The sequence below is a fragment of the Abrus precatorius genome, unplaced genomic scaffold (assembly GCF_003935025.1).
Source record: "Abrus precatorius isolate BTA unplaced genomic scaffold, Abrus_2018 Scaffold4, whole genome shotgun sequence".
NCBI classification, from domain to species: domain Eukaryota; kingdom Viridiplantae; phylum Streptophyta; class Magnoliopsida; order Fabales; family Fabaceae; genus Abrus; species Abrus precatorius.
This window is the reverse complement of record NW_020874384.1, coordinates 20,908,186-21,176,560: the sequence shown is the minus strand read 5'-3', so window position 1 is coordinate 21,176,560 and position 268,375 is coordinate 20,908,186. Positions and strand designations below refer to the sequence as shown.

The 268,375-nt window shown below is 31.4% G+C and overlaps 36 protein-coding genes, 2 non-coding genes and 4 pseudogenes across 63 annotated transcripts; 25 read left to right on the top strand and 17 right to left on the bottom strand.

Moving 5' to 3' along the window:
- The first annotated feature begins 2,251 nt into the window (after positions 1–2,251).
- Positions 2,252–7,258, top strand: LOC113865960 (phosphatidylinositol/phosphatidylcholine transfer protein SFH8-like). Of its 2 annotated transcripts, none has more exons than XM_027500795.1 (14): positions 2,252–2,706; positions 2,796–3,099; positions 3,292–3,391; positions 3,524–3,790; positions 3,890–3,967; positions 4,098–4,199; positions 4,287–4,336; positions 4,502–4,601; positions 4,709–4,807; positions 4,912–5,025; positions 5,298–5,430; positions 5,990–6,387; positions 6,716–6,790; positions 6,893–7,162. In XM_027500795.1, exons 1-14 carry the CDS (start codon positions 2,673–2,675, stop codon positions 6,911–6,913), a joined length of 1,875 nt encoding a protein of 624 aa, XP_027356596.1. In that variant the 5' UTR covers positions 2,252–2,672; the 3' UTR covers positions 6,914–7,162. The 2 variants fall into 2 exon arrangements, with proteins under 2 accessions (XP_027356596.1, XP_027356595.1); XM_027500794.1 differs by having other exon boundaries at positions 2,454–2,706; positions 6,716–6,794; positions 6,893–7,258.
- A 765-nt stretch (positions 7,259–8,023) lies between these two features.
- LOC113864976 (phosphatidylinositol/phosphatidylcholine transfer protein SFH3-like) lies at positions 8,024–12,093 on the bottom strand. The gene is made up of 14 exons (XM_027499257.1): positions 12,048–12,093; positions 11,166–11,421; positions 10,935–11,034; positions 10,582–10,848; positions 10,275–10,352; positions 10,091–10,192; positions 9,953–10,002; positions 9,638–9,737; positions 9,461–9,553; positions 9,291–9,344; positions 9,076–9,169; positions 8,305–8,663; positions 8,129–8,203; positions 8,024–8,041 (listed from the first exon to the last, which is right to left on the bottom strand). The coding sequence occupies exons 1-14, from the start codon at positions 12,091–12,093 to the stop codon at positions 8,024–8,026; spliced, it is 1,692 nt and encodes a 563-aa protein (XP_027355058.1).
- A 1,973-nt stretch (positions 12,094–14,066) lies between these two features.
- Positions 14,067–19,056, top strand: LOC113864826 (bifunctional dihydrofolate reductase-thymidylate synthase). Of its 5 annotated transcripts, none has more exons than XM_027498984.1 (12): positions 14,089–14,331; positions 14,794–15,317; positions 15,409–15,808; positions 15,887–15,931; positions 16,112–16,177; positions 16,884–16,945; positions 17,030–17,104; positions 17,196–17,361; positions 17,460–17,583; positions 18,236–18,342; positions 18,424–18,587; positions 18,704–19,056. In XM_027498984.1, exons 2-11 carry the CDS (start codon positions 14,881–14,883, stop codon positions 18,532–18,534), a joined length of 1,593 nt encoding a protein of 530 aa, XP_027354785.1. In that variant the 5' UTR covers positions 14,089–14,331; positions 14,794–14,880; the 3' UTR covers positions 18,535–18,587; positions 18,704–19,056. The 5 variants fall into 5 exon arrangements, with proteins under 5 accessions (XP_027354787.1, XP_027354785.1, XP_027354784.1 ...); XM_027498983.1 differs by having other exon boundaries at positions 14,194–14,331; positions 18,675–18,748; XM_027498985.1 differs by having other exon boundaries at positions 14,234–14,331; positions 14,919–15,317; positions 18,675–18,748.
- A 1,455-nt stretch (positions 19,057–20,511) lies between these two features.
- LOC113864827 (probable caffeine synthase 4) lies at positions 20,512–22,345 on the top strand. Its single transcript, XM_027498989.1, has 4 exons — positions 20,512–20,734; positions 20,883–21,287; positions 21,510–21,767; positions 21,877–22,345. The coding sequence occupies exons 1-4, from the start codon at positions 20,660–20,662 to the stop codon at positions 22,240–22,242; spliced, it is 1,104 nt and encodes a 367-aa protein (XP_027354790.1). The 5' UTR covers positions 20,512–20,659; the 3' UTR covers positions 22,243–22,345.
- Positions 22,346–24,174: 1,829 nt separating this feature from the next.
- Positions 24,175–25,631, bottom strand: LOC113866026 (7-methylxanthosine synthase 1-like). The gene is made up of 4 exons (XM_027500912.1): positions 25,557–25,631; positions 25,016–25,423; positions 24,635–24,892; positions 24,175–24,534 (listed from the first exon to the last, which is right to left on the bottom strand). The coding sequence occupies exons 1-4, from the start codon at positions 25,629–25,631 to the stop codon at positions 24,175–24,177; spliced, it is 1,101 nt and encodes a 366-aa protein (XP_027356713.1).
- Positions 25,632–30,671: 5,040 nt separating this feature from the next.
- On the bottom strand, positions 30,672–32,091 carry LOC113866347 (3,7-dimethylxanthine N-methyltransferase-like). Its single transcript, XM_027501225.1, has 4 exons — positions 32,017–32,091; positions 31,479–31,883; positions 31,138–31,395; positions 30,672–31,037 (listed from the first exon to the last, which is right to left on the bottom strand). Exons 1-4 carry the CDS (start codon positions 32,089–32,091, stop codon positions 30,672–30,674), a joined length of 1,104 nt encoding a protein of 367 aa, XP_027357026.1.
- Positions 32,092–36,798: 4,707 nt separating this feature from the next.
- On the bottom strand, positions 36,799–38,430 carry LOC113865421. Its single transcript, XM_027499947.1, has 2 exons — positions 37,494–38,430; positions 36,799–37,117 (listed from the first exon to the last, which is right to left on the bottom strand). The coding sequence occupies exons 1-2, from the start codon at positions 38,165–38,167 to the stop codon at positions 37,078–37,080; spliced, it is 714 nt and encodes a 237-aa protein (XP_027355748.1). The 5' UTR covers positions 38,168–38,430; the 3' UTR covers positions 36,799–37,077.
- A 3,834-nt stretch (positions 38,431–42,264) lies between these two features.
- LOC113865334 (40S ribosomal protein S25) lies at positions 42,265–44,252 on the top strand. The gene is made up of 4 exons (XM_027499807.1): positions 42,265–42,352; positions 42,431–42,505; positions 42,618–42,752; positions 43,971–44,252. Exons 1-4 carry the CDS (start codon positions 42,350–42,352, stop codon positions 44,082–44,084), a joined length of 327 nt encoding a protein of 108 aa, XP_027355608.1. The 5' UTR covers positions 42,265–42,349; the 3' UTR covers positions 44,085–44,252.
- Positions 44,253–47,236: 2,984 nt separating this feature from the next.
- On the top strand, positions 47,237–48,115 carry LOC113866029. Its single transcript, XM_027500914.1, has one exon. The coding sequence runs from the start codon at positions 47,237–47,239 to the stop codon at positions 48,113–48,115; it is 879 nt and encodes a 292-aa protein (XP_027356715.1).
- Positions 48,116–49,522: 1,407 nt separating this feature from the next.
- LOC113866330 lies at positions 49,523–50,401 on the top strand. The gene has a single exon (XM_027501208.1). It carries the CDS (start codon positions 49,523–49,525, stop codon positions 50,399–50,401), a length of 879 nt encoding a protein of 292 aa, XP_027357009.1.
- A 114-nt stretch (positions 50,402–50,515) lies between these two features.
- On the top strand, positions 50,516–73,762 carry LOC113866373 (protein RER1B-like). 3 transcript variants are annotated; one of them, XM_027501268.1, is made up of 5 exons: positions 50,516–50,526; positions 62,157–62,160; positions 72,652–73,015; positions 73,117–73,297; positions 73,406–73,746. In XM_027501268.1, exons 3-5 carry the CDS (start codon positions 72,669–72,671, stop codon positions 73,457–73,459), a joined length of 582 nt encoding a protein of 193 aa, XP_027357069.1. In that variant the 5' UTR covers positions 50,516–50,526; positions 62,157–62,160; positions 72,652–72,668; the 3' UTR covers positions 73,460–73,746. The 3 variants fall into 3 exon arrangements, with proteins under 3 accessions (XP_027357069.1, XP_027357070.1, XP_027357068.1); XM_027501267.1 differs by lacking the exons at positions 50,516–50,526; positions 62,157–62,160 and adding exons at positions 72,419–72,499; positions 72,585–72,604 and having other exon boundaries at positions 72,651–73,015; XM_027501269.1 differs by lacking the exons at positions 50,516–50,526; positions 62,157–62,160 and adding an exon at positions 72,391–72,504 and having other exon boundaries at positions 73,406–73,762.
- LOC113866329 lies at positions 52,387–53,274 on the top strand. Its single transcript, XM_027501207.1, has one exon. It carries the CDS (start codon positions 52,387–52,389, stop codon positions 53,272–53,274), a length of 888 nt encoding a protein of 295 aa, XP_027357008.1.
- On the bottom strand, positions 54,682–55,555 carry LOC113866328 (annotated as a pseudogene).
- LOC113866326 lies at positions 58,272–59,141 on the top strand. The gene has a single exon (XM_027501206.1). It carries the CDS (start codon positions 58,272–58,274, stop codon positions 59,139–59,141), a length of 870 nt encoding a protein of 289 aa, XP_027357007.1.
- LOC113866372 (glucose-1-phosphate adenylyltransferase large subunit 1) lies at positions 63,534–67,571 on the top strand. Of its 2 annotated transcripts, XM_027501265.1 has the most exons (15): positions 63,534–63,803; positions 63,893–64,218; positions 64,362–64,484; positions 64,585–64,755; positions 64,912–65,004; positions 65,099–65,182; positions 65,271–65,326; positions 65,493–65,586; positions 65,787–65,972; positions 66,111–66,191; positions 66,366–66,452; positions 66,533–66,637; positions 66,722–66,828; positions 66,979–67,039; positions 67,162–67,571. In XM_027501265.1, exons 2-15 carry the CDS (start codon positions 63,988–63,990, stop codon positions 67,261–67,263), a joined length of 1,581 nt encoding a protein of 526 aa, XP_027357066.1. In that variant the 5' UTR covers positions 63,534–63,803; positions 63,893–63,987; the 3' UTR covers positions 67,264–67,571. The 2 variants fall into 2 exon arrangements, with proteins under 2 accessions (XP_027357066.1, XP_027357067.1); XM_027501266.1 differs by lacking the exon at positions 63,534–63,803 and having other exon boundaries at positions 63,886–64,218; positions 67,162–67,533.
- Positions 67,883–69,819, top strand: LOC113866325 (SNF1-related protein kinase regulatory subunit gamma-1-like). The gene is made up of 7 exons (XM_027501205.1): positions 67,883–68,069; positions 68,164–68,339; positions 68,433–68,540; positions 68,642–68,800; positions 68,881–68,963; positions 69,081–69,272; positions 69,432–69,819. Exons 1-7 carry the CDS (start codon positions 67,883–67,885, stop codon positions 69,817–69,819), a joined length of 1,293 nt encoding a protein of 430 aa, XP_027357006.1.
- Positions 73,763–74,295: 533 nt separating the features above from the next.
- On the bottom strand, positions 74,296–76,435 carry LOC113864596 (isoflavone reductase homolog PCBER-like). Of its 2 annotated transcripts, none has more exons than XM_027498496.1 (5): positions 76,184–76,435; positions 75,846–75,980; positions 75,141–75,378; positions 74,851–75,054; positions 74,296–74,773 (listed from the first exon to the last, which is right to left on the bottom strand). In XM_027498496.1, the coding sequence occupies exons 1-5, from the start codon at positions 76,364–76,366 to the stop codon at positions 74,607–74,609; spliced, it is 927 nt and encodes a 308-aa protein (XP_027354297.1). In that variant the 5' UTR covers positions 76,367–76,435; the 3' UTR covers positions 74,296–74,606. The 2 variants fall into 2 exon arrangements, with proteins under 2 accessions (XP_027354297.1, XP_027354298.1); XM_027498497.1 differs by having other exon boundaries at positions 74,469–74,771; positions 74,858–75,054.
- Positions 76,436–79,943: 3,508 nt separating this feature from the next.
- LOC113865763 (universal stress protein PHOS32) lies at positions 79,944–81,400 on the top strand. The gene is made up of 5 exons (XM_027500502.1): positions 79,944–80,236; positions 80,333–80,412; positions 80,887–81,005; positions 81,090–81,166; positions 81,253–81,400. The coding sequence occupies exons 1-5, from the start codon at positions 80,002–80,004 to the stop codon at positions 81,276–81,278; spliced, it is 537 nt and encodes a 178-aa protein (XP_027356303.1). The 5' UTR covers positions 79,944–80,001; the 3' UTR covers positions 81,279–81,400.
- A 2,280-nt stretch (positions 81,401–83,680) lies between these two features.
- LOC113865580 (transcription factor bHLH63-like) lies at positions 83,681–85,920 on the bottom strand. Its single transcript, XM_027500249.1, has 7 exons — positions 85,486–85,920; positions 85,171–85,407; positions 84,960–85,094; positions 84,774–84,845; positions 84,481–84,690; positions 84,299–84,401; positions 83,681–83,781 (listed from the first exon to the last, which is right to left on the bottom strand). Exons 1-7 carry the CDS (start codon positions 85,867–85,869, stop codon positions 83,744–83,746), a joined length of 1,179 nt encoding a protein of 392 aa, XP_027356050.1. The 5' UTR covers positions 85,870–85,920; the 3' UTR covers positions 83,681–83,743.
- A 4,566-nt stretch (positions 85,921–90,486) lies between these two features.
- LOC113865826 (protein RADIALIS-like 1) lies at positions 90,487–90,741 on the top strand. The gene has a single exon (XM_027500599.1). The coding sequence runs from the start codon at positions 90,487–90,489 to the stop codon at positions 90,739–90,741; it is 255 nt and encodes an 84-aa protein (XP_027356400.1).
- Positions 90,742–95,132: 4,391 nt separating this feature from the next.
- LOC113864969 (3-ketoacyl-CoA synthase 4-like) lies at positions 95,133–96,790 on the bottom strand. The gene is made up of 2 exons (XM_027499243.1): positions 96,636–96,790; positions 95,133–96,599 (listed from the first exon to the last, which is right to left on the bottom strand). Exons 1-2 carry the CDS (start codon positions 96,654–96,656, stop codon positions 95,133–95,135), a joined length of 1,488 nt encoding a protein of 495 aa, XP_027355044.1. The 5' UTR covers positions 96,657–96,790.
- Positions 96,791–99,650: 2,860 nt separating this feature from the next.
- On the bottom strand, positions 99,651–100,834 carry LOC113864454 (glycine-rich RNA-binding protein 7-like). 8 transcript variants are annotated; one of them, XM_027498173.1, is made up of 3 exons: positions 100,637–100,830; positions 100,151–100,355; positions 99,651–100,108 (listed from the first exon to the last, which is right to left on the bottom strand). In XM_027498173.1, exons 1-3 carry the CDS (start codon positions 100,748–100,750, stop codon positions 99,933–99,935), a joined length of 495 nt encoding a protein of 164 aa, XP_027353974.1. In that variant the 5' UTR covers positions 100,751–100,830; the 3' UTR covers positions 99,651–99,932. The 8 variants fall into 8 exon arrangements, with proteins under 8 accessions (XP_027353974.1, XP_027353975.1, XP_027353977.1 ...); XM_027498174.1 differs by having other exon boundaries at positions 99,651–100,141; positions 100,184–100,355; XM_027498176.1 differs by having other exon boundaries at positions 99,651–100,123; positions 100,196–100,355.
- Positions 100,835–120,595: 19,761 nt separating this feature from the next.
- LOC113865414 (probable LRR receptor-like serine/threonine-protein kinase At2g16250) lies at positions 120,596–126,138 on the top strand. The gene is made up of 5 exons (XM_027499936.1): positions 120,596–120,721; positions 120,877–122,858; positions 123,514–123,642; positions 124,109–124,131; positions 125,000–126,138. Exons 2-5 carry the CDS (start codon positions 120,931–120,933, stop codon positions 125,623–125,625), a joined length of 2,706 nt encoding a protein of 901 aa, XP_027355737.1. The 5' UTR covers positions 120,596–120,721; positions 120,877–120,930; the 3' UTR covers positions 125,626–126,138.
- A 393-nt stretch (positions 126,139–126,531) lies between these two features.
- TRNAQ-CUG lies at positions 126,532–126,603 on the bottom strand. Its single transcript has one exon. It is a non-coding gene; the product is annotated as a tRNA-Gln (tRNA).
- A 780-nt stretch (positions 126,604–127,383) lies between these two features.
- Positions 127,384–130,816, top strand: LOC113865241 (annotated as a pseudogene).
- A 4,838-nt stretch (positions 130,817–135,654) lies between these two features.
- On the top strand, positions 135,655–139,295 carry LOC113864919 (glucan endo-1,3-beta-glucosidase 7-like). The gene is made up of 5 exons (XM_027499154.1): positions 135,655–135,843; positions 135,990–136,654; positions 138,114–138,440; positions 138,555–138,843; positions 139,033–139,295. Exons 1-5 carry the CDS (start codon positions 135,765–135,767, stop codon positions 139,068–139,070), a joined length of 1,398 nt encoding a protein of 465 aa, XP_027354955.1. The 5' UTR covers positions 135,655–135,764; the 3' UTR covers positions 139,071–139,295.
- Positions 139,296–140,247: 952 nt separating this feature from the next.
- TRNAE-UUC lies at positions 140,248–140,319 on the top strand. Its single transcript has one exon. It is a non-coding gene; the product is annotated as a tRNA-Glu (tRNA).
- Positions 140,320–142,130: 1,811 nt separating this feature from the next.
- LOC113864920 (guanine nucleotide-binding protein subunit beta-1) lies at positions 142,131–148,100 on the top strand. 2 transcript variants are annotated; one of them, XM_027499155.1, is made up of 6 exons: positions 142,131–142,439; positions 142,561–142,655; positions 143,821–144,245; positions 144,659–145,016; positions 146,434–146,547; positions 147,145–148,100. In XM_027499155.1, exons 1-6 carry the CDS (start codon positions 142,334–142,336, stop codon positions 147,178–147,180), a joined length of 1,134 nt encoding a protein of 377 aa, XP_027354956.1. In that variant the 5' UTR covers positions 142,131–142,333; the 3' UTR covers positions 147,181–148,100. The 2 variants fall into 2 exon arrangements, with proteins under 2 accessions (XP_027354956.1, XP_027354957.1); XM_027499156.1 differs by lacking the exons at positions 146,434–146,547; positions 147,145–148,100 and adding an exon at positions 146,022–146,084.
- Positions 148,101–148,497: 397 nt separating this feature from the next.
- On the bottom strand, positions 148,498–156,016 carry LOC113864382 (coatomer subunit gamma-2-like). Of its 3 annotated transcripts, none has more exons than XM_027498009.1 (18): positions 155,781–156,016; positions 155,207–155,304; positions 155,058–155,108; positions 154,841–154,954; positions 154,526–154,726; positions 154,337–154,438; positions 153,403–153,510; positions 153,092–153,325; positions 152,588–152,838; positions 152,310–152,481; positions 152,053–152,208; positions 151,886–151,936; positions 151,234–151,374; positions 150,970–151,167; positions 150,740–150,871; positions 150,483–150,656; positions 150,059–150,298; positions 148,498–149,079 (listed from the first exon to the last, which is right to left on the bottom strand). In XM_027498009.1, the coding sequence occupies exons 1-18, from the start codon at positions 155,824–155,826 to the stop codon at positions 148,885–148,887; spliced, it is 2,664 nt and encodes an 887-aa protein (XP_027353810.1). In that variant the 5' UTR covers positions 155,827–156,016; the 3' UTR covers positions 148,498–148,884. The 3 variants fall into 3 exon arrangements, with proteins under 3 accessions (XP_027353810.1, XP_027353811.1, XP_027353812.1); XM_027498011.1 differs by having other exon boundaries at positions 148,520–149,079; positions 155,207–155,489; positions 155,781–155,915; XM_027498010.1 differs by lacking the exon at positions 155,207–155,304 and having other exon boundaries at positions 148,517–149,079; positions 155,781–155,937.
- A 1,426-nt stretch (positions 156,017–157,442) lies between these two features.
- On the bottom strand, positions 157,443–160,603 carry LOC113866324 (proline-rich receptor-like protein kinase PERK7). The gene is made up of 8 exons (XM_027501204.1): positions 160,003–160,603; positions 159,025–159,528; positions 158,819–158,905; positions 158,635–158,705; positions 158,458–158,534; positions 158,172–158,322; positions 157,836–157,997; positions 157,443–157,718 (listed from the first exon to the last, which is right to left on the bottom strand). The coding sequence occupies exons 1-8, from the start codon at positions 160,601–160,603 to the stop codon at positions 157,443–157,445; spliced, it is 1,929 nt and encodes a 642-aa protein (XP_027357005.1).
- A 3,766-nt stretch (positions 160,604–164,369) lies between these two features.
- Positions 164,370–168,772, bottom strand: LOC113866323 (annotated as a pseudogene).
- A 1,128-nt stretch (positions 168,773–169,900) lies between these two features.
- Positions 169,901–190,621, bottom strand: LOC113866322 (annotated as a pseudogene).
- On the top strand, positions 178,679–179,820 carry LOC113865519 (BURP domain-containing protein BNM2A-like). The gene is made up of 3 exons (XM_027500124.1): positions 178,679–178,732; positions 178,879–178,950; positions 179,029–179,820. Exons 1-3 carry the CDS (start codon positions 178,679–178,681, stop codon positions 179,818–179,820), a joined length of 918 nt encoding a protein of 305 aa, XP_027355925.1.
- Positions 186,709–187,841, top strand: LOC113865520 (BURP domain-containing protein BNM2A-like). Its single transcript, XM_027500125.1, has 3 exons — positions 186,709–186,762; positions 186,900–186,963; positions 187,108–187,841. Exons 1-3 carry the CDS (start codon positions 186,709–186,711, stop codon positions 187,839–187,841), a joined length of 852 nt encoding a protein of 283 aa, XP_027355926.1.
- Positions 190,622–193,529: 2,908 nt separating the features above from the next.
- Positions 193,530–194,662, top strand: LOC113865923 (BURP domain-containing protein BNM2A-like). The gene is made up of 3 exons (XM_027500732.1): positions 193,530–193,583; positions 193,721–193,784; positions 193,929–194,662. The coding sequence occupies exons 1-3, from the start codon at positions 193,530–193,532 to the stop codon at positions 194,660–194,662; spliced, it is 852 nt and encodes a 283-aa protein (XP_027356533.1).
- A 3,092-nt stretch (positions 194,663–197,754) lies between these two features.
- LOC113865912 lies at positions 197,755–198,324 on the bottom strand. The gene is made up of 2 exons (XM_027500716.1): positions 198,193–198,324; positions 197,755–198,025 (listed from the first exon to the last, which is right to left on the bottom strand). The coding sequence occupies exons 1-2, from the start codon at positions 198,235–198,237 to the stop codon at positions 197,792–197,794; spliced, it is 279 nt and encodes a 92-aa protein (XP_027356517.1). The 5' UTR covers positions 198,238–198,324; the 3' UTR covers positions 197,755–197,791.
- An 8,961-nt stretch (positions 198,325–207,285) lies between these two features.
- On the top strand, positions 207,286–208,996 carry LOC113865454 (BURP domain-containing protein BNM2A-like). Of its 3 annotated transcripts, none has more exons than XM_027500007.1 (3): positions 207,353–207,480; positions 207,689–207,869; positions 207,900–208,775. In XM_027500007.1, exons 1-3 carry the CDS (start codon positions 207,424–207,426, stop codon positions 208,700–208,702), a joined length of 1,041 nt encoding a protein of 346 aa, XP_027355808.1. In that variant the 5' UTR covers positions 207,353–207,423; the 3' UTR covers positions 208,703–208,775. The 3 variants fall into 3 exon arrangements, with proteins under 3 accessions (XP_027355807.1, XP_027355808.1, XP_027355809.1); XM_027500008.1 differs by having other exon boundaries at positions 207,689–207,871; positions 207,914–208,775; XM_027500006.1 differs by having other exon boundaries at positions 207,286–207,480; positions 207,689–208,996.
- Positions 208,997–213,722: 4,726 nt separating this feature from the next.
- On the top strand, positions 213,723–214,460 carry LOC113866321. Its single transcript, XM_027501203.1, has one exon. The coding sequence runs from the start codon at positions 213,723–213,725 to the stop codon at positions 214,458–214,460; it is 738 nt and encodes a 245-aa protein (XP_027357004.1).
- A 5,339-nt stretch (positions 214,461–219,799) lies between these two features.
- On the top strand, positions 219,800–239,340 carry LOC113864482 (phosphatidylinositol 4-kinase alpha 1). Of its 3 annotated transcripts, none has more exons than XM_027498240.1 (27): positions 219,800–220,645; positions 220,679–220,984; positions 221,149–221,469; positions 221,606–221,767; positions 222,127–222,297; positions 222,448–222,606; positions 222,702–222,829; positions 222,983–223,289; positions 224,956–225,124; positions 225,853–226,070; positions 227,092–227,250; positions 227,366–227,548; positions 228,134–228,673; positions 228,779–229,138; positions 230,092–230,306; positions 231,307–231,487; positions 231,566–231,702; positions 231,796–231,946; positions 234,231–234,497; positions 234,995–235,072; positions 235,273–235,317; positions 236,145–236,317; positions 236,421–236,616; positions 237,367–237,507; positions 238,084–238,292; positions 238,496–238,657; positions 238,768–239,340. In XM_027498240.1, exons 1-27 carry the CDS (start codon positions 219,989–219,991, stop codon positions 239,024–239,026), a joined length of 6,054 nt encoding a protein of 2,017 aa, XP_027354041.1. In that variant the 5' UTR covers positions 219,800–219,988; the 3' UTR covers positions 239,027–239,340. The 3 variants fall into 3 exon arrangements, with proteins under 3 accessions (XP_027354041.1, XP_027354040.1, XP_027354039.1); XM_027498239.1 differs by having other exon boundaries at positions 221,149–221,490; XM_027498238.1 differs by having other exon boundaries at positions 219,800–220,984; positions 221,149–221,490.
- Positions 239,341–240,602: 1,262 nt separating this feature from the next.
- On the bottom strand, positions 240,603–243,392 carry LOC113865075 (polyol transporter 5-like). The gene is made up of 3 exons (XM_027499433.1): positions 243,095–243,392; positions 242,289–242,635; positions 240,603–241,915 (listed from the first exon to the last, which is right to left on the bottom strand). The coding sequence occupies exons 1-3, from the start codon at positions 243,231–243,233 to the stop codon at positions 240,857–240,859; spliced, it is 1,545 nt and encodes a 514-aa protein (XP_027355234.1). The 5' UTR covers positions 243,234–243,392; the 3' UTR covers positions 240,603–240,856.
- A 12,873-nt stretch (positions 243,393–256,265) lies between these two features.
- On the top strand, positions 256,266–262,203 carry LOC113864422 (AT-rich interactive domain-containing protein 5). Of its 3 annotated transcripts, none has more exons than XM_027498088.1 (14): positions 256,266–256,572; positions 256,758–257,121; positions 257,205–257,338; positions 257,473–257,512; positions 258,354–258,406; positions 258,650–258,695; positions 259,054–259,146; positions 259,325–259,447; positions 259,581–259,632; positions 259,709–259,784; positions 260,773–260,848; positions 260,969–261,019; positions 261,439–261,531; positions 261,676–261,973. In XM_027498088.1, exons 2-14 carry the CDS (start codon positions 256,786–256,788, stop codon positions 261,778–261,780), a joined length of 1,278 nt encoding a protein of 425 aa, XP_027353889.1. In that variant the 5' UTR covers positions 256,266–256,572; positions 256,758–256,785; the 3' UTR covers positions 261,781–261,973. The 3 variants fall into 3 exon arrangements, with proteins under 3 accessions (XP_027353889.1, XP_027353888.1, XP_027353890.1); XM_027498087.1 differs by having other exon boundaries at positions 260,773–260,869; XM_027498089.1 differs by having other exon boundaries at positions 256,267–256,572; positions 260,773–260,839; positions 261,676–262,203.
- Positions 262,204–266,826: 4,623 nt separating this feature from the next.
- On the bottom strand, positions 266,827–267,627 carry LOC113866320 (AT-hook motif nuclear-localized protein 29-like). The gene has a single exon (XM_027501202.1). It carries the CDS (start codon positions 267,625–267,627, stop codon positions 266,827–266,829), a length of 801 nt encoding a protein of 266 aa, XP_027357003.1.
- Positions 267,628–268,375: the final 748 nt, after the last annotated feature.

The following is a 268,375-nucleotide window of genomic DNA, read 5'->3' as shown; positions in this document are numbered from 1 at the left end:
TTATCAAGAGTAAATTATACTCTATCTTATGTAATTCTATATTTCCATGTTACTTAAACTTCCTCTAACATTATTTGTTAACACTTAATTTTATAAAAATATATAAAAACTACTAAAAAATGAAATATAATTTCCCCATTTATAAAGATTAAAATATATATTTTATAAAGGGTAAAATTAAAAATATATTTTACTAAAAGTAAAAGAGGACCGATGATAACAGGAAAAGCTGGTCAAATAAGTGAACTGAAAAGCAAAAGACAAACCTGGTGGATCCCAGTGCAGAAGATTCGGATGCCTTGAGCGTGCCTTTGATCTTTTTCCCGGTCAAATAAGTAAAACATTTGCATATTTATTATTATAAAGTATTGATATTAATAAAAAATGTATTTAATTTAAGTAAAAATAATATTTACTATATAACTATTTTGACTCGTAAAAATTATTATTTTTTCATTCCCTTAGAAAAAGAACAGTGTTTTTTGGTGCCTAAGCAATGCAGAGTGCATAATATTGTCTTCTTTTAGTTTTTTTTTAACACCTGCAAATATTTGTCGACTACACATTAAAGTCACGTCCGTACCCGACATTAATATAAACGCATGGTGAAACTCTTTTTTGGATTCTAGCTAATATTACTTGCTTCTGACTCTCCGGATTAATACGAATAAAGTTTATTTACCATTTAAACTTAATTTTATATAACATGGCACGTTTTAATATAAATTTTATTAACTTAAATACACATCTTAATCATATTTAATAATTTTAAATTAAAATTCATATATTAAACTTTAAAAAAACTAGATGCTTAATCGTACAAGTTAAGTTAATTACTATTCAATAAATTCAATTTGTAGAATATGGACTACTTGGAAAATGACACCCTTACACTAATAATCTCTAGTTCTAAAACATAAGCAATTTCTTTTTAAGTTTAAACTATAAGTATTTTTTTATTTGAGATAATGTTATTTGAATTGAAAGATATATATTTCTGGTACATACAGTGTAAATGGACAAAGGGATACGTCAATACATTATATCTTAAAAAAAGGGGTAAAAAAAAAACTTATACTACTAAAACTTAATACAGTCTTGAAAATTTACGCAGAAAATATTTTAACTTAAATAAAAAAAATGCAACTTATTTAAAAAGAATGACTAATGTATACTGTACAGTAATAGTTGGCTGCAGCTCTTCAATGAAACCGAAGGGCGAAGGCGAATTAGTTTTGAAATTGTGTGCCTTTTCACTGGGCCGAAGGTTAAAATCTTAGTCATTTTTAATTTCGTTATACCTTTTCACGAGGACAATAATGTCAAGATGTTGGTATCTTTTTAAGATAATGTAATAATTTTTATAGATAAAAAAATACATGAAAAGATTTCATAGCATTTTGAGAGAGAGAGAACCACGTTAACAAGTATATCTTGTATGTGGGTATTTTTTAATTAAGTTCGATTTAAAATATAATTTTTTAAAATTAAAACAATATATAATTACTAAATAAATAAAAATAAAAACAGTTTATGAGTATTTGTGACAATAATAATTTTAAAATTAAAAGACAGATGCTAAATATCAATAACCACATGTTATATAGAATAGTAATATATTAGATTGTAACATACATATACGTATATGACATTTTTATATTCACGATTTATAAAAATTAAATTATGATAATAAATGTTTGCTTATACGGTTAGTAGATAAGAAATCTTCAAGTCGAAAACTCTCACCGAGTTAATTATTTATTGAGTATGATTGATGAGTAAGAAATGCAAATTCTATATATAAGTCAAGTAGGTTTATATTTATTGTTATATACATACACACGTTTTTTCCTCCTTATTTCTGCTATATAAGTCAAGTTGATCGTGATTTGTGACCCATAAAAAAAAAAAGTCAAGTTGATCTTCGGTGTTCGTATGGAAATAAAGTTGATTTCTTTATTTTGGTATACAAAGTCTATTTGATCGAGACAAGAAAGTTTAATTGCAAGAAATGCAATTTAAGATTCAATCAGGTATATATATTTTAAATATTTAACACAATTAATATTACTAATAGTTAAGTTAAACGTTTTATTGGTTACAATGATTTTATTCAATAAAAAAATTTTGTAGTTTAAAAAATTAATATTTTTAATCAGTTATATAATAAAAACTTGAACACAATAAAATTTATGAAAAATATACTAAATTCTGTAATATTATATATTTTTAACAAAAAATGATTAGATTTAAATGAGAGTGTATTATTATGAGTTTTGTAAAGCTGGCGCGTTTGACAGAGCACAGGGAATGAAGAAGTACGAGTGCTTTCCCTATTGCCTCATTCTCTGACCTCTCACGCTTGCCACCGCCACGTGTCGGAAACACTCAACAAGTGGGACCCACAGTGCTCCTCCTTCTCTCAACCCTCTTCCTTCTCCAGCTCCTATAACACCAACAACGCCACGCGCTCTCTTCCTTTTCCTGTCTCTAGCTGTCGCCGACGATTGTTTATTCTTTCTAATTTATTTTAATTAACTCTTTAATATTACTTCTCTCCGACAATATTCCGGATCAAGCAAGCTCCCAAATTACCTTCGAATCGAAGCTCAATTTCTTAGGGTTTCCGAATCCTGTATGTGTTTGTGTCGCAATTGATCATCGTAACTACAATGTCCGGTCCCCTCGATCGTTTTGCCAGACCTTGTGAGTCCCCTTTTCTTTTAATTCTTTACAATTATCGGTCAGTGTGAGAAAATATTGGGGGTTTCGTTACTAGTTGTTGATTGGTGCAGGTTTTGAGGGGTTTTCGGGCAGTGATGAGAAGAGGGAGAGGAGATCTGACTTTGAGAACTCTGAGGATGAAAGGAGGACGAGAATTGGATCCCTGAAAAAGAAAGCGCTCAATGCTTCCTCCAAATTCAAGCATTCTCTTAGGAAGAAGAGTGGCCGGAGAAAAAGCGATGGCCGTGTTAGCTCCGTTTCCATTGAGGATGTTCGCGATTTTGAGGAGTTGCAGTCTGTCGATGCCTTTCGCCAATCCTTGATTATGGACGAATTGCTTCCAGAAGCGTTTGATGATTACCATATGATGTTAAGGTACTTCAAGGAGTTATTTTTTAAATTAATTTTCAGTTATAAATTTATTCTTCTCCAGTAAATTTATATGTGGAGCTGCGGGACATTCTAATTTTCTGGGGTAAGAAAATAAAAGTGAAACCCTAGTTTGGTGTTAAAGATTTTGGCCAAATGAGCTTACGTCTGTATTTTCTCGATTTTGTTATTCTAAAGATTTCTGAAAGCAAGGAAATTCGATATTGAAAAAGCAAAACATATGTGGGCTGACATGCTACAATGGCGGAAGGAGTTTGGTGCTGACACTATTCTGCAGGTAAATGAGGGTACAGTTTGGGACATTCATTTGGCTTTTGCAGTTATGCTTCTTCAAGTTTAAGTAAAAGGAACAAGACATACTTTTTTACAGTGGTTCATTGCCTTACCTACTACTTCATGTTTTCATCAGGATTTTGAGTTCAAAGAGTTGGATGAAGTTGTGAAGTATTATCCACATGGCCATCACGGTGTTGATAAGGAGGGAAGACCTGTTTATATTGAAAGACTGGGAAAAGTTGATCCAAACAAACTTATGCAAGTTACAACTATGGATAGATACGTAAAGTACCATGTGCAAGAGTTTGAGAAAGCTTTTGCAATAAAGTTTCCTGCTTGCACTATTGCTGCCAAGAGGCACATCGATTCCAGCACCACGATCTTAGATGTTCATGGAGTGGTGTGTTTACTGTAATTATTCCTATTTGCTTGCATTGACTGTAAATCGAAGTTCTATAACATACAAATAACTTATTTGTTATATATTTGACATTATTAGGGCCTTAAGAACTTTACAAAGTCTGCCCGGGAACTTATTACACGGTTGCAGAAGGTTGACGGTGATAATTACCCTGAGGTGTGTTGTCATGTTTCATAAGTAATTTTTGCTAGTTTCTTTTTGAATGTTGATTTCATCAGTTATTGGAAAGAAGACAGATCATGATCACAGTGACTAATGATTCTTTTATTTTATTAATATGATACAGACACTTTGCCAAATGTTTATTATAAATGCTGGCCCTGGTTTTAGGCTGTTGTGGAACACCGTCAAATCTTTCCTTGATCCCAGAACAACTTCAAAGATTCATGTATGTAAACATGCCATCTTCTAGCTATTTAAAGGTTTGTTTATTGGTGGTATAATGCTGCTGACACTGCTTGATGACATTACTTAGGTTCTTGGAAACAAGTATCAAAGCAAATTGCTTGAAATAATTGATGCCAGGTACTTAGTGACTCCATTTTTTATATGTTTTTAGATTAATCTCTGCAGTTTAGAATTTTTATATTGATGTTTTTCTTTTCTATTGACTGATGCTTCATAATTTTTTGCTTTGCTGCAATTTACATGACACTTATAATGCCTAATATTATTGTGCAATTAATGAAGTGAGTTGCCAGAATTTCTCGGAGGTTCCTGCACTTGTGCAGATCAGGGGGGTTGTCTTAGATCTGATAAAGGGCCCTGGAAAAACCCTGAAATATTGAAGGTTATATGCTGTTCTTGGTTAATTTTCTATGGGTTTGGTAGATGGTATAATATGTCAATCTGACAATATAATAGGCTGACAGTTGATTGCATATGAACTTTCTGCAGATGGTTATTAATGGTGAAGCACGGAGGGCAAGGCAAGTTGTAAAAGTTCTTAACAGTGAGGGGAAGGTTATTGCATATGCCAAGCCAGGATACCCTATGGTAATTCTGTTTTTGATGGAGCCAAATTTGATGCCTTCATACCTTTTGCTCAATGTCCTGCTAATCATTTATCATTTTTTAATTTTGTTACCTCTACCTAACAGGTAAAAGGCAGTGATACATCTACTGCTGAATCAGGGTCAGAAGCTGAAGATATATCCTCTCCAAAAGCGATGAAGAGTTATTCACACCTTAGGTTGACCCCGGTCCGTGAGGAAGTGAGTGTTTGACCTGTTATTGAAGTTGCTATTGATTGTCTTATTGTGTGCACCCTCTGCTGCCTTGCATTTATTACGCAATAAAATTTGTTTCATAATTCTTGCACTTATTATATCATGTACTAATTTAAATGTACAATAATTAGAAAGTGGTCCACAATACTAAAAAATATCATGATGATGATAAAAATAAAATGTTTGGAAACCTTTTCAGATGATTTCTCTGTTTTATACCAAAATATAAAGTTGTTTGCATTTGTGTTTTTTGTCAGGCTAAGATAGTTGGAAAATCAAGCTATGCCAGTAACTTGTCTGGGTATGATGAATACGTACCCATGGTAGACAAACCTGTTGATGCTGGCTGGAAGAAGCAAGCATCTCTACAGAGGTCTTACACTTCAAAAGGTTAGTAACTTTTGACCTAGTATTTATTGATGGACCCTTTTGATGAATCCTTTCATTTTGCTTATTCACTGAAAGTTCATCCAATTGTACAAATGCTCCTAAGGTTACGATATTTTGATAGGCTTCATGCTTCTTCACTTTGGTTGTTATTGAGTTATTAATTTTGCCTTAGATCTATGATGATTGTGTCTGTAGACTATGTTGCTTCTTTCCATTATAAATGATGGACATGCCTTTAATTTTGGGATTTTTTTCAAGTATTTATATGTGTATAGTATAAAATATCTTGCATACATAATCTTCAGTATAATGGTCTTTTGCTATTCACTGCCATGCTAGGATTGACAACTATAGATCCTTGACATAGTATCCAGTTCCAGACTTGTCTTCAATTAAATCTCAAAGGGCTTTACGTGATGGGGTCTATTGGAGAGAGAAACCATTCATGCACATGTATTCAAGAGTTTAAGTTATGTTGCTTGATAGTGTAACTTGCTTTCTTGATTTGAATTATTTTGACACAATTTTCTCTACAAATTTAAATTTAATTTCAATTCAGGAGCGCCTCCTCTTCTTGACACTAAGAAAACTCCAGAAGGGGTTCAAGCTCGGATTTGGGTAGCACTGTCCGTATTCTTCTTGACCATATTTGCTCTTTTTCGTCAAGTTGCGTGCCGTGTGACCAAGAAACTTCCTGCATTATCATCTAATGATGATCAGAGTACTTCAGAACCAACTCTTGATACGACAAACAAGGAGGTTCTTCCTCCATCAACTCCAACATGTACAGAGGAAAATCTTCTTCCCTCCATGCTGAAGAGGTTAGGTGAGCTTGAAGAGAAGGTTGACACACTCCAATCTAAGCCATCTGAGATGCCTTATGAGAAAGAGGAATTGTTGAATGCTGCTGTTTGCCGGGTGGATGCTTTAGAAGCTGAGTTAATTGCTACTAAAAAGGTAGGATGCTACATGTTTGTTTTTCACTGCTATTGAAGAATATACTGCCGTAGCAATCCACTTAATAGTTATGGAGTACATGTGTAAAGCATTGATATATTCCATTCCTTCTTTAAATTTAAAACTAAAAACATGCCATTGCTTTGTGACTCTGATTGCACATTGTGCTACATTTTTAGAAAGAAAGTTTGCTAACTGCCTGGAATTGAGGCTTGTTTGTGCATTTCAAAATGGCATAGTATAGGGTTGGGATGGGAAGAATACAGTATCATATTGATTCCTTATCTGAGTTTGGTCCTGATCTTTGAATTTGGTGATTTGTGCTTAGGCTCTCTATGATGCGTTAATGAGGCAGGAAGAGCTGCTTGCTTACATTGACAGACAAGAAGAAGCCAAGTTACGGGTAAGTTGGCTACTGTATCTTTTGAACAAAGTTAAAACCTTAAAGGATCATTTTTCAGTTTTTTGATATTTCTATTTCCTTCATTTGCTTTATTTTAATCAGAAAAAGAAGTTTTGCTGGTGAAATTTATTTCTGAAGAAGAGATTCTGCAGAGGAGGATGTTTCTCTAAGCATGGTTGCTTTTAAGGAGACACTTTTCACATCATGTAACTCTGACCACTGATCTTCAGTACAACATGAGTAAAAGTAATGGAAAATTGTTTCAATGTGTGTATATCCAGAACGATTACTGGCTTGTAAAACACAAGCTTTTTTGTTTTGGTCGTGGCTACCTTCTTTTATCCTTGTGTTTAATTTGTTTACCTTGGTTGAAAAGCCTTCTCATTTACTTGCACCGAGTATTTTCTCAATGATGCTAAAATTGGTGGGATGCGAAACTGATGCTTGAACTTGACTAGGATTGCCTGTTACTTTTTGTCCTTCGGTTTTTTGTAGATCCGCTTTCTATAATAGTAAAATGTTGCTCTGTCATTCTTTCCTGTGATGGCTTCCTAGTTGGTCACTAGGGGTGTTGACAATCTTGCTAAGATTTTTTGGAGCCAGGCTGATCTTTTTTGCTAAGCGTTAAAAAAGCCGTGTCACATGAGCAATGAATTAGTGTTTCTAAAATGTCTTCGGTCGCAGATATGACGGATGTACATTCAGTTGATAAAATTATTTTGGTTGTAGTTGTTGACAAGATGGTTCGAAGAAACTCTTCCTTTTTAGCAAAGGGTAGATTTTAGGGAAGAAAACAAGGTTTTAGTATTTTATTTTTGGGGCTTTTACTTATAAATTTGATTTAAGTAAAAGAAGGAAAATACGGTTCATGATGATTTGGATGTTCAAAATAGTTCCGAAAACATCTTTTGCATGGAATTTGAAGATTTGCTAAGCCGAAGGGTTACAATGATAAAGCAAAAATAGTGTTACTTTCAATGGCTTTGAGACCAATAATTTGGAAAGCAAGCTAATCTGATTTTTCTTAAATTGAAACGTGCCTTGTTTTATTCAAGATGTACAGAATTGTCAAGAAATGGCACACGGTTATATTGCACAGAAGTTTTTAAACAAATATCGAATAAAGCAAACAGCTGAGTGCGATAGGCACTCGATGAGGCTGGTGGTATATAAAATTACAACTCTTCCTGATGTAAAATATTTGATGTCACACAGCAAAACACGGTCATGACCTTACCAGTGGAAGCGGAACTGTACTCACAAACCCAGAAGTGTGTTAACAGAAGTACTAGATACTATATAGACGAATTTTAAAGAAATGTGGCAGGTATGACGTACCAGCTTCTTTTTCTTCTTTTTCTTATCAATTTGAGCTTGGAGGTCTACTTGTCGAGCAAGGGCATCATCAAGTGCCTAAAGCCAAAATAGGAAGCAACATAAACTTCAAATATGTTAGCATTAATTTCATTCCCCAAATATTCAGGGCATTCAAGTATCTAGGAAAGCCACTAAACCTTTTTGGTTGAAGCCAACTCTTGTTCCAGAGTACTGACTCTGCTAAGAGCATTATTCAGCATTGCCTCCTTTTCGGGTGGCATGACTGGTTTCATGCTGAGAACAGTTATTTTCTCTTCTAGTTCTGCCATGCGCTTCATCATGGCCATGTAATCATTGTTAGAAATGGTGGGCGCTTTCATCATAGTGCCATCATAATATACTGTGCTGCCATAGAGTGCTGCTTCAGTGATTTTCCTTGGCATGTTCTTTGTCATGCGGATCATGGTTACAATTCCCATAACAAAGGCCATGATTCCACCGACAAACTGATTGCTAGCCCCATCAGACATCTTGCTATTATTGTTTGGGAAACAATCTGCAACTTTTGAAAAATGAAGTTATAATTTTAACAGTCAGATTAAAATGATAGCTTGCTTGTTCATGAAGAAAAACACCGATGATATTGTTCAAATCCATATACAAAAGCAACAGACATGACGCATTGGGCAGCAGTGTAAGGGAAAATTCATTCACATAGACGTAAGAACAATCATATATGAGTGAGTACTTAGCACCTTTATCCCCACAGTTGGAAAAGGATCTGATAATTTTTCTTTTACTTTATAAATTCATATATGTGCATGCGTGCAAGTCTCGTTGTCTGACATGCAACATTTGTTTGTATAAACAACTCTCCTTTCTTAATGCAACAACTTTAGTTTGCAACTCATTATGTAAAAATTACCTATTTTTGAGCAACTACCACTGAATTTACTTATTTTTAATACCTTTAGAAAGTGCATTTTTATCATTCTTCCAAGATGGATCAACTGGCTTGTCAAGGACTGGGTCAAATGCGTCATATTGATAAGCACCACATTGCTTTAAGACCTGCAATGCATATAATTCCCAAAAAAACAGGTTAGCTGTGGAACTAGAAACTGGAGAAATTAGTATGACCTCTGAAATTTTGATTTACGTTATATCATGTAATGAAACTTACTTTTGGCGATATACATGGCACATCGTATGTCTCCGGAAATGATTCTTTGCATCCCTTAATATTATAGGCAAAAAAAGTATACTAAGTTAACAAATATTCTGACAAATAAATACAAGTTTTAGGACAAAGCTTTGCATTCTGAAATTGCCAAAAAGTGGAAAACTTATTACATTATGACGTGCTGTTTCATCTTCTATGATTGTTTTCTCCTGAATGCCAGATAAGGTTTTTCTCCGGCATTTGCCCTCTCCATTTTGAACCATCTAATTCATTCAGAGGAAAATGCCTTATTGTTTTTCTTTGCTATATATATAACTAAAGAAAGTGATGTTTCTGCAGTAAACTACCTTCAAGATATCAGGGTCATTCCAAGGCCCCTTGTCAGAAAGCATACAGCCACCTTTATCTGCACAAGTACAAGTACCACCCAAGAATTCTGGGAGTTCACTGGTAAATACAATAGACAACAGTGTTATTTATAGTCATAAGGAGTAATGCCAGTGCCACAATGGAATAACTATTTACAAATCAATGAATTTGATCAAGGAGAGATGACATTACTCAAGTCCAATTTATGTCACAGCAAGACCTTGGATAGCCTAAATTTCTACGGAGATGAGTATGAAATAAAATGCTTCAATGAGAAAGGAGATAAATATAACCTGGCATCAATGATTTCAAGCAACTTGCTCTGGTATTTGTTACCTAGGACCTGATTAATAAGTCATTAATTGTTCAGTATCCCTACTTGGCTAAAATTGATCTCGGTTCAAATTGATAAGTAGACTAAAAATTCTTACATGGATTTTTGAGGTGGTCTTGGGATCTAGGAATGACTTAATGGTATTCCACAATAGCCTAAATCCAGAACCAGCATTGATGATGAACATACGGTTCAGAGACTGTGTAGAAAGGAAAGTTCAATTAGGCTAAATTTAGAAGGTCATTCAAACAGTTGCCATGCCTATAAAGATAAACCAATACCTCAGGGTAGTTGTCACCATCAATCTTCTGAAGCCGCTGGAGAAGATCCCTTGCAGCTTTGTTCAAACTTTTAAGACCCTGAGCAAGCATGCTAGTCAGCAATTGTGTGAAACTTCTTTACACACAAAATACATAATATCAATTGATATGATATCCACAAGTGTAATTGGAAATGGACATTGCCTTGTTAAATTTATGGTGACTATCATTTAAATTTTAAGGTGTAACAATAGCTCTTTTTATGTTATTGGCTTTTCTTTGATAGAGGGATTGGAGATCTGAAAAATAGCCAGCGTTTTGTACCCACCACTCCTTGCACATCCAAAATAGTTGTGCTTTGGTCAATGTGCTTCTTTGCTGCGATGGAACAGGCAGGCAACTTAACAGCAAAGGTCCTCTCAAACTCTTTTACATGGTACTGGAGATAACGTTCCATTGTTGTTACTTGCATCAGCTTGGTAGAGTCAACCTGACCCAACCTTTCAATGTAAACAGGTCGTCCATCCTTATCAACCCCATGATGCCCTTGCGGATAGTATTTTAGAACTTCATGGAGTTCCTCGAATTCAAATTCCTTATAGACCAAAAAAATTATGATTAACATGAATAAAAAGTTATACCACAACATGAAGAGTAATTTTCCTTTTTTAATAGGGTTACCTCCGTGATAGTGTCAGCACCAAATTCCTTCCTCCACTTGAGCATATCAGCCCACATTTGTTTTGTTTTCTCAATGTCAAACTTTCTTGCTCTCAAGAACCTGGATCATTGTACAGTTAAATTATAGGGCCATTAGATTAGAACTGTGAAAACAAGGCATTAAACAAAGCTACTCATGCTACAGCAATAAACAAATAAATCACTGAACAATAAACTATGTCAGAAGGCTACCTTAGCATCATGTGATGATCATCATGTTTTGAGGGTAATAGCTCTTCCAAGATAAGTGCTTGACGAAAAGCATCGACTGCTTGCAACTCTTCTGCATCAAGTTCATCCACTATAGAAACAGACATAATTCTGCTGTGCCTGCGCCCCTTCTTGGCAAAGGAATGCTTGAACTTAGATGAGGCACTCATTGCCACCTTCTTGAACGACCCGAGCCTCTTTGTCTTCCTTTCATCCTCAGAATACTCAGTTTCATTACCTGTGTTTGAAAGAAACAAAAAATTACTCTTAAATGTTTGAATAAGATGATTATAGAAAGCAAGAAATTCATACGCTAAACATCTTCTTCATCTTTCTGCTGTTGTTTCTATTAACAACCTTAGCAAATATAAATTGCATGTTTTCCCAATAGCATAACATCTAAACTTATAACTGCTTTCTGTTTGTTATCGGGTCAACATTTTCCCTAACGAATGGTGCCACGCATTATTGGCTGTGGAGTTCATATCCTTACAATTTTATATATACATTCAATAAACCATAAACATCAATCCGTTGTTTTTGTTTTGAACTCCTATTAGAGTTGCTGCAATGGAAACCAATTCATAGAAGAAGTCAACAATCGTGTTCATTTCTGTCATTGATCCTCATTTTGGTAAGTGGCATGCATAAGCTTTAATGTAATATGATAATCAACTAATCATCTATTTAGACACTTTCTCTCATCATCAATTATCACACATTAAAAACCTGCAAAAATTTTATGGCATATCATTCCACATTCTAGCTAGTATAAACATAACCATATAGAATAGATAAAGATTTCATAGTGCATGCATGAAATATAAGTGAATGATGACAAAAAACTTAAGGAATTACACTTACCAAGTTTCATGGGTCGGTCAACAGGGGCGGCAATAACGTCACACATGATTAATTGAATGTTGTGGTAGCTTATATTCAATGAAAAAAGCAGCCCTATGGCAAAAGAAAATCAAGTACTAGAATACATCAATAACCCACAATGGAGCTTTCACGTACACCTACACGATTTAGCCGCGAAAAACAAGTCAGAAGCATATAAAGCCAAATCTTTATGCAACAAAACAATCAACATCTTTATAATCAGCATGCATGGACGAAATGAAAACCGACAAAAAGAAAGAAAGATATCTTAATGACCAAATACTGTTCAAGCAAATAGAAATGCTAAAATGGTATCCATAAGTTTATGAATCAACATGATGTTCATAGTTAATGAAAGAGGATGAAAGAATCTCAGGAGACGATACCTTGATACAGGAATGTAGGGGTTGCAAAACCAAGGGAAAAGTGAAAATATATGACATAAATATATCTCTAAAAGTGTTGCCATTATGGGATACGAAGGGTAATCCAGGTTGGTACAGCTGCTAGACAATTTTAGAGTTTGCTATTTTTTAATGTTTATTTATTGTCATTATCCACTGTCCATTGAAAGGGTCTTCATAATTAGGTGATTAATTGTTAGCTTCAGTTGATACGAGAGGTGGAGTTGTGATTGCCGAAATGCAAGCCATTCCGTTGCTTCTCATATTATTTCTTACCATCTCATACAACTTTTTTGTCTGTCCACCGTATTCTTACGTTACATAATTTTTCTTCCAGTTAAGTACTCTCTACATCCATACTTCTATTCCACATTTATAAGATTATAACATAACCAAAAAAGAGAAAACATTGATGTTCCAAAATTATATATGTGACCACGTTAAGTTTTATCTATAAGAATTAAATTAAAATTGTATAACACAAAAAAAGTATAATTAACACACGTAGGATGTATGTATATACAATTTCTCTGAGTCTAATTTTATTTGATTTTTTGTTGTGTAGGTTTGCTTCTTCTTTAATTTAATAAATCAAATTCAACTTATAAAATTTTGCTTGATTGGAGAGACTATTTTTTATGGAATTGTTTAGACTAATTTGAGGTGGGTGGTGGAAAGGATTTAGCTGGACATAACATGGGGCTCCACTAAGTCCAGATTCATGTCATGAACATTGGAGATGATGCTAAAACGAAAGTGTCATCCACGCCCATCATAACAACAATGGGAAAAGTTAACTTATGGAATTCATATATTTTGACTTTTTTATCACAATATTTTTTTAAAAATTATCTATAAAAATAATTGTATTTAAAAATTAATAATTAAAATGAATTAATTTAATAGTATTCAATAAACGTTGAAAAAAAAAGTATAATATTAAAATGTGACGTGTAATATTACAGTATATTGAGGCGCAACACAAATGAGTATGACATACTTTATGATTTAATGTGGATATTTTTTATTTTGTTAAACATTAAATATTTTCACGTGTTAAATTTTTAATATGTTATTCTATTTTTTATTTATTTTTTTACTCAGAAATTAGACGTATAACACGATTTGATGTGCTAACTCTTTTATTGATGAAGTTTAAATTTAAAAATTAAAATTTCTATCACTTTGAGAAAATTTGAACTTTATTTTTTTATGCTTTTATTAAAACAATTAGTTGAAAATTGCAATATTTAAATAATATTTAAAAATCAAATAAGTAAAAATTATAAGTAAACTATTGAATAAAATATATTATGAAAGGCTTGTTAAAAAATAAAAATAAATTATTAACCTCAACATGTGGTTAAAATTTAATTTAAGTATTTTAGTTATAAACTGTAATTAAATTTATTTTATTATATTTTTATATGCTTAATATAATACAATATTTAAATAAAATTTATTATTTTTAATATTTAAACTTAAGCATAAGACTGATACTAGCAAAACCTATAGTAAAGATTATAAATTTTTAAGACGAAAAGTTTAATTAATCAAATTAAACTATAAAAATTATCATAACTTATAAACCAGTGGGTTGATTTTTTGAGCGGTGAATGGCTTTTTCCCATTTACAGTCTCTCACTCAGTTTCCATTTTCCACTCTCAGCTCTTTCCCGTTGAAATGGTGATTACCACCATATTATCCTGATCATTTTTCTATTATTATATAATAATTATTCTTCCCGTTTGGATTTTGATATTGTTCCTCAGTTAAAAAGGTTCGTGGAAAATTTGTACCAACTTTTTTGTTTTTAGGTCACATTCCTTCCAAAATTGCTCGTTTCAGCTTGCCATCGGTCAGTTCCTCCTTCACATTTTTTGTTTTACGTTTTTTTTCCCATTTTACTGTGAATATGTTGCGTGTGTTGATCTTGTCTATGCGTTTTGTACAGTTATAGTGTAATATGCGCTTGTTTGATTTAGTTTAAGCGGTTAAACAGATTTTGGGAAATTTTGTTGTACTGCTTTGGCGGCTTCCAAATTTTATTGCATAGTCTTTGAGAAAATTTACTTTGTGCGGACGGGGAAATCGCGAAGCCAAAACATAGCATCATAATGGTCGTCACTGTTTTGCTGCATTGGTGTCATCTTTGAAGCAACTTAGTTCTTAGTTGGATAACCTTCTTGTTCATTCTTTGCTTAGTTATACACTGTGTCCCTTTCATCCCACAGTGATTTTTTTTCTTTAATTTTTTGTTGGTACATGAGCGGTGCCATTTATAGTTGTTAGTTCTAATATACTGCTTTTTGGGTTTCAGATTCCACTGCACTTCCAAAATAATTGGTTGTGCAGTCCTTGTTTTCCGACCACATCTTTAAGATTCTGTCGGCTTTTGAGTTCGGTAATGGCCAGTGATTCTTTTGTAATCTCCAATGGAGACAGTGATGGCAGTGTCCATCCACTACGGAACATGCAGAGGACTTACCAAGTAGTAGTGGCTGCCACTCAAGATATGGGCATTGGTAAGGGTGGAAAATTACCCTGGAGATTACCAACTGATCTCAAATTTTTTAAGGAGATTACTGTGAAAACATCTGATCCTGGGAAGAAGAATGCCATTGTAATGGGAAGGAAAACATGGGAGAGTATCCCTCTTGAGTTCAGGCCTCTTTCTGGTCGCCTTAATGTTGTTCTGACTCGCTCGGGCAGCTTTGATATTGCAACGGCAGAGAATGTTGTTATATGTGGAAGTATATCTTCTGCATTGGAGCTGCTAGCTGCTTCTCCTTATTCTCAGTCAATTGAGAAAGTATTTATTATAGGAGGTGGTCAGATATTTAGGTACATTTTTTTCAAAATATTTTTTTCTTCACCTGCTCTCCCTTTCATGTTAAGTTCTTTCTCTGCTATGGCTGATAATTTCCATGTACAGAGAAACTCTCTATGCACCTGGATGTGAAGCTATTCACATAACAGAAATTCAGTCAAGCATTGAGTGTGACACTTTTATGTCTCCAGTTGATTCAACTATATTTCGGCCATGGTACTCATCCTTCCCTAAAGTGGAAAACAACATCCGCTACTCTTTCACAACATATGTGCGTGTTAGGAGTTCTGCAACAGAGTCCCTGAGTCAGAATACTGATCCACCTTTTGATAATAATTCAGATTCCTTAAAATTTGAGGTCAAGAATTTTTCTTTTCTTCCTAAAATGATTTTTGAGAGACATGAGGAGTATATGTATCTTAGGCTAGTTCAAGACATCATTTCTGAAGGTTCAACTAGGGATGATAGGACAGGGACTGGTACCTTGTCAAAATTTGGTTGCCAGGTAACTTTTCAAAATTTCAATTGGTATATTGAGGATTGCTGTACTTTATATGCTGACTTTGGCTCTATATCTCCACAGACAAGGTTCAATCTGCGCAGAAGCTTTCCTCTTCTAACAACTAAGGCATGCAATAGACATTATTGTTCAATATGTGTTCGATCTACTGTATAAAATAACCAGTCTTTCATGTGAATTGTCTTCTTTTTTCTTTGGTTTTGATAATTATTTAGTTTTTCCTTTGGATGTATATTGGGGAAGAGGAATATCTTATTTGTAAATTTTGATAGAGAATTTGATTTGTAGAAAGTATTTTGGCGAGGGGTTGTTGAAGAACTTCTTTGGTTCATCAGTGGCTCAACAAGTGCCAAGGTAATGATATCTTCTGCTAATCTTTTCCACACACACATGAATTCTTAGTTTGGTCACAGACAAGCTGGCATGAGCCTAATATTGGGAACATGAGGTTGATGTGTTTTATATTATTCAAGCTTTGGTTTGAATACAGATAAAGTTTAAAGCTCAGGAGCTTTCAGGCCAACTCACATTCCTAGTATTATTTGTTTTTTATAACTTTATTGAACTTAAATAATATAATTGCATTTAATAAATCTATCTTTTATGCTCACTACCTTCATAGTTAAGAAAGAATGTGAAGATATATATATAAAAAAATGTGGTAAATGTTTCACATGTTCAAGGAGAGTTTGTTAAATTGTTGCTCAGTTCTTTTGTGAATAGTTAAAAGCCAGACTTAAGCAGCAGTGAACTTGTATGCACTGGCTCTTTGCCTATCAACATAAGTTGAGTTGCATTAGATCCGGCAGTCATTAAGGAAATTCCTGGAGTTGACTTTATATTGTAGAATGAAAAAATTAATGTATCTGTGATGCTGTGGATGGTTTAATAATATCACAGTTTGCACTTGCTTATCTGTTGTGGGATATAAAGGGTTACAGACTAAATTTCCAAGCACAAGGTTTCAATTGCATGAGCTGTTTAGTTATCAAAGAATCTTTTGTTGGAATAATAGATTTGATTATATGAAACTCATTCTCAAAACATTTTATACTGACAGGCGCTGCAGGAAAAAGGCATTCATATATGGGATGGCAATGCATCCAGAGAATACCTTGACAGGCAAGCATGACTATATATGGTAAATTCTAAGTACACTTTTCTTTACATTGTACTTAGTAATTGGCTTTACATTTCCTATTACAGAATTGGTTTGACAGAGAGGGAGGAGGGTGACTTGGGACCAGTGTATGGATTTCAGTGGAGGCATTTTGGTGCCAAGTAGGTGGATTATACCTTTTTTCTCAGTAGGTCAATAGATTGCATTATCTGGAATTGCTCAGCTCTTTGTTCCCTGTGTTACATTTAATAGATATGTCAACATGCATACTGACTACTCCGGCCAAGGATTTGATCAGCTTTTGGATGTTATTAACAAGATAAAGCATAATCCTGATGATCGGCGAATCATTCTCTCTGCATGGAATCCAGCTGATCTTAAATTGATGGCACTTCCACCCTGCCACATGTTTGCACAGGTTTGCAGCTTTTTTTGGGTTTCTCTTTCAAAAGAACTCTCTCTCTCTCCCGCCTTCCTTATATATGTATTAATTCTTATTTTTTTAAACTTTTTCAGTTCTATGTAGCAAATGGGGAATTATCTTGTCAAATGTATCAACGATCTGCTGACATGGGCCTTGGCGTGCCATTTAATATTGCATCCTATGCCCTCTTGACATGCATGATTGCTCATGTTTGTGGTATGCAAATTATCAAAGCATTTGCCGTAGGCTTAAATACATAGTCATTATGTTTGACATTTTGTAGGTGTAAACGAAGATGATGTGTCCCATTTTATTTGGTTATAAATGGCTTTAAGCTAATTAATGGGTGGTGGTTCTCTTAGATTTAATACTATGCTCTGGCTACTTCTTTGTCCAGGGGCCAGGAGGCAATAATCATACTTTTCATGTCCTAAGCATGGTTTAGTTTTTTTAAAACTGAAATTGACCTAGAAAGTTTTGCTCAGTTGTATGTTTAGAGTTTATATTATGTCTTGTATTTATTTATTTTTTTGGGACATTAGTTGAGTGGGGAGGTTGATTCAGTTCTATATTTTCCTTTTTTTAGTAACTGAGAAAGTTTTGCGTACAAGAGGGGAATGCTTTTATTATTCTTGGTAGTATTCTATCATATAATGCACTATTCAACAATTTTTACGGTATTTTTGGTAGAGTTGTTTTCAGAAGTTTATCAACAAGATTTTGTTTTACAATTGAAGGTTGGGTCGAGGTAGGTTCAAGGTTCAAAAGTTCATTGGTTTTGATAATATCACTAGAGAAAAATACAGCTTAAAAAGTAATTTAAAAGTGAAATGGCCAATCCTTATTATACCACTATTTTTCTTGTTAGATCTTGTTTCGGGTGATTTTATCCATGTTATTGGGGATGCACATGTTTACTGCAATCATGTGAGGCCTTTGCAGGAGCAGCTCCATAACCTCCCAAGACCTTTTCCAGTATGTGTAATGTTTGACACTTCTTTTAGTTTGTCTTTTGACATTTTTCCTTGTTGACTGCCTTAATGTACTCCAATGCAGTCTCTTAGGATAAATGCAAAGAAGAAGGATATAGATTCTTTTGTGGCTGCTGATTTTGAGCTCATAGGCTATGATCCTCACCAGAAGATTGATATGAAGATGGCTGTCTAAAATCTGGGAGTCCTCACTCTCTTCTTCAGGCTGTTTCTGCTTTTTGAAATGAGGTGAGGATGTAATTGTGTGTCATTCAGAACTTTGATGGGTATTCTTTTACCATTATTATTTGTATAAAGGAGATTCATAAAATGTAGTTTGGTGCATTCTTATGGTCCATGAGCAGTAGAACCATATGATGAGCATGGATGCTGAGGTGCTGTGCAAGGTAGTTTGGTGCTTACTCGTGGCGTTTTTATTCGCTGATCTTCAATGCTGAAGCGTGTACAATTGAAGAACATTCAGTTGGACATACTTCAATCGTTGCATATATTGCTGGTGGGAATGCTTGAAGCCCACATGCTATGACATTCTTCACGTTCTGCTGTACTATTGTGGGATCAGAAAATTGGAAGTTTAAGATAAGCGGTCTCTTTATTTGATTTATCATTTGATCTTTTCCGTATTTACCAGTATTTTTTATGCGCCTGTATGTACTGGTATCATTGAATGAACTTTTCGTTTCGTTGTTCGGATTTGGGACATCACTGAGTGAAACAGAAAACAATTACGAGTGCAAAGCCGTTGGGAGAAGGGGGCAGATTGACCATGCGGAAAATTTATGTTTCATCATTTTTAAATATTCTGCAAACAAAAACTTGTGTTCTTGGGCCCCATTTCAGAATTGATGTTTATCCATTATCACATATCATGGCCCCATTTCAAGCACAAAATCTCGCCTTAACATGTTTTTTCGCAATGCGCGAGTTCTAGTTTGAGTAATAATAGATTTATAATTGTAATTTTTTTAATCTAATTCAACAAAATATGGTTATGCTGTTTATTTGTTTTAGCAATTATATACTAAAAATGATGTATTGACTGCATTCAAATTGAATTAAACGTGTTGGAAATAATGCTTAGACGTTTGAATAGCACAATGGGTAAAGAGTTTTCAGGCATCTTCAAGAACACAAGAAATATTACATTTTCGACGGAGGGAAGTTGATATGGCAACATCCCCGACCAGAGCAGGGTTAAGCTCATCAATGGTCATGTGTGTATCGGTCAAATTGATATTATAAATCTTTTAATTTTACATCATAATATAACCAATTATTATTGGCTTTGTAATTGGTTTTAAGATTTTTCAACCTAATATTCAAATTTAGTCCAATTAGCCAAACTTTTTTTTTTCTTGTGTATAATCTAGAGCCAAATTCATAGAATTACATATCTTCAGTTATGTCCGTTATCTAATTTTTATTATTATATTTTGGGAAAAAAAGGATCAACGGTAAAAAAAAAAAACTATCCATTGGGAGACTATCGTTGTTCTCTTTTATTTCGAAGCACTAGTTAGAGCCTTACAAGTTTGTTTAGAACTTGAATAGAATCTCATATATTTTAGTAATGGATTAAGTTGCCCACTGAATCTTTTAGTATTTGTCCTCCTCAGCCTAAAGAAACGAGCCCAAATCTGAAGTACTCCAAGCCTTCTCGATGGCTTCGTGGCTTGTTTACCCTTTCTTGAGTAATGGTCATTCCAATTCATGATTATGATCGCCCATTTTCTCCAGTAATGTTCATTCCGATACATGATTATGATATTTCATAAAAGCCACTCACTTTGACCAAAAAGAATAAAAAGACAACTAACTCACTTTATGAAATGTAATTATATTTCTTGCGTATGTGCTTACGTAAGATACTTGGACTAAAATAATGTTCGTCGAATAGACGTTATATGCGTGGAAGAAAAAGATAAATAGAAAGAAAATAATAAGAGAGAGAGAAAGAGAGAATATGAGCAAGTAGCATAAACATTCTTAATAAAAAAGATGAAGTTTCACTTGATAATGCTATTTTCTAATGTTAACTTTAATTATATAAATTAGTTATAATAAAAAATACTATTAATGATAATACTTCTCCTAAGTTTTTTCTATGAAAAGTAAGTCTAATAATATATTGGTCGTTGGCCTAAAACCTTCGACGGTGGACTTACAGTCAAATTTGTTGCCATCCTTTCAAGTCTGAACCCGCCTCTTTAAAAAGCGAGACTGAAACCGAATACCTTGTGAATTGTGATCCATAATCATAGCCATAACCATATAAGCTTTGTTCATCAGTGTTGTGACCAATGGCAACAGTGCACTTCTTTAGCGCTAATGGTGGTGTTGGAGAAACTAGCTACGCTAACAACTCCTCATTCCAAGTTCTTTCTCTTTCTCTCTCATTATATTCTTAACTACTTTGCACTACATGATCCTCATATCCTATATATATAAGTCCGTGACACAATTCAAGTTGTTCCTTGTATGTATGTATCATTATTATATTGGTTTTGATTTTATTTAATGCAGAGTAAGGTGATTTCCAAAGTGAGACCTATATTGGAAGAAAGTATAACGACCGTCTGTTGCAACTCTATCCCAAGCTGTTTCAAGGTGGCGGATTTAGGTTGCTCTTCGGGACCAAATGCACTTCAAGTTGCATATGATGTTATTGACATTGTTGATAACGTAAGTCGCAGCTTGGACCGTGAGCTACCCACGTTCCAAATTTTCCTCAATGATCAATTTCGAAACGATTTCAATAACATCTTTGAGTCACTACCTTACTTCTATGAAAGGCTACGACAAGAGAAAGGAGAGAGATTCAGTTCATGTTTCGTTAATGCAACCCCCGGCAGCTTTTATGGGAGACTCTTTCCCACCGATTCCATGCACCTTTTTAATTCCTCCACTAGTCTTCATTGGCTCTCTCAGGTTGACTTCATTCTATAATCAAACAGCTTTGGTATTTAAATAATTGGAAATTCAAACCTATGCTATTCTTTATTATAGACATAAAAATATGCATTATAAAAATACACTCAAAAAGTAAATGATTAGCTCTCTCTCAGAATTGTTTAAAGCACACTTCTGATAATAAAATGTGATAAGACAATTCATAGATTTTTACATTATTTCTTTTCCGTTTGGCAACAGGCTCCAAAGGGGTTAGCTAAGGGAACAGGTTTGGTTAACAAGGGAAACATTTATTTTTCAAATACAAGCCCGTCTACAGTGTACGAAGCATACCTTGAGCAATTTCAACATGATTTCAATGCATTTCTAAAATCACGTGCAGAAGAATTAGTGCATGGTGGCGGCATGGTTCTGTCATTAACAGGCAGAGATGAAACTTGTGAAATGGTAACTCCTTGGGGATTAATTGGTTTGGCACTCAATGACTTGGTTTCGGAGGTACATAGACAAATCATATATGTTTGAACAAAACTATGTCCTATGGTTTGGTTTTTCTGTTTCGTACAATTTCCTAGGAATCATATGATCGTGCTGTTTTGTAATGCAGGGTTTGATTGAAGAGGCAAAATTGGACTCCGTTAATATGCCAAGATATGGTCCCACGGCTAAGGAAGTGAAACAACTGATTGAGACAGAAGGGTCTTTTACTCTTCAAAAGTTGGAAACCCTTAAGTCACGTTGGGATGAGGGTTTTAAGGAGAATGGTGATGGTGAGTTTGTTTCTGATGTAAACGACAGAGCCAATTTCATAGCCAAATACGTGAGAGCTACTACTGAACCTTTTCTGACGGCACAGTTTGGTGAAGGAATAATTGATGACTTATTCCTTGGATTTAAAAAGAAGGTTGTGAAACTGTTGAACGAAAGGAAATTAGAGCATGCTACTGTCGTCATGTTCATGACCAGAAAATGAGAGATATTACTCGAGCTGAAGAATAATCTTTTGATGATGTTTTTGCTTTTTAAAATATGTTAATCAGTCTTTTGAGTTAAATAAAAATGTTAATCTTCGCTTCCTTAAAATGTGACACATTTAGTTCTTAAATTCTCTCTCTTTTAAATTTTAATTTAAGTTATTTTGAATTAATTATACTTATTTCCCCAAATCCTGATTTTAATTAGTCGCTCATGATATTAATTTTGAAATTCCAGTTAAAATTTTTATTTCATCTTCTGAATCTAAAGATTCATAATGAAATTTTAAATTAGTTGATGTTGATGTTGAAAGTCATAGAAAATAAAAATAAAAAACCCTTTTACATTAAAATAAACTAAATTAAATTTTAGTACATACATATTAATCACAAGAGAGAGAAATCTTATTTTAAAATAAGAGAAAGATGACAGTATATATTTGTTTTTTAGTGGACATCATGAGATAACAGAATAATTTAAACACCTCTTTAAGAATATATGATTTACTCTTTAATTAATGTGGAAGAACAAAAATGGGTCAAGCTAACCCGAATACCCTGATATATGAAGCGGTTTGGATTTTATTTTTTGTCATAAAGTGGGCTAATCCAATCCAACCCAACCCGAAAATTGGTTGACCCAAGTTGACTACACTTACAACCCGAAAATTATTTTTACTATATTAATACTATTTTTAATGATCCATCTATAGTTTCGGTCATTAATTTTCATTTATTAATTCAGTAATTTATTAATATAGTAATTATCAATTGAATTGGGACGCAGCAATCGCACTTAAATTTGAATAAATCAAGATAAGTATCAAATTTTTGTTTTTTTGACTATATAAAAGAACTAAATTTTATCAAGTTGACGATCAATTGGACTTTTATTAATTATCGATTAACTTATTAATTAATTAACTTATTAATTATCGAGTATACTTAAATGTTATACCAGTTAGCACATCCGTATAATGTATGGATGTTTTACTTTAATTTTTTTTTATTTAGTTATGAATAGTTATAAAATAATTCTTCATAAAAAATTAATGAGAATGCTGTTTCTATTACAGTTATTAATTTTATATATATATATATATATATATATATATATATATACCTTTATTAAATTAAATAAATAAAATTAGTAAATTTAAGAGAAATTGTGAAAAAATAAAATTGAATTAAAAAATACATAGTATATATAGGAGAAATCACTTATATAATCAAGAAAATAATAACTTTTAAATAAAAATACTTTTATTTAAAATAACTTTACATATGTATCATATAATATTTCACTGTTTTAACTGGAAGGTGATGGTTTTTTCTTATCTACGCTATAATATCTGTAAAACATATTAAAAAATAAACTATCGTATATAATAGAATATTAAAATTTTAAATATTTTGTTATGGAAATTTTTTTATCTTAAAAGATAGACTGTCATATATAATAGAACATAAAAAATAATAAATTTTATTTTACTTTAAAAATTGAGTTACACATTTAATATAAGTGAAGAGAATATATTGTTTTAATAAACAATGAGGTGACATTATACGGCAGAGATTAAATTTATGGAGTATTTTAAAATAAAAAATTAAGACTCACAGTATATAATAACAATTTTATAATATATGCTTAAAGATACATGTTAAAAATAAAGAAAATAATACATTGAATTATGTGATACTTTTGTATTTTAAATATAATTTATTATTTATGTATTTATCATGTGTTGATACGTGAATAAACCCGTTAAATATAACTGAGAGTTCATCCACAATTTGCATTTAAAAAATACATTGAATTCACCATCATAGTTTATATAACATTAATCCGGTGATTATTGCCAATATTCTTGTGTTAAACTAAAAAGCATTTCCTCGTCCTGTTTGAAAATATTACAAATTAGTGAAGCGTTTTAAGTACTTTTTGTGATATGCATGACTAGATTTGCAAGCTCCAATTCCTCCACCCCATGAAGTTGGAGAATCTTGTTTTTGAACCTGCAGAACAATTCGTCCATCATTACTTCCCCAAATTCTGATTTCAAAATTGGTTCTGCAACGGCTCTTACATTTTTTGCCACTGTCTCAGCCCTCGTCTCCTCATCATCATAACTCACGTTCATGTTTATGTTTTTCACCCAATCCGTTCTTATTGTCTCCAACCTTTGAATATCAAAAGACCCTTCTTCCTCTATTGTTTGTCTAATCTCCTCAGGCGTAGGACAGTATGATGGTATGTTAAAGGAGTCCAATTTTGCCTGCTCTATCAATTTCTGCACCAAATCATATATGCAATATACACATCATTTTATTTTAATAGATAAATAATTAACAAAATCATATGTAGTGAAAATTTTAACATTGAATATGTACCTCTTCAGCCATGTCCTTAAGTGCCATACCAATTATCACCCAAGCATTTATTAGGTCATTATTTTCATCTCTTCCAATGAAAGTTAGGACCATGGCCCCACCAGGAAGAAGCTCACTCGAACGTGATCTCAAGAAGAACTTGAAGTCTTCTTGAAACTGAGCAAAGTATGCTTTGTGCACTGATGGAGGACTTGTCTTTGTCAGATAAATGGCCCCTTTGTTAATGGGTTCTGCAGCATCTGTCAACTCATTCGGAGTCTGTTGTATCAAAATGGAAATGGAATTTAATTAATACCAAATAAGCTTTTATGACTTTGTGAGCATACTATCATATATATATTTTTGTTACACAATGAAATACAAGTTCAGTAAATATTGTACCTTAGAAAGCCAATGGAGACTATAGGAGGAATGAAAAAAATGAATGGAATCATTAGGAAAGAGTCTCCCATAAAAAGAACCAGGTGTTGCACTAAAGAAACATGGACCAAACTTGTCGCCCTTCTCATCTTGCAGTGTTTGGTAAAAACACGGAAGTGACTTAAAGGTGGTATTGAAATCGTTTCCAAACAGGTCATTCAGGAAAAATTGAAACATGGGTGCCTCGCGATTCAAGGTTTGATTCACTACATCAACAATGTTGATGATGTTAGATGCCAGAAGAAGTGCATTTGGACCTGATGAGCAACCTAAGTCTGCCACTTTCAAACAGTTTGGAAAAGTTGAGCAATACAACCGTGTAATACTATCTTCAAGTACATGTTTCGTGATCAACATCATCATCTTTCTCTGCATGTGATGGATAATATCAACAATAGTTTAGAAATGAAACAATATCAAAACCTTCTAGCATGGCATGCAAATTCTACAAATCAAATCAAGACAAAATAAATAAATTGATTTGGGCAAAAGATAAGAGTACTTGAAATGTAGAGTTGTTTGCGTAGCTTGTGTCTCCCACACCTCCATTCATGTGAAGGACTTGCTCAGTTGCCATTGCTGACGGGTCAAAGTTTGTGAAGCACTTTGAATCCAAAAAGTTTTTCAGCAGATTGAGGCATACATTCCTTTATATGAAAGCGAGACTGCGAGGTGTAAATTGAATAAGTTTAACCACCAACCACGAATACATCATCTTTTAATACTTGTCAAAATAGTATTAAATATATTTGTTTTATATTTAACGATTTTCTTATCCTTTTCATAACGATTAAATCTAAATTTTTAAAAGTATACAATTTTATTAAATAAAAAAGTATTTATTATATTTTGTACTTTAACATAATGAATATTTTTTTTATTAAAAATTATTATTTTTAGATGTTTAAATTTAATCATAAAAGCTGAGTTTAACAAAATTATTAAATTTAAAAAAAATATATTTACTATTTTAAAAATATTCATCAATTTTTATATAAAATTATTAAGAAGATATCAATTATGAGAATTATTTTAGTCATAGTTACGTTGTTATATATCCTTAAATATGATTTTAGATTCGAAATTTAAATATAAAAAATATATTTAGATTATTTTTAACTCAAATAAAACTATACGTGTATATAATATTACCAAAAAAAAAAAAAAAACACTTGAGGATTAAGAGGAATCAGAATATTCAATATTGGACTCAGTTAATTATATGTCAAAATATGGTTCTACGTTAAAATATTGTTTGAGGAAGAAACATTTTACACTCTTCAAAAGTTGGAATAAGGGGTTGAAGGATAATGATGGTATACTAGTGACTTTATTTTAGATTACGTGCTTGTTTGGTAATTTATAGCTACATTTTTTGAATCAATTTTCAAAACAAAGATCAAAGAATAAAATGAGACATTGTGAATGGTAGGAGATTTTTTTTTCAATTCTAGGAGAATCGATTATACTTTCCAACAAATCAAGCACAACACATATGACAGAACCAATTTCATAGACAAAAACATGAGAGCTGCTAATGAACATTTTCTGAAGGCACAGCTCAGAGAAGAAATAACTGATAACTTAATTGGATTCAGAAAGAAGGTTGTGAAACTGCGAGAAGAGAAGTAAGAGCACGATGCTTGCTCATGTCACATGTCACTTCCGTACGAATTGACACGTTAATTCTTAAATTTTCCATTTTTTAATTTTAATTTAAGATTTTTTGAATTACTTATACATATATTCTTTATTATTTCAAGCATATTAATTATGTAAATTTTTCTTATAATTTTATATATATATATTTTATGAATGTTTTCATTCTGGGTGTGTACGTACTACTGCATTACAAACCAATAAGAAATTAACATATTAGTTTTATACTATTTAAAGTTGAATTTTTTTTTCCTCTAATTTCTTATCTGAATTTTAACTCTCAACTGTAGTCTTTCTGATCTGATTTTTTACACATCCCTCGGTAACAATAATTTATTAACGGTGTGTTAAGAAGAAATAAGTTATTTTTAATTTATTTCAATAATTTTTAATATAATTTATTAAATTAAATTATTTTCAACTTATATTAAAAAAATTTATGATTAATTAATTTAGTATCCATTGATGTCAAAATTTATATTAAAATATAGAAGAATGTGTTTTTTAATGTAAAAAAATATATTATATTAGGCAAAGCCCTCCAAATAAATATAAGAGGCCCAAATCCAAATAACCTCCCTTTAAAATCATGGAGCCCATGATACGGATGTAGACCTTAAAGATAGCATTTTAACCTATTAAATGTTGACAAAAACTTTATATTTTTCTTGATGTCTTAAATGTTGGAAAAAAAAAAAACATTAAATAGAAAACCGCAAGTGCTAATCCTAATAAACTAACACTTCCCTTTACTTCAACCTTAGCTATAATGTAGCTCATGTAAGTTTAGTTTAGATAAATTTTTAGATAAGTTATTATTTTAAAAAAGAAAAATTAAAAAAAAAAACTTTTTTATAAGTTAAAAATAACATATTTTTAAATTTTTGAAAATTTAAATACAAAAACCTCTAAAAATTTTTAAAATAAAAGTTAATTTTGACTAATGAAAACGTTTTAATTTTTTTTATTTTTAACTTATAAAAATACTCATTAAAATTAAATTTAAACTGAGTGATACTATTTTAATTAAAGAAAAATAGAAATGAAGAAAGGAAAATAATTTTTATATTTCTTTAAGAGATTACTTAAATTAATTAGTTTCCAAACTAATTCATTAATCAAATTATGGTTTTCCTATATGCACTTCGCTGGAACACATATTCGCACAATCTTAATGACTCACAATAAACAATCAGATTATACCCTCAGAAAGGTATGTCAACGGAGAAATTATGATAAGTTGGAAATTCGTTTAAATTAACAATACCCTCAAAGTACCTAATTGAATTGAAAGGTCTACAATAATACAATATATAGTCAACAAATTAAACAATAACTTTACAGGAAGGAATATTCGGATGATATAATCGCAATTTATGTAGTTTTCAAAAATTACAGATTTATTTTATTAATATAAAACACTTTTATAATTATTTTTATTTTATAATAAAGGGACGTTGATCAATCAAGTTCTCCCAGAGAATCCATATAGAAAGAACAACATATTCTCCAAAGGTAGAATTTCTTAAATTATAAGAATCATCGGTAGGTTAAAGGCATCAATTCTACTATAAAAAAAATGTCGCATGTCAATTGTTAAGTGTTGACTTTGTTTGTAACGGCATAATTTTTACCTAATAAAAAATTAATTATTAACATAAACATTAATAATGACATATCATATTAATAAATAACTTAATTAATAGAAATGATAAAATAACTATTAGCAATCATATTATTGGTATAATCCATCTCAATGTCATTTTAAATTGTAAAATATCATTAGATTGACTTTTATTAAATAAGATCATATCAAATCAGTCTATCCTAAAGTTTATTTTTTATGGGCTAAGTATATTTTTAATTTTTATAAAATTATTAAAATTTGATTTTAGTCCTTAACTATGTTTTATTCATTTATAGTCCCTATAAAATACAAAAGTTATATGCTTTTAGTCTCTAACAAGAGACAAAAATACACTAATTTTGTTAAATATAAAAGTAAATTTTAATTAAAAATATATTTAAATTTTTTTAAAAAATATATCTTAACCTTTTAGGTATTCTGTTTATAAAAAAAAATCAGCATCAAATTTGACTTTTTGAGTTAGTTGTAACCAATTCATTTTATCTATGTACAAAATTTAGTGTGTCGTGTTAGCAATCCATATCTATACTAAATTATTTAGATCTATGCTTAATTTTCTTCATTGAAGCTTTGTTTTTGCTCTCTTCCATAGAATCAGAGCATTTGAAATTAATTGAGCATCCATCCTTTTTATATAATGTGTAGTTCAATTAACTCCTATTTTCAAAAGGAAAAGTATGGTGCTCCAATTAAAGTTATAAGCGTTAATATCATTATTTAGAAATATCAGCATTTACATTGGTGCATAGCAAAATATCATTACTCTATTTATATTAGTGTAATGCACGATCTCCAAACTCAAAGCTTAGACTTATCTACCAATAATAAAATTAAAACTTGGATAGAGTTGGGACTACTCTCCTTCAGTCACGATTCTATAATTAAGGGGAGCTCCTGCACCATATTATAATTTCACGAGTTTAATTCATTTTCTAGTAAAACATTACATATAAATAACAATTTTATTTGTCGCCTGTGGCTCCGTGTAGCACATATAATTAGATTTATTTCATCAAAGTAATATACTTTCCAAATTTATAAAATTTTCAGATATCATATTTATTTAAGACAAACAAATTTTAAAAATAAACTTAATTTTTTTAAATTTTTAAAAACGATACTATGATGGGGTTAAATAATGTAATTGTAATAACAAAAAAATACTATAAAACTAAATTGAGTTTCCGTAATTCCAAATGGACATGTGATTTAACCATTTTATTTTATGAAATAATTAAACACATTTGAAGTTTGTATTTTTTGTTGATCGTTACAGGAAGACTTGTGATATATTCATTAAATTCATTAGTGAAGAATTTTATTAGGTTAAGCCCCATGAATTTTTACCATAGTACTATAAATTTAAAAATATATTTTATACTTTTTTTAAATTAACAGTTATGATTCTTTTATTATTTTAAAGATGAAAGGTTATTAATATATTTTTTAACTAAATCACTAACTTTATTATTTATATATATAAAATTAAGGGTAAGGATTTTTCCAGATGTACGAGAAGGTACCACACTCTCTCATTTACTTAGAGTACCATAAATTTTATCTAATAATTTTGATGTACCTAATTTGCTCTCCGTGCTTTGTGTTTATTATTTCTTGCCTAAAATTTGGGAAGAATTTGTTTTAATTATATAATGAAAAAAGAGAGATCCTGCTTGCTTCCTCTTATTACTATTATATTTTGATATCCTTCTCTATATTTTTTACTAAATTTTATCAATTTTTTTATTTACTTTATAAAATTAATCAAGCATATATATTTAAAGTAAAGTGATTAATGGCAAAGTCTCTAACCTCTTCCCCTCCAAAACAAAAACTTTATGTCAAGAATAAGTTAAATTATTATGTGCGTAAATTAATTGTATTAAATGTTTTAAAAAATAATTATTTATAAAAGATAGTCGCACTGGAAACAAGAAAAAAAATACTAAATAATTATACATTGTAATCAAGGACAAGTGTAAGCAAAATCACGGTGATATTGAAACTGTTTCAAAATTGCCCCAAAAATTAATCGTACTTTCATTCGAGTTTTAAAATATTTTTTATTTTTTATCACATTATTTGTTTTATATCCGATTTTTCTCTTTTCTCTTTTTATTTCTAACTGTATTATAAAAATGATAGTAAGAAATTTTAAATGGAAATAACATTACTAAAAAAAGAATGGATTCGTAAAATTTAAATGTTTCATTGATAAATGATTCTTAAATAGTTCACTCCAAATTTAGATTTCATAAATACATCAAACCCAATCCCGGCCTTGCTTGAAAGATCTTACAGAAGAAGGCTTCAAGAACGTTTCGTGATGTGCATGACTAGATTAGGCAGCTCCAATTTCTCCACCCCATAAAGTTGGACAATCTTGTTTTTGAACCTGCGGAACAATTCATCCATGATTACTTCCCCAAACTCTGATTTCAAAATTGGTTCTGCAACAGCTCTTATGTACTTTGCTACTGCCTCAGCTCTCGTGTCTTCATCACAAAGAGAGTCATCTACATTCACGTTGATGTTTTTAACCCAATCCGTTCTTATTGTCTCCAACCTTTGAATATCAAATGACCCTTCTTCCTCTATTGTTTGTCTAATCTCCTCAGGCGTTGGACAGTATGATGGTATGTTAAAGGAGTCCAATTTTGCCTGCTCTATCAATTTCTGCACCAAATCATATATGCAATATACACATCATTTTATTTTAATAGATAATTAATTAACAAAATCATATGTAGTGAAAATTTTAACATTGAATATGTACCTCTTCAGCCATGTCCTTAAGTGCCATACCAATTATCACCCAAGCATTTATCAGGTCATTATTTTCATCTCTTCCAATGAAAGTTAGGACCATGGCACCACCAGGAAGAAGCTCACTCGAACGTGATCTCAAGAAGAACTTGAAGTCTTCTTGAAACTGAGCAAAGTATGCTTTGTGCACTGCTGGAGGGCTTGTCTTTGTTAGATATATGGCACCTTTGTTAATGGGTTCTGCAGTATCAGTCAACTCATTCGGAGTCTGTTGTATCAAAATGGAAATGGAATTTAATACCAAATAAGCTTTTATTACACAATGAAATACAAGTTCAGTAAATATTGTACCTTGGAAAGCCAATGAAGACTAAAGGAGGAATGAAAAAAATGAATGGTATCATCGGGAAAGAGTCTCCCATAAAAAGAACCAGGTGTTGCACTAAAGAAACATGGACCAAACTTGTCGCCCTTCTCGTCTTGCAGTGTTTTGTAAAAATCAGGGAGTGACTTAAAGGTGGTATTGAAATCGTTTCCAAATAAGTCATTCAGGAAAAACTGAAACACGGGTGGCTCACGGTGCAATGTTTGACTCACTGCATCAACAATGTTGATGACGTTAGATGCCACAAGAAGTGCATTTGGACCTGATGAACAACCTAAATCTGCCACTTTCAAACAGTTTGGAAGAGTTGAGCAATACAGCTTCATTATACTATCTTCAAGTATATGTTTCGCGGTGAGCATCACCTTTCTCTGCATGTACGTGAAGATAATCACAATCAATAATTTAGAAATGAAACAATATCAAAACCTTTTAGCATAGCATGCAAATACTATAAATCAATTTAAGACAAAATAAATAAATTGATTTCGGTAAGATAAGTACCTGAAATGTAGAGTTGTTTGCGTAGCTTGTGTCTCCCACACCTCCATTCATGTGAAGAACTTGCTCAATTGCCATCGCTGACAGTTCAAAGTTCACGAATCACTTTGAATCTAATAAACACTATAAGCAAGAATTGCCACTTGAGAGGTATTTGAGTTTGAGGCTTGCGTTCCGTTTTATATATACGAAGCGCGACGGCTAGGTTGCAACTTGCCAGCAAATATTACCTACCAATTATCCACAGTGACATTGGAATTCAAACTACACTGTTATGGCGATTATCAATACCATAAAGGGAAATAACCGCAGACTCTTCCAAATTCACCAAAAAACTTTTGTGATTATCTATACCTAAACTCTTCAATGATTATTTTTGAAATTTACAAAAAAATACATGTATTTTTTAAAATATTTTTACCAAATAATATTTTGTACTTTTGTGATGGTAACTTTCTCACAACACCTATATGTGGACAACAACAATATAACATGCCAGTATTTCACAAGGCCAGTGTATTCTAAAGAGATCCATAATTTGAAATATATGTCAACTCTGTTTTTGTGTCATATTTATATGTAGTAAGATTTATTATTCAACTTTTTAGCCAGCATCTATTGCCCTACGTATTAGTTTATATAGCTGTTGACAAAGTAAGACTTTTATTCCTCTCAATATATTACTCCATTGAATATGAGTTATATATATTAAAAATATAATTAAATTTACAATTAATAAGGATCTGCCAAAAATTTTATCTAAAAACTTTAGCATTAAATAAAATGCATTCCCGACAAATAATTTTTTAGATAACTTTCAATATGATGTTTAAAAAGTGTTTATAGACTATTTTCTTTATTAGTTATACTAGATTAAAATTCAACAATTAAAATTTTAATAACTTTCTAATTTATTATACATGTAAATCAATTATAATTATACTTATTCTTTAAATGAGTTGAATACAAATAAATCAATTATCACTCCAACATTCTTATTATCATTTATTGTTAAATGATTTTATTTAAAATAATCTTTTAATTAAGACAGTAGACCCTCTCGTTAAATACTAGTAAGGATGTGTTGTCATGACTAGTGAACCACTATACTTTCCAGTTAATGAAACAGTTTTTTAATAAAGTTATTATAAAAATATTATTACTTTATCATAAACCCAGGAGATTAATACCTTGTTAAAACTTGTATGGAGGAACTCATTTTATTGGTAATCAAATTTAAGAATTCTAAATTCCAGAAAATAATCAATTCTGGCTGGCTCCCATTAGAAAGTGAAAAACAAATTGGTTAAGGTACCAACCCACCAACTCCGCTAACCGCGTGATTTTATGGAGTAGATTATTTAATTCACAAATAGTTCAGTTATGGGCCGGGCCGGGCCATCTAAATAAATAATGAAACAAATCGACATGGATACCACTTCTTACGTTCACAAATTACGAACTTTTGTCCCAAAGTAATTTAAATTACACAGTTTTCCTTTTCAATTTTAAAACGATAAATCTATTATATTTTATACTATATTAATGCTAGTGAATCATTTAAGAATATCGAGTAATTAATAATATTTTTTTACAGTTTCTAGCACCATTTGAATATTACATTGATGATGTTGTGACTTTAGAAGATAATGTTTTAAATAATCATATTATCGAGTTGAACTTCGCTTCATATCTTTATTTTATTTTTTAAAAATTAATAATTAAATATTCAAAAATAGCCTATGGCGATGAAAAATCAGAATAAAAAAAACTTGGTAATATTAAAATAAATTAAAATGTGATGTATATAATTTTTAAAAATTTATTAAAAAATTAATATAAGCATCTTTAAAAAAGTAACAATATAATTTTTTCACTCATACGTGTACATACATATTTATATCAATATAAATTAATCTAAGCACGACGCTTGTATATCAATATAAATTAAAAAATGTTACCCATGCAAAGTGTGAAAGCAACACTGCTATAACATCAATTATACACGCGTGTGTAGTGGTTGTGTTGTATTGCTAATTAATTAGTCTAAGTTAACAAATACTTATGTGTAAAACTAAAATTACTATTATTTTTATGCGACTTATGCTTTTTATTAATACTTTAAATTATTAAACTATGTGCTCCGGGGACATCAAACATATACATATAAGGTTCAATGTTTATGCCAAGTAAAAGATTCTTTCTTCCTTCTACAGATAAGGTTAAGAATATTGGTAGGTAATGAAAATTTTATATATAACAGGAAATGGATATGCATGAAAACAGTTTCTCTGTATTATGGTATATAAGAATAAAACTAATAATAAATAAATTGCAGAAGGTAAATGACTCAACTTGTGTAAGAGTGAACTAATAATCAACTCAAACAATACTAAAGACTAATCTGTTTGAGTATAACACCAACCCACTTTTCATATTTTCCACAACTTTTGATCATCCAAATTCAACACTTTCATCTGATAGGAATTCATAAGTTTTTTTTTAATTATAAAATTACACAGTAAATGTTCACATCTTAAAATAAAAGATGTATTTAAAAATATAAATGTTCAAATTACCAGTAAATATATCATTGTATAGGATTAAAATATTCTTGTGAAATTATAACATTATTGAATTCACAAAGTAATCACTTAAATATTTAACGATATTTATAAAAATTGTTTCATGAGATAAAATTGTGCACAAAAACATATTATTTAAAATTCAAGAAAATATGTTTACTTCACAGTAAATAAATCTTCACATGAAATCGTAGAAATATGTAACAAGTCCATTTTTTTTTGTACATACAATGACATGAATAAAAAAATTCATCATACAAAACAAATAAACTACACAATATACATTTGCATTACACAAAACAAAAATCTTGTACAAAAACTATTAATATTGAAATCCCAGAAATAAATATGCACATCATGTATTAATTAATTTTTATATAAATACAAATTAACATCTAAGTTATATGAATAAATATTTATATTAAATAATAATAATAAATTTAAAATTATATTAATTGATATTATAAAAAAAATTCATACAATAAAAAAATTATTCAATAAATAAGCGTCATTACAACAAAAAAATTTAAGAAAAAATATTTTTAATACACATAAGTATTTCAATATAATGAATAACCATATTTTTTACTGTAGTTATCAATGCTCCTGAAAATACAATTTCAAGTCTTCATTGTCTTTTTATTTTTGGTCAAGTCTTTTTTTTTTTCGGTCAACCAAGCCTTCATTGTCGAGCATGTCTTTCCCTTTCATGTGTCAACTAATATTAGGTAGGCACTAGGCATTGGCACGATGTTGTTGTGCTATATTAATTAAAATGTTTCTAATAAGGTAAACTTAAATTCATGAACTTTAAAACTTTATCTTTCAACGATCCTCTCTACTTTTGAATTAATTAATGCAAAAATTAAGAAATAAAAGTAAAAAAGATGTTACTAAAAAAAATGTCAAAAAGGATGGGCAGAAGAAATAATGGACAATTATAGTTTAAGGAAAATGGTGAACATCAAATAACCTTTTTTTTTTTTTTCTGGTGAAGACATAAATCTTTTACCCTTTTGGTTAAGTGTCGACAAGTTTCAATCTCCAATCTCTCGATTTTTAATGTTTTAAAACGATTTTTTTTAAAATAATAAAATAAAAGATCATTTTTTGGTACTGTAAATTGAAAAGTTGTAACAATTTTTTATATAAATATTTTAAAAAAAGTAAATATATTTTTAATTATTAATAAAATACAAAATAATTTCTAACCTAAATACATCCTGTCGAAATCTCATTATAGCCACTTGAGTATGAGTATGTACACTTGATTAGATATTTATTTCACATTGGTTTATTGGTTGATACAGTACTCTGTGGTTCTTAGCATTCTTTTGTTTTTCAATATAGATTATATTACGAAGAATCTTATCAATCAGCAATTTTTAGATAAAATTTTACTATATGCATTTTTTTTTTCAAAATAATGATAATTACAAACTGTAGGTGGAGATTAGTCTTTAACACTTTAGATTTTGGAAATACCCGTGGTTTGGAATCTTGAATAAAAAAACACTAATCAAGCACTAGGAAGCTTATCCCATCACGGAAACTTTTTTTTTTTGTCTAACTAGGGAGACTATTTAAGTTTTTTTGTATGTCCAAAAAGTCTTAGCCCACGCAAAAAGGCCCGTCACCAATGCCCAATGTAAATCGTGTTACACGACCAAAAGAAAATTCCAGTGTTAAATTTTGATATTTATATTTTTTAATAATTTATTTGGAAAGTAAAGTTAATTAATTTAATTATTAAATTATTTTATATTATTTTATGGTTATATATATTAAAATTTAATCATTTTAACACTTGTAAATCTATCATCTAAATTTTAATATTTACTTATATTTTAAAAATATAATATTACTAAAATAAAGTAATGCACAAAGTACTTATTCATTTTGTTTATATATAAAATTTTATAAAGTTTATTTACTTGATAAAAAAATTTATTAAACTTATATTTTATAAAAATTATTAAATAATATAAATGTTTAAATCCGATAATTAATGTCAACGAAATATAATTTATAAAGATATTTAACATAAAAATATTTAAATGTAAATTATTATACCTTGAACTTTTTTTTAATAAAAATTGATTCCATACAGTTAATATCATCCTAAGTTAAGGTTACGAACTATTATCCAAAATCTAAGGACAGAAAAGTGATAATTTGCTCAGAGAAGAAGAAAACAAAGCATAAATGACACGGGCTACTATTTCCCACACTTGTTATTTGAATAATTAAAAGCAAAACACAATGCAAAAGCAACGAAAATGCAAATCTGCGCCTAATGGCAGACAATAGATAGTGGCATGTTGAGTTTGTGCCAATTACAAAAGATCTCTCTTAGTATGGCTTTTGCATTATGACAAACATAAATCTGCTTTTTCATTTTCCAGATGGGACAGTAACAATACAGTGGTTTGAATTACGGATGCTTTCTCTTGTGTTTGTATTATCTTTATTTCACTTGCTAGTAATTAGCAGCTCTTAAAATATCCACAGCAGTCTCTCTGCATCCAAAAGAGAATTTGTGAATAGCTGGTTAAATTAGTTTCTAAAATTATAAATATCAGTGAACTGAATTTATGAAATTATTAAATATAAGTTATTTTAATTTTTATTATTATAATTTAAAATACTAAAACGAATAATCATTTTATAATTTCAAGAAATAAATAAATTAATATTCAGAATTTGAGGACTGATTGAAATTATTACTGTGAAAAACTGGCATGTCCCGTGTGGGACTGGGAAATAGGAATTTTCCTTTGGGTGCATATGGAAGTGTTTTGAGGATGAAAACATGAATTTACACGAAATTTATACATGACATGTTATGTTTGTTCATTAGAGCAACCATACAGTAATTAATGAACAACTATTTACGAATGTTCCTGCGTTCGTAGCCTCTGTTGGCGCGCAATGAAAGCCTCAACTTTTCGACGAAACTCGTCGTTGCTCATCCCATCCTCAGGGTAACACCTCCTCTCCCTCTCCCTCTCTCTCTCCATTCTCTCAGTCTCACACCTCTGCAGCATGCGCCGAGGCTTCTCGCTCTGCACACGCGCTACGATCTCCGATTCACACCTTCTGTAACCCTTCCCCTCTGTTTTGGTGCTATGTTTTTCTTCGATTAAGCTTTCGTCGCCTCTATTACTCTGACAAGCTCTCGCGCTTGCCTTTTCTTTACGACGGTTATCTTCAGCTTCAACTTTGTGATTGATGGTGCTGTTCTGGAGGAACTCCAGATAGAGATCGGGTTCTGAGGCGGGTTTTGCAGAAGCGTGAGTTGAGAAGTGGCCAGATTGTGCGAACAGCGTCATGATTATGACGTTTCCCAGAAGAAAAACAAAGCGAGGGCTACCCATAAAGTTGCGGAAATACTCGCATGAGTTTTTTATTGCCACTGGTAACTGGGTTGAGAACCTTGAAATCAAGACCAGAACAACACAGACTTCTACGTAGTGCAACAACTTTGCGATCTTTCGAAGGTGGCGATGTTTTTGGGGTTTGGCGGAACATTTCTTTACGTGCACCTTCTGGAAATTCAACGATTCCATTTTATTAACTCAATTTGAAGCTCAAGAGTTTGAGAGCAATGACCAATGGCCCCGCTTTTGTTTATTGAGAAACAATGTCAGTAAACAAAGAAAGCGTGCATCTGAAAGCAGATGGTAGAGAAACCACAGTCATCTTAGACACTGCGACGGTTTCTAGACTTGGAAGCATGGAAACAGAGTAGAGGAAGTGAAGTTTTGGTTTTGTTTGGAAATGTGAGAACTGTGAACAGAGTGCCTCTGTTTCTTTTCTATTCTCCTTGCCTCTTTTTTCAGACTGCCTCCTCTTCTAATTTATAGAATCCAATCTAAAGTACGTCCAAAGAGGCAAAGAAAGTGAAAAAAGATGGTCATAAATTAAAAGAAATTATACTTGAATTATTTCCTTTTACTTTTTTCCCCTTAGGTTTTCCATTTTCTACTTTTGTTTTTCCTTTTTTCAGTTAATCAACACTTGTCTTTTTTTTTTTTTTTTTAAAGTTTACCAAAACTAGACTAGCAGCATGAGTATCATGTATCAAGGCAAGATAACAGGGTTTAAGCACATTTGAAAAAAAATATGACATGTTTGTTTAATTTGATAAAAATAAATTATCAGTTTATTTTATTCTGATAACTTTCTTAATCAAAATTTCTTAATATAAATATTGTAGTAAACATCATAATATATATTTTTATGTGAAAAAAAATATTAAATATATATTTAATTAATTTTGATATTTAAAAGACAAAATTTATGTACATATATATATATAGGTATTATTATCTTATCAATACTAATTTTTCTCCTTAATAATAAATATAATAAAAATCAACACATGTTATGAAAATAAGATTCTAATCTTAATTAAAAATTAGCATAAAAATATATATAACTCTAGACTGAAAGCAAAATTTAATCTAAAGCGTACATTATATAAGCTAAAAGCACTACTTGGTGTTGGTATATAACAGAGCTTTAAATATATGTAGATGTAGAATTTTACGAAAACATTTTATTTAGCTTAGCATGCAAATTAAATCAAAATTCTAACTTTGTTGTTTTTAAAAATTATTCATCCTTTAACGAACAATATTAACCTTGGTTGATACAAACTTTTGGTAGCATATAGCAGTTTGGACTAAGAAAAGATGAACTATGGCATGCACCTTATTGGAGAGTGTGACAGTTAGTAAATGTAGAAACCACTAATACCGGTCTCATAGATTTGCAACCCATTTCATTTCTTACTCGCTAAGAAAAAGAAGCCATAGCCATGAACTTTTGCTTTGCCTTTCTTTCTTATTTCCCTCTATTCTCAAAAGCCTTCACTTCAACTTTCCAGTGGTCCCTCAGTCCCCATTAGTCCTCAATGGACCACCAAATAATGGAGGAAGATGCAACTTTTTGCTTCAGATGGAACGTGTCGAGTTGGCGTATAGTTCGATCAACATTGTTCGCATAAAATATTTCAGTTGATTGTTTCAACTTTACTTTTATGCTATATTTTTCAATCTAAATGTGATTAGTCATAAAACAAGTTAAGATATGTAAGTTTTGGGCTGAAAAATAAATCTCTAGAAAAATTCACGTGCATGATATCAATGTTTCAATTATTCTCCGGTTTAACTTGCATGATATTTTTCTGAGTTTTCTCGTGCATATGGTTCTATAATAATCCAGATTCCATATTAATGCTAGCACATCAGGTCCATAATCATTGAGGGTAATTCCTATATTCGAATCATAATCAACCAATACTAGCTCATAATAATCTGACCTCCGATCAACATTGCAAATTTAACACTAGATTTAAATTGTGGTTAATCATGAAGTGGTGGACAACAAAGTGCGTAGCTGTAGCATTTTGACCGTTTAAAATCAAGATATCACCATCAACATCAACTGCATCCTCTTGAACTGTGCTTTTTCTAAGTGCAATTGCATGAGGATAAGCATTTGCCACGTGTTACTAGGGAAACACTAAACAATTTAGCAAAATGCTATAAGAAAGATTACCGAATATCGTGAGAAAGATGATAACAATGAATATTATTGTTAAAGGAAGCTATTCTAGGCAACTTTCCTTTGCAATGTTAACTTGCAAATGACCCGTTTGCATGATTTGTTTGTCCTTATCAAAAAATGAGGGTATGAAATAAGTTTGATTAATTAGGGATCTAAAGTGTATATCCCTCTCGCTAAAGTAACAACAATGATAAACAAATTAGGGAAATAACAGCAAGGATTGTCCTCTAACTTTAGATTTAGATATTATATGGACGGACAAGTGGTACGAAGTCTTTACACGTTGTAGAATCGTTTCACTAATATCTTAAACAGATTCGAAGGGGTGATTATTTATTGTAAAAACAGGTTATTAGGCTAAAATAATTTCGAGATGAATTGGACTGAAAAAGATATATATCTATATTGATGTGAAGCGTGAATTAAAAAAAGTATTTAAGCCACTCAAGAGAAAGTTATTTGTATATATTTATTTATTTAGTGGGATTAAAGGTTGAGAATCTTTTGGTACAAGCAAAAAGAAAGGTGATAAAAAAAAATGGGAAACGAGTGGAGAACTGAAAACAAGAATGAATGAAGTGCCAAATAACATTTTTATCTGAAAATATAATCCATTGAAACTGGAGAATTAGGGGATGGAAAAAGAAATATGATTGACAATCCACGAAGGAATCAAAATTGTCCCTCCTTTTTTTTAGAGGATAATGGCATTACGGATTCTTTTTCTTTATTTTTCAGAAAGCCGTTGTTATCAATAATTGATTTGAATTTCTGTTCACATACTTTAAATTTAAAATTTTGCTTACGAAAAAGCTAAATCTCTTATTACATAGACATTTAAATTAAGTATTTTTCAGACTTTTTTGAGGTACTAAATTTCTCACTTTAATAAATTAAAAATAATTTTGTAATATTTTTTTTCTCTTTTCAAATAAAATACTTATTCTCTCATTTTATAGATGATAAAATGAGTTTATTCTAATGAGTTGGCTCATTTAACCTACTCAAAATTGCAGGTTAAGTTAGTTTCTGTACATGTTAATTAATCTGCTTAATTTGTCATTTTTTACTTGTCAAAATGCGAGTAAATGTTAAGAAATGACATGGGGTCGTATTATTTATTAGTTCAAACTAATTTAAATTTGTTAATATAATATTATTTTAATGTTTTTTATAAGTTCTTATTATTTTATAAAAGAATATTTAAAAATAAGAATAATTTTATAACTTCACAATCAATTCTTATTGGAAAGTTTTAATTTTTCCTAAGAAGGTGGTAACAAAATGTTTTAATTATCATTTGTAGATTAAATTTCCCATCAATATATATTTTTTCTATCAAATATGATCTTTTTACATCGCTTTTCTCAAAATTGTTGAAACATTCTCCATAGCACATAAGAAAATAACTAAATTCCTTATTACATATTTTCACATATTCACATATTCAAATTGTGTTTTTTTTTTCCCACTCCAATCGGATAATGCCAATTAAGTGACATACAAATCTGTTTTTAAGTAAAAAATACTTTCTTTCAGTTCTTTTTAATGCCATCCACATTCAATTAGAGAGAGAATGAAATGAGAGGAAGGACAGGATTGATTCCATATGCCATTATTATCCTCATGAAAACGTTTTTTTTTTGTCAGCGATGTTAAGGCTGGAAAACAAAGCTCCAAAACAAAGATAAAAAGCGGGCCAAGCCCAACAAAGATATAGCATGGCCTAGCACCCGAGACAAAGGACATCAACCAGCTCACTGAAACAAAATCTAAGCTATATTTTGCATTAATTTAAAGGGGTAAATGACAATTTTCTTCTCTTTTTGTTCGATAAATAACAATTTTCTTTTGCTGACTTTTTGTTTTTGGTCATTCTTTTGCAACTAAATTTGCGATGACTGATAGTTTGAGTTTTTGGTCCATAGCCCATAAAGTTAAAAGGAGGAGAGAGGGCCATATGTGTGATCAATAGTATTAAATCCATTGGGCATTAAGCCCTTTAAATCAAATGAGGCCCAATCCAAAGCTGTATTAAACGACGTAGTTTTAATATTCTTTAGCCTTTTTATTTATCCCTCACGCTACCAAGAACCCTAACTTGGCTTGTGGTTGTGATCGCCTCACTTTGCTGCAGACCCTAATCTAAGAGCGCGTGCCGCCTGTGATTCGATTTGATGGCAAGTTTCTCGTCCAATTTCATTCAATGGTTCCTTTTCTGTTAGCGTGTTCTAATCTTTGTGTTTCTGTTATGATAGGCTCCAAAGAAGGACAAGGCTCCTCCACCTTCATCGAAGCCCGCCAAATCTGGCGGTGGAAAGCAGAAGAAGAAGGTTCTTGATTCTTCCTCAACTCTCTATTTTTTTCCAATTAATTTTCATTTGGCCAAATGGGCAATGCTAGATGTGAGAGATGGATATTAAGGTGAGATTTGTGGTTTAACAGAAGTGGAGCAAGGGAAAGCAGAAGGAGAAGGTGAATAACATGGTGCTGTTCGATCAAGCTACCTATGACAAGCTTCTATCTGAGGCACCCAAATACAAGCTCATTACTCCTTCCATTCTATCTGATCGTTTGAGGGTACCTCTTCTTTTACCCACCAATTTTTTCCTACGATTTAAGGGTTATTCGTAGTGATTGTAGTGTTTCTGTTTGTGGTATTTTGATGCATGTTGTGTATGTTTAAATTCAATTGGGTCCGGTAAGAGCATAGATGTGAAAGAGGAGATAAATACAGCTGTTAGTTAATTTGTAGTCTTGTATGAGATCTGCATTCCTAGACTGATGGGGATGGTTGTGTAGAGCATTTGCTTGGATGCTATGTGCTTAATTGGCACTTTTTTAACTTATTGGCTGAGATGCAACTTCAACTGCTGCATATGTCAATCTTTATTGGTTTTATGCGTAGCAAGCTTTAAACCTAGGATTTATTGTTAGTTTGCTTCCTGTTTATTTGCTTCCTTTGGGGGAATAATCCCAGAAAAATTATTTTAGTTAACTATACGACAGTATTCTTTGGGCATTGCCCACATTTTCTTCTAAATATCTTTTATTATATTCTTTTAGATATGCTTTACCGATTTACTAACCAATAAAGAACCTCAGCATTATTAAGTTTAGGTACTCTTTATTTAGGTAGGGATGGCCTTTTGTCCAAGACGATTCAGTAAAATATATTGAATTTTCTCAATATGAGATGGGGCAGTTATGGAAAATCAATTAAGTATTTGTTTCTTTAGCCCCATCAAGAATATCGAGACGGGAAACATTTGTTATGGTTTATAATTGCTGTAGAAAACCCAATTCATTGTTTAGTGGATTTAATACCGAGTGTATCATTTTTATTGTTGAAGTGAATTATCCTGAGGAAAGATTGTACACATTATCAATTCTTTGTCTGATTGCTTAGACTTGTTTCTTTGGTCAATTAACCATCAAATAAACCATACCAATTCATAAGGCCAGCAAAAATTGAGAGGAAAAACGAGCTCAAATTTTTACAATATTTGTGGGTGGGTTCTTATTAGGTTTGCCTTTATGTATACTTGTGATTGTGAATTAAGATATCTTATGTCCACTTTGCTTTGTGTCTAATGTGCTTATCAAATTCTCTGTCTTTTTTATGCATTTTTTTAAATATATATATATATATATATATATATTTTATTTTTATTTTTATTTTTGGTTTTCAACCTTTTCTGTATTTTTTATTTTTTAACTGGTTTATTATGGATGATTGTCAATTCATGAGCATTATATGGAGAACTAGTTTGTCATCATTTTGCATACACCTTACAGATTAATGGATCACTCGCAAGGAAGGCTATAAGAGAATTAATGGCTAGGGGTTCAATCAGGATGGTGTCTGCCCACGCAAGTCAACAGATTTACACTAGAGCTACAAACACCTAGATTTTGTACTGGTCATAGTTTATGTAGTATTGATGCGATCGATGAAGTGATTTTGTTTTTCAGTTTGAGACGCCCCTCATGCTAAAAATTACATCAGTTTGACTGTTGCTAAATTCATGGTTTATTTCTTTTTATAACCTCGGTAATATATTTGTCATGGCTTCTATATCTTATCGTTTGGGCACTTTGTTAACATGTCATACCGTGACTAATTTCGTTTAGTTGGGACCCCAATAGGGTAGCGTTTCTATTAGAAACCTATTCCTAAGACAGATTTGGATCTTTTAATTCTTGAAAGCTCGATCTCGACGGATAATTTTACTTTATTTCTTTATGAACTTTCTGTACGAGATAAATAATATCCCCTCTCTAGTTGTTATAATATGTGGGCCAAATAACAATTTCGTAATGTAATAGTTGGTGATAAGATGAATCATGGCCCGTGATTTTCGCTTCAATAAACTGAAAAATTGTAGGTTGTTATAATTATGAACTGCACACATAAAACATAATTTGAAGGAGAAGCTTGAGGGGCAGCAAATACTTCTCTTGCTTTGCTTATTTAGTTGGCGCCGATACGAAATAATCCCAGTTAATTGTCAAGTTCAAATCTTAAAACCATAAGTTGCTAGACGGGTAGTGGAACTGGATAGCCTGAAGTTCTTTCGGAAGTGCATGTGGTACAGTTAATAATCTTAAAGTTGATATTGCGTGGATTACTGTTACCAAAATTATAAAAGGAAACTAGAGGGTGGTTCCAAAATTGCAGCGGAACTTGATCCATTGGCAATATAATGAAATAATTATAATTTGTTGAATAATTACTGAATGCAACGCTAGTCAATAAGAACACTTTAGCCTGTAGAAGAGAGAGACTTGCACTTGCAGAGGGTTTGATTTGAAGTAACCTATGCCGATTATAAAAAATGCTATAAGTAAAGAAGCCGCGACAATCATCTAAATAATAATTTTGTCTTCGCCCTTCATATTTCCCTATGATATGAAGAGATTTTTTCGTATAGCATGTGCCAGTTAAAGTGATGCAAGATGCTGGACTGAATCTCTTGGAAACAGAAGAACATATATTTACAAATAATAAAAGAATGGCTCTGCTTACTCTGGTGGAAGAGGTATCTCAATCCCATGCACCAGTTGCATTTTGACATCATAAAGCTGTCCTCAGCTGGGGAGTACATACACACAGAGAAATGGCAGGTTCCTTAGTTGAAGATTGGCAATGAGTTGGGAAGCATGGTGCTAGGGAAGCAGTATATTTATGTGGAACATATGGTAACGGCAGGATGCACTATGCAGCGACTCTCACCAATCAAATACCAATGCATCTGAGGAGGTGGATAGAGTACTGTTATCTCTCCTCTTTCACAAGCTTTGCATTGTCACGTCTGTCAAGTTTTTTTAATGATAATATGGAAAATTTGGAGTTATGCATTCAGGTTCCAGAGGCATGAATTGACCATTTTAGAGCCAAATCATTAGAACTAGATTTAGACACGAATGGTGATGTAGACACAAACGTCACTTGTACATCATGTAACTAAAAAATTTGGCACTTTATATATATTAAATAAATGAGAATTAAATTCTAACTATTATGCTTGTCATTCCTTTTCCCCTCTCTCCATGGTCATGAAGTACCTTCCATATCTCACTTTTTCTTTGTTGGCATTTTAAGTCCGGCTGCAAAACAATTAAAGGAAAAAAACAAGAGTTGAGGGGGAAGAATTTTAATGCATTATTGTCTACTGAAATAATTAGACACCTCTTTTAGTTTTAGTTTTTATAAAAATTCTATTCGATTTTAATCTTTATATTTAACAAAAAAAAAAAAAAAGCGTGTGATTTTATTATCTCACTGAGGATTAAAATCACATATTTTTAAGAACTAAAATTAAATAGAATTTCTATAGAGGTTAAAAATTTTAAAAGAATGATATTTTAAAAGATAAATATTATTTAACCCTTTGATAAATAATCATAATATTTTGTCGCGGTCTATTTTAAATCGTGGTGTTTCAAGGCATATTAGTTCTACCATGCTTTATACAGTCTTAAGATCAATCATTGAACCCATATTAATTTGATCTTACGTTGCCTTTGGTTGGTGACTTAGTGGTTGATCGATTGTCCTCAATTATCCAGTGATGGGCTCAATTTTCACAATTTGAATGCAACGAACGACGTACGGTTGCTTTCTATTATTGGGACAAACAAATAAATGTGCACTTTCCATATGATATCTTTCTATATCATACAGACAGCAATGCAAGGTCTATAATACACAAACACCGTCACAAGTACAATTTATACTAAAACTATATTTCAGCATTAACATTTTAACTAAATCAGGGTATGGATCCTATATCGTTTATAAAATCCATCATTTTCATTTTTCACAACCCCTAATTTACCTAGATGAAATTTTATTATTTTTTTTAAGAGGAGAAAAAAAGAATGCTATTTTGAGTTAACTAACAATGCAGCTGAGGAATAGAAAAGTGGTCATACTCATTACAGTTATAAACAGAAGACAAGTAACTTGCTTTTCTTTCAAAGCTTCTACTGATATAATAGCTTGCTTATACATTAAATGCATATTAATGAGGCCAAAAAACTATATAAGTCAATCACCGCAAAAGTGTTAGTAGAAAGAGACAATGAAAGTGATAGAATAATTGCATATTCATTAGTACTAACTCTAGCAGATTACAAATACACGTGCATGCATTTACTTGGATAAAATAATTCTTCACAAAAGACAAAAATATAATTGTACCATTAGCTGCTGCCAAAATAATGTCAATGTCCCTCGTGGAACGTATAACAAAGAAACAGTGCACCAAAAAGAAAATTAGGTCAAGATTCAAATGGGATCATAGAATAGTGAGGAAAAAACTAATAAAACAAATAAGTATGAGTTGTAAAGATTAGGCTGGGGGACATAACATTAACATATCTCTGATAATATTTAGATCAATCTAGATCGGTTAGCAATTATTTGTACTTGTTAAGATGAGACTCCTCCTGTCTCTATGGCCATATATATTGTGCAATAGCCAAGGAAGGATAACAAGTTAGCCATTCAATTGCACATAAACAACATTAACTCCCTCCTCTTCTTTTGTCGAGGAAAAATGGAAGCATTGAACTCCAAATTCCATAACCATGCTCGTTCTAATAGTTTACCCTCTAAACCACACCCTATCATCATACAATGCAATGAACACTTGGCCAGGTTAGGGGCTTATGATGCAAGCTCCTCTTCTTCATTGCTAAGGCAAAAACTAACTAGCCTACAGGATTTGCATGATTGCATTGAAAAATTGGTTCAACTCCCCCTAACTCAAGAAGCACTTGTCCAAGAACGCCAAGAGAAATGGGTGGATGATCTCTTGGATGGATCTCTAAGGCTCCTTGATGCTTGTACAGCAACCAAAGATGCCTTACTACACACAAAGGAGTGCACCCGAGAACTACAGTCAACTATAAGAAGAAGAAGAGGAGGTGAAGTGGAGCTCACAGTAGAGGTTAAAAAGTTCTTGACCTCAAGGAAAATAGTGCGCAAGGCCATAGTCAAAGCCTTGGAGAATTTGAAGGGTAATGCAAATAAATGCAATGTTTCCATCACCAACAAAGACTATCAAACCATGGCCTTAGTTGGCTTGTTAAAAGATGCTGAAGTGGTCTCTTTTTCCATATTTGAGTCGTTGCTGAATTTCTTTTCTGGGTCAACACAATCTAAACGAAGTAGCTGGGGTTTGGTTTCAAAGCTAATGCACAACAAAAGGGTAGGATATGCACAAGGAGCAGATGAGAATGAGTTTGCAAAAGTGGATGCCGAATTGCAGTTCTTTGCATTTAACACGTCAACCAAGTCAAACAACATCAATGATTTGCAAAAGAAGCTAGAGAACTTGGGGTCCTGTATCCAAGACCTTGAAGAAGGACTTGAATCACTGTTTAGGCGTTTAATTAAAATTAGAGTTGCCCTGCTCAACATCCTTAATCACTAGTTGAAGAATTTAGAGGCAACATTTTTTTAGTAATGGCACAGATATTATCATCTTGGATGCAATTGTAGATAATGTACTTACTATGTTAATGATATGATGAATATATCACTCAGTAGATTGTTCATATATTTCACATTTGCTCTCTTTAATAGTTTATGACATGACATGGATTTGCAATAAATACAATGATGGTTTTGAAATTTCGGCACTTTGCAAGGCTGGATAGTCCTATTGCTTCAATATTGCCTCTCAGTATTTGCATTGAATAAAGCATCATTAATTGGATTACCAGTAACATTTTAAAAATTCTGTGCTCTTGAATAACTTAATTGCTTCGTCATTAAAGATTAATGATGATAATGTTGCTCCAATATTGTCTTTTCCTATTTGCATTGAGTAATACAAAATTGGATTACGACTTGCATTTTCAAAATTTCTGCTCTTGATAACTGTTATTTTCGTGTATTAATCCTTAATGGGTGTATTTGTTGTACTGATCGTTTTTTGAATCAGGGTGAATTTGCATCCTTACTTCTCCTCGCGGTATTGCTTATAAGTCCCTTAAAAATTTTCCCTTTATAGACACACTGTAATGTAATTCAAGTGTCCTTCTCATCTGTGTGTTGACTCATATCTACTACTCCTAAGGGGTTGAAAACTAGCTTGTAAATATTGTAATTATTTTTTCCTACATTTTTTTTTTAAAAGGATAATTGGTTTCACGTGTGTATGACTAACAGAATGATGACTACTTATTTCTCTCTAATACAATGTAGAGTATGATACATGCATTTACATAAACATTCACAAATTAATTGATTTGATCTGGGAACACTGCATAAACATAGCCATCCAGATAGGACCGATCTTTGATGTCTGAAGTTGAAGAGTACCCCCATCCCCACTCTCCTTTTCTCCATTCTCAAGCCACATACAATTAAACATGTTCTGTTTAATGGTATTTATAAATAGAGCTGCTTCTCCTCTTGCAGACACAAGATCCACTTCCAATGCTCACTCCAATAACCTGCCCTTTTGAAGTTCACATTTTGTGATTTTATATCTTGGACCTGATAAGATGGAGGAGACAAGCAAAAGTATCCCATCTATGGCAGATTTCATGTCATATTCATGTGATCCCTAAGAAAAAAAATTGAGGGATGAGTTGGAAAGCTATGTTTGTGGGAAGCATTAAACAAACAATGCTGTGATGGAACTAGGATGATAAGATCAGAATTAAGATAATACAGTTGCATGCCCTCTTGGTGACATTTAAAAATAAAAATATTCTTCTTGTCTCCTCAATTCATGTGCTATATATTGAGCAGATATCAACTACTAAGACCCAAAGTTGAGAACAAATTGTATTTTCGTCTCCTAGCTATCTCTATTTTCTAATAAGAGAAAATGGCAGCCATAGAAACAAACACAAGAAGCTCTCTGCATGGTCGAAGCAACAGCTTCCCCTCTGCATCACACCCCATTGTATCACAAGTTGAGGAGCACTTGCATAGATTGAATAATTCTGAAGCCACTGCTTCTCTGTCATCATCTTCAATAAGTCACAGACTCAAAGACTTGCAGGATTTGCAAGAGAGTACTAATAAGGTGCTCCAATTAACATTTACCCAACAAGCATTGGCGCAAGAATGCAAGAACAAACAGCTTGATGAACTATTAGATGGGTCTCTAAGGCTCTTGGATATTTGTAGCACAGTTAAAGATTGTTTGCTACAATCAAAGGATAGCATGCAAGAACTTCAGTCAGTTATTCGCAGAAGGAGAACTGCTGAAGCTGGATTGACAATTGAGAGTGGAAAATACATGGCATGTAGGAAGAAGATGAAAAAGGCAATTGGAAAGGCCTTGAGAAACTTGAAAGCAATGAAAAACGAGTTCTCGGTTTCTTCCTCAAACAAAGAAAAGGAGACTTTTTCCATGCTCAGCATCTTAAAAGAAGCACAAGTGGTCACTATGAGGTCATTAGAATCTTTGTTGTTGTTTATCACTGGCCCAAAAGGACAGCTAAAGCAAAGCAGGTTCTCAGTAATCTCCAAGCTGGTGCAGCCTAAAAGAATATCTTGTGAATTAGACACTAATGAATTCGAGATGGTTGATGCTGTGTTGAACCTTCTCATCAGTTCAAAGCCTTTATCTGTTGAGAATGTTCAGAGCCATATGCAAAATTTAGCCTTGTGCATTCAAGATATTGAAATTGGAGTTGAAAGCCTCTCAAGACAACTAATTAGAACCAGAGTTACCCTTCTCAACATTTTAAGCCAATAGTCATCCAAAATATGTTTCTTACCCATATGTGTACATAAATATGATTAAAGAAAAATGTATATACTTTTTGACCGTATGCCATATTTCTTGCCCTTCACATTCTCAGTTCTATAATTTTCTTTCGAGTTTGTCTAAGTTACTTTACAGGATAAATAATTGTGTCTTAAATAGACTAATAAGATTTTTTCTATAAAAAGTTTTAATACAATATATTTTACCCCATAAGTAACTTAGATAAGTGAAATAAAAGATAATGTGAAAAGTAATGTAAAAAGAAAGATAGAGGAGAGGAGGAAGAAAATATAATAATGATTAGAAACCACTATGTATCAATTATGCCCAAGTGGGATTCAAAGCCAATTTTTATTCATAGCCTAGCTGTAAAGATTACAAGTGCTATATGATTAATGATAAAACAATTATCAGATTTAATTCCTGCACTGTGCTAAATTAAATAATCATGGTCTATGTGCTTAATACAATGGACAACGTGTTCATTGTCCTCCTGCCAGAAGGCAAGTAGTCAAATTAAATTAATATGATTCTCAATTATTTGCCCTTGTAATGACTTCAGAGCAGATGCTATTATGCACAACTAATTTATATTGTTACAACTAAAAATGTGTTTAGCATTTATACACAAAAACAATTCAATTATAACCAAAATGATTATTTGTCCTCTCGAACACCTGATGAGTCATATTAAGTTACGTTAACTCCAATTGGTGAAAAATAATTTTATACATGCATTCATTACAATGGAGAAAGTCATGGCAATGTCACTCGCGATGGCGTGAGTTAAAGAAAAATAAAAATGTTAAAAGAGTTTTTCTGTGCAAGAGACATTGCATTAACTTACTGAGGTTTTGTGTATATCTGAATCCAAGTCAATTAGCTTACCCTCATGGATATCTTTTATAATAGTGTTTGATTCCTTTTGTCTCCCAAACCTTCAATATATATTGAACCAATCTCTATGGAAGGAAGGTTCAGCGAAGACTAAACTGTACATATTCAACCTGTGGTGATAGTGTTGCGTACTATCCTCAAACAATTTTCGTCTAGACATGTTGTTGCTGTACTGCATCACTTAATATGTAACCTTCACACCCTTCATGTCTCCTAACTAACGGGTGAAGTAATTTTCACATATTAAAGTCCCTGAAATCATGTTTCAAAATGTAAACATAGTTTGAAATTCATGTCAACTTGTTTGAAAATTCTATATTAAATTAATTTTGTCTCTAAACTCACTTTTTTGAACTAACGTGTGACAAACTATAGCTTTAGAGTGGAGTTTAAATAATTTCACTTCAAATTCACTTTAAAATCAAATTTGTAAAATTAACTTAATTCAAAATGAATTTTATAAACACCCAACCAAACACACACTGAAACTAACAAAATGCAAAATGGTAGCACAAGTTGAAACATTAATAAATATTGAATCAATGTATTGATACCAGAAAACAAAGAACCCCTTATTTGTTTTTTTTTCCCCTGTTCTAGGACAAGGCAGACAAGTTCTCAACCCCAATGCTATATTTCTGAATTGAAACAGCTCCTCCTCCAGGTAATAGCTTCTAACATGATGCACGCTCCAGGGTTTGAAATTTTATATTATTAGCATCTCGTAAAGATGCCATAATTCCAATAATCCATGTGAGTGGAAGTTAAAAATTAAGGGATGAGAAGGCTAGGTGCATGAGAAGCATTGCCAGGCCCAGACATATTAAGAAAAATATTCTTCTTGTCTCCTTTATGAAGCAATATCATGCTCATTATGAAGAGAAAGCTAAGATCCAAATCAATAAGATATAATTGCACGTTTGTTATGTGACACTTGGGGTAAAAAATTTTTTTGTCTCTCATAATACATTCACTATATATGGAGCAAATGCCATCTTCTAAAACTCGAAGAGTTTAGAAAACACAACACAACACAACATATCCCCTCATAGGCTTGTGTTTTCTGATAATAGAAAATGGCAATCACTGAAACAAACACAAAGAGCTCTTTGCATACTCGATGCAACAGCTTGCCCTCTACACCTCACCCACTCGTTTCACAATATGAGGAGCATCTGCAAAGATTGAAGGACTCTCAAGCCACCTCTTCAATATCGTCATCTTCATTGAGCCACAATCTTAATTGGTTGTTGGATTTACACCACTGCACTGACATGTTGCTTCAATTGCCAATGAAACAAGAAGCCTTAGCACAAGAGTGCAATGATAAATGCGTTGATGACATTCTTGAAGGGTCGTTGAGGCTCTTGGATATCTGCAGTACAGCTAAAGATTGCTTATTGATAGCAAAGGAAAGCATGCATGAACTTGACTCAGTGATCCGAAGAAGGAGAGGTGATAAAACTGAGTTCATTGCTGAGGGTGGAAAATACTTGGCTTCAAGGAAGAAGTTGAAGAAAGCAATTAGAAAGGCATTGGGAAATTTGGAAGCAATAAAAACTGAGTTTGCAGTTCTCCCCTCAAACAAAGACTATGACACTTTGTCTATGGTTAGCATCTTAAAAGAAGCAGACGAAGTCACAATAAGGTCTTTAGAATCTCTGTTGCTGTTTACCTGTGACCCCAATGGACAATCAAAGAAGAGCAGATGGTCAGCAATCTCAAAGCTGATACAGCCTAAAAGAGTGGTTTCTGACTCTCAAGAATCAAACAAAAATGAGTTTGAGAATTTGGATGCAGGTTTGCAGTCTCTCCTCTGTCACAAGCCTTCAGCTATTAAGAATTTACCTAGCCATTTGGAAAATTTGGAGATGTGCATTCAGGATCTAGAAATAGGAGTTGAGCACCTCTCAAGAAAACTAATTAAAACAAGAGTTTCCCTTCTCAACATCTTCAACCATTAATTATAGAACATCTCTATGATTTTTGTGAACTCAATTTTGTCCCCATGAGTAGCGTCTCCTAATTGTATATGAATGTGATTAACCTTTGATTTTTTTTAATGGAATATACCAATATGATCAAATTGTAGTTATTGCATTTTCTCCCTTTTTAAAATATGTGAAAGGAAATGGGTTAGACAAGCATTTTTCATTCAAAAAACTATAACAATCTGATCAGTCTTCTTGATCTATACAAGAAGGAAAACGAAATGAATGATGAAAGAGGAGGAGGACTGAAGTGTAATAATTAGAAAACAGAAAAGTATTATTAAGAAAAATAAAAGAAAAATATGCCAATCAAGCACTGAACCCACATGTGATTCAAAGTAACTTGAACTCGTATCCTAGCTGTCAAGCTTAAAACTGCCTAACGATGATTAAATCAAAATTTAAATGCCTGCACTGCACATGTTCTCAATTTTTATAAGCTAAGGACAATGGAAAAAAATATGCTTGTGTTCATGTAATGAGAACAAGCTAATTAGTATCTTATCTTAATATACAGTTCATTATTAAGTTTTCTTTGATGTGAAAGACAGACCAATGGAAATAAATAACACATCAATATAGTTCACTAACGGCTAATATAATTCAATTTTTGTTGTTCACTTAAACGATATTATGCAAGATAGAAATAACCTATTGTAGGGCTGGATAGAATTAGTAACATAAATAGAATTGACAAAAAAAGTATTAAGCTGAATTGCGGGGAAAAATATATTTAACTAATTGTACATTTCTGGCTGTATCTCAAGCAGCACAGTTATATGGGATTAGTTCAGGTAGTAAGAAACTGTGCTAGGAGAGGGACAACTTGCTTCTTTGATCTATTAGCTTCTAAACAGAAATTATTAATCATTTGACATATTATCCTGTTGTTTAAAATTTCATTAATTTTTCCCTTAAATTTTTTTTTTTATCACCAAACACCTGCAGTAAAACAAAATTTAAGGTCAATATAGTTCTAATCTTTGAATGTAGAAAATAAGCACTAGAGACAGGAGCATGATTAATCTCAAATACGCGATTAAGTCTCGTGAATATAGAAAATAATCGCGGAAAAAGCTTAACTCATAAATTGAAGACAATAAAACACATTTAAATAAGTTAATAATCTAAACTTACGCGTATGTTACCAGATAAATTTAGAATATTGTGCCAATTTTTAATAGGATTGTGTTCAAAATATTTTGAAGATGCAATCGATATTCAAGTCAGGAAATTATCAATACGAAAAGAGGATATTGCAACCAAAAATTGAGAAATATTTTCTGTTTTTATCATCAGATATTTACACTTATAATTTCCATGTACGAGTGTATCTACATCGATCACCACAAAATTTGATACTCAGATATATATGTTGAACTAGTGGTTGAGGATATTAAGAAGGGAAACTCTGATTTTAATGAGGCGCCTAAATAGAAACTCAAGTCCTTCTTCAAGGTCTTGAATGCACGACTCCATTTTCTCCAAGTGGTTTTGCAAACCATTTACGTCTTCATACTTGCTGGTCTTGGTAAAAACGAAGCTTTGCAATGCCAAATCCACTTGGGCAAATTCATTTTCATCTGCCACCAGAGAGCAACCTACTCTTTTGGGCTGAATCAGCTTGGAAATGGAAAGCCACCTGTTTGACTTTGATTGTGTTGACCCTGAGATAAATTGCAGCAGTGTCTGAAATGTTGATAGTGTAGCCACTTCCACATCTCGTAATAAGCTCATCAAAGCCACTGTTTGATGGTCTTTGTTTGTAGGATATGAGATGTTGCAATTTCTTGAAGTGCCCGTCAAATTTGACAATGCTTTTGAGGTGGCCTTTTTCACTACCTTCCTACATGTCAAGAATTTCTTAACCTCTAATGTCAGCTCCACTTCACCACCCCTCTTCCTTCTTATCATTGATTGAAGTTTACGTGTGCATTCTTTTGTATGCAATAAAGCATCCTTGGCTGAAGTGCATGCATCTAAGAGCCTTAAGGATCCATCCAAAAGGTCATCTACCCAATTCTCTTGACACTCGTGGAGAAGGGCATGTTGGGTGAGAGGAAGCTGAATCAACTTTTCAACACACACAATCAAATCTTGCAAGCCTCCAATCTTATGGCGAAGCAATGATGAGGAAGTGGAGGTTTCATTGGAAGCCCTTAAGGTGTCCAAGTGCTGACTGATTGCATTTAAGAATGAGAGGGTGTGGTCTAGAGGGCAAGCTGTTTGAACGACCATGGAAATTGGATTCCATTTTCTCTCAAGAGAAGAAGAGAAGCCTTGATTTTGAATGTAGAATTGAGTCTATGGATCTGTGTTCCTTCCATTGGAATGTTGTCAATATATATATTGAGGGTGTTGTTGACATAAGGAATCTCATCTTAAACAAATATCAATAAGGCTAACTAATGGAGATTTGCATGTACACATAATTACATAAATGTTAGAATGGTGCCTCCCCCAAGGAAGCTATCCAACTCATACTTTGTGGCATATTGTTCTCTCACTTTTATGATTATGACATTTTTAATGCAAATATAAATCAACTGCTCCTGTTGACTGCTGTAATGCTAAAACGATGACTGCAATACCGCTAACCATCCTTTATCGGAGGAACAATAATCGCATCCCTTGTTTCCATATAACATTTAACTTAAATATTAATATAAAGCTAATCCTTGGTGCGCCCACATAGCTGGGCTATTTTATGTAGTGGGTATATAATTTTTATTTGCAAGATGCAATACACGAGTACTTGATTAAAACAGATCACTATAAAAGAAGTCAAACCTAAGCTTGTTCATGTACGTTGTTTTGTCCATCTCGTTTCCTGTTTCAAATATACCTCGGCTGGTTTATGCTTCTATTGGTTTTAGTGTTATACCATATATTCATCTTAAAAGATCTTGTACAAAAAATATTCACAAAAATAAATAAATAAATAACTAGGACTAAACTAGTGGTGAGGGACATGAGTAGTTCACATAATGTTCAAATAAATCATCTTTAATAAGCAATTATCTTTCTTTTTTAACTTATTGTTAGGACTAAGTTGGCACTAATCTATTTGCAATACATAAAATTATAAGTCCATTTTGAATATTTTTTAGTTATAATTAATGGTAGATGGTCATATTTGAATATAGATTACGGTGTATAACCTTGTTTAAGCGAGCATTAAAAATTGTATTATATTAGTTGTAATTGAAATATATTACGTGTTGGATAATGTTTTGTGAACAAAATAACGGGACAACAAAAAGTTGTTTTCTTTGACTTCAGAGCATATTTTTGAGTTATATGTATATGAAAACATTAAAAACTGAAAAATAGGAATGATTGTATACAATGTAGTGTTAATTTTTTTTTAATTCAACTAATGAACCAGTTCTGCTGTCTTTCACAATGAAAGAAAATTAATAATGAAAAGCATTTTAAGATAATATACCAATTAGCCTGTCTCTTCATGAGAACGTGTGCAGCGCAGGTATTTAAATTTTGATTTAATCATCAACCTAATTTATTTTGTTATAATTTTCATATTTCTAAATTCTAGATTATAGTCCTCCTCTTTGATCCTTAATTTCGTTTTTAAATTTTTTCTTGTATATATCTAGGAGGCTGATCAGATTTTTAAAGTTTTGAACTGAAAAAGTTGCCTATCCTTCTCTTTTGTTTCACATGTTTTAGAGGTGAACATTTGAAAAATTGAATCTTTGGTATGTTCTGAGGAGAAAATCAAAATTGAATCACATTCATGTACAATTGGGAGACACTACTAATTGAGTTCACAAAAATCACAAGGATGCTCCATGATTAATGGTTGAGAACGAAAACTCTTGTTCTAATTAGTTTTCATGAGAGTTGCTAAACTCAACTCCTATTTCTAGATCCTGAATGCACATCTCTATATTTTCCAAATAGTTCTAGGCTTGTGACTGAGGAGAGACTGCATAGCTGCATCTAATGCTTCTTGTCACATTGGCAATTGAAGCAACTTATAGTGTAGTCATGCAAATTCAAATTGCAGCGAATATGAAGAGACCTCTTTGTGTTTGTTTCAGTGACTGCCATTTTCTCTTATCAGCAAACACAAGGGAATATATTGTGTTGTGTATTCTTAACTCTAGAGGCTTGAGTTTTAGGACTTGTCAATTGGCATCTACTCTATATATAGTGAAAGTGAACAAATTGGGAGAGAAATGGCATCTTTGTGTGTTGCTAATATAAAGTTTCAAACCTTGTTGAGCATGCATCATATCGGGATGAAAAGCAGTTTCAAGTTTTAGCTCATAAATAGCATCCAGTTTTTGAACTTGTAGGCCTAGAACAGGACAATATATTGATTCAATATTTTTTTTTAATGTATCAAGTTGTGCTACCATTTTTGCATTTTGTTAGTTGTAGTCACTGATTCATTAGTAGGTGAAAACCATTTGATCCAGTTGGTTAGGGGACATAAACAGTGTGAGGGTTCTGTTTTTGTTAAGACGAACATTGCTCTGAGGGTAGTATGCAACACCTCATCACACATTGAATTTGGTCTTTGGGGTACCTTCCTTCTATAGAGATTTGTTTAATATATTATATATGATATGGGAACGAGTGAAGTGATTCTTGTTTCTCCAAGAAAGGAGGGCTACCCGTATTGCAGTCATTGTTTTAACATTACAACAGTCCACACGTGCATTTGACTTATATCTGCACTGAAAATGTCATAGTCATGCAAGTAAGACAAAGTATGAGTTGGGGAGTTTCTGTGGGGGGAGACACTGCTCTAACATTTATGTGATTATGTGTAGATCCAAATCTCCATTAGTTAGTCTCATTGATATTTGTTTGAGATGAGATTCCTTATGTCAACAACACCCTCAATATATATATAGACAACATGCCAATGGAAGGAACACAGATCCATAGACTCAATTCTACATTCAAAATCAAGGCTTCTCTTCTTCTCTTGAGAGAAAATGGAATCCAATTTCCATGGTCGTTCAAACAGCTTGCCCTCTAGACCACACCCTCTCATTCTTAAATGCAATCAGCACTTGGACACCTTAAGGGCTTCCAATGAAACCTCCACTTCCTCATCATTGCTTCGCCATAAGATTGGAGGCTTGCAAGATTTGATTGTGTGTGTTGAAAAGTTGATTCAGCTTCCTCTCACCCAACATGCCCTTCTCCACGAGTGTCAAGAGAATTGGGTAGATGACCTTTTGGATGGATCCTTAAGGCTCTTAGATGCATGCACTTCAGCCAAAGATGCTTTATTGCATACAAAAGAATGCACACGTGAACTTCAATCAATGATAAGAAGGAAGAGGGGTGGTGAAGTGAAGCTGACATTAGAGGTTAAGAAATTCTTGACATGTAGGAAGGTAGTGAAAAAGGCCACCTCAAAAGCATTGTCAAATCTGACGGGCACTTCAAGAAATTGCAACATCTCATATCCTACAAACAAAGACCATCAAACAGTGGCTTTGATGAGCTTATTACGAGATGTGGAAGTGGCTACACTATCAACATTTCAGACAATGCTGCAATTTATCTCAGGGTCAACACAACCAAAGTCAAACAGGTGGCTTTCCTTTTCTAAGCTGATGCAGCCCAAAAGAGTAGGTTGCTCTCTGGTGGCAGATGAAAATGAATTTGCCCAAGTGGATTTGGCATTGCAAAGCTTCGTTTTTACCAAGACTAGCAAGTATGAAGACGTAAATGGTTTGCAAAACCACTTGGAGAAAATGGAGTCGTGCATTCAAGACCTTGAAGAAGGACTTGAGTTTCTATTTAGGCGTCTCATTAAAATCAGAGTTTCTCTTCTCAATATCCTCAACCACTAGTTCAACATTGATATATGAGGATCAAATTTTGTGGTGATCGATGTAGATACACTTGTACATGGAAATCATAAATGTAAATGTCTAGTGATGATAAACACAAAATATTTATCAATTTTTGGTTGCAATATCCTGGCTTGTACAGATCAATTGCATCATGTCAATATTTTCCGCAAATTAAACTGATACATAATTTACTTTTCTAGAAACTAATTATGCATTCAAAATAAAAGAAAAACGATTAAAAAATGAAAATGCTTCGTATTTAAAAGAAATTTATTCGAACTTATAAAATAAAATTGTAAGTTTTTTTAATTCATTATAGTAAAATTTATAATGCAACCTCTTACATGATAAATGTTATTTCCATATCTGAAATGATTTTCTCAGCCTCAAATATCTTCTACATATTTTTCCAGGGTCAATTCAACTTTGCTTTTACTGACTTTTATTTATACAGAAAAAGTAATTCCCGTGAACGTCATTTTCATCACCCGAAACATGAAAAAAATCGCTCATCACAATAATCAACGAAGAACATGACTTTCACATTTGCATATTGTAAAACGAGTCTTTTAGAAGCGTCACGATTCATTGATTCTCTAACTCTAAGTTATAACGTGAAAATCATTTGAAAGGAAAAAATCACACCAACAGATATATACGCAACCCATTTGGTCTCATAAAGTGTATTATAATATGTCAGGTAAGAGGATTTTAATGTCAAGGAGTGGTTATTATCACTTTTATTTAATAATTTTTTATATATCATATTTTATTATTATTAATTATAAAAATAATATTTTAAATAAAAATTACTTAAATAGAAGTAATAATAAATATTTATTGTAATAATTATTAAACACCTAAGTTTTAGAGTATAAAAGTAAAAATAAAAGAAAAAATAAAAATATAATAAGTAGTGTAAGGAAAAGATAAATATAAGATGGAAGAAAAGTAAAGATATTATATGTAAGTGTAAAAATTTGCTGCTTGTCTTAATTACTTGTCTTGTTTCTGCCCCTTTTTTGGAGGGTAAGTAATTATTCTAAATCAATTGTATTTATTAGTGATTTTTATCTATTTTTAATAAATTATTAAATTTTTTCAATTAATATTTTCTAACAAAATATTATTTCTTAAATTAATTAATTTTAAATTATTTTAATATTAATATTCTTAAATACATAAAATCCTATTTTAATTTTTATTTCTAGTACAATATTTTAATTAATTAAATAAAATGTTTATTAAATAATGTTTAATTTAAATATTTTATTTATATTTAAAAATATCCATATAATACAACATATTTGTTTTTAAAAACAGAAATTGAAAATGTAAAATTAAAAATCTAGGAGGAGCCCAGAAGAGGCGTAGGAGAAGCTCTCACAAGTCGCTATCTGAATATAGAAAAACACGTCGCAACTCATAAAGGCTCAATCTTCACAAAGATATTTGAAATTTTAAAAATAATAAGGAATAAAATAAATTTAGATAAAATTGTAAAATAAATTAGGAAGAGATATGTATAATTAGTTAAAAGCGAATTATAAATTTTAATAACCAATTAAGAATAATATGTATATATTAGTTTCTAAAATAAATATAATAATTACAATAGAGTGTATCTTAATTTAACACAAGGTGGATAAAATAACTTCCGATTGAAATCGAACTCAAACCTTTTTTTTTTTTATCGGAATATCCGATTCTTACAAATCAACAAAATCCAGCAATAAATATTTGTTTCTCTTAAACATATTAATATGAATTTGCTTCAAATCGTATATATGAAAAAATCACTTTATTAAAATTGTGATTAGTTAAAATTCCTTATTGTCACGCTGTTTAAAGTGCATCACATCTATTAAATTTTTGAATTTTGAGCTTTTAAAATTATATCGTAAATTCATAATCGTTCGAGTAGAAAAGTAAGAATTTGAGAATTGTGAGTTAATTATAATAATTAAAAAATAAAATAGAAAAGTACAAAAAGGCAAAAATCTGCATAAATTATAATAAAAGAAAAAGAATGTATTTAAGCCACATATCGGAGGGAAGTGGAGGCCTGAATTTGTATTTGTGTGAATCAATTGCTAGCAGAGCATGGCACATGCATGTTGTCACTTTGTAACTTGTTTTTCTCTTGCAGTACAATCAGATGGTCCCATCACATTTTCTTTTACGATTTTTAGTTTCTGAAAGAAGAATAATACTAATGATATTTATGCTATTCAATGTTATTAAATTATTCAGAGAGCACCTTGTTCACAAGTAATTGCGATAGAATTAGAGAAATACAAGCTTTGAGTAAACAACATAGTCCTCTAACTAATACGCATGTAAGTGAGGCCAAATTGATCACTTAAAAAAATCATTATCAATAGCTTCTGCCATGTCCCAGTTGTGGGGCTGGCATGGCTGATTGTCAGAGACATTGAACCCTACTTTAACGGTGGAGATGAAGCTCAGTGGAAATGTCCTAACAATAATATCAAACAAAACAATGAAATAAAACAAAATGGAACGTCATATTCACATGCAGCACCCGCAGTATGAGTCGAATAACTAGTGTCAGTAGCATCATGCGCTTGTTTGTTTCTTATTAAGAGTTAAGGTCCAATCTAAACGGGCTTAATGTTCATCCCCAAAAAATTTGATATAAACTTGTAACATTATTTATTTAAATAATTTGAAATGCACTCGGGGATTGATAGTATGTGAGTATGATAATGATATGCTTAGTTGACGAATGAGTGATACGTGAAATGGGAAGGGTATGGCAGATGAACAAGAACAAAAAACAGAGACACTGATGGTGGGTCCACTGAGAACAAGAACAATGGTTAATGAGCCCCACATCGGGGACATACTTATACCAAAAAGAAAGCTTATGCATATCAATTTATGATTTATAAGAATTAATTCAACGGTAGGTTTTATGTAGTGCTTCAGACTAATATTTTTAAATTTAATTCATTTGATTTTGATTTAATGAATCGGAATATTGGAAAGTTCGGTGATATTATTTGTTTACTACCCATGATTGTTTCCATCTTTGATGTGGATATTGGTTTGTGGAGTTGCTTAGGCATGAATTAATTTGCAGGGGAAATGTAATTCAATTAATAAATTTCATTTTTTTTTCCAGATTATGCAAAAGGGAAAATGGATTTTCTGGTTCAACATGTCGATGATGGTCCATTTAAGGTAAGTAATTTTCAGATTGTGAATGTATCAAAGTGGATTCTTCTCACCTCATTTTGTCCAGAAAGTTCAGTTGTTTTGTTTGACATGGAATTAATCTACACGATTCCTAGTACGACAAAATCAGTTCCACTTGTAACGACTAGAGAATAACTATTACCCAGGATGAATGTTTCTCTCTCTTTTTCTTCCTTTGCGACCATAAATATACCATACAGTGAATCCACCGCATTGTTCTCAAATCACAACAACAATTAATGATATAAAACTAATACTCTACTTTTTAAGACAATTTTACATTTAAAATTACTTTAAAATGCATTTGATGCACGTTAAAGAATAGTAAAAACAACAATACAAAAATTGAGTCATAACATCTTTTTTTTAATATATATATATCTTCCATTTATTGATTTGATACACAATTTTGAGCATAGAGCAAGGGGTTGTGGTAGATACAAGGTCGATTAGGTTTGCAAGTTCTTTTTCGCTGGCATTGACGGATTTTAGGATATAATACTATTTTGTCTCATCAAAATTTTGATTAATTTATTCATTTTTACATCAATTTAGTATCTAAAAAGGATTAAATTAATTATTATTTTTATCTTTCCATGACAAAAATTACGTTTTATGTTTTTTTTATTAAACATGAAATGCGTATATTTAATTACTTAAATCTTTCATTTTTTAGACAAATCAAACACATCATTGTTTTATATAGTAACATCTTGGTAAAATTATAAATGTAAGAAACAGATAGATATTCAAATGGCAATTGCAAGTATGAAAATGTTTACCATTTATCAAACTCAATCAAGCTGAATAGAACAATAATTATTGATAAATTTGGCAACTTGCCAAGAGAATAGCGAGATTAAATGATAGATTCGAGCAGCCTGAACATTCATACATAGGAATGAGTAATTTCTCCATGGCATAATACATTCAAGCAAATAACGTCCGTATAAATTCACATAAAATTTTTGAACGAATCTCCGTATTAATTATTTTTTCTTTGATTTCCTGTACGAACACTGCCTGAAATTGACACGTCTTTTGTTCGCTAATGGCTTTCCCATGTGTAACAAATACCTTGAAACTTGGACTATGGGAATTGACGGTCTTGGAGTAGAGTGGCAAACCAACATTATTTTATATACTATATAGTTTTGGAAATTAATAATATTTACCAAGATCATAAGATTTTTTATTTTTTTTTGAGACCCTTCTGGTGAGGGGTATGGCTCACTAGCCAATAAAGGCAACCTCCTACCTTAAACGCCACTCGATTGCACTATTTAGTCTAATAATTTGCCTTCAATGATCTCGAGATCACTAGGATCCCTTTTTTAGATTTTCCTATTTTGTTTCACACTCACACGTTAATTTTAGTTGACCTTTGGGTGGCTTAGACTTTGATCCTCTTCAGCTTCACCTTTGGAGTTACTTAAGGTATGCTTTTTCTTGCTGTTTATTTAATTATTAGTATATAGTTTCTCATGCTTTGTGGCATATTTGTTTAATGCGTACTTAACTTGCAGGTTGAGGTGAGGTCTTTGCAGTTTCCAGGGCCTTTGGACATTTGATCCATCACCATCTTCTTCTTAGCAGTGAGCAGTGAGGTGAGGTCACTGCAATGGCTTCTGCTTGTGTGACGTTGAAAGCCAATACCCATTTCACAAACTTGGAAAAAGGCTACCCTTTCTGTAAAGATAATGGCTTTCTGGGGGAAAGAATCACGGGTAGCTTGAACAACAGTGCTTTTGTTATGAATCAGTTGGCTAAACGTTCTAGAACACAAAAAAGAATGGTCAAACATGGTGTTGTATCTGCCGTTCTCACTTCAAATAATGCCAAGGAATCCCTGGTATGCTGAATTTGATTCTAGGATTCACCTTCTACTTGTCAACCTTTTAATTATTGTGAAAAAAAGGTTACTTTTTACTTTGTTTTGTGTTTGTGTGGCTGCATTATTATTTGGTGTTTTAGTGAGTGTGTTTTGAATTTCAGACCCTGCAAGTGCCTTCATTTTTGAGACGAAGGGCTGACCCAAAAAATGTTGTTTCCATCATATTGGGAGGAGGACCTGGGACACAACTGTTTCCTCTCACCAAACGTGCTGCCACACCTGCGGTAAGTGAATCATGGTTTTTGTCTGAGTCCTAACTTCTTGGAGTTCTGTGTTGTGTTGTGATGATGGTTTTTGTTACCAAACGTGGAACGCATTTTTCAGGTTCCTGTTGGTGGATGCTACAGGCTTATAGACATCCCTATGAGCAACTGCATCAACAGTGGCATTAACAAAATATTTGTGCTAACCCAGTTCAACTCAGCATCCCTCAACCGTCACATCGCCCGCACTTATTTTGGAAATGGCATCAACTTTGGGGATGGCTTTGTGGAGGTATGTGCATTACCATCACTATGTTCCCTTTGGTTACTGTGATTGAAAGAGGAATATAAGCCACTAGAGGGATTCTTGTTGACCAGTTTCCTGTTTGTGTTCTTTCTTTTGTTCCGATTCATGATCACTAACTAAATCAACCTAAACGCCAAACAGGTTCTGGCTGCTACTCAAACACCAGGAGAGGCTGGAAAGAAGTGGTTCCAAGGAACAGCAGATGCTGTGAGGCAATTTACATGGGTATTTGAGGTGGGCATGTAGTTTTTGTACTACAGAACAGATGATATTTTTTTTTCATTTATTAGATTGAGTTTGTTAACAAGTGATAGGTTTATTGTTGTAGGATGCCAAAAATACAAACGTTGAGAATGTCTTAATCTTGGCCGGGGATCATCTGTACAGAATGGATTACATGGACCTTGTGCAGGTATACAGTGTAACTGTTTTATAGAATGGATGATTTCTTCATTGCTTTTTCAGAAGTTTTCTGATTTATATCTATTACAAATGAACAGAGTCATGTTGATAGGAATGCTGATATTACAGTTTCATGTGCTGCTGTTGGTGACAGGTGCGTTCAATCTTCTCTCAATTGTGCTTCTTTCTTGATGCTTAATATCATTATGTTGCTTGGATGATATAACTATTATACTTAATTTCTTTATAGGGTGAGTGAATAGAAACAACTAACTTGCTGAAAACAAAAAATTTACAAAACTTAATTTCCTGCTTTCCAGCCGCGCATCAGATTATGGATTGGTTAAAGTAGATGACAGAGGCCGCATCATTCAATTTTCAGAAAAACCGAAGGGTGATGATCTGAAAGCAATGGTAATTCACAAGCTAACCTAATATTGCACCTTTTTCTATCAGATAACTTTTCAAGTTATCTGATAATTCTTTTGAGTATTGTGGTTGTTTGTCATTTTCATCTGCCAGTTATTAACCCTTCTACAAGCTTTTTGTCAGCATAATGAAATGTTCATAATATATTTTTCTGGTCTCATGTGTTCCTGTGTTGTATTCTGCAGCAAGTGGATACCTCTCTTCTTGGGTTGTCACCCCAAGATGCAATAAAGTCACCATATATTGCATCTATGGGGGTTTATGTATTCAAGACAGATGTTTTACTCAATCTTCTAAAGTGGAGATACCCTACATCCAATGACTTCGGGTCTGAAATCATCCCTGCAGCTGTGAGGGAACACGATGTCCAAGTAAGAGAAATTTCAATATATATACTTTCTTTCAAATATTTTATCCATTTGATAAGGAGTCTCTTCTGTCATTTATGAGGAGCAGTTACACCTATACAGAGGTAACATTGGAAAGTTATTTGTTTGTTGTTTTTGCAGGCATATTTTTTCGGAGACTATTGGGAAGATATTGGAACAATAAAATCCTTTTACGATGCTAACTTGGCTCTTACTGAAGAGGTGGGTTCAAGATATTCATAGACTGGCATTTTTTCTAATTTACTGATTTTTCCATTCTATGAGAATAGGCACCATGCATTAATCACAAATGACAAGTCACATACCAAATCTATACTAGTTGCATTGTGGCACTTGTTTTATCTGCTTCATGCTACTACTCTATTGTTCTTGCAGAGTCACAAGTTTGAATTCTATGATCCCAAGACACCCATTTTCACATCTCCAGGATTCCTACCACCAACAAAGATTGACAAATGTCGGGTATGATATAATCTCTCTCATAATATGGTTTTTAACACCATGAGATGTCTTTGCTTATTCCGTTTGAGTTGCTGTGGTAGATTGTGGATGCCATTATCTCCCATGGATGTTTCCTGCGAGAATGTACAGTCCAACGCTCCATTGTGGGTGAACGTTCACGTTTAGATTATGGTGTTGAGCTCCAGGTAAACTGCTATGCATTCTGCAACTGCATTGCTCATAGAATACTCCATTTATGATTCCTCCTAACTAGAATCACTTTTTCGCAGGACACCGTAATGATGGGAGCAAACTACTACCAAACAGAATCTGAAATTGCTTCTCTGCTTGCAGAGGGGAAGGTCCCAATTGGCATTGGAAGGAATACCAAAATTAGGTAATTTTAAATCATTTTGTGGGTCTAAAAAGTTAACAGGAAACACTGATATTGAATCAGTACCATGATAAAGAATAAGCATTGTCATGTAGCAATTCTGTTTTATTTATAGTCATGAAATTGTCACATAATCTGTTGTCTTTGTTGAAGGAATTGTATTATTGACAAGAATGCAAAGATCGGGAAAGATGTCATCATCGCTAACAAAGATGTAAGCATGGCTACTATACCAGTTCTCACCATGCTTTTGCCTTTTTTATCCCGTTTTATCAGTTAATAGTTTTATCATATTATCCTATTTATGTGTTACCAACTCAAATGCTTTCTCTGTAGGGCGTTCAAGAAGCAGATAGACCAGAAGATGGGTTTTACATTCGATCAGGAATCACTATCATAATGGAGAAGGCAACAATAGAAGATGGCAGTGTCATATAAAATGGTTACGCTTATTTCTTGGGCTGGTTTGGCCAAAGGCGCTGGAAGAAGCATTCTGAGAAACACTCCTATATTTTGGGGACGAGGGTAGCTGTTGCAATGTTATGTTCAATAGAGAAAGCAGCACCTAGTTTGCTGCTTTAAGTAAAAATAGAAGCTTCCCCAATACATGTAAAAATAGAACGAATAAAACATGAAATTCATGATGCAAAAATGTAAATAAATTGCAAGGTGACCATGAGCTACGAAGTCCCTGATAAAGGACACCTTCTAAATTATTCGTATCACTAAAGTATTAGTGTTTTGACTGAGCGGATCCATTTGCATCATCTTCTAGTGATAATAGAAACGAACACAAAATTATAGTCCAGATAACGCTAGAGGTTTTCTAATTTTTTTTGGGGGCCCTCTGAAAATCTTCTCTTTTGATGCACGGTAAATGGCAATAGTAATGTCTCGTGGCAAGATCAGGGTAATCAATTACAAACTGATTGACACGTAGAACTTCTAACTTGTAGACGAGTCAAAGGCCTAAGATGGCGAGGAGGGCCACACGTGGTGAGTGAGGGTGGTGGAAAAGTGAAGGGTTAAAATGAATGTTGTTTAGTGAGTATAGAACATGAAACCAAAAACAATGCAATCTAGGCCAATAGCGGACGTGTTGGACATTTCGGACGGTGGGTTAGAAAACAAGGAAAAGAATATCAACAACGATAGTCACCATGTGATTGATTCTGCCTCTGCCCTCCAACAATTTCTTGATCACGTACCCATTAGTTCAATAGCCGGCATAAATAATTCACCTGGTACTTTTATGGCAACTTTGTTTTGTTTAAGAATCAGTAATCACACGAACATGCTCATGATTCTTACATGATTCAATGTCCCTTCTTTCTTAAGTTTTGGAATTGAAAGCTGGAGACAGTATAAGGGATGCAATTCATATGTTGTACGAAAAGGACATCTCTTCTGCAGCAATTGTGGATGTGTTGGACCCCAATACCGCTAGCATAAGATTTTCAGATCGATATATGGGTTGCATAGATTTTACAAGCATGGTTCTTTGGTGTCTTGAGGTATTACTTGCTTCCACCCCATTAAGTTACACCTTCTATCAATTCTTCCCCGCCAAAAGTGCACACCATTCTCATTAAACATATATTTTCAAGGAATATGAGAAGACCAAGAAAAATTCCGGGGAAAACCTTCTCAAGGATATAAAGAACGGTGACTTTTTCTCCATCCTGGACCAGATTCCTCAGATTGGACAAACCAAGGTAGTATGCTGTGGTGATCATTATTTTAATGAACCTCGTTATAAGTATGCTAGAAAACTGTCCAAGTGAACACGTTACAGTTCTATTGCAATATTTACTAGGTTGGCGAGTTGGCTAAGTCATTCCTCTGGGAACCATTTTTCCCGGTACACCTGGATGACACGATTTTGCATGCACTGCTAGTTCTCTCTAAGCATCGGCTGCATGTTTTGCCTGTGATACAGCAACCTGAACCTGGACTCATTGGTTTTGTTACACAGGTATCTGATGAATTAAGGCAAAGGTTTTTTCTTTTAAGTTTATGTTTTCAGGACGAGTAATAAATAAGTTGTCCTGCTAGAATGCTGTAGTCCAATTCCTTCTTCAATCAAGTGAACTAGAGTGGTTTGATACTATTGCAGACAAGAACTTGTCAGATTTCCGGTATTCAACTCTCATTGATTGAAGTACAGAGTACATTCATTTGCTGCTTGTTCAAGTGAATTGGTATTCTTGTGTGTTGCCCTTTGACCCTTTGACCCTTTTCTCATCCTTCCACAGATTTGAAGGCCAAGAAAATCCTAGTTGTGTATCTGGAGACCAAACTGTTGCAGATGCTCTGAAGTTGCTAAGGCAAAACCAAACTTGTGCAGTTGCAGTGGTAGATCGACAAACTAAGAAGCTCCTGGGTAATGTGAGGAACAGTGACGTTTATAATCTTGTAAAGAATGATGATCTCCTTAGAAATAGAACGTAAGTTTAAAACATGTCGTGTCCCCTCTCTCTCTCTCTCGCTGCATTTTCAGCCTGTATAAAATAAGCTAACCGGCTAATGTATATATATGCATGCAACCATATTGAATTCACAATGTAACTAATGTGACAAAAATGCTTGTTTTTATAAAATAACAGGACTTTAACTGTGGAAGAATTCATTCACACGGAAACTGAAAAAATAGAGACTGAAGCATCCATTGAACATGATCACGGGACTTTTCTCACGGCAGGAAGTCTCCGCCTGAAAAACAGCTTCACACCCAGAATGGATTCACCTGTTGCCGACAAGGAAAATGTTTCGCTCAAGCAAATAATGAAACATATGATACAGACTAGTAGCAGTTTCAGCTTTCTGGTAAATGATAATGAACAAGTAACAGGTTTGCTCACACTGAGAGATGTAATTCTGCAGTTTGCCCCACCATGTGTGAATTCTAGCATCAATGGAGGTGGATTTTTTGAACTTGCCTTGGAGCAGAGTGGATGTCAAGTGAAAAATGGAACTATGATTCGCAATCATTGATCAAGGTATTAATGGACTAAATTTTTACTCTTTTTGTTCTATAAGATGTCAATGAGTTCCAAATCAAAAGAACTTTGGTTAATAGATATACGAGAATAATCATTGTTTTAGTAGAGGAGGGTTTGTCTTCTTCCTACTCAAGGTCAAGGCGTCAAGCAAGTCACCAGCCTGAGCGAGTGGTACTTACATGTAACTTCACTAATGAATGTCCATCATCAGGAATTGAATCCAAGAGTCCAAGACCTTTTTCTGTGGAAGTTATTCAATCATAACAATTAAGTCAATTCTAGTTGATTAGTTTTTGTTGATTGTAGATAAGTAAAACAAGTAGCTAAGCTAAAATAAAAGCATTACCAAATTATTGGAGGACAACAACATAATTAAAAAAAAGCATGGCTATTTAACAGTAATTCCATTTTAAGAAATCAGGAGTACAGAAAGGTCAACTTCACATTAGCCAGGAATCCCTAAGTGTAAAAGGGTTAAGATGCGTTTCTTACTTTATATCATTGGAGAATTGTTCGTGTTTGAAGGGTTGAGTTAAAAATTTGATGCCAAATTCTTTCAAAAATCACAATTTTTTATCGGAACAAGACTAGTATAGCGAAGGGGTAAACACACAGGAGAGAATCACCATCACATTGAGTTATGACCAAGTCATATAAGTGGCTTAGACACCACATCAACACTCGTCCTTAACATGATATACCCTCCTGTTGCTGCAGTTAAAAAATTGGCTGGTCCATGTGTCTAAAACTCCTTCAACATGATATTTAATACAAACCTTACAATTAACACTGTCATTATATACATAACTTGGCAATATCATTGTGATAGGCGTGCTAAGGAAAGCATTGTAGTAAGACCATTCAGCAACATTTGTTATAATAGTAACTCGCCTTGAGAAAAGAGGACTTGCATTGTGTGGATAACTTAATACTGTTGCAGCATAAACTATATCATTTTGGGTTCCAAACTTTATATACAATTTTTTTACTTTGATTTTCTCATCGGCTGAACTCTGAAGTTATTGCAACCTGAGAAATGGGCAGGCTTTGACTATTCTTGGAACAGGGCAAGATTCAAGTCTAGATATGAAGTAAGTGTAAGTCAACAAAATTATTTTTTTCTCGGAAGCCAGAGTGTGATGTATGAAGCTTCGAAAATCATAGAAAGAAATTAAACATTCAAATTAGTAATCATGAAAGTGGTGATCGGAAATGAAATAACATGGTGGGTGGTATCAAGAACACGTAGAAATAGAAAAGAACTACCTTATTTGTTGTGTTGACAATGAAACATTTCCCAAAACAAACAGGAGAAAGTTTCTACATGTGGATCACATATCCTCCATAAAACTAAAATTAAACTTTATGGGAAATTGACAATTTTATGCGTGTAAGTTTTCATCAAAAACTAAATATTTTAGCATGTCAAGACATATTAGGATGATGATTCTCCTGTAAAGCAGTAATTTCCATGTTATAAATTTCAGAAGATGATTCGTTTTTGAGGCTTGTTGGAGCTTTGAGATCTTGGATATTTTCCATTCCAAAGAACTATTCATTTTTTATTAGCAAGGTGAAAAAAAGAAGTGACCATTAGTATAAGAACAAGAACATGCTACCTCACTGTCTTGACATGTTTGTACAATGATATATGATCAGACAGAAATTCTAACAAAACATGGGGATCACCAAGAAAGGTGAGTCCTCCCTCAAGCTAAGGCCTTAGATTAATAATTTTAATGTACGATGAGAACAGCTTGAGCTTTTGTAAAATATTAAAACTCAAGTTGGGATGAACAACTTTGCAGTAAGAAAGCTTCATAGTTTCAGCCTTCAATCACTGCTTTGTCAATTGCCATACATACCCATTCACGGCGCATAACGACTATATATATATATATGTCGTGCCTATTTCTATTGGTCCCCATTAAGACCAAGTTTTCTCAATTTTACTGCCGCCTTGCAAAACAAGACAAGATTATTATGGAAAAAATCTTCTAATTTATAAATAAGTTATAACAATATGTTATTAAGACTTTGAGAAACTTTAATGTACTCTCATAATTATAATAGTTTAAATAATTTTATATTTATTTAGATCTAATTAATTTATCCTTATATTATATAAGTATTTTTTTAAAAATTACTTTTTATTGAATTAGATAACTCTTTATGGATTGATTATTTTAATTACTTTAAATTTAAACACACTATATTAAAAATGATAAATCATTTTAATATTTTTCTTAAATTCAAAAAATTATATTTCTTGAATGTATGAAACATATATTATTAAAAAAAATTACATCTATTAATTTAAAAAAATTACTAAAATTTGACAATATTTTGAATGGCAATAAAAGTTGATTTATAATTTAGAATTGTGTGATTAAAAGTAAAAGACCTGTAATTAGCCGTTGTTTCATTAATCAGTGAAATGAATAGAAATGAAAGGTTCAAGTTGGTTCATTAATCCCTGAATGGAAGAAGCAGTAATTAAAAAATAGAAGGGTAGAGATGGTAAGTAAACAGTTGTGAGGAAGAGCTGAAACGCAGTAGCGAGCAGTGAATAGCATACATTACCACCTTCTTTAAGTCTTAACACGAGGATGAGATTGAATCGTTAAACTTTTAAGCTTCAACCAAACCAAACCATTGTAGTTGTTGATTCGATTAGGTTAGCTCCTATTCTATTCTTCTTCAATTCAAATTAGGGTTTATTCTTTCCACCTCACCATGAAATTCCAGATCTCATTTCCCCCTTTTGTTTTCGTTTCAAAAGCAAAACTTTGGAACCCTAATTTTGCATTTTGTGGTGTCACAGGTGAGTGTGCGATTTGAATGGAGGGAAGTGGAGGAGGTGGCAGTGCTTCGTCGCCGGTGAACCAATATTGGCACAACTTGTCCAAGCTCTATCAACATTATCTCGATAAATCTACGCCTCACAGCGCTTACAGATGGATTGGGACCTTGGTAATCGCATGCATCTATGCTTTGCGGGTAATTTACGTGCAAGGGTTTTACATTGTCTCATATGGCCTCGGAATCTACCTTCTCAATCTCTTGATTGGTTTTCTATCCCCTTTGGTCGATCCCCAACTCGAACCTTCCGATGCCCCTTTGCTTCCAACCAAAGGCTCCGACGAGTTCAAACCCTTCATTCGTCGCCTTCCCGAGTTTAAGTTCTGGTAATTTAGGTTTAATTAATGTTTCTGAGCTGAAACAACGATAACTGTATCATTATTCAACTGAATCATGTCCATATGTTCCTTTGTATCGATGGTTTCAGGTATTCTTTCACGAAAGCTGTTTGCATAGCGTTTGTGATGACATTTTTTTCTCTATTTGATGTTCCTGTGTTTTGGCCTATATTGCTCTGTTACTGGGTTGTTCTGTTTGTGCTTACCATGAGGCGCCAAGTTGCACACATGATCAAATATAAATATATCCCCTTCAACCTTGGAAAGCAGGTTCACTTTCTTAATGCTTAAATTTATTTTTATTTTTATTTTATTTTATTTGCATCATTTAGCTTAATATTAAGTTCAGCACAAAGTGAGATTTGCTTTGTTTTGCAGAAGTATAGCGGCAAGAAATCTTCTGCTGGTAGCAGTGGATCACGAGCAGACTAAAACTTAGCTGTGTCATGATTTTAAGAACACAGATCTACATTGTTAGGTTTTGTGAACATTCAGGCTAGTTAATTTTTTCGCACTTTTTTTGAAAGAATTTGTATTCAGAGTATTATGGATACCAGTATGCACTGTGCTACTTGTTTTATTATACATGAAGGCGTGCTAAGATTGGCAGAGAACTTCATGTATTGATTGGATTTTCTTGTAAATCTTTGCTTGTATTGTGATTTTGTGATGCTGTAATTTTTCCCTGCCTCTGTGCTGTCTTCATTCTACCCCAATATTATGGCAAAGTTCACCCATCACGTTCGTTTTCTGTCTGCCTCGATTATAGTATAAAGATTAGATAGGGTCTTTAACGCCTGCCCGAAGAAAAAGAGTGAGAGCTTAGATATGTTCACTTTTTGTGTAATTTGTTTGTCTCTTAAAGCACGTTAAATCATGGGCCCATTACTAATGATGAAGTTGAAAGTCGAGGTATAGACAGACCATTTCTCTTGGTATGGTACGTTTTGCATATATACAATTAGTTATTTCGTTACACATAGTTGTGTAAAAAATGAATTATAGTTATTTTGAATTAGTTTATTTCTCGTCCTTTTGAATGAAAATCTGTAACTGCGATTAGTTTTATTTTAGCACATATTTTTATTTTATTCAACCATTCAAAATTAATTATATAAAATTAAAAATCAATTTTATTTTTAAGTTTGACTTATCTTTAACGGAAAAGGATCCTAACTGGTTGGTCAAAAATGGACGTATAAATAATGAAAAAGTAATCAAAACATTACTAAATTTATAAAACTTAATATCTGCAAAAGTTAAGGTAGGTTTTATTTATTGCTCGTTTTAATAACTGAATTGGCATTGAATATTGTTCATTTCACAATCACAAGGCTTCTAACTGACGCCAAGACTTTTCTAACATATTGTCGTTGCTATTTTTTCACTTTAACTTTCATACAAGGAAAATAAACGGGCATTCAATAAAATTATCATAACATAGTATTGCATATTTTCTCCATACATAGTTCCTTTGAGGAGCACATCGCAACAAGTCAGTTCTATACTGCTGTTACACGATTCTCTTTATTTTAGACAACGAAGTTTTACCTAGAGGACATATCAACTAGTTTTCATCTCAGACAAACTGATTAAGGTACTCATCTACAGTGGTGTATTTCACATCAGGATAGAGCGCTGAAGCTTCCACACCAAATGTAGGCTCAATTTCAAAGTTAGCATGATCCCCCTTTACATAAGCAGAGTGTTTAATCGACAGGACCACATTCAAGGGTGGTGATGACTCTGAAAGAAAAGAAAAAAGGAACTAAGTTATCACTGTTAGATCCAGCACAAAACCTGAATAATGATCACTGACTAACCTTGAACTTGTGTCAGGATTTGTTCCTCTGGGACATAGATTCTTTCAAGAGTTTTACCGATCTTCTTCTCCCAGAGAGAAACTAAATCGTTAAATGACAAGGTATTAGCCGGGGGTCTAACATAGAGACTTTTGTTCAATGTTCTTGGATCATCCACAGCTTTGATTGTATAAGTGGCAATATCCTCTTCCTTGTTAAAAACAGCTGTTAAACAAGCAAAAGTCAATAGTAACACGATAACATGTAAATTTCTAATCTTGAGGCAATAGTGTGTCATCAATTTTTTTTACCTTTGGCGTTTCCATCACCAAGGATAACAACTTTATCTCTGGGGGCAGGTGTAGCTCCAGGCTGTGACAAATTGGGTAGGAAGTAACCAGCAAAGAAGTTGCTTGACACATAAGTGTAGGGAATTCCTTCAGCTTCAATGGTTCGTCTAATTTTGGCCTTTGTAGCAAATGCACTCTTTGCTGGTTCAATTGCCTGAGTCCGGTCCACATCATTTCCAAACTCAGATGGAAAGAACCTCTGTGAAATATAATGGCGTCACGGTATTTAATTAGCTTATATGAAAATTTCACGAAATCATCAATTATCAAGGTAAAGGACAAGCTTAATACTGTCCTCTGTAAAACACTTGATGTTAATATTGTAAGTCAGTTCTACATAATTGAATAACATTTTCTCGGAAAGCCTTGTCATGATTCAAAGTCAGAATTCGACTACATGGATGTCGTGTATATCATCCTAACGAGGTATCACGTTAATATGCATTGGTTTAACAACCCATTAACATAACTTAAGACTAATGTAACATATTTTTCTAAATATACGAAAATCTGAACTAATTATTTTACCCAATTATTATTCCCAATTTCTTATTAAACACAGGAATTCATGACAAAATGAACATGACAACTAACGTATATATAAATTAGTCCAGATAACTAACATACATAATTAACAACGTACCAAAAGGTTAATAAAAAGTATACCTTAACATTTCCTGCTTCTTTAATAGCCGAAATGATCTTATCTTGATCACCCAGCTGCAAGTGTCCTACAGTAGAGATTACCACATCGACTTGCTTTATGGCATTCACCAAACTTTGGTGATCATATAAATCTCCCTGCACATAACAAGGTGAATACCCTTTCAAATAACAGTCCCATGAAACACATCCATGACAAACTGAAATATTCCCATAAACCAAGAGGAATACAAATATAAAGTTTGGATTTTCAGGCCAAAATAACACAAAACCCAAATATAAAGGCAGAGCAAGAAAGACTCTTAAAAAAAGTGACATAATTGATGATTTATTTAACGTACGAAAACAAATTTGACACCCAAGTTCTTGAATTTGTCGATGATGGATGATTTTGATGGGTTGGAAAGAGTGGACTCCCTAACCAAAAGGAAAGTTGGGTGGCCACTACTGGCACTGGCTTCTACGATGAACTTTCCTATGTAACCAGTGCCTCCAATGAAGAGAATCTTGCTAGTCCCTGCCATTCCTCTTCCTAGTTCATACAACAATGGAGATTGAGTGGTACTGCTATCTACGCTACACTGCTATGCTTGTCCTATTTATAACCGATGCCTTCCCTTTTCCCTTTTGAAGAAACTAATGTATTTCAACTCAATACTAGTCTCAATTCATTGCTCCCAGATATTATAAGAAAAATATTTACTATTATATTATATTATATTTAAGTAATTCATGTTAATAATAATACATTAAATGTATTTTAATGATGAATTTAAGTAATTAATAATAATAAGGTTTTATTAAAAAATTATTTTTAAATACTTAACCTCAATCTACAAAATAAAATTATAAAAATGTACGGAAGTTGTACCCATATTATTTTATTTTTTACAAAAATGAAATGAACCATTTTTATTTAAAGAAAATAAATTTGTTCGAACAAAAGAGAGTTTAAAATATTTGTTACTGTACTATAATTATTATTTGTTAGATAAAATATGGTTCAAAAATAGTATCCATTAATTGTATCCGTTTAAAAAACTTAATGCTGGATTGAATATTCATCTATTTGACCAAAAAAAATATTGAATATTGACTTTTTAGAATATTAGAATGAGCATTGGTTAGAAAATAATGAGTAAGGTCTGCTCTCATACTCACATTTAAAAAGAAAAAATAGATTGATAAATTTTTTTGAATGGATATCTAAATATGTCTCATCCAAAAAAATACTTGAAAAAATAATAATTTTACTGCTCCTATCTATATTTAACTGAGATGTGTGTTTTAATTCATTATTTATATTTTAATTAATGAAATTTGTTCTTCCAATAATGTGTATCTTTCTCAACAAATTGGTAAAACAAGAATCCTAAAGTATTTGATGACTAAGAAACCCAACTACTCAAAGAATTCGTGTTTGCCTATTAAATACGACTTCAATATTCATCCATAAAGTTGAACAAATTTTACAAATTAGTTTGGAAAAGAAAAATAAAAAGAACCATCAAGAAGTTGCCAATAACGTAGCCAAAGCTATACATAAAAATAATTTTATATATATTATTTATTATATTTTTTTCCATTTCGTATATACTAAAAATAATGTATACGCTGTACGGGAAACATTTTCCACATAAAAATAGGTCACACGTTGTAATATTAAAGAGATTTAAATTTAAAAAAAAAACTGCTAATGAAAAACGGTCATAGTCGATTTTCACAATAGGATAATGACAGGCAGTATTATATAGTCAAATTTTGCAACTTAGATGACTGTTTCTTTCAAAATTAAAAGAATAATTCTTACATATTTTTTATAAAAATGTGTGATTCAAATAAATTTATTCACATATTTCAATACATTTAATAATATAAAATAAATTTATTATACTTAACCTGAAATCTAACACATGCTTAATAATAATATCTGGTGGTTATTGAGATCTACACACTGCAAAATAAAATTAATCGAAGCATTGGGATCAAACGAGGGAGAGACATTTTCGCTGCATCACATTCACATTTAATGGCAACGTACGAGGGAGAGACATTTTCGCTGCATCATGTATTTGAATTGGTCACATTCCGATATCACCACCCACTCATCTATCGTGTACTCTCTGTAATACAAGGATACATAATTGTTAAAATAATTTTTAATATTTTTTTGTTATTTTCTTTATTATATATTTTTTATTTTATTCACCTTTTTTAATTATGGATGCAAATAAATTTTATTTATATTATTTTTTACATTAAATATAATTTTTTGTTTAAAAAACTATTTTTTTATCACAGATATTTTACGTTAAAAATATCTCAAAAATATAGATTAAGTTAGAATAATGTCCGACAAGTCGATTTAACGTACTTGTTAGTTGCCATAACTTATTTTACAAGACTTCTTACAAATTACTTTCTTATAAAAATATTTTAATTAAAAAGGTAAAGTTATGTGTTCTAATATTTAAGAATATTTTTTAAAAAAATTTTAAATTAATAATAAATTTGTTTTTATTAATTATATTTTTAAATTATTATGAAAATATTCTTATATTTAAGGTTAAAAATAATAATTTAAAAAATTCTGACAAATAAATAAAAAATATATCACAAATATGTTTGAGAGTGTCATCGTACTCGTGTTCTTCCAATCAGGCACGCATTTGACGCCTCACCTACTCTTCTAAATGCAAGCATTGGATACGCTACCAACCTCACAAAGGTTCTCTGAAACAGAGACAAGAGATAAAAGTTAAAAATAAAATAAACAAATATTTGATATTTAGATGAAATAAGATAAAATAAAAAATGATAAAAATTTATTTCATTTATTTGAATGAGTAAAATAATCAAATTAAAAATATTTATAAAAAATAAAATTAACTTTAAAATTATCTTTTATCATAAAACTTTGTATTAATAAAAAATCATTTCTATTTATTTTATAATTTTTAATACTATATTAATTTTGAAAAAATAAAACAAAAATGTGATACATTTTCTTTAGGTGTCGAACTATTGTAGAAGTAGATTGACGTTTTATTATATTTAAACTCTTGAGAGATGATGAAGTTGAAGTTTGCACTTTGCAAAATTGTTGAAGAGTAAGCTAAATCTGCTTATGTACGCTGGAAAGACATAAAATTTATATGTTTTTTCAAAAGAAATTTTCAAACGGTTTGAAAAAGAGTAAAATTAAGAGTTGTTAGTAAGAAATGACAATTGTCAATAACACAGAAAATGATAATATGAAAAGGTTCGATAATTAAGAAAGGAGATGAGTAATGTGAAAAAATATCAAAGCACTTACAGTAATGTAAATTTTAATGATAAAAATTTAAAGAAGCGATAATATAAAACTACTTAAATATTTTAATTTTAGAAGCAAAATATTGTTTTTAAAGTAACATTTTATACGTTATAATAAATTTTTAAAGATATTACATATTTAATGGTTATTTAATCATCATCAGAAGGAAATCATAACGGTATTTATATACTCAGCCATTGTCTTTGTTTAATTGTTTTTGTGAATTCAAGTTTGTCATGGTGTATGTCTGGAACCGGAATGGCATCATATTGCAACACATGCATATATTCATAATCTTGACATACTAAAATAAAATGAATATCATAATAATTTTAATGATTAGATGAAGAAATAAATAAGAAAATGAAAGGGAAAGATCTAAACTGGAATGGAACGGGTTGAATGGTGGTGCGGTGGTCAATGAAAATGATGAGTGAACTCCACGAGGGTGGACGAAAGTTGAATAAAGAAAAGGGTATCCATTGTTTCTAGAAGAAATAAAAGGGGTGATGACATGAATATCGTGTAAATGTGATGTTGAGTATATCTAAACACGATACCTACTTTTGATTATCTTAAACAAGGAGGATTTTTGGAGAGAAAGCAGAGCATAAAATAATTGAAATTTCAACGAAGGTTGAATCAATGAACGTTGAAGACTTGGACACGACATATTTAGGCGGCTATGCATAAGAGAAAGGGCCAGCTCAGCATTGGTTCACACTTGACACGCAACCTTTAAAATAAAAGCAATTGCTATCATTCTTGATTGAATTTATATTTTAATAATCGACGATTAAAGGTAGAGAAAAAGGCAAAGGAAGTAATTGATCGGAATTGAGAATGGAGACAGTAATGGAAGATGTGGAAGAATACAACTACCGAGAAGTGAGGCTTCCGTCTCTGATCCCAGTGGTGCCAGAGCCAGAGCTTGAGAGGGAAACAGGGGAAAGGAGAAGAGGAAGGGACATAGTCATAGCCATAGATCATGGCCCCAATAGTAAACACGCCTTTGATTGGGCTCTCATACATCTTTGTAGGCTCGCTGACACTATCCATCTCGTTCACGCCGTTTCTGGTTTGTTACTTCTTTAACTACTATGTTATTATTATCATTTTGTCTTTATTTGTGCAATTTATTTTATTTTATTTTATTTTATTGAATATTTTGCAGATGTGAAGAACCAAGTCGTTTATGACGTAACCCAGAGCCTGATGGAGAAATTAGCAGTTGAGGCTTTTGAAGTCGTAATGGTTAGAATCTGTTTTTCTTTTTTATTTTATGGATTTTTAAGAATATCACTTGCATCGTACATTAGTTATGTAAAATAATTGATTCAATTATTAACCACAAAAGAGACTGTGTTGGTAGTTAGTGTTGTGGATTCAAGTTGTGAGTAGAAGATCTGAATTTTGGTTAATTAGAGCCCAAAATATATGAACCAGGGGTATCCATTTTCTAACAAATTCCACATTCCCCAATCCAATAAATATGCTTGAGATGTTGTGTCATAGCATGTAGTAATAATCCCTTTGGGTGACTTTGGAGCTTTACTAGATGACTAAAAGCAATTCCATTTCTTGTGAATCCAATTTTATGATTGATCTCTGTTGATGATCACCTTCTATATTACACTTATTTCTGTGAATATTAGATGTTACAGAGAGGAAGTTCTCTTTGAGCAACTAATCCCAAACGATAAGATATATATAATAATGAAAATGCAGGTGAAAACAGTAGCTAGGATTGTGGAAGGTGAACCAGGAAAAGTAATTTGCAAGGAAGCAGAGAGGATCAAACCCGCAGCAGTGGTTATGGGGAGCAGAGGCAGAAGTTTGATTCAAAGGTTTGTAATTGTCTCACCATTCCCTCCCCTCTGTCTCTGCTACTAACTACTATTACTAAGCCATCTTGTTGTGATTTTCTTCAGCGTGCTACAGGGAAGTGTTGGTGAGTACTGCTTTCACCACTGTAAAGCAGCACCAGTTGTTATTGTTCCTGGAAAAGGTTTGCCTTCCTTACTCATTCTTTTCAAACTTTTGCTGCAGCTTTATTTTAGAATTTTGAAGGAGTTTCATTTCTTTGATTCACAGATGCGGGAGATGCCTCAATCATCTAATCCAATTATGTTGTAGAAGATTGTGTTTTGTATATCGCCTTTGTTTTGTTTTTTTTTTTTGTATCTAACTTGGAATACTAGTGTGAAGATTGATTCTAATTCATTTGAAAGAAATAGAGCTTCATATGCTTTGGTTTGTTTTATGAGCATTTTGCTTAGTCTTGTAAGTTACTGTCTTCCTGTGTTGCTAGTTGGGGAATATTCTTTTCTCCAACGTCACAATTGGTTTTAAAAATTTGAACTGCTCAAATCTCATCTACAGATATGTCATAGGGTGCATTCTCCAACATAATATCCGAAACAAATTGGCTGATGAGTTTTTTGTTTTTGTCAAAGTTCTCAACTAGTTTAAACGCCCAACCCAACTGTGTTTGGGTTAAAATAAGATTCTTGCCACAAGATGGAAGCCCAGTTTTCGCAATTATAAAGTATTTATAAAATATAAAATTATAAATTATAAATTATTATAAATTTAAAAGTATAAATTAGAAAGTATTTATAAAATATTTAAATTATAAAGAAAACATATATAATCACCCATTAAAAAAAATGTATAATTTATATTCGGTTGGAGAACTTGACGAATATTACCGACTTATAGAGTCCAACAATGTAGCATGGAGGTACAACTCACCCCATCGTCAATAATTGTGCACTGTCCAATTCAAATGCAACTCGCTTGAGTGCCAAAAAGACTTACGACCTATGCTCTCCCATAACTATTACTTAGATTATCCATGGACTCACTAATTAAAAAAAATTAGCAAATTAAAAAGAATTTCGAAAAATGGTCCCTACCGTTTGGGCTATTTTTGGCAGAATTAATTGATAAATTATAAATATTTGATGAAATTAACTGTTGAATTAATAGATAAATATAAAATGACATAAAAATAGTTGTTTATATGATTTATAAATGCAGACAAAAATATAGTTTAATTAGTTTTTTTATTCGTTTTAATATCTCATTATTTTTATTTAAAGATTTAATAATTTATTGAAAATTAATAATCTTTTATAAGCCAAATCATGATACGCCTTTTTCTAAACCTGATCCAGCATGGGGAAGTGGTTAAGATTTAGAATTTTCCAAAGAAGAATGAAACATAAACATGGAAGCTATCATGGTTGTGGCTTTTTCTTAGCCTTTATAAGGCTTGGAAGTGGTGAACGGCGCCCCATGTGAGTGAAAGGGTAGAGAGCGATAGATGAGAAGAGAAATTCTAAAGAGGGGCCACTGAAAGCAAAATCCAAAATCATCTCTCCCTATCCGCAGGAACAAAGAATCAACAAAATCTTGGGTATGAATGAGATAGGTCCACCATTGTCACTGTTGTATATGCCTTGAAAGTGAAAGATAGCCATGGCACTAGTACCTCCAAGATTAAAATAAATAAATAAAAGGTAGTACCCAATTAACCGTCGGTGCAACTTAACATTGAAAATTTCCTTTCATGCATATTAAGACATGAAAGTAACTAACCATGAATATTTTTATAAGCTCCTTTGCTTGGAAATTTTCTCAATCCAATTTTTTGTGTTTATCACTATGTCATGAACTAACGTCTTGCACAGCGAGGTCATCAATGTGATACTTTGAAACAAGTTAAAAACAAACTAGAGAAACAGAAACATCATTGAACTAGGAGCAACCTGGGATTTTTTATGATGAGATTTGGCATTGGTTCACATGACAATAAGTCTAACCAATTGAAGAACTGAATGAACAATGTTAACACATTTCCTTTTCGTGGTAGTGTCCTTGTCCATACTATTCTAAACATTTGAAAACTGGGGTTACAATCTATCCTTTTAACCATAGACAAGTGAGTAGAAATGGCCTTTTTGATTGAACTAAATCACAACTCTTTTGGGTACTTGAGAGACAAAAGATCATTCTAATAAATTGAAGACATGAAGATGTCTGCCCAAGCCCCTCTTGTCCACCCCATATTTAGAGCTATGTATTCATTATTCTGTGGCCTAGCCATCACTGTCTCAATCAAGAGGCCCTTATTCTGTCCCCAAAGCCTGCTTTGTGAAGGTCCACTATCACCTTCATGTCCTCTATCTCTCTCCACCATGTTTAGTGCTTTTCTATCTGCTTCACCTAACTAAATGGGTAAGATTTAATTGAATCAAGGAACCAGGCCTCATTCAGTTCCTAAACATAAATATGTTAGTTTAACACCTTATGTAAATTGGATTAGCTGTTTGATGCCACATTACTGATATCAGCCTGCTCAGTGCTGATCGTTATCAACCTTTTTCTTCTTTCATTAGCTATATTATGAATTGAACGTGCAAATGAAAGTGACTCAAGTTAACAGGTATTAATGTAATTTTATTTATATTATGGAGCAGTATACAAACAATATATATATATATATATATATATATATGCTATGTACTTGAAAAAAAAAAAAGAATATTGATAAGATGCATAAGGAAATTGGAGCTCTAGTCTACATCTCCATCTTTAGATTGCCAGCTTCAAGTAGACCTGCAGAGATGCCAAACAACATTTAGAATTTACATTGAGTGGTATAGTATAACTAATTCGAAATTCGTTAATTATTTTAGGTGGTCTCAAAAAAGAAAGATTGTGAAATTGTAATCCCCTCCCTAGGCTAAGATGTCTTGATCCCGATCCTGGTCCAGGGCCTATTCATTCAAGTTGCCAATACAATATTATCCATTTTACTTCACAAAATACAGTTAACTTGCCAAATAAATTTAGTGTTTTTTTAATTTTTGTCATGTGATTAATGCCTTATCCTTCTCAGCGGGAAAAAAAATGGTGGCAAAGGAAAAGTAAATAATTTAAAAGATCCATTTTTAAAATTTCTGTTTTTTTTTTTTTCAAAAAAGGTCTCAGCATTTATATGCTCTCATCAATATCAGTGGGGCTTAACGTCTCCATCATGTATTAAAATCCACTCTCTTTTGCTTCTTCTTTTTGCTTTTAAGATACCGGGCTAAGGAAAAAGTGATTTCACAAGACACAAATTTTTAGCTACCTGTGAACAGCTGAGAAGGAAAGGATGTTGTTGGTGCTTGATCAAAATCCAAATTGTAAAGGTTGTGGAAATCACCTTCCCATGTTGAGGAAGGTAGAAATTGCTGCAATGCACGTAAATTAAAAAGATCAAATTGAGAAAAATGAGGAATATAACAAGAAAACTAGGGACAGGTAACCAACATTGAAACAGGAGTCGTCAAGAAACGTTTCAGGCATTGATACAGGAGCACTTATGGTCCTTCTAAGCCCAATATCGGAAGAGTTAATCCCCATATCTAATCCACCATATGAAACAATTTGTTGAGGTGAATTGAACTGAAGATAGGAGGAATTGGTGATGTCAAATGACATCCCCGTGTTTGGAAATGTTGAAGCACAAGCAAGAAACACCTTCACCCATCAAATAATAGAGTATGTCAGAATCAGAGAATGTAGGTGATCTAAAAGTGAAAGAGTAACTGCATCTCCCTTACCTCTTTCTCACATTGATCATCGATATTAGAGCCAAGCCTTGGGTTCACAGTAGCCAATTTCATTGACAAAAACTGCATGTGATGAGCATATATATAATAATATATAGTAAGTCACAAGGCCTTTTATACATTTGAGGGAAAAAAAATGAAGAAATGAAGAAATGAAGCAAACTGTTAGTCTCTCACCTCAACTTGTCGTTGAAGAGACTGAACATAGTTGATGATCTCATCTAGCATTCCTGCTTTTCCGGTGATTTTGTTGCAACCGGGTACTAAATCTTGCAAATACTTCATTCTCTCACTTATCTTTTCTCTTCTAACCTGCATGAAAATGTAGAGTGAGAAATGCATTGAACATTGCAACGCGTAGTTGTAGTTGTAACTTAATGAAACTCACTCTTTCAGCTAAGCTATGGCTATCAGTGGCTTGGCCACGACGTGCTCGGACATGAATGTAATCAGGCTTTTGAACCTCGGAAGGATTTGAATTTGAAGCATCTGCACAAGTTTCTCTGTTGTTGCTAATGCTATTTGTGGTGGTTGTGTTATTCTTGGTCTGCCCTGTGATTTTGGATTCTCCATCCTCCACACCCACTTTGATCTTCTTGTCTTTCTTATAATTTTCTGCAACAAACTAACATCAAACAAAATTTCTTAAGGTTAGTTCATCCAGCTCCAATATCCTTGAATGCGAAGGATGCAAATTCCACACCTTGGGATTGTGGGTTTTCCTCTTCTTAAAACACTCTTTCCCAATTGATGAGAAGTGAGTGGCTTTAGGCTCTGGCAGAGTGGGCGGACAACTAAAAGTCCTTGATATTGCACAACTCAAATCAAACCCAGCAGCAGGTGGAGCAGTAGCGGGTGCCATATCAAACTTGTGCAATACTATTCCTGCTCCGGGGTAAGCCTCAGAATTCTCAACATGCAGAGAAGAAGAAGAAGAAGAAGAAGAAGAGAAGACAGCGTTGAACCCAGTTCCAAAAAAGGAGCCCTGTTCCTGTTCCCACTTCATCCTCGCCTTTTGTCTTTCCAACACTGTCATGTCGGAGGAGCCACCAGCTAGATTCCCCGAAGTGTTGAGACAGTGCAACATGTTCTTCACTTACTACTTACTATGATTAGGAATTAGGTAATAGATAGAGTATTGTTGCGCCTAGCTTTAGCTTCTTGGTGTGGAGAGGGTGGCAGCAGAACAATAGTTGATAGAAAAGAAAAGTAGGGTCACTACACCGTCATGCCCAACACACGAACAGTAGGAGGGGGAGAGGAAATTAATATATATAAAAAAGATAATTAATAAAAAAATTATAACAGGGTGGATGTGTGAATTATTATAGGAGAGAGGATTGGATTGGATTTGAGATTCAGAACCGCGAGAGAGAGAGATGAGTCCATAAATCCAAGCTGCGGGCATTGGACCACATTGACATGACCGCCACGTAGTATGAATATCAAAATCAAATATTACATTACACCCTTTTAACATGGATTTGTGTGGAAAACGGCAATAACTGGGTCTAACTTATGTCGTCGACCACATGGGACTCGTCGTGGGGGTAACATGTCAGATGATGACGCGTCACGTGACGTGGACAAACTCTGAATCAGTCACTTATGGATTGGTATCATAGGACGGTATCCGTTACCTTACTTGGAACCATCAGAACTTTCCCACAAAAGACACGTGGCGCGTTGCTTACACCGTCCTAACACAGTGCATGTGCAATCTACGCGCGATGATGTCAAAGATACAATGAACAGTACCTGGATCAGTAACAGCTCCAGATTCTTAGCCTCCTGTTAGTCCGTTCCAAAAATAGAACAAGCCCCCGTTTATTATCAAAAAATATAAATTTTGGTAAAAATACTGATAAAATATTAAATTTGTTTATTTTTTAAATAATTTCGTCGAAATGTTGTGACATGTAACATCTTTGTCTTTGTTAACATGCTTTGTGACTACCTTTATAGTTTATTAGCGTTTAATGATATATATCGCAATGCTTAACCAATAAAATCTTTGTCCTTTGATTTGATTACTCATGTTGCCCATTCAGAATTAGTTTTATTTAGTTATTAAATTTAATTCACTTTCATATTAAGAGCTGTTCACTTAATTGACCAGTGAGTTAATGATGATCGTTTTTTGCTACTTTTGAATCCAACTGTGGATAGGAAGAGTCTATTTCAAAGCGTTACGTGCTTCTGATTAATCGACAAACACACATCGTCCCCTATCCTTTCTACTTTTTTCATTTATTATTATTTTAAGAAAATTTTGTTTTTATTTATGCACTATTTTTAAAAATGTAAGATGATATTAATTATATATTAGTATCAACTTACCTTTAACTGAAAATAAAAGATTAAATTAGAAAATATCAAATATATAATTTGATATTTTTTTTTACATGTGTGAAATTATATATGATAAGAATTTATGCTCAATAAATTTTATTAAATTTAACTTAATTCAATATAATTAAATATATTAATATTATTAAATTTAATAATTTTTAAAAAATAATACTTATTAATATTTTATCATGCGGTACAATTTTCTACAGAATAAAAAATCATATATTATCAACGCAACCAAATTACTCCATTAATAACATAGGAAGGAAGAAATATTCGAAAAATTGCAAATAAATTGTTTTATATCAATAAAATAAATAAATTATAGTATTATAAATATTTTTAAATATAATTTTTAAAAATGTTAACTAATAAATAATATATAATTTTTGTCCATTGTGATATGCCAACAAAGAGCAACAGATCCAATGTACCGGGAATCGTAGTCCTTGCAGCCCACTGACTAGTAGTAATAACTATTTAATGTATTTGGAGTAGTCAGAGAAATAATGAATTTGCCAAGGGAAAGATTTTGTAATGTAACAAGTGCACATTTATCAATTTTTTTTACATTAAATAAGTATCATGTTCTCGAATCTCTCTTATAAATTTTTTTAAAAAAAATTCATTGATCTTTAATCATACTAAAGATCAATGAATTATCAATGTTATTAAAAAAATTATTATAATTTTATAATAGTTAATGTTATGAATGTATTAATTTCTATGATATCTTGTTACTTTAATAAAAATTTACCATGTATAAGATATTATTATATACTTTTGTACACATGTTAGAAAAATATTAAATAATAATAAATTTTCTAAAAAAAATATTTTATTATTTTATAAAAATTATTAAAAAATATATATGCATTTGTTATCTTAAAATTTTGAAAATTTATTAAATGTCTTCTTATTTAACAGTTAGGATAAAAAGTGGAAAATTTTAAAAATATAATAAATATTATTTTTAATAAGAATTTATAATTCATAAATGTTTAAAATCAGCCTTGAAAACAAAATTATCAATATCAAATTTTTAAAGTACAAATATAATTTATTGTATTTTCAATCAACTGTGAGCTCACTGGTACACAGAATTTTGTATTTATGTGTTGCCGAGCTGACATCTGAAATTGGAGATGTTTAAAGTTAAAAAACTGGGAACTTGCTGGTACTGTATCATCATGCTAGGAAAGATCAAAAGTTAATCCAGTAAAGTTTGAAGCTTGTTGCATAGAGAACCCAAATGTACAAGAGTCTTTTTATTTTGTGCCCTGGAAGGCTAAGATGGAATCTAGGACTAGCCCACTAACAAGACAGGCCTGCAAGGAGACTTGCATCATTTATGGGCCACAACCACAACCATGTTATCTACCATTTTCTTTATCATTAATGTAAAATTTCACTACTATAAAATTTATCATATTAAAAATGTGCTAAGGAAAGATATAGTTGACGTTCCTTTATGGTGCAAAGTATCGTATCGATACCTTTACCCGTACTCAAATCACGTAGCGTGTCTCAATCTTCGAATCTCGTGGAAAAGCACCCTATCGGTAGGAACAAATTTATACCACAAATACATTATCAATGCCACACACTTTTTCTTACCTTTCTATTGCCTTTTATTTGCATCCTCCAACGTCCAGTCACTTTTTCCTACCCTCCCTTTAAGAGCGATAGAATAGAAATTCTTGCCCAACTTGCACGTATCCCCTGCGAAACAAGAGCTACGTTAACTAATGTGATTCCTTTTTGGTTGTGTTTATGTTCAGTGACTCCTAACCATTTTAGACTTCCACAAAATGTGGTTTAGCTTAATCAATCAAGAACCGGTCGGACCAATAAAAAAATATTACATTAATTTACAAAAAAAATTATACATTAATTTAAAATTATTTAATTACTCATTAAAACTAGTTAATGAGATTTTACATAAACAATTAAAACCAGTATGTTTATCCCTCCTAGAAATAAGCTTTCTAACTCATTCATAGTTGGTACATTCACCAATCTATTCATCCTCGATCCCAAGGTAGTCGAATACCCTACACGAGGGGAAATAAAAACCGAAAGGACCTTAATAGTGTACTAGCAAAACATGCAGAAACAAACAACTAGATGTTACCATAGTACATATTTCAGGTGGCCAGCTAGAACCTTTTGGAATGTTGTTCGGAAACCCAATTCCAAAGACCTCAGAACTGAATAAAATGAATTAGTTTTGTTTAGGCCGAGTAAATTTATCCCTTCAACCCATCTTGTAAGCTTCTCACCAGTTCTTCAACAGATGCCGCAAGGGCTCACTGATATATATACAATTCATATACTTACTATTTTATTTTTTATACAGTATTTGGTATTAATGGATTCATTCTGTACCAAAAGAAGGGTAAATAAACTATATTTTACAAGGTTGCAAGGTTGTTATCGATGGTCATCTTCGCCTATCAGTGAAGAAAAATTTTGATTTAAACTATAGACAGCAACACTTGCCTAAAATTTAATCTCAGCAAACCTGACTTTGGGGAGTTTCACAAATTTTGAAATATTCTGCGTAACATCACATATTCTGAGGGACCCTTTACCGTAAATGAAGAGTAAATAAAATATAGCATAAAATCCGAGCAATTGAATTGACCCATATGAATATACCGCTATTCTGCTCTTTAATTTGTTCTCCATGCTCTATTTTATGGTTATTATACTTTCTTCCGATCATGTGGTTTAATTAATTGCAGATATTTATTAGCATTTTCTTCTTTTTTTATCAACTTCAGATCCAATGACAGCCCCCCCCCCCTCCCTACTTGTGCTTGATGCTTCCTTAAATAATGTCACGATTCTAACAAGATTATCTGTATATGCCTAACTCAAGTTAGCCTACATATGTTTGGTACTCATCACTTCAATTATTTAAATTCTGTAAGTTTGATTACAGAATACTTGGTGTAGCTGAAACACAGTTGGAAATTTCCTTAGCACAAATAAGTTTTGTAGGAATATAGAACTATGAAAAGATGAAGCTAAGCAAGGAGAACAACTTTATGTATAATAAGATAGAAAAGAAACGTGAAGATGGGCAAGGATGTGAAATCCGGAACCAGATTCATTTGAAACTGATTCCCCTCTTTGGCCTGCAGCTGTACCTTGTCTCTGCTTCATTTCGTGGTTCCAAAGCAGAAACTTTTGGCAATTCAGATTCGCTTATGAGTGAGCTACAACCCACTATCCTTAAGCCATTTATAAGCAAAGCAACCACATTATTTTCTTGCTCAAGTTATCCCTATCCCTATCTCTTCCTAGTGAAGCCTCTCCATTAGCTTCTTTTCTCCTTTTCTAGCTTATGGCCTCAAGCATCCTTAGCAAACAAAAGCCTTATGATTCATCTTGGACTCCAAAACAGAACAAGCTGTTTGAAAAGGCACTTGCAAAATATGACAAGGATACCCCTGAACGTTGGCTCAATGTAGCCAAAGCAGTTGGTGGTAAATCAGCTGAGGAAGTTAAGAGACATTATGAGATACTTTTGGAGGATCTCAGACACATAGAGTCTGGCCATGTTCCCATTCCCAATTACAAATCCACTGCAAGAAGCTAGCTGTCTAGCATCAATAGCCTTTAACAAGTTAGAAGAGAGAGAGGTAATGCTTCCTAACTAAAACCCTTTTCTTCAGTCTCTGTCTATTCTCATTGACTCATACCGTTACATACACTCTCTCACTTTGTAGCAAATAATGTTGGTTTTAATTCAAGGCATTTGTTGGGTGTAAGGATGAGAGAAACAGGAAGTTAAAAAAAAGTGAAAGATGTGATAACTAATGTAATAAAATAAAATAAAAAGATAAAAATATAAGCAAAAAGTAGATAAAAAAAGGATGTAAATAAAATAAGATGTGAAAATATTATTATTGTTTTGACAACACCAAGTGTTAATGTGGAAGTTCATATTTTTCTTTACAACTATATGTCGTTTGTGGAAATATCTATAAAGTTTGGATAAAACACGTTGTCTCTATCTTGTGACACCAATTGCTACTGCAAGCTGTCACTATTTTCTGTTCATGTTTCCATTTTTTGATGTATAATAATTACATGATCATGGTTTTATTTTGTTTTTGCTTATTTTGCACGTCCCAGGCTTCCCAAGTATCTACAGCTGAACTGATTCAAGCAATGCCTGCGTCAACATCTGCTATATACCTATAATGTACTATGAACTTGTACAATATCTTCCTCTGTCTCACTTCGCTCATCGTTTTAATTTAGGCCATATTAATGAACTATGTTATTATATAAACACTGTCAAGTTCTCTCTTTATCCTTCACTTCACTTCGTTCTTTTAATGGCAAGTGAATGTAAATATTCCTTGGAAACATTTTCTTGTTATTTATTAGACAAAATTTGAGATGAGGGGCTTAATTTTAATATTAAAAATATAATAATTAAATATGAACAACTAAAATTATAAATAGGTTAAAATATGAAATGTAAGCCTCTTTTGTCCGTTACTTTTTAACATCGTGAAATTATTTTGCAAAATCTCAAAGAAGTCCAGCCCAATACATAAAGGAAAGGATTTGGGTGAGCCCAGTACCGACATCATCGAAGTCGTGTTAACAAAAAATCAAGAACACCATTATTTATTGGAAAAATCAAACAGATAACAAATCCAGTTAAATCAAAATTTTCCCATCTAAATCAGGCTTAACTGGGTGCGAGTACTGAGTTGTACAAATTTTTGTTCATCTCCAGAAATTCATAATGAAAATAAAAAAGTTTTGTTCATACATACTAATCATTGACTCGTATTTGTGCTAGATGTTGTATAATTTCTTAAACCCACCTAGTTAAGTTTTAAGACGACGACAACCCTCGTGAAAGATACTATATTTTGTTTGTACTAACAAAAAGATTGAACACTCTGTTAAGCATCCTCAGTTCATGAGTACCATTTGTATTCTTATGAGCTAAAAATACATGGACTCCCTTGAATTCAGCTGTTTGTTTTATAATCTGCGAGCCGTAGGATTTTGACGGAAACCTACCAATGTCTTTGGTCTACAAAACTTAGCAAAAGGAAATTTCTTAATTGTTTGCTTCTAATTACAGGAAGCACTAATAAACATGCAACGTAATAGCTGTGGTGGTTGAATAACCAATGTTTAAACATGGCATTTTTAGAAGCTGTTGCATATTCCAATAGCCACGTCCATGTCTTCGATTACCCAATTATCCATAAATATATTGCCAACAGTCAATATTCAAACTTTGATTATTTCTATTTGTACCCGAAAAGGGGGGAAATATTAGTATAAGACACGCATCTTCATTGTAGACTCAATCTTAGAATATTCTACGAGGGTGCTCCCCGTTCATCACCTTTGCTGGTAATCAAATTTACCTACCTTTTCCAAAATACAAATACTTTATCTTTCCTTTATTCATCTTTATTTCAGATTTATTTAGCCAAAATTTATTCTGGGTAAATGAAATATTCTTTAATGTGAAACAATTTTGACCGTTAATTTTATATACATAGATAATGGAGTCGGTAGTATAATTAAAAAAGATGTTAATATTATCTCATTTATATGTGAAATAATAAGTACTTTTATTTATTTACATTTTTACGCTCTTGAACTTTAACTTATATGTAATTTTAATCTTTTTAACTTATTTTAACAATTTTTCTTTTTTTAAAAAAAATAACACTCTTTACCTTTCTTTTTAATATCTTAGATTAATTTGTATTTTTTTTTAAATATAAATAGGTTTATAAAATTAATTTGAATATAAATGAAAAATATATTAAAAATATAAAAAACTGATAATTTATTTAAATTTAGAAAAAGTTGAGATTTAAAAGATGATTTTAAAAAAATGAATTTATATATATACAAGCAAAATTTAAGAAAAACTACATTATGATATTTAACGGGGAGTGAAATAAATATAATAAGGTGGGACAAAATAGAGTGAAATAAAGTTGCATTATTATATATTTTGATGATGAATTTGAGGGAGGCAAAGTGATATCATCGTATACCTTCAGACTAGAGGGGAGGAAACAGCAAAAAGGTATTAGATGAAATACAATAAAATGAATTTTATTTTGAATAATTCAAATATTAAATATTATAAATATTTTCTTTTATTCAACTTCATTTTATTTATTTACATCAATTCAAACGTAAATACAACCTTAAGTTAAAAAATAAAATGCAAAATAACAGTGAAACCACGTGCCTTAAAATTGTGATGAAAGATGTCCTTACCATTAAGAACCTGGATTTTATCATACAGCGGCATATTCATATTTATTAATAAATTTAATTCTAGGGAATTCTAAAAAATTATAGTATCAACTAATTAAAATATATTGTAAATATAATTTTTATATTAATTATTATATGAATTAATAATTTTTTAATATGATAAATTATGATTAGATGACAATGTTAAAAAAATTATATTATCAATATATTAACATTAACTTTTTATTTAATAATATGTACAAAATAATTAGCAGACTAATATTTTCATTATTATAAAAATATTATTTTTAATATGGTTAAATTTAGCTTGAGATTAATAAAATTAATATTTTTAATGCTAATTAATAGGATATAAAGCTCATAAAGAAATGAAATGAGGGAAAAACTCTAAACAGCCTCCCTAAGAACGGTCGAGATTAGCCAGAGATCCACGTTCAGCGCATTCTTGGGTCAAACATTTGTTTGAGCACTAATCTGGTTTTAGAAGATAGAGGACCCTTCTCTCCCTCCCTCTCTCTCTCTCTCTGAAACACTGTAAACGATGGTAAAATAATATTTTATTCAAAGAGAACCATGCACGTGGTAAGTGCCCACAAACACTTCATGTGGCGGAACACAAAATGCGCTCAACTATTAACCTCGTTGGATAAGAAAAGTGTTTAAAACTTTTTCTCCATTATATTCCATTTTCATCTGTATCTATAGTTTCTGCTTTAAAGTTATAGATGTGATTGAAAGAAGAGGCAGAAAATATAAATTAAGTGTTAAAACATCATGGCTTGGTTGCATATATAGCGCTGACATCTGTTCAATTCAATAATCCAACCGCACATTAAATTCAAGTGTTTCGTTACTTATTTTAGCTTCCAAATTATTTATGTTACGATGAGTAGAACTAATTTTTAAAAAAATAATGAAATGAAAAAGAATGTTACCAATTTTTTAGAAATTAAATAATAACATATCAACCAACATTACAAACTATAGTTGGCAGATAACACAGTACGCAGTCGATTGAGTATATTGATTAGGATTCAATTCCTAATTATTTGCGTAAAAAAGATTACAATATCTACCTTGATCATTTTAATTAAAGCTTTAAAAAGATGTACAGATTCTAATTAATAAATAATAAAAGAGGTAGCATTGCGATGGCTGGCCATGTGGTTTTATACCAAGCAAGCATTTTAAAAATGGAATGCATCAAAGAGGCTTTTTAAAATACATGTTGAAACAATATAAGAGTACTTTATTACTTTATCTAGGTCAAGGCACTTCTTGCTTTTCGGATGCTAAACTGGGATAAGATAACGAATAACAATGCTCCATTTAATTGACGCTAGTATTTATTCTGTGTAAATTAATACTTATTATCTGCCCAAGGAAAGCTTTGTGTTGTGCGTGTACACCAAAGTTCCAGCAAAGTTGTTACTAAATTTATAAAACAATTGCCGGAGATCTCTGTATGAACCAACAACAAAGATAAAGAAATAGATAGTATTAACAGTGTTGTGACTTGTGAACAAGAATTACCAAAATAATGGTGTAATCACAATACAATCATACTAAAAGTTAAGTTCAGGCAACTCCGAACAGAAAAACTGACTCTGACTTCTAAACATCCAGAAACCCCCCAATAAATTCGAAAATAAATGCCAATTTGAGACGAATTGAACCTCGTTTTTTAACAGAAGAAAAAGGCAATAATTAAGACTAGGCAGCAATCTGAACTGGGTAGCTGTGAATGCAATCTTCCCAGGGACTCTTGGGTGAGGGTTTAACATGTGTGAGGGCCTCCCACACAGCACTGTTACACTTGAACCCACTTCCGAAAGCAATTTGCCACACTCTGTGACCCTTTCTCATCCTTCCTTTGGCCTCAGTGTAAGCCAACTCATACCAAATTGAACTTGAGGAAGTGTTACCAAATCTGTGCAATGTCATTCTGGAGGCCTCTACATGGTGGGGCAGAAGCTGAAGGTTCTTCTCCAGCTCATCGATCACCGCCCTCCCACCAGCATGTATGCAGAAATGATCAAAAGCAAGCTTGAAATCGGGTATATAAGGCTTCACCTTGGCATTGAAAACCTTCTTAACCACCAATGTAACAAAGAAGAGAAGTTGCTCGCTTATGGGCAGCACAAGGGGACCCAACGTGGTGATGTTAGTCTTGAGAGCCCCACCAGCAATTGCCATTAGATCCTTAGACAAAGACACACCCGTTTTCCCATTATCATCTTGCTCCTGATAAACACACCTAAACGCCTTGTCGTCTGCACCTTTATGGGTCCTCACCACATGAACAAGTTTGTACTTGGCGCGTCTTCTATCAGAGCCCTTGTTGGAGAGCAACACTGCAGCCCCACCAACGCGGAACAAGCAATTCGGTATCAGCATGGACTTGTTGTTCCCAAAGTACCAATTTTGGGTTATGTTCTCCGTGCTCACCACAACCGCATAAGTGTTGCTGTGAATCTGAAGCATGTCTTTGGCAAGATCAACGGCTATTACACCCGCACTGCAACCCATGCCTCCCAAATTGAAGCTCTTAATGTTCCCCCTGAGCTTGTACTTGTTCACAATCATGGCTGAAAGGGAAGGCGTGGGGTTGAACAAGCTGCAATTCACGACGAGGATTCCAATGTCCTTGGGATTAACTTTGGTGTTGGCAAAGAGATTGTCCAAAGCGCCGAACATGACCTGCTCTGCTTCTTCTCTTGCAGCCGCCATGGAGGGTCTGGGGGGGATGGAATGCATGGCTTCGGGGACGTAGGTTTCTTCGCCGAGTCCAGAACGGTCTAGAATTTTGCGCTGGAATTCGAGGGAAGAGTCGTTGAAGTCCCCGGTGAGTTTGGAGTGGTCCATGAACTGTTGAAAGCGGACGCGGAGGTGGTGAGGGGGGCGATAGCAGGAGTAATCGAGAAGGAAAACGGATCGGGGTCGGGTCATGATGTAGAGGGTGGATCCGAAGACGATAATGGCGGAGAAAGCGATGACTGTGAGGAGATTGTATTGGAGGTGAAGCCATAGGTGGTGGGTGTTCAATTGAGATGCTTGGATGATTATGATGGTTATGAGAGGGAGAAGACAGAGAGTGAAGAGGTGTGAGATGAGATAGTGGTATCCGAGCTTGACATACTTGAGCTTCACGCTCTGAAGAAAATCAGGTAATCTGTTTCTGTTTCTGTTTCTGTTTCTGTTGATGGGAATGGGAATGGGGTCCGAAGGGGAAGACATGGGACGCGCGCGTGTTGGATTGATTAATCGGAACGAATTGAACTGGGGATTTGGGAATTGGGATCTGAATTATAAGAGGAAGAGGGAGATGGGGTTGATGCAACTGCAAGTGCGAATGGGAGAGAGTGACAGCGCGTGTTGGTGAGGTTTGGCAACGAAGAATGAAAATATAACTATGAATGAGAGAGACGGTCAAAGGTAGAGAAGCGGCGAGCGCAGGCTTCAATGTCACTTCTTTCACCCTCCACTCTTGACTTTCGGATTAATTAGGGATTACCATTCTCTACTCTTTAACGATAAATGGAATAATTTTATTTTTAAATAAGTACTTATTATATATAACTATAAAAATACTTTTCTATAGGAAAAATCTACTGTGGGCAGTATGGTAATTTCAAATGGGAATAATGACAGTAGCAGACAGGAGACGGCAGCAATCATGAATTTATGATAGATAATGTTAAACTTTTGACCAATTAATTTGAATTCATCACATTCACACGTGAATCTGCCACTGCCCCTCCGTTCATTGCCATTTGTTGGGCCCCGCCCGCCAATTTCATCTCCCCACACACTATTATCATATTTTTCACTTTTTAATTTATAAATTTAACTGATTCCGATTAAAATTATAAGAGATATTCTCTCCAGTCTTTTTTTAAAAAAATGAAAAATTAAATCACTAAAATTAAAAAATTCATTAAATATATTATATTTTTTTTATAAATATAAATTTTATTCTAAAAATATTCATAATATTAAATAATATAGTTAGTAATTTATATATTTAATAATATTAATAAAAAAGAATATAATAAAATTTAATAATTAATACATCTTAAATTTATTATTTATTTTTTATAATAAAAATATAAAAACTATTTACTTTTATTTCTTATAAAAAAGAAATTACCATCTTTCATTTTCTTTGCCGGCTCCCGCCAGCTAGTTGTTTAGATCATAATGTCTACAGGCATTGTCACAGTTTTAGGTACAAAAAATCCCATTGAAAATCCTAATAGCCTCGAGAATAGAATATCGTAACCGGTAAACAAGTTTTAGATTTTCATTTATTTTTCCATGCTCGATGTTTATCGTGAAAATCACTCCCTTGAGTTGTTCAATGGATTCACTTTATTATTTCCTATTGTTAATTGTCTGTCCCTTACCAAGAAATCAGTGCACATTGATTCCTTCATATTATTAAGCATCTAGGTTTATAATTTATAATTCATGATTGTTAACTTAATCATCTAGTGCGTAAATCGCCTAAAACGAGACTGTTTTATGTTAACTTTCTTAAAAGGGGAAATTTTCAATTTATGATAGTTTTTAGATTTCATTTTTTTAAATTTACAAATCTCATAAGAAATTGATTAGACATTTTTATGGCGTGACCGGTGTATCCAGAATTTAATTTATTTGAGAGACTAAAATCGCTAAAGCAGATTTTTTATTTTTCAAGAAAATATCTAAACACACAATAAAAAATCAAACTTTGCTCAACATATTTAAAAATTAAAGTTATGTACTAATTAGGCAGGTCAAATTTTATTAGTATCGTCAAATTTCTAAACACAATTCCTACCTTTACGGAAATGATTTGACATAATTTTTCAGGCACAGCTGATTGGTGTTTTTTATTTTTTGATATTTGAAGTCATATATAAAGAAAATTGCATAAAAAAAAGAGAATATAGTTGTAAATTATTTTTAAAATGGTAGAAAAAACTTGTCTCTGGGTGTGTAGGCATGTGTAATCGTAATATTTGGTTGGTGAATTGAAGGATTGAACCCCAATTCTATGAATGACTACGCTCTTCAAAATTTTGTCATGAGATCTCCGTTCTGCCTGGGAACGAGATTCGCCCGTATTTGAGTTGGGTATTATATTTTTTAAATGATAAACAATAAAAAAAATATTTTTTTTCATTTTCATAAAGCTTATAAATGTTTAAAAGAAAACATTAATTAATAATAATAAACTATTGATTATATTGAATAAATTTAAAATAAATTATCAAATATTTTCATTTTTAAATTAATATATAAATGTATAATGTATAAAATTACTTAACATGAAAATTCAAAAATATAAACCTTAAAATTGGTCTTTTTACAATACTCTTTAAAATGTTTATATTTAAAATATTCATAAAAAATACTGTTATTTAAGAATTAATATTGAAAAATTAAATGGGTTAGAAATTTAGAAGATTATATACATTAAATATTTATGATTAATAAAATTTATTTTTATTGTTATATTTTATGGGTGTTTAAATGTTTATATTTATTAGTTAAAAAACAATTTTATGATTTAATTGAAAAATCTACTTAATAAAATATTTAATTAAAGTCAAATTAAACTTCAAATCCAAAATAGTAATTATTTATACAATATAAAATACATTAAGTGTTTGATTTTTTAAAATTTTATTCTTTTTTAATATTCTAAAATCGTTTTACTTGTTAATTTGCCCTTTTAATTCAATAATTTTTTTAATCTTTATATAAATTTTACTAGTTCATATGATGATTTGTGTGTGATGTTCATATAACTTTATAGTGAGATAATATTTGTTCAAGTGTTTAAAATGAAAAAAAAAAAAAAAACGAGCGACTGATCAGAAGCGAAAAAAAAGTTGAATTAGTGATAGTTTGAGGATTTTAGTATGTAAGAAGTGTACATTAAGACAATTTTTTTTAAAACTATTGCATTTGAAGAAATAAAATTTAAAAAAACTAAAATTAAATTTTGTAAACATATTCAACACTAAAATTTAAAAAAAATTAATTGAACATCTTTATATGCCTATCCGAGTTGACAAAATTAATTTTGGCGATCTGTGTCTGAAAGTCTCCTGTTTGAAATATTCTAAAAAAATTGCATTTCAGAAAATGGAGATAATATCTCATCTCCTGTCCGGCTTGATTGATTTTAAGATTACGTATTTCCCTGGCACGGCGAATCCCATTTCAGTTGTTAACTAGAAAATGATTGATTGAATGGACATTTTAAATTTAAGAGAAAAGAATAAGAAAACATGAATGAGTAGGATCATAATTTCTGACTACGGTTTGTTGGATTGTTTATAAACAACCAGTACACAAATTCAGAGGTCAAAAACGAGAACCATAGCAACACGAAACCATAACAGAAGCTCAAACCATAAAGGATATTTCAAAACCTAACAAACATCACTAAGGCATAATCAACGGATACAACACAACCTTCCCCTTCTCATCCGCTAAAAACCTATATTAACGCAACTTTTAATTCCTCCAGCTACCATCAGAAGCACCACCTCCTCTTGAGTAGCGGGCCCCACCATCTCCGTACCCACGGTCTCTTCCACCGCCATAACCACCTCCTCCATATCCTCCGCCGCCGCCGCCTCCATAGCCTCCACCACCGTTGCGGCTGTAGCCACCTTCACGACGGCCACCGCCTCCATATCCACCTCCTCCACCACGGCTGTACCCTCCGCCGCCGTATCCTCCACCACCGCCACCGCTTCCATAACCGCCGCCGCCACCTCCGCCCCTTCCACGGGACTGAGCCTCGTTCACAGTGATATTACGGCCGTCAAGGTTCTGACCGTTCATGCCTTCGATGGCGTCCTTCATGGCCTGCTCCGTAGCGAAGGTCACAAATCCAAATCCTCTCGACCTTCCAGTCTCACGATCGTTGATGACCTGAAAACACGAAAAAAGCATCGATTCGCATCAGATCGGGCTAATTTTCGCATAAAAGTGAGAAATTACAAAAAAAAAACAGATTAGAACCGATCGATCTTCGCCTTTGAATCAAAGATGAAGATGAACGTACCGATTGGTGTGAGTAATAAAAGAATCATTATAGTAACACAAGTATCATAGATCAAGTAACGCAAAACAGATCAGAGAGCACAGATCAGATGGGATCGAGAAAATCCAAATCCGAATCGTGTCAGATCCGATCCCTGCAACAAACGGACCTTCGATTCGACGATCTCGCCAAAGGAAGAGAAGGCTTTCTCGAGAGCATCGTTGTCGGTGGCCCAGGCTAACCCACCAACAAAGCATCGGAACTCAATTTCTGCAGAAGCCATCAGAAACCCTAGAATTGAAAGAGGGACAAAAAGGGAATAAAGGGAAAAGAAAAGGAGGATTATCGAGAATCCACCTTGAAGAGAGAGCACGAAGAAAAACGGCTACCCCTAATGGCATCTTATATAGCTGAGGATGTCTTCTCTTAACTAGGGTTAACCCAACCGTTCCACCCTCTTATTCCTTCCCTCATTCAAACCACGGTTAATCTTCGTACCTGCCTCCGCGTGTTTCCTTCTTCTTTTCTTTTTTTTTGGTAAACCAAAACTATTTATTTTAGTCGCTCATTTTTCTATTTTTAAATTAAAACAGAACAGTTTTAATCTATATGTTGAATATTCTTATTTTTTTAAAATTGGAAAGGAAGCATTCAAAAACATTAACTTGTTAGCATTTTCAAAGTTAAAGAATTAAATATAAAAATATATTTTCTAGATAAAATAAATGAAATGAATAAAACATAATTTCTTAGATGTGAATAATGTAAAAAAATAAAATAAAAAAGAAAGTGTAAGTTGGTGTGTTCGTGAGGGTGGGGCACATAAATATATAAATTCTATGAAGTTTTCGAAATTTTTCTAGGGGTGTAAAGTATATATGTTTAAATTTTAAAATATAAAATTTTGTGATATAATAAAAAGATCGAAAATATTTTACTTAATTTTAAGGGGATTTTTTTATATTTTGTAGTATATATATTACGTACGATGTTAATTTTTAAACATTTGAAATTATATCGATTGAGTCGACAGAAAAGGAAGAACCGATATTTTAGTGGCTTCTTAAATATCTAGAGTTTATATAAAAATATCTTATGGGTAAAAGTACACTTGTGTCCCTGCCCTTGCCCAGAAACAATCTCTTCTCAATCATCGTGAATTTTAGGCACCTTCTTTGATGGTTAGGCTGAGTATGACAAGTTTTGTTTTGTTAATCAGCATTTAACATGACGAGATCATTTTATTTTAACGGTTGATTTTATTTCTCTTTTTTTCAGTTTAAATTTTATCTTAAGAGAAGTACAAGACTAACCGAGAACAAATATTTAAGTTTTTTTTAAAGTATTTCTACCGCAAATTAATTAAATATGAAAATTTCATTAAAAATTATGTTGAACTGAATTAAAATATTATTATTATTACTACTACTTAGTTGTTAACTTGAAGTTGAAATAGTAAATTTTTTTAAAAATATATGTATATTAAAATAATATTTATTGTCACTTTTAAATATTTATTATTTTTTAAATATTTTTTATGTCCATAACAATAAATCAGAGTACTTTATATAAAATAATTAAAGCAACAATAAACGTTTTTATATCTAAAAAGAAAAAATTATTAAATATTTCAAAATTTTAATAAAAATATTATCATTTACTAAAATATAATTTTTAAATAAAAAATAAAAATAGTATTATCATCCTTACTAATAAATTATTATTAGTGTTGCTTTCGTCTAAATAAATATTGTTTATTGTCATCGCTCTTAAAACAACCAAATTTTGTATAAAAGTAGTATCGTCATTTGTAAACATTTTATATTATCATCTACTTGGTTATTTGACGTGCATAAAATACATAGCTTACTTGTATTTATTTATTTATATTCTCATCATCTTTCGTTGTCTTATCCAACTTTAGTTTTATGCTTGTGAAAAAGAAAATAATTAAAAGAATATATACGTAAGGAACAAGATAAAATAGATTTTATATTATTCGATATAATGGGAAAAAATATTGCTTTATATATCAAAAGAAATTAATATTGCCTTAAAAATTCATTGTATTTTTTTAATTTGATATTCTTTTCAACCTCACCATTCTTGTCAAAACGAGGAGAAAGAATACTGACATCTCCTTATTCTATTCCCATCGTGAATCTTAGTATTAAGAATATATTTTTCCGGAAATTGTAGTATTATCTTATAAAAAGCAAATCATTTTTTATTCGTTTACTTATATTTTTTATATTATTTAATTAATATGCATTTAATGTATCACATAAACATTTATAAATATATATTTAATTTATATACACCAACCATTGTTACTTAATTTAACTGATATAAAAATTACATCCGGGATAAATTCTCATTTGTTGAGAGTGCAGATATTTTAATATCAACAGTATATTAAAATCAAACTCCTGTATTTTTAATATTTAACTTAACTAATAAAGATTTTTTTGAAAATATAAAGATGATATATTGTGTCCTTAATATTATTTAAAAAGAAGTTAATTATACTTTTAAAAATAAATTTTAATTAATTTTGTGAAAAATTGTTATTTTTTCTTCCAAATATCAGTTTGAATTTTATGTATTATTTTTTAACGATATTTGAATTATTTGAAATTAATTATGTACAATGCGTGTATGTATATGCCTTTAATATTTTTTACTGACACCTTCAGACCCTGTTTTTCATGAAACAGGTGAAAAGGACTTTATTCAATTAGTACATAATAAAGAACTTGGAAGAAAGACAAAATATAAATAAGGGTCACAAAATTATAGTATTGGGCTTTATGTCATTAAAATGAGGGATTGAGTTTTTCTTTTAATATTTTCCAATGACACCCTTGTTCTTGTTTCTTAAATCAGTGAGTTAGCATTCTTTTTTTCCTTTTTTGTTCACTTAGTTAAAGATAATGATTACTCGTGTTAATTGGCTACCAGTTTTGGTTTTTTTTTTTTAATCAAATGAGTTTAATCTTTCAGTTAAATAGGATTTTTACAGAGTATTAACGTAATTTATGTAGTACATAGATCTAAGTTAGAACATATTAAATATGAATCTATCTGTATGCTTCTTGACAGGCTATTTTTATTTTAATAGAGAAGACCATTGACTTCAGTAATTTCACGATATCCTACCAATTCATTTAATGCACTTCGAATGACTTCAAATCTAAGCAATTCTATGATTGAAAAACAAAAAACACAATTGTAAGAAGTTAATATTATTCACTTAAAATTCTCACGTGCTTAAGTTGATTATTGCTTGTAATCATGTTCACGCAACGCTTATTCTATCATATTATTTTATTTTATTTTACTTGTTATTTTCAATTCTATTTTATTTTTTAAAGTGAAAATTTTAAATTAAGAGAAAGTTCACCCCTACATAAGTATAAGAACAGAGAAGACCACTGCCTTCAGCAAAACAAATATTACAATTACATATGGCAATAATCCTAAAGTCGTTATAGATCATTATTCATAGGAATAGAAGAATGACTTGTAACAAAATCGTTATGTATCAATTTCTTTTTTTTCAAGTCAAACCTTTTTTCAGTGTTGATTTTTGGTCTTTTTTTTCCTTCTTTCCGTTAAACTGGGCTCACGGCTGAGCAGAGATGTCTCGCTATTAGAAGAAATATATTAGGGCTGAGCGAAGTTAGTAATTGTGATCCACCAATATATTTGGGCTTCATGTCTGAACATTGCATGCGGGCCTAGCCTGTAAACTGCGAAATAATTTTGGGGTTTTTATTAGGTATTAAGTGATCATAGCCTATATTTAAGAGTTAAAAATAATAAAAAAGTAATTTAAATATATCAACGCTGTCGTTTTTTTTAATATTTTCACTCAATAACATGAGTTTTTTTAATTAATGTTTTAAATATAATAGTTTAAAAGATGAAAGTAAAAAAATCATTAGTTTTGTCAATATTATATTATAGGATTGCGTCTAAGCATTTTGAAAATATATCGAAAAAATAATGTTTATTATGCTTTTATATTACTAATATAAAAAATACAGTTTTCAGCAAAATTTGTCACTTTTAATCACTTAAACTCAACCTTTAAAACCGGTGTTAGTATTTTTTATTCTACAAACACTTGTTAAGATCTCTCACATTGATATATTCATGATATTTATTTAAATACAGAAAAAATAAATAAAAATGTATCTTAAGGCTTGCAAGCCTGTTTGGGTTTCAACCAAGATGAAGATTACACAACTTCTGATGCATAAAAATTTCAATAACATTTATTGGACGCGAAAAGAAAAAAGAAAATAGTTATCCCTCCAATCCAGTTTCCAAATGCAGAAACAAACAAGGCCTTTATCACATTAAAAGATAATTAATAATCAACTGTTGAACTGGACATGTGTGTTTGTGTGTACAAGTCAAAGTTATAGGCTTTGGAACAGAGTTGTTACAACAAGCAATGTATTTGACTACAAATTCATAATTAGTTAGCTGCCCACATTGGTAACGTACTATTTATTGTATTAAAGTTCAACTTCAACGTTCAATGAATAGCGGCGCGTCATTGTTAAGTTCCGTCCATCTCAACCAAAGTCCAAAATCTCTCCCTCTTTTTTAAATAAAACATAATATTAATATCAACTCTTAAAACTCAATTTAACGAATTAATAATCATAATTTTTTATTAAAAATATATATCTATTATATATTTAATCTAGTAAATATATTTGTATTAAAAAAATATTGTTTTTAAACACTTAAAGTTGAATTTAAAAATTGATATTAATAAAATTTGTAAAATAAATATTAACTTTAGCTTCTTAAACAATTAGTGCTGATTATTTTAATGTTTATAAATTAATTCCATGAAGTGATATTTATTTTAACTTTTTATACATAAATTAAAATAAAAAATAAAGGAAAATAACTAAAATAATTTTTTTAATTAAGAATGAGAGCAAAAATTTTTATAAAGCTAAAAGTTAAAGTAATTAGAGCTTATAATTTGAAAGACTAAAAAAAAAATTTTTTCTTGTAGCGTGTATCCATACAATCATAGTGTTACATGTACTTTTTTTTCCAACTTCAAATTAATATATATGAGTACATTCTCATGTTTTTTTTTTTTTTACATATATATATATATATATATATATATTAATATTAAAAATTTGTCATATAATTTATAAGAAATGTTAATTTTGGTTGTTTAAATAGAGTTTGAGCAATTAAACTTAGTATCATATCAAAATATATTTCAAAATAGAAAATATTTAAATAAAAAATATGGATAATTTATAACAAATATTATTTATAAAATTGAAAAAATATGGATAATTTATAACAAATAGTATTTATAAAATTATGCAAAATTTTAACTTATTTTAATTAAGTTTAATTATTGTATATTTAAATACATTTTTACTCAATACATATGTTCATTTGTTGCTAAATTTGATGGTCGGAAATCAGTCAATGAATAAAGTGTAAAGGCATCAAATGATTTAAATGATAGCGTGTAATTTGGTTTACGAGTTATGACCACACAATTGAACCCCTGAATTTCTTTGTGAATTGGTAATTATATCAATCAACTAACAACAGTATAGTTTAACTAGTAGAATTATTTTTATTTAAACAGGCATTTTGAATTTGAGCATGTGAGAAAATAAATTTAATATTGTTGCTAACTATTAAATATTAAACTATTGATAACTTTAAAGGTTTAATTATTTTTTTATTTTTAATTTTAATTTTTTTAGTCATATTTAACTCGAACAACATTGGCTTATTACTAACCAAGAAATAAAATTATTTGGTCATTACATAACAAATTTAACATTAAAATAAATTTTTAAATAAGTTAAATTTGAGCCACTCCAACTCATTTAATATAACTCGTGAATTGAATGAACTGAGCTGTAATAATCTAAAATTCTTGGAAGTTCAATTTTTATTAAAACAAAACTTAAGTGTAATTATTAAGGTGTGGCTCATCAACTAAATTTTAAAATTTATTTTATAATATATAATAACATTAAAGGTAAGTGATTTATTAAAATAAAAAATTTAATTTAATTGATAAACAATGTTAAAAGCACTTTTTTTTATAATCCAACCCACGAATGAAGTAAATTAAGTCAAGCTAACTCACGAACTGGAACTCATTTTAACACCTCTAGTTACTTAACCATATCCCTGCAACTTAATCCATCCAATAATTAGGCCTTAACTTGATAAACAAGAAACATAGTAATTTCAAAACACACGATAAAACATACAATTATTTAAATTATTAGAAAAGGATCAAATTATTTATCTAACTCGTTTCATAAACTCAAATTTATTAAATAATAGACGTTCAAAGTAAAAAAAAATTAATAAGTAGTCGTTAGAATGATGAGTGGGGGGGGATGACGACGACGAGCTTCTAACGTTAGGTGACAAATTCGAATGACGCTTCTAATGGTCATACACACATAAAAGTAATAATGTCATTATTTTAATCTACAATAAATTTTCACTGTTAAGTAATTTTTTCGGGTAAAATCTTTCTCATTTGTATTTATCTAAGCTTGGGGACCTTTGCTTACTGAAATTTTATATGCATACTTCCAAATTACACATACTACACTTAAATTATTTTTAGAAACGAATTATTACACACTTAGAGTGCCATGTGTGACTGATTTAGATGGAAGATTTGCATATAATTGCATGGTTTGGGAGGGGAAAGTGGTCACCAACTTACATGGCGGGCTCTTAAATGAGGGCCAAATTAAACAGCTTCTGGTGCTCCAGCTTGCTTCCATTTGCGTATCTATTTTAAGGCTATGTTATCTTCGTTAGTACGTCTTCTGAAATTAACACTGGTCCACATAAATGTCATATAGTTCTGTTCCCTCACCCTGCTCCTGCACACATTGAATGAATTCATAATTCATAATTCACATAATATTAACTTTAGTATTGATTTAATTATTCTTTATCTCATATTTTGTTCTAGTTCAATCGCCATAGGTCTAATGAAGTATAGAAAATACAATTAGTATGTGAGGTTGATGAAAGTAAAAGGAGTAGCGTAATTATAAAAATTCTTTCATGCTAAAGTTTTTATATAAAACCTATATTAAATCAATATTTTAAAGCTAATGGCTGTTTTATATACCGTTTAAGTCTAATTAACAATGCTTATCTCACTAGCGTGCCAACTGCATGCACTCGCCTGAGTGCAACCACTTTCACAATAATGATATTCTAGAATCTGATTGATGAATACATACTTTAAAGTACACGAAATCACTATTTGAATTCACATGCAGGGTTTTTTTATTTTATTTTTAATTAAAAAGACAAGACAAGGGGTAAAAAAATGCATTAAGTGAACAAGTTATAGAATGTTTGATTAATTGTCCAAATTATTACCATGAACCAACTTAAGTTTATTCATTATTTCACGTGAGTGTTTAATTGGATGTAGTATTGGGAAAATGGATTTCGTTTGTTAGGTTAGTCGGTGTAATTATCGTAATTTTATGGATTGGGTTGCAATAAAAGACTCACCATCTCGATTAACATGACTCGTTTAATCGACTACACAAAATGATTTGAGGTAAATCACACAATCAACTTTAGCATTCTCTTTCTGTTGCTTAATGTTAATTCTAAATTAATATTACAATGCATTCGAATTTTCTCCTTTTTTTTCCCTTTTGAACCAAAAAATAAATAAAATTCACTTTAACCTGGTGCAAATATTGTTTTACATTGCTCCTATAATTAATGTTGCTGAAGAGATGAGTAAATGTGAGAATTGATTATTTCTTGATTAATTTATATATTTTCATTTCATCACTAGACTGGTCACTAGCTAATTTGTTGATAAAAAACAATGGGTAGGTTAGTTTTTTAATCCATTTTTTAAATGTGGACCAACTTATTCTATCTCATTCTTTCACTTGTTGATGACATGACTTAAAAAAAAAAAAAAACTAAATTGCTAAGTTAACGAAATAATATTTTATTGAATGATTATATGTGTATTTTTTGAAATGCTATATTTATTAAATATTTCATGATCTTCTTGCACTTAACACACATATATGTTAAATGCATGACATTTCATATCACCAAAATTTTGTTAATCGAAAAAAATATTAATTGTTTCAGTCTATAGGTATCAAAGAAAATCCATCACACACTAATGTTCAATTATATGCTTGTTTAATGTGGTGTAAACTCAACTTAAAATACTATTAAATGATATAGTCATTTAATATAATGTATTCATTACATTTGTTAAATATAGCTTATGGAAAGCATGGCATCCACGTTACTATCTTTCTTTAATTTTTTTATTATATAAAATTTCAGTTATTATAACATTAAGTGTACCAAAACATGTAATGAATAAAAAGAAAAAAAATACTAATATATTACGTATAATGTTTCTCTTAGTTTTTAACATTTAATTGATAACTTAAGTGACTGTGTTTTTGTATTTAAATTAAATATAAATAAATTATTTTTTAAAAATTTAATTTTTTATATAAATCAGAAGTAATTTTTATTGAAATTAATCACACCATAATTTTAAAATTTGAATTAAATTAATTTTTTTGTTTTTATCGTGTATTTTTATAAATTTTAAGAAACAACGCTTTATTCTTGATCAACAAATAAATAAAATTTTCTTAACTTTAACGTTTTCAATCAATGTATAAAATCATATTTTTGGTTATTTTTTATTTAATATCAAAATTTGTTAAATAAAAATTAGAATATATAAATAAATTTAAAAAGTTAAATCTGACAATAAATTATATTTTAATCTAAATATTGAATCACAACTCAAATTAGCTTTTTTTCCCCATAAAATACAGTTACATGTTAATAATAAATTAAACTGTACAACAACTTTAAGAAAATAATTTATTTAATAATGAAATAAAAATATAAAAATTTATTACATTTCAGTTCGAGTTTAAACGTAAGAAATGAAAATGAAACAAATAAAAAAATCAAGTATTTATCGAATTTTTTAAAAATAATTTAACGATGTTAAAAATTTTCCAAACACCTCTAATAAGAGTGATATCACTAAAAAATAAATCTATTGAGGAAGATGAAAAATGTGTATACTGAAATATAAACTACAATTAATGTTCATTAAACTACTCGACATATTTTACATTTAATATATTATATTTTAAAGTTAACCTGGTTTAAAAGGTTGGCAATTCATTTTTATTGATCCTACTGAAATATACTATACTAAAAATAGTGCCTGTACATTTATAGTAAAGTATGAATTAATAAAAAAAATAACATATTTTACGTATTTAAACGAAATGTACTGTTATTATATATAGTTATTTACATACAGTGAAACAAAATAGCAAAGAGAAATTAAAAACGTAAAAACCAATATTTCTATCCATAGTTTTTAACATATTTTTAATAGATATTTGTGATTTATTATTTTTAAGTAATGTTTTTAAAATTTAACTAAGAAGACCCTTAATTTAATAACTAACGAAACTAATTTCTTTGAAGTCCTCGACAAAGAACGATCAAGATAATTAATCATAAAATAGGTATAGCTTAGCTCGATTGGATTGAATTCTTTATTTTAACATGTCATCACTCATCAGTGACAACACGTGTAAAGAGTCAAGTCTAACTTTTGCACGCCACTTCCGATTCAGTGCTCCTTTTATCTATTAGTGGTATCGTAAATAATGTTTTCAAAGTTGTATATCTTCCACAAAATTAAATAAATAATATTTTAAATCTATACTTTTTTTTCTAAAAATTTACACAATTAGAAAATATTAATTTTAAATAAAAGTTATATATCTTTTCTTTCGAAATTCATCTTCTACGTATATCTTTAACTATTCTAACAAATTAATTTTAACTATTGAGTCACTAATAGTTTTATTTACTTAAATAAATTATTTATGCCTTTCTCAAGTTTGTAAGATATTTCCCAGCTGATTTTTTATCTATTTATTTAAAAATATACCATATAAATTAAAACTATCATTAATTATTTGAAGTGTATCGAATTTTTTTTTAATTAAACATAGACAATGTCTAATTGAAAAAAAAAATCGACGCTGTCTTGATTTTTTGGAAAAAAATTGAAAGGTTTTTTAAAAGTATATAAAAATGTTAATTAAATTAATTTTGAGTAATTTAAAACGATATTCAATATCATATATGGTACTTTTACTTGCTTTTTAAAATGTAATAACGTCTCAAAAAGTTTACTCATAATTAAACAAAAACAATAAAATAAAATTCTACATTATTTATTAACATTCTAACTAAACCTACAATTAAATATTAGTAATGATAAAAATTTTAAAGTGCTGACATCCTACACAGCAATGATGAGGTGTACCACTTGGGTTGTCTCTGCTTGAACGCCGGCTGCCAAGTCATATTCCAAAAACAACAATCTTTTAGTTTTCAAACATTTCTGCATCGACCACCCCGCCTGTTTCTGCTCAGATCTTTCAGCTTTCACTATTAATCTAATTCTAGTTACTTTTTTCAATGTTTTTAAATTCATTTGGGTCATTAAATTATCTTTTAAAAAACATTAATTTAATCACAATTGAACTGTAATTGAGTTTATGATAATTAAATATATATTTTGATGTTTTTTTTTATATTAAGGGGAACATTAACATAAAATCATTTAAAATTTAGATTAATATAAAATAATAATGCTATATGGATCTTTATAATTTTTTTCGAAAAGTTATAAAACAACCGATCCAAAACCAGTTTTTACGCCAGTTTTCAGCTTTTTCACTCATTTTCAACTGATTTGACCAATTCTGAGATGAATTAGTTTTTAAAATTAAACGGATCAAATAGTTGACTATTTTCGAATTCAGCCCGTTGAACCGATCGATCCACCAAATTTCAAAACACTACTTTACTCTTTTTATTTGACTACTCTAATAAATATGTTTTTGCTTTGTCAATGATTGCAATTAGATTGTTGTAAAATCAATAACAAAATAATTTTTAATTTGTTTTAAAGAGTATTTTTTGTCAAATTTTTTACCTTTTTTTTAGCTTTAAGAAATGTGAATCATTTCTCATTTCTCACGCAAAGGATATGCACTCAAATTGGAGTTTAAATTCTTATATTTATCGTTTAAGAAATGTGCAATGCAATTTAATTTTTTTTTAAAAATATTAAATGTTAAAAACTACTTCCATTGGTATGATTTGGTGTTTTCAAAATATTAAACTATTAGTATTAATACTGTGAAATTTATATTGAAAATGTGATATATTATACTAAATGTGTGATACATAGACATTTTACGAGACATTACACTATTTATAGTTTGATTTTTATTGGATAAGTATGTTTCAAAGACAAATCATTTTAGTTACTTGTAAACTTGTTTGATTAAAAAAAAGTATTTGATAGGCGAGCTTATCTCATTAGCTTGCATTAGTTAAAATAGTAATTTAATTAATTTTTTCCCTTCACATTCTTATTAAGTATTGTCATTTATCGCCCCTGACAATATTATAGTATTTGTTTTGAAGAAGTTTTTATTTTAACCTTAGATTTTTTTTTTATGAAAATATTAACTTTAACCAATTAAAGCGATAAATTATTTATTATAATAAAAATATAAGCATATAATAAGTGCTATTTTTAATAAAAAAAATTACTTTTACACATTTAAAATTAATATTATAAACGAGTTTTAACAAAAATGTTACTTAAACTATTACACTAACTATACTATTTTTTAAAATAAAATGTGTGATATTTTAAAAGATGACAGAAGTCTAAAATTAATATTTTTTACATAAATATACTAAAATATATATATTTTTGCCACCCAAACTATCTTATCGTCTTTTAAAAATTATAGCAGTGAGAAAAGTGAGAAAAAAATGGAAGGTTCGAAACGTTTTTTTTTAAGTATTTTTTTATCACTTTATGCTATTCTTCTTTTTCTTTTTTTCTTTTATCCGGACAAAGCATTAAAGAGTACGTCCGAGAGCTGTTGCGCTATGTCAAAGTTATTAAGGAGATTATTATTGCGGAATTGACACTCCTGCCTGCACATCAATTTTATTAAAGTGAAATTTTTTAAAATTATCTTTATTCTCAATTTAATTAGTCAATATTTGAGTTTTAAGGTCATAAATATTTTCTTTTATTATATATTTGTCACCCGTTATTTAGTTGTAGTTTTCAGGAAGCATGAAGATTATAAATAAATTTGTGAAAATTATTATTTTATGTTCGGAGACAAGTTGAGTAAAATTTTAAACTTAAAACGGCAGGTTAAATTAAAATTACTTAAGTATTTAACTGACTCAATATAATAATAATATTTTTTTACATTTTTTTAACTTCCTCACTTTTTATTTCACGTTCACTTACCAAAAATTCACCCGAGTAGTCCTTTAGCTTGGCATGGTTTTGCTGGCATCAAGATTATTAAGATATAGGTATCTTAAGAAATAAGTTTAGAAAACAAAAATTGAGAATAATTAAAACTGTTGTATATTGTTTTCTTTCTCGTCCTTTGGCAGGCGAAGCGAAGGCAAAAACAGGTTATAAGTTTGCCACTAAAAAGTACCGTCGTACATTCATATTCACAGAAACAAACAAGACCTTCCGTGAGACAAAAGTCAAAGCTTGGCACACGCTCCGTGTGATTCAGCTGAAAATTGTGCTTTTATTTACAACACTGCATAGCCCAATTCAATTGCAAAGCTACAAACATCACAGACAAAAACACTTCGCGAGTCGCCACATGCCCTCTCAGATCCGCTATTTTAAGAAATAATAATAACAGTAAAGTTTATTTTTACTTTTATTTTTAGTCTTTTTTAATTAATGTAGCTTAATAAAAAAAATAAACAAGTAGCACTTTAGAGACACGGACCGAAAACCAAAATCACAAAAATGTAAAAATTAAAACTACAAATATTAGCTGAGAGAAATTAAAACAAATAATTTGTTAAAATATACAAATTATAAACAAATTTAAACTTAATGATAAGAATAATGGATGGAGGTCTGTGTTTTCTTTGAGCGACCCATAAAAGAAGCGACATTGGTGGGGTGGGTGGAGACAGTTATGGCGACTTGCTGTTTCTATTTTACATTTGTTTTGTGACGTTGTGATAAGTGTTGAAATTAAAAAATATAATGTATTTCTTTATCACGTATAGTCTGTATAAAATCATTAAATTAACTTCAAATAAATTGAAGATAAAAAACAGAACAAAAATGAAGTTAGAATGTCAAGAAACTAGGATTGATGAAATTTAATAAAGTTTAACTTTTAGTCTAACGAATATTTTTTATATTCATTCCTAAAATTGATTGTTGATGCAACGACTCGTTCTTTAGAGTTTTTTTTTAATGGCAATTAATAAGTTTTAACAACGTGTTTCTCTTTATTGTTTTTAATTATTTTTCTCGTCAATAATTTTTTTTCGTAGCATTGAGATTTAAAGAAACTATTAATCCCAACTTAAAAACAGAAAGAAAAATCATTGAAATAAATTAAAAGTTTAAATTTGATACAGTATTATTATTTAAAAAATTACGTTATTAATAAATTAAAATACATCGTCAATATAGTTTTATATTAATTATTACACAAATTCACTATGTTTCTTGATATTACTGAGACATGACTTTTGAGATTATTTCAACTTAATTTACAATATTGAATTAAAATACTTGAAAATATAATTAATTTAAATATTTTAAAAATTTTATCGTCTATAATAGTAAAAGATACTTGTAATTTCAAATAAGAAAAATTATATACTTGTATAATACAGGGTAATATGCACAAGATATGAAAAAAAAAAGAGAGGAAATTTTAGCTGTTAAAAAACGTAAATGAGCTGGTTTTTGCTTTTACACGTCTTCTTCCATAGTTCCCTCAACTTGCCATGAGAAAATCTCTTAAATATGGTAAGTATCTCACAACAAAACGAAAGACACGCTTTAATACAATAAAACTAAGAAATCGATAAAATAAAAATAAAAATTCAAAAGAAAAGTCATTTTCAAGATAACTTTCGTCTTTTAACATCTCTTAATTAAGTCAAAGGTTATTGATCTATCAATTAGAATTTTCTTTAAGATATTTGAATGGTCATGCATCTCCCTTAAAACATTTCAAAATTTTCAACGATTCACTTTGCCTACACTTGAGTATGAGACATGGATATGCTTAACGCCTGAGCATCATCTGTTTTTTTTTAACATATATCATACACTTTCCGAAAGTCTATATTCTTCTCCTCCTCAGGATTTTTCAACTTTTGTTTTTTTTAATCAAACTCTCAAGCTTATCTTATAAAGCATAAAATATAATCATATATCTTGAATTCTGTATTCAAAACATGCACACACGTAGGGAAACTATCCAATTGCATCATATTTTTTTTTAATTGGGCATTTTAATGGTTTTTTTTTGTTTAAAACTAATTTTATTATTTTAATAATTAATTTATCACAATAATATAACATTGATTAATAAAATATTTAAATCGTTGTGTTATTTCAATGCATACATGTGGCTCGAAGAAACAACCTTCTAAATCGTTACGTTATGTAATTCATAGGATCAAATGTATGATGGCATCCATTTCCAACATGGAGGATACAATAAAATGACACATCAACCGCAAAAATTGTGTTTGACTTTTAAATTGCGTTGACTCTGCTACATTACAATGACACGAGTCATTGTTTCATTATTGTAATAATCATTAATACAATTCCTAGCTGACTTGTATATGTCAATCCCCCTTTTCCCCCACACATAATGATAATAAATTGGTTTTTGTGTTTCAAAAACCTCAATTTGTTTGACCAAAATTTAATGTGTGTAGCTAACTATTTGCATCATTAAACAAGTTAAATAAAGAATCAAGCTTTCTTCAACCCCAGAAAACCATTCAATTTGCTTTATGATAACATTGCATGAAAGTGATATAATTATTGAAAAGAACAAATTATTTTAATTCATCACGCATGTACATAATTCACAGATGATGTGTTATCATATACAAATTTATTATTTTCTCTTCTAAGAGGAAAAAATTAATTATTATTGTAATGATACAGTATTTTTATTTATTAACTCTTTGAAATTTATATAAACAAACATGATAATGTGTGCATCGTTAGAGCATATAAGAGTTTCGTGTGTCCTGTGTTAGTTCACTTTGTATTCAAACTATTTTTATTTGGTCAATTGTTGATTTAATTTTCTGACAATCTCGATAATTTTTTTCATTAATATATAGTTATTAGGGTAGAAACAAATTAGGTTAAGCAAGACTTTAAAATATTTGTTCGACTTATTTATTGAGCTTACTTTCTTTTTATCTAGCATAATCATTCTTTAAAGTATGTCTTGACTTTAATAAAAACTTGTACTTTTTTATATTTAAATCATTAATGTCTTTTGTAACAAACAGTTTTATTTAAGTTGAATAGAATACTATAATCCCTAAAATTTTCCTTTTTAAATAATTAACAAAGTTATATATCTAACACTAAAACTCAAAATTGCTAATTACATTAAAATTATTTTTTAATATTTAAGTAACATATTTCATTGTAAAAACTTAATTAGCATTAAGATATTTTTGAATACCTCGACAAATTAACTTACTTATGAGGCTCTGATTAGTTTATTCTTCAAACTCCATTTGCTTGATGTAAATATTATTGCAATCTCTCAATGTCTCTCGTACTTTGTACCATGCTCGATTGAAATTGTTAGTTGCATCTTATAAATTGCATTGCATTTGTTGATATATGTATATATTATACACACACACACGTTACACCCAATAATGAGCTTAAGTACGTATGCAAATAAATGGATTTAAACTTTTATGTACATTAATAAGTATATAGTTTCAAAAAATTATATAAAATAAAATAATAATAGTATTAAGTGGACCGATTTGTAATATTTTTAATTTCCCTACCTTTAATAAGTTGAACATTTGTTATTTTTCTAATTACAAAAATTTAACAATTAGTATGAGCTCAGTAATCGTTATTAAAAAAAAAACATGTTTGGCTTTAAAAAAAGTTTTTTATTTATCAGAATTTAATCATTCCCACATTTTGGTTTTCTAACGAGTCATTTTGCTCCACTATATGTAAAAAATTCATTTATTTTCCATTTTATTAGCTCACTTTAATATTATTTTTTATTAAAATTAAATTATTAATATAAAAATATAAATAATTCATAATAATATAGCATTATAACAATGGTATGAATATGATGTACTAATATAGATATTATTTTTTAAGCTGATATATGTAATTTTGTTACTCGCATTGAAGTTTGTAACGTCATTTTAGAGGTTTAAATCATTTAAGATCTTTTGAATTTGATATACATAAATTCATTATTTTGCATTGAAATGTTTATGATTAGACAATTTAATTTGACAACTGTATTTAAAGATGAAAAAAAGGATATATGTTTGCAAAATTTACTGTTTTTCATACAAGAATTACACATATTCATTGTCACCCAAAGAAAAAAGAAAAACAACATAAATGTACGTATATAGGTTATATAGCCTTTAACATAATAGCTCAAATCACGAACCATTCTGATATGTAGTAATTCAAGAATTCAGCTACTCAACCATTTATTTTTACGCGTTTCTCCATTGTCGAATTGATCCGTATGCTGGCGATTCATTAAGAAAATTAACCAATCTTCCTTGTGTTTGCTGAGCCAAAAATTATTCACTGTTACTGTCTCATCAATTTTCCCTGCCTTTTTTCTTTTTAGGTTTGTAGAAAGTGTAGGATGTTGCTGATGAAAATATCAGGGTAATTTGTTTTTAGCATTTGGCTACCCATATTGTGATGAACTAACATTTTTCATTAGTATCTTCTTGAAAACGAACAGATGATAGATCAAGCTTTCAAAGTTGACCAATGTGTTAAAACAAGGATTCGTTTATAGTTATACACACACAATTACGTTGTCTTTTTTAGGAAAAAAAAAGATAAGGATTGCCACTTCTTTATATATTTTTATGTAGTAAATATATTTTTTTATAAAAAAAATTATCATTTTGAAATCTTTATTTAATTTTCAACCTTTAGAATCAATGTTAATTATTTTCACATTTAAAAATTTGTATAATGTACAAGATAGTTGTAAAATATGTTTTAAGCTTTAGTCTAACAAATTAAAAATAAATATAAAAGAATTTTGCCTTCGTGATCTCTATCTAACTTAAATCATAAGCAACTTCCTAACAGTGATGCTAAGAAATTACGAACAGTAAATGCAAAGCCACAGACCTTCACAATAATAAAATTACTACTAATAACTTAACACTTTTGCTAAGAATTTATGAACGAAGTATTAAAGAGTCTTGTCAATGAGTGTTTTTAAATACTCTCTATTAATTTAAAAAGTAATAAATAATTTTTTAATGAAAATTATGTTAAAATTTTATGTTATGTTAATTTTTTCTACGTTTAGTTCCTTCTTCAGTATATTAATCTTAATCCTAAGAACACTGATTGTATATACCATTATTAAACTTTCACAATAAGATCATTATCATAAAGTATACATGTAAGGTGACCAGAGTTAAATTCGTAGTTCCTCCATTTTCTCTCTCCCTCTTTTTGTTGTTTAAAGTAGCAATACAGAAATTAAAAAAATATAATATAGCTTAAATGCATTCATATTCTTTTATAAATTATACTATTGTTTAATTATAAATAATTACACGTTACATTTTATAAACAAAAACAACGTTTTAATTTACATACAAATAATTAACTCCTGAAAATGTTAATAATATACTTTTTAATATAATTTTTTATGCTCAATCAATCTACTTCTATTATATATCTTTAAGTGAAAAAAAAAAGTATTTTGTAGATCAGAACATTATATTTGGATGAGATATATTTTTCGCTCCACCTACGTCAATGCCTTTAAAGTGATAGTATGTAAATTTATTAATATTTTACACTTAGTTTCATATAATAATCCATCTCTTAATATGAAATGTTATATATTTAACTTAATTCTATTTAATATAATACTTTTTAATTAAAAATTTTACTCTTAAATTTACAAATTTTAAGAATTAAAACATACTTTTATTATTTTTTATTTACGATAAATATTTTAGTTTAACAATGTATGCATAGTGCAATAAAATCCTCTTTAGATATAAAGCATTATTTAGTCAGTCCGATGATAAAGCAACACAAGTCACCTCTATATATTAAACACGGGCATTTTTTTAAAGTTAACAATATTTTTATGAATTATCTTTAGTGAGACATTTGTAAGAGCTATATATATTTTTTTGTTATGCTATTTATTTATTTATACACCAAGATATTAAACATTTATTTTTTTATTTTAATGTAAATTGTAATTTTAGATTTTCATAATTTATTTTTAATTTAATAAATTTTATCTATTTATTTTTCCCTCTTTAATACAACAAAATGTTTATTATCAATAGAAAAATATTTTATTTAAAAAATAAAAATTCAGTCATGTGATGTATTATTAAAATTTTATTCAAAAGTTTATTTTAATTTAATGACAGTGGTAAGAGAGAATTCATTGGTATTTATTAATAACCAAAAATACATGTACAATGAAATACTTTTTTTTAAAAGATAAATACTTATTTCATAAATTGATATTTTTAAAAAATTGATTTTATTTTGTTTTTAAAAATGACTCATACATATTATAAAACGAAAATTAAAATAAAAAATAATTGCTAAAACTTTAGAAAAAAGTCCAAATTGAGTTTCGAAATGTGTGCGTTAAAACTTGATTAAGATGGCTACATTATCTTAAGTAGGTCTCTCTAACTTGAATTGAAATTGGTTGGTCAAATCCGAAAAATGGCTTGTCTACAGAAAAAGAGAATAGGGATCCCAGCAACATTTGCTACATTCTTTGGACGCAACAGTTAATCCCGTTGACCCCTTTAATTTATTTTTTTAAAATAAAAATTCTGCTGCATGGAACACACTTTCTTAATTTTCTGGATTGTCTTATTTCAACCATGATTAAAATTAATTTTGTTTTTTGAGGAAGAAAAGAAGAAGAAGCTACAGCTATTACCTAAACAATGTCACGCTTTTTTTTAACGATTGAATGATAATATAAAAAATCTACATTTATAATATATTATAATTAATAGTTATGAATTGTTCAAATACAATTTAAAAATGTATAATTAATGTCATATAGACTCTTCCAATGATACCTTGTAAAATAACGATCTAAGCAATATTTTTTCTAATTAAAATTAAATTTAAAACTTTAGAATTTGACTCGTTAGATAATAAATTAAATAAATTTGTTAATATGTTAAAGCATATAATAAAAATTTATATTTTGTAAAAAAATAAAATAAAAATTTATAAATAATAATTTCTATTAAAATTTATAAGATAATTTTAAACATTACATTTTTATAAAGTTTTAATATGTATAATTTTTTTTATTATATATCATTATACACAAGTCAAGAATCCGAAAATTAAATAGGACAAATTATTTGTTGAGTGTTGGGTTCATAAATATAAATTCCCTTAAATTTATTTACTATTAGGTGTAGAAAGAAATTAAGAGAGAGAGAGAGAGAGAAGAGGGTGTAAAGAAGAAACCGGTGTCCTGAGGAGAGGGTACATAACACAGTGACAAGGTTGCAAAGGAGAAGAGAGGAGAAGCTTACAAGTTAAGGGAGATAAGAGGAAGTGTTTGTTTTGTGTGGGCTTAGTGTCGGCTCGCATTCCTCACTGCGACAATCTCTAACTTTGGTGTTCAGAAGAAGAAAGAAGAAGCCAGCTACCTACTATTGTGCTGTGTTGTCATATTCTTCTTCCATACACATACTTTTGTTTAACCATTCTCTCTCCAATTTCTTATATTTTTATTTCAACCCCCCCACATCCTATTAATAATATCTTTCCATTTTATATTTTTTCCAAATTTAAAAATTTCCCTTTTCCCTCTGTCTATCGTCAACTGAAGGATTGTGTGTCCGTGTGAGTGTGTGTGTGTGTGAGAGAGAGAGAGAGAGAGAGGGAGTAGGTAGAGGCTCGGATAGAGAAGAAGGGTAAGCACAAAAAGCGATACAGATTTGTCATCAAACTCTGAAGAAAGAACAAAACAGAAGCTTTGTGATTCTGGTAAGTAAGTATGACTCGTTCGGTTTTGGTTATTTTTTATTTTATTTTATTTTATTTTATTAATTCTGGGGGGTATATGGGAAAGGTAAAAGTGAAGGACTTTTGAGAGAGAGAAATGTGAATGTGACGTTGTTGTGTATCGGGTGTGTGTACAGAGTACAGACAGACATTTGAGAATGGATGGATCTTTGGGTGAGAGGTGATAAGAGATGGGCATAGTGTGGTTTGGGCTGTTGTTCTTGCTGCTGAGTCAGGTGACATTGGAGCAGATTGAGCCACTGAGTTCAGCGAGTGAGCGAGAAGCACTGCTCCAACTGAGGGCTTCTCTGGGGTTGAGGAGCAAGGAATGGCCAAGAAAGCCAGACCCATGTTTAATCTGGGAGGGCATCGCTTGTCAGAATGGTCGAGTTGTTAAGATCAATATCTCTGGTTTCAGAAGAACCCGTCTTGGGAGGAGAAACCCACAGTTTGCAGTGGATGCTTTGGCCAATCTCACTCTCTTGCAGACCTTCAATGCCTCCAATTTCCTCCTCCCTGGTCCTATTCCTGATTGGTTTGGTCTTAGACTCCCTTCACTTAGAGTGCTTGATCTTCGTTCTTGCTCCATTGTTAGTGCTATTCCTTCTACTCTTGGCAATTTAACCAACCTCACTAGTCTTTATCTTTCTGACAACAAACTCACTGGGACTGTTCCTGATAGTTTGGGTCAACTCTTGGCCCTCTCCGTTCTTGATCTTTCCGGGAATTCTCTTTCAGGCTTCATACCAACCTCTTTTGCCTTTCTTGCAAATCTTTCTTCCCTCGACATGTCTGAGAATTTTTTGTCTGGGCCGATTCCACCCGGCATAGGGACCCTCTCCAGGTTACAATACTTGAATCTTTCTAGCAATGACCTCACTTCTTTGCCTTCCCAATTGGGGGGTCTTACTAGCTTAGTTGATCTTGATCTTAGTGAGAATTCTTTCTCTGGTGGACTTCCTCCGGCTTGGAATGGGTTCAGGAACTTGCGTAGAATGGTGCTTGCAAAGAGTATGCTCAATGGACCTCTGCCCAGGAACTTGTTTACTGCTTCATTGCAGTTGCAGTCCCTAGTGCTGAGGCAAAACAATTTCACTGGTTCTTTGCCTGTTGAGCTGTGGTCTCTGCCAAGTTTGACCTTGGTCGACGTGTCTGCCAACAATTTTAGCAGTCTGCTTCCTAATTCTAGTTCAGCTGCTAATGCTACTGTTTTGGTGCTCAATATTTCTCATAATCGGTTTTATGGAGGCCTCAGTCCTTTGCTCAGAAGGTTTGGTTTTGTGGATCTTTCAAACAATTATTTTGAGGGCAAGGTTCTGGATTTCATGCATAATGTATCACTAAACAGCAACTGCCTCCAAAATGTGACAAATCAGAGGACACCGGTGGAATGTGCATCGTTTTATGCGGCAAGAGGCCTCAGTTTTGATAATTTTGGACAGCCAAATACGACAAAACCTCCTGTAACGGATAACTCTGGGAAGAGCAATAAAATTAAGATTATATTGGCAGCAGTCTTGGGTGGGGTGGGTTTAATTGCACTTTTGGTGTTGCTACTGGTACTGTTGCTTCTATGTGCTCGTAAGAGAGGCAATTCAAGTCATAGGGGAAATGGTGTGGGTCCTGCTCCTGCTGGCGCCAGTCCTCCAAATCCTGCTGTATCAACTAACTTTCCAAATGTAGGAGACTCTTTTACATATCATCAGTTGCTCCAGGCAACAGGAGATTTCAATGATGCAAATCTTATCAAACATGGCCACACTGGGGATTTCTTCTATGGTGTTTTGGAAAGTGGGATTCCTATCGTAATCAAAAGGATTGACACGCGTTCAACTAAAAAGGAAGCTTACCTGTCAGAATTGGACTTTTTCAATAAGGCTTCTCATCAAAGATTTGTACCCCTGTTAGGTCATTGCTTAGAAAATGAGAATGAAAAGTTCCTGGTTTATAAACACATGCCAAATGGGGACTTGTCTAATTGCTTGTACTACAAAAATACTACATCTGATGATGGTAGTTTGCAGTCATTGGACTGGATAACTAGGTTAAAAATTGCTACCGGAGCAGCAGAGGCTCTATCATATCTGCATCATGAATGTGTTCCACCCATTGTTCACAGGTATTTCCAGATTTGATTGCTTGTTTTTTGTTCTTATTGCACTCTTGATTGCTTAAACAGGCCAATGTATTCTGATATGGTACCGGATTTCATAAAAGTCCATTCTTAAGCAGCTCATTCCGATTTCATCCTTGGATGCGTCTTTGTGACGGGTTGAAACCTGCTGGAATGGTCCTCTTTATATTGATCCCCTAGCAATTTGAAATATACTGCCAAAATTTCTGTTTTTCTCAACCGTGTAGGCCATTAAATGTAAAGGTTACTGTCATAAATATTGGCATTTGTTTCAGTATCTTTTGGGGGACAATTTCCATGTGTCCGGAATTTGTTGTTACTATTACCAGCCTGTTTGGTTCTACTTCTACATAATCTTTTCAGTTTAAATGCATGTATTTTAACGCCATGCAAAGTAGCTTTTGCATTGTAGATGTGCATATTCAGTGTGTATCCATACACATGCTAAGTGTGTCTGTCCTTTTGCTATATAATGGAGTTGATAAAGAAAGCAAGGCTGAGAATAAAAATAAATTTGTGAGCGTATTCCCTCTAATTGATTGTTCCATCTCAACAATGAATAAGTCACAAGTTTGTATAAGGAAAATTTCAAGCTGAATGGTATGCTGGAAGTGACAAGTCTATCTTCTAATTATTGTAGAGATATTCAAGCGAGTAGTATACTTCTAGATGACAAATATGAAGTTCGATTAGGGAGTCTAAGTGAAGCTTGCATTCAAGAAGGTGATACACATCAAAGTAAAATCACCCGGTTTCTGCGGTTGCCTCAGTAAGTATTCTATTAACAATGTTTTCAATGAATCTCATGAAAATTATGTCTGACAAGTCAATGCATGATGCATTGGCAATATTTTACTTCTTTGACTTAATCCTTTTGGCTGTTTGTTGGAAAATGTTTATGCTTTGAAACAATCTATCTACTGATTTGGAATTATGTATTTTAGACCTGTTATGTTGACTTTTTTCATGTGAGTGTTTTTAAATAATGGATGTCAGTCATTTGGTTTGCATAACTGCCGCATCACACTTACATAATTGATATATGGTCTTGGTAACTAGGAATCCTTTTTCTTTGCCCTGTTATTTCTGTTACATTTTCTGCTGCTATATGTCATTACTTTGTGGTTCAGTTGCAATAGGAGATTTTGACAAGTTTTGCATTCCTTATTTGCAAATGCATATTATTTGTTGTAAAAGCATTTATCTAATTTTTCATTTGTTTTTTTAATGTGTAGGTCCTCTGAGCAAGGCACATCTGGTGAGTAGAAACGCAAGTTTAGTTTTCAGTATGGATTTGTAGTCACTTCTATGCCTTGATTGCATGTCTATATCATTCATACTTTCCCTATCATACATATTTCCTGCAAGGTTGGATTTGCTTAACTTTTAGGATAAAAGTTTATTTTTCCCCCAAAAGTCTTGTAAATAAGATTTTGACTAAAAAAAACTATTTTAAAGGCTGAATGAGCTATAATCCAAACACAGACTTGGTATGTTGACAAAAGTGTGAGGGACTCTGGAAGTACATTAGTTTGTGCACAGCACAAATTGCCATCTATTAATGATGTTTTTTACGGACTATTGACTTATCACTGCAGTGTGGATGCATGTCTCAGTGAAGAAATGGGATATTAGTGTCAGTCTCAAAAAAATTCTGGGCATCCAGAGTACAAAGGGAACGTTATTTTGTCTTTACCCCTTTGTCCTGGTAGTTTTTCACCAGCAAAATGCATTTTCAGGGAGACAGTAGGAAGACATTCTGATTATCTAGAATTTTGAGATACTGTTCTTTCTGAGGTTGTTAAGTGGTCCAGATAGGTGGGTGATTCTGCATGTAGCAATTCATGTTAGCTTGAGAAGCTTTGCTGTTCCAGTCAAATTGCTTGCACAAGAAGTTTGGGTGACTTGTGGTTGTCTTTCACTAGTGCAAGCATGTAATTTTGAGTACTTTATTGAATCATTTATGTTAGGTGATTGATCTAGCGGTTTATTTTATGTGCTTGTTAGTTGTGTTTTCCTCTTTTCTGGCTTTAGGTGTGTATGAAAGTGGAGAAAAAGATGTTGAGCTAGGCAGATAAATATTTCTTTCTATTATTTTGACATGAATTTTGTTTACTGTGAAACAGGTTCATCAACATCAGTTTGTGCCTACGACGTCTTTTGCTTTGGGAAAGTGTTACTTGAGCTGGTGACCGGTAAGCTGGGAATCAGTGCATCCAGTGACAGTGAAGTAAAGGAATGGTTCGATCAGATTCTTCCTTGCATTAGTATGTATGACAAGGAGCTTGTGACAAAAATTGTTGACCCATCTATGGTTGTTGATGAGGATTTCTTAGAGGAAGTATGGGCTATAGCCATTGTTGCCAGGTCCTGCCTAAATCCAAAACCTTCAAGAAGACCCCCAATGAGATATATTCTCAAGGCTTTGGAAAACCCTTTAAAAGTTGTGAGGGAAGAAAATTCCAGTTCCGCACGGCTTAGAGCAACCTCTTCAAGAGGCTCTTGGAATGCTACTCTGTTTGGCAGTTGGCGTCAGAGTTCATCTGATGTAGCAGCAACTCCAGCAGCAGCCTCTGGTCCAAAATTAGAAGGAACTAGTAGTTTAAAGCTTTCAGAAACTACCGGCTCGCAGTCACAGGGTAGCTTCCACAATGGAGGGGGTGATGTTTCATCATCTAGGAGACGTCATTCAAAGGAGATATTCCCAGAGCCATCAGTCTCACATGAGGTGGAGAGGTTGGACTTGGAATAGAGACTTGAGTCTTAAATTTAATTCTTTTGATAGTGATACTGCTCTTTCTTCTTCTTGTTCCCTAATACCCTTGTGCTCTTATTGGTTTGGGCATTTCTTGGGTATTTGGTAGTTGAAAATGGTCATTGTACATGTCAGCAGACAAAGCGGCACTCAATTCCTTAACAACATGATGAAACCTTTCAAAGGGGGTGATTTTATTTCTTTTTCAGTGGTTTTGGACACTAAAACTGGTGGAGTGGAGAGATAGATATAGAGAACAAGATGGCCAAGTGCTGTGGTAGATATGGATACTTCTTTGACTGCTTGTTTTGGACAAGAACAAGCCCCATTTTTTCACCTGTAATTGATTTTTTTTTACCCTTTGTTCACCCTTTGTTCCCTAGTCCTCTAATGGAACGTAAATTTTAATGTGTAAGATTTCTTCATTCAGATCATATTTGTTTTTATTCTGGAAGACAGCATCAAAGTTTGAAAGAATGAAAAAACAGAATATACTGAGTCTTTTGGCCGTGAATCAGTTTGTTGACTTCGGAATTAAGAGCAGTGACTAACTTTGTTCGACATTTTAGTATGCCCTATTTTGGTTCAGGGGAGATTTGGAAGGAAATTGCTTATAGTTTTGGTAAGTTTTTTTAAACTTATTTTATCAAAGTTTTTCTGTCTAACTTTTGTATAAGTCTTTTTTTTTTTATATAATTTACTTTTAAGAACATTATAACAAGCATAAATTATTCATATAAAAAATATTGGGTAAGGTTTTCAAATGTTACCTTAGCAATTTACATAAAATCAAGCTGTTACACAATTTAATTGAATTTCGGTATGAAGGCCCATTAAATTAAAGTATACTGAATGAAAAGCCAACATTCAAAATGGCATAGTGGATTTGGTATATAAAAAAAGAGGTCCCACCGAGATTTGAACTCGGGTTACTGGATTCAGAGTCCAATGTCCTGACCACTAGACCATGGGACCATGTGATATGTATTGTCAGTCGTCCTTCTCTCATTTTATAAACTTTATTCCGTATTTGAATTCTTTTGTTATTGAATTGTTTGAAATGAACTTACGCGAGGGATAGCGGCCTACGAAAGGTGTGAATCACACATGTGACAGTGAATTAAATTTGGAATTCCTTCCTCTGAGAAATTGTGCTAGTTTTTTTCTTTTCAATTTTACGTCAATTCTGTTTGGTTTATTACCTGCATCTCATGCCTTTTTCCCATTTGCCAATCCCACAGGCTTTAGATTCCATGCTTCACAAACACGAAGATGAGATTTAAAATAGCATGCATCTTTCTTTTTTGTTTTTTGGGCTCAACAAATAGCATGTATCTTAAGTGTTAGCATATCCTAACACACCTGGCTATTTTGTTGCGTCCGGCCCAAATAAAAACAGTGTGATGTTATATATTGGACCAGAACTGAAAAAAAAAAAACGAATTTGTACTCCTTACATTAGTATTTTGTTGAGAATTGAGTTGTTTAAAATGAATAAATATGTAAAATAAGTATCGATTTACCGTTAATATAAAATTAATTATAATATTCAAATTCATAATAAAAATAAATAAAATTTTTATGATCAGAAAATGAATTTCAACGTCAATGTTCCGAATAAAAGAATTGGTAGAAGTTGAGCAAGGGTTGGGACAAGAAGTGAGTGACACGTGGAAAAATCCAAAACATCCCATAGCGCGCCAAACTATGGTGCTTTTCACCATTTCCTTTGTCTACTCCCTTTTGGTTTCACCTTTCGGCGTCCTTCGTTTATTTTTTGATCTAATTCAGAAACATTCAAAATTTGAGTGATGGAGGAGAAACTCTTTGAGAGGTTGGAATCCGCGGTGGCGCGTTTGGAGGCGCTATCCGCTGGATTTCGTGGAGGCGGTGCTGACGTGGCTGACGCTCCGGTGATCCATCCATAGTTGCCTTGGACGATCTGTTCGAGCATTACCTCGCTAGGGTTTCCTCTGCTTCCGAGAACATTGGGGGACAGGTCTTGGAGGTCACCAATATTGTGCGAGAAGCTTTTGCTGTTCAGAAACAGCTTCTGATTCAGGTCAAGCAAACTCAGGTCAGCACTTCCAACATTTTTTCTTTTCTTTTCTTGTTTTTCCACTGTAAATGCATCGCTTATTTTGTTTCTTCTTTTTTTTCCCTGATCCGAACTGGTGTAGTGTTTACGGGTTTATATTTATCGCCGCGTCATTTGGTCTTCATGAAGAAATTGCTGCATTGTTAATGATAATGTTAAAGACAATTCATTATTAAAAGAGGAAAAAAAGTGAACTGTGCTGTAAGATTGAATTACTTTGCTGTATAAATAAACCATGGTGTATGTCTTAATATGTCTCATCTTGACGTCTTCATTGTGTAGAAGCCTGATCATGCTGGATTAGCTGAGTTTCTGAAACCATTGAATGAAGTGATCATGAAAGCTAATGCAACGACAGAGGGAAGGAGGTCCGATTTTTATAATCATGTGAAGGCTGCTGTTGACAGTCTCTCAGCTTTAGCATGGATTGCATTTACTGGGAAGGATTGTGGTGAGTGAGGAATGGTTGTTTTCTGCATCGACAACTTACTTTTTGGTGTCTTATTTTTCTTATGTTGCTTCAAGGTATGAGTATGCCCATTGCACATGTGGAGGAAAGTTGGCAAATGGCCGAGTTTTACAGCAACAAGGTATTCTTGAATGATGCATGCCAGAAATTGTTGATTTATGTATGATAATTTTTATGAATTACTGGCCTCTGTTTCATGTTGAGGAGAAAAGAATGAAGGAGTCCTCTCTTTCAGTAATGGTGATTTTAAATCTTTGATTTTCAATTTACTTTTATGAACATTGTAGATGCAAAATGACAAGTGCTGATCTTGCAATCTTATTTGACTTCTATTTCATGACTGAATTTATTAACTGCAATTATCAGGTGCTTGTAGAATACAGAAACAAAGATCCAAATCATGTTGAGTGGGCCAAAGCTCTGAAAGAGTTATATCTACCTGGTTTAAGAGATTACGTCAAGGGATTTTATCCTTTAGGCCCCGTGTGGAGTCCAACAGGAAAAACAGTTGCTCCATCCAAAGCTCCAGCACCTACTACACCTGCTCCTCCTCCTCCTCCTTCTCCACGTGCTTCTCTCTTCAGTTCTGAGTTGTCTCAAGCTTCATCCTCTAAGCCAAAAGAGGGGATGTCTGCTGTTTTTCAAGAACTCAGCTGTGGGAATGTCACTGCAGGTAGCTTATTCTTACTCTTAATTTCCTGATTAAATGTTGATTGTTGAGATTTGAGAATTTATGAAATATAAATTTTTACTGCTAGGTTTGAGAAAAGTCACGGATGGTATGAAGACAAAAAATCGCACAGATAGAACTGGAGTTGTTGGCACCAGTGAAAAAGAAATTCGTGCCGGTTCATATGCATTTTCTAAAGCTGGTCCTCCAAAATTAGAACTTCAAATGGGCCGCAAGTAGGTTTATTTGTGTAGATGTCTTTCTGGTGATATGATTTCATCTCCCTAACCTAAACCTAAATATTCCCTGAAACTCTAGATGGGCTGTTGAGAATCAAATTGGGAAAAAAGACTTGGTCATTGAAGACTGTGATGCAAAACAATCTGTATATGTTTATGGGTGCAAAGATTCGGTTTTACAGATTCAAGGTAGTCTTAATTGTTTTACAAGCTTCTTTCTTTACATGTTTGGTATATTAGATCATGATTTGTTGCTATCCAACTTATCACTTGATGAAATGATTATATTATTCAGGCAAGGTTAATAATATAACTATTGACAAGTGCACAAAGATGGGACTGGTATTCAAGGTTAGTCTGGCACATGGGAAATAGATGTTTTAGTATTGGTGATGGGAACTTGGAAACATTCCATGTTGTGGGCAATTTGTCATTTTTCTGTGTGCATAAAATGTAGGATGTTGTTGCAGCTTGTGAGATCGTAAACTGTAATGGGGTTGAGGTGCAGTGTCAGGTACCAATAGTCCTCCATCTTCTTTTTCTTCTGTAACAATGTTCAGTGATGTTGGTATTTGATATTGTTTGGCTACTATTGTGGTAGCAGTAGTGATCCTACATTCTTAATAAATAATAATCATCAATTGCAGAGTTAATGGTTTGTTCTTAAATAAAGAATTAGTATATCAAATGTGGTTTTAGTTGTAATTGTGCTTTGCTTTCACTAAATGTAGGGTTCAGCGCCAACGATTTCAGTGGACAAAACTTCTGGCTGCCAGCTTTATCTGAGCAAAGATTCTTTACAAGCATCCATATCCACAGCCAAGTCAAGTGAGATCAATGTGTTGGTACCTGGTGCTGAGCCTGATGGTGATTGGGTATGTTTCCACATTTCTGTTTTATTTATGTTCGACCAAGTTTGGTTTATCTACTGAGCTTTTTTCTGGGCACTGTGTTTTTGTAGAATAAAAAATTAATCATGTCCTTTATTTGGAGTTTGAATTTTGATCCTTTAACATCTTTTATTAGTCTTTGCTACAAATAAATAATTTTTTGTAAGGCTTAATATCATTGAGAGGAAAGCAATTGCATCAGATCAAACTTTACATGCAAGGGGGTTGAGATAAAAACTGAAATAGACTGTTGATTTCTTGGGTTGCATGAGCCTTGTTAGAGAATAGAGCTATAACTTCCCCTACAAGCTTAAGTTTTTAGGAGAGTTGGTCCTTGACAAGCATCACTTGCATTTTTCCGTAAAATGGGTTAATTGCTTATCATGCAAACATGTGTACATATTTGATAGAGCCTTTTATCGTTTATTATATTATTATTATTCTTGTTATTCTTTAGCACTTGTTATAAAATCTATAGCCCCCCACCTGAATCTATGTTGTGAGAAGGTTGTTTACTTAACTAGTTACCTATCGTGCTAACATGTCGCAGAGCAGTGGAGGGAATCCATCTAAAGTTAGAATCTTTTTTAGAAGATTGAAATTAGAAAGGCCTAACTAGCTCAGTCTTCCTTAAATTTTTCATTGAATTCGTCAATCGTGGTAAGAAAAAATCATATGCATATTATAGAAGTCAACTAACATTGCTACAAATTTTAATTATATCCTCTATTTCAGGGGGAGCATTCTTTGCCACAACAATATATTCATGTGTTCAAGGATGGCCGTTTTGAAACAATTCCAGCTTCCCACTCTGGCGGTTAAATGGCGGTTCTGAGCTCCGATTTATATACACCCCATCTTATTTATTGGATTGCTGTGGGAGTGATTTCAATTTCTTGTTTCTTCAATTCATTCACAAATATAACAGTAAATATAGTTGTATCATATATGTATTCATGCTTGGATGCATTTGCTTGTGGTTTTTCCATTGGCTTACAGAATCGTTGGAAACATCCGTAAGATTTTCGCTTGCTGGAGCTTGCTTCTGCTTGCACGGGAGTTGCTTTGTGCTATCTTGTTTGAGGCTTTTCACAGAGGATCCTAGCTAGGATTTCTTTTTTTGCCTGAATATCTTTGTTTCATTCTTCTTCAACGATGAAATCGTCTTGATGATACATTCCGACTTTCCGAGGGTTGTCAGGCGCATGGTTAATGGATATATTTCCCAAATTCGATTTACACAAATTTCGGACATAAAATACTTTTTTAAGATACTTATTGCTTACTATACTTGCATCCGATCAATCAGTTAAACTGGTCACCAAAATAAATCCGATTTTAATTCTCCTAGTTGATTGTGAAATTAATTCTTTAAAAGTTAAAACATGTATATTTTATTTATTTATTCTTAAAATATGTTTAACTCATTTTAATATTTTCGTGTTTCCAAAAAATTGTATTTAATAATTATTTGACTAAACTTTCATTTAAATTTCTAAGATAAGATAATATTAAATATTTTAGTTCTTAAAATTTTAAAATTTTCATTAATTTTAACTTTTGTTTATGTTTATATTTTTTACTTTGAGTCATTCATTTTTAATATAAAGTAAAAAAGTTAAAATATCACGTTAGATGACATATAACTGATAAAAATAATGTAACATATAGTGTGATATATGTTTTTATTTTATTTTAATTTTTGAAATTATTATTGATTGATATTTTAGTTTCAAATTATTATTTATTAAATATTTTAATCATTAATTTTTAAATTTTTTATTTATTTATTTATTTTGTTCTTATCATTGTTGGAAATAACTATTGATAGTCACTTTAGGTGTTAATATTCTTAGTTGATTATTTTTCAAGTTTCTCTTTGAGATAATGGCGTTACTAACTAGGATCTTAAGTATGTCAATATTAGAAGGGACAAAGGAGGGGAGGGTGAAAGTGTTGGAGTTTCAAAAGCTTCGAGGGTTGAAGTGTTTAGTACAAGCTCCAAGAGAAGTATCTACACATCCATTGATAACAAATCCACTCCACCCAAATCAACATCAGTCTCATCACTGACAACAAAAACTCTAACACCATCATCTACACCAATATCAGCTTCCTCTCCTTTGGCCTCACCCTCACTTGTCACATGCAAAGCCTTTTTATGAACCGTATCATTTCCTCATTCAATACCTGATTTCCTTTCTCTCTTCTTTTCTTTCATAACTTTTGAAAAGGGTACATGACATGGAATGAGAAATTGAAGCTTTGGCATTATTGGCGGTGAAGTGGTGCCTTCTCTTACGTCGGCCTCTACCAATGATGGTATTATATGGAATAATGAAAGTGCGAAAATGATTGCTGTAGGTAGAAGTCTTAGTATTGATGTTAGTGGAATCCAAATTGTGTTCAACAGTGAGGTAGAAAATATTTAGATGGTTGGAGTTAAAACAACATTTTTGGTTGAATCATTTTTCACACTTGTGTTGTTGTTTATCAACAATGTTTGAGTCTAAAGAGTAAAATGACTCAAAAGATATAAAAGTAAGAAATTAACTTGATATTTTTAAGTTTTCAAAGACTAAAATGCTCAATGTTTACTGTCTCATGAATTAAAATGAAAATTTATTCATAATTATTAGTTATTATAGTTAGTTAACAATGCAGTTGTAGAAATATTGCGATTAAGTACTTTGGTTAAGTTGACGTACGGTCTGAAATATTGTAAGTCTAATTCATTTTGTACTATGAAACTTTTTTACTTTCACGTAAAATGCTTATAGTAAATTGTATAGTGATTCAAACAGGAAAGCCCATAAGTCATAGATTTAATTTTCTATAGTGTTAGAAATGAGAGTTTTTTACTTTGGATTTTTCTCTCATTATTTTCAAAAGATTAAAAATTAATATTTATATTCTCATGGATTATCACTTATACATTTTAAGGTTAAAACTGATTGAGAATGAGAAGTAAAATACATTATCTCACTACAACTATCTTACTTTTTACTTTACCTTTCTTTTAATTTGTTTTAAAATTTTAGAAATTAAAGTTTTTTTTTTAACTTTCTCTTGTTATTTTATATAAATTTTTTGAATTTATTTTTATATTTATAAATTTTTTATTATTTTATATAAATTTTCAATTTTTTGTAAATATATATATTTACATGTATAAAATTTCCTTATTACCTTACATTACGTTTAAATTTCTCATAAATATATCTGTTTATAATTAATTTTTTTAAGAAATTAAATTTTTTTTTAAAAACATGAAAAATTATCTACTATCGAGTTTGAAAGTATTTAATACATTTTTAATAAAAATTATTAATTATTTTTATTAACTAGTGTTTAAAGAGTAATCTTTAGTTAGATTTGTATTTTAAGCAAATAAAAATAAAGATAAAATAAGAAAAAATATTAACATTCATTTTTTAAATTAAGTTTAAACAATTATCATTATTAATAATAAATTAAGACATTTCTTTTAAATTTGTACGTGTAATATAATAAATATATATTTTGCGCAATAATAAAAAATATAAATTTTTTTCAATAAAATTTTTAGTGAAAATTAAATAAAAGATAATCACCTTAATTTTTGTGAATATATATATTACATTGAGTTTTGAAACTCAACAATCTAAACTTTTTATATACAAAAAAGTATGTCAATAATATTATAAAGTATTAAAAGAAATTAAAATGCTATAATATGCATGTATTCTTTGAAGATAAAAGATAAGAAATGCAAATTGATGCAGATAAAGTAATAAAAATACTGATAATCAAAGAAATTTGTTGATTTAGAGTAGTGATCCAAAACCTTGCACAATCCAAGCAATAGATGGTAATAATCATTAACTTTTGCGTTGAGTGTTTATCAATTAAGAATGATTTAGCTGAGAAGTTGATATGGATTCAATTTTTTCATGTTTTGGTGGGTACATGAGCCTCATGTTGCTATTCGCTTAAACGAATTGAAAATGATTTAAGCAAATTATGCATAAAAGGGATAAATTATGTAGAAACTAAGAGTATGTTACCAAAAGGTAAAATTTTACAAAATTTATTATCAAAGTCAATTTTACTTATCTATAAACATTTAACTGTGACAGCAAAACATGAATAAAAAGTTCATTTTATTCCATTATATTAATGATATATAATTGTTTACAATGAAATTTACTCAAAAAAATAAAATAAAATTCATCAATACATAGACAAGTAAAAAACAAAAAAAGCTGAAACATTCTATTCCATTTCATTCATATCAAATATCATCCAAAAATAAATGGGAGAGGATGAGAATAACGCTGTTATCTTTATCCTCTCCCATATATATTGATAAATTGTTTTTAGGTAAATTTTATTGTGAATAATTGTGTACTATTAATATAATAGAATAAAATGGACTTCTTATTTATGTTTTGCTACCATAGTTAAATATTTCTGAATGAGTAAAATTTACTTTGATAATAAATTTTGTAAAATTTTACCTTTTAATAGCATGCTGTCAGTTTCTACATAATTTACCATTTTTTTGCATAATTCGCTTAAGCCATAAAAAATTTGCTTAAGTGAATGACAATATGAGGCTCATGTTCCCGCCAAAACATGAGAAGATTCGAATCCAAGTTGATTCGTGCCAATTTTGTTGGGTTACGTTATTATTAGAAATTTACAATATTAAACTTAAAAAAATTATAAGCTAAAATATTAAAAACTGAGGAATTAAATTAAAATTTTATAAAATTAAAGATAGATTAAAAATATATTTAAACTATTGATTTTTTATTTATTTATTTGAATGTTTCGTTTTTATGCTCATTTCACCTATCCTTTTTATTTTCTTCTTCTTTCTTTATTATATTATTTATCATTTCTTTATTTATTTCTATCTCTCTTCCTTCCCTCTACGTACTGTACACCCATTAATGGAAAATAAAATGATTATTAAAGTTAAATTAAAAGCTTTCCTACAAGTGCAGTATATTATATATATTGTTTAAAATTTCATCAGAATCCAAACCATTGCTGAAGTACCATGCTTCAATAGAGTCCCTCTTACTCGTATATAGAAAATCCTGTTACTAGTAATGTCGAGTTAAATTTGAATCTTTCACATTGAATTTTACGTGAAATATTTAAAAATCTAAATGAAAAGTTAGTTTATATCTAAATAATTGGATTCACTTTCCCCTAGCGTATTGAGTGGGGAATTTCTCAAGCACGCACCTTTTCCATAGGTGTTTGGTGCAAACTTTTTGAGTATGGTCGTTAACTTTAAGAACATTGAAGACTGGAAGCTGTTAGCAGACCAATGGCTCTACGTAAAATCGACGAAACTCACCAGTTGACAAGGACAGCTTCTCAGATACGACCATACCACTTATTGTCCGTAGAATTTTTTAAAACTACTTAATTTTATTCGCGTTATCTACGGATTTTTTATATTTAATATCAAATATGATTAAGATTTAAAAATATAAAATAAATTAAATATTATTTTTTAAATACAAATATACTATATATAAATCCTTAAATTCAGCTACCAAGATTGAGTTAAAAAAGTTTATTTTTTAAAAAGCTGTACAAATATTTAGCAGTTAATGTAATTCTGGTTGATTTCACACTCTTTCTACCGTTGCAAATCTCTCCCCATACTTTTATATGTATACTTTCCCTCTATTCTTCCCTTTCTTTTCTTATATTATGTTTTGTGGGTTCTGAAATTCACTCTATAAGAGCATCTGCTTCCAACTTGGAAATGCTTAAACCAGCCATGGCCACTACATCTTCAACTCTTCTCTGCCTTTCTCTATTCGCCATCGCTCTCTGCTTTGCAGGTTAGTAACTGTTACTGTTACTATGACCTTTTTATTTCTTTCAAATAAAGTAATCTTACTTTCTCCAAAAAGGGTAACCATAACTGTTTCTCTTTTCCCAATTTTCCACTTTTAATTCGTTTCGTTAACTTCGTTGCTTCTTGCAGAGTCGCAATCATTCATCGGCGTAAACTATGGCCAGGTCGCCGACAACCTTCCGCCGCCGGAGGCCACGGCCAAGCTTCTCCAATCCACCACCATCGGAAAAGTCCGCCTTTACGGCGCCGATCCTGGGATCATCAAAGCCCTCGCCAATTCCGGCATCGGAATCGTCGTCGGCGCCGCTAACGGCGACATTCCGAGTCTGGCATCCGATGCCAACGCTGCCACTCAGTGGGTGAACGCGAACGTGTTACCCTACTTCCCGGCCAGTAACATAACCCTGATCACCGTCGGCAACGAAGTGTTGACCTCCGGCGACCAGGGTTTGGTCTCGCAGCTTGTCCCTGCAATTCGTAATGTCCAAAGTGCCCTCAGCTCGGCGTCGCTCGGCAGCAAGGTCAAGGTGTCGACGGTGCACTCGATGGCCGTGTTGACTCGGTCGGATCCACCGTCGTCCGGGTTGTTCAACCCAGCGCTTCAAGACACACTGAAACAGTTGCTGGCGTTTCTGAAGGATAACAAATCACCCTTTACAATCAACCCGTACCCGTTTTTTGCATACCAGAGCGACCCGAGACCCGAAACGCTGGCATTCTGTCTCTTCCAGCCCAACTCGGGGCGGGTCGACTCGGGTAACGGGAAGCTCTACACGAACATGTTCGATGCTCAGGTCTGTCATTGTTTTTCATTTTCACTACTTTTTCTAAAAAAAATGATGAAAAGTTGACGTGGAGTCAATTAGACAATCTTCCTCTGTCGTCTACATTCCCTCCACGTGTCTACAGTTTTCGCCATTAGATATGATATATTATTTTCGATTGAACAAACTCAAATTATTGTTTGGTTTTTAAAAATTCTAACATTTGTAAAAGATTAATGCTAAACCGTATTTACACGTAATTAAAATATTAGTATTATCCTCATTTTTTAAATAATTAAAATTTACTTTTAGAACATTTATTATATAGAAGATATCAGAATAATTATTTTTTAATAAAATCTTAATATTTTGTAGTCAGTTAAATTGATTTTACAAAATTGAAGTGAATATTCTTTATTATATAATTAATGATAGTTAGTTTTACCTATTTATGTGGTGCACGTGCGCTTTAATTCTGCTCTCTACGGCCAGCACATACGTAGCATCTTGAGTCTTGAAGTTACAGTGACACGCACTTATCGATGACATGATTCTTTTGCACAATTTGTTTCTCTGATATATTACTATAATAACGATGACGGTGATTGCTTTTTAATTTTCAAAGTGGAAGTCATTGGATTAGGCTACAATCTATATGGGATGATGGGTTTAACTATTTAAATTTTGCCCGTGATGCTGCGGTAAGTCAGAGAGTAAAGTTGTTTATTACGCATTTTGTTTCACTTTGTGTGTTAAACTCGAAAGTAAATGTAGTTACTAACATGCAAGATTGTGTAAGCTTGTCAATAATAGAGTTGCGCAAGTATGAGTGGATATGGATGAGTTGATGTGTGTGATAGCAAAAAAAGATTTGATTAGGATTCTGGATTGACCCTGGTTGTGAAGTTAAATAATAGTTAGGGGACGATGGATAGAGCACACCCTCACTCCCTTTAATTGGAAGACAGGCTGGCTACTCACAATGGGGTCACAAAATAAGTCCTTTCAAAGTTTCAATAATTGTTGGGCATAGCATGGGTAAAGAAAGTGGACCATGGTGAGTGAATATGGTTGGCAAACCCTTGTCTTTTTTTTATCTCAGAGGATAAAAAGGAAGAAAAAATTCCAATGTTTGGGAACACCTTTGTTCTCCCAACTCCCAACAGCCTGTTTGATTTTAGGCATATTCAGTATTCCTAATTTGCCAAAACTCTAGTTTATAATGCCTCAATTTCTCGTTGTTTCATATTTTGGTAATCGCGCACAGATTATGCTACTGATTGAATCCAAATGGAAGCCCTTTGATTATGTTACCCACTTTATAATTATTAATTAGAGGTGTTTCTTTACGAATAATTCTAAATCATCCAATTTTTATTCTTATGAATCCTTCTAATCATTAGATTAAATATATTTTATCTTATAAAAATAATTGATACATATATTCTTTGCCTATATTTATTCTTATATGGGTTTCAATGTTGAGTAGGTTGATGCTGTACATTCCGCTTTGAGTGCTATGGGCTTCCAAGACACAGAGATCGTGGTTGCTGAGACAGGATGGCCCTCTCGTGGGGACAGCAACGAAGTAGGACCAGGTGTTGAAAATGCAAGAGCCTATAACGGGAACCTGATTACTCATCTTAGGTCATTGGTTGGAACCCCTTTGATGCCTGGGAAGTCTGTGGACACTTACATTTTTGCGCTATATGATGAGGATTTGAAAGCTGGCCCGGGCTCTGAACGTGCATTTGGGCTGTTCAAAACTGATCTTAGCATGTCATACGATGTTGGCTTAGCCAAGTCTAGCCAGCAGGTGAGGAAATTGCTATTCTATTAGGCAAATTCACACTGTAGATGTCCTTAAAAGGTTCATAAGATTTATGAATGATTTTCACTAATAATAATAGTCTTATTTGTGTGTCCACAGACTCCATCAATTAGTCCAACAAGTCCAGTTGCTCCAGCACCACATACTGAAGCTGGGTGGTGTGTTCCCAAAGCTGGAGTATCTGATGCGCAGTTACAGGCCAATCTTGACTATGCATGTAGCCAAGGCATAGACTGTGGCGCAATTCAATCAGGGGGCGCTTGTTTTGAGCCTAACACGGTAGCATCCCATGCTGCCTTTGCCATGAATCTCTACTACCAAACTTTTGGCAGAAATAAATGGAATTGTGATTTCTCTCAATCTGCAATGCTGACGTCCCAAAATCCAAGTAAGTTCTCTAGACACTTGGCAATTTCATAAGTTTCTATAGGGAGTAAAGGTAACATTGTCTTCGCTGACACAAATGTATGATGCTTAAGTTATCAAAAGGTTACTTTTTCATATTAGCTCTATATAAAAAAGACCATAACTTTTTGCTCTGTGCTCTTTGGCTAACTCGATTTCCTTCCCTTCGTAGGTTATAATTCTTGCATTTACGCTGGTGGGAGCACCTGAAAAACACAGGCTTCAGCTTGAGGTCAATTAATAAGATTTGTGGATAGAATTTTATTAAAATTTAGGATTAATTTAATGAATAAGGGTCTATCCTTCGCCCTATTTATTTATAGCCCTTTAATTTTATATGCCTGTAATTTTAGAGGCATGCCAATTCTGGTTTGTGCGTATCCACCCTTCAATGTGGCAATCCACAAGTCTGTTTTCCTTTAATCTTTCATGATCCCACCCCCTCCCATTTTTCCAATAATAGATACCCTTGCGGACAAACCCTTCCAAATATGATTTTGCTGGGGTGTATAGTGTGTGCCCGAGGGGCAGTGCAATGTTTTGCTGAAAGGGCCCATTGTATCACCTCTTTAACAACAAGGTTACTAGTCCACAGTTATGAACTCAACTCCACTTCAAGCACGAGACCACGCTGCCAATACTGTGTTCTATAATTTCAATGGACAGTTTAGAGTTGAATTTATTTTAATGAAAACTCAATTTCTTCTAACATTTTACAGAACATGACCAATTTGTTAAATATTATGCAATTAATCCGTAGAATCTTTTCAATAATTTCCTAAACTTAACAAAAACAAAGTATTTTAAACAATATTATTTAAAGCAAAGTCAGAGTTGGCTAATCATGATACACGTTAGATTACCATTAGACAACGTAGGATGACTTAAACACTTTTAAATTCAAAGGTGTCGTAGAATTTACCGTATCACATTTCTATAAAAATTACTTGAATCTTTCAGTATTAATTGCAGACGGTTTTTACAAATCAAGTGAAGCCGCGAAGATAATATAATGTAAAATAATCTAGAGGATTGAAGCATAAATGTCATGCCATGGAATATGGTTATTACGAAAGTGGTTCCATTAGCTAATTAAAGTGAGAGAAAGCAATACAAAGGTTTTGTGTTTGATTGTTACTAGTGACATTTTATGATAAATAAATATTTCTTTAGGTTATTGTTAAAAAATTTTACAAAAGCCAAAATCTTGGAATATAATAATTGTTTTCTCCTCAACCTGCATTTTAGAAAAAGAAAAAGACTCGGTTATGGTAAGAGGTAGTGTGAGGCTTCTTTCAAATATGTAATGACAAAACACAATACGATTTTGGTTGTGAGAATTTATGGAATATACCTTTATTTAAAATAAAAAATCATAATCAATTGATCCGTTGTCGTCCAGCGGTTAGGATATCTGGCTTTCACCCAGGAGACCCGGGTTCGATTCCCGGCAACGGAAGATTTAATTTTGGTACCCTTTTCGATTCACGTTATTTTTGAGTCATGGGTTAAAAACATTATTTTTATTTGATATTATTCTATTAAGCTCTTGCTGTGTAGGTTTGCAAAGTCAACCACCAAATAAGAGGGTACTTGTTCATCCCTTAACTCATTAATCTTTATAAAAACAGCACACAAAAGTCAAAGCTTATAACGGGTAAGAGCCTTCCTTGATCATTCACTTATTGAGGATATGCAGAACACATTCATTGGCCTCTGAATTGGTGGGCCTGGGATTCAAGACCAAGTCAAACGAAGATTTCTTTTTACCTTTCATCCTTTTAATTTTGAAATTTAGTTTTCATGATATATTCAAACAAAGTTCAAGAGAAGTGTGAATAGAAAAAATAAGAGTTGAAAAAAAAGAAATTTTCAAATGAAACGGAGGAACATTAGGCCCAATAATTGTATTTTTCAAGCTAAGAAATTTGATTACTGGTGGCTGAAGCTTTGGATGCTGGGTTCTCCTTGCATCTCTCTGCCACAGCGCTCCCGCAACAGTGCAAAATAAACATTTTAAACGTTCTATGAACACATCACTTGAAAATAATAATCATTCGGCCACACATGATGATAGTAGACTCTCGTATTAATCTTTGAAATTGTATGAATAGTATATTTTAAATACTGAGTCCACGAACTTGTAGGAGAACTTAAAATTTCACTTGATATATTTATGTATTCGGAGTAACTTAACTAAATCACACAAATAAATGATTTATTTAGTAGATAAAACTAAATTCATCTGTAGCTAAACGATCGCAATACCTGCACCAAGGAGAACAACTTGTGTTTTTCTACCACTACCACTTGAGGAATTGAGAGATTTTTTTATAGTGTAGAATCAACCCAATGAATTCAAACTGCAAGATTCTCTTAAAGAAATTTGAAATGCATTAATAAATGTTGAGTTGATCTTTCTTCATCTTTTCATGGAGGTTTCTCAAGCAAGTTTCCCCTACCCATAAATCAGCCAAGGCAATATCATTAATGAAATAATATGCAACATAAATGTATAATTATATTTGTTATGTAGATATTGGTACATTTATGAGATATGTTAGGTATGTATTATACTACTTAATTCCATACTAAAAAGAAATGCAGATAAACAAGTATAATAGGAAAAGACCCCCCTTTTTTTTTTTTATCAATTCTGAGTCAAATTTATGTCCTTAATTGTCTATTTCAATAGAAACTGTGTTCTTGACCATAGTCTAACGATCTGATCGTGCCTTAACATTAATATTTTTTTAATTAAACATAAAAAAATAGTTTAAATTTTCATGCAACCTTTAAATAAGGCCTATGTTTGACATCAATCTGAATTAATATAACTTCTCAAACTTCCTTTTTTTTTACAAAACTTTTCAAACTTTTTTTTAAGTTAATACTCTCAGGTTCAGAAAGTTTAAAACTAATTCGTATTTACAATTCAATCGTTAATTAAAACTAATACTTTTTATTTTTAATATTTAAGTAATATTAAACAAACGTTGTTCATCGTCCAGTGGTACCCGTAGGACAGTATAAACACCAAAACTATTTAGTATATAATTTTAAATAATTAAAAATATTAAACAGAATTTTAAAACGCTTATTATTTGGGTTTATTTTTATCAGTTAAAAAAAGGAGATTCCATTTTTAATTGAAAAATGTGGTGCAGTGGTTGTGGGCCCAAATGATATGCAGAGAGAGAGAGAGAGAGAGAGAGAGAGTGGGCCCGGCGGCGTCAGTAAATAATAACAGTCCCCACCTTACACACAACACAACAATTCTCCTTCTTCTTCCTTCTTCAGTTCTCTGCACACCGCAATTCATCTATTGCCATGAATTATTTCTATCTCTTCGCCCTAAATTTCATCGTTTGCATGGAACGAAAGGTGAAGTAATAATTAGATTAAATCATTGTTATTCAGAGAAGTTGAAGGGAAGGTAAGTAAGTAAGTAAGTAAGAAGACCTAAGGCTAAAATGTCCGTTACGGAGCTGAAGGAGCGTCACTTGGCGGCAACGGAGACCGTCAATAATCTCAGGGAGCGTTTGAGGCAGAGGCGCAACTCTTTGCTCGATACAGATAGTAAGCGGACTTTTTCAATTTTTTATTTCTTTGAGTTTGTGTTAATGAATTGGTCTTGAGTCTTAGATGATAGATCTCATTTCAATTACTGAAATCTCCTTCGTTCCTTCGTTTCTCTTAGTTGCTGGCTACGCCAAGTCTCAAGGTAGAACCCCTGTCACCTTTGGACCCACCGATCTTGTTTGCTGTAGAACGCTACAGGGTCACGCCGGAAAGGTAAATTCGCTTCAATTCGTTTTCCTATCTTCTCTAACTTGGAGAAAAAGCTTTCTATATTTTTTTCCAACTTCAAATTAATGCGGTTGTGCGAAACATTTTGGATTTCGAATGAAATAGGTGAGGGATTAGGAAACAAACCCCTTCATGTTTCGCTTTGCCGTTTTGTTGAAACGTTTTATGGACCTTAATATAAGATCATTTAAAAAAATTTTAAACATTTTTCTCATATTTGCCTTTCATGAATATTGAAACTGTCTTAAATTCATTGCAATTGATATGGTAATAGACTTTGATTTTGAATAGGGTAAGCTTGTAATGTTGTAATTAATATTTAAAAACCAATACATTAATTAATTTGAACTTTTCTTAATCTGTGATTTAGTTAAAGGGGCATTATGAACAAGACTGAGGGAGTGTGTTCTACGATGGTGTTTGTTAAAAGGGCATTATAAACAAGACTGAGGGAGTGTGTTCTATGATGATGTTTGTTGCTCAGAGTAAATTAATGTGTTGGTTATTATTATATCTTGGTCTTTAATGTGACTCAATAAATTTTGTATTTGTAAGTTTACACCATCTCCACTGCCAAGTGTTTTGCCCATAAATTTCATTGGAACCAAGCAAGAGAAGCATAGTAAAAGCCTCACAAAGAATGTGTAAAGTAACGAGGCCAGGTGCCAAAAGGGGTTAGCATCTCATGTTGGTTGAGGCATGCACACCTGTGGCACCATAGGTGTACCTTTTTTTACAGACAAGAAACTTGCGTGGTATTGAAAACTGTCAAAAAAACCCTATAAAGCATAGCTGTAAGACTTGGTAACTATAATGACATGAGGGTAACATAGTCAGAATGTTTTAAAAAATAATTGTTGGTTTTTGGAGTCATTAATCAATTAGTTGTTTACTTCTTTGGTTCCTTCTTTTCTCCAGGTTATTGTGGAGAAACAGTTAGTGACTAACCACATTTAACTGCTACTTTGTTTTATGGTTAGTCCTAAATGATAGCTGCCATGATTAGCCCATTTGAAAATTGAATGATGTCAATTGACAGCAAGGAGAACTTTTCTGTTTTGGTTGGTTATGAGATTGGCTCATAGACAATGTGGTCATTTTTTTTACTACATACAGTATTAACAACTTTGTATTTGTTTGAATTTTGCAGGTTTACTCATTAGATTGGACTTCAGAAAAGAATAGAATTGTTAGTGCATCCCAAGATGGGCGATTAATAGTGTGGAATGCCCTAACAAGCCAGAAAACTCATGCCATAAAGCTTCCTTGTGCATGGGTCATGACCTGTGCTTTCTCACCAACTGGTCAATCTGTTGCATGTGGTGGTCTTGACAGTGTTTGCTCTATTTTCAATCTTAATTCCCCCACTGACAGGGATGGAAACCTTGCTGTCTCGCGGATGCTTAGTGGACATAAAGGCTATGTTTCCTCTTGTCAGTATGTTCCAGATGAAGACACTCACTTAATTACAGGTTCTGGTGATCAGACATGTGTTTTATGGGATATTACTACTGGCCTCAGAACATCTGTTTTTGGTGGTGAATTTCAGTCTGGGCACACAGCAGATGTACTTAGGTATGCTACTGGATTACTGTATTAATGAGCCAATATTTGTTGTTTTTCATTTCTTGAACAGTTTATTTGCAACAGCGTGGCCACTTTGGCATCAAAATGCAAAGCAACTGCATAAATGCCAGTTAAATTTATTCCTAAAATCTGCATTACGCAGATAAGATTATGAAATCTTGATGGCAGTTAACTGACTGGTTATATGTTGATCCTTAGCATCTTCTTCTTATCATATAGAATACTGATCTCCTTCCCATTGCCATAATATGGTGTGGCAAGTTTAGAACATAATCTGTTGAATGATGTGTGGTTTAAGCTGATTTAATTATAGTGTTATATAAAACATGATTCAGTTGAATACTATTTATTTAGTATTAAATATTTTCTAAGACAAACATGTTTTTGTTTTGTCCACTCAGCATTTCCATTAATGGATCCAACTCTAGAATGTTTGTATCTGGTTCATGTGATGCAACTGCCCGATTGTGGGACACTCGGGTGGCTAGTCGAGCAGTGCGAACATTTCATGGGCACGAGGGAGATGTTAATTCTGTCAAGTTCTTTCCCGATGGAATCAGATTTGGAACTGGCTCAGCTGATGGCACTTGCCGATTGTTTGACATTAGGACCGGGCACCAACTACAAGTGTATCATCAGCAACACAGTGACAATGACATTGCGCATGTGACCTCCATTGCATTCTCCATTTCTGGAAGACTTCTTTTTGCTGGATATACAAATGGTGCTTGCTATGTTTGGGACACTTTATTGGCAAAGGTAATTGGTGTTTTATTGTTATGTAAAACAACAGTAAGGTTTTTGCTTTCACCTCACAGCCTTGTAACATGGGTAAATCCAGCTTATCTTTTTTACAAAACATACACTACCCACTACATTACAATCATTTATCTTTAATGTGAATTATTCCACTTATGTAATAAAAAATTGGGTAAATGATGTTTCTGGTAGTGAGGAACTGCCTTATGGGGATTTTTTTTACAACATCTTTAATTCCTTAAAAATAAATTGGTTATTTTATTTTACTTCTACATTTGATTTGAGGATGAGCTTTGGTTTCATTTTGTTTCTTGTTCAATATTTCAGCCTCTGGTGACTTAGTGTAGGAACAGGGGCTGTCAGTCTATTCTACTTTGTAAGATCATGATTGGTTCCTGAGGAATTTGTGTGTGTATAAATTAGCTCATATAACATTCTGAAATTCTTTTTTGGTTAGATTAATAATCTAACAGCATTTTTTTGCTTTGGTAAATGCATGAAAATTTGCTTCATTTTGGTTTCTGCATAAAAAGATGTTTACTAATTAGTCTCTACTGTTTGCCAAAATTGTAATAATGTTAGATTTGGCTGAGTTATCTTTCATGTATGGATCAAAACAAAGTGTAAATTATTTTTATGTAAGGGCTAAAATATTAAAAAAGTCCAAGTATAGGAACTAAATCTTTTATTTGACCTAGCCAACTAAGAAAAATTTAACACAATTATAACTTTAACAATTGACAATAACTAATTTGCATTTTTCATGTAGGGACTAAAGTGTAGGACATTTTTTTCATGTAAGAGTTGAAATGAAATATGGTGTCATATGTAAAGACCAAATTATTAATTTAACCTTATTTTCATCCCAATGGCCTGAGTTGTGGAGCAGTAATGTTACTTTACATTTTCCTGCTTCTAAGAACTGTAGTAGAAATCACAATATTGGCTCTGTGAATTGAGTGTCGTGTTTTTTGTTTGAGTATTATATAGCTCAATCAGGTCTAGTTTTCATGTATATCACCGTATTGGATATTCTGGTCTAGAGAGGTTTGAATTCTTTGTCTAAAGTCATTACCTAATACATTGCTTTGAGGGCTAGTAAAAAGAGTTAATATGAATCTTTTGGAGAGATTGATTGAGGATTTTCTTATTTTGGAAAAAAGCAAGAGAAGGGAAATAAAAAACAAGTGCAAGTTACAACTTATGGGCTTGTGGCCTTAGGCTCATGTGATTTGCGAAAACAGGCATTACATAAAGTCTTAGGCTTCCCAAACTCGCCACAAGCATGCGTGCACACACCACACACACAATGACTGCTGACCAATTTGCATTGCTCATGCACTTGTATCTAGTGCAGGTTTTGCATCCAAACTTGCACTAAGACTAACTATACCTGTTTCTTTTTGTTCTATTGCAGGTGGTCTTGAATTTAGGGTCTCTTCAAAACTCTCATGAGGGCAGGATCAGTTGTTTAGGTTTGTCAGCTGATGGAAGTGCCTTGTGTACAGGCAGTTGGGACACAAACTTAAAGGTGAGCTTACGTTTTAGCCTGATTCAGAAATTTATGGGTTATATGTTAGGAGATATACCAATTTTGGGAGTTAGCTTCTATGTTGGTTGATCTTTTTCATGAGTTTTGAAGTCACTAGGATGATTTTCCTTGTTTGTCTATAAGGTTTTGTTCTCTCTTAGGTTAAAACTTGAAAATAATTAGGATTTAAGCCAAAAAATGCAATAAATTGACAAATCTCATAGGGGCTTAGAGTTTTACCATGTATTGAGTTGAAATTCAAAACTTGATTCCCTTAGTATTTATTCTTAGGCAGCGGTAAAATCCTTGTTGAGCAACACCATGTTCAGGTGTTGGAATCACATTTTTTATCATTGCGAAAGCTTTAGAATTTAAACACTAGTATTGGTTGCTTAACTAGTGGAGTTGATAAAACTTTTTTCTGAGGATTGTCTGATACCAACTCTGGTAACAGGTCAGTCATATTGTATCAACTGTACCAGTAGTGCTAATGTATGTGAATGCTACTGGTTAAATTAATGTGATATGGTATTTTCTGAGGTTTCATCTGTCACTTGCAAAAGTTAGGTTTTGTTTGACATAATTACTTGCTTGCAGATATGGGCATTTGGAGGGCATAGGAGGGTGATTTGAGCCATTAACGGGGCAAAGACTAATGCTTCGACCTCCTTTGTCAGGGCCCTTCCTTTCATGGTGTCGCGGTTCGTACAGGCCAATAGTGATGCTTTTGAAGGGATACTTGGACAAAAACAAAAATTGAAAGGCAAAGGTTATATAGCTTTTAGCAATGGAATTAGAGCAGCGGTTTGTTTATCTCCGTGCCCATTGGTTCGTGTGTGTGCGATTTAGTAATTTTTCCACTGTACTTACCGCTTCGATATCCATACCTTTAACACTTGAACCCAAAATGAAGGACTGTTTACTTCTTGTCTCAATTTAATTATTTGAAGATATTAAAACTTAACAAGACCTACTTCACCTGCCTCAAACCGCAGTGAGAAATGGAGTGTCGTACAAATGGGAGTTTAATTGAGCGTTGAATTTGCTGGATGCTGTGGAATTAGAAGTCAAAAACCGATTGTGCAACTCCAAACCATAGAAAATATAGCTTGAATAAAATGAACAAGGCGATAGAATTTGCTTATAATGTTAATGAGAAATTACCAAGATAGAATCTTGTTTTGAGTTTTGGTTTATCATGATGAAGGATGTCTTAAGGTACAAAGAAAAATAATTAGTCTCTTGTATGAGCGCACTGCTATTTGTCAGTTGTCATCCAACTGTAATAATGGAAAGGTGTTCAAAGGATGCAACCGTTACTTAAAGGCTTGAATTTGGTCATTACATGAAATCACTTGCAGTCAAGCGAGCCTGACTGGGTATTAATATGACCTTTATGAATCGAAGTTATATTTGTGACTCCAAAGTATGTAATAAATTGTCAATTTTTATTTGAATGTCTATTAAACAGCCGAATTAGTTTCGAAATTTGTGGAACATGGCTTAATTTAACTAAAGAAATGAACACTCGGAGACCTGAGACCGTAGTTCTTATCATTTGGGGACTTAATGCGACTCATTCTATATCTTTTAAAGACAAATTCACCGTAGTGCAAAGTACTTCGATGCCCCCCAAGGGACTGCCTACTGGACCGAAAAACAAAACAGGGACAGCCTACTTAACTCCTTACTAGACCGGCAAAAAAAAAATGGTGATCTAGCATCATGCTTAAAACTGTTGAGCAATTCTACGTTTATTAAGCTTAAAAATGAGATTCAAGTTAAAATTTATTTGATATGTTATTGATTCATAAGATTTAAAATAAAACAAAAATCTTAAAGCCTTTTTTTTTTTGTAAGTACTTTTTGAAAGGCTCAATTTCTTAAAAATCTATTTCGCCTAACTTCTCAATTTTTTAAGGGAAAAGAAAAGGAGCAAGTATTATCTTAGCAGCTACAAGTGCATATAATGAGTAAATTTGGACAGGCTCAAGAGCGATGTCTTTTGTAATTAACAATTGCCATTCAACAAGTATCCAATTCATTGAGGACACGGTCATTGATTAAGGCAAATTCTCAAAATTCATCTTACATTCACTACAAGGGAAAATGAAGTATAATCACGAGGAAGTGTGCTCTAGTAAGCTCGATCTGACACTTCCAGTATAGTTGTTAGTCTAACAAGAATGCACTGAGTGAAAGGACAAACAAAACGTGAACTAGGACCAACCAACAATTTTGTAATTCTTTACACACGTCTACCTATGTGCCTGTTTAACTCCAATCTCATTGACAAAAAGATCAGCCGTTTAACTCAACATTTCTTGACTCAATGGATTAGCCGCTTGCCACAATCTCGTGAATGGCATCGCTTACACTCTCATCCTCAGATCTGACTGCCACTTTCATTGCAACATCCTTTGGACCATCAAGTCCAAAAGACAATCGCACAAGCACCTTTACATTACCAATGAATACACCCGACAATAAACATGTGTGTGATCTTGAATTGGGTGGAACAACTTCTGTGTCCTGCACAGTCAGCAAATAAAATTATAAATATATCACCTTCTTAAAATGTACCAGTAAACAGTTGACAACACTAAAAGATAAGGTTTAAATATATTTTAAGTACTTCTAAATAGGACTTATTTCAAATTAATATTTATTAATTTTTTATTTTATTTTAATGACTAATTACTTTTTTTTTTAATTTTGTACTTAACGTTAACTTCCGTCAATTAAATAGTGACAAGACTTATAGTTTGTCATATCACCCTTAATCTCTCTCCTTCATGTTACCTTTAAATTTACAACTCAACATCTAAGGAAAAGGTGGAAGAGAGAGATTTAACTAACGGAGATTAATGTCAAGTACAAAATTAAAAAAAAAAATAGTTAGACATTAAAATAAAAAAAAATTAATAGATAGTGATTTGAAATAAATCTTATTTAGAGGTAATTAAAATATATTTAAGCCATATAATATACTCTTCTTTTTTGAGATTTTGTTAGGTACTCATGGAGGGAGTTATATCATAACTTGATAACCAGTCTATTAGCCACCTGTCTAGGTGAGGTAAGATTTGACATTATCTTACAGTTAGCTTGATCCTGGTGCCATGGAGTAGAGTAATAGAAGCGCCTAAGAATCTCTTCTAATTTAGGTTCTCTATGGATACAGTGATGCACCCTTGAAGATTATGTCATGGAGTAAAATATCTTTTACTACAATGCACCTAAAAACTTCTTTTAAGTTCTCTGAGCACATGTTCATGTGTGGTCAGGGAACACATGCACAGACAAGCGTGCTGCCAAAATAACTTGTTATGTGAATGCATGGGCTTCCTTGGGTGCATGGGATTGGGATAGTTAACATGAGGTCTTAGGTTCAAAAGTTTATGGAAAACACTTTGTGCACCCGCTGTGCACATTAAGATACAAGTTATATGGTCTCAGAAGAGTTATCAAATTTCAATGCAGCATTCAGCAATAGATATCATTGACTTACCTCACAGGGCTGCAAGCCAAGAAGGTTGATAACAGTGTTTACGGCTTCAGCCAAGCTCTCCCTCGGACCAAGACCATACTCATCCACTCGTTCAAAATCAGGGCCCAAGCTTTCCCATGCATTCCTAAAATTAGACACCCCCACTTTCAACATGTAATCTGCTGCAACAACCTCAAGATCCTCCAGCTGGTATTCATCTTCAACACCATCATCTTCAGCCTCACCAGTGGTTGGATCAACCTGAAGAATATCCAATTTATGCAAGGGTGAGATTTCCACAAAAATAATATAAATTAATTTCCACAAATTCCTGAAATGAGAAAAAAAAGCTTCATGCTTGAAATTTACAAATAATCATGATACACATTGCATCTGGTCAAATTATTAAAAACTAGAAAGCTTCACAAAATAAAGGAGACAATACCTCTTTAACAAAAAATTTCAGAATGTTGGAAAATTTTCCAACTGTTGGCACTCCCTCAGGCTTCTCAAATGCCACAAAAGTCTGTCCAGGTGAATCATATGGAAGAGACCTGAGAGGCTTGGAGAACACCTCAGAGAATTCATCTGCTTCTGAAGCATCCACAATTACAATAACCTGTAATAGGGAAAAATAATTACAAAGATAAACTGGGGTTGGCTTATTTTGTGAAATTTAGAAGCATCTATATCAGTCATTACATTTTCCAATAACTGCTCTGGTATTGTGTTTGTGCAGTTGTACTGGAACACAACATGCCTATCAAAAATGTGTTTGACAACATTAACTGCATATTCTGTCTCAGCTTCAGTGAGCTCCACAGGTGCTGAGGACTGGTGAAAAGAATATAACATCAACACACATACTGTATTAGATATATAAGAAAAAATATAAAATATAGAACTTGGGAAGAAGAATCAAGTGAAAGAACCTTAAAAAGTTTCCCAAAGTTTGCACACTCCGGAATGGACAAAAGCATCCTTTCATACGCATCTGCAGTTGATGGGGGACCACTTGGAGGAGCACCCAAACCAGTTGGCTTTTTACCAGTGGCTTTCTTTTCTGCAAGTGGCTGGGACTTGACCTCCTTGGGCACAGCGTTAATGTCAAAAGCTTCTTCTGAAGGCTCCTGCATTCATATTGAACACATGAGATGATGAACCATTGGCAAGAAAGAAAGATGCTGAGAGCTTACATATTTTTTCAAACTAGTCTCTAGATTGACAAGTGGGATATCAAATGGCCCAAACAGGAAGTCCTTTACATCTTTATCAGTCTCAACAACAGAACCATGACCTCCAACTGTGTTCAGGTAAAGTGTTGCTCTATCGCGAACCTGCAAAGAAATCAAAATACCAAATATAAATCAAAGCCGTTAACTATTTTACAAAATATCCAGCATTGGAAAACCTCGTTTGTGTGTGTGTGTATGCGTGGAGGGTGGATAAAACTGGACTAGAAATAGGATGAACAGAGATTTTTTTTATATTTTTTTTCAGAAACACCTTCCTCACTATCAATGCAACACAGAACCTGAGGCCAAGTTCGACACAATGGAACTCTGATTCTTATGCATTCAAGAGATCTGTTCTCTCCCTACCCAAATACCTATTCTAAGCTTAAAACCTCTGCTTTATCATTACCCTCCTATTCTTAGTATTTTAAAAAAATGGTAGACAAACATGAATCTATTACTGAAAGATTTAAACAATCCAAAATTATAATTTTACATTCACATCACAAGTACAAGCAACAAAAACTAAGTAAAAAAAAAAGCCACTAAACTAACGGATTTCATAAACCACATAATTATAGAAATGCCTCATAAAACAAGACAGAAAATTCACCTCATCATCACTGTCAAAAAGACATCGCCTTAGCAGAACAAATATGCGGGGCTGAAAAAGTGAAGCATGAGATTTTAGGTTAAAGTTAGCAACAATATCCCCAAAAATATTATTAAAAATTTAGAGAAAACCACTACCAACAAAACGATAAACAAGGAAAATAACACCTTTAATGCATCAACTGCAGCACCAAATTTTGCCAGTGTGCTCACAGCACTGGCTCTAACAGTTGCATTCTCAAGATGTACTCTATTATAAATGTAACGAATATATTTGCTTGGGTCTGATGTTTTTGGTCCTTCAATTCCCAGGAAGTGAAGTATCTATGGTACAAGGGGAACAAAATGGTTAGAACAAAATGTAAAACTTCAGAAAATAGAAATGCACAAACTGTGAACAATGAAGGACAGGCCAAAAGTAATACCTGTGTCGACAAATAAGTAAATTCACAATCTTCAATGAACTCACAAAGATGAAGTAATCCAGCTTCCTTTGCATCAGGGATATCTCTAATGAGGATTACAATTGAATCTACAATTGCCTTCTTGTAATCAAAACCACCTTCTTCCCTAAGAATGTTACTCAGGAAGTTCATCCTAAAAACAATAGCAGAATACAAACCGTCAATTTAGTACATCTATCTAGGAACAAATATGTAACATATCATAGGGGGACAAGACAACTATAGTCTGGAACACATACAGAGATCGGTATTTCAAAGGGAACTTCAGGCACAATGATCTTATTGCTTCAACAACAACAATTTTGAACTCATCAGCAATATCAGACATGAAATTTGTGATCTGCTTCATAAGACGATCCACACTAGATTCATTTCCTGTCTTCAAAAGTGTAGTAATAGCAAGGGTGGCAATGCTTCTATTCTGGTCAGAGATTAAACTTTCCATATCAATGTTGCAGTTAGTGACAGCCATTGGATGTGTCATAGCCACCTGCAAGTTTCAAAGTCACACTCAACAGTTAAACACATTTGACCATGACAAATCTAGATAAATTATTTAGGAACACTGAAAATCTTAATTTTCTATCAACTCCTTCAAATCATAGAAGGAAAAATGCAGAACACTCATTCCGTGGACAGGGAGGCTCTGGCGGGCGACGGCACACCAAATATCCTTTTTTCTAAAATTCTACAGAAGTATAAAAATTACTGTGGTGAAATTTGAGTAATTAAAGAAAAATAACCTTGTTCAAGGTGCGGACAGCAGCAAATCTCAAGACTGGCTTTGAAGAACTTAAGAATAGCTGAAGAACAGTAATTGCTGGATTTAATTCTCGACTTGTTACACCATTGAACTCTGTTATTGCCCTGGCAGCTTCAAAAATCACCATCTCTGACTTGTGGCGAAGGCAACTCTCAAGATAATCATAGAAGGGGCGTTCCCCTGACTGTGTATTATTGCCTGACTCACGAATAACCTATATACGATGGAAGATAAAAATTAAGGGAAAAATTATTGTCCCAGCAACAAAGTAAACATGAAAGGAAAACACACCTGACTTGTGTAACGTATCAAAAGGCACTGGGCTAAAGGTGAGCGAACAGTTCCCCTTGTTAAGCTGGTAACCAACTTGCTAACTGCTAGCCGGTCATTCTGTCGTATCTGCAAAGGTTTAAATCACCATGCACCCCTAACACTCTTTAGAAGTTATAATTGTGTTTTGTATGATAAGAAAAGAAGGCTTTTAAGAAGGAAAAATTAAAATGAGTGCACTAAAAATGTTAATGGAGTGCTTTAAAGGAATAGAAATTAATGAGTAGAACTTTCCATCATGGTCCAGCTCAAATTGCAATGCTACAAGATAATTGCATTACACATGTAAGGAGTCAGATGATGCCAAAATTTGCAGCAGTATATAATCAATGCAGGCAATTTTCTACTTATTTACCAACATGAGGTTGAAAGCATACAAAACCTGGCCAACTTCAACAATAACAACACAATACAGAGATGTAGACAGACACTCTAGACTCTACCATGAAAATTTTTACTGTATTGTAAGAAGCAACCACTTCTAAAGTGATTAACCTAAAAGTTTTAGCTGTAGAATACAGTATGACAAACAAACAAACAAACGTTAACTCTGCAGGTGAGATTCAAGAAGTTTTTCTCTCTCTCTCTCTCCTTTTTTGTCAAATTCAACACCCACATAATCAAGCATCTTCAAAAGAGATGTACTTAATTGGTGTAAGTTGTAAAAGGAGAGAATGAAGACTAGCTCATGCTGAACATTCATCATTCATGATGTTTAGCTATTATAAGCCATGTAGTTTAGTGACCATTCAAGAAAGTGTAGTGGCAGTAGAAATATACAAGCCAGCAGGTGAACCCTAATACACCAAATGACCTAGAATGGTGATGGAGTTTGAGATACTTTAATGTGCCAAAAGCCTGTAAAGAACCAAATGATCTGGAATTCAAAGCATACCTGATGCAGCAAAGCCAGTGCATGAAACTGTACGAGGGCTGCTCTTGATTGAACAGCTTCCTGAACCTCATTGCTCCATCTTTTTACAATTTCAGGATTAGTCTGTAAAGAAGGACACAAAGGAAGCAAGCAGCATAAATGAATATGAGTATATATAGAATAACAAAAAGAAGATAGTATGACTATTACTTGGAGTAGATGAATGCCACTAATTAAAGCAGCACTTGCAACAACCGGATTTTTATCTACAATTGCTTGTTTCAAATATCGCTCAATTTGGGCAAGGAGGGTTCCGTCTGTGATATGACAAAGTACTCGAATGGCATTTGCCCTATACATATCAATCTTGCTATTCATGTCCTTCATGAGAGAGCTTGTGACAATAATAACCTATCAAAAGATTAAAAAAACAGAAGAGCCATAATCTAAGTTAGTAATACACACATCACAAATCATATATGCATGAATCTATCAAGCAACAAAATTTGCAAAAGAACATGTAACCTCGTCTGCAGAGGGGGAGATCTCCTTTATCATCAGGTAGACCATTCTCCTTAATCCCATATCTTTAGACTGGAACAGCTTTGTCACAGCAAAGAAAACTTCTGTGGCTTCAATCTAGCAGAAGTAAAAGAACCCAAAAATGGATTAATAGATAACTCTAACATAATTACACAAAGTGAATCCACAAATAAGCACTGAAATGGATATCATTCTAGACCTTTGTAAATGTCTCTCCCTGATTCAGAAGGTATAGGAGTTTTGTAATAACCTGGACATAAATTTTACACATGATGTCAAAATTCAACCACTGAATAATTTATAGAAACTAGATGAAAAAATACAAATCCTTCAGTTCATGATAGCAACCTGTGAACATCTCCTAGCATCTAATTGCGGGTCATTGAAAACCCTGGCCTCCTGAAGAACGGCCCCCTTTTCTATTCCCAGAAAGGGGGAATACTCGGCTGTTCAGTAACCAAAATCAAATCACAATTAGTAACATTTACATTTTGCCCACAATTACGTCGACATTAATGAGCAGGACTCGTCACAATACATCACCCTGACTCGGGACCTAAGAAAAAAGAAAAATGTAACAAAGCTAAAAGATCTACACTGTCAACTCATCACCAGAAACTTGTTCAACGATCTGCATTGCGAATTATGTGGCAATATCAATTCACATTTTAACAATTGATAAGGAATTAAAATCAGATCAAACGAGACACAGAGTTGAACAACACGAGATTCAATCCAAAGATGATGAGATATCTAACTACGGGAACCCTACAGCTGCACTCGGAAATGGAAATGAAAGACGGATCTGGAATCAAAACATATTGATCCAGAAGTGACAACCGGAGGAACGTAAATGATAAGCTCAAAAACGATAGAAAATGGATCGAATTACGAAAGAAGAAGAAAAGAAGTGTGAGTGCACCTTCGTCGTCGCGGTCATCGTCTTTTTTCACGAGTGGCTGAGCCATCGCCGGTGAATCTGTGAGATCTCTGTTCTGTGTGTAGTGTCTCTGCGAATGCAACACTTAAAAAGTTTATAGACAAATCAGTGCTACACAAGAAAGAAGAAGAAAAATGCTCTTTAAACGCACGAGTGCTTTGTACTCCAAACACAGATGAGGTGGGTGCCGGGTGTGTATACAAGGATAGTTACATCTTCGTTTCTAATTAAAATTTAATCACATTTAATTGAAATATTTTTATTTTATTTTTTCGCTATAATAATTGAAATAGTATTATTTTCTTTCAATATAATAATTAAAATATTTTTAAATGAGTAATAAAAAAAATAAAATATGTATTATTTATACGAATAAAGATAAGAAAAAATTAGAGAAAGCTCACATTATTTATTAAAATAAGTTAAAAAGAAATAATGGGTAATTTTGTTCTAGATATTCTTTATATTATAAAAAATATTAAAAAATAAAATAAAAAGTTAAGTAGAAGTTGTCACTGTACTTTTGTTCTCGATTTTTCATTTTTTTTCTAACCAAACAATTAAAATATCTCCTCACTCCATTTTTTTTCCCTCTCTAAATTACTCAAAATAAAGAAAGTGTAAAAGGTCAATTTGGGTAACGACACCAATTCTATTTTAAAAGGAAAAACATAAATTTAGAGACAGTATTAATATAATGTTGTGAAAGAGAAACAATTTCTAATGAACAAATAAAATTTACAACAGGAGTACAAACAAACTCTAATATTAATAATATAGAAGTTCTTTTGTTATTATTACTACAAGAAAGTTATTTTATTACAATTCACACGTAACTCTTTTTAGATTTTTTTTATGCTCTTAGTTTCTTCGAATTTTTTGTTTTTTTATGTTTAATATTTTTAATCTAGTAAATATCGCGTCTATTCTATATTTATTATTTTATAAATTATATCATGAATATTTTTTTTAACAAATTAGGGCATATTTCGTAAAAATGTACTTGTGTTAACTATTAGAAAGACCACATTAAATCTTTTATTTATTTATAAATATATTAATTTTTAATTTGATTCTTTTAAGTTTAAAAAAATTAAATAATATATATTTAATTTAATTTTTATATGTTTCACTAATAATAAAAAAATTATTTATTTTTAAGATAACATGTCATTTTTAATTTATTTTTTCTAATTAAGTTTCACTAAGTTTGTTGCAATTTAGTTAATTTATTTTAAAGTATTTTATTTAATAAAATAATTTAAACTATAGTTAAAATTTTAAATGAAATCAAAATGATGTAATCATGTATCATATAAAAATTTATTTATATAAATGGCAGGTTAGAAGAGCAATTTTGAATTAAATTAAAATAAATAAACCCATCCCAACTCGAATCATTATCACCCTAGATTTCAAACAACTTTTATTACACATTACAAGTTTCATTGAACAGACACGAAACAGATTGTTCACACGTACACAGACACCTCCAAATTCCACCGAGACTTGCTAGTCTAATGTTACAACACGTGCTTTGATATTTCCATCCTTTTTGTGTTCAAGAGTTATATATCCTAACAAATCAATTAATGTTACAAAAGAATGGTGTCTCTTTGATTCCCTCTGCATTGTTTCTTTATCTCAAGGAGTGTGCATTCTGCTTCCTGTTCCTGTCCTCTTGCCATATTCAGTAGTTGCTCGATCACTGCTTGAGGTTGAAGGGTTGAGGCCATACTCACTCGTTCCACCGTACTCACTGCTTCCCATGCCACTATCCAATGCTAGTTTCCTGAACCTTGCCATGTCAGCCTCATACTCGCTGCTTGTGCCGCTCAATTGCGCACTTTGCCCAGGTTTCACTTCGTCATGTTTACTTAGGATATCTACTGAGACATCACCCTCCAGTACTCGTACAACCTATTCAATATATCATCGTATTCAACTTTTAATTACTTTGCTCAAATTATATAGCGTTCGTAATTAAAAGTTATCACCATGCATGAGCATATGCGTGGCATATATTAATTATATTACCTGGCTCATTCTTGGGCGCCTCCTTGCTGAATGCCTAACGCTAGCAGCAGCACAAGCCACCATACGAACCATCTCCTGCTTGTCATAATTGTCCTCTAAACGTGGATCAACTAGTCCATCCAAGGTTCCATTTTCCGTTGCCTTTGTTAACAGTGGTCTAGCCTGTTCATGTATAAATTTACGAAACAAGTCAACATTATTTAATATCTTTTCATTATATATACAAATAGATGGATTACTTGACAATTAATTAGTATTGGAAACATTCATAAACTAAATTCTAAAATTGAGTATGAAAAATTTTAGTAACTTTGGGAGAATAATTAATATACGTACCCAATCAACCAGACTATCAGCTTCTCCATATTCCCCGGTGTTGTCCACTGGGCCTCGTCCTGTCACGAGCTCCAAAAGCATAACACCGAACGAGAAGACATCAGATTTTTCAGTTAGCTTACCAGTTGATGCATACTCAGGGGCCAAATACCTGATTTAATAGACAAGTGTTTGATTAGACTAAATTGTCATGCATTCATTGCTTGAAAGTTGAAACAAACATATACGTACTTATATGTATCAACAACGAGAGTTTATATCAAGTTATGATTTATTGTTTCCTTACCCGAATGTTCCCATCACGCGAGTAGAAACATGAGTGTTAGCGTCTTGATTGAACTTTGCCAATCCAAAATCTGCCACCTGAATGGACAGAAAATCGTGAATTACCCCGAAGAATATTCATTATTCGAGAAGCCATACTCCCTAAATAATTGTAGCTAATGAAATTTTATGCACGTACTTTGGCCTCAAAGTTGTTTTGAAGTAGAATGTTTGCTCCCTTTATGTCTCGGTGAATGATACGAGGGTGACCTAGTTAATGTTTCAAATCACAAGTTATTGACGCTGACTTCATCGTTAAGCATGCAACAAAAGAAAAAGATATGCGTATTCATTATTTGCAAGAAAATAAGCACATCACTTACAATCCTCATGTAAATAAGCAAGTCCTTTGGCTGATCCAATCGCAATTTTGAGCCTGGTGCCCCAATCCATGACAGGTTGACCCTTTCCTGCAAAATTTTATTCTTGTAACAGGTTTTCACTACACACACACATACAATTGGTGCAAAGGTAAAATTCAAGTAAGTAAAGGACTAATTTGAATAAATATAGTTTGAAAGAAACGCACCATGAAGGTGGAATTCAAGGGTCTTCTTGGGCACAAATTCATATACCAGCAGCTTTTTGCTTTCTGTGATGCTATACCCAACAAGTGACACAAGATGACGATGATGGACACGGCTAATAATATCAACCTCAGCTTGGAATTCTCTGTCTCCTTGGCACCCCGTGGATTTGAGGCTCTTTACCGCTATTTCCTTTCCATTGGGTAGGACACCTTTGTGTACAAAACCGAAGCCACCTTGACCCAACAGGTTCTGTTGGGCAAACCCATCAGTTGCAGCTGACAGCTCATCATAGGAGAAGGAACTCTGGTTGAATCCAAGTGCCACTGTAGGGTGTGGGGGTGGCATTGCTGGACCATGGGAGCCAGACAAACTGGAGTTGCTCAAGTCACTACTAGCACGCTGGGGTGGTTGGGGTGCTACTGCTACTCCCCAACCTGCTCCTGGTGGTGGTGGTATATTTAGAACGTGCTCACCGTTATTGTATCCATACTGATTTGGAGCTGCTGCAACTTGACCTTGAAAATAGCCATCATCTGCATGTAGCCATTTATCAACCATATTCTAAGTCATTTGGTTTCATAGTTAGTTATAAATAAGAGAAGAAAATAAGATTAAATGAATGAAACTTCGTATGAAGTTAAAATTGATTAATGATACACCTTTTGTTTAATAAATTTTCTCTTTCAATTTTTTATATATACTTAACAATAAACTTAAGATTCAACAGAATTTGATATTCTTGTGTTGATGATAATAAAACTTCGTGATTGAAAATCTTTCATAAACTAGAAATTAATTCGAACTCGACAATAATTTTAACTAGCTGTAATATAAAGATGATACATACTTTCACATGATTCTAATGTAAGTTACATCATTAATTTGTGTGAGGATCATGTAATATTGGGAAATAAGTTTTAGTAAGTTTGCATGTTTTCGTATTCCAATCGTGGATGCTATTTATTTTATATGCGTACCTCTCGGTTGATTAAAGTAATGAATGGGAGGGTGTGCTTTCTTTTTCTTTCTTGAACACAAAATAACGACTATGAGAACGAGAAGGAGCAAAATCCCAGCTCCAACTAATGCTCCTATTATAACTGGCAAGTTTGAGTGGCTTCCACTATCCGGAGATGCATTGGCAAGACTTGAGCTCGATGACTTAGTGGGTGGAGACAATCGATGGTGGGGGGTTGGAGGAGGAGAAAAAGCTTGGCTCGATGGGGGTGGAGGCGGGTGACTTCCTGATTTCTTTTCAGGAGGAGGAGGAGGAGGTGGAGATGAAGAGGAGGAGCCAGACGGTGGGGGTAAAGAATTTTGATCACCTGCTACTGGTGGTGGTGGTGATGGTGATGATGACGGTGGTGGAGGTGAAGAATTTTGATCACCTGGTACTGGTGGTGGGGCTGATGGCGGAGGAGGTGACGAAGGCGGTGGAGATGATGGTGGTGGGGGTGATGAAGAGGGTGGCGGTGATGATGAATTATCTTGGGATGGTGCAGGTGCAGATGATGGTGGTGGCGGGGATTGTGGAGAAGATGAATCAGGTGGAGATGCCGTTGGGGAATTTGAAGCCATTTGGAAGGCTTCTCCAATAAAATTGAACGGTAAAGAGCCGGAGAAGCTTCACCCTGCCCCTCAAATAATGATCCCAGCACGAAGCCTGCAATAAATAAAATCTTTGTGTTGTGTTTTTTCACTTATTTTGAAAAATTATGATGTTTGCATGGCGTTTTGAAAGAGGATTAAATCTTACCGGAAAGCAAAGGACAGGAAGATTCTGAAAAGAAAGAAACGACCATATGACGAATATGCATGGTAATGGGAAATCCAGAAATCGTTTTCCAGGTCACTACAATATTCCTATTTTTAACTGTATATTGTTTTATCTGTCACTACTTTCTAATATTGCCCTGGCTGTTATATGCTTACAACTACATGGAAAGCTTGTAACAATCTTCACGAATCGTTGCTGAAGTCTGGATTCATGTTTGTCACAACGATTTTAAAATCTGTCTTAGATGTGCCTTATTGCTTTTTTAAGGGTAAGATATGACTCATCAAAAGTTTTAACCTGTCATAATGATTAATAAGTGTGTGCATAATGCATATTTATGGATTGAGTGAGATTAATTTTTTCATCTTGGAGTATGATAATCTGATATTATTATGTAAAATTAACAATACAAACAGAATCAATAAGTTAAATGAGAACACGAACAGATTCATTTTTACGAGTGTAAAATTACAAGAGAAGGCCGGAACTTAAAATAAATAAGCTTAGCCAATAGGAACTAAAATCGGGAAACCGGCAAAAATTGAACTTATATTTGTAAGACTGAAAATTATGTTTGAAGAGGATGGGGGGCTGATTATTCGTTTTAGACACAAACATTCAAGTTAAATAATAATATTTATTGTAAAACAAAATATATCCTGTAAGTTTTTTAAAAAGTTGGAAAATCCATGGAATATAACTAAGACTCACCATAGACAGGAGAATCTTTAATTTTTTAAAAAATAAGTGAATACAATGTATAAAAAAACTAATTTATTTTTTTTAACATATAAAAATGGAAAAAAGATCAATATAAGATAATATTTCTAAACTACTAATAAAATATATTAACAATTTGAAAAAAAATAATAAGGAGTGTTAGACGAGAGAGAAGGGGAAGCAGAAAATTTGAAAGTGAAAGCGATTATTAACAGCGCAAAACACAACTTTTCTCTCTCTGCTCGCGGAACGATGCTTTCCCGAAGAAGAATTTATCATTCTTGGGGATAGCAGGTTCGCTCTCTTCCTCTTCCGCTAAAGGATTACTTTCTTGCTGCGATTGCATTGCACATGAATTTTCGTTTAATTCATTCGATTTCTCCCTTGAAATTGCTCCGCTTCTCGTGAATGTTTAATTTGCGTTGCTCCGAAAGAATAATAGATGAGACATAAAACGAAACTTGAGAGGGGAGTGTGTTAAGTAAATTTACATTGATTTTTCAAATCATCTTTCTTAATTGAGCTCACTGTTCATCTGGAAATAAAGATCTGCGCTCTTCAATGTCTTCTATTTATTTTTTTCTTCTTATCTCTGTTCCTTGTGCTTGCTTACTGATCCATTGGTCTGCTTTCAATGTATATTGCCTTTGTTTGGATTGTAAGAGACAAAGCTATGTCGGTTCAAGTTGGATATTTAAAAACATGTGACGTTAATTTATGAACTCAAGAGAGAGAAATTCCAGCAGTGTATTTGCAACAATACTGTTGCTACTTTGCATTGTGGGTAAAACATCTTTGATGTATCAGTATCCTTTGCGATCGTGTAGGAATCCCTTGTTTCCCTTTTTTTTATAAATGCTCTATTTTCTATACATTGTAGTTGTGATGGTACGGGGTTATGCATTGAGTATCTACAGACAGATTAGGTGTTTAGTCAAGTGTATTTTAGATATGTGAATAAGAAGTCTACTAATCAATACAAGGCAACCATTGGAGGGGAGTTTTTAACCAAAGAAGTGTCGCAATTTGAAGATAGGCATCTGCTGACTCATGGTTAGCTTGTTTTTGTAATGCGTGGAAGTGACCCAATGCTTGAGCCATGAGGATGGAAAATAGCATCCATTGTCTAGTTTCTAACATTATTAATGCAAATTTTGGAATTCCATTGACCAGATTTGCTTTCTTCCCTCCTCGTTGCACGTCAGATTCTCCAAATGACCACCAATCCACAAAATGAGATGTATTTCCTCATTGAGTCCAGATGACCAAAATTAGTACTAAAAGTGAAATCACACTGTAAAAGGGACAACGAGCTCTACTAATTTGTTGAATACCCCATTTAGACCCATTAAATACTGTGAATTAGCAACTAAAAAAATATACAACGAAAGAAATGAAAGGGGAAAACAATAGTCATCCACTGGAACGTGATTATCTTGATCGTCGCCAGACATCTATATTCTTCATAAAATCATTCCTTTGTCAGTACACTTCCCAAGAATGTGGTGAATAGCAACAGGATTGAAAGCGCACATTTTGCACAACTAACTATTCATATGGTCAAGCTAAACACCTAAAAAATTTAACAAAGCCCATAGCTCTACAAATTCAAGGTCATTATATAAATATTCACATCCCCTCATCCGCAGCTCCTCCTTATATAGATGTAAATATGATCCTACAATGTAGGATTCGGGTAAATGAATAGCAAGTAGTTGTCAACGTAGAGTTAGTCCCAGCGCTTTACCTTGAAAGAAGGATCAAATATGATCATCGGTTAATAGTGCAAGAACCTACTATAAAGCAATTACTAACATCTGTTAGGATGATGTTTTCTAAATTTTATAAGGATTTTGTGTGCGCATTTTTTAGATCTAGTTATATAAAAGAAAAAGTAAAAGCAATTTCATATTTTAATGTAATAATATTTAACATGTATTTATTTTATGTTTGAAACAACTTCTCCATATTTAGAAAAAGATTGTGTTTCCAAAGCACGGCTTAAATAAGAAAAAAAAATATCATGCAAACTCACTAAAATATAACAATTTACTTTTTCAAAACAAAAAGCACATTCAACTGAGCTAAGTCCAGAACCAAGCAAGCATTGAATGTGTCCAGAAAATAGATAAGCTGCTCAAGGAAAGCACATCTAATGAAAATTCCTTTGCTATATTTCGTTGACTCTATCTCAAAAGCATGTAGCCATGCATAGTTCTGATGAACAGACGTGCACAAAGCATGGGGGGAAATGCAGTACAGCTCTAGTTTATCCATTCACTCGTCATGCTTGATCAAAATTCAAATCCATTAAATAGACGGACACTTCAATAGAATGGAGAGCTGAGGACAGTTTTGTTGAAAAAGAGTTGTGATAAATCCCAAATGCAACAAAAAGTTTAAGAAAATACATAATACAAGCGGTTACTTGGCATAATTCAAACTACAAAAAAACATGATTATGATTTTCATCAAGCAAAAAGAAATTTTATGTATTCTAAAGATGAAATACCCTAACTTTTTCATCAACATAAACTCTTCTGCATTTTTCATAAAAGTTCCATATATTTTACTTCCTTTCAATTTTTCAAAATTTGCTTATAGGGAAAAAGGAAAGGGAAGGTAATTTTTTTCATTTTTAATAAGTATTCTCTAATTTGACAATAATAAAATGATAAATTGGAATAAACTCAAAGTCTTAATCTTTTAATATTTTTTATAAACATCATATAACTCTCTGAATTTAAAAATAAAATATATTTTTCATTCATTTTGTGAACTTAAATTGTATTGTGACAATGACCTCTTATTTACTGAATTAGATCATTACTGCTTCATTACATCCTTTCATACCCTTTTCATGAATAACTGTTTTACCTTTCGTGTGTGTGTGTGTGTAAGAGAGAGAAAGAGAGAGCGACCTGTGCTACATCCATTTGGAAGTTCATTCTTATCTGAAGGCATGCACAAATACATCATATCTAAATCCTTTTCATTCACAGAATGTTGGCATAAAACTGATGTAAATTGTGAATGAGATTTGCCATTCTCAGATGGCAAGGACCTAGAAACAAAATCAACATCCAATGCTGAATCTTTTGGATCCAGAGACTCAGAAACTGGATTTGTAGATAGCAGTTTTTGAGGCTTGCTCTTATCTGAGGGCATAGAGTCAGGCGTTGCATCTGAATCTTTTGATGTCTCTACAAGCAGTGGATGCTCTTCTGCTAGATTGGATTTAATTGACTGTTGAAGTTTATTTTTTGAGGGAAAAACATCAGATACATGTCCATCCTTTAGTTCTTCAATTAGCTGGCAACACTCTTTGAGCGAAGTTCCCTCTAACTCCTTAGAACTAGGTGGAACTTTATCATTGGGTGTTGAACCACCTGAGTCACATACAGTGCTTGGTGCTTGATCATTGGGTAACTGTGAGTTTCCAGCATCATTACAATTATCATGCCCAGCCTCCTCATGATTAACCATTGCTTGCTCCTTTAAAACAATTGGTTTTTTGAAGACTCCCTCATCAGGAGAAGCCAACTGTCTATTACCTTCTAAAGCAATATCTTTGTTTTTCTGGTCATTGTTATCATTTGATAAATCATTATCATCTAACATGGATTTGTCCTGTTTCACATTTCCGTCGTCCTGGTTTCCCTCTCTCCTCGATTCCCTAAAATCAATGCAGAGACAACATCAAAAGTTCTTCATCTACAACTATAAATTTATGGAATTGTCAAAAATGCATGATCTCAATATAATATCACATACCATTCACATGTAGTTGGTTCCATATCAACTGGTGGATCTTCCAGAAGAAAGCAATGCCTTGCAGAAAGCTCAGTGCTAGGAGAGTTTACAGATATAGATTTTAAGGAGCTATGAGCTGAAGCAACAGCATCATCAGAACCTATCAGGCGTGCAAGGAAAACTGCCTATAGAAGAAAGAAACGTGATGTTAACCAACAAGAGGATAGCATACGACTGAAATCATGGGAGGGGAACATTGTAGATAATAAAGTAATAAACAAGATAATTTAAAAGCATAATAAACACTAGCAATTTTGCAAAACTTGTCATGTTAGCAAGCTGCATCATGAAGCATACAAATAAGAGGGTGTTCAGGGAGGGAATAATAACCAGCTGTTGCAGCAAAATTTAACAAATAGTTTTAAGATTCTAATTCTGAAAAGAGGGTATTGCTATCATTTCTATGGTTGACGAGGATGCCCCCATTTAATCATAATCAATATGGAAATTTTCTATAAAACACTACATTCAAAATTAGAACCATCACCAAGTACAAGAGTGTGTCTCATGTCAACTTGGAATAATCCATTTCAAGTCATCCATTTTTCTTTAATGTAGAATTATGGCTATTAATGAACCCAAGCATTCTACTTACCAATGCCATGACAGGATTACCCAAGTCAGCAAACGATGAAGGGGTTTCAGGTTCGGGAGAATAACCAACATATGTAAATGCTTCATCAAGAGCAGTTAGAGCATAGTTGTTGCCTGCTTCCGGACCAAATTTTACTTTAACATCATCTTCTGATTTAGAAGTTCCCTCAGAGGCTTTCTCATAACTAATATCTTCTGGCTTTGGAGTCTCCTGATTAACTTTCACTTTATTCACATCATCAACCTTAGCAGTTTCATTTGGTAGAGTTGGCATGTGGCCTTCAATGCTATCACTAGTCTTATTCTCATCAAATTCTAAAGCATCTTTGTGGACAGATGAATCACTGTTGGTTGTAGTTGCATCTACATTTTCTTTGCAACATGCATCAACATCATGACCACAATCAACAAAGGCATCCTCAATTTGCATTTGAACAAAGTGCAATATGCATTGCGCTTTTGATTTTGTTGCAATTGCAACATGTTCTGCAACTTCATTCCAGTTTTCTTTATAAAGTTCAAGTGCTTCAAGGAGCAAGAGTGTCTCCTGATCAGTCCATTTTCCACCACTAACCCCAGGAACTTCTACTGGCTCCACGAGTATAAAATCTAAAGATGACATGCCAGAGCCAAATTTTCCATTACTGAAGCAATCAGTACATAGATCAAAATCTGCCTGTCAGACACATCAAGGAGAAGGGAATTAAATAATTATAACCCTAGTTTTCCAACCAGATATGAGCAATACCCAACAATGTAATAGACAGTTAAATAATTAACCAACTTGCTGCAAAATAAATGACAGACAGCCAGCAAAATAATGAACATAAGCTAAACACTAGAATGATTTAATGCAATTCAGAAATTTCTGGTTAAATAGCTGCTGAATTAAAATTCTAGAAGAAAAGTATGACAATAATTTGATACCTTGATGAACAGACCTATTACTACACAACCAATGTAAATAACCAACAACTTTTATAAGATTATTGAGCTTTGGAAACACACTTGAGTTGTTGACAAGGAAAATCAGGACTTAAATAAACATCTAGAAGGTCAAGCAAGATTAGATGTCTTCAACCTATTACCAAACTACACAATTCAACAAACTATCAAACTTATAGGTAAGAACCTGCTTCTGGCAATGGTAGCATTTGCGAGAACAGTCAGCAGAACAAGAGTTGCAATGGTACTCAACTGCTGGCCCCTCCTGTTTCACTAACTCTTCAGCAACTGTAGACTCTGGAAAAAAGCCAGAGGTCACAGCTTGAGTCATTAGGCTAGTATTCAGAACAACAGGTGGGAATTCCTGGCTTTCAAAGTGATACAATTTTTCAAGTAAGGAATTCTTTTCTGCTACCGTCTCATCATCAGTACTGGCCCCCGCAGAACCCATAGAAGGGAATGGGTGAAAATTAATTAAACCCCAATAATCCAGAAACTCCATTACCTCTTGCCTAGCATCCAAGTCTCCAACATTAAGCTCTGACAAATCTCTCAATTCAATCTGTATATTTGGATTTGTGTGAAACCTTTTCATAATATAATTCCATATCTCCACGTATGTATCGGAAGTTCGATTTTCAGTTTTTCCATTAAAGAAAGAAGGTAATGTGTGATTCTCAATTGGATGGATATTTGCCCGTGAAAACCATCCTGAAATCAATTCCAGAGACAAAATGGTAAACTTCTTACTACAAATAAACATCAAATAGCAGGAAAACCAACAACTTCAAATTTTTACATCTTTCAAGGTTTAGGAGAGATCCAATGAGACACTTACGTAGCAAGCATCTGCATAACCGTATTTCTAATATGTTGTTGGACAATGGAAGCATTGTGCTTACAGTTTACAACTAAAATCTAGAAGCAAATGCAATTGATACTACTACTATTCTCTTCTTCATGTTTATTTTACTCCCAGTAGTAAGGACAACAACTAGCGGTGGTGTTTATTCCTTTTATTCAAAAGAATGTTCTGGTAAAACTAAATACAAACACTATGTCAGTGATCACAGAGTTCTTTCTAGTCGTCCTTGCAATTATCTACTAACAGAAACCAATCCATGTAGTTCTATAAAATTATTCAAGTCAAAAGCTCAATACAAGGATTCTAACATCCATAACATTCTCGTTAAGTTATTGTTACTAAGGCGGGAAAAACAATACGAAAAAAGAGATTTCATTATGAAACCTAAACTACAGCAAGGGGTTACATTATCAGCAATTATACTACAAATTTCAGAATTATGGACGACCACACAAAATTTCCAGCGTCAACCCATTTCTTTTGCCAATACTACTCTAAATTAGCAGAGGAAGCATAATCTGGCAAATTGTATCGTACGCTAGTTCAGACAAGTTCAGCTGAATTACTCCTTCGCAGAACGCCAAGTGAACAAAAGGCATACAAAAATCAAGCATAGTTGCATTCAACATTGCAGGAACTTTACATAAATAAATTAGGGTTCCAACTTCAAATTTCGCTTCAATCGCAGCTTGCAGAGCCTCCCACTCGCTCTCCCTGTTGAGTTGCTCGACCAGCGCCATGGAGTCTGGCGCGAGTTCGGAGTGTTTGACGGTGGCCGGGGCAGAAACGTGGCCAGACGAGGTGGCAGTAGGGATTTGACGAGCCCTAGTGAAGGGGCCATTGTGGAAAGGAGGAATGTGAGGAGGCAAAGCCTGTCACGAGTAATGAGTTTGGAAGGCGTAGACGAAGAATTGGCAGCATTGAGAGGGTTGACTTTCCGCTTCTGAGCGGCGGCGCGGCGCCTAGAAGAAGGTGGTTCCGATGCCGCCGAATCGGCGGCGTTGGACGGTGGGAAAGCACGTTTATCGTCCATGCTGTGCAAACGCGCTTTGTGGCGCTTTGCGTAGTGGTAAGAAGTGGAAGAGTGTTTTATGCAGAGTGTGGCACTGCTCCATCTTACTAAGTTGCACCCTTCTTAATTACTAGTCCACTTGCTACCACGGGGAAGAATCCACCGTGCAGGTGCATGTTAATCACACCCTCTTTTTCAGTAATTTCTCGCGTTAATTTTCATTTTGTGAACGCAAGTCTTCATCATTGATTTTAAATATCTAAAATTTATAAATTTTTATGAAAAAAAAATGTTATATATTTGTCATAATAAATATTAATTTAAACCACTGTGTTTTTTTTATGGAGGTTATGAGATTTTTAAAGTTTGCAACTGTGGCCTAATTTAATTAAACTTTTACGAAAGTATTTATTGGAAGAAAAAAATTATAAATTAATTAAATGTATACTTTTTATTTTAAAAAAGTATTAAATTTTTATAATATGAGATATATAAGTTAAATTCAATTTAAGAGAATGATTTTATTTATTTTATATTTATATTTTTTTCAAAAAAAAAAAAAAAACTCCCAAATTGAGCTTAAAAGGAATATATCCCTTGTCTTTGCGATAATGGTTTCCCGTGTACGTAGTTGAAAACTACATTTTGGATGCGAAAGTCAGTTAAAACAAACCCAATCAAAGATCTTGGATTAAGGCATTGCCCTCAGTTTATTGTTTATTCTGAATCGTGATGGGTTGGGCTCAAGATTCCAATTGTTGCCCTCTAATTTTTTTGTTTCCACAAGTGAAAATGTTATTGTTGACCCCTCTATATATATCTTATTTCTCTTATATTTTGTTTTATTTTTCGTATCATACTTTTCGCTTTTTTTCTGCCTTTTTATTTGTCTCTTCCTTTTTTTCTTATCTTACACACACCTTAATAAAATGCGAGATGAACATTACATTATTATCAGTATTAACTTGCCTATTTAATAAAGAAAATATCACAAGATACGATCACCCACTATTTAACATTATATATATAGTTCTTCGGAAGAAAAAAAAAAGCATAGTACATCATACCATATTATTCATTGATACATGCCACACAAACTTTATTGATTTGTTACATCATTGGTCAAAGCTTACATAGATTCCACTTCATTTATTCATCGTAAGCAGAAACATTTGTGTAATTCTTCTTTTCCTTAGCATCAACATCATCATTGCCATAAGCCGAAGCGTTTGGTCTTGGTTCAAAGTCTTTCATGATTTTCTTCTTGTTTTCGTCTTTACCATAAGCTGAAGCATTGGGTCTTGGTTCAAAGTCTTTCACGATTTTCTTCTTGTTTTCGTCTTTACCATAAACTAAAATATTGGGTCTTGGTTCAAAATCTTTCACGATTTTCTTCTTTGGCTCAGCATTAATATCATTATCACCGTAAGCTGAAACGTTGGGTCTCGGTTCAAAGTCTTTCATGGTTTTCTTTTTTTCTTTAGCATCAATATTGTCATCTTCACTATAGGCTGAAACGTTGGGTCTCGGTTCAAAATCATTCACGAACTTCTTTTTTTCATCAGCATCAACACTATCATCACCATAAGCAGAAACGTTTGGTCTTGGATCAAATTTTTTCGCGAATTTCTTCTTTTCCTCAACACCAGTGTCATCATCACCATAAGCTGAAGCATTGGGTCTTGGTTCAAAATCCTTTACTGTTTTCTTCTTTTCTTTAGCATCAATGTCATCATTTTCATAAGACACATCTGGTCTTGGGTCTAAATCTTCTATAAATACATTCTTTTCTATGGTGAGTCGTGTATTTTTAACTAGAGGTTCTTCACAATTATGCTTAGAACCCTCAACAAATTGCTTTTGGGTCTTTACATTCTTTTCAGAATGAATCTTAGAGTTGAAGTTAAGAAGGCTTTGAAGATCTTCTGGCATGTTTTGATCTTTTAACACCATTTTCCAGTATTCGCCTGGATCTTTTCTTGATTCCACAGTTGCTATAAACTTCTCCCACAAAATAATTAAAAGGGCAAACGAAGACAAGCAAAATCAATTAATTTAATCATTGATTTAAAGATTTTTATTAAATACATCAACTTTATAAAATTTTATAAATAAATATTTTATCACATTATTTTATTTCAAACACAAAATATGTCTTTAAAATATAAGTAAATATTAAATTTTAGATAAAATATAAAAAAATATTTAAATTATGTAAAATTTGATTTACATAATTATAAATATAATATAAGATTATTTTAATTTTTTTAGATGAAATAATTTAATAATTTTTTTAAAATCTATTTAATAGAGATTTGATGTTTAAATTTTAATGTATTTTAAAAAATAATGTTAATATTTTTTTTTAATTTTAATATATTTTCAAAAAAAATAAAAATTTATAATATGAGCTGCTTATTACTTTTTTAAGTTAGATTTAAACTATAATTTTAAAGATCCAAATTATTCTAATTGTTTTAGCCTGACTGACGTTATCCCGCTGATGCACGTTGATCCAAACTCCATCAGGTTTAAAATTCTATCCATTTCTAATACAAATTTTCATAAAATTAAATTTACACTAGAAAATAATATAAGTTTATAAAATAAATTGACTATATCTTATTAATTAAATAAATATAAAAACGAAATAATTATCATATCTTCTTGTGTCATATTATTTATCAAACAAGACTTTAAAATACTATGTATATGATATGATATATGATATATAGGTTTAAAAAAAAAGTAGACGTAATATTTAAAAAAGCAATATTGAGTATCAATTATAAAAATAAGGAATGTGAGAAAGTATAATTAATGTTAAATTTAAGATAAATCAGTATAATCTTTTAAGATGGCTCAAACAAAACTCCAACAAGCAGTTAGTAATTGCGAACTAGAGAAACAAAGAAAACGAAAGCATACCAGGAACAAGAAGAGAAGAGGAAGCACAGCACCAGCAAGTCTCATTTTTATAATGAAAGCCTTGCTTTCTCTCACTTTGGGTTTGCATCGACGGCGATGTAACTTATGCCTATTTATAGACTGATACGGAACGTCTATAATTTATGTGTCTGTTAAAGAGACACGTAAAATACAGGAATCACGATGAATTGGGAAAGGGAAGGGTATTGTGTTTTTTTATATTACTATTTCAAAAAATAATTCGTATTTATTTTTTATACTCAATAACAGTTTTGACTCTTTATTTTTATATTTAATTTTTTATTATACTCATTTTTTAGAGGCTTAACACCAAGATTTCGGAGAAAAGCTAGAATAAAGTCAGTAAGTACGATATGCTAATACATCAAGACAGAGAAAGAAAACAATAAAGAAGGAGTAACAAAAAATAGGTATAAGAAATCTATTTTAACAAACTTATCTCCACGTGATTAGCTTTGTAGACAAATCTAATAATCTTGACAAGTTTTAACAAATTATTATACTTGTCTTTATTACTTATAATCTAGTTAACAAAAATATATTTTTTGTACTTTTTACAAATAAATAAAAAAATACAAGAAAAAATCAAAATAAAATTCTCTATATATACATGGAGAGTGTGTAGTGTAATAAATACAAGAAAAAAGAGCACATAGTATGCGAAGGTCTGTTGCATAAGGGTGAGGAATGGAAACTAAACTGCCATGAAGTGAACAATCGTTTGCCACTTTCATCATAATACTCATGGTTTGATTCATTAACTGCATCGATCTCCTGTATTATTTTACAACTCCCAAAAATAGCAAATTGTGGGCAAATATTTTTTTTACTTTTAAATAAAAATAAATGATTAGTTTATCAATATTTATAAAAAAAAAAACTACCTATCAATATTTTTGTTGCATTTTTAATATTCATTAAAAAAAAAGAAGACAACTTATCTTTTGCATACTTAAAACTTCGTTGATTTTATCTTCATTTTGTTCTTCGTTTTTTTTCTTTTCTCCCTTTTTTTTAATTTTTCATTCTTTATCAATAATTAATAATTTATTTTAAATAAAATTATATAAAATAAATAATAATTTTAAAATTGTAAAAAAAATATTCAAATTAATATTTATTGATATAACATGTTAAAATTAATATTTTTTAAAATATATCTAAGTTATGATTTGAATTAATAATATAATTTTTATTGATAATATGTGTTAAAAATAAACTATATCTAATTTAAATCATTTGTCATTCTAAGTTATTTAATATTTCATATTTAATTTATCAAATAAATTGATTTTATAAATTATTTATATAGCTATAAACTTTTAGCTAAATATCTATAACTTTCAATTAGTTTTACGGCTTAACAGTTATAACATCGTAACTTTAAGTTTATTTTATCTTGCATTTTCTATTTGTAATATAATCAAATAATTTATCGGGAATTTAGAGCAAACGAACCACACGCAAGATTCGGGGAAATCATCGGATCAGGTGGTGGACCATTTTATCCTGTGATATTAAATCATAGAGATTATCTGGTTAGTGACATTACTTTCAAATATTAAAAGGTGAATGATTTAACTTGAAAGGACTATATATATATAAAGGAAGAATCGTTCTCATAATAAAATTGCTAAAGTATTAAATTTGAAAGATATGATTATATATAGTTGTCACATGATTGCTTAGAAAAGAAACGTGAAATCGATAAAATCCAATAGTTTATTTGTATTAAATTTCAATTTCAGAATAACTAAATATTTTTATTTGAGTCATTTATGTAACAAATTCATTGAGTAAAAAATTATAATTTTTGAAAGAATAAAAATAATAAATATAAACCATTAATTCTATAATTATGAATACTATGTATCAAAATAATAAATATTTAATTAAATTATATAATTTTAAAATATAATTTTTAAAAAATTATACTTTTATCATATCATGTAAATAATTTTTTTAAAATTATATGTCAATAATCAATATACTATAATAATAATAAATTTAAAATAAAAATTCAAAAAAATCTTAAAATTTATAAAACGTAAAAAAAATAAAAATTAAAAGTTAGAATGAAACTAACAAATACGCGAGTGAAAAAAATTATTGTACTAAAAAATAATTTAATTTATACATAAAATGTATACAAGACAAATTATGAAAAATAATAATTTAATAAAAAATACATTTTATTTAAAATAGCAATGTGGTATTATATGGAAATTAATAAATTCATAATTTTTTTATAGTTATGATTAATATAATAAAAAAAGAGAAAACTTTAATTTATAATTCAATTAAAATACAATAATAATATAATTTTTCACACTATTATGCAATTATTAATTGTTATATTGTTAAAAATTATTGACTTTTATAAAAAAAATTAAATTTATATTTTTTATAATTTTAATTAATTAATAATTAAAAAGTATATTAAAGTTATATCAAAATTAAACTATTGATTTTATAAATTTAACCATGCCTTGTGAGTGGACAAGAGAAATGTTTAGACTGACGGTGAAGGAATAGTATTTAAAATTCATTAAAACTTTTAAATATATATGAACTTAACTATTAATACAAAAAGAAAGATAAAATATTTAGAATATCTATTTCTGTCTTTTAAATTTATTTTTAATAAAATATTAATATTTTTTAAAATATTAAAAAATAAAAATTTTAGTTTTAAATATTTTATAAAATTTTTATTTGAAATAAAAGTACTAATTAAAATGTAGATAATAATATTAACAAGTAAAACTTTATCATTAATTGAAGTTAATAAGAATAGTATTTAATAATAATAAAAAATAAGAAAAAGGATACGTGTTAAATAAGAAGTTATGAAAATATTTTTAAAATTTTATTGATAATATTAATTATTAAAATAAAAATATATATTATATTACAGATAACATGTCACATAGTCAATTATATATGTCACTAAATATAATTTATATTACTGTTTATTAATTATTTAAATTTAAAAATTAAAATAATTAATAAAAGTAAAAATTAAATATTAATATAATATTTTAAAAATTTTAAAAATTAAAATATTTAATACTTGTTATCTTATAATCAGAATAATATTTAATCAGTTAATATTATATACATACACATATACTGAACATGTGTCATGTCCTTGCATAATTTTATTTTTTTCTTTTGATCAATCATGTATTTTTATAAGTACACATCTCTCTCTATCAACATTTTCTTGGACTATTATATTGTGTTTTATGGGTTTCGACACAAATATGTTTATAAATTGGTTGAATTTAATATAAATTATAAAAATACAGTCAATAAATTTAAATTTAAAAAGGAAAAAATGCTAAAACAAATTATTGATTTAAATTAAAATTTAGAGAAAATTTTGAAAATGAGTCCAATTTAATCTAAATTAAACGTATATGAACATATAGTTATATTCATGAAATTTATTTATCTATTGTAGTTACACAATTATATAATTATAAATTTATAATAATTCATTAACTTTTCAGAACTTTTAGTCTATTATATTTTATATACTTTTAGAAGCACATAATATGTAAATTATAGTGTACATAGTATAATATTAAGTATTTCTAAATTAATTTAATTTTTAAAAATATAATTTATGTAATAACAATTTCTTAAATCAACGACTAGTTTTATTTTTATTTTTTAAAATTAGTAAATGCATATACACAGGTGCATGTTCTTGTTGTCAAATTCCTTAAATAATGTAACATTAAATTGTTAGATAATAATGTAAAAAACAATCCTAATAGTTTATTAAAAAAATATTAAGAGGTTGTCTAAAAATAAAAATTTTAAAAGAAGCGGAGAAAAATTATTTTAAATAAATATATTTAAAATTAAAAAAAATTTCTTTCTCTTTTTAAACTTAATTTCTAAGGCATACTTTAAAAAATTATTTAAAAAATGACATTTTAGAAGAAAGAAGAGAGGAGGACAAAATTTATATTTTAATTAAATATATTTAAAAATAATATTTTTTAAAAATAAAATATACAAATTAATATATTAACAAAAGACTCAATGTATTAATAATATATTTTTCATCTTAAATAATATATAATTCTTTTAATTTTAAATTAAAAATATGTTTTTTTTTTTCTAAAAACTTCCTCTTAGATGTATCTTAGATCATCACTAAAATAGATAAATATATAAATATATATATATATATATGTGTGTGTATTTTTAAATTTGTTGAGTTAAAATTATAATATATTTTAAATAAATCATCAATACATCTTTACTTACTCGTTTTAAAAATACCTATACTTTAAAGAATTGTTTTTCAAAATTAAATTTTAAGGTAATTAACATTTTAAATTAAAAATATCAATTTAATCTTTAAAATTATTTTAAAAAAACAATGGTACCATGATTTTACAACCTTTAGTTAATTGACCCTTAAAATTGTATGACTGACCAAATTGGTTCCTATCATTATTATCTTGGTCAATTTAATCTCTATTGATTATGATTAGATTAGTTATTGCGTATCAAAATTAAAGAATAAATTGATTAATAATTGACAGTGATAGAAAGAAAATTAATAAGTCTTAATATTAAAGATTAAAATATCAACAAATATTATTTTTAAAGACTAAATTTAATTTTCATAATTTTTAAAATGAGCGATTATTATATTTTAGAATAAATTTAATAAATTACTGTTTTTCTTGAATTTGGTCGAAATAGAATAAACAAGGACAACCCTGTCGTTGGGTCATTAATGGATAGTTGTATTGTGTTTGATGGGCTTTGCTTTTTCTACTCAGCTTCTCCCCGCCGTCCTCCAATAAAAGAAATACAAAATAAAAAACTACAGGTGAAGTTCTCCTACACTTAAAAAAAAATTAAAAACACACATTTAGTGAGGTGAGTTTAGCTAAGTTACAATAAGAATCTTCATATGATTTTAAATATATTTTAAAGTAATTTTCTAATTTTTTTGGGAATCACTTGATCAAAATTTTAATTAATATGAAAAAATTAATTAATTAATTAAGTTTCAAGAATCTTATATGTGTAATTTTATGTTAACTTTGCGGTTTATAACACTAAAAGGTAAGGTAATGCACTTAAGGTGGAGTTATCAATTGACTTACCTTTTAACTTTCTATGAATTTGTAAGGAATATATTTTCTCATCTTCAATTTTTCAATTTCCATTGAGAAAGTCAGGTTTGTAAGTTTTGTGCTTTTTTTTTTTTTTTTCTTGATATATATTAAATAGTTGAGGTCTTATAAGAATTAATAAGAAAATCAAACAAAAATTTCCAAGTATATCATCACGTCAATCAATAATAGAGCGTTTATTGTCTTCATATATACAGACAAGAGTCCTTTATCGGTCGACGTAAAAACCTCAATGATTTTCATACTATTTGTGAATGATTTAGCATTAAGCCATTCAACAATGAATTATTAATTTGATTATATTAATAAAGTTATCTATTATAGGCCACAACTAGATCGATCGAATCTGTTGCAATCTATTAGGTGCATAAAAAATTGATATCCTCTTCAAACAACTCCCACGTTTTTTATTGGAGTGTCAAATAGATAAATGGAATAAATTTTAAATTGAATTATAATAGAAAAATAACAAATATTTCATTATTATTCATTAAAAAATATGTTAAAACAATTCACTTTATTTATAATTTATCTGATAAAAAATATTTATTCATTAACTATTTTTTAAATATAAATATTTAATATGTTTATTTAAAGTAATTATACTTTAAAGAAAAACTTATAAAATAAAATTTAATAAGACTATGCATGGATTAGATTACACAAAATCTATTTTAAATTTAATTATATAGATTAAATTTTAAATAAATTCATTATATATTTTTTAAAAATTAATTTTAAATTTTGAATTTAGTTTAAAACTGATATTAAATATAGTTTTTCACATTGAAACAATTTGTAAATCTAATTTTTTACATTAAATTAGTTTTAAATTTAATTTTTAAGGCAAAAATAATTTTTAATATATTTATAAATTTAAATTTTAAAGTAAAATTAATTTATTGTACCGTTATATTAAATTAGTGCAGTTTAAAAAGAATCATTGATAAAAGTTAAATTAAAATTTCTAAAAATAAATATCAATAATATTAAATAACAATAAAAATATTATGTTGTAATATTTATAAAAATTTAAATATATAATAATAATAACAATAAATTTAAAAAAATTTATTATATTTTTATCTTTAATATAATAATAATATTTTAAAAATATTATTTTAAATATTTTATCTGAATTATAAGAATTAAATTTAACAAAAAATATTAATCATAAAAAAAATTTATCAACCAAAAGTCTAATAAGTTCATGAAATAATATTTCAATAAACAATATGTATTTAGATAAATAAAAAATTAATTTTAAAAAGTGGATTCAAAATACTACTTTGATTAACAAAATATAGTAAATCTAAAAATAGATTAACATGTATCTATTTTTTTAAAATTAGTTATGAATTATATTTGCATAATTAAAATTTGTTGCCACTCCAAATATTCAACCATTCTCGTGTCTCTTAAATACCTATATTGAATACAAAAGTTAATGTATTGAATGATTTATCATTCACTCAATATATATGGTTATTTAATTTAACTTATTCATTAATTTCATTTTTATAATTAAATGTTCTTGAGTGAATTGAATGATTAAAAAATATATAAATAGATTGAATTATTGGAGGTAGCAATTAAATGATTAAAGAATAAATGTTTGTGCCCTGTCTAGTGGAGGAATGACGTGCAGATGCAGTCAATCAGTTTGAAAATGATTTGTTGTACAGTACAAGGAAAGACGGTAACCTTCTGGATTCTATAATTTGACCCTTAGCCACCAGCCTCTGCCTCGCTCGGAGGTAGGTGAACTAAGATGATATACTTGTGAAACACATACATACAAAGCAGAAATATGAGCGTGAATTTTATGTCTTGGATCCTCGCCATTTATCTACTTGTAATTCATGTATATTCACTGTTTCATTTTTCCTGCAACTCTCTATCATTGTTGGTTAATTTGATTAATTAAGAGGCATTTAAGCAGAAACAGTTTGTAAACAATAAATTTTTTTAAACCCTTTTCTTTCTCTGACCCAAACTGAACTCTTGCAGTGTTCCTATGGAGGCCGAGCCAGGGAATTGGCTGGAAAAGATAACAAATTGTTGGAAATTGCACATGAAGATGTTCACAACGTCTCTAGTAATATTCAAGATATATATTCTGGTCTCACTCATGGACAAGCCATGGATAACCCAAATAAGCTAGGCGATAATGATGATATTGGAAAACACATTGATCATCATGAACATGAACACTCACATGCTCATTTCACGACTCATATGGACCATATAGACCCTTCACTATTTGTGTTCTTCACTTTGAAAGATTTAAAGGTAGGGAAAAGAATGCCCATTCATTTTCCCAAGAGAGACCCAGCAAATTCCCCAAAGTTGTGGCCAAGAGAAGAAGCTGATTCTGTTCCTTTCTCATCAAACCAACTACCATACCTTCTCAAACTCTTCTCCTTCTCTCCAGACTCTCCCCAAGCCAAGGCCATGGAAAACACACTAAGGGAATGTGAGACCAAACCCATCAAAGGAGAGGTCAAGTTCTGCGCCACCTCTTTAGAATCCATGCTTGACTTTACCCATAACATACTTGGGTTGACCTCTGATCTCCAAGTTTTTGCCACTTTGCACCAAACCAAGTCAAGTGTCACTTTCCAAAATTACACCTTCTTAGAAACCCTCATGGAAATTCCAGCTCCCAAGATGGTGGCTTGTCACACTATGCCTTACCCTTATGCTGTTTTTTACTGTCATAGCCAAGAAAGTGGGAATAGGGTATACAGGGTTTCACTAGCTGGTGATAATGGAGATAGGGTGGAAGCAATGGTGGTTTGTCACTTAGATACCTCCCAATGGGCACCCAATCATGTTTCGTTTCAAGTGCTTCGGATCACTCCGGGAAGCTCCTCTGTGTGCCACTTCTTCCCAGCGGATCATCTCATATGGGTCCCCAAAGTACCATCCTACGGTTCTTCAAGCGTGTGACTTGTAGTAGCACATGCTTAAATGTGTACCTTAATGATGTCAAAAAATTAATGTACTGTACGCAGAGCTAAATAATGTAAAATTTTTTACATATATGTAAGAGAGTCTCTGCCTAGTAATTTTCAATCCCCATGTTTTTCATGAATCACTTCATAAGTTTATATATTTATGACCTGTTTGGGTAGCACACGCAGCAGTAAGTTACACTATTTTCAAGAGGGCATTGCTCTGTTACCCTTGTAGATGAAAGAGTTTCAGTCCCTCCTCATCTACCCAGCCATGAAATCAGAAATTACTATAACCAGCCACTTTCAGCCTGGAAATCTTGAATCACCAAAAGTTTGACCAGTTAAATATCCCATGTGTTTAACTAAATGATAGAGAAATTGTTATAATTATTGTATATTCAAGTTTAAAGGAGGATTGATGGGATATGTTGATGTTTAACAATCTGTAGTCAATTAACATAAATTATAATTGGGTATGTTTTGGCTTGTAACAGTAGATACGAAGCAGCTGCGGATTTGCTTATTAAAAAAGGGGTTATTGTGTACTAAAAAATTTCGGTTATGTACTGCCATTTGAAAAAACTTTCATCATTGACATTAAGGTGGAAGATGTCTGGCAACTGTGCTGGCACTGAACTCCAGTTATTGTCAACGGAAATGCATGCACTTATATAGTTAATAATTATACAAGACAACTTTATTAACACACGGTGTTATTAATCTATTGATTGATATTAGAAGGGTACGCTACATATTTCTTTCTTTTTCTTTGACAAGTAGAATCTCCCCTCTTAGGTTGAGGAATAGTTTTCGGCTTTTGTTAAAAGTTGACTTTGACGTTCACACAAAAAATTTAAATAAATAAGAACTATTACTTTTATTGATGCAGTAGAACCTATAACACTTACCAGAAATTTAATGATTATTACGAAATTTGTTAGGCAGACAAATTATTATTGAATATATAAGAGCAATTAACATATGCATTTTTGTTGTACTCTTCGTTGGTCAAAGGTAAAAAGTAAGTTAAAACAAGGCTGGATACCACTGTATAGTTTGGTCTCTCTAGCTTACGCTATGGAATAAGTCTTTCGAAACAGAACTCATAATTTCATATATGTTATAGATCTTATTAAAATTAGATATAAGAATTAAATTTCTCCAAAATAGGTGGATCCAAACACCTTTCTCTCAATGGTGTGTTAATTCATTGGAATGTATTAAACTTCTATCTTAGATTTAACATGTTATATTTTATACAATTATTGTGATAATATTAATATAAATTTTTAATTAAAAAAACACACACAGACACAGAAATTGCAAGCAGGAGTATTCAAAAGAAACTAGTGTTGGTGTTTTGTTGATTTATTCTTGTGTTTTTTATTAAATAAAATAGTTAACTCATGTAGGAGGAGAACAGGAATTAATGAGTTGATTTGCGCATCAGCCATCAAGCATCTCATTCCTAAGAGAAATTAGCAAATCTAACATCACCCTCAGCTAGCACCACGGAGTCTGGCGCGCGTTCAGAGTGTTTGATGGCGGCAGGGATTTGATGAGCCCTACTGAGGGGGCCATTGTGGAAAGGAGGAATGGGAGGAGGCCATGCTTGTCACAAGTTGGCTTCCCGCTTCTGAGCGGCGGCGCGGCGCTTTGGAGAAGACTGTTCCGATGCCGGCGAATCTGCGGCGTTGGACGGTGGGAAAGCACGTTTCTCGTCCATGCTTCAGTGCAAACCCGCTTCGTTTCGAAAGATAAGCGTCATCTCATCGCCAATTGCAGCACATTTTTCTTTTGTTTTTCATTTTTGAATTAGACATGATTTTACTCCGTCTTGTGAATTTAAAATGGTTTATATTTATATACCACAAAAATAGTTTAAATTTATGTTGTTTAGATACCTTTGCATGAATTTGAATGGATTTCTATTACATAATCCATTTAATTTTATGCAAAAACCTAAATGATATATATAATGAAAATTCATTCAATTTTAAGCATGTATTCGCACAAGAGTTGTTTTTTCACATCTTATTTTTCTTATATTTTTTCTTTCGTATCTCATCATATATGATATATCATATTTCTCATTTTATTTTTCATCTCCTTCTATCTTTTTCTTCCTTTTATTTATCTTACACACTCCTTAATAAATGCGAGACGAACATTATGTTATAATTAATTTGCTCATTAAACAAAGAAAATATGACAAGATAAATCACCCACTATTTAACATTGTATATATAGCTCTTAAAAAATATATGAAAACATAATAAATCATACCATATTATTCATTGAACAAACCTCACAAACTTTATTGATATGTTAGATCATCGGTCAAAGCTTACATTGATTCCACTTCATTTATTCGTCGTAAGTAGTAGCATTTGGCCTGGGCTCAAAATCATTTGTAAAATTCTTCTTTTTTCCCTTAGCATCAACATCATCATTGTCGTAAGCCGAAATATTTGGTCTTGGCTCAAAATCTTTCATAACTTTTTTATTTTCCTCTCCATTAATATCATTGACACCATAAGATAAAGCATTGGGTCTTGGTTCAAAATCTTTCATGACTTTTTTATTTTCCTCTCCATTAATATCATTGACACCATAAGATAAAGCATTGGGTCTTGGTTCAAAATCTTTCATGACTTTTTTATTTTCCTCTCCATTAATACCACGGTCACCATAAGCTAAAACATTGGGTCTTGGTTCAAAATCTTTCAAGATTTTATTTTTCCCCTTAGCATCAATGTCATTGTTCTCATAAGCTGAAACACTTGGTTTTGCTTCAAGTTCATCTACAAATACCTTCTTTTCTATGGTGAATTGTGTGTTTTTGACTAGAGATTCTTCACAGTTATGCTTTGAATCCTCAAGAGTTTGCTCTTGGGCCTTGAGATTCTTTTCAGATTGAATCTTCGAGTTGAAGTTAAGAAGACTCTGAATTTCTTCTGCCATGTTTTGATCTTTTAACACAATTTTCCAGTATTTGCCTAGATCTTTTCTTGATTCCACAATTGCCGTAAACTTCTCCAACATAAATAAAATCGAAAAGGAAATGAAAACAAAAAAATATATGATTAAAATGCTATTAATATTGCATAGTTTATCTTTAAAATAACAATGATTAGAAAATACGTTAATATTGCTTTTTTACTTTATTATTTTTAAAAAAACTATTTTATGGATATAATAAGATTACAGAGGATAGAATATTAGTTAATAGATGTATTATGTTATATTAGATATAAGTGCAGTTTGAATAAACTTTTCATTAAGTACTGTAAGAGTTAAAATTGGGTCATATTATCTATTTAATTTCTTTTATAAAGACTTGTCAACAATCTCATCCAAATTAGACTATATTATATATCTATATCAAACTCAAACTTTTATAAAATTAAAATTTACACCAGAGAAATAATAATATAAGTTCATAGAATAAATTTATTATATTTTATTAAATAAATAAAACAATATAAAAACTTTATTATATTATTTTATTTTATTTGTGTATAATTAGTGCTAAATTTAAGATGAATAAATATAACTATCCTGTAATATTGACAACCGTCCAACACAGTTCATTTGAGCCTTTATAGAGTTGTTTTGGAGAGGGGCCTTTTAAGATGGCCGAAATGAAACTCCAACAAGCAATTAATGAGTAAGCACTTGAGAAACAATGAAAACAGAAGCATACCAGAAACAGGAAGAGAAGAGGAAGAACAGCACCAGCAGGCTTCATTTTTATGATAAAAAAAAAAAATGCAAGATTCTATTTCTGACTTTGGGTTTGCATCGACGACACTGTAACCTCTGCATATTTATAGGGTTCACGGGAATAGGGAAAGGGAAGGGTATTTTGTAGTAATTTTCTTATATTTGTATTTAAAAATTTATTCGAATCTATTTTTTATACTGAGCAACATTTAACTCTCATTCTTATACTCATTGAGTATTTAAATTAAATTGTATACTCTTTTTATTATTTATAATTTAATCAAATAAAATATATTCTATACTTTTTGCAAATTAATAAAAAACAATAAATATAATATAAAATTATGATCAACGTAAAGAATATAAATATAACATGAACTTTCAATGATTAAGAATTAAAGATAAATATTATAACTTATAATATTATAGTTGTATTTTAGGGTAAGACTAAAAATATATTATGATGAAGAATTTAAATTTAATATTGCATATGTTTGTGAATTCAATCAAAACATATAAAAATTGCAAACAAAATTTGCACCACATTAAAAATCCTTAAATTTTATAATATTTAGTTTAAATTTTATATTCACAATAATTTTTAATTAATTGACCACCAAAATTTTTATACTTACACTGCGTACATTTATTAAAATTTATATGCATATAAAGGATGCAAGTACATAAATATGAATGTTATAATATCTATATTCATACACACATAATTTTACTAATATTTATCTATGTTTGTATTTGAATTCATAGATTATTACTTTATTATTGCACGTATTTTTTTTTATCATTATTCACCAAGTATTACTCTTGTTATCATTTTTAACATTAATGTGTCTCTTGTTGACATGCTTTTTCGGGAAATTTATTGAGTTTAGATCACAACTTTTAAAATATTAGATTTAATTGTACTTTTAATTTCATACTTTAATGCTTATTGATCTCAACAAATATTTTAAAAATAAATTACTAAAATAATGTTATTTTAAAATAACTTCATACTTTAATGCTTGAAGTGATTGTTACGGATGTATTAGAGCCAAAACTGCTAAGGACATGTAATCCAGGGTAAGCATCTGGATAATATGGAATGCGACGTGGTATACCCAAAAGCACTAAGAAATGCATGGGAAAGAGGCTAAGATTAATTAACCCTTCAAAGAGTGCTCCAAAAACAGATTTAACCTAAAGTTTCAGAACCAAAGATTGTAATAAAATCCTGCAAATAAAGCAAAAATGGCTCTCAAGTGAGTCCTCCAATGGTGAACAAAAAGATGAACCCTACATGTTTTGTATTATACCCAATCCCCTAAAACTTTGTCCAAATTGGACTGTACTGTTACTGATAACAGGTATCTGCAGACATCTGTTATCGTAATCTATAACGCGCAGTGGACCTCCCTACTCGTTACCGTTTCTAACACCTCATGTGACTGTTGATGTGCACTGTTTGGAATTTTGTTGATATTTGTTTGAAGCTTGTTACTCTCTTTCTCCTTCAATTGTTTTTTGAAAATTTAAACGTAATTGTGATCAATGTTCCTTTATTTCCTTTGTACGCAGCAATTATTATTTTTTTTCATCTTATCTAAGTAATATTTGTGTTAACTTTACGGTTTATGACACCAAAAGGTAAATTTAATGGACTTAATTAAGGTGGAGTTATCAATTCACTTATCTTTTAACTTTTTATGAATTTGAGTGGAATATATTTTCTAATCGTCAAATTTCATTGAGAAAATCATGCGTAAATTATTTCTTTATTTTTTATTAATAAATACTAAATAATTATAAAAACTAATAAAAAAATTAAACACCAAACTTCCACACGTTTCATCAAGTCACATAAAAAATTGTGAGAGTGTTAATTGTCTTCGTATATCGTGACAAGAGTCGTTTATCGGTCGACATCAAAATCTCCCATTGAGCCATTTAAATTAAGAAGATTGGGTAACCCTATGATAAAGTTATTAATTCAATTATGTTAATAAAGTTATTCATTATATACAAGTACTGATTTGGCCGAATCTGTTGCCTATATTGATTGGATCCATAATTGATCTCCTCCTCCAATAACTACACCTTTTTAAGTAGGTAAGAGTGTGAAATAGATAAGTTAGATAAATTTTGAATTAAATAATAGTATATAAAGTAAAAAATAATTATTTGTTAAGGTTATATTAAAATGATTCAATTTATTCATAATTTATCAATAAACATTTAATTAATTTATTGTTTTTATAAATGTCTAACATATCTGTTTAAAGTACATTATATTTTTTAAATAAATTATAAAATAAAATTCTATATTTATACACATTTTTCCATCCAAATGTAACATATTAGCTAAGGTTCCTCCCTCAAAGATACACGGTCAATTAATAACTTTGGCTATCTTTGATTTATGACATAATTTCACTTTTAATTTTAAATATTTTAATATATGTGGGTTTTAGTGTTCTTAATTTTAATTGTTTATATTTAGTTTTTCAAATTTTTAAATTAAGCTTTTTATTCTAAAATTATGTTTTATTATATTTTATTTTGTATTTTTATTTAAATATTTTATATATTTTTTAAACTCATTTGTATAAATTAATGAAATGATGTACTTTAATTATATTTTTATAAATTATTAGATAAAATTTTAGAATGAAGAAATTAATTTAAATATTTAAAAAAATTAAAAAAACTAAATGTGAATAATTAAAATTAGAAAAACAAAAATGAAATATACGTTAAATATATAAATTAAAAGTGTAATTAGGTCATAATTTATTATTTATGTGATAATAAATGGTGATCTATCTCAATTCATCTATTAATTTTTATTTTTATAATTTAAGGAAATAATTAAACTTATCCTAAGAATAAATGCATTGAATTGCTTGAGCCAGTAAAATCTTTATATTTTGTTGTCTATAAAAAGAAAAAGAATTGTTTATGCCCTGCCCAGTGAAGGAATTACGTGCATATGCAGTCAATCAGCTTGAAAATGATTTGTTGGATCAGTAATTGGATGGATAGATCATAGATAGTAACCTTTTGGATTCTATAATTTGACACTTAGCCACCGGCCTATATGCCTCGCTCACACACAGGTGAATACTTGTGAAAGGATTCATCATATACAAGAAGAAATATGGGCGTAAATTTCATGTCATGGATCGTCGTTATTTATCTACTACTAATCCAGGTATATTAAATCTTTTGTTTTTCTTGCAACTCTGTTTCTTGGTTAATTTCTTTGACAAGGAGCAGGCTGAAACAGTTTGTAAACAGTAAGATTTTCTATGCCCCTTTCCTTCTCTAACCCAAACTGAACTCTTGTAGTGTTCCTATGGAGGCCGAGCCAGGGAATTGGCTGGAAAAGAAAACAAATTGTTGGAAATTGCACATGAAGATGTTCACAACGTCTCTAGTAATATTCAAGATGTATATTCTGGTCTCACTCATGGACAAGCCATGGATAACCCAAATAAGCTAGGCGATAATGATGATACTGGACAACACAGTGATCATCATGAACATGAACACTCACATGCTCATTTCACGACTCATATGGACCATATAGACCCTTCACTATTTGTGTTCTTCACTTTGAAAGATTTAAGGGTAGGGAAAAGAATGCCCATTCATTTTCCCAAGAGAGACCCAGCAAAGTCCCCCAAATTGTGGCCCAGAGAAGAAGCTGATTCTGTTCCTTTCTCATTAAACCAACTACTGTACCTTCTCAAACTCTTCTCCTTCTCTCCAGACTCTCCCCAAGCCAAGGCCATGGAAAACACACTAAGGGAATGTGAGACCAAACCCATCAAAGGAGAGGTCAAGTTCTGCGCCACCTCTTTAGAATCCATGCTTGACTTTACCCATAACATACTTGGGTTGACCGCTGATCTCCGAGTTTTTGCCACTTTGCACCAAACCAAGTCAAGTGTCACTTTCCAAAATTACACCTTCTTAGAAACCCTCATGGAAATTCCAGCTCCCAAGATGGTGGCTTGTCACACTATGCCTTACCCTTATGCTGTTTTTTACTGTCATAGCCAAGAAAGTGGGAATAGGGTATATAGGGTTTCACTAGCTGGTGATAATGGAGATAGGGTGGAAGCAATGGTGGTTTGTCACTTAGATACCTCCCAATGGGCACCCAATCATGTTTCGTTTCAAGTGCTTCGGATCACTCCGGGAAGCTCCTCTGTGTGCCACTTCTTCCCAGCGGATCATTTCATATGGGTCCCCAAAGTACCATCCTACGGTTCTTCAAGCGTGTGACTTGTAGTAGCACATGCTTAAATGTGTACCTTAATGATATAAAAAAACTAATGTACTTTACGCAGAGCTAAATAACGTAAAGTTTCTTACATATATGTAAGAGTCTCTGCCTCGTAATTTTCAATGCCGATGTTTTTCATGGATCACTTCGTAAGTGTATATGTATCTATAGCATGTTTGGTTTTCTCAAGGGAAATCTCATGCCCACTGTGTTCCCGCATGGCCAACTGAGGTCCAGTTGAGTTCAGTCCTGAGGCTCAATGGGCTTAGCTTGAGGAATAATTTTTGGTTTTTGTTAAATATCGATTTTGACGTTCACACAAAAACTTAAATAAATAAGAACTATTACTGATTATTGATACAGTATAACCTATAACACTTGCCAGAAATTTAATGTTTATTACGAAATTTGTTATGCAGACAAATTATTATTGAATATATAAAAGCAATTAACATATGCATTTTTATTGTACTCTTCGTTGTTTTGTTTATGTAAAATAATAATTTTGGTTTGGTTAAAGGGAAAAAAATAGTTAAAACAAGTTTGGTTTACCACTGTGTAGTTTGGTCTCTCCTATGGAAGGAGTCCTTCGAAACAGGACTCATATTTCATGTATGGATGGCAGTTCCGATGCCGGCGAATCGGCGGAGTTGAACCGTGGGAAAGCACGTTTCTTGTCCGTGCTTCAGTGCAAACGCGCTTCGTTTCGGAAGATAAGAGTCACCTCATCGCCAGTAGCAACAAGTTTTGCATTTTTTTTCTTTTTGTATTAGACACGATTTTATCTGTCTAGTGAATATAAAATGGTTTATATTTATATCCGTCTTGTGAATTTAATTTTATGTTCTTTTAATAGGCTTTGCATAAATTTGAATGGTTTACATTCATTCAATTTTAAGCATGTATTCGCACAAGAATTGTTTTTTCACACCTTATTTTTTTCTTTTATTTTGATTCTTTCGTATCTCATCATATATGATATATAATATTTCTCATTTTATTTTTCACCTCCTTCTATCTGTTTCTTCCTTTTATTTATCTTACACACTCCTTAATAAATGCGAGACGAACATTATTGTTATAATTAATTTGCTCATTCGACAAAGAAAATATGACAAGATAAATCACCCACTATTTAACATTGTATATATTACTCTTAAAATAATAATACAACATAATAAATCATACCATGTTATTCATTGAACACACTAACTTTATTGATTTGTTACATAATCGATCGAAGCTTACATTCTGGTTCGTTTATTCATCGTTATCATAATAAGCATTTGGCCTGGGCTTAAAATCCTTTCAGATATTCTTTTTTTCCTTACCATCAACATAATCGTTGCCGTAAGCCGAAAGGTTTGGTCTTGGTTCAAAATATTCCATGACCTTTTTCTTTTCCGTTTCATTAATGTCATTGTCACCATAAGTTGAAAGATTGGGTCTTGGTTCAAAGTCTTTCTTAAATTTCTCCTTGTTATCATCTTTACCATAAGCTGAAAGAGTGAGTCTTGGTTCAAAGTCTTTCTTGAATTTCTCCTTGTTATCATTTTTACCATAAGCTGAAAGGTTGGGTCTTGGCTCAAAATCTTTGACGATCTGTTTCTTTTCCTTAGCATCAATGTTATTATTTCCATAAGCTGAAAGATCTGGTTTTGGTTCAAGTTCATCTACAAATGCATTTTTTTCTATGGTGAATTGTGTATTTTTAACTAGTGGTTCTTCACAATTATGCTCAGAACCCTCAACAGTTTGCTCTTGGGCCTTGATATTCTTTTCAGATTGAATCTTCGAGTTGAAGTTAAGAAGGCTTTGAATTTCTTGTGGCATGTTTTTATTCCAGTATTCTCCTAGATCTTTTCTTGATTCCACAATTGCCATAAACTTCGCAACATAAAAAAAATGAAAAAGGAAATGAAAATAAGAAAAAAAATTGATCAAACTGCAGTTAATATTGCATTGTTATCTTTAAAATAACAATGATTAAAAAATACTGTTAATATTGCATTTTTATTTTATTATTTTTAAAAAACTCGTTCTATGGATAAAATAAGATTACAAAGGATAGAATATGAGAGTTAATATAAGACAAGATAGAATAGAAATACGATAAATTTATATTTTATTTTTACATTTAATATAAATTAAAATAATAAATTAGATGTATCATGTTATGTTAGATATACGTTGAATTTGTACAAGCTTTTGCTTATAAAATTCAAAATTGGGTCATATTATTTTTTTAAATCCAACTTTCATAAAATTAAATTTACACTAGAGCAAATAATAACATAAGTTTATGGAATAAATTTCTTACACCTTATAAAATAAATAAATAAATAAATAAAATAGGATAAAAAATTATTTTACATTATTTTTTTATCTTATTTGTCAAGTAGGTCTAAGGAATAATACGTGTATGATATATACATCAAAATAAAAATGTATACGTAATATTTTTAAAATAAAAATGAGTATTGATATATAAAATGCTATATATAGTAAGGAAAGTGGGAATATTTTTTCAATTATAAAGAATATAAGTATAATTAGTGCAAAATTTAAGATAAATCAGTATAACTATTCTGTATATATTGACAACCGTAAAACCCAGTTCATTTGAGCCTTTACAGAGTTATTTTGGAGAGGGACCTTTAAATATGGCCGAAAAGAAACTCCAACAAGCAATTAATGAGTAAGCACTTGAGAAACAATGAAAACAGCAGCATACCAGAAACAGGAAGAGAAGAGGAAGAACAGCACCAGCACGCCTCATTTTTATGATAAAAAAAAAATGAAAGATACTATTTCTGACTTTGGGTTTGCATCGACGACACTGTAACCTCTGCATATTTATAGGGATCACGGGGCATAGGGATAAGGCAGGGTATTATGTTGCATTTTTCTTATTTTGTATTTAAACAATTTAACCGAAAGATATTATCTAAACGAGGGTCCAAGTGTTTTAAACTGTCGGAAAATTTGTGGCCTATAAATTTGTTGCAGTTTATGTCCGTCAATTGCCACTTGAAAACCATGTTCTACCAATTAAGTGCACGTAGACAATTTTTAAACTCAAAATTAAAATTTGAAATTCGTGCTGGTAATTTTACGATATTTTAAATTTAAATTTAAATTAACATAAAAATTATAACTTTTGCATTGAGTTGAAAAATAAAATATCTACTCAAATTTTGTTACAAACTTACTTTTAAGTAAAAAGCTTCCTAACATAAATTACATAGTTTTAAATTTACTTTAAAATATAATCAATTTTGTAAAATAAAATTAGTCTAAACAAATAAACTAAGTTTTTGAATTTTTTTACCATCGCAAATTTTTTCAACAATTTTGCAAAATTCTTTTTCGCATATCATACACATTGTTTTTAAAAAACATATTCATGATAATTTTAATTTGATTGATAAAATTTGTCATAATTAAAAATGTTTATAATCGTAAATATTTGAAGTTTTAATTAATGATTCGTTTATTAATGGAATAAAGATAAGTTACCCATATGTTCGAGTACCTACATGCATAAAATCAGTAAAATATTTTTATATACATTCAATTAAACATGTTATTGACATTATTGGTTTATGATAATATTAATATACACAACTTAATATTATATTATTGTTATTGTAATAAAATTTTGTATTATCTTTATAATTTAAGTATTTTTTATTTTTATAATTATATAAAATTATTTTAAATTAAGTTATTTTTAATATTTTTAATTAAATATTTATAAATAACTGTGAACATTTATAAGCAAAAATAAAGTTGTTTAAAATTCACTTAAGAAACATTTACACACAAAAAATTGTATTTAGACTCAATTTATATTAACTTAAATAAGTATTTATAAGAATATAAAATTAAATAATAAATAAAGTGATTTTTTATAAATTATAAGTCAATTTATAATTTTTGATTTTAAAGTGTTCTTTCATTTAATTTTTTAAATTAAAAATAAATTACTTTAAACTTATAAAAGTATTAATAATTTTTACTATTTTTTATAAATCAAAAGAAAATTTTATCGAAATAATTATATTATCACTGTTAATTTATATTAAAAAATATTAATTTATCTAAAAATTTTATAAATATTTTTAAAATTTAAAATATTAAAAAAATTACTATTGTTAAAGTAGTATTCTCTCAAATTTAAGAGTATTTATGAACACAGAAAATTATTGATTCATTTAAAAAATATTTAATATATTTGTAAATATTAAAATATTAAAAGGGTGACAGCCGTTAAAGCTTATGAGTATCTAACGAGCAGAAAAAATAATTATTTTTACTTAATATGTTATTTGCAGTTCTTGAAATGGGGATTGCAGCAAGCAGGGATATATAAGAGCCAAACCCAAAACTGCTAAAAGACACGTTCAATCGAGTGTAAGCATATACCTCAATTTGTGGGGACTATTCCATTCATGAACAAAAAGATGAACCCTACACTTGCAGTCGACATCAAAATCTCACATTGAGCCATTTAAACTAAGATTGGGTAACCCTACGACGAAATTATTAGTTCAATTATTTTAATAAAGTCATCCATTATATGCAAGTACTGATTTGGCCGAATTTGTTGCCATCTATTGATTGCATCCATAATTGATCTCCTCCTCCAACAACTCCACCTTTTCAAGTAGGTAAGAGTGTGAAATAGATAAGTTAGATAAATTTTGAATTAAATATTAGTATATAAAGTAAAAAATAATTATTTGTTAAGGTTATATTAAAATGATTCAATTTATTCATAATTTATTATTTTTTATGATTGTCTAACATATCTATTTAAAGTATATTATATATTTTTTAATAAATTATAAAATAAAATTCAATATTTATATATTAAATCCAAATGTAATAGATTAGTTAAGGATTCCTCCCTCGAAAATAAACGGCCAATTAATAACTTACGCTATCTTTGATTTATATGATTGCACTTTTAATTTTAGATATTTTAATATGTGTAAGGTTTTAGTGTTATTAATTTTAATTTTTTATATTTAATTTCTGTAGTTTTTAAAATCTTTAAATAAAGTTTTGATTCTAAAATCAAGACTTTTATTGTATTTTATAGATTTTATTTTGTATTCATATTTAAATATTTTATATATTTTTTTACTTATTTGTATAAATTCATGAAATGTCATACTTTAATTATATTTTTATAAATTATTAGGTAAAATTTTAGAATAGAAAACTTAATTCGAATATTTTTTAAAAAATTAAAAACTAAATGCGAACAATTAAAATTAGAGAAAAAAAATGGTACATATGTTCAATATAGAATATAAAAGTGTAATTAAGTCATGATTTATTATTTATGTGATAGTTAACGGTGATTTATCTCAACTCATCTATTAATTTTTATTTTTATAATTAATGAAAATTAAATTTATCCTAAGAATAAATGTATTGAACTGCTTAAGCTACTAAAATCTTTATGTTATGTTATCTATAAAAAGAAAAAGAATTGTTTATGCCCTGCCCAGTGAAGGAATTACGAGCATATACAGACAATCAGCTGGAAAATAATTTGTTTGGTTCAGTTATAGGGTGGATAGATAGTAACTTACTTGGATTCTATAATTTGACACTTAGCTCGCTCTCACGCATGTGAATACTTGTGAAAGGATTAATCATATACAGGAAGAAATATGGGCGTAAATTTCGTGTCATGGATCCTCGTTATTTATCTACTACTAATCCAGGTATATTAAATCTTTTGTTTTTCTTGCAACTCTGTTTCTTGGTTAATTTCTTTGACAAGGAGCAAGCTGAAACAGTTTGTAAACAATAAGATTTTCTATGCCCCTTTCCTTCTCTAACCCAAACTGAACTCTTGCAGTGTTCCTATGGAGGCCGAGCCAGGGAATTGGCTGGAAAAGAAAACAAATTGTTGGAAATTGCACATGAAGATGTTCACAACGTCTCTAGTAATATTCAAGATATATATTCTGGTCTCACTCATGGACAAGCCATGGATAACCCAAATAAGCTAGGCGATAATGATGATATTGGAAAACACATTGATCATCATGAACATGAACACTCACATGCTCATTTCACGACTCATATGGACCATATAGACCCTTCACTATTTGTGTTCTTCACTTTGAAAGATTTAAGGGTAGGGAAAAGAATGCCCATTCATTTTCCCAAGAGAGACCCAGCAAAGTCCCCCAAATTGTGGCCCAGAGAAGAAGCTGATTCTGTTCCTTTCTCATCAAACCAACTACCGTACCTTCTCAAACTCTTCTCCTTCTCTCCAGACTCTCCCCAAGCCAAGGCCATGGAAAACACACTAAGGGAATGTGAGACCAAACCCATCAAAGGAGAGGTCAAGTTCTGTGCCACCTCTTTAGAATCCATGCTTGACTTTACCCATAACATACTTGGGTTGACCGCTGATCTCCAAGTTTTTGCCACTTTGCACCAAACCAAGTCAAGTGTCACTTTCCAAAATTACACCTTCTTAGAAACCCTCATGGAAATTCCAGCTCCCAAGATGGTGGCTTGTCACACTATGCCTTACCCTTATGCTGTTTTTTACTGTCATAGCCAAGAAAGTGGGAATAGGGTATACAGGGTTTCACTAGCTGGTGATAATGGAGATAGGGTGGAAGCAATGGTGGTTTGTCACTTAGATACCTCCCAATGGGCACCCAATCATGTTTCGTTTCAAGTGCTTCGGATCACTCCGGGAAGCTCCTCTGTGTGCCACTTCTTCCCAGCGGATCATCTCATATGGGTCCCCAAAGTACCATCCTACGGTTCTTCAAGCGTGTGACTTGTAGTAGTAGCACATGCTTAAATGTGTACCTTAATGATGTCAAAAAATTAATGTACTGTACGCAGAGCTAAATAATGTAAAATTTTTTACATATATGTAAGAGAGTCTCTGCCTCGTAATTTTCAATCCCCATGTTTTTCAATTTCACTTCATAAGTGTATATGTATATATAGTCTGTTTGGTTTGTACACAAAGCAAACGTTACACTGTTTTCAAGATATAAAAAACGTCCGTTGAGATTATTTTTCGAAGTTAAAAATTTCGATCCTCACTAACTTTGTTTCCTATGGAGTAACAAAAGGCTGCTAATGAGGGATAGAAAGAGAAGTATCTTCAAGTGTGATAAATTAACTAAACCACATTTCACATTCAAGCTGTACAAGCTTAAATTTATCATTATTTTTGTGACCTGTAAAATGGGAACTGTATTTCATAGGACTTCTCAACATTTTGAATGCAACGTTTTGATTTGCATTGGCCTAGAGTGTTGTCAATATTTTGAAATTTTCATGTAAATGACTTTTAAATATGAATATAATACAAGATAAGCTATACACTATATACCAAAAGCTTTTTACGTGTAAAAATCAACTTTTAATAAAATTCTGCATTCGGTTAAATAAAAAGTAAATATAATGAAATTCAAGTTATTTTATTTTAGTCTCCCAATGTGTATTTTGTATATGCATGCCTTTTGCTGTTACAGTGCACATTTTTTTTTGGTCAAGGTAGATCTCATGCACCCCTCTGTGTATCCGCATGGGCAACCAAGGTCTAGTTGAGAATTCAGTCATGAGGCCCAATAGGCCTAGTTTGAGGAATGATTTTAGATTTTTTTATTAAATTTCAATTATGCCGTTCACTTATAACATTGGGCCCAAAAATAAAAAAACCTGTAACACTTGGCAAATATTTAATGTTTATTACGAAATTTGTTAGGCTGTCAAATTACTATTGAATATATAAAACCAATATACACATGCATTTTTATTGTACTCTTCGTAGTTTTGTACTTGTTAAATAATAATTTTGGTTTGGTTGTAGGGAAAAAGAAAGTTAGAACAAGGCTGGCGGTTTGGTTTACCATTGTGTAGTTTGGTCTCTGGCTTACGCCCAACGAAGGAGTCTTTCGAAACAGCACTTCTAAAGGTTGAAGGATATGGCTCACATGGTTCGGTGGTATTCAAAAGGTAGTGTTCCTATCCAAAATATTTCAACGCCTAAATAAGTTTGGTCAGAATAAAGATATAGCATCATGAAATAGCATGTCTGAATCAAAGGGTTCTTCTTGTACATTAGTGTCATTAGTCAATGTGGTTTTATTGTGATGTGTACCTAACCCTATAACCCTTTTGATATAAAAGTGTGTCAATACATGATGCGCTTAATAAAGCTAATAATATGTCAAGAGTGTTAAAGTTGTGATGTCAGATAGTAAAAAATGCTCGAGTAATGGCTGATGTTGAGGGTTGTAATTGAATTTGAGATTAGGTTAAGCAGTGGGTTATCTGGTTAGATAGTCTATGACTGATATAAACTTCATAACCACAATCAATGATGAGTTTGACATGTATTCTCATTTACACTGAATTCGGACGAAGTGGCAGTAGTAAGACAGTTTGATCGAGGTCAGTATTTTACTTTGAATCCGTATTGGAATTAAATTTCTGCAAAATAGGTGGATCCAAAGCACCTTTCTCTCAATGGTGGTGCTAATTCATTGGAATGTATTAAACTTCTGTCTTAGAATTTGAAGTATATGCTGATTAATTGTAAAAGGGGTTTGACTACCCTTAAACTCTCTTAATAATGTTCTATTGCCTTAAAAAAAACATAATTTTGATGTTTATAATAAAGTAAAAATATTTCATGACATTAGATGGTTGCGACTAATGTGATATAATAAAATTTCTTAAACAGCAAGTAAGAATCTCTTCTGCTTATGTTACTCCGTTGACTATCCAGACATTAAGACACGTTTACCACGTTCAACATATTAAACCGTCAAATACCCTCATCTTTGGGTGCCCGAATGTCAATGAACTGCCGATAAAAACAATGGGTAGTTTCATGTCCATGTGTGTTGACGGCGCTGAGCAAAGGGAAATTTACAGCGACTTAGAAACTCTTCTGGAATGGTAGTGCTAGAAAATAAGGATACAGATGTACTATAAGACTTAAGATACGACATTGGGATAAAATACGAAATCATAAGAAAATGTAAAAGAGGACACAACTATAGATATAATATATAGATTTAATAGTAATTCAAAACACAAATCTCAAAGTAAAATAGATAATTAATGTTTTAAAAATAAATATTAATATAACGTAATAAGATACTATATTTTGTCCAATTATTGTGATAATATTAATATAAACGTTTAATTTATAAAAAGAAAACATATTGTAAGCAGGAGTATTCAAAGTGTAAAATAAATGCGTGACTGTTTTGTAGTGTTGGGGTTTTGTTGATTTCTTCTATATATATATATATAATAATTAATTCATGTAGGAGGAGACAAGGAATCACTGAATTGATTTATACGGCGCATCAGCCATCTAGCATCTCATTCCAAAGGGAAATTAGCAATTCTAACATCACCCTCAGCAAGATTAAAATGCATTCTTATTATACTGAGAATGACTACTGGCAATGGTTTTAAGTTTTATGATCACATCTTTTCGTTTGAAAATATATTGAGAAGGAAATAGCCGAAAGCTACAGTAGAAACGTTGTCATAATTATTAGTCATAAAAGCCATCCCATTTTTGAGAGAATTCTCAACGGTTTGGGAGTAAAATATGCTTAAGAACTTATCAAGAGAACCCTGACAAGATACATCATGATTATTATAAATTGTTAAAATTTCTGCAGGACCCAAAATCAGATGCAGCGAAGAAATGATAACTGGATAACCACAAAGACTACAGACATATCTATAACTAAAGGGTTCAGGATTTTATTAAAATATAGGTTTTACTTTGAAACATTTCCAGCAAAATAAGCCTCAAACCTAATCACTATCCCAATACAAGATACTATACATCATAATCTCTAGCGGTCACATTTCATCTAGGAATATGTGTATCTATATATGGGAGCTTCAACCATGGCATCTCGCTTCAGACTTGGTTCTTGGCTAAAGGCTTATGCTTCTCCTTCATGGGCACAACATGGGTATGGTATAGTATGACATTAGGCTTTACATCGAAGTCCCTAATAAAACGATCCTTCCCTGCATATGATGCTTGTGGATCCCCAATAAGGTCTTTAATTGCTTGTGGCATGGGTTGGCCCTTCATCGTATTGTCCCAATAGCCTCCTAGGTCTTTTCTTGCACAACTAAAGTTGGCAACCTATGATCACATAAACATTTTAAGGTTTCAGTGTGAAGAAAATTGGAAACGTCATGTAAACAATTGCTAAACCCATTGATTCAAATTTCAAAAGAAGTTAACTTGAATGGAATTAAGAAATTTCCGATATAGCTTGAATTTTGGTAGAGCAGATTCTGAAAGCTTACCAGGAGAAGAGAGAACACAATGAACACAGCAAAATTGGACTTCATGTCTATGCTAATCCGTGGACACTTTGTTACCGTTGTTAGCCTCTGGATATGTCTTTAGGCCATAAGTGATCCACGATGAACACGTATTTATGTTTATATCATATCATAACAGTTGAAAAACATTAAATATTACAACTAATGACATTATTTTTTTTCAGGGTCCAAACGGTGGGTGGGCAACGATAAAGTGCCCGTAACCCGTAAGCACGCAAATTTGATTTCTATTGTTCACGCACACGACACATAATAGAAACAGGTTTGACCGACAAAGGAAACGACAAGTTTGTTAGTCGTCTATATGCACAGGGTTTTTATTAAACTTAAAAGTCACATTTATTGCTATCAAAAATAAAAGTCGCATTCTTTCTCTTTATTATTTTAAAAATTAATTATACATGAAACTATTCTTAATTCAGCCCTTGTTATTATATATATATATACACATATATAGATAGATTAAATTTAAGTCTCTACACGTTCCCTTTAAAATTTTAATTTTTTTAAGTTTTATTGTTGTTGTATGAACTGAGAAAAATTGAATAAAAACGATTTTATAGTATTTGTAAAAATATGCTTATTCACGGAATTATCCAAGCAACTGGAGACCCCATCAACTGGTTCCACATGTTTTGCAAAAGTCATAGCAGCAGTTCATCACAATTCTTTGTTATATTTTATATTAAAACTTTCAACTTTGTTAAAGTTAAAAATATGTCAGATCTATTATGCTTTTTGCTTTGTTGTTCTTAATTTTTTTAGCATTAAACTTAATTAACTAATCTACTACTTTGTTCAACTTAAGTGTGATGATTGTTATCAGTGAAATCATGGGTCAACAATTGTATGCTGTCCTGCGGCACAATTGCAAAAGGTAAGAAAAAAAAAACGATACAATGCACAGAAAGAGGGTTACTCGGTTTAGCCAACATAAAGCCATTAATTATACACAAAATGTGGCTAGTGGTTCATAACAAACAAACAAACAAATAGTTGATTATATATGAATGACAAGCAACATATGGTCCTCTAAGAAATTTAGACAGGTTTGTATTTTTGAGATTTGGGTTCACTGCAGAACCATCCTTTGAGTGCGACGCATAAAATAGTCAATTTCGAGAACATATTTTGACACGTGGTTTATTTATAATCAAACAAAATTCAAGTACATTATTATAACTATTTTTATAATTGTTTTTTGGTTAAAATTTTATCTTGATAATATGTAATATTATCATTTTTATTAAAATAAAATTTTGATTTTAATTAATTTCTTAAAACACAATCCTTTATAGTGTGACCAGTTTGCATATGTGTAATAACTAGGAGTCTGTATTTGCCCCAATTTCAGAATCGATTAATTAAGCTGAAATCAATAGTTTTTTTAACTATGTTCAGGGCTCTAAATGTTAATGTTCAAAAATTTTATGAAAATGATTCTATTCAATTTTTACAAATGATGCTTAACTCATGGGATGAGGCAGGTAGAATCACAAAACATCAAAAGCTCAGTGTCTTTCTCTACCTTCTCAAATGAACAGCGCCAATCTAAAATGGAATAAAGGCCGCACGTGTAGCCCCATGTCATCAAAAGGTGTTTTGACCATAATAATATAATTTCATAAATTACTTATTAAAATACATCAATTTAATAGTGTCAAAAAATACTGAGTAAAATTAGAATGCATAATTCATGTTTTGACCATAATTCTAATATATATTAGAATGCATAGATACTCTTGTGTATTATTCATGTTAAGAAGGCACCGCATGTCAATGACACATGTCACTTTTAATTTATAATATCTTTTAATATATGATACTTGAATTTTAAATTATATTTTGAATCTTAATATTTTTTTTACGTTAATTTCAGCTTAAATTAAAATTAAAAATTTTCATCTCATTGTTTATTGAAGTTTGAATTCAAATTTTGAAAATTTCTTTCTTTCTCACTTTGAGTTTAATTCAATTTTAAACTTCTTCAATAAAGGTAGTAGAAAAAATAAAATTTTTAAATTTAATTAAATTGACACAAAATTTAAATTTTAAAATAAAATTTAATCAATATAAAATAAAAGTTTATTTTTAAATTTCAATTATAAATTACGGTCAAAGTGAAAATTAAGTAAAAGTTTAATTTTAATATTAAAAGGTAGTAGCACATCATAATCTCTCTCTTTTGCTCCGGACGTTACAAAGTTTGCTGCACATTAAAATTTTATACGTATTAAGTGTGTTGCTTTTAATATCTGAGTTTAAATCTATATTTTAATTACTCATTATTTTCATTTAATTTTATAGATTCAATTTTGAATTTAAGCTTTTATTTACAATGATTTGAATTTAAATTTAAATTAATATGAGAGAGAAACTAAAATTTTAATTTAAAATTAAAACTTTAAACAAAGGAAAGCAAGACTTTGAATTTCAATTACAAAATATGGTAAAAAAAATAAAACTTTAATGCTGAAAGGTACACGTCATAGTATTTTTCTTCCTTTTTATAGCACTAGAGTTTGAATTTTAAAAATTTAAAATTTAGTTATTCTTTGACTTTAACTTTTGATATTCAAATTGGAATTTAAATTTTCATTTAGAATGATTTAAATTTAAATTAAAAACTTAAAATTTTAATTTTAATTAATGTAAAAGAAATTAAAACATTAATGAATATAAAAAAAAATTAGTTATAAATTATTTTCAGAGTGAAAATAAATTAAAATATAAATTTTAATACTAAAATGTAGTAGTACATTATAACACTTTTTTTTTCTTTTGTTCCAGACCTTACAAAGCTTATCGCATCATAAAATTAGATATGTGGCATGTGTGTTATTTATTTTTTTATTATAGATTGAATTTAAATTTTGATGAGTCTTTGACTTAATTGGTTTAACTTTTCAGATTCAAGTTTGAAATCTAGTTTTTATATTATTACTACAATGTAAATTTTAATTAATGTAACAAAAAACTAAAACTTGGATTTTAAATAAAAACTCTAATGAATGTAAAAGAAAAAAAATATTAAACTTTACTTATAAATCATGGTCAGAGTAAAAAATAAACTAAATTTAGTTTTTTAAATTCAAACCTTAACTAAGAAGCCGTGTTCCTTTTCAGTATTGAAGTTTGAATTTAAAATTTAATTATTCTCTTGACTTTTGTTTAATTTTTCAAATTTAAATTTGAATTATAATTTTGTGTTATTATTTAAATTTAAATTATAATTAATGTGTAAAAAACTAAAACTTATATTTTAAATTAAACTTTAATTAATGTAAAAAAAGTATGAAATAAACTTAAAATTAATTTTTAAATTCAAACTTGAATACTAAAGAGTAGTAACACGTTACGATATTCCTTTTTCATTAGCTATAAACGTTACAAAGCTTAATACACGTTGAAATTTGACAAGGGCATGCCTATAATTTTTAAGAATCATGATTTGAATTTAAAATTTAATTATTCTTCAACTTTATTTATCTTTTGAGTTTTAAGTTTGAATTTTAATTTTATATTATTACTAAAGATTTAATTTAATTAATTATAAGCAAATAATTAATAAGAGAAATTAATATTTTAAGTCTAAATTAAAATTTAATTAATGAAAAAAACTAAAATTTGAATTTCAATTCTAATTTTTGGTCAAAGTGAAAAAAGAAGTAAATTTTAGATAAAAAAAATTTAATGCTAACAAGGTTGTAATACATTATAATAATTTATTTTTTTTGCTCTAAACGTTACAAAGATTGCCGTACATGCGAAAAGCTGCCTTATAATTTTTTTAAAATTAAAGATTGAATTTCAAATTCAGTTATTATTTAACTTTGTTGAATTTTTAAATTTAAATTTTATTTTTTATTTACATTGATTAAAATAGTCAACTTTATTTATTGAAATAAAATAAAATTATTGTTTGTATTTACATTGTTTCAAAATTAAAATTAAAAATCAAACTTTATAATGCCTCCAACCTGATTAAATTTTAAATTCAGCATTTAAATTTTGTTGTCATTTTGATTAAAGTTTAAATAATTTAATTTTTTAATTATAAATTTTGATCTATATTTTAAATTAAATTTCAAATAAATAAACTTTTACAATTATTTTAAAAATTTAAAGTTGAATCAAAACAATGAAAAAATAATTTTTTTTTAAAATACTAGTCAAAGTAAATTAAATTTTAAATGTTAATTCTAAAATTAAAAAGGAGAAATAATATACATTAAATTATGTTACATAATAAATTTTAACGTGTGAAATAAAAAATATATATATTGAAGTGTGACATGTGTGTTATTTTATATTTTTTATATGATTGGTTTTGTTTATTACTATAGTTATTTTTTAAATGATATTATTTTAGTTATTACTACTGTATTAAAAAAATTAATCTCATTGTTATATACATGATCAGCACCGTATGGCTTAAATAAATAAACTTGTTGTCTTGGAACTTAGATGTTCACTATTTGTACATCTTAGCAAATATATTTTATGATAAGTGGTCATTTTCAAAGCTGTAAAGAGATTTAAGAAAGAAAAATAAACATCATTATCTTTCAATATTAGTTTTTTTTTCTCATTAAATGAGATTTCATATTGACTCTATTAATAGAAAGTGAATTTAAGCTATTAGTCAAACAGTATGATACTTTGCTGAATAATAAGAAAGCATAAAAAAATATATTAGTATATTCTTATTATATTTCTCTGAGTGAATTTTTATAATGATAAAAAAAAGTTTAAAATACATTGCTATAAAAATTTGTCAGGCAATAAATATATTAAGGAATATTTGGCTCTCTCTATATTTTAAATTTATAATACTAATAATATAATATATTATACCGGTAAATGATTTCATTAACATAAAATGTTAATATATAATGTCAATACATAAAATTAGCACGTTATATTTAAGATAAAAAAAATTGAATATTGATTAGAGAAAAAGTGTACCAATAAAAAAGATCGTAAAATATAATAAATTTTCTTGATTGATAAGGTAATGCGTGAGAGCGTTGGCACTATAAGGTAGTAATAAGTAACTCTATTTGGTAGATATGGGATAGTGTGTAACACAAACCTGAATTGATAACATAGTTTGGCAAAATGCTTGGCTGGGTTTCTGCAAAGTCAACTTGAGATGTGCATCACTATAAAAATGATTATGATGGTCATAAATAAATCAAATGAAAATCTAGGTGCACTTGTTTTTGTTCCCTATAGCGTAGGTAGGTTCATGCATGGCCTTGTCCTCTATTTTATATTTTTGGGCCTAATAGCTACTAGCTAGTGCCTGGTGCCTGGTTGCAATGGCCACTGGGTTGTGTCCAATCTGGATCTCCCAAAGTCAACTTCGTTTCCACGTCAGGTGCCCTACTTGTCCTTATAACAATTAATTGTTTCATAAGGACTTTCTATCTGTTTAAATTCTTTATTCATTTCTAACAAAAATTAAACTTTATTGATTAAATGCAAATTTTATTAAACTTTTTTATTTTAAAATATAAATATTAAAAGATATAATGAAGATCCTTTGCAGGAAGGCAATGATTGATGGCGACGTGCTTTTCCACAAACATTCAGCTAGTGGAAGAAAGCTTGGCTATACCTTTTCCCATTTTCTACAATTCTTTTGTGTGATCGATGCCATTTCGGCATTTCCTACATTTAACTTGTGGGGAAATCAGAGCCACGTTTTCGTTTGGTTCAAAACCAAATATTTCTTTGATGGCGCCTGATTTTGATTTCAAAATCGCTTTATAAAAGGTTTCAAACAAACAAATCCTTCACGCGTGTTATTTTATAGTGAATGATTTTGAAATTTTCTCTGTTATATATTTATAATTCTTTCAATTATTGAAAAATAAATAAATTTTATTTCATATTTATTTATAAAATTATAAGAAAACACATGAGTGGATATTGCAATTTTTTTAATTATATTGGTCTTTTTCTTTATTCCTCGTTGCTTGATCTTCAGATGTGACCCTCCGTGTGGGAATCAGAAAATGGGTGAAACAGGGTTGCCACTTTAATTGGTTTGAAACAGGTTACCAGTTCCGTTTTAGATCTTTATTCAACCACTGCCTTTAACAAATGTTTTAGTGGGTTGTCAAACCATGACAGGTGCTGCAGATTTATCAGTTTTGTCAACATTATCGAATTCCCACTATACATGAGACTCACACTTGGTCAAACCAATTGATTGATTGAGACACACCATGATATAGCTTATGTACTTGGGAGTGATGAGGGAATGGCATCTGATGATGCTTCTATCCGTTTTAGTCAAAACTTTACCAATTGCCTTTTTGCCATTACAGAGTAAACTTTGTTTTCCATTCAAAGTATATTTAGAATATTAATTTCATTATTCAAATCTTCACCAATTTGATGCTGTAGATAATGTTTGACATAAAAATTGTTTATTTTTAATGTTAAACTACTATTTTAAAAGAACTGCGGGCTCCTGCAATGACATCCAACGGATGTAATATATACGTTCTACTATAAAGTTTTAAGTACGTTTACAAGTTTAATCAAACTTTAAAAAAAGTTAATATTACATAAATGGGTATACATGTAGATAAGAAGTATGTTATGGATCATGTTCAAGCTTTTAAATTGGTAAACGTGTTATACTCAGATTTTGCAATATCTGGAACAGAGACAAGTATTTATATGGAAAAAAATAAGGGATGAGTTATTACTTATTTGGGTACCTCCTGACTCGTTGTTTATAATTTATTGTCTTTCTCTTAAGACTAGATAAATGGACACCTATATAAATAAGAAGCACGTTACGATCAAGTCATGTTCAAACTTTCAACTTGGTAAATATGTTAGAATCGGGTTTTGTGATAGCTAGAGGCCTAACTCAACCCAGATATTTGCTCATACCAATTAATATCTATCAAACTCATAAATACCCTGAAGACATATCCATATAGATAAGAAGCAACAAAATTAGAGAAAAACATCTATATGCGAAATTAAAGGACAGAGTTATTATCTATTTCTTTGAAAATTTTAAAATAATGTTTTTTAAATATATTATCTATTATCAATTAAAATTATCTAGGACTTACAAAATATGAACTCATAAATAGTACTTGGTTAAGAGACAGAAACACTAAAATAGAGACACAGAAGTATGTTTATTATGTTTGACTAATGTCTCGCTGAAAATATAGAGACACTAATGTACCTCTCGAAAGAAGTGACACTAGTATTTCAGTTTTTAGAGATAAAGATAAAAAATTTTTGAAGACAAAAATGCATTTTATAATTTTTAAAAATTACATAAATTATCTTCATAATTTTTATATCCAAACACAAAATAAGACACAATACACGATATTCTGTTTTTACTTTTAAATATAATACACAAATATAAATATTAGTATCTCATTATCTCTGTTTTCTTGAAACACTACTATAGAGTAGACTTATGTAACCTTTTGATTTTTTTTTTTTGGTTGCGATAGAAAAAAATTCTCGAATTAGTATTTCTAAACTCAATTTTATGATTTTCTCAATTGAAAAGCACGAAAGACGATATGCAAGTAACAATTATAATTTTTTAAATTTAAAAATATTTGTGCAATGTATGAGAAAGGGAAAAAACAAATAATGAAGAGAAATTATAAAATTATCGTATACTGTATTCAAATGCGTTGTCTTCACTCAACTGTATAAACAAAAGGAAAAACAAAGTCTGCCTTTTAAACCAAATCCATTATTTTGCTTGCATCATTATTATTTCCTGTTTGCCCTGGATGCGAGTTTTATAAGATGATTTTGGCTATGTTTGACAAAGGAAAGAGATAATGTATTTAAATTACACCTAAATTTACTTAATTAAACTCATTGTGATCAATCGTCGATATCAAATATATCCCTTTCACGAGGTGCTTGTCATGTCAATTTAAAAACAGACTACACTAATTTAACACGATCAAGGGCAACGAGGTCAATGAAAGCTTTGCCAGGTGCCCATTTTTAATAATTTTGACAAAATGAGTTGATTTAATTCAATTTTTAAAATATATACTTATATTTTAAACTTTAGATTTAAGTAAATTTTGATGTTTTTAATTTATTTGAGTTCTTTTAATGAATAAAGGCTAATTTAATTTATTTGTGTATAATTTGAAACGGATTTTTGAGAGCTGAAGCGTGAAAGAAGAAAAGGGATAATTAAAACGTGAATTTACGAGAATTTTAGAAAGTTTATATTTTTTTTACATTAAAAAGTTTTAAACAATTTTAACTTATTATAAAAGATACGATCAAAAGTAAATTTAATTTAATTTTATTATAATCAAAATTATATTTTGGACTTCAAATATTTTAAAAAATATTATGTTTTATCTATTCTTTTAAACATATTTATATAAATTGTTCCTCAATTTTATATATTTTATTTGTTAACATTTTAATAATTTTTTTTTCATTTACTTAAAAAAATTTAAATTGACTGATATAATTTAATTTAGATATGCATAAAAAATATTTTCTATTACTTATTAATAATATAATATATTTTTAAAAATAAAAATATAAAGATATGGAAGTATATAAATAATACATTAATTTTATCGTATATCCACGAATCAAATTAGATATTACATAAATAGAAATAAATATTTAATTTATTAAGACTAATAAAAAGTAATCACATATCATGAATTTGAATTATATTTTAAGAATAATTATAGCAATAAATAGTCAAATTATATACTATATATTAAATAAATAAATATATCTACTTTATGAATAAATTATAAATATTTTGTAGCACAAATTTGATAATAATAATAATAATGTATAAAAAGAATTTAATAATTAAGAGAACATTAATATTTATTTTTTATAAATAGAATAAAAAGAAGTACAATTTAAAAATTAATAGAATAATTTTAAAAGTTTAGAAAATTAAATTCTTACGTTAATTTTTTTATTGACAAAACAACGATTTGAAAAAAAAAATGGCAGCTTTAGGCAGCTAATACCTCCCCCCAGCACGCAGCATTAATGACAGTAAATTGCGGCAACAAAAGGTTGACTTGCAAGCGTTATAGATTGCTACCATCCATTCTCTTTATTTACTTCCTTCTCCGTTCTAATTAGAAGCTTGAAACAAATATCAGAAAATATTTCAAGAGAAACAAAGAAATGAGACTCGGATCTGCTTCTTGGAGCTTCATCCTATGCACCCTACTTCTCTCTTTGGTAAGCTCCAGCTATGCAATTCAATCAAATTTAACGACTTTTTTATTTCATCCTACAGATCTTGAAAAATTTTACTTTATAGTCAAGCAAAACTCTGTTTGAAATTATTTTCGTGTTCGTTAGTTTAATCGCCCTTCTGATCTGAGAATGGTTTCCTTCCTCTTAAAATTTTAAACTTTATTATTCATCTGCCTCGTCCATGTTGCAGATTCTACAAGACAGTGGCGCTAGAGAGATATCAACAACATCAGGGAAATATGTTCAACTGAAGGAAGTATCCAATGATATGCAAAAGCTTGCAACAGAGGGTCTTGTACTTAACAATATTTTGCAGCTTGAAGGCGCTGCTGTAGAAATCAGTATGAAGCATGTGCATGAAGATGAAGATGATGACGATGATGATGATGATGATGATGAAGATGATGACGACGACGACGACGACGACGACGACGACAGGGTGAATAAAGGAAAGCGAGTTGATAAAGAAGAACACAAAAAGATAATTGGAAAGGATGTGCATGTGGATCACAATCACATGGACCTTGAACTGAATGTGTTTTTCACCCCAAGTGATTTAAAGGTTGGGAAAATAATGCCAATTTATTTTTCCAAGAAAAATTCTTCAACATCTCCAAAATTTCTGACCAGAGAAGAAGCTGAAGAGATTCCTTTCTCATCAAAACGGCTATCTTTCCTTCTCAAATTCTTCTCTATCTCAAAACACACTCCCCAAGCCAAGGCTATGAAATATACACTCAAACAATGTGAATTTGAATCCATGGAAGGAGAGACAAAGTTCTGTGCTACATCTTTAGAGTCTTTGTTTGATTTTGCTCGTTATATGTTCGGATCCAATGCGCAATTCAAAGTTTTGACCACTACCCATCTCACAAACTCCACAGCCCTTTTACAGAACTATACAATCTCAGAAGTGAAAGTAATTTCAGTTCCAAACATCATAGGATGTCACCCCATGCCTTACCCATATGCAGTTTTCTATTGCCACAGCCAAAAGAGTGACACAAAGGTGTATGAGGTGTTAGTTGAAGGTGAGAATGGAGGGCGAGTTCAAGCTGCAGCTATTTGTCACATGGACACTTCTAAGTGGGACAAGGATCACGTGTCCTTTCGGGTGCTCAATGTTAAGCCCGGAACCTCTCCAGTGTGTCACTTTTTCCCTCCTGATAATCTAGTTTGGGTGCCTTTGATTGGGGCTCCATAACAAGTTCCAAGTTCCTGATCAAGGTTGTTATGTTTGCCCATTAGTTCTAGGCCTTGTGTACTAGGAATTAGAAAAGCGCTTATTGGTGAAAAACCCATGTATCTATGTTAATAAAGATGTTATTTTGGTGTGTTTTAGTAATCTGAATCTAATGGTTATCTTGTGCATATGCTTATTTAATTAGTTATGGATGAAGCTTCAAAGTTGGGCTTGCTAACTAGAAAGTGTAGCGTGAGCGTGTATTAAGTGGCAAAGAACATATACATGATAACTATTAGTTTGTTACAAATTCCCGCTAGTTGAAATTGCCTTCCATTTCACAAGGGCTAAAGACGTAGATGCTTCAATTTTCAACAAATTAGAGCTGTGTGTGTTTTTGGTAGAACTTGGTTTGTGGCAATCTTTTTTGGGCCTGGATAATTCCCACTTCTGCTTGAAGTTTCCGAAGACAGTATCCGTTGCACAAGCTGTTGATTTAAGGTTACAATACACTTTTTTAGTTTCTTTAGCTACTCGAAAGGATCAACTCAGTTATGTGTAGTTATCATTAAAAGAAATAAAGATAAGATTCTTACAGTCATCTAAATTTTTAAATTTTAACCTTTAAAAACAGTTATACGAAGTAGAACACCTAAAAGTTTTAGTTTTAATGTAAAGTTATGTAATAAGTAAAGGTGAACTAAACATCAAACTCAAAATTAGTATTATCGGTGAAAATATAAATTATATTTGGTGCTCGTAAACTAAAATATATGCCAAATATAATCACATGATCTAAATTCAGTAAAATTTAATAATACAAAATATGTTATGTATAACATATCTTCTTATTGTCAAAAAATTTAGCTATTTAGTTATTTTCTTATCTAAGAAATATGCAAAAAATTGTCCACGCAAATATTTTTGTCTTAATTTATGGCTTTTTCCTTTTAACAATGTACTATATAGTATGCCCCTTACGATGCAGGAGGGAATAACCTTTTCATCAGTGCTCAATAAAAATTAACTATTAGATATAATAATAAAAACTTAAATGATTAAGAACAAATGCTTGCAACCTATTGAGCACAAGTTTTGGTATTACACAATGATCCTAATGTGAGTCCGCTTGTCAAGTTGTCTTCGCCGATGATCATTAGTGCCACCCACAAACTCATGTCTCCTCTGCCTCCCTTCGAATGCTAAATTATGTGTATTGTATAATGTTGGGCCCATTTCTCTAAGTTGGGACCATTTATTGTAGAAGCAATTGCTTATGTGATTCGCGTAAGTTATTCAATTATAATGATGATATTGCGTATGCAACTGCTGCACATGTGAAAACATAAATTATACAATTCTTCGCAGTGAAAATATAACAGATGTAATTCTTCACTGTTCACGCGAGGGAATTTGTGAGAGCTATTCAAAAATAAAAAGTTTCAGCAATTTTAATTATATATATATATATTATATTTAAATACAACTCACGAGATATACAATTAATAAATAATATAATTATATGTTATTTTAAAAAAAGTTTTTCATTGTTTTTATTTTTTTTGAATACATATATTCTGAAGCAACAATTTGCTTATTGTATTATTTATAAATGATTATAAACGTTATAATCTGCTTATTGTTTGTGTTAATATTGTGTGATTTTTATGGCTACATAAAAATAATATTGTATTTTTTTGTTGGTGTGTTTGATGAGAAAGAATTGTTCCATTCTATTATTTTAAAATATTGAAAGTGATTGTCAGTGTGTAATAAAGGAGATCTGATTACCCTTACTAATTGGTACTTAACTCATATTTCTACTTATTTAAAAACATAGGATAACTATGCTTATGTTTCTTTGTATTTTTCTTACTTTTTTAAGATATTAGATTATTTTTATTCTTTGTGTAAGGATTTTAAGTACTCCTTATACTCGTTTTAATAATATTTGTTTGTCTATAAAAGAAAAATTCAAAGACAAAAATTCATATGATGAAAACATTATTAATTTTACGCAAAAGCATGTTAATACTTATTAAATATTTTCATCACGGAAGGATAAAAGCTTTGAATATAAATATGTACCATTATATATGTTGATAAAAGTTCAAGTTTTAATTGTATGTAAAAATAATTGTAAAAATAATTGTTAAAAATTAAAAACAGATTATAACATATAAAATGAACGAATAAAATTTTTAAAAACTGTCATCTAAAATTAAAAATTATACAATTTATATATTCTGTAGTTAATTTTTTTATTAAAAAAATTATCATTTAAAAAATAATTTTTATTTTCTTGTTATAATATTTTGTAATTGATAAAAATAAAATACATTTCACTTCAATTCTAAACATTATTTTTTCATAATTTTTATAACTATATTAAATTATATTGACATTATTTAAAATAATTAAATTATTTTTATAATTTATTATTAATTATTATAATATTGTTCAACTTGTATTTGGTAGTTTTTTTTTTTATCTTTATACAAAATATTTATTTTTATCCCCTATGAAACACAATTTTTATGTTTTATTTTTATAATTGAGTTTTTTATAAAAATAAAAGATATTATATGTAAGAATTAAAATAAAAAATAAGTTTATAATAAAAGTATGTATATATTTTGTGGGTCTTGTGTGGGCATAAAGGTGGTGTAGCTATAGTTAGCTCCATTCCAATTCCTAACTGAAATTTGAAGTTTGAAACAATTGTTGTTAGGAGAAAAAAGGGCCAAAAGATATGCGGTGGGTTCGTAACTTCCTCCTACTTTTCTGGCCCTCTCTCAATGACCTTGTTTTTCAATTATTGGAGGTTAGATTCGCAGATGCAGTGCAATTACACAGGTAGGAGCTTATTAAGGAAGATGAAGAAGACACTGACATCGAGAGTGTTCATGTTTTTCAATGTCGATATCCTGCACGAATTCAAATGGACGAAATCGATTCAAACTTCTGTTACGATCATCTTCTTGGGTATGCATTGCCCATAGAGATGTACATGGAAACGATTTAATTATTACAATTATGATCATAAATTCATTCCCAACAAACATATCGTTTTGGTATGAATCTTATAAATGATCGATAATTACATCCACTTCTATGTATAATATTGAAATTTTAATTATTGAACAAAAATATTTTGACTTAAAAGATGTTTTGGTATCTCAAAATATATTGAATTTTAATTTTAGTTCTTATAAAAATATTTTATTATTTTAATTTTTATATTTTTAAAATTATTGATTTTTGTTTGCATAAAATTTGACATGTGACAATATTCAAGTTAACCATACTATTATTCTGGAAACAAAGCTAACAATTTAAAAAAATATAGACCAAAATAAAATTATGTTTAAAGACTAAAATCAAATTTTGAGAGATAAAAATATATTTAATTCAAACATTATTAAAAATAATCTGAAATTAAGGTATTTTATTATTATTTTGTTCTTTCTTTTAATTCAATCATAAAATTGAATTTAAATAATAATAACAATGCAATTTTATTAAGAGCAAAACAATTATCACACTTTTATAATTTTAATATAATGTATGTCTTTTTTTAATAAAAAATATTATTTTATAATATTTAAATTTAGTTTTAAAGGTCAAAGTTATAAAATTCTAAAATATTCATTATTATATTTTTAAATATATGTCCAATAACACATGTGAATAAATATTAAATATATTTTATTAAATACTTCAAAGTTATTGTAAAAAATATGTATTTTTTTAATGATTTTAAGATAATAAATATTTCATTTTTTAACATGTGTCTTTAAATACATATTAAAAATTTATTTTACTATTAATAATTAACAAAATATTATTTAAAACTTATAAATACTTATGTGTATAATCTACGGGTCTTGCTTATTACATGAGAGTATTTTTAGGTATTGATTTTCTTTTTATTTTAAATTTTGAAACTTTTATTTCCTTAAGTTAATTTTTTTTATAGATGAAAGTGAAAAAAAAAATTACAATTTCACATGTAGAACTTCCTTAGCATAAGTTTGAAGAAGTAATATAAGTTTATAAGAGGTAAAACTTGATTTTTAAAATTATAATATGGAAAAACTTAGCTAAATAATTTGATAGTTGTCTTCAGGATAGGTGTATTTGATGGTAATTTAACAATATTTTCTCAATCACTTTTCCATATTTTAAATAAGATTAACATACTTGTGTGAAAGGTATAATAAATTCAATTTTAAGACCTGAGTTGCATCATAACACAAAAATGTATGATATTTAAATTTTAAGATATTTTTAATCTCTAAGGTATGATAAATTTAATTTTTTTATATAATAAAAGTTTTTAATATAACAATTCTGATTTTATAACAATCCTAGATTAAAAAACGTACTTCTTTGGAAATGCGTACTTGACAATTACATCGTCACTCTTCCAACGGATGCAAAAATTGACCAGTCATATTTAGCAATTTAACTATAAAGTATTAGTATAGTACTTGAAATTCCTTTCTACTGCTCTCAAATTGTCAAGAAAGCTAATTCCTTAACAGGTAGAATTGTGTAGCTTTGCCTAATTTCCATGGCATGTAATAACTTAAAATTATATTTAGAAAAACTAGAAAGAATAAAAAAACTGAAGACTACTCGAGTCACTTGCTCCGAATTGAAAGAGAATGGGTGAAAAACTGCATGGTCAATCATAAACCAAAACGTGGAGGGAGTTGTTTCGTGCTTAGAAAAGAGAGTTAGTTTAGTTATCCGAAAATTTGGACATTTGCCGAATTCGAAGGGATTTTATTTCATTTACTGATCAGTTAAAGCATTTGAATTTTCATACTTGAGAGATATTTTGGCGTCTGTGTTGAATGAAGCTTATCCCTTCCAACAGACACTTCCTTAATGCATTAGCAGATATTAATAATCCTAACAACCAAATATATTTCTCCTATTTATATACTCCAAAGACTCCAATTTCTGTTGTTTCAATTCAAAAGCCAAATATCATATCTCTTTCTTTTCATTCTTTTCCAAGCAAACCCTAACCATGGATCACTCTTCAGGAAAAGAAAATGAGCGCAAGAAGTTGATGAGTTCAGAAAAAGAATTCGATTTTTTATCTCTTTCCCTACCCTTCAATCGACCCCAACCCCAACCAATACTCGCTCCGTGCGCATCAACTTTGACATCCATCGATCTCAACTCCGAACCAAAAGATGACTTAGACACCGTTACCGTTCCATCTCGTTCTCGTCCCAATCGCCGTCCTCCGTCTCAAGGGCCAGGCGAAGGAAAAAGCATGACCGTCCCTCCACCTTTCCCTTGGGCGACAAACCACCGAGCCACCGTGTACGACCGCACCCACCTCTTGAAAAACAATATTCGTACCATCACGGGAACGGTGCAGTGCAAGAGGTGCGATAAGAAGTTCGAGATGGGGTTTGATTTGGAGGAGAAATTCACTGCACTGGGCATCTTCATTCAGAAGAACAAAGCCACCATGCACGATAGGGCACCCAAGGTCTGGGTTGATCCCGTCTTACCCATGTGTCAGCATTGCGGGCAAGAAAATTGCGTAAAGCCCGTCCTTGGAAACACCAAGAAGAAGGCCATTAATTGGCTCTTCTTGCTGCTGGGTCAAATGCTCGGTTGCTGCACTCTAAATCAGTTGAAATATTTCTGCAAGCACACCAAAAACCATCGAACTGGTGCCAAAGATCGTGTTCTTTATTCTACCTATATGGGTCTCTTCAAGCAGCTTGCTCCTGAATGGTCTCTTTCATGATTTAGCCAAAAATAAATACAAGATATGTCTTGTTAGGTGCATGCATGCATGCTTCTTAGGTTTTTTTGGTTTAATTCACTTCTTTTATGATATCTACTGTTTCATTCTGGAATTTGCATGTTGGTTTAATTTCTATTTCAGATTATTAGGACGAAGGGTGTTTTGTTCTTGCTTTCAGTAATATTTTTTGGTACCCTTGTTTATATTTCTGAATAATAAAAGTAATTTACTGAAATAGCTGGCTTTATCTCACTGTTGCCACTTTACTGTTATCTGTTTGTTTCTTGCCGGTGTGTAAGTAAGTGTTTGTTTTTATAATTTTGGTCAATTCAAACTCTTTTCGTGTATCGCATGAAAACTCCTATAATGGCTCCGTTGTTAGTGCCTACTTGGCTTTTTAACTTGTGTAAATGTATATGCTTGGTAGATTGTCCATTTTTGGTTAAGTTTGGTGGCCAGGTTAGCTTGTGAACAGATGCTTGCATGTTTAGTTAAAATAGATTCTTTGTCAATAAAGTTAGTAAACTTACCCGTGTATAATTTAAAAAAAAAGGTAAAATCTAACTGTTACTATTAATTTTATATTAATATATAATAAAATTAGTAATTTAATTAAAAATATTAATATTTTTTAATATTTAAGATATTAGATGAATTAATTTTAATTTTGTATTAATAAATAATGGAGCAAATCAGTTATTTAAAAAAGATGTTAACATCCTCTAATATTTAAGATATTAAATGAATTACAACTCTTAATCTTAAAAAGTTATAATTTATCCACCTACAATAAGTGTTAAGTAAACTTTAATCTTATTCCTACATGATCTCACTTACTTCCTTTCTATCTATACGAGAGATGAAAAGACTTCAAAGTTTGATTCATACTTCACGTTCTAAGAAATATTTGGCTTCCGAAAAGAGAAAAAAATGGAATCCTTATAAAAAAAAATACCTTTCAACGAGATAGTGCTACCATGTTCCTTGACTAGACAGGTACAAATATATAAATTTTACATTTTTAAATAACTAAGTAATGACACACCTTTGAAAGGTGGACATATTTTGTAGTTGAAGTTTGCTTCAATGATAATCACTTCACTTTATGTCCGTCCGTTGTATTATACTATTGTATCTTTTATAATGGAGAGAATTTGATACTTTAACAATCATTACTAATTTTATGTTAATAAATAGTAAAATTGATAATTTAATTAAAAAATATATTAATACCTAAAATTACAATTTTTAGTGTACCAAATATATTTTTTTTATTTTTAAGAATATAAAATGTTTAAAATATTTTTTTAATCTTCAAGCATTATAAGAAAATACTCTTTTGTGGCGGTTAAATTTTATGATTAATGACTATTTTAACTGCTTCTAAATATTTTTTTCAGCAGTTAAAAAATTGACGATGTAAAGTTAGATTTATGATAATTTTAAACTGCTGCTAAGTTTAAAATTTATAGCAGTTATTTAGTGGCGTTAAAAAATGCTACTAAAATTTGAAATTTGAATTTTAGCATGATTGTGTTCTATTTTTGACTTTGCAATACTTAGTTTTTTGGTTTCACATTTTTTTCTGTTCTTATCTATACTTCGTTCTTTTTTTTTTTTTGTTATTTAGGTTCACAATTTATTTATTTTTTAATATCACAACATATATATTATATAATTTATAATATAGAGTCATTGGAGAAAAGTTATTTCTAGATGAAGTGAAATGGATAATAGAAGATTACTGAGGTTATAAGAGTTGGAAAAGATACTTTAACGGGTGGTAACAATAGTGGCAATGACAGAGAGGATAATGGAACTTAAAGAGACAAAGATAGAGATGAATAATAGCTTTGAGTAGGTGATAAAAAATGGATGAGAAGTGATGTTTCTTATATTCTATTATCTTAAATTGACGTTAAATTTCATGTTTTTTTTTGTGACAATATGCAAACTGCTGCTAAATTTCGTATTTTTTGCAGTAGTTACTAAAATCGACGTTAAATGTTATTTTTAAAATATTTTAGTAGCTATTATTATTAACTGTCATTAATAAATTGATGCTAAATGATGCATTTCTTACAGTGAAGGTACAATAAAAATTATCTTTATAATTTGAAATTAAAATAATTATATAAATAATATTATTAATACATTAACTTTAAATATATTTATTTAAAAATATAAATCCTATTATCTCATCCCTTTTAAAACTTATCCTTCCTAGACAATTCTTATGAGATGTGCCGTAATATTGCAATTTCGTTGAAAAAGATGAAGATGTTACGTATGATTTATGAAATAAAGCCATTTCAAAAGAAAAATAAATAAATTTATCGACAAAGTTTGTCGCTAGAAAAAAATATAGAAACGTATGAAGAAAGATGGTTCTATAAAGCAATTTTTAATAACTTTTAATGCTTTTATATTTCTATTTTAGATTTATTCTCTAAATTTATTTTATTCGTTCAATCATCTTATTAGTATTTTTTTGGCATAAAAACACATCTAGCACAAGTTCATATTTCATTTCATATACGTGTTAAAATAAAAGAGTGACCTTTATGAAAGGGTTGCAGTAGGAATTGAAGGGGTTCATATACGATTTCATTGAAAACTCTTCTATAAATACACTGTCGTGGGTCTAGCTAGACCCGACACATCTCTGTTGCAAGTTGCTGTAAGTTTTGTTATACCTTATTATTTGGGGGTGAAGTTATGAATCATTGTTTAAGATGTAATTTTATGATTTATAAACAAAAAAAAATTTAATAAATTTTAAATGTAAATATAATTAAAAAGGGCTTTCCAATGCTTTTCAGTTCATAAGTACTATAGATTTTATCTTTATGAAAATGGAATATCAAAATTAATAGTAATATTCTCACATATTTTTTATTTTTGTATTACAATCATCAATCACCTATTTTTCAATTATCTCTTTTTCCCTTACATTTATTTCACAAAATATCTTCAAAATTAAGCAAATACGTTTCACTAGAAAATGGAAATATTTAGTTTTATTGTACATAGTTTTAAAATAAGAAAAAAAAACTTGAAATTAATATATAAATAACATTGATAAAGTTTCATTTCATATGTTATAATGGTTGGAACCTATTTCAAAAGAAAGATGAAATAGTTAATTTTGATTTCCATTCTTATTCTTCTAAATTAAATAAAAGAAAATCATTTTTCCAGCCGGACATAGTATATTTGTAGCTTTTTCCCCCTTTATTAGATTCTCCCCCATTTTATTTAACTAACACTGGTTTTTATTTTTTTGTCCTTTTACGTTAAAACAAAGGTTGTGACATTATGGAAAAACAATGTCAAACATTACAATGGCTAGAATGCAAAAAGGGCACCCCAATTAATTAAATTATGAATAATAGGTTGAGATTTAACAACAATCTGATGAGCAGAAAGAGTTCATGAGTATAAATCAACAAAAAACAAAATTAGAAAAATAATATATTATAGCGATGTTTGAGGTGTACATGTTAAATTTAGTTTTTAAAAAAATATGTATCAGATCAGAAGAAAACAAAATTGTAATTTAGAATTGGGACACTAACTAATTTGGTAGAAGCTGATAATATCACTTTTTCTATACATATACACGTGTAAATGTGTAATTCAATTTTTTCATGATTTTTTAATTTTAAAGTTATAAACTACACATAATTTTTTAAAATTATCATTTCATATTTAAAAACTTTACTATCATGTATAACAATTGAAATTTTAAATATAACTTTTACACTTAAAATAAAATGTCTTTTATTTTTGTAAATTTAAAAATAATTCTCTCTCTCTCTCTCTCTCTATATATATATATATATATATATATATATATATTCGTTGACATTAAATTTACAATAGAATATAAGATTAACCAATTCAATCATTAACTCGTTTTTTTATTAGTATTATTATGTATAATAAATTTTTAAAAAATTGAATATTTATAAACTATTATTTAATATTTAATATTTATTTATATTTTAAATAAATAATACTTAATAAAATAAAGTAATGTAATAAAATATCTAAATTGTCAAATAATAAAATCCTCCAAAGTACCTTCGTTAAATAAATGTTTTTCCTGTTAATTTATAGTTGGGTGGGAAAAAAATATGTTAATTTGAAGGCATGCTTTGAGGCAGTCGCTGTGGGGAAGGGAAGGCTTTGATTGTTGGCCCATACACAGAGATTGAAGGAAATGCTCTGAAAACGACGTGCTTGCTCGGAGACTCGTGCTCAACAATATCCATGCTAAAATAACATAAACTGATTATCTGTTTTTAAGACTCTCTAGTTCTATAATGAGACAGTAACAGTTTATCATAAATTTACAATAAAATGTTACTTTTATTAAAAAATGAAATGTGATTTTCCAACATTAAAAATAACAAATGCTTAATATATTGCAATGATTTTTCTTTCTTATAAACAGTTAGAATGATATATTGCAATGATTTCATTGTTTTAATCGTTTATAAAAATAATCTGGATCAGTATTTTGTATTTTGAAGACAATATTTGATAATTCTTTCAAATTAATACTGGTAATATATGTCAAACTATATAATTTATAACACATGCCATTAAATAATCACAGTTTAAAGATAAACATGCTAGTAATAATCGCAATCTTTAGACGAAGCCTGGCTTTTGAAGATATTTTCTCACACACATATGAAAAGAGAGAGATTAGATAGATTTTTTATTATTATTTCTACAAAGATAAAATTAAAATTAAAAACATCACGTATGGAAAGTAAGATTTTAATTTAACTAAATAAACTCGCATAAATTATATAACTATTTGCAATATTCGTCAAATCATGTTTATTTTCATTTTAACATTAAAATCTACCTTAATTTTATAAATAATAAGAATTCATAAGTTTAACTTAAACCCTTTGTAAGAATAATCAATTCATTATTAATTAATATAATTTTTTATATATAATATTTAATATTAGTAATATATTAAATTGATAATTTTGAAGTAAAAAACGATCATAGAATTATATTTGTATCGTTAGGTATACATTAAAAAAAATACAATTAACAATATTTTATTTTCTTGCATTAATAAAATAAGACGGAATGAAAATTAAAATTTCAGTTTGATTGTAATTTAGACAAATTTTAAGACATGGGAAGTGTAATTTCTTACATTACTTACTATATAACCACGCGCGAGAAGGGTTGCGGAGGTGCTGCATAGAATACAGAGCAAAGGTTGTGGTCCCGCATTTCAATTAAATATTTTAATCTTCTCAATTCTATTATAATTCTAATCCAAGAAAAGGCCGAGGCTGGAATCTAAAATAATCCGAGACGAAACGGGAAATAAAGAACGAAAAAGGAAATAAAGAGAAAGAAATAATGGCCATTCCATGGCAATGACCAGAACAACAGCAACAATGTTGCTGGGTAGTTAGCAGAATCATCGAATGCCACACCTCTTCTCTTACGTCTTCGTTCGCCGTTTCAATTTTTCCCCGTAAATCGTGATGGAAGCCTTGATCGAGTTATGCGACCTAATTGCGCAGAATCCATCGCAATTCTCCGACAAGCTTTCTTGGATATGCGACAAATGTCCTCCGCCGGAGTACCTCTCTGCGGGATCTCCTAGGGTTTCGCGCTCTCAGCTCAATGCCGTCCTCGCAGTCTCTCGCTTCCTCTCTAACTGCCCCGATTCCACCGATCTGCGCCCTAAGTCCGTTGTTCTCGAGTTCCTACGTGCCATTCCTCACTCCTTCACTCAATCCTTCTGGCCTCACCCTTTCAGCGCCGATTCCGTTTCCTCTTTCTTCGTCGATTTCCTCCGCTACGTCTCCGAGGCCGCGCAATCTTCGCCCGATTTTTCCGACGAGGTCGCCGAATTCTCCGGGGAAGTTGTCGTATCGGCGATTTCCGAACCGCACTCCGGGATTGCTAGGGCTTTCTTGGTCGCGCTGTCGCAGAACTTTCTTCCGATTTTGTCTTCCGATGCCGGCAGATTGGTGACCTGTTTAATCGATCAATTTGCGGTACCGAACGTGGCTGTCCCAGGCACGCCGAGGGAACTCCTTGCGGACAATTCATCGTCTCAGGGCTCGCCACTCAGTGTAAACCAACAATCCCTGGCCAATTTCAATAGCAGTCCGGGGAATGAGGCGACGAGCAATGTCTCCGGTTCTTCGAGCGGTGCGGCTTCGAAGGGTGCGGACGACGCCAGCACGGCATCGTCAAGAGGAATGGTGAATGGAGGCAACCATGTTTGGAGGAGTAATGCGGATCAGTTGGTGCAGAACTTGGGTTTGAATGATGGTAGTCTAGGAGCGGTCTCGTCTGGCCAGCAAATTACTTCGTTCGAGGAAGAGTCGGTGGAGTTCTTGGAGAGGCAAGAAATAGCTTTTAAGTTGATTGCTCACGTGTTGGAGAAGGTCTCCATTGATGCTGCGCTTTTGGAGCAGGTTAGGTTGATTGGGAAGAAGCAGATTCAGTCCATGTCTGTTTTTCTGAAGGTGATTTTTCTTCTACATGTGCTTCCGTCTGTAGTCACTTTATTTGTTATGCTTGTGTGGGTTAGTGAGAATGTCTTGGTTTACTCGATGTGGATTGTGGGATTCAGTTAAAATTTAGATTAACGTGAAGAGTGAGCGTTTTTCAACATTTGCTATTCCTGCAGATAAGGAAGAGGGATTGGCATGATCAGGGGTCACTTCTGAAAGCTAGAATTAATACCAAACTGTCAGTTTATAAAGCTGCAGTGAACCTGAAAATCAAGAGCCTTTCGGCGCTGGATTCCGATTCGAGATCTGTCAAGAGGTTGGTTTATGAGACAGTTGCGATATTGATTGATGCTGCCGAGGCATGCTTACTCTCTGGATGGCGTAAGTTGAGGTCGTGTGAAGAGCTCTTCAATTCATTGCTTCATGGAGTTGCACAAATTGCTATTTCCCGAGGAGGACAGCCGCTACGAATTTTGCTTATTCGCCTAAAGCCAATTGTTCTCAACGTTTGTGCTCAGGTGCACTTTGGTACTTATCAATATTATATTTCCGCTGGCATTTTCTTTTGAAACTTAGATTCCAACTGACATTCAATTGCATTGTATATATATCCTCAAAATGTTTTTGTAACAGCCTGATACATGGAGTAACACCCAGGGGGCCATGTTTGAGAGTGTCACCAAGGCCAGCTGTCAGATTATTGAATCCTGCTGGACTAAGGAGCGGGCCCCTGTTGACACATACATTATGGGATTGGCTACTAGCATACGCGAACGAAATGATTATGAGGAACAGGTACATGTGTGTCATGTCAACATTGAACTGTCATTTTTTTAAAATTTTTTTTGTAAATATTTATAGAAAAAAAACTTGTCCATCTATTCAGATATACATGTTGATTTAGAATTTCATACATTCCCAAATGTTGTGTGGACCTCAGCAGGGTCATACTTCAGTGTTCACTCCCTTTATTCTCATTCTCACCAATTGCATTCATAATTATATCCATTCATATGGTTGGTAGGTTTTTCCTGTTTCATTTGCACTGTATCCGGGGGTCCAAAATTGTTGACATATTTTTAATTTTAAGCATGTTAATTTCATTTTATCCATTTTACATTATTTTATTGCTTAAGGAATCTTGTTGCCATCAGGACAATCAAGAGAAACCTGCAGTTCCTGTTGTACAGCTTAACGTTATACGTCTGTTTGCCAAACTCAGTGTTGCGGTCAACAAGTCTGAGCTGGTAGATGTGATATTACCTCTTTTTATCGAAAGCTTAGAAGAGGGTGATGCTTCAACTCCTAGTTTGTTGAGACTCCGAGTATGGAACTTTGTCTTCAGAGCATGTATTCTGAAGTTGATATGAGATCTTGTCAATATATTTTATGACCCTCCTCTTTGTTCAATTTTCTCAGTCCTTTGGTTTCTTGTATATCGAATCTTACAGTGTTTTTTGTTGTGATCCGTACAGATTCTTGATGCTGTGTCTCGAATGGCCAGTTTAGGTTTTGAGAAATCTTACCGCGAGACGGTGGTTTTGATGACTAGAAGTTACTTGAATAAACTTTCCAGTGTCGGGTCGGCTGAAAGCAAAACAGAGGCAGCTGAAGCCACAACCGAGCGAGTTGAAGTATGTTATATCTCTGAAAATGTCAATAAAAGATGTTAAATTTGGTTTGTTTGGTCAATGTCAAATGGATTCTCACTAGTTGAATTACATTCTAGACTCTACCTGCAGGATTTCTTCTTATAGCTAGTGGTCTTACTAGTGATAGATTGCGTTCTGATTATCGCCATCGATTGCTTTCCCTGTGCTCTGATGTTGGTTTAGCTGCTGAGTCTAAAAGTGGAAGGTATAGCTTTTATCTTTGATGAGAACATTACATGACAGTACATATAATAATGTGTGATATTTGTTGAAAATTTGGGTAGGTATTAATTAGACTTTATTTCCTTGATGAATTATGTTTTCTGAAGATTTCACATCTGATGCTTACTCACTACAGGAGTGGAGCAGATTTCCTGGGCCCTCTACTCCCTGCAGTTGCTGCGATTTGTTCTGATTTTGATCCTACTTTAAATGTGGAGCCATCACTGTTAAAACTATTTCGAAACTTGTGGTTTTATGTTGCACTTTTTGGCCTAGCGCCTCCAATACAGAAGACTCCAGTAACTACAAAGTCTGTTTCCAGTACCCTGAACAGTGTGGGAAGCATGGGCGCAATTGCCCTTCAAGCTGTAAATGGACCATATATGTGGAATGCGGAGTGGTCTTCTGCTGTTCAGAAAATTGCTCAGGGGACTCCTCCACTAGTAAGTTGATCTAAAAATAAAAGACATTTGAAGTTTTTGAGTAAACAATTCCATGATTTTAACTTAATTGATTTTCCATTCTCAGAGCAACTTTAATGGGGTTGCATCACTCATTTTTCATCTTAAGGAACTGTTTCTTGTAGAGTTGCATTAGTTGGCAAAAAACACAAGCAATCATTTCTTATGTAAGGAATGGTTGTATTTTAGAAATTGTGGGTGCAGATACATGCAACCAACAACAACATTGATTAGCATGAACCACCAATAGCTTCCGGCCACCATCAACCAGTAACCTCTGCTACCCACCAATACCCATTAAGTGGGTTTTAGATGAATTTACTGTTATCTACAGATATGTGTACCGATCAATATTTGCAAACATTTGTTAGCAAAAAATTACAAAATTTTTAAATAACTTAATTTAAAGCAACTTATATATATTAAATTATAATTGAAAGAAGAAAATCACTTATATTGCAAAAATAGTATAGCATTGTGTTACAGCAACAATAGCATAATATTAAGTTCAAGCACATATTTAAAGAATCATAAAATAACAAAGTTAATATAATTTGATTTTGTATACATAATAATTTTGTGTATACAGGTACTGCAATATCCACAGCTTTTTAGTAAATAGGTAGGTAGAGAAAAGTTTGTTTAATCAAACCTAGGGGTATGGATATTTTTACCCACAGATGTTTACTTGTGCAGATAATTTTGCCATCCCTAGTCACTGCCCACCATCATAAGTTTCATCAACAAAACTCAAACCCATAATTGTAGAAACCATTGAAACATCATCAATAGTGGATAACCATCAACTACCATGATAAACCACCTGAAACCAAAAATGCATGGGGAGATTAAGAGAGGGGGAGGGGAGGAAAAATGACGTCTTTAGAAAGTGATCGCAAATTAATAAAGGAACCAAAAGCTTTAAGGGAGAGTGCTCATATTTTTCTTGAGAGAAAGTTGGATAAAATAATTCCAAATGATTCATTTAAAATCTTATAATTGATTCTACAGAACAGTGAGCAATTGGTGAAGGAGGAAGCTTGGGGAAACAGAGTGAAAAAGAGATTTGGGTGGGTTGCATTTAATAGAGAACCAAGTTGCTTAAAATGAAAAAAAAATGGGTCACAAAAAATTTTAAATTAAAATATTAATTTATGCAACTGGTGCAGGTTGCACTGTAAATGTTGCTCTCACGATTAATCTTTTTTTTTTGCAATGCCCTCAATTGATTAATTTTTTCCTACTTGAAGAATAGTATTGAGCAATTTTTGAGATGCATCAAAATAATAATAAAAAACACAACAAAATCTGAGCTAAAGATATTTTAATATTATCTCAAGTTTTGGTTTCCTGTGCCTGCAAGCACTATTTTCATGCATGAATTGCTCCTAAGAATGGAATAGCTCCTCAGTTTTTGTTCCCGAGTAAAAATGGAATAGCTCATCAATTTGTCACACTGTATTTTGCACACAATTCATTTTATCTTTAATAAAATTTGCCATTCTGGCCAACAAAATAAACTTTTTTTTTTCCTGTGGTTTTCTAGATTATTATGAATTCAATAGCTTTCTCTATGTCCCCCAAAATCTAACTGTTTTCTGTGCAACAGACTGAAGTTTTACTTTTTTATTTCCCCGTTTCTGTCCAGGTTGTTAGCTCAGTGAAATGGCTTGAGGATGAGTTAGAATTAAATGCTTTGCACAACCCAGGCAGTCGTCGAGGTAGTGGCAATGAGAAAGCTGCTCTTGCACAGAGAGCTGCTCTTTCTGCAGCCTTAGGAGGGAGAGTCGATGTCCCTTCAATGACCACAATCTCAGGTGAATTTTACTTACTTTTTATATTTATTAATTTTCTAATTACATGAATCGTCAATGCCTTCAGATTTTTTGGAGTGGTGCTTCATCTTGTGTTATCAGGTCCTTCACCTGTTTAACAGTCCTTCCTTGTGCGATACATTGCTGTTGGAAACAATCGATTGTAAATTCTGGCTGATACTTTACATGCCTTTGGCTGTCTTTTAACATGTTTGGACATATGCTGGCATGTCTTAGACTGACATTTTGTATACAACTTGTTCATAGCCTTGTTCCGTTAACAAACATAAAAATTAATTTATTTTTCTATGATGTGTTTTGTGTCAACTTCATTTTATATGGAAGTCTGAACATAGCTGTTATTGGTTTGTGAACATGGATACAATCTTTCATCTTCATGGTTAAAGTGATTGTTTTTATTATTGAATCAATTTTACTTGTTTGTTACACCCTTAACTTGTTCATATCCTTGTGCTGTTGACAAGCTATTAAAATTTCACTCGACCCTGTTTTATATATTCAAATTCTTTCTGTTTTTTGTGTGGAATGGTTGATTTTACACTTTTTTAGCTTGACAAGTTGGAAAATTCTAATTTCTAATTTGGTGGCTTCTTGGATTATGTTTAGGTTGGAATTTACCCCCTTCTTAACTCTGATGATCATTTTTGTTGAACACCCATTACTCTATCATGACAGTTGTGGTGCTTTTCTTTTGTTTATTTGTTTTGCAGGAGTGAAGGCTACTTATCTACTCGCTGTAGCTTTTCTTGAGATCATCCGCTTCAGCAGCAATGGTGGAATACTAAATGGTGGCACTGCTATGGATGCTGCTAGAAGTGCCTTTACTTGTGTTTTTGAATATCTCAAGACACCAAATCTAATGCCAGCTGTCTTCCAGTGTTTAACAGCAATTGTCCACAGGGCTTTTGACACAGCTGTGTCATGGCTGGTAGGCATTAGTTTCACTTTTGACTACATTTGTTGCAAAAGCTTAAGCTGATTAGAAACAGGTTCGACTAATTTGTGATTAACCTGCTAAACCTCAACCCAAGGAGCGAGGACATGTTTACATAGTATTAAGCAATTATTATCTAAATTGGGCTAGCTAATTAATTAATTAATAACATTTTCTAACTTCACATTGTTTACTATTCATCCCAAAGATTTAAGGTGGTAGCAAAAAATACCTATGGTATGTATATGTAAAACAACTCTATGCTGTGTTTCTTGTTTGAAGAATGTTACTTGTGTCAATTATTTTTCATTTATGAATACAGCCAAGGTGGCTGATCCTTAGGTTGCAAAAGAATTTATCCATCAGGGAAGTATTACAACATAATAACTCTTTGCTCAGTAGCATCAGGAAGTTTGACAAGAAATATGCCAGAAAATGCATAAGAATTTTTGTTCAAGCAATTAGTATCACACTATTCATCCAAAGTCTACTGTATATCACACTATTCACTACATTTGTATACCAATTTGTTTTCGTCAAGTAGGTCCTGCAGAGATCTAGAATGTCACCTCATATGTCCTAATGGAGGACTAAAGTGGTAACACAAGGATGAGTTTGGTAACTAGTTTGTACTTTTAAGGGACAAATTTGGTGACAAAAATATTTAAAGGACAAGGATTTACTATCTGTTTGTAACTGGGTTTACTCGTTAAATAATTAGCATATGCATTTACTTATTTTTGGTCAAACCTTCAATAGAAATTTAAACATTGTTATACCTGGCTTGTATTGACAAATTCCATAGGTTAATGCCCTTTTATGTTTTAAGTGACTCTGAATTCGTATGGTGGTATAATCTTGATTAGGTGCATGTGACTTAACGATTCTGGTTAGCTTAAATACTAGATTTCTCCTTTATGTTCCCATTTATGTTATCCTCTTTGTGGAAGGATGATTTTTGTGCTGTTATCTCTGTCTTGGCACTATATGGACATGCTGATTGGTCTGGCTTCAGGAATATCGAGTATCTGAAATAGGCCATGAAGCTGAGACTCGAGACTCAATACTTACAGTGCATACCTCTTTCCTAATCAAAAGTCTGTCCCAGAGGGAGGATCACATACGAGATATTGGGGAGAACTTATTGAATCAACTTAGAGATAAGTTTCCACAGGTAAATTTTCAATAGTGTATGTTTTAAATGTGCATGTAGTTATTTGCCTTATGTCTCTTTGCCTTCTTTTCTTGAATTCTGCATTATATTTACGATTAGAGTGGTATCTTTGCAGGTTTTATGGGATTCTTCCTGCTTAGACTCTTTGCTATTTTCGTTTAATGATGACTCTTCTTCTACTGTCATCAATGATCCTGCTTGGACAGCAACAGTTCGTACCTTGTATCAACGAATTGTTCGGGAATGGATAATTAAATCACTTTCAAGTGCTCCATGCACTAGCCAGGGCCTTCTTCAGGTTGACCAGATCTGTTTCATTGCTAAAAATATCAGTTTTTTTTTTTTTTTTTGTAGTTTTCTTTTCATCATTTTCTCAACATTTTGGGCGCATGCTTGCTGTAGGGAGGAGGGGGAGCTATGGTTTTTCCTTTATGTAACTAAAATTATAATATTTATTTGAAAATTGAAATACAAATTCCTGTTTTAAGAAAGTGCCAAATGCTGGATGATGTTCTTTTCCTCTGGGGTTGAGCATCATCATCTACACAAAAAAAGTTTTATAGAAAATTCGAGGTATAATTTTGTATGCATTTGGCTTCTCCTGTTAATTCCCTTCATTTGCCTTTCTATATCCTTTTTTTATACCATAAGTAATGGTTTGTATACGGCTACACTGAAGATTCTAGTGAACTTCAATTCTGAAATTGATCTTCTTGCATAAGTTTTTTTGTGCCTTAATTCCTTCCATTTTGATTGTTATTACTTGCTAATGCATATATCTTTCCATTTAAATTTTCTATAGGCAACATTGTCCAAATATCTTAATTTTGATGTAGTCCTCATAGTTTTCCCTTTGCACATCTGTCTATGTATTTCATGTCAGGATCAACTTTGTAAAGCAAATACTTGGCAAAGAGCACAGCCCACTATTGATGTTGCTTTACTTTTATCTGAAATAAAAATTGGCACGGGGAAAAATGACAGCTGGCCAATACAAACAGCAAATATTCCTGCAGTCATGGCTGCAGCAGCTGCAGCTTCAGGAGCAAACTTAAAGGCGTCAGAGTCTTTTAATTTAGAGGTTATCAGTTCTGGTAAGTGTAACCAAGCTGCAGCAACAGTTAAGTGCAACCATGCTGGAGAAATTGCTGGCATGAGAAGGTTGTATAACAGCATTGGTGGGTTTCAGTCTGGTACTGCACCTCCTGGTCTTGGAATTGGGGCTGGGCTTCAAAGAATAATATCTGGAGCTTTTCCTCAGCAGCCACAAGCTGAGGATGACTCATTCAATGGAATGTTGCTTAATAAGTTTGTGCGTTTACTTCAGCAGTTTGTCAACACAGCAGAGAAAGGTGGGGAAGTGGTCAGGTCAGAATTTCGTGATACTTGCTCTCAGGCTACTGTGCTGCTTTTGTCAAATTTGGTAAATGCCTTTCTCACCAGTATTTAGTTGGTAATAGCTAAAGTTAGAACTCAAGGAATCTGTGTTTTGTTCCTTTATCTGAGTTATGTTTTTCTTATGGACAAGAGTTCTGGATCCAAATCAAACGTGGAGGGCTTCTCACAACTTCTTCGTCTTCTTTGCTGGTGTCCTGCTTACATTTCGACTCATGATGCAATGGAAACTGGTGTTTTCATATGGACATGGTTGGTTTCTGCTGCCCCTCAGCTTGGAGCTCTCGTTCTTGCTGAGCTGGTTGATGCATGGTTATGGACAATTGACACTAAGCGGGGTCTTTTTGCCTCTGAAGCAAGGTATTCAGGACCTTTTGCAAAATTGAAGCCTCACCTGTCCCCTGGGGAGCCTGAGTTGCAGCCTGAGATTGATCCTGTTGAGCAGATAATTGCTCATCGACTATGGCTTGGATTTCTCATTGATCGCTTTGAGGTTATAAGTTGCTCACCTTATTTGTTAACTTACTTTTTCTTGTCTTGCCACTTGTTTATCTAATCATTATAATAGTTTCGGTGTATTTTTTTTAAAAATCTTAGTGGCCATATGTTTTTGGATATTCCTGTTGTATAAAAAAACTTCATTAGTTCATGACTGGTTATTGGGTAAATTTTAGTTTGAGTAACCTAAGATTTGCCTTGCTAATCTCTTTCACTGTTCACTATTAAGAAAGTCAGAAACAGAACCTCTAGTACAATCCAGGTATTCAAGAGATCTAGTTCTCTCCCAGTGCCTAAAGGCCTTAATCTTATCTCAATTAACAGGATACCTCTCTCTTATTTTACAGGCAACGTGCCTTATTTCTGCTAATTACCCCAGGTCCCAGTTAACTACCTACCTCATTAAAAGTTACTAACAAACGCCAAAAGATTTCACGTACTAACACCTAGGTCTAATGCTAACATACACTTGACAGTTATCAATCCACTGGTTAGGTTGAATGTAGTTAAATGTGAAATTGGTCAGGTTGAATCTTTGATTTCTCTATCAATCTACTGGATTTTTGAGTAAACAATTGTCATAGTTGTTGGATATGGATTTATGAATTCAGGAACATATTCATGAACTACCCTTTATATAAAAAATGATAGTCAGTTCTTGATTAGTGGATCATATGGGATATTATTATGGTATTAAATTGCCACTAAATGTTTGTTGTTGGTGTGTTTATGCTGATGGGCCAATTGCTAATGATTTTTTTAAAACATTTAATATGTTGATATGCATCACAATTTATCTATTCAAAGATTGAAATGCTTGAGCAGGGCATTGCCTTGTCCCGTACCACCTTTATTGTATTAAATACTGAATCTAGTTTCAGCTTAAAAAATTGAAATTATTTTCATTACTTCCATGGATCACTAAACTAAATATCTTGCCCCTTGTAGGCGGTTCGGCACCAAAGTGTAGAGCAACTCCTACTTCTTGGTAGGATGTTGCAGGGGACAACAAAGCTTCCCTGGAATTTTTCACATCATCCTGCAGCCACTGGCACTTTTTTCACTCTCATGCTTCTAGGGCTAAAGTACTGCTCTTGCCAGTTTCAGGGCAATCTACAAAAGTTTCAACTAGGGCTTCAGCTACTGGAAGACCGAATTTATAGGTAACCCGAGTGTCTCTTATAGTATTCTTTTGGCATTCTTGGTGCATTTCTCCTAAATTGTTCTTTTTATTTACCTGTGCTCAGAATAGGGCTGGCAATATTGCTTTGTTTCTACTATTTATTGATCAATTTGTGCCCTTCTGTATGAAGTGTGCATTTTGCTGCTACTTGACATATTTCATGATAGATCATAAACTCTATTCATTATTCAGCTCCTGTCTTCTTTCAAGGTTTTAATTTCCATACTTGGTGGCTTGATATGTTTTATGGTAACTTCACAATTTAGGCCTACTTTCTTTTTAGATGGTCATATTTTGTCTGTATGACAATATGCTTCGGCAGTTCAGCGGACTTTGCTGGGATAAATTGTAGAACTGGTGAATTTATGTAGTTTAACTGTGCTCAAGTCAATTCAATCTCTGAGCCCTCCAAATTTTTTCTGCCCAATGCCCAGATATTCCAATCTTTTCATTATGTTCTCCTAGACTAAATTTGAAATGTGTGCTTCAGTTTATCTTTCATGCGAGCTGAATGCTTTGCCCTGTTTTAAAAAAATTCTGGAAATTACCTAGATGGTTATGGTAAAATAGTGTATCTTTTGTATTCTTTTATTTTATCTTTTCTACTGAAAATCAATAGAAATGTGCCTTGTCCCACTCACAATGGATACTTGTATCTCTTAATAATGTTAAATCCATCATTTCCTTCAATTGGAGTTGGAACTCTTGATGGCTGAGGGGTTGGCAGAATGTGTGTTTGTGCGTTTGGGATGCAGGGGTGGTATAACTGCAATGGACTTGTCTGGTATTTCATGTTAGCTCTGATGTAAACTAGATTTTTGGGCCTTTATGGATATTTTCTTATCATGCATCTTTACATTTAAATGGATGGTTCTGCTTGAGCAATTAGCTTCTTGCAAAGATAAACCCAAATTGGATTCATCAAGTTCACCTTTCTTTGGAGTTGGACTAATTGAAAATGTTATTTGGTGCATTTGCAGGGCTGCTTTGGGCTGGTTTGCTTTTGAACCTGAATGGTTTGACACAAACTATACAAATTTTTCTCACTGTGAGGCCCAGTCTGTTTCTCTATTTGTTCAGTACCTTTCAAATATGAAAGGAGATACTGTTCAATTTGGTTCAAAAGAAAATGGACAAGATAATGGGAACCCTTTGGCTGAGGTAAATTGTTGACTTTTTTTGGTTTTAACTTTTCCAAGGGACTTGAAAATATCCTAATAGTAATATCTACATGTGTAGGGTGATCACTCTCATCCTGTTTGGGGTCAAATGGAGAACTATGCTGTAGGCAGAGAAAAACGGAGGCAGCTACTTTTAATGCTTTGCCAACATGAGGCTGACAGGCTTGAGGTTTGGGCACAGCCGACTAACACAAAGTATACATATTTGTTTTTGACCACTGGAATTGATTGTATCTTTTGTTTTTCTTGGTTGTCCTGAGCTTTCAAATACCTGGTATGTATTTTCAGGGAAAATATTTCCCGACCCAAGATTAGCTCAGATAAATGGATAGAGTATACTAGGACTGCCTTCTCGGTGGATCCAAGGATTGCTTTATGCTTGGCCTCAAGGTTCCCAACCAATTCATTTGTGAAAACTGAAGTAACTCAGCTGGTTCAGGTATGTATTTTTCCCTCAATAGCAAAGATTGTGAACTGGAAATCCTAGTCAGTTTAGTGTCTGCAATTGGGAATGTTTGAATAAGTCAACATTAAAATGTTTGGAGCTACTACCTGTTCCTATGTTCTCTTGATATTTGATGTCAGAGAGTGGGAGTTTAGGATTGGATTTATGGGTAGGAAGTGTAGGATTGAAGGGTTAGTGTGAGTAGCTAATTGCAATAGGAGTCTTATGGTAATATAATGTGGTTTAAGGAGGGGTCAATCGGTTTTGGGCACAGTGAAGTGTAAGCAGTTCTTTTTGCAAAAGGTTTTGGTTTGATAGGGAAAATTGAAGTCTGAGGCAATTAAATTTTTTAACCAAAGAATGTTTTATTCTGTCCAGTGCCTATCAAAGAAGTCAGGTTTGGGTGGTGTGACATGAAAAACAAAGAAAATCATAATAGTAGCTGAGAAGACAACAAACCTAGGAAGGAACCATGCGGAGTTTGATTTGTTGCCAGCATTCATAATCTGATCATTCTATCAAAAGAAAGCATTAGAAGTGTTTAGATTGACCTTCTATAAATATCCTAGTCACACAGGGATATGAACTACTACTAATTGCATGAGGGAAACCTAGACATCTAAAGGAACATGAAAATTATATGAGAAAATTAGAGATGCCGGAAACTAGGTCCTTACAATCAACGATACTCCTTTGTTCAAGAAAATTGAACAGAAACACTGAACTTCAAAATTGTATAAAATAAAAGACAAAACTAGAGTTTGCAAATGCACAGAACCTCTAGCCCTGACACGTTCCCTTTCCCTTTAACATACACCTTACGATAGATACTGGTTTGAATGAAGAGATTAACAGAAAGAAAGGGAATTTTTATTGAGTATCTTTCTCCTACACTAGATCAATGCAAGCCAAAGTGAAGAGCAACAATGGTTTAGAGCAAAGTATTCAGGAACTCAAGAGCCTGGACTCTCCTACCAAAAACTAATTGACCAGCTAACTGCCTTAACCTACATTCTCTTCCTCTACGTATATTCTTCCTCTGGTACGTTAAGGGAGCTAACTAATTGCAACTTCTCTAACAATTTTAACTGACAGGGTGTAACAAAGGTTAGTCCACTTGATTCCTTGCCTATCCTTATTTCTCCTAATGTAAACATTCCTAATTGGGGTCGGTTGTTAACCACCTTAGTAATAGAAGTCTGTTGGGCACAAAAACTAAATCGAATAATACCTATGTTGGGCGATCAATTCAACCTAAAAAGCTTAACCTGTTCAGAGGAAGCACACAACTGATTTTATATATCAAATAAAACCATCCCCTCACGCTAGAGCCAATTGGTCTTTAAGGGTGGACAAGGCACAGGTTTATTTTACCACATGCTGAAATTATTTAAATGTGAAGAATGGGGGGATGAAGGATTGAACACTTGACCATTTGGTCACAAAGGCTCAATACGGTATCAAGCCCCAACATGACCTATAAACTTAAGCTGTTGGATTGTGCCGTGGCAGCATGTGTGTTCTTGTTTCTCTAACAACTGAAGTAGCATAAAATCGAAGCCCAAATACATCCTAATACCAGTAAATACAAATCTCACTAAAATAGTCCTAGGACTATTATACATAGTAACAACTTATTGATATCAGTAACAAAAAACAATTTGATCGAGTAAAGTTGTGGAGTTTACAATCTGCACCAAAATGAAGATTAGACTAAAATAGAGTTGATTTGCTTTTAGCTTTTGCTTTCTGGATGTGAGCATGTGTTGAGTCGTGTATCTGCAAGGAATAAAGAAAGGAAATAAATTTGCTAATGATCAAAGGAGCTAATATTTTACAAGATAAAGATTATTCAATTTTATATCCAATTCTATAAATTTTGGCTTATAGGAAACACTATTAGTTACAAATTTGGGTTCAATAAAGATGGGGGATTGCAAACTTAGTAAACAAATACATTGAAATATGATGGTATTGAATTTGCTGTCTTGAACTGAAATTTCATACATTTTAAATTCTAATAAATCTTTCAGTTACATTTTATGATTCATATTGCTTTGTCTTCAAGGAGGAAATATGATCAGCTTTGTCTGAGTTATATTTTCTGTTATATCTGAGTCTCACACACACACACACACACACACATATATATATATATATATCAATGGAAAATTTATTCTTCTATTGTGTAGTTTTTTTTTTTCATTCCTGTTGTTCTCTGTCATGACTCATCTAAGCTCATTATCTTGCAAAATATGACAATAGCTTTGCTTTACAGACGCATATAGTGAATGTGCGCAACATACCAGAAGCATTACCTTACTTTATTACCCCAAAGGCTGTTGATGATAATTCAGTGCTCTTGCAACAACTGCCCCATTGGGCTCCTTGCTCTATTACACAAGCTCTTGAGTTCCTTACTCCTGCTTACAAGGGGCATCCACGGGTCATGGCATATGTTCTAAGGGTTTTGGAATCCTATCCTCCTGAACGAGTGACCTTCTTCATGCCACAGCTGGTGCAATCTTTGCGACATGATGAAGGGGTTAGATATCTATTGAAACTTAATTTCATGGTTTATCCCTTAGTATCTGCTTTCCTCCTTCTGTTTGTCGATTCTCAGATAAAGCCTGATTTTTCATTTTTTTTCACCATTTCTACAGCATAAATGAACCTTGTGTTTTTAGTCATGTAATCAAATTGATATTTTGAAATGATCATGGGTATCAAACAAAAATATGGAGATAAAATTAATGTTTTTCACTATGTTGAATCTCACTATGCATTTGTTCTCTGAATCTTTTGAGTCACTTCTCCAATTCTTTTTTTTAACTTATAAAATATTTTGACATTGTAATTTATTTCCTTTTCCCAATTTGAAAATCCCATTGAGTGAGCCCTCTTAAATATCTAACCTTTTAAAATGAACATTTTCTCCAGCTAATCTCCATTAACTGATGTAAAAGTGTAAATAACATCAGGCCAATAATGAATTTCAATGTCTTTTTACTTAATGACCGGTTGCATAATTAAATTTTGCAGAGATTAGTTGAAGGTTATCTGCTTAGAGCTACTCAAAGAAGTGACATATTTGCCCATATTCTTATCTGGCATTTGCAGGTATAACTTGTAATTGTTCTTTATTTTTTAAACATGAAAATGATTGTTATTTATTTTTACTTGTATTATGTACATCATTCTTATTTATAATTGTGTTTTTCTTACCTGTAGATAATGGTCCTTTTTTTGTCAATATATACATTCATTACAAGTTCATTGTTTTTTATTTAATAAGTGGTTAAAGAGTTTATTTTGGACAGGGTGAAACTGTACCTGAGACAGGAAAAGATCCAAACAGTGGGAAGGTATATCAAAAGAAAGTTTCTTCACATCTAATATAGTCATTGCTATTATGTACATCATTATTTGGGCAGCATCTATGAAATTTTGAGCACTGAAACCATGGATTGACTTTGTGTTGTTGATGTTAATATATGTAATATAACAGTTATGCTTATGCAATTGATTGACTCTGGCAAGTTTTGCTTAAAAAATATTGTTATACATAGCACTCTTATTTTTATGTCTCATTTGAATTTTCATATAATTTAGGAAAACTCTTAAAACTACAAAGCACTTTTTTCTATGAATACATGTTTAGTTTTAATACATCAAAGTATAGGGAGAACAATTGATTAAAACAAATGTGAGATGCATTTCAGGACTGCCGAAGGTGAAAATTAAGACAAATAAAATAGGAGGGAGTATAGTTTTAGTTTCATGCTTATACAGTTATACAACCAGTGCATTACTATTTCTTGGCTTCAGAGTTAAATGGTGAGGTGTAATATGTAATCATATATTCAGGCTCTTAGACCATTGTAGGCTCAAAGTAAAAGTATATGGTTTAATATGTTGTCTTGAGTCTTGTCATTCAAGAAATTGCAATGAGAATACAATGTCTAGAGTTTGGCATCATCATGGACTACGGTAGGTTTCTCAATTTGCAGTTACATTTTTTAACTTTTTCTGAAATCTTTGAAACTGACATTCAATTCTGTAGCAGTAGTTTCAGTGCTCTGAGAAAAAATAGATATATTCAAAGTGAATTCTTTGTTTTTATTTTAGAATCTGTTGGATTTGTTAAAATCATGCCTTAAATAGTCTGTATCTCATTGTGCTCTTATTTCAGAATGGTTCATTTCTGGAACTGCTGCCTGCTGTAAGGCAGCGCATAATTGATGGTTTTAGTCCAAAGGCACTTGACGTATTTAAAAGAGAATTTGATTTCTTTGACAAAGTTACATCCATCTCTGGGGTACTATATCCACTTCCTAAAGAAGAACGCCGAGCTGGTATCCGAAGGTATTGGGTTGATGTTTGAAGGCTTGGTTTCTATTTCAAATTAAGTGAAAATTTCAATGTTTTTTGATGGAAGTTAATGTTTGTTTTTTGCTGAATGTGACAGGGAGTTGGAGAAAATTGAACTGGAGGGTGATGACCTTTATCTACCAACAGCTATTAACAAGCTTGTTACGGGTATTCGAGTAGATAGTGGTATTCCCTTACAATCAGCTGCAAAAGTTCCAATCATGATAACATTTAATGTCGTTGATCGAGATGGGGACAAAAATGATGTAAAGCCCCAAGCTTGCATTTTCAAGGTTAGCTGGGCTGTGTTTGTGTGATATCCTTTATAGGCTCAATTTTCAAGAATTTGTGTTTGTACTTTGTTACCCTGCCAACAAAAATGCCAAACATTGCGCTATATGGATTTAGCAAAGTCATTTCTCAAGAACAATAGCTAAGAAACTTGATACTACTATTTAGATTTGAGACCTACATTCTGATGCTCATGATTTCGGAGTCATACTAGTGATTTGGAGGAGATTTCTCAAAAAATTTGTAGTGCCCATTTTGGCCAACTCTCCACCATCTTTCTTTGGCTGAGTCACATGTATTTCCATGGTACTTGTTTTTGCAATTATGAGGCATGGTTAAGTGATCCTACTCACATTGGACCTAGTGTCCAGGTGATTTGGCAATTTTCTCTATATAAAGGTCTATGGGTCATTTCATAAAAAGTAGTGTAATAAAGCATCAATAGGAATTAATATATATAAAAATGGATATATTCATAACACAAACAAATCAAGAGCTCCGAATCAATAAAATTGAGAAGGATGTTTAAAAAAAAAATAAAAATATTTAAATAAATTTGTCTTCAAATATATTTTCACTTGATAGGGCTCATTTGGAATATGGAACAAATAAAGAGTAGTAGTAATATGCTGGAAGTGTGGTTCATGTTTGGTACACCAGTTTATATTTTTGTGCTTCTTGTCAACTGTGCTTAACTTGTGCGGGTGTGCATGTTTTGTCATTCTTGGGCTGACTGAGTTCTCGTGTTTAAGGTTGGAGATGACTGTAGACAAGATGTTCTTGCCCTTCAAGTAATTTCGCTGCTTAGAGATATATTTGAAGCTGTTGGAATAAATCTTTATCTATTTCCTTATGGTGTTCTTCCTACTGGTCCTGAGAGAGGTATAATAGAGGTGAGTTTATTCCCAATATGCTAAAGCATTGTGAGAATTCTGTGGCCTATAAGTCAAAAGTATTTTCTAGATCAGAATGGGTGGGACCAGCAATAACTGCCAACTTATGATAGTCCTTGGTAGTGTATTTTTGAGCAATATATTTCTTTTGGGAAATTGGATTCTTTCTGTCTAGAACGCACCATTGGCATGGTTGTCAAATTCTCATTTTAAACACTAGCGAGTTTTATGATCCTGCAACACAAATAAGTCGAATAACATGGAAACTCTTTATCCAACGTGTACACATTGTTTTGGACTAAGCACAATTTTGGTTGATTTTGTTTAGCTACTTCTGCATCATCTATGATTAATGAATCTAAATTTATCATGTGTTATAATTATTTTCTTTTGTTAATCTGAAAAATAATGTAAGTGCTGAGCTAGATGTTCTACAACAGTGAGCTCAAAAGGTCTGTTTATATATATATATCCAAATCAGTTTCGTTGGAAACAAGATCAATGTTAATTACTTATTATGAATATTGGGTAGGTTTTTTATGGATTTGTAATTTTTTATTTTTTAACATTTTCCAGGTTGTGCCAAATACACGTAGTAGAAGTCAGATGGGGGAAACAACTGACGGAGGTTTGTTTGAGATATTTCAGCAAGACTATGGACCTGTAGGTTCTGCCAGTTTTGAGGCTGCACGCCAGAACTTTATCATTAGCAGTGCTGGTTATGCCGTTGCTAGTCTTTTGCTTCAACCAAAGGATAGGCACAACGGGAACCTTCTCTTTGATAAGTAAGTTCTTTCTCTTTCCTCCATTACTTTGTCAGCAAGTCATTACAGATGCCTTGAAACATTGAACATCATCATTGCTTGGCCCCCATAGTTCAAATCATTTGTAATCTTCAGATCCCCTGCCCCTTCTGCTCTGTTCCCCTGCTACAAGTATATAAATTACTGGTCCAATAAATGCATCACTAATGTTCATGCTGATGCAGTGTTGGGAGGCTTGTTCATATTGACTTCGGTTTCATCCTAGAAACTTCTCCTGGTGGGAATATGCGTTTTGAAAGTGCTCATTTTAAACTGAGCCATGAGATGACACAATTACTAGATCCATCTGGTGTTATGAAAAGTGATACATGGACCCAATTTTTAAGGTAGTAATGGCATTTCTATCTAAGATCACAGACAAGTCCCCTCTTTAATCTTTTTTCAACCATGTCATTTATGAAAAACTAAGTTATTTCACTGGTTATTGTTCATTTAGTTTGTGTGTGAAGGGGTACCTAGCTGCTCGTCGACATATGGATGGGATCATCACTACTGTGGCATTAATGCTAGACAGCGGGTTACCTTGCTTCAGCAGGGGCGACCCAATTGGCAATCTTCGAAAGAGATTTCATCCGGAGATGAGTGAGCGTGAAGCGGCCAATTTCATGACCCATGTTTGTAAAGATGCTTATAATAAGTGGACAACCGCTGGCTATGACTTGATACAGTACCTGCAGCAAGGCATCGAGAAGTGAGAGATACTATAGGCCTGACGTAACATGTACATGGTTACTTGTAATTTAATATTCATTGTTGTCTTTTGCTTTGATTTTTTGAGGAATTTTCACGGTTATAGTATTAAGGAAGGAATAGTAGTAAATGGCGAGTGAAGATTCGAAAGTTCTGTAGTTTCTTTTTGCGGTTTCCTCGTGATGTAAAAAAGACAGCTTTGTAATCTTATTTATTGATAGTAAATACAATTCATTGAGGTGATGCTAACAAGCTCCCTCGCCCAGTTGTCCACTTCATCAAAATTCCTCAAGTTCAGGAAAAAGAAATGGTACAAGAGATCAAGAATTTGAAGAACGACCTCCTCCCTTGTTATTCATCATTCGTTGGAAATGCCAATAATGTTTCTCCATACTAAAATTGTTCCGTAAATGGTGAATTTTGATTCTTCTCATTACCAGATTGTTCCCCTTATATATATATATATAAAGACCAGTATTTAAGGTTATTGCAATTTTTGAAGTGAAACATTAACTTTAATTAAAATAATATTAAAAGTGCTTAAGAAATTATTAATGAAGGATGACGAAGGATACTACATGCAGCCAAACATATACCTAATTCATTAACGCGTTTCAAGGCATGTGATCCTAGCAAGCAATTGAGATATTGTATATCGTCTAATGATAAAATACATCTTTATTTAAATTTAATTTTGAAGCAAATTACTTTAAAATTCTTTTTAAAAAATTGCAAGAAAAATTATTAAATTTTCTGCGTAAATTGAACTAAAGATGATAGGTTTGTTTTCCACCATGATCAGAAACTTCCTTAGCAGGGAATATTTTTTTGGTCTATCACAGGGTGTTACTATCACTCTGTGGATGTGGTCATGATCCTGTCCCAAAGTGTTGTCAAGAGTTTTTAGAATATTTTAAAGCTAACAATCAACCTCACCTGGTGCACTCTTGGAATATAGCCAATGAGGCGTTTTCACTTAAGAAAATGCTAATATCTTAATCAGCCTTATTAAACTCGAATTAAAAAACGATTCGGTTAAAATACTGAATTATTGAGTCATTTAGTGAATAGCCGATTAAACTGATTAAGCTGAATATTTGTAAAAAATATATATTAAAATAACATCAAGGTAATTTTGCATAAACTATAGCTTGCGACTTCTGCAAATAAGATTTCTTTTATTCATTTGAAGTATATCATTAAAAAAATAAAGAGAAAGAAAAGTTAGGCACTAGCTCTGTACTCCTTCATAAATAAGCTGACAATTTTAATCAAATGTAATTAGTGTGTCTACCATCCAATCATAGTAGGTATTGTTTGATAAAAAAAATGTATTTAATACAGTTAACCACTTGTTATGGTCACAAATGAATAAGCAATGTATTGGTATTATGGTATTCAACTTATATTATTCAATTACAAAGAGAATGTACAGATATTGAGGTTTTCTAATTGAAATTACGCAATGCTATTGGTATTATGGTACTTTTGAACCAGAAACTATTTGTTTTCAATAAAATAAAAATCAGTACGCATGGAAGAAAAACAAATTTGACTTCAAGCAAAAAGAATGAAAAACAAACGGGAGTAGGTTAATAGGTAATAAAGTTCCATCAAATGATCAAATCCATGGGAAAGGTTACCCTAACAACATTTTAAAAGCGTTCTTTTCCAACTGATTTCCACACTTTGAATTCTCTCCTCCTCATTGATAAAAAAAGTGATACATAATTTTGCTTCTCATGCTAGACTTGTAAAGCTAATATAATATAAACACGTACACAATTGCTCACTATTACATTGGCTCAAAAGTAATTAAGCACGATTATAGCCCCCTAATTGGCTAATTGGATTTCGCCATTGACACTGTCCTTAGCCTTGGGAATGGATTTGGGTCGGAAGTTACCAAAAGAGCCTTCCATTTCCTCAAGGGTCTTACCCTGTGTTTCGGGGAGAACAGTGTAGAAGAAGATCCATCCACAAGTTGCAATTCCACAGAAGAGAAAGAAGGCCCCACCAATGCTTATTTTATTAGAGAGGGACAAGAAGGTCATCGAGATGACCCCACTAGTCACCCTATTCACCACAACCCCCATGGACGCACCCTGGGCGCGTAGCCTCAACGGGAAGATCTCCGAGCTATAAACCCACGTGATGGGACCCGCTCCAACGGAAAACGTTGCCACGTAGGACAAAACAGTTGCTATGCTCAATCCAACGGCCCACTTGGGCACGGCGCGTGAGTGATCGATGACGGTTAGGCTGACGCCGAGCGTGAGAAGCGAAAGCACCATGCCGCCAACGCTGCTCAATAATAACGGGCGACGCCCGACCCGATCCAACAAAAACGTAGCCACTAAGATGAAAATGGTTTTGGAGAATCCAACTGCCACGGTTGCAAGGAGCTGCTCCGTATCGGATTCCAGCCCAGCCTTTTTGAAGATTTCTGGGCTATACAAAACGACGGCGTCTATTCCCGACGCTTGCTGAAAGAAGTGAATCCCGAGAGCGGCTATTAGGATGTGACGCACCGCGGGTGTAGGATAAAGAAAGAACTCTTTCCATACACCCTCACCTTGGCTTCGTTTCGTTAGTTGAACGACGTCGTCGTTGCAACTCTCGGGGATCCCAGCCGCGGCTTTTATATCGGCTAGCCTCAGCTGAGCCTCTTCGATTGAGTCTGAGGTTTTTATCAGAACTTTTGTCGCTTCCCCGAGCCTACCCCTCATCACAAGCCAACGTGGCGACTCTGGCATCGCTAACACTCCCACCGCCAAGATCACCGACGGAACCGCCCCAATTCCCAGCATCAATCTCCACCCCAGCCGTAGTGGCAGCTTCGAAAATCCATAGTTTGATATGTATCCTAGTAAAATCCCTCCATTGATGAATACCTGAAAATATCATCCATTCTATTCACTCATCAATTAAATTATATTACTATAATCTTGTTATACAGTCGTTACATTATTTATACCATGTTTAGATTCATGCTTAACACACTACTAATTATAATTTATATAATAAATTCATGTTTACGAATCTTTTAACGTAAATATAATATATATGCCTAAAATGATTAATTCAATCCATGATCTTACGAACAAGTAAGCTTAGCTAGTTCTTATATTAATAATTGTCAATTAATTTAATTAGTTTTTGAAATCGGGATAATTGGTCAATTTGCTCTTTAATATTATAAAATTTGATGAACATTATTAAGATGAAAGTAGAATGCATTGATGTAATTAATCAGTGTGTACGTGCCTCTGGGAAGGAGGTGAGGAAGCCGCGAGAAGAAGCGGGGGAGACTTCGGCGGTGTAGACAGGGGCAATCATGAGGGCATAACCAATGCCGATGCCGGCGATGAAGCGTGCGAACATGAGGAAGGGATAGTTCGGGGAGAACCCCATGAGGATGGCTCCGGTGAAGAAGATGCTTCCGGCGAGGACAATCGTGTAACGGCGGCCAATCCAATCGGAGGTTTTGCCGGCGAGGCACGAACCTATGAGAGAGTAAAGGTTGATGATTCCCACCAGGATTTCGATTTGCACGTCCGACACATTCAGGTCTCTTTTTATATATATTATCGCTCCACTCATCACCCCAATATCTGTGACATAACATCATAGTATTATATATAAATATAAGACATCATATCCATGGATGCATCATAGCTTAAATGATTGCATTGAAATCATGACACAAAGCTCAACAATAATGTTCCTTGTATATTAATTCGACAGTAGTTTCCCCAAGTTGTGTTATATACCTTTCTCTTGAAAGACAACAAAAGGGAAGGAACCTACGTATATTTTTACGATTTATCTGTGTAAGTTTTTAGGATGGTAAGCTTTATTAATTATGTATTTTTAATAATTAAAAAACAAAAGACTATTAAAAAATGAAAAAAATTATAAATAACAGAAAGAAAATTATTAAATACATAAATCGATATGGTTATCCTTTGAATTATATGTAGGAAACCTAGCTACCTAGTTAACAAAACTGTTTGTTGTGTATATAATATTACTTATGCTCATGCATGTCCACGTGTAGTTGTTGCACTCACCGTAACCAAGTAAAATGGAGGTCATAGAAGCCAATATGGCACAAGCGAAAGCAAATTTGTTCCTCTTTGGCCTCTTTAGAGAATCAAAATCCTGAAGAGATTTCTGAGCTGCTACTTCAACTGCTTTGCCCTCAGCCATCTCAGAAGCTAATATGTATATGAGAAACACAGAAAGAGAAAAAGAGGTGTATTTGTTTAATTTGAGTATGGTTTTGAAGTAGTGGATATATAGTAGAAGAATATATTTCAGTGGCAATGAATGTATGGTAAGAAGCAGTGGTTTGGAGATAGTAAAATGATATATGCAGGATGCATGGCTCAGCTGGCGTGCTTATATAGAGCACATAACCTTAGACGGCGCTTTACCACATAGTTGAAGGCGTGAAGGCTTTGCCTTCTCACAGAAACGTCGTCGTCATTAATGTGCTTTTCCCAAGACTTAAAAATTGCGACAAAACCTAATGGGGTTGGCTAAACTTGTTGGAGGACAGTCTTGCAAGTCACGAGAGACTAGTTGATCCACCAAGTTATATTTACTATTATTTTTAATCTTTTAATTTTGGATTTTTTATTCAATTTTAATGTGGTCCTACTTATTAATTGTAGTGAGTTTTAATTGCTATAATTTGTTTTTTATTTAACTGTGACATGTTATCATAATTAATAAATAAAATCAAATTAACTATAGAATTAAAATATTAATTTTATTATTTTATACTTCTGTAGAAATTGTGGACCACTCTAAATAGCTTAAATTACATACAATCTATAGTCTGTGAAGACTAAATTAAATTAATTTTGTGATTGTTTAAAATAATGTAAATTCGAATCAATTTGATTAATTTAAATGATTTTGGATTGGGTTAATTTTTAAACACAAATTTAATTTTAAAAATACAATAGATATAGGTTTAAACTCTAAACTAACCCGATTCATCAAAATACACAAAACACAATCTGATCACAAATTATTAAAAAATATATATATTAACTTTGACAAAATTTATAATAAGATTAAACCACTTATCAATGACAATCTTAAATTTAAACACTAGTTATATAATCATTATAAAAAAAATATTATATAAATGATCAATAAAAATTATTTAATATAATGTCATTAGTTTTATAAATATTATTTATATCAGAATGGTTTAATAGATAAATTAGTTTGATTAGATTACATTTCTATTTTTATTGAAATTTTTAACGCTTAGAGAAAATCAATCTCAACAATATATAATAAATACAAGTTTAAACTAAACTAACTCATCAAAACCCAATGAGATATTATGACTATAAATTCTAAATTGTCCATTTTACAATTTATTTCAAAACCTAAGAATACGACAAATTTTAAATATTTGACGTAAGAAAAACCGCTAATTGGAAAAAGACAATACAATAACAAAGATTATTTACACCCTTTAAATTTAAAAAAGTCTCATAATCTTTAACATTTAAAAAAGGGTAAGTAAAACTAATTTTAAATTATTATTGCTCAGATACTGGATATACAAATTGGCCTCATAATGGCTCTGGGCCACAAAAATGACAAATAAAAATGCTATGCACATTTCATAAATATGCCAATAGAATTGAGCAGTGCCACGCTTGGCCTAATCACTAACGCTCTCAATGCAGCTGCAGCATGGCCGGTTCATTGTCGGTCACAGTTCAGCCTTAGATAGCTATTGCCTAACGGCTATTTCAACTCGATGTTTCATCATGTGTTCTTCAATATGTTTGTTTGGTTCCTCTGAAAAAATGTATACGAATGGGAAAATCTTATAATGGATTCTGGATATTATATTTCTGATTAAGACTATACATATTCTCTCTTTATTGATCATGCATTCTGAACAGTCTCAAGGTTATTTTCTTTTCTAGCCACAAATACTTTTCATACCATATTTTGTTTGTACTGGAATATATATTTATAGTATGACATGGCTAATTCTTTAAAAAATCTTACATACACAAAATTTCAACTTAAAACTTTACTTCAAAAAATTAAGCCTGATATTATTTGAACTAAGTTTTCTTAAATGTCTTAAGGTTACAACCTTGGACAGATAGTCAAGTACAGTTGAATTATATTTTTTTATTAAACCAATTAAAGTTATTAAGTTTGTATAATTTAAAATTAATTGACGTTTTTAATTAATTTTATTTTAATCTTTAATATATTTTTAAAAATATAAAATGATACTATATTTTTCATTATAAAAATGTATGACAGTTCAACACCACAAGTCATGAGTAAAATACGAAAGCCACCGTTAAGTATAAAATATTGACGATCACTGAAAATAAACAATATGTAAGCTATGATATGAAATGAAGGAACGTAAATATATTAAGATCAAAGTATTTAACCAAATACATATGGTAAACAATGTAATAACAACTTACATTAATAAAGTACATAGTGTATACAATATGTAATATAAATGATTAAAAAAAAAAAAGTGGTATGGCCATCAGCCAGTTGCTGTTGTTAGACTAGGTGTTGCCAACTCACACTGCACGTAATCGTTGTACAATTGCAAGTGTGTTACTTGCTTAGCTTGTTGCACATACTACCGCAAGTACTCTATGGAAGTCGATACACCATGAAGAATGATTGTAATTCCTGGTCATAGATTAGAGATAAGACACCCGACATCAGTGTCATGAGACAGGTCCTTGGTGCCTTCTAGCCATTCATTGAGTTAACCCACAGTTGCACTCAGTTATATATTTGTCACATGCATTACATTGTATGAGTATCAATGGCAAAACATTAAGACTTGCAAAAATGTTACTTACATAAGTGTGTTTAGAGTGTTGGCCGTCAACTTGTGTCTTGTCCTTCGTAGCCGAGAAGGGTCTCATCCATAAAGGCTTAATTTAATTGCCAAGTTGTCTCCCCGGAAACATACAAGCGTTTTTAAATTGTCATATATCAAATTTCACTTTATATTGTTTGGAAATCTCTTTAGGAATTAGAATTCCAATTTTAATGTGCAATTCGATATATGAAATTATAATATAATTAAAATTAACTATTTTTTAATTTTTAATTCCTTTAAATCATAATTTTAACTTCACCATCCATCACATCACATAATTTTATTATTATTACCGTTATTATTATTATCATTATTTAATTGCTACTAGTCTATTATTATAAATATTTAGTAATTTTTATTATTGTCGTTGTGATTCTTATTGTGTTATCGATCATTATGTTATATCACTGTCATATCAAACACTTTAAATAATAATGTAACAACGTTTGTCAATTATTGTAAATTAAAATCAAATCAAAATGAAAAAGGGAAAGATGGCCTAATTTTATTAAACTTTTAAAATAAATTATCTGCCTAGCAATTATAAAGGTTGAGCTGTATGTCATCTGATCTCCAGCTAGTAAATTAAAGAGGAGGGTTTGTGCAACTTGGTTTTTAGTTAAGTTAACCAATCAACTTTGCAAACAGCGTATCTATAAAAAAATATTTTATCAATTAATTAAGTTCCTTTTGTTTTGTTCGGTCAAAAGCAATAGATACATTATACATTCCATGTTAAAAACAATAAGTGCTTGCATGTTGCAAGATATCAATTGCGGGATAGATCACACTATATGCTTCGTTCTGGTTGGAGCAATGTATTATACAATATTTTGGTGAAAAGTAAAAAGAAGGAAAGTGATCAACCAGTGATATGTTTTTGCTATGCAAAGAACAAAAAGAGAGATAGCTATGGCGACATGCACAAATATGGGCCAGATTCAGTTCACGATATGATAACCATTATCAATTATTTTTGGAATATACATGTAATAAATTATATACACTTAGAGTTAATAATTTTGACATGAAAATAAGATAGTCCACGTGGTTATGTATGCTGAACTTTAAGTTGCACGTCATTCGTCAACATCTGGGTTTTAAATCATTTATTTTCACTTTTGTGGACGTATACTGGGAAGGTTCCCACCATGGGTAACAAACATCTCATAATGCCATCATCAAAATTTTCATCGTTTTCTTTAATTAAAGCGCGTGATCAAATTAAAATACCCAACAATTAAGAAACACAACATAAAGAAGAAATTCTATTGAACAGCTCCTACCCAAAGGGAAGAGTTAAAAAAATTTAACAGAAAACACCTGGAAAGTCCGAAATACCAAGGATGTTTTTTCATGCTTGTTTTCTTATAGTTCCTCTAATCACTGAAGTGATAAAGTGATATGATGTTAGTGATGCATGACATGACGTACTGTTCATTATAGATCTTATATACATCGACAGATAATTGATACATTTTTAGGTAAAAACATCTCAGTGCCCTTTGGTGTTCATTCTTCTAATCAATTTCACACGCATAACACTATTTCAAAATTCAAATCTATATATTTAATTCAAATTAACTTTCGCACTTATTTCAAATACATTTAATAGTTTAAAATTAATATAAAAACTCAAATGAATAATTAATAAGCAGAGAACACGTAGATTAATTAACGAAAAATGTCCTAATTTAATTTGATATGCAGTTGTAAATATAGTTGTTTTACCTGATTTAAATAAATTGTCTCGTATAAAAATTATTGAGGTTTAGAAAAAATGAATAATCAATTCAAGCAAATTGATTTAAATATATTTATATGTTTATATAATATAAAAAATATATAACGTATCAAGTATTTTTAGAATAATGATTAAAAAATAAAAGGTGATTTTTTTTTTATATATAAAAAGGTGATATCAACAAACCCTTATCGTAATTTAAATATAATTTTTAGTAATTTTTTAATCAATATCTTTAAAGCAATCAATAGTAGAACTGTATATGTAACTTTACATATGACAATTATTAACTATATAATATTTTTAATAAAGGTTTCTTGTTCAAGAATTTTTCTAGAAAAGTAATGCCTTTTGATCTGTAGTCCCTTGTATCTTTAAAAAATGGCATGTTATCTTGAATGAAGATAAAATTTTGGAAATGTTTACTGAATTTATTTTTAGAAATCACACGTTAAGATAGACTTTATTCTCTTGTCGCGCATTTTTCTTTTATTTTTTCCTTCATGGTTTTATGAATAGTGGTTATTCATTTCTTTTAAATACCTTCAATCATAGTAACTACTGATGCTTGATAGTTTTATACAATATTGTACAACTTCACAATTATAATTTAGAAATAATTTGTAACCCCTTGTAGTATTAAACACACAATGTTAACAATAAATTTATGTTAATCGATTTTCAATGTTAATTATTTTTTCGTTGAGTTATATATAAATTTGCAGGATATATTGAATCGATCAATAATAACTTTTGATATTCTAAATAATTAAGATCATTTTTACTGTATCAGTTATGCCACAAATTTTTATTTTAAAAAAATAAAGTTTTGTTCCTTCAAAAATAGTGAAAAATTATCGAATAGATTTATATGCAAACAAAATATTAAGTTAAGAAAAGGTGTTTTATAATTGGAAAAAATAAATTGGATCGATTATCAGTGCAATTAAAAAAAAGGTATTATTAACGCAGTCAAATACAAGTATTTTACTATTTGTACAAATTTTTATATATAATTCAAAATGCAAAATACTATTCACCAAAAAAAATATGTAAATATTTTTTGCCTAGATCAATGACACCTTTTTTATTGTACAAAATTTAGATTTATAAAATAATTTTTAATATGTATTTAAAGACATATATTAAAAAAATATTAAAATTATAAAATTTAATATTATAAACAAAAATTTATTATATATAATTTATATTGTGTGGTGTTAAAAACATAATATAAAATTCAGTGCTAAAATTCTTCATTAATACTTGATGTGTCTTGGACTTTGTGTTAATCAAGAAACAACAAATATTGTAATGATTGGTACTGAGATCAACTTTTATCAATGGTTTCTCCATGGCACACTTGGCAATCTTCAACGCCTTTAAAACTGCTCTGCAACCTGTTTGTGATGGATATCTCTTGCTACCTGTAGCCTACCACATGCACATATGCAAGCCGAAAGTTTTTGGATCTTTATGATCATGACTCGTGAGACTAAATCCAGCCAAATACTATGCCTTACCAATATCTCATGCAATTAGCAATCCAAGCTAATTGCGTCTAAGTGATTCCCAAATTAAAGAATTCAAGCTTCTCGATCTCCTCCTATGAGTGAGGTAAGTGCTTGCTTTGATCACACACTCTAGAATTCGGCTACTCTTAAATTTGCACGATTTATAATTTTTGGAAGGTTCTACTACTATTTTGTTATTTATCTAAAATAGATTAGTGCATTCTTTTACTTTAATGGGTATTTAATCATCAATGATACCATCGAATCAAATAATCATCCTGTTATTGATCATTTCAAACCAAAGCTGAGTTCCTAACTTGGGTAGGGACTAGGGATGTTGCCCTATGGCACCCATTCTAGTTTACTATTCTGTTCGGTTAGAAGCTAACACTTGGACACTGGTTGGGGGACCAAAAACCCAACACCCAACAATATACGTGTGAGGAAAGATATTGACTCCAACTTCTCAATGTTGTGACTCGCTTGGCTCTTTCCTAGTACGTTAGATTAAGAGAATCTCGTTTGTGTTGGTCTAATTTCTTTAGGGGCAGGTGGCAGGTACGGCTCCCTATGGTGGTGGTGGTGGGAAAGAATGCGTGTTTGGTGCTTATTTCATTTGGCTTATTAATGCGTGGACCAGTGTCTTGGGGCTATAACAGCCTTACCCAAAGGTGGGACGCAACCCCTTTTGCTGATGATCACTTTCAAAGGAATTTGTGATTGCCTGTGGTACCTCTGCCACTGCCTAGATATAGCTTTTCAGGAAAATATATGTTAACGTCTTCAAGTTGTTGGTAAGGGAATTTCCACCTTATGAACTAGAATGATGCATATATATGTCTTTGTCGGATATGATTATGAAGCTATGGAAAAACGTAGGTCACTTTTGACTAAAGTTGCATGACTCGGTTTATATCAGCTTATGCGAGTCACTGTTGCCGTGACTTGATGTGTCAAACTTGCATTTTATGGAGTACTAGCAAGTCCCACATGGATCAAATTTTTCAGCATGAATTTGAGGACTTTTCCCATCCAAGTGAGGAACTCGCTTTTTCTGGCTTTGGATTCATTGCATTGTTATTGCGTTCTCAGTGATTATATTGTGGCAATCATTTAAAAATTTATCCCAGTCCTAATCCTAACTCGATTTTACGTGGGTTAAGGATAAAAAGTTGCAGGTCAAAGAGTCCATCAATTCATAACTGCATATGACTAAAATTTCACAGGATCAAGGTTAAAGTTAGAATTTTGTGAACCAAAAAAATTAATATGTTCTTAAAAAATTAAATTTAAAAAAATTTGATATAAATTATGATAATTATTAAAATATTTAATAAAAATATTTATTTCATATAAATTTTTATTATAAATTTGTAATCTAATAAAATTATTTTAAAAAAATACAAATAAAATTTATATAATAATAAATACTTATAATAATTATTGTTATTAAATAAAATTAATAATTATTATTATTATATAATTTTAACAATTTTATATAATTTTTATCTGTATTATTGATAATTATTAAATAATTGTAACAATTTTTAATGTAATTTTATAAATAAATTTTAAAATATTATTTGATTATTAATTATAAATTTTTCATATTATAAAAATTTTATATTATTATTTTTCTTGATTTATTTTTATAAAATTATTAAAAATATTATATATATATATATATATATATATATTCTAAGGATTATATTATATTTATATAAAAATATCTTATATTTAAAAAATAAAATCACAGTAAACATATAAAATTAACAATAAAAAATAATACTAATAAAATTTGTTAAATCTATTGAATAAAAGTTAATATATTTTTAAAAAAGTAAATAAATATTTTCATCATAAAAATTGTAGATATAAAATATTTTACACTATAAAATTTTTGGATGCAGAAAATTAATTTATATTTCTAAATTTTTATCTTAATAGAAAAATTGTGATAAAATTTAATACAAAATTTTAAACTAAATGCAATATATATATACATATATATAATATTTTATTTTATTTTATTTCTTAATTTATTGTTTTAAATTCATAAATATACGTAAAATTAACTACACCATAATATTAATATAATATAAAAAAATACTATATATATGATAAATTAAAATATATATTTACATATTACATATTACATATAAATTAATTAATTATTAAATTTTAAGTATATATTAACAATTATATTTTTTTAATATAAAAAATCTATCTACATCTATATATATTTATATAAAATATATTAAAATTAATTATTTAAGGTTTTACATATTTATATTTATATTAGAAATACCTGTATAAACTTAAGCAATAATGAATCTATAATTATTAAAAAATATTTAAATATACTAAAATTGATTAAGTTTATTAAAATAATTATTAAATAGTATGTTATAAAATATTATTTTATCATTTAATTATTGTTTACTTAAAAATATTTAATACTAATTCTTAATTAAAATTTTAAATTATTAACGTACTATATTAAATTTAATTAATAAAATTAACAAAATGTAAAAGTTAAATTTAATTTAATTTTATAATATAATTATATTTAATATTATTTTTATGATAAAATTTTAATATATTAAATAAAAATTTATTTTTTATATTTTTTTATATTTTTAATATAGTTTTTATTTCATTTAAATAAAATAATTTAATAAATATTATAAAAAATATATAATTATTATTATTTACTTTGTGAAATCTAACTCTAATCTACTATTTTTTTATTTATTTTAAGGCTTAGGGCTAATATAAATCTACTAATTATAAAACTTTGAAAAAAAATAGAACTATATAAAAAACTGACAGGTAGAGCTCTAAGACTTTTGCCTATTTTGATAGCTCTAACCACACACATGACATGACTTTAACACAAAGATGGAGAAAAAAATATCATTAGCTAATACTATAATTTTTTTGTACATTGATTAGTAAAATTGAAAGTTTGAGATAACAAAGAGAAACGTTACATAGTCGGAATTGCATGTGTCCGAGTTTAACCTGCATGGAAAGACAAAGTGTTATAATTTCAGTTTCTCTTTTTCTCCTAATTTTCTTCTTCTTGACTTTAAGTTGAGAAATTAATTATTGATATTTTAATTCATATTTTATTATATTTACACAGGTATTATTTTTTTTAGTAATTATAATTCTGTATTTTATTTTATAAAAATTACTTCTCAATTTAAGGGCCATTTCAACTATTTGATCGGATTGATAAAAAAAACCCGCTCTGTGCATTTCCTTCTTTAGTTATATTGAAATGAAATTGGTCAAACAAACCATTATAGATTATTGTTCCAAATTTGCCTTATTAAAAACTTTAAACATAGTCTCGACAGGAGGATTATAATTTTGTTATGCTTTAAGTACATTAATCTCTTTCACATTTCATGCCATTTAAATGTATTAAAAACAATTAAATTTCTTTCACTTTTATTTTCATCAAGCTAAACATAATTTATTTTACTTTATTTTATTTTCATTTTATTCATTTTTATTTAATTTCTCTGTCTAAACATGCAAAGCCATAAAACGTAAAATGCGGGTAGTGCTCTAGAGGAGCGGTGATGATCGGTACGTTTTTCTCCTTCACGGAATCAAAGTGGAACCTCTGCGTGTCCACATTAAACAGCATCTCGCCATCGCTCATAAGTGAATGAGAAATGACAAGAAACGAATAAAAATTTATTATGATCAACTTACATTAAACCCTAAAATTAACCATTAAACCAATCCAAATAAATCAAATAACCTTTTCCATTTAATTTGATAAATGACTCACCGGTAGAATCAACCATTTAATATCACAGTAGTCGATCCAATAAAATTAAATATATTTACTTTTATTTTACCGTTTTATAAATTATTAGAAGAATACTTTAGAAGGATATAATATCTTTTTTTTTAAAATTTTTTTTTGCATCTGAGGTCATGCTACCCGGTGTTTAACAATTTCCTACTTCCGATTCCAATGTCATCATCGGGCCGGGCTTTTACTAAGTTTCTGGGCCTTCACATCAAAATCAGTGAGTAGGACTCCACTTAGCCCAGTTATTAAAAAAGGGGCCCAAATTCTGAGGACTAAGGATAAAAAAATATTGCAAAACAGTACAAAGTGTAAAAAATAAAAAACTAATCTTGACCCCGCCTCCCCCAAAAACAAATTTTAAGAGTGGACTTGGGTTCACAAGATCCTACATCACTGTGGAAACTATGAACTCGACCAATTTGTTTAATTGTGACTATAGAAGAACAAGGCATTGCTGAAAATGAATCGATTAAAGCTATTATTGGTTTGTTTTTTTTTTAAGGAAAGAGAGTGTGGTTTAGGAGATAAGATGTGAGGATTTTAGAATAACGACGATCAAACCTTGCTTCAAGAAGATCATGTACCACTAGCCACTCAGCTGAGCTATGCTGGGACGAAAGTTAATTTAATTTAAAGAAACCTTGAAGAGTACGTGACGATAAATATAAAATAGATTATGAGAGGAAGTTAACTAACGAAACCAAATTCAATGAGTTTTTTTTTAGAAAGTGTGAGAGAAATAAACGTACGACATTAGATGGAAATTTTGAAGTTGCTATAAAAAAGTTGTCATAAAACAATGCAAATAAAAAATAACTTATTCATAAAGAGCAAACCGAACAGGCCTAAATTCATATGTGCAGCGGATTACATCAATTAGTTTAAATTAAGCTTGAGACAATCAATTTTACTAACTATATTTGTTTGATTAAGATATTTCTAAACAAAATTAACTAAAAATGTCATGTTTTGTAGTCTTTAAAAGTCCTTTAGATTCAATAAATTGATATAAAGTAGTATGATAATATTTATAAATTACATATCTGTTAAACTATTTAAAAATTTAGAGATATTAACTTGTTCATGATAGATTTATTGGCATAATGAAAATAAATTATTTAAACAAAATTTCAAAAAAGTTTGCTTTTAGAAAAATTACATTCAACCAAATCTTAAATCTAAAGGATACAGGCTAATTCAATTTATTTTATTGCATCAATCTTATGCCCATACACGGTAAGGACGAAAAAATCTAGTCAACGCTTAAGATATAAAAACTATTTTAAAATTAGTATAATATATAAATATTTTCTTTAATTAAGAAAATCGATAAAAGTATTTTGAACAACTATTAAATGAAATTGAATAGGACACGTGCTCAACAATCAATGGTACGTGATTCGGCACATGCTTCTTTGTTCGAACAATCCACCTAAGGACCCTACGCATTTATCATTGGGGCATCTTTAAAAACAAAGGTTGGAAAGGCAATTTTTTACTCAATTTTGTTCATGCGATAAATTTGATAATTTATTATATAACAAATTTATCATGTTTTAATAGTTAAAAACTAATATATGGTATCACAATTTTGTTATTGTGTCTATTAAACAAATTCTAAAGATAAAAATAAAATAAAATTTCTGCACGACTCATTTAGAGTGTTGACAAACCCATCAAATTAAATGGAAATGACATAAAAATAATAAAAATTAATTGTTAAAATATATTTTCAGTTTAAATCCAAATTTGAAAATAAACGAGTATAATTTAAATCAAATTCAAGTGTAAATATAATTTATTTATAAATTAACTTCTCAGTCGTATTAATATAATTATATATTTATAAAATTATGATATTTAATTATTTTTATAATTTTGTTGTGTAAGGTATATATTTTCATACTTTTTAAGAGGGTGTCTTATTATTTTAATATATTTTATAAATTTATTAGATTAGGATTAACTTAATGTCGTGCTTTTCTCTCGTGTATTTTTTATAAATTTAATTATAATTTACAATAAAAAATCACATTATTATTTGATCATAGATTATTACTATGTAAAAATTATTAAATTTTGTAATAATTAATTTAAAAAGTGCATCTATCGTATATCTTAATATATGTTAACTTGTCGATAATATAAAAATAGTTTACATTAATAATGTATGCAAATCAAGGTATTATTTTATTATGAAAATCTCATGTTATATACGAAAACAATTTTTAATTAAAAAGCATAAAAATATATAACAGAATATATATATATATATATATATATATATTATTTTCTCATAAAATAAAAAAATGAACCGTTCAATTTGATATAAACAAATTTTTAATTTGATTATATTAAATTGAACTAAATATTATATTTGAATTTATCTACAACGATTTAGAATATATATTTTCTAATTAAATCGTATTTATTTATTTTGCTTAAACATTAATATAAACTAATTTGTAAACATTCGAAGGTCACAATTAATTTTCACACTTTCATTTCTTTTAATTTACAAATAGAAGGAGTTGTGTTTTTTTTTTTTTTTCTCTATCTCACTTCATTTCACTACGAAACTGTGAAAGTAAAGATTAGAGTGGTGTTATTTATACTTTATGACTTTACGATAAAATTCATAACAAGAAGTGAGATAAGAACAAAAGTAAATGAAATAGAAGGTAAAATAAGAAACATAATAACAAAAATAAAATAAAATTTAAACGTGAAAATATGAAGTAAAAGTAGTGTAACTCTAAATAAACTTTAATTTCTTTAAAATAAAAATTATATAATATATATATATAATTAATTTAAATATAAGAAACTATTATATGCAATTATTTTTAATTAAAAAACAAAATATATTTAAAAATTTACAATAAAAATTGACGTATAATAATTTGTTATTAAAAATTATGCAATTATTAAATTTAATACAATATCAATATTAACTATTTTAACTTTCAATAAGAAATGATTTTTTTTATGAAAAGAAATGATTATTTATTAACTTTTTATTTTGCCTGTAAAACAGACATGAAAAACACCAATAGATATATAAATGCTTACCTTCCAAAGTCTCCAAACTTTAAATGAGCGAGGTCCATCCAAACAAGTGTTATGGCTGATCACAGTAATTGTATCTAAACAGGAGAGGGTTAACATTTAAAATATATTATCCACAAACTAAACGTGTGGGATGAGTTGGAAGGAAACATGCAAAAGGGGGTAAGACAGTCTTTTGACATGTAAGAAACGATCTAGTAGTGGCATAGAATGGATGAGTGTAGTGGAGGTGGAGCTGAAGAAGAGTTGTTGGATTTTTAACTTAACCGCCGTTTGGGTCTGCTTCCCACCGCATCTGGTGCGGTCTGTAATATTACAATTTTGATGAAGGTAAGTATTGTACACCGTTTGTTCCTCCATTCATTCTAATTCCTATTCCAATTTTGTACTTGGAATACAAACACACACTCCTCTTCCCTCTTCGCAATTCTTCACCTCCAATTCGCATTGTCGTTTGCAGCAAGCGAGCCTCGCCAATTAAGGTACACTGCTTCTACTTCCAAGGCCCTGTTTGTTTGGCTATCACTATGAATCTCCTATATTGCATACTATTTCGCCTTAGGCTTAGGGCTAGGATTTTCGTCTTCTTCTCCATCGTCGTTTTTCTTTGCTCGTTGTAAATGTTGAAGGACGCTAATGCTGATGTTTATTTGGCTCTGGAGTGAAGGATAATTTTCTTCTAGTAATAAGGTGAAATGGAGGATGGTGAGAAACCGAAAGAAAATTCACATGCTAATTCCGATATGGAGGTTGTTGATTCCACTTCGCAAAGTCAACACGTGGCTTTCCCTGCGCACGTGCCAGCTCCCAATTCCCCTGCTCCGCTACAGCAGGATCAAGTAATGGTTGATCAGGGTAATGGGAACAAAAACGGCGATTCTGCTCCTATTTCTGTGCCTGAAACCAAAATAATTAGTGAGAATCAGCTTGAATTTGAAGATGTTAAAACCCTATCGCGTCAGGAACTGATCACTCCAAAGCCTAAAGAAAAAAATGTCAGAGAAATGAAGAACGTGCTAAACGATGCTGAGGTACTTGGGGTGAGATATCAGTGCATTATGTTATTTGTTGTCCTTTTGTAGATTGTGATTGTTTCCTTACATTTCATCCACAGATGACCGATTATGATGAGTCTGGTACGGTTCTGGAACGAGAAGCATTTATGAAAGAGCTGGAGATTTTCTACCGAGAAAGGTCCTTGGAATTTAAGCCTCCTAAATTTTATGGGGAGCCACTTAATTGCTTAAAGTATGTGTGGTATCTTCTATAACACATTGCTGTCTGATACCTTTCTCAGTAGCATTCTGAAGTCTAGTTGCTAGTTTTGAATGTAATTTTTGACTGCTCTGATCTTGGGTTCCTTATTTTCCCTTGGGATGTAGGCTATGGAGAGCTGTTATCAGACTAGGTGGCTACGATGTGGTATGGATCCATGTCATGCTTTATTAGTTACAGCTCATATCTGTGGTTCTTGCATTATAAACTTTAATGTTGCTGTCTGATATATACATTACAATCTTCAAAGTCAAGGCTGTAGTTACTGCTATTGCTCAACAGTTCCATCCTGTTCTTGCTTTTTGTAAGATAAAATGGATATTTTGTTGATTCTTGATTTAAACTTGTTAGCAAGCATCTGAATTAGGGATCCACGTGATTTCCCTATGTTTGATGGTTGTGTTGATACCTCAGATATACTGTAGTTATGCTTTCAATATTATCATTTGTTATGCATTCCCAATGTTTGATGGCCTGTGCTTGTGTCGATACTTTCAACACTACTCAAATCAAATGATTGGACAGACATTATCTGTAGCCCAAATAGAACTGATGCTGTGGATGTTAAGCATTTTTACCGTTGGTCCTCAGTCATCTTATCAACTTTACAAAGAGCCAATCATTTTGGATCTGTAATTTATCTAATAAAATCTGTTTAAAATTTGAGATGTGGCAAGACTAAGCTTAAGTAGTTGTGGTCTCACTTGTTGAGACCTGATAACAACTTGGCCCTGTGGGATTTATTATTTTATTTTCCTTATAGTAGGGTTGTGAGCTCCAGCCCAGAGTCATTCTTTTTTGTCCTGCAACTTGATTTTGATTAACCAACTATTTATTTTATAAATTTTGGAATAGAACATAGCAATACATATTAAGTTTATTTGAGATTCATAACTTTTATTTCAGTTGTGCTAAAATGTTGGTGGTCACTTGTCAGTCATTCGTTACCAATAGGTAACAAAGCTGATCTTGATTATATGTATTGTAGGTAACTGGATCCAAGCTGTGGCGGCAAGTAGGAGAGTCTTTCCACCCCCCCAAGTAAGGCCTATACATATTATTGTTTGGTAGTTCTTATTAAGCCTTCATAGTCCCACCGTATCATGTTTATACTATTTACCATCATTGGTGAACTCTTCATAGTGCTCTGAGTTGCTTATAACTGCTTGTTATTAAGATATATAATTTAGTTTCTAAAAAGTAAAACTCTCTAAACAATTCATTTTTAAAAAATTTCCCTTTGCTTATTATTATATTGAATACATTCCTGATTTTTTCTCATAGGACTTGCACTACAGTCTCATGGACATTTAGAATCTTTTATGAGAAGGTAATTGATTGGGTGCACTTATCTATAATTATCAGTTAGACTTCATCTTTCTTATTGTAATAATTGATAAATTAGAGTAGACTTGTTGTAATATCTAACGAGCATCAGTTTCAGTTTGAATTGATGTCAATTTCATGTTCTTACTCTTTAGATGTAAAAGAAAAAAAAAGTTTGCATGCTGTCTCTACTTCACCTTTCCATGGCATGTGCTATCTTTGTCACAGGACTGGAGACCAAGATTTGCCATTATTATTTGCTTTTCTGCCTTGTACTATTTCAAGTGTCACCCTTGTTGCCCTTTTTGAGTCATTTGCATGCTCTGCTGGTTTCCTTTTTCCTGAATTTTCAATTTGCACAGGCACTATTAGAGTATGAAAAGCATAAGAGAGAGATTGGGGAGCTACAACTCCCTGTTGGATCATTCCATCAATCTTCAAGTGTGGAAAAAGAGGTTTGTGTAGTGTTCTTTCTTTTTTTTCCCCACTCTACTTCTTTGATTTCATACTCATATGAAGATTACTTTTATTATACCAGATCATCTATTGTTTTCCTATGTTATGTGAGCAAGTAAGAACATTTCAACCTCTACCATTTTTTTGTGGATATCAAATAATGAGTTTCTTTTGCAGACTGCTGTTTACCAGGCTTCAGGCTCAGGTAGGGCACGAAGGGATGCTGCAGCACGTGCAATGCAAGGTTGGCATGCTCAGCGCCTTCTTGGATATGGTGAGGTTGCTGAGCCAGTTATTAAGGTCTGTTTGAGACCTTTAAAATTTGTGTTTCTTATTCTTTGCATTTACCTCCCCCTCCTCTCTACATCTATATATATATGTATATTTTGTAGCAATGTTTCTACTACTAGATCGTTTTGTATTTCTTACACAGGACAAGAGCTTCAGTTCCACGCCAAAGCGTGAAAAGAACCTCAAAAGTATTGGTATGCTTACTATGAAAATTACCAACTGATCTCTAAATTAATTGCTTCCTCATTTCTTCATGGTTCGATGAACTAGGTGTGATTAATAAACAAAGAACACCATCCAGTCTGGAGCATACTGAGAAAACTGCAAATATTGAAGGAGATAGACAGTTAAGATACTGGTCTTTTCTGTTAATTGACCTGAAATCCTGTGCATACATTCATGATTTTTGTATCACTGTTGGCTTCTCCATATACAGTCTTTTGCTTCATAGTATTGGCCACACACTGCCTGAAGTTTTCTATTAGTTTCATTGGATTACAACACAATAAAACAAGGAATTAACCAAGACAATCTGATGTGCCCCAATCATACTATCCTATACATATCTTATTGAAGTCCTTGGAGATATTTGCATCCTTCTTTGGTTGTTTGGAAGGAGGATTTCAGAGGAAAAGGAAATTTTTTTATTTTTAAATTAATAGTTATATAAAATTTACGATAATAAATAAGTGATTAATACATATGTTTATGTTAATTTATCATTTTATATCTTTAATTTTGAAAATTTATCTAACTAAAATATATTTTGTTAAAATGTTCCACATTAGTTAGAAAGAGTTAGAATACTCTTTATAAGGGCTTATATAATCCTCTTTCTACGAACTAGTTGTTGAGAATGAATTAGACCCAAATTTCTTACTATAGTATCAGAGTCTATCCAATTTTAGTGGGTCACCAGGAGATTTTCAATCTCGCAAACTTCACATACTAGATGTTCAGTCCTAAGCGTAAAGAGGTGAATTAAACTCAAGTTTCTTAACATATTTATTTAAAATAGAAATGTTCTTCTTCTCTTACCTCTAAAACTCCACTTTCCAAACAAATAAAGGTTTTAATGTTTGAATTTTTCCTCCCCAAATATTTTTTGAACCAAAACACAGACAAACCGAATGTGGATATCCTGGGAAACCCTTTGGCTTTTTCATCTTGTCAGTGAGAATACCATTCATCATAACTGATCTTTTAGTCAATTTAACCATTTATGATCCCTACTTTTCAATCTGAAAAGGATACAGATGCATGCACCGTGAGGCTTCATTCAAGTTTCTGTGTTTCTAATGAACCAATTCTAACTGATTCTTTTCATCTGGTAGACTGGTCACAGCAGTGGTGGACATTGGACCCCCAGCTGACTGGGTGAAGATCAATGTGCGGGAAACTGTATGTCAAGTTGGTTTTATTCTCTACCTAGTTAATGTTCTTTCTATGTATCATAATGGCAGATTTTCTCTCCAGCTGTAAATAAAATTGAAAAAAAAAAACTTAACTGCTTGTTATATCTGTGTCCAGAAGGATTGTTTTGAGGTGTATGCACTGGTTCCTGGACTCCTTCGTGAGGAGGTAACCACATTAGCTCCTAGTCTTTTATCATTGGTTAATTTTATGCAGGAAAACTTGCTTGATATTAAGGTACTTATATCTGTTGGGAAAAACACATGCACGTTTAATTGTAAAGTCCTTTTTTATCCAACAAAGAGTTAAATAAAAATAATTAGTAATTCTTTGAATTTTTTAAATTGTATGTTTGGGATAATTTGACATAATTTGTCATGTTAAAAATTAGTTCCTATACCTGTATTTAACAATTGGACTTCCAAGTTTACTTCAGAAATGGGCAATGGTGTATTCACACTTAATTTTATGAAGTGCATTGTGATCTTAATCCATTAAATGATCTAAAGAGTGGATACAACCTTATTTGCTCATTTTAGAAAAAACTAGCTGTAAATGAGTTTTTCTGTTTGTTTCTATAAATCCAGGTGAGAGTCCAATCAGATCCAGTTGGACGTCTTGTTATAACTGGTCTGCCAGAACACGTTGACAATCCATGGGGAATAACCCCCTTCAAAAAGGTAACTATCTTTTCTTAACTGAGATATTGATATATTGCTAGTTTTAGGAGGGTATCGTAGTGTTGAGAGTTGTAACAGAATTTATCATGCTAGTACACAGCATCTTCATTGAAAGTGATTGACTGAAATTTGCTGTCTTTTCAGGTTGTGAACTTACCTGCAAGAATTGATCCGCTTCAGACATCTGCTGTTGTTAGTTTGCATGGTCGACTATTTGTACGCGTACCTTTTGAGCAGGGAGCTTTGTGAAATTTTCCTCCCTTGAATGATTGGTTTCTCAAATCACCCCTTAAGGGGTAAAAATTTTCTGAACAATCAGGGCATGGTTATTTATGTTTGGAAATAGTGTAGCCCCGTTGGATTAGATGAAATTACTACCAACTTTACATTTTTTTTAAGGTAAAAGCACCCAAAATCACTAATACAATATGCAAGATTTTCCGTCTAAAAAAAAACTTTTTTTCCTTTTAACACTTCTTTGCTGGCGCATAATTAGTTTGAGTCCAAGTAGTTAGAGGAATCTTTACGAAAATGCTAAATGAGCAAAATGACAGTCTGACAAGAGGACACTCAAATGTCAATGTATAAATTCTTTCTATTGCGTCTGGATGTGTACAGAAAAAATGTTCATATTCTGCATCGATCCCAATATAAATCCAATAGATGGTTACTCTTTTCAAGCTTTCGACCGTATTTATGATTTCGGTTCCTTTTCCAGCATCCTTTTTAGGAACCCCAAATGTTTTCATGTTGCATTCCCATTCAAACAGGTTCCTCTTAAGACTGGTTACATTAATTAAATTACGTTGTAATATTTTGTCATAAATAAGGTTTAAAGACAGGTTATTGACTTTTTATAATTTTAATTTTATTTTTATAGTTTTTCTTCACCTTTCCAGGATACCGATCATTTGACTTTTTACTTGAACTTGTGTAAGTCTTCACACATTCGAATAGTCAATCTTCCAATATCATTTCTTTTCTTTTGGTCTAATGTGAAACTCATGTTTTCCTTTTGCAATTAATAAACAAAACCTTGATCTTTGCTGGCACATGCCAAATTTTCATTTTTGTGCTTTTCCTTTTGGTGACTCTTGCTTTTTAGTATTTTTTCCATAGGTAATTTGCAGACTTCGAATACAAAGCCATTTTGTATCCCGTAAGTTGCATAAAGTCTGTCTATTTCAATATGCATACTATTGGCTGAACGAAAGTCAACCATCAGTGGGATGGTAGTTAAGTATTTGAGCTTTCTCAATTGGAACAAGGCTGGGCTTTTGCTAATCAAGCTCATAATTTGTTCCCTTTGATAGCTTGAGTGGAAGAGCCAGGGGACATCTGTTCACAAGGAGCAGCATTGGATTCCTGCAACCTGCATAATTAAAGTGTCATCCCTCTCCCAAGTCCCAATTCTTGCTCCTAGGTTTTGAAAAGAAAATCAAACTAATCATAGTCTATTAAATCATATAAAATAGTTAGTTAGCATCTTATTAACTCCCAAATGTTACAACTTACACAAAGCTTCTTAAAGACACCTAAGAAGAGTTTTGTAAATAATTTATGAAAAAATCAGCTTGTCACTATAATTTAACAAAATAAATTATTTTTAGCTTACTTTGATTAGTTTTATTGTTAAATTAAGACATTCGTTATCATTAAAATAAATATTTATTCAAACACACCTATAATAGTATTATATGCCAGAGACATTTGCTTGCAATAATAATAATAATAATAATAATAATAATAACAACATTCTATTTAGTATAATTTATTATTATGAAAAATTATGGACTTTTAAATTATTTTTTGAGATTTATATAAAGTTAAAAATTGAAATGAATTGGCTTATACTAAAATTTATAAGACCTGTTCTAATATCTAAGATCCAACTCTAACCTTATTATTTAATATAAGAATTTTTTTTAAGATATGACTTGATGTTTTTAAAAATCTAATATAAGTTGAAAACCTATTTAAAAACACATGTAATAATAAAGTCTTTTAAATAAATTGAAAAACTTACTTTGAAATAAAATAATATTCTTAAACTTATTTGTAATTTTAAGTCTCTAAATAAACTAAAAAAATATATAATTGAATAAAAAAAATAAAAGCAATATATTTTAAATAGATTAACATGTACCATTAAGCAGGAGATTATTCCACCTTAACTGGTGATCTCAAGTTTGAGTTCCAATAAATAAAAATGTGTTAAATACTTTGAAGAAAAACTTTGCTACTTATATGCTATAATAGTCTTATTTATCTCAAACATGATTGCTTCCAAAAAATGGTACATATGGTCTAAAAAAAAATATTCTATTAAATTTAAAATTGTCAAACTTATTTTTATTTATCCATAAAGTTTACTTAGTAATAAAATATATAAAAATGATAGTTTCAGTTCTTAGAGTTCAAATTAAGAGAATAAAGAATATTTATAGAAAAACTATTATATTAAAAATATAATTAATATTTTTTAATAATTTTTTTTAATTACTTCAGTTTAACTTTAAAAGTTTAGGATGACAAAATTAAAAAATATATTATTAACATTTATTTCTATTTAACATGAAAATATTATTGTCAACCTGTTCAAACAAAAAGACATGATATGCGATCATGTAAGTTTATATTTAAATTTTAATAAATTTTAAACTAATTAACAGATGATAAAATCATTATATATTTACAGAATATAATAATAATTTTTAACATATACAATAATATAATATTTATTACTGCATTGAATTACATTTAATTATGTGATTTTCAATAAAAATATATTATATACAACATTTTATTATGTACACTATTGCACAAATTAACAAAATTGATATAATAAATAGCATTATAATAATATCATTTTTGCATATTATGATAGGTTAGAACTAAAGGGATTGTTGAGAATGAAAATTTTGGAGAGAAAGAGAGGAGATTGCAAAATTTTTATCTTAAATAAATAATATATTTAAAATTAATATTTTTTAAAATAAAATAAATTAATTAATATAAATTTAATGTATTAAATATGTATATTATTATAAATAATATATAATTTTTTAAATTAAAAATTATTTCTTCTCCATTTTTCTCTTCCATGCATATATATCCCAAGTAAATTTTCTGGTAAGCGTTATGAACTAGTCTAGATCAGGTAGCAATATTGCAATACCATTGGAAAAGTACTATATTTGGTAGCACAACACAAATTAATCCTAATGATCAGTTCAGCATTTGCATAAGGGTTGAATTTTATATATTGTTCAAACTTTCTAAAAACTTACTATTAAAATTTGTATCATTATATAAATTGATCATAACCCCAGATTAATTTGGGAAGTCCTGTTTGTCGGTTATTAAAAAAGAAACTCAAATAAAAATGTCAATACTTTCATGCTAAAAAGAGAATAAATAATTACAACTTAATTAACAATATTCACGTTTTTCACGTGTACATGTGTATCAAAGACAAAGACCAACCTGACAAATTGAGACACCATAATGACCAAACACAAGAAATATACAATTTGAGTGTTTCCCGGAAATGGTTAAAATCAACACAGCCAATAATGAACATTCCCAAACTGTTGAGTTTGTAGTGTCTTTGCATGTCATGATCACTTTTTAGTTTCCTATTTTTCATTTTTTGTATTCTATCAGTGGAAACCAAAGCCAAAATTAACACATGATCTGGTCAGCTATGGAGTAGTTTGTAATTATGAATTGTCTGTGTGGGTCTATTGTTTATGTATGCTCTACTCAGCACATGTTAAAAAGCGAGAAAATCTTATCCAGATAAATTATAAATTATATTGTGACACTGAACAAAGGACATCAATAGGGTCTATATATATAGAGAGAGAGAGCGAAAATATGTACCAACCTTTGTTTAAAAAAAATAATAGGAATTTTTTTAAAATTATTTATTATATTTTTAATATATATATATATATAACAAAAATGTATTATTTTAAATACTTAAATTTAACTTCCTTAAATCAATAAAAACATGTATTATATATTATACTAAAGCTCACTTATTTCTGGACATGAACCTACCAGTTTAAAGAAACAAAAAGGGATGCATTCCCAGTTCCAAGAATACTTTTATTTTGGAATCAATAGACAATCTTTTTATTGAAAGTTAAGGTTGAATGATACTAGAAGTATGAGAGTTTGATGGTAACATACAAACAAAAATTCTCTATATAATTCTTTTCACTTTTAATTTTAGTGTTTAAAAGACATATATTAGCATTCTCATTTTATTTTTGTTTATGAGCTCAAAAAATATTTTTATAATTTCAAGTTTCAATGTCACTGGTTCTGAAAGTTACTTGGCTTCTTCATTCAGTTCTTGTGGCTTGCTCAATTTGCGTTTCTCTTGGAAAAACAAGCACAGACAAATGATATTAAAGACGAGCATATAGTGGAGAAAATATTAAAAAAAACATATATATATATATATAAAAAGAACTTCTTTCTTCTGGTCTATAGTAGCTAATCAGAAGCAAATTAATTGTTGTAAGTGTAACGCTTGATTTGGTCAGCAAACTTTTACTAGTTGGGAGTAGGAAAAAAGCAATGTTTGAAGTTCTGCATCGGTTCCCAATGTTGAGAATAGCGTTAGCAGAAACTAGGGTTACGTTTTCTGCGCTAGAAGAAACAGGCTTTTGTCTGTGTTTGTTCTCTCCAAGGTACTTTTGCACATAAGGCACATGAGAAAAGAGGTTAACAGATCCACATCGGTGGTTTCTGATCTGAAGATACAACTCAACTGAACAAGGGTGCTAATAACATCCGGCCGCTAGCGTAGGGCATGGTCCTAAACAATATTATAATTCGTGCTTACAAGAATTGAGGTGTCTAAAGTGAATCAAAACAACGATAAATAATTGTATAATATACAATTAAACTTTATTATGTACCATATATGATGAAGAAGCCACTAATTATTTGCTTCAATAGACAACCAGCGGTGTTGTGGGTCTTGGTGTTCATCGTTCAACATTATAATATATGATCCACTACCAAAGTTCCAATATTTATATACATGCTGATTTCTTTGCTATTTTTGTTTATTAATAAACTAGCTGGCTAGCTTGATCAGCGAGGGCATATATTAACACTGAAAAGCAAATTAATTAGAGTAATACAGATATTGCAAAGAAGCCAAATTACTCACCTACATAATTTACATGTTTAATTTAAAATCATGTGTTGCTCCACACATAAGATTAATGCATGTATATTAAACCCTCATCACTAATGTTCATACATAATTAATAATTAAAAAGGATGAGGTTTGGGTTGGGCAGTTGCAGATGCAGTTCTACCCCATCCAAATAGGTCACCCTGAACCGAAGATGAGAAAGGGTAGTTCCTTCCTTCTGCCACCTGTCCAGTTCCCGTGACGCCAGAAGACTGCGATGTTGCCGCATGATGATGGAGTTGATCATCATCATGATCATTATCATGCTCATGATCATCATCATGGAAGGGCAAGGGTAACCTTTCAAACATGGCGTTGGCAAATGAAGCAGCTATTAAAACCACGGGACCCGAAGCCACCAAAGGGGCCACCACGCCGCCGCCGACCACCTGTCCCTGCGCCCCCGACAAATAAATCGACAACCCGTCGGAGCCTGGAGGCGCCGGCGGCGGAAGCACCGTCCCCGTTATGGAAATAATCTCGAATCTTCCCTGAAGCGTCACGACGCACCCTCCCGGTTGACGGAGCCCGACGTTGGTCACCGTGCCGGTGCCGCTGAGCACGCACACGCCCCTCCCTCGGCGCCGCGCGTAAGTTGACAGACTCTCCGCCACGTCAGCTCCGGCCGAGACCTCCAACACGTGTGTGCGGAGCGTGTTGGGGCTGTCACGCGTTACGATGATGGGTGGCTTGGGCTTGTTCTTGGATCCCGGAGGACGGCCACGAGGGCGGCGCGTGGAGGAGGGTCCACCTGCGTCGTCATCGGAGTGCTGAGCGTTAGGGGTTTGAAGGTGTAGGTTTGGTGTCATAAACAGTTGTGGAACAAAACCACCTAATTGAGCTTTGTTTCCTTCAATGTTGTTGTTGTAAGAAGCCATCACTTCATCACTTGTCACTCATGGATCTGTTGACAAGTTCAGATCCAAACCCAACACTCATCATAATCAATACTCAGTCCAATTTATATATACTTATGTATGTGCCTAGCTTAGCTAGGTACTACTATATTCTATTATGTGTTTTGTGAGTAAAATTTGATTTTATATATGGTGTCCCACACATACACACCAGGGCACAACTTTGCTTGCTCCAAGCCACCAAGTCCAATCGAAATCTAATCTGTTTGATAAAAAGTATTCAAATTAAAAGATTAATATTATTGACGCCTTTAGGCATGTTGCAGATCAAACTTAATTTAGAGTAGAATATAGAGCATGATTTAATTAATTTAATTACCTGCGAAGTTTGATGATAGATAGCTTGACTCCAAGAGGAAAATAACCGTCTTGGTGTTGCAGGCAAAAGAACATAAGACCCAGCACCGACAACAACGGAATTGCTCAAAATATATATATAATATATCCAATGCTCTATATAATTTATTGCTTTCTAGTTGATGAAATCTAAGGCTAAGAGGGTCCTCTAAATGAAATTTATGTGACAAATTGGCAAATTAAAATCTGAGTGTGGCAATTTATTTTGATGGAGTTGTCAAAGCATCGCAAAACTGAGCTGAAGATAAGGAATGAAACTGCTAGGGACTCAGGGTTTTGAGGAAGAAATGGTGGAATGGAAAAGAACCAAACAAATTACCATTACCAAAGACAAAAGTTGTTCTATTCCACC

Excerpts from the sequence above, each read along its gene's own strand:
- LOC113865960 (XM_027500794.1), top strand. The coding sequence starts at position 2,673 with ATGTCCGGTCCCCTCGATCGTTTTGCCAGACCTT. Across the intron at positions 4,337-4,501 it reads CTTGAAATAATTGATGCCAG|TGAGTTGCCAGAATTTCTCG; the intron begins GTACTTAGTGAC and ends CAATTAATGAAG. Across the intron at positions 6,795-6,892 it reads AGAAGCCAAGTTACGGGTAA|AAAAAGAAGTTTTGCTGGTG; the intron begins GTTGGCTACTGT and ends TATTTTAATCAG.
- LOC113864976 (XM_027499257.1), bottom strand. The coding sequence starts at position 12,093 with ATGTGTGACGTTATTGCCGCCCCTGTTGACCGACCCATGAAACTTG. Across the intron at positions 10,353-10,581 it reads TTTTGGATGTGCAAGGAGTG|GGTCTTAAAAGTTTGAACAA; the intron begins GTGGGTACAAAA and ends ATGCTTGCTCAG. Across the intron at positions 9,345-9,460 it reads ATGAAACAGCACGTCATAAT|GGATGCAAAGAATCATTTCC; the intron begins GTAATAAGTTTT and ends TATAATATTAAG.
- LOC113864826 (XM_027498984.1), top strand. The coding sequence starts at position 14,881 with ATGGCCAGTGATTCTTTTGTAATCTCCAATGGAGACAGTGATGGCAGT. Across the intron at positions 16,178-16,883 it reads GTGGCTCAACAAGTGCCAAG|GCGCTGCAGGAAAAAGGCAT; the intron begins GTAATGATATCT and ends TTATACTGACAG. Across the intron at positions 17,584-18,235 it reads CATGATTGCTCATGTTTGTG|ATCTTGTTTCGGGTGATTTT; the intron begins GTATGCAAATTA and ends TTTTCTTGTTAG.
- LOC113864827 (XM_027498989.1), top strand. The coding sequence starts at position 20,660 with ATGGCAACAGTGCACTTCTTTAGCGCTAATGGTGGTGTTGGAGAAACT. Across the intron at positions 21,288-21,509 it reads GTCTTCATTGGCTCTCTCAG|GCTCCAAAGGGGTTAGCTAA; the intron begins GTTGACTTCATT and ends GTTTGGCAACAG. Across the intron at positions 21,768-21,876 it reads TCAATGACTTGGTTTCGGAG|GGTTTGATTGAAGAGGCAAA; the intron begins GTACATAGACAA and ends TTTGTAATGCAG.
- LOC113866026 (XM_027500912.1), bottom strand. The coding sequence starts at position 25,631 with ATGGCAACTGAGCAAGTCCTTCACATGAATGGAGGTGTGGGAGACACA. Across the intron at positions 25,424-25,556 it reads CAAACAACTCTACATTTCAA|AGAAAGATGATGATGTTGAT; the intron begins GTACTCTTATCT and ends CATCACATGCAG. Across the intron at positions 24,893-25,015 it reads GTCTCCATTGGCTTTCTAAG|ACTCCGAATGAGTTGACAGA; the intron begins GTACAATATTTA and ends TTGATACAACAG.
- LOC113866347 (XM_027501225.1), bottom strand. The coding sequence starts at position 32,091 with ATGGCAATTGAGCAAGTTCTTCACATGAATGGAGGTGTGGGAGACACA. Across the intron at positions 31,396-31,478 it reads GTCTTCATTGGCTTTCCAAG|ACTCCGAATGAGTTGACTGA; the intron begins GTACAATATTTA and ends TTGATACAACAG. Across the intron at positions 31,038-31,137 it reads TTAAGGACATGGCTGAAGAG|AAATTGATAGAGCAGGCAAA; the intron begins GTACATATTCAA and ends GATTTGGTGCAG.
- LOC113865421 (XM_027499947.1), bottom strand. The coding sequence starts at position 38,167 with ATGGAATCGTTGAATTTCCAGAAGGTGCACGTAAAGAAATGTTCCGCC. Across the intron at positions 37,118-37,493 it reads CTACGAACGCAGGAACATTC|AGAGACTGCTGTGGATATTT; the intron begins GTAAATAGTTGT and ends TTTTGGATGCAG.
- LOC113865334 (XM_027499807.1), top strand. Across the intron at positions 42,506-42,617 it reads GTGGAAAGCAGAAGAAGAAG|AAGTGGAGCAAGGGAAAGCA; the intron begins GTTCTTGATTCT and ends GTGGTTTAACAG. Across the intron at positions 42,753-43,970 it reads TTCTATCTGATCGTTTGAGG|ATTAATGGATCACTCGCAAG; the intron begins GTACCTCTTCTT and ends TACACCTTACAG.
- LOC113866029 (XM_027500914.1), top strand. The coding sequence starts at position 47,237 with ATGGAAGCATTGAACTCCAAATTCCATAACCATGCTCGTTCTAATAGT.
- LOC113866330 (XM_027501208.1), top strand. The coding sequence starts at position 49,523 with ATGGCAGCCATAGAAACAAACACAAGAAGCTCTCTGCATGGTCGAAGC.
- LOC113866329 (XM_027501207.1), top strand. The coding sequence starts at position 52,387 with ATGGCAATCACTGAAACAAACACAAAGAGCTCTTTGCATACTCGATGC.
- LOC113866326 (XM_027501206.1), top strand. The coding sequence starts at position 58,272 with ATGGAATCCAATTTCCATGGTCGTTCAAACAGCTTGCCCTCTAGACCA.
- LOC113866372 (XM_027501265.1), top strand. The coding sequence starts at position 63,988 with ATGGCTTCTGCTTGTGTGACGTTGAAAGCCAATACCCATTTCACAAAC. Across the intron at positions 64,756-64,911 it reads TTGGGGATGGCTTTGTGGAG|GTTCTGGCTGCTACTCAAAC; the intron begins GTATGTGCATTA and ends AACGCCAAACAG. Across the intron at positions 65,587-65,786 it reads GTGATGATCTGAAAGCAATG|CAAGTGGATACCTCTCTTCT; the intron begins GTAATTCACAAG and ends TGTATTCTGCAG.
- LOC113866325 (XM_027501205.1), top strand. The coding sequence starts at position 67,883 with ATGAAACCAAAAACAATGCAATCTAGGCCAATAGCGGACGTGTTGGAC. Across the intron at positions 68,964-69,080 it reads AAGAACTTGTCAGATTTCCG|ATTTGAAGGCCAAGAAAATC; the intron begins GTATTCAACTCT and ends ATCCTTCCACAG. Across the intron at positions 69,273-69,431 it reads GATCTCCTTAGAAATAGAAC|GACTTTAACTGTGGAAGAAT; the intron begins GTAAGTTTAAAA and ends ATAAAATAACAG.
- LOC113866373 (XM_027501269.1), top strand. The coding sequence starts at position 72,669 with ATGGAGGGAAGTGGAGGAGGTGGCAGTGCTTCGTCGCCGGTGAACCAA. Across the intron at positions 73,016-73,116 it reads CTTCCCGAGTTTAAGTTCTG|GTATTCTTTCACGAAAGCTG; the intron begins GTAATTTAGGTT and ends CGATGGTTTCAG. Across the intron at positions 73,298-73,405 it reads CCTTCAACCTTGGAAAGCAG|AAGTATAGCGGCAAGAAATC; the intron begins GTTCACTTTCTT and ends TTTGTTTTGCAG.
- LOC113864596 (XM_027498496.1), bottom strand. The coding sequence starts at position 76,366 with ATGGCAGGGACTAGCAAGATTCTCTTCATTGGAGGCACTGGTTACATA. Across the intron at positions 75,055-75,140 it reads TGGTGATGGAAACGCCAAAG|CTGTTTTTAACAAGGAAGAG; the intron begins GTAAAAAAAATT and ends CTTGTTTAACAG. Across the intron at positions 74,774-74,850 it reads AATCCTGACACAAGTTCAAG|AGTCATCACCACCCTTGAAT; the intron begins GTTAGTCAGTGA and ends CTTTTCTTTCAG.
- LOC113865763 (XM_027500502.1), top strand. The coding sequence starts at position 80,002 with ATGGAGACAGTAATGGAAGATGTGGAAGAATACAACTACCGAGAAGTG. Across the intron at positions 80,237-80,332 it reads TCTCGTTCACGCCGTTTCTG|ATGTGAAGAACCAAGTCGTT; the intron begins GTTTGTTACTTC and ends AATATTTTGCAG. Across the intron at positions 81,167-81,252 it reads TGTTATTGTTCCTGGAAAAG|ATGCGGGAGATGCCTCAATC; the intron begins GTTTGCCTTCCT and ends TTTGATTCACAG.
- LOC113865580 (XM_027500249.1), bottom strand. The coding sequence starts at position 85,869 with ATGTTGCACTGTCTCAACACTTCGGGGAATCTAGCTGGTGGCTCCTCC. Across the intron at positions 84,402-84,480 it reads TTGACGACTCCTGTTTCAAT|CAATTTCTACCTTCCTCAAC; the intron begins GTTGGTTACCTG and ends CGTGCATTGCAG. Across the intron at positions 83,782-84,298 it reads TCCTTCTCAGCTGTTCACAG|GTCTACTTGAAGCTGGCAAT; the intron begins GTAGCTAAAAAT and ends GCATCTCTGCAG.
- LOC113865826 (XM_027500599.1), top strand. The coding sequence starts at position 90,487 with ATGGCCTCAAGCATCCTTAGCAAACAAAAGCCTTATGATTCATCTTGG.
- LOC113864969 (XM_027499243.1), bottom strand. The coding sequence starts at position 96,656 with ATGTCTTCCCCTTCGGACCCC. Across the intron at positions 96,600-96,635 it reads TGTCTTCCCCTTCGGACCCC|AGAAACAGATTACCTGATTT; the intron begins ATTCCCATTCCC and ends AGAAACAGAAAC.
- LOC113864454 (XM_027498171.1), bottom strand. The coding sequence starts at position 100,750 with ATGGCTTCTGCAGAAATTGAGTTCCGATGCTTTGTTGGTGGGTTAGCC. Across the intron at positions 100,356-100,636 it reads GCGAGATCGTCGAATCGAAG|GTCATCAACGATCGTGAGAC; the intron begins GTCCGTTTGTTG and ends TCGTGTTTTCAG.
- LOC113865414 (XM_027499936.1), top strand. The coding sequence starts at position 120,931 with ATGGGCATAGTGTGGTTTGGGCTGTTGTTCTTGCTGCTGAGTCAGGTG. Across the intron at positions 123,643-124,108 it reads CGGTTTCTGCGGTTGCCTCA|GTCCTCTGAGCAAGGCACAT; the intron begins GTAAGTATTCTA and ends TTTAATGTGTAG. Across the intron at positions 124,132-124,999 it reads CTCTGAGCAAGGCACATCTG|GTTCATCAACATCAGTTTGT; the intron begins GTGAGTAGAAAC and ends ACTGTGAAACAG.
- LOC113864919 (XM_027499154.1), top strand. The coding sequence starts at position 135,765 with ATGCTTAAACCAGCCATGGCCACTACATCTTCAACTCTTCTCTGCCTT. Across the intron at positions 138,441-138,554 it reads TAGCCAAGTCTAGCCAGCAG|ACTCCATCAATTAGTCCAAC; the intron begins GTGAGGAAATTG and ends GTGTGTCCACAG. Across the intron at positions 138,844-139,032 it reads GCTGACGTCCCAAAATCCAA|GTTATAATTCTTGCATTTAC; the intron begins GTAAGTTCTCTA and ends TTCCCTTCGTAG.
- LOC113864920 (XM_027499155.1), top strand. The coding sequence starts at position 142,334 with ATGTCCGTTACGGAGCTGAAGGAGCGTCACTTGGCGGCAACGGAGACC. Across the intron at positions 142,656-143,820 it reads TACAGGGTCACGCCGGAAAG|GTTTACTCATTAGATTGGAC; the intron begins GTAAATTCGCTT and ends TGAATTTTGCAG. Across the intron at positions 146,548-147,144 it reads GTTGGGACACAAACTTAAAG|ATATGGGCATTTGGAGGGCA; the intron begins GTGAGCTTACGT and ends ACTTGCTTGCAG.
- LOC113864382 (XM_027498009.1), bottom strand. The coding sequence starts at position 155,826 with ATGGCTCAGCCACTCGTGAAAAAAGACGATGACCGCGACGACGAAG. Across the intron at positions 155,305-155,780 it reads CGATGACCGCGACGACGAAG|CCGAGTATTCCCCCTTTCTG; the intron begins GTGCACTCACAC and ends GTTACTGAACAG. Across the intron at positions 149,080-150,058 it reads TTGGCTTGCAGCCCTGTGAG|GACACAGAAGTTGTTCCACC; the intron begins GTAAGTCAATGA and ends CTGACTGTGCAG.
- LOC113866324 (XM_027501204.1), bottom strand. The coding sequence starts at position 160,603 with ATGGCTTCAAATTCCCCAACGGCATCTCCACCTGATTCATCTTCTCCA. Across the intron at positions 159,529-160,002 it reads TTACTTTAATCAACCGAGAG|CAGCTCCAAATCAGTATGGA; the intron begins GTACGCATATAA and ends GTCAAGTTGCAG. Across the intron at positions 158,706-158,818 it reads TGCTTATTTACATGAGGATT|GTCACCCTCGTATCATTCAC; the intron begins GTAAGTGATGTG and ends AACATTAACTAG.
- LOC113865519 (XM_027500124.1), top strand. The coding sequence starts at position 178,679 with ATGAGCGTGAATTTTATGTCTTGGATCCTCGCCATTTATCTACTTGTA. Across the intron at positions 178,733-178,878 it reads TTTATCTACTTGTAATTCAT|TGTTCCTATGGAGGCCGAGC; the intron begins GTATATTCACTG and ends GAACTCTTGCAG. Across the intron at positions 178,951-179,028 it reads TGGAAATTGCACATGAAGAT|CTAGGCGATAATGATGATAT; the intron begins GTTCACAACGTC and ends AACCCAAATAAG.
- LOC113865520 (XM_027500125.1), top strand. The coding sequence starts at position 186,709 with ATGGGCGTAAATTTCATGTCATGGATCGTCGTTATTTATCTACTACTA. Across the intron at positions 186,763-186,899 it reads TTTATCTACTACTAATCCAG|TGTTCCTATGGAGGCCGAGC; the intron begins GTATATTAAATC and ends GAACTCTTGTAG. Across the intron at positions 186,964-187,107 it reads CAAATTGTTGGAAATTGCAC|ATGCTCATTTCACGACTCAT; the intron begins ATGAAGATGTTC and ends ATGAACACTCAC.
- LOC113865923 (XM_027500732.1), top strand. The coding sequence starts at position 193,530 with ATGGGCGTAAATTTCGTGTCATGGATCCTCGTTATTTATCTACTACTA. Across the intron at positions 193,584-193,720 it reads TTTATCTACTACTAATCCAG|TGTTCCTATGGAGGCCGAGC; the intron begins GTATATTAAATC and ends GAACTCTTGCAG. Across the intron at positions 193,785-193,928 it reads CAAATTGTTGGAAATTGCAC|ATGCTCATTTCACGACTCAT; the intron begins ATGAAGATGTTC and ends ATGAACACTCAC.
- LOC113865912 (XM_027500716.1), bottom strand. The coding sequence starts at position 198,237 with ATGAAGTCCAATTTTGCTGTGTTCATTGTGTTCTCTCTTCTCCTG. Across the intron at positions 198,026-198,192 it reads TTGTGTTCTCTCTTCTCCTG|GTTGCCAACTTTAGTTGTGC; the intron begins GTAAGCTTTCAG and ends ATGTGATCATAG.
- LOC113865454 (XM_027500006.1), top strand. The coding sequence starts at position 207,424 with ATGAGACTCGGATCTGCTTCTTGGAGCTTCATCCTATGCACCCTACTT. Across the intron at positions 207,481-207,688 it reads GCACCCTACTTCTCTCTTTG|ATTCTACAAGACAGTGGCGC; the intron begins GTAAGCTCCAGC and ends TCCATGTTGCAG.
- LOC113866321 (XM_027501203.1), top strand. The coding sequence starts at position 213,723 with ATGGATCACTCTTCAGGAAAAGAAAATGAGCGCAAGAAGTTGATGAGT.
- LOC113864482 (XM_027498238.1), top strand. The coding sequence starts at position 219,989 with ATGGAAGCCTTGATCGAGTTATGCGACCTAATTGCGCAGAATCCATCG. Across the intron at positions 234,498-234,994 it reads CTTTGCGACATGATGAAGGG|AGATTAGTTGAAGGTTATCT; the intron begins GTTAGATATCTA and ends TAAATTTTGCAG. Across the intron at positions 235,073-235,272 it reads TTCTTATCTGGCATTTGCAG|GGTGAAACTGTACCTGAGAC; the intron begins GTATAACTTGTA and ends TATTTTGGACAG.
- LOC113865075 (XM_027499433.1), bottom strand. The coding sequence starts at position 243,233 with ATGGCTGAGGGCAAAGCAGTTGAAGTAGCAGCTCAGAAATCTCTTCAG. Across the intron at positions 242,636-243,094 it reads CTCCATTTTACTTGGTTACG|ATATTGGGGTGATGAGTGGA; the intron begins GTGAGTGCAACA and ends GTTATGTCACAG. Across the intron at positions 241,916-242,288 it reads TCCTCACCTCCTTCCCAGAG|GTATTCATCAATGGAGGGAT; the intron begins GCACGTACACAC and ends TGATATTTTCAG.
- LOC113864422 (XM_027498087.1), top strand. The coding sequence starts at position 256,786 with ATGGAGGATGGTGAGAAACCGAAAGAAAATTCACATGCTAATTCCGAT. Across the intron at positions 259,147-259,324 it reads CTTCAAGTGTGGAAAAAGAG|ACTGCTGTTTACCAGGCTTC; the intron begins GTTTGTGTAGTG and ends TTTCTTTTGCAG. Across the intron at positions 261,532-261,675 it reads GAATAACCCCCTTCAAAAAG|GTTGTGAACTTACCTGCAAG; the intron begins GTAACTATCTTT and ends CTGTCTTTTCAG.
- LOC113866320 (XM_027501202.1), bottom strand. The coding sequence starts at position 267,627 with ATGGCTTCTTACAACAACAACATTGAAGGAAACAAAGCTCAATTAGGT.